The following is a 246,606-nucleotide window of genomic DNA, read 5'->3' as shown; positions in this document are numbered from 1 at the left end:
TAAATTAATTCAACTTTATAAATGTTCATGATGATATTACTATACTATAGTATGATAACCAAATAGATTCATCAAATACATATCATTGGCCATGCTTCATGTGGATAGACGACATGCCAGCAAAATACAGGACGCTGACTTTGTTAAGAACATGTTTACAGTAAGGGGGCAGAGCCTCACTCACCATATCAAGATCCCTCTGGGTGGTCATGACTCAGTGAGGAGGAAGGCAGTAGATATGAAGCAGAGAGGAGGGGACTGGCGTGCTTCAGCTGCTGGAGACGGGGCAAGAGCCCTGACACAAACAACACAACACAAACACTGTCAGAGTGCTTCCCACTTCCTGGCACCAGAACTGTGCTGCACATAATCCATTTAATAGCGAGTAAGCACGTCAGCAAACGTCAAACCTGACTGCGATTTATAACCAAACACCGTTTAAGTAGTAAGCAAACAGGCCTTACCATCGTTTAAGTCATTAAAATAACAAACTTAGCTTGTTAGGCTATTGCAGCGACGAGATTAGTAGCTTAGCTAAATCTTTCCAGGTGAACTGCTAAAATATTGATATTTCAGCTAGATTCGACCATAAATTCTAATTAGAGGGTTTGTGGTAATACAACAGCTGATGCTGGAAACATATATAGAAAACGTATCACATCGAATTTGCTGCTGACAGATGTAAAGACTAAGCCCTGTAGCAAATAGATAAGGCTAGTGCTAATGTTAGCATTAGCTGCAGTGTTAGCTTCCGCCAATCCTGCTCTCATTGGCTAGCTGCGATAAAACCGTAGTTTTAGTCCCGTTAACCTCACCTGCATCTGATGAATATGATAAAATTGTGCATTCAGTTGAGTTGACCTATCATCGGAGAGCGGTTTTCATGGGGAAAATATCGAGTGTAAATGGATATCGTAGACTGTGGGTATCGGTGGCTAATGGAAGGAAAGACGCCGGATGTCAGCTGGTTGTAGACGCTAAGAACGACCGCAAACGCTCATGGGATTTGAAGTGATTTTGTATTTATAACCGAGTTGCCTTCATTATTTAGCAAATAAAGTACTCTAACCTACAGTTTTGCACTTGTAGGATAACTTACTACTACTACCTACTTTTTCATTTACTTTTTTCAATTTTGGGCAAATGTACTCCACTACATTTATCTGGCAGATTATTTGCCCATTTACCATTTAGGTTAGTTAGTAACTTTTAAGATTTCATTTCTCTCTATCTTATGATCACTTCAAATGTCTGTGAATTGTAAGCATCTTCACCAAGGACTGATTTCTCCTTTAAACGTTAATTTAAATAACGAACGTGCAAAATGGTAAGCTTTTGGCTTGTTCCTTCAGGGGTCACCACAGCGGAACGCATTCCCCACGTTGATATGGCATGAGTTTTTTACGCTGGATACAGTTCCTGCCACAACCCTCTTTTTATCCCACATTTTTTATCCAGGCTCTAGGCAGGCACCAGGGTGGCCCTTTGTGGCTGGGCAGGGCCACACCTGGTGGGTCGGGATTTGAACCCAATGCTCTACCACTCATCCACCACTCATCCACCACTCATCCACCAGGCCCCACAAAATGGTAAAATACTGCAAGCTTGACTTCAATGCAAAAAATAAATACATCATGGGTGTGAAGTGTTTCACACCACAGATGTTTTGTGATGTGTGTGACTGTTCAGTGACATCTCCACTTTTAAACCATGGGATCAACCTGAAGTTTAAAGCAACATGAAAAAACTTTTTGGAGACTTTTAGTAAAATAAACACACATGGCCTACTGGAATAACTGGAAAGCCAATTACTCAAGAAACAGTCAACATTGTTTCCAAGGGACCTGCTTGTAACAAAAAAATAAGCTATTCACTAAAATACTTCTATAATTTCTACTTCAACACTTCTTATCATACACAAATTAGTTGATAATTTGATTAATTTGATTTTAAAAGTTATTTTTTTTATCTTTACTGTGCCAGTAGACCAAGTGGTGCTGATGTTTTTTTTTTTTTTATCAATCTTTAAAATTGACCAAGGCCAAGGCTCCTGAGCTGTTCGCATTTTTTTAATTTATATCTTTATCAAAGCCTTATTTCAGTGGAAATATGTACATTACAAGTGTTTGCAAGTGAAAAGCCTGTTGTCTTTATTAAAATGAAGATCCAGCCAGTAATGAAGGCTAGCTGGATCTGGCTGTTCCACATACCTGCAGACAGCAGACGCTCTTTGATTCCTGATGCTGATCCCACTTTATGAGTAATCAGGTGAGTCATTGCAGAACAGGCAAACTGGGTCTGCACCTGGCTATCAGACACCTGGAGCCACTGCAGCCTTTCAACACAGGAAGCCTCCTGTTTATTCCATAATGACTCAGCATTTGAAGAACACTGCAGAATTTATAAACAAACTTTGGGGATGCAGATGATGATTTAACATTTATAACACATAGTTTTAACCATCTATATGTTTATATTTTAGCTTTTTTTCCCCAAATAATAGTTGCAGATATTTAACTGCTATTAATTATTAACAAATTAACACTAAAGCATATTTTAAGGTATTAATATTATTTTAAGTTATTAATTGTCTAGACCATGCACCTTTGACGCTAGAAATGTTAAGGTTTTGAACCAAATAAGAATGCACAGAGGACACTCCAAAATGTTCACAACTGGTTCAAAAGAAAATGTTTATTATTTAGTGTATTATTGGTTTTGTTCAAAAGTTCTGGCTATGAAAGCTAGCCTGAAAACATTAAACTTAGCTAATTAAAAAAATTTGGTTTTGGTGTTGGACCTACCAGATGGATTTAATGTGGCTGATATATGTATATATGTGTGTGTAGTTGTTCCTTCCCACTAAACGGTAATACCTTAAATGTCAAGGTGTACCTGACACTCAGAACACTGTGATAAACTGTTACGTAATGCTTCCCTACAGGTAGCCTACATGTTGCCTCTGTGCCTTGCAGTTTGCGCATGTGTAATGTAACAACAATGACTCGGTTTCCCAGAAATCCAGTTGGGGCATGCGCAGAAGTGGCTACTGACCGTGGTAAACAGACGTCAGAAGGGAGTCTTCGCCTCGAGTCAAAACAAAACAAAACAAGTCAAAAGATAGTGAAGGAGTGAAATTTTGGGCAACCACGACAACAGAAACCTTTACAAAACTAATCGCTTAATAAAAACGCTTACTTGGAGGAAGTTATCGAGGGCTTTTCGCGGAGTTCTTCACGGATTGTAAACTCTGGAGTAGCAGGAGCTTAACCAGCTAACGTTACGGAGGCTACCGTGCTGTTTTCAAAGTGCGGCGAGTGGGAACTGACAGACCGCCGAGGCGACTCAACTTCACCCAACACCGGAATCCTACTCTCTAGTCCGCTCAGTGAGACTGCTGAGCAAGGATCGCCGACGCTGGGGGTCGTGCGGTTTCGAGAAGGTTGTATAACCGCTTCTTGGAGCATCGTGTGCGGCGGCAGGAGTGTGGAGAAACATGGCAGATGGTGACATGCGCCTGGCCGCAATGTGGCGGATCGTGCAGACCTGAAACACCGACTTTTCTTACGGACATTTCCGTCATCCTCACACTTTTGTTAACTCAAGCATTACTTAAACCATCCCTCCGTTTCCTTTCTGTCCTCACTTGACATTTGTTTGGTTGTTAAGTGGCGGCTCTAACACAGGCCACAGAGGGCGGACCAGCTCAAATTTTTTAAACATTTTTTGGCATTTGATGAACTAAACTGTTTCTCGGACTATCGGACGTTTTTAACGTGACATTAAGTTAGCAAACTAATTTCCGACTGCTCCATGGTTATTTGGGATTAATTTTTTTTTAAGTTTTTGTCGAGGTATTTTGTCTTATGGAAGTCTAGACATCACTGTGTTTACAAGAGGAGACAGACAAGAGGCTCTTCTGAGAAGGTCCTTTGTAACAGTAGCCAGCTAATCCCTTTGTAGCCTTTTATAGGTTCAACATAATAAAATCTAAGTCTGTTTTAAGAAAAATATATACATAATTTTACAAAATTGGTACGAAGAAAGTGTTATTTTATTTTTTTCCCCTAAATAATCATATTGTTACTTTTTGAAAAAGAGATAAAATTATACTTGTTTAACATTTTCCTTTATGAAAAATATTTAAATTGAGTGTTTATCAGGCCGGAGGGGCATTCTTTTCTATCTAGAGAAACGAAATTATTTTGTTTCTTTTTCAGATGAAATAAAACCTCTGTAGATCCAGATGTTTTGCTGCTCATGGCCACTCTGCCACTTTTGTTTTTATTTCATTCAACAAAGGGACTCTCGTCCCAACCCTCCTTCAATCTATATAAATCAGAAGGTTTATGATAGTTACTATTAAGGAGATTATTTGGGTTCCCTAATCTCCAATCTGAGGATTAACCGAGGCTATTGGTGTGTCCAGATTATTACGTCTCTTCTAGGCTCCTCAGTGGGTGAAGCATATTGTTTTCATTTTGTGTCAGGAAGTTTTTAACGCACCACCCTCAGACTTGAGTTAAAATTTTAAAGGTAGATGTTCTGAGTGGTCCCCATCTTTCTGGTTGAGCGGAAGTCCAGCGGACCACCATGGAGGAGTCGGTGCCCCCGATTGACCCAGATTTTGAGCCGCAGAGCAGGCCCCGCTCCTGCACGTGGCCGCTGCCGAGACCAGACATTTCTACTGTCAAACCGGAGGGGGCGGATGGCACCGAGTCCGCCGCTGGAACCCCGCCCGCTGACGAGGACAAGCCCGAGGCGCAGCAAATCACGTCCGAGCCAGAGAAGGCAGCGGCAGCATCCGAAGGCGGGGTCGTAGCTGGCGTGGGTGGAGCCGGGGCGACTCCCCGCAAAGGATCGTCCAGGCGCAATGCGTGGGGGAACCAGAGCTACGCAGACCTGATTAGCCAGGCCATCGAGAACTCACCCGAGAAGAGGCTGACCCTGGCCCAAATCTATGAGTGGATGGTGAAAACAGTGCCTTACTTCAGAGACAAGGGAGACAGCAACAGCTCAGCTGGCTGGAAGGTGAGTATGCTGCCGGACATGTTTACATTTTACATCTTTAAGCGCCATAAATGGTTTGGCCAATAAAACACGAAACATTTGTAAAATTTACTTTTCGAGCCAATGTCTTGTTTGTTCAACCATCACACCATAACAGAATAATATTTGACAAGGAATCGGAGTACATTCTCTAATTTAAGAACATGGAAACAAAATATTTTTGCTTGAAAAAGAATTAAAACAATTATCAAAATAGTTTAGTGATTAACTTTTTTTTCAACGAAATTAGTAATTGTCCCTTTACTCTAGCTTCATTATGTTGTAGGCTGCTTTTCTGCCTTATTTTTTTTCCATGCACAGTAAAGATCTAAAATAAAATGACCTAGGATAAATCTGACATTGTAAATAATTATGTAGGATTATTTTAAGGTAAAGGTTCACAGCGTTTTTTGTACCTGTCAGTCTTTGTAAGTAAGCAATTTAAAAGTCACAGTTAGATTGGCCTCATTTTTATCATTTTTACTTATTTTATCTGTTTATTATTTTATTTAGTTTATTTACTGAATTTCTAGCTGTAGCTATACTTTATTTTTTTTGGTTAATATTCAGTCTTTAGTTTTAGCATCAGCTCAGCACTTGTCTGGACTTACACGCAAAAACCGAGATTCATTATCTCTTGTAGAATCCTAATTCATCACTGCACAGTGTCTGCTCAGCACACGCCTGTAACTTTTCAGTGGCATTGTTTTATTTATAAAGTTTTTCCTTGGCAAACACTACTATCTCTGTAATATCTCACTAATATTTGTGTCTGTGTACTGTATTTTTGAGGAAAGTTTAAAAAATAATGTCATTTGTTCACAGAGCCTTTTGAATTGAATTTGATAAAAATATTTTTGCATATACAGCTCTATACTGTATAAGTGGAACTTTCTACAAAATGAGCTCAAAGCATCACTGCAAGACGTGCATCATCGGTCTGTCAAATAGGTTGCAAAGAGGTTTTAATATTGTTGTATCTTGAGTTATTTTTGTGTATTTTATGGTTTATGTTTACCTTTTTATTGTAATTTACTCATTACTTTATTATTTAATATTTTCAACAAGTCCCTGTGGTATATCTAGTGTTTGTAGTTTGTGTATGTAGGTAGGGCCAAAGAGAAAATAATTTTTTTGCTTAAAAAAAAAGGTTAAAATACATTTTAAAGACAATAATACTTTAACATAATTTGCAAATAAAACTATGTTTAGTTAAAAGAAGCCCACTCCGCAAAAACTCCTACAACTTTTGTTTTCTCTCTCTGTGTTTCCAGAATTCAATACGCCACAATTTATCACTCCACAACAAATTCTTGAGAGTTCACAATGAGTCGACGGGGAAAAGCTCCTGGTGGATGCTCAACCCAGAAGGAGGGAAGACTGGGAAAGTTCCTCGCCGCCGGGCTGCCTCCATGGACAACAGCAGCAAACTGCTGAAGAGTCGCATGAGGGCCAAGCAGACAAAGAAGCAGGCTGGAGCGGCCAGTCTGGGCGGTGCTGGTGGGGTCCTGCAGGGGGAAGGCGGCACTGGTTCTGCAGGTGCAGACAGTCCTAATTCTTCCCAGCAGTTTCCCAAATGGGGGGTCAACAACAGCAGTCCCTCATCTCGTGGCAGCATGGACGACTCCGACATGTGGACCACCTTCCGTCCACGCACAAGCTCCAATGCTAGCACTCTGAGTGGACGTCTGTCCCCCATCCCTCCTGTACAGGAGGATGATGACAACCTGCCTGAGGAGGGACTGTTGGGAAGGTACACTGCCAGCAGCTTAACCCCCACCCTCACTGAGACCCTCATGGAGGAGCTCGATCTAATTGATGGCCTGACGTTGATGACCGGGCCCCAGGGAGGCGCCAGTCCAAGCACAGCCCCACCAGCACCTCCCACTCCACTACCCTCTGCCTCCACCCTGCTGCCTCGTGGCTCCACTTTTACCTCCTTCCATCAGCTGCAACCATCAAGCCTCCCACAGGCCCCTGCTCACACCGGGACCCAGGCATCCGTGTCTCAGTGTGGCCCTACCAGCAAAGAGCCGCCGACCTTCAGTAACTCCCTCTTCAACCCCATGTCCAGCTCTGGGCCCCTTAGCAGCGGACACTACAACACCCACGTACCCTCCAGCCTGGAGGCACTGCTCACCTCCGACTCCCCTCCCCCGACCGATGTAATGATGACCCAGATGGACCCCCTCATGCCCAGTCCTGGAGGTGTGAGCCTGATCGGTTTGGGCCCACCTGTGGTGGGTGTGAGGTCCAAACCCAGTCAGCTGCTTCTGGGTAAAGGTCTGGAGCCTAACACGGTTTCCCCCATGGTGCTGCAGGCGCAGATGCAATCACAGCAGCACCACCTTCACCAGCAGCAACAGCAGCAGCAGCAACAGCCACATCAGCAGCAGCCACAACAGCAGCACCAGCACCACTCACAGATGGAGTTGGGGATGATCCTTTCAGGTATGTCTCAGGACTCATCACAGCTCTCTGCTCTCAAAGTCCAACACCCCACTGTGCCAGCTGTGGCAGCTGTCGGCGCTCATCATGTCGTTGCCTCAGCCAATCCCAGTGCAAGTCTGCAGGGAATGGGTCAGTTTGCAGCTCCGTCCTGCTTTGCAACCAGTCAGGACCGATTGCCCAATGACTTAGACATAGAGATGTTCACTGAAAACCTGGATTGTGACGTGGAATACATCATCAACAGTGACCTCATGGATGGAGATAGCATGGATTTCAACTTTGACCCTATACTGCCCGGAGCCCAAGGCTACACAAACCCGGCGAATACACAAGGCTCTGCTCACAACTGGGTCCCCAGCTAAGCTGTCAGCTGACCACGTAACGCTAACCAGGTCAGGGTCTATTGTGTTTCAGGATTCTAAAATGTCAGAAAATAGTGAAAAAAGTTCAGCTGTACAAACCATGGAAAACACTTAACATGGGTTTAATTTGGAAATGTTGATAAAAAAAAAAACAGCTCCATGGGGTGATTTTTATTACATCTGTGAATTCGTATCCTCTTTTCCTGCAGAAAACGATCTCCAATCAAGAAAACCTCACAAAAATGACAAAACCACCGGTGCAGTTTTCGTCCTGCATGGACAAATCTATTATTTTCAAATACGACTCTCTCTGACTTCAAATACAAAATCAGACCTCAGTCATGTCACGTGCCAAGCCATGCAGGGGACAGGGAGCAGATTCAGGCTACTATGCAAAAGTTTTCTCCTTTTGGATAAAAACAAAAAACACTTTCAACAATTTGGCTGCTAGCCATTATTCCTTTTAATCTGATGACTGATTTTTAAAAAGTTTGACATTATTTTCAGAGTGAAGGGAGCTGCCGGGAGCTAATGCTTCAGTTGTGCTACATCTGAATAGCTTTGGGGTGGGGTTATGAAGCCCCCCTAATCTCAACGGCTTTGGACTATGTGTTTTTGGAGATGTGGCCATTTCTCCATTGACACGTGCCGAACATGACTGATCTATTGTCTGAATGAGGGCACTCAGCTGCACCATCCTTAACAGGAAAAGCCTCTTTGTAAGAGTTGGTAGAAACTGAGCATGTCTTGTGAAAAGGTAGACGATAAATGACTGGACAACAAGAGATGTAAAATGTTTGATTTAAAATTGGCTACACATATCGTCAGACTGTGTACCTGGACTACAATTGAGTGTACGATTTTGAATTTCTCACTGTAGAAAAAGAAAGGTAGAAGATGATGCTTTTCCTTTTCTTTAGTTATATTTGATGAATTAACAGTTCAGAGGGTGTGTATTTGCAGTTTGGCATTTTTTGACTTCAATCCAGTTTGTTAAGGTAGATGTCAGTTAGTGTTTTTTTTTTATCCCTGATGCACAGTTGAACTAACAAAATGAAGAAATGTGATTTGTGGCTTTACACATGGGGCATTCAAGTGTAAATGTGTTAGCCAACAGGTGATTAGTTTTCAGAGTATTATACCGTCGTAGTCAGCAATATGCCTCGATTATCAAATGGTCTACCTGATTTTCCTCCTTCATCACGCCTGTGCATTTTCAAAGCACTTAGGTTTCCTGCAACACAGGGACCCAAACCTAAGAGAAAAGATCCAGGATAGGGTTGAACCATTTCATTAAAAATAACATGTATAAAATAACATGTAAAGTACATGTACAGCATGCTATGCAGATTATCAGGAGAGCAAATTGAAATCTTGAAGGAAATTTGAAAAATTACTTCTTGAAGGGTTTTGCTATTTAATATTTTCCTGATAATTCGTTGGGGTGGGTGGGATGTCTGGTGATGGTGGGTTAGGGTGCTTTAACTCAGAATATCCTCCCACTTTAATTATTCAGTGCTAACATTAAAGAAATTAATTCACTGTATGAGAAGTACAAAAAAGGAATATATTTGATCATAGTTTTAATATACAATTTAGATGGCGGCAATAAAGGAGATATTAATACATATGAATATATTACTAATGACAAGTGATTTTTTTTTTTTTACATTGGAGGAAGAATTGTCAGATCATTTGTAACGGTAATTTTCTATACTTTTATTTTTGTAAATGATGAGATGCATGTAGATCTTTTTTTTACATAACCAAAGGAACACTAATATTTGTACTTGCATGGCATTTAGAGAGCGCTTGGGCCTGACACAGTATCTCATTGTGCATAAGCTTCGCATAAGGCGCCTGTATCAAGAAATGTGATGCAAAGCACATCAATACTTGACCATTTTAATTCCAAATTCCCAGTGATCTGCATCCAGCATTAATTGTGAATCCAAATGAAGAAGAAAATCTGCACTTAAGCATGGCAATGAAATCTTTCATCGTCCCATTTTCTCATCTCAAAACAAGACAAATACAACCGTTACCTCGGAAGAAAAGCAACAGAAAAACAGCTCTGCACAAATGTAATCAGATAACGTGACAATGGCAAAAAGAATATTTAGTTTACGCATTTTTCTCTTGCGACAGACTGGAAACCAACACATCTTTGTTTTGTTTTCCTGAGTTGATCTCAAATTATACTTCCTGTTTTAGAAAAATGTTTTATAGCTCTGCAGCGATGTTTAACAGTACTAGCTTCTCCCTGGTTCCTAATTATTATTATTATTATTATTATTATTATTATTAATGGCCAATATTCAAAACACTATAGCATGATGTTACTCTGTAGCAAGATGGACTTCAATCTCCTCTTCCCCCTTAAAATGTTAGATTTTGTTTGTATTTAATAATTGATACGTTTTGTGATCAGAAATACCATCCCTGAAGTTTAAACTCTTGCTAGTCATCCTTTCACTGTAGCTATGTGATCACGTTACCCTTTGATTTGTGTAATGTTTTGGTGTGTTTTCCCCATAGGTGTTCCCCCTATTTGAATGGTGCTATACTTTTGATCTGTCCTGGTGTACGGTATGATGCAGTGGGTGTGTATTAGGGCCTTTATGAGGATATTGATATGATATTGTAGTAGCGTCAACAGTCCTTTCCCCATTTGTTTTTAGATATACCCCCTTCTCATACACATACATACACACACCCCCTGGTTACAACAATAGATCTGGAAACTAAAGACCAGCTTGTTAAAACTGCATGACTTATTATTTTAAATTGTAACAATATTATTTTATTAAGCCGTTTATGCTACTACCCCCCTCCCCATACCCATATTTTTCTTAAGTACTTATGGTCAGGTGTTGGTGATGTAATTAACATTAGATAGACAGACAGCAGCAGATTGATGAGGCTGGTTTGTGATAGTCTGCTCCATGAGGCTTTGTCGTCTCTAGTTTACTGTTTCCTCATTTGGCAGATGTGGTGTTACTACTTTACCTTTATGTAATCACAACTATCTATATGTTTTTCCTCACTTTTGATTATGTAGCAACTAGTCTCCTTATATTGGTTCTGCAACCTAAAATTGCCCCACTTGATAGAGTATTTTAGTATTTGGCAAGGTTTTATTCCATAAGTGAGGGTGGGGTGGTCAGGGATTGAAGCCAATTGTTATAATTTTTGATTAATGTAGTTTTTCCTCTTTCTCTGCCCCTTCAGTCTTTTAATTTCTTGTTCTAAAGTCAGCCAGAGGTGACAAAACTTTCTGAAGAGCAGAAATAAATTCAATAAACTATTTAACCCACGTTGTCTGATCTGTTGGTATGAAGTTACAATTATGGATGGTAACCACAAGGAGGCGCTGTTGAGTTATGCAAATATTTAATATGCAGCAAGACTGTAAATAAGTGTATGGTTTCAAATAAAAAAAAACCCTTCCTGCGTGGCATGCATTTCTGAACGGGTAATAACTTCCATACTCAGTTTACCGTTACAGATCTGTTCAAACCACTTAGGGTGGAATCAGAAGATCCATAAGATCCATTGCAACAGTACTATAAATTTTATCTTTTATTTCTTTTATACCTTTTTCATTACTGCCATTTGTGCCACAGTTGTTCTTTTGTCACCAGTTCACTGATTCTTCAAAGATGGTATTTGGTTATAGAATATATTTAGAATACAACAAAATAATACAAATTAATTTATATTGATTAATAGTATGGTCCTTTTTTAAATCAAATTAACATATGTATTGATATGTTGCCTGTTAACCTGGGACATCGCATTGTGTCCATATATGCTACACATCTTCAATTCGAATTTTCAGTTTTCAAAGTTTAGTTTTTCCTTTTTGTTCTGTTTTTGTCTTCCCAACTGAAATGATTAAACATTAACTAACAAATGACATTTGATTTCATATGTACTTGTGTGTTGCATGATCTAAACATAGCAAAATGTTAGAATTTGTACGAAATAAATTGAAAATACATTCAAGCTTATCACAATTTAAAATATAAGCAGTCTTCAAAATGATCCATGCATGAAAGGGTTCAAATGGCTCCAACAGAAACTATAAAAAAAGCTAAAGATTTTATTCTTGAGTTATTAAGAAAAAATAAATAAATCTTAACACCGCATAATACTAAGTAGGTAAGATTTAAACACATAATAAAGGTTTTTAAGATGTTGACTTAACATATTGGCACCTATAAGGTATCCCTGTAGAATAAAAAGCACAAAGCAGCAGGTATTTTTGATAGAGCATCTTTATAGAAAACATTTCTTCACATTTTCAAAAAAAGTTGGTTTTTTTAATATTTTTAATTTGTTCTCTTTTTTTTTCCCCAGGTTGTTTTTTTAAGATAATTGTCCATTTTTTAATCTGCTATGGGTTGAACATTTTAAACATCCTCAAAGGCTCATTCTGGCTTGTAGAGGGTGTTTGATAGAAACAAACACACCAAGACAAAAACAAAACAAACAAAAACAGTTCCCATCCTTTACACTGGTCAAGTGGAGGAGTTTCCCACGTGCAAGTGAAAGGCATGTCCAGCCTGCAGTAGTCACATCCATCCACTCCAACAGCAATCCACTTTGAGCCTGAAGGCACCTGTGTTAACAGCGCTTTTGCTTTTGTCGATATGCACATCTGTTTCATTTCTACATCTACACCTAATAAGTCTAAACAGTCTGTCACACCGCTACACAACAAGCAGATCCTACCATCACACCCAGAAACTAAACAACAAAGCGTTAAGTTTACAAAGACTTAAAAAAAAAAAAAGACAAAATATAAGTTTTAACAACCGGTTTGCACATTGTTCTGATCTGAAAGCTGTACTCTGGGTTGTAACTTGATAATCCGCTCACAGAAAAACTCAACTTATGACCAGTGCAGATTTACTTTAGGGCATTTTCATCTTTCCAATGTGATAACAAATGACCTTTGGTCTGAAATTCACTCACTCATTTGATCAAGCATGTCAGTACAAAAAACTAAACAATCATTTTGCAAATGGCTCAGCTTAACATTCACTGAAGTGCACTGACCTCTCCAGGTTAGTCACAAGTTTTCTAATTGTGTGTTTTGCTAAGAATTTTAGGTTTGAGCACAAAAGCAAAGTCTGAAAGTTTGAGGACAAACATTTTAAACATGTTTGTAATTGTAGTACAGTGGAGAAGAAAGGCATCAGACCCACACACAGTGTGTCTCATTGTCAAATGAGATATTTGCCTTATAAATATATAAAGTTTAAAAAAGTGCTTATTAAAAGAAACTATAGTGATGCGGTAACTTCCAGCTGAGTCGCTATACCTTTGTTCTTGACCAGCGTTAATACGAAATGTTAGGGACATCTAACTAATAATTCACAGTCCCCTTCATGGTTTCTTACAACACTGAACAGGATTGTCCAAAAAACAAAACAAACAACAACAAAAAAAAAATCTAAAGGCCCGTCGCCCATTGACATTCACTTAAATTGTACAAAAACGTATTTTTGGGGGGGGGGGGGGGGAAGCCATGTTAATACAAAAGGAGACTGATCAAATTTGTAGTATTGGCCACTGTTACACAATGCTCTTACCAAGCAGTTTATCACAGACTGAGCAGGAACATACACACACAAAAAAGACAGTAAAAATTAAAACAACTCTAGTAATTCATTGCACATAACTGTTGAGAGCCAACATGTTCGATAAGAGAACTTCACAACAAGATAATCTGCAGAAGGGGTGGGAAAGGGGGGTTGTGGCACACTATGGTATAAATACAATAAATCTCACAAAAAGAAAAGCACATTCATGAGGTACAGCTACAAAAACGTTGGAGCTCTGTGTCCTTAAAAGTGTCACTTTCGTCCCACCTACGCATCTGCTGTGGATCATCATCATGTCTCTAGGTCTCTCTGTACCGGCGGAGAGTTTTGACCCTATGCCTCTCCGAACACTTAGGCAATCATGTACTGAGTGATGGCTCTCAGGGCGTATAACAGCTCTGCCTGCAGCCGGGCTTCCATGATTAGTAAATTCACATGTATCTAAGGAAGAGAAGATTTAAAAAAATAATTTACACAACAGTTGTATTTTGCTGGATGTGCTTATTTAATTTGTCAATTATAGCTAACCTCGCTTGTAAAAAGATAACAAAAATCCAGCTAGCGGCAACTCTAAAACTCACTAATCAAAACATCATAGCTCATTTGTTTACAAATGCCAAAAGGTAGAATCATCATTATCAACATCTAACACAGAGATGTTGGGAAAACATTCTTGACAGTGGTACCAATATGGTGACAGAAACCTGTGATTGACTGCTAATGTTTCTGAAGTTTGTTGGGAGTATGGTCAACACTAAAGCAAAAAATGTTTGCATTAAAATAACAGCTTTAAGATAATTGTTATGGTACAATGACTTCTAACATAGCAATGACTTCTCTGGGGGCATGAAAGTTTAATGCTGTATCTACACAGAAAGTGCAGCATGAGCAGCAATTCAGCAAAGCTTTGGACAAAATTAAATATTGGGACTGAATTTTGGGCTTTTACTCGTTAGTGAGACAGATGCAAAGCTGTTGTTCTTGCCGTTCAATCAGTAATAAATAACTTTTTAGCTGCTTGCTGATTTGTGATGTCAGTTTTTCTTTGATCATCCACACATGATGAAAGAGGTTTAGAAAATCTAGCAAACTTTCTAAATAACAACAATAGGACACTGGAGTGGTCATACATGCGCTTGCATTGGTTATGTAACTTCAGCTTGAAAAGTCAATATGTGGCATCATAACAAAGTTACTCTGGAGTGAAAACTCATGCTTAACTATAGAATAAAACCCTTGGTTGAGTACAAAACCAGATTTTGGTACTGCTTTAGGGATTTTGTTACCCTTGGATTTAGTATACAGATGTCTTTAGTAGTATCAATTGTTTCATCAAACTCTTAGTAAGAAAGCAAATAAACACATTCTCCCAAAAGTTAGTAAAAAGCCCCCTAACCCGTTCTGAAGTTTTGAATGGAGCCCAGCTCAGGGGACACATTGGAGTTTTGGTGGCATCAGGAAAGCAAGCCACAGCTTTGATGTACAGCTTCAAATCCCGCTCCAGCAACTGATTCACTTCTCCATAGTCATAGTCATCATACCTGTAACGATAAACATCACAAACATCTAATAAATACAAAAAAAAGTAGGGTTTCTGTATTTAAAAAAAGATCTGTTCATTGTTAGAGTGTGCATAAAATAAAGCGTCAGTCTCACCGTATTCCTAACACACAATGGATGTAATTCCAGATCGCCCTCTTCAGGTCAGGGCTGTGTAACGAGGGGAGAGTGGTCACACTCCTGAATCGGTCGTCCAAGAGGTGCCCAATATCTGAATACAATCTGTTGATTAAGGAGAATCCATGGTCCTCCCACGAATAATCCTACAAAAGTCAAGACAATAAGTCAGCAGGACAAGTCTTTCAAATGCCTCTGACAATCAACCCAAAGCAATTTTCTCAATTTAAAATTAAAGTGTGTAAATATAGAAGAATACTGCCTGAATTAACTTAATATCTACAGGGGAGAAAAAATAAAAAATTAAAATCACACTTTACACCTTAATATGGCTATGACCACCTGAAAGTTAAACCGCCACATATGCAGTCCGAATGTGGGCCACTCAAATTCCAGACGAGATAAGTGATAGAGCGTTATATCAGTTTACTATTGATGTCATTAGCTGCTAGTAATAAACCATAAAGCAGACTGTATTGTAAAATATTTGTTTGATTGTTTAAGTCACGAGCTGCTGTCTAATACAGATTTTAAGTGCTTTACTTAAAATTGTGTTTATTACATAGTTTTAACAAAAAACTAATCAGAATCATCTAATCAGAAATAAGTATTCCCTGTGAGCATACCATAAAGCATCATAACACACACACACAGAGAAAAACATTCATACTGATGAAATGACAATGCAATGTCCTCACCTGAACTCTGAATACTTCAAAGTGTGCCTCCTCCCTACGAGTAAACTCGTGATAGCAAAAGTCAGGGTCTGTGATAAAACGTGATGGGTCTGCCAAACAAATAATCTCTTCTTCTTCCACGTCTAAAAACAAAACAAAACAAAACAAAAAAACATGGAGTTGAAGAGACTGGGCCAGAAATTGTGGCTGATGTGTGGCTAATGCTGAAGTTTTAAACCATGTGACCTACATCATAACACTTAAGATAACAAGAGTAAATGAAAACATCTACACAGTGTTAGTTTGCCCATGTGGTTCTACATGCTTCTGCCAACTACGTTACCTGTTTGCTGGAGTGTGTGCGTCTGCAGAAACCACTCCTCTCTCTTCTCACGCTCCTCCTGGGACTTCTGGATCCTCTCCTTTAGACACACCATGTCAAAACTGGAATCCAAAGACTGTCGACATACACAAAACAAAAACTACTGAGTTTCATCTCATATTTACAGAAAAGAACTATACAATCGGAGTTATGAAGTAATACATTGAAATGATACATTCATGGTTTAAATTAAACTTTAACAATAAAATGCTTCTTAAATGCTAACAAGACATTATATTTAACACGTTACTGAAACTAATAGACAACAAATTAGGCACTGAGAGAAAATTATTTAAAACCAGTTATATCAATAAGTCATTAAAGTAATTTCTAAATATGCCACAAATCTTGGTTTCCATCTTCTCTAGTGACAGATTTCTTCATTATGCTCTGATTTATTTAAACAAATATCAAATATTTGTGAAAATTATTCTGAAACTCAAATGAAGCAATAAAAAAAGGTTTTACATTTTATTACATGGAACATAAACCTTCACATCTCTTTCTATAGCCAATTGTCCACTTATGAAACTCATTGTATAGATGCAGCATTAAAGAAAATAATAGAATTTTTAAGGTTTCTTATCATAAAAAATGTCCTCTGTAGTGTTTTTTTTATTAAAATACCAATATGATTAGTTACCCGTCGTCGTGTTATGTGTTCCGATGGAGTGGCGAGTGACTGAGGCACGTTGGCGTTGCCATTGGCAGCATCAAAGGGGCAAAAGGTTGGTGGCGTACCATTAGATGATTTGGAGATAGGACCAAGGTCTGAGTCTGTTTCACATCCAAACACAAAACTGCAGAGGGAGTGACAATGGGCCAGAATCACCACAGCCTGCACCAGTTCAGCCAGAGACCAGCATTGCTCGCCTGACTTCCGCAGGGTCTGCAGGGAACAGAGCTCAGTCTCAGACAGATGAAATGAACTACGTATTATTTATGACTTTAGACAGGATTCAGTGTCCCAAATGATTATTAATTATACATTATTATTAATTAAAGATGATTAATTCTATAGTTTTGTACATTGTAAGAGATTGTTTAATTCAGCCTTGGCTGTGTTTATTTACAGTAAGTTAATGGTTTTGCTTTGCTGTACCTGGATGTGAGAGCAGGCAGTGAGCCAGGGTTGGTGGGCCAGCACCTTGTTAATGTGGTCAAGGAGGCGAAGGCGAGGGGGCGCCGCTTCCAAACCCTGCAACCACAGCGGGTCCCCACCCACCCTCAGGAATTGAGCCGAGTGTAGGTAAACCAAGTAGTTGCAGTGATGTCGTGCAGCAGCCTGCATGTCATGAGAAGAAAAGTTGGGCAGACAGATTTGGGGACATGTATAGCAAAGATGCTGTATTTCTTCTGTTCTGAATAATACTAGTATAATTCCTGGTTATGTTTGCTGCCATAACAAACTCAGTCTTTTACATGTTACCAAAAGCAGGTCACTGACCATAATGGCAATGTAATGGCAGTACGGCAGCGGCAGGGGGCCATCCATGTGCAGGATGTAGTGCTGTGTGCGCAGGAAGCTTTCCAAGTACTGAGGGTGAGAGGCCATCTGTAGGGACACAGCATCCACGCTCCCCCTGTTGACCAGAGCCTTCATGAAGAGCAACAACAGTCCCTCCTTCTCACCATTTAAAATCATCTACAGAAACCAGGACAGAGAAGGGGAGATGGTTGGCTTCCAATGGGAAAAGTAAAAACACTAAGCTGTTTGTTATACAAGCTGGATATGTTTTTCCATTGTGTCATGTGCATCATGCTCAGGCTTTATCCCATGGGGCTTGAACATTGAGCTGAAAGTTGATTAATCACGCAACAGAAAACTTACTTTAAAAAACTATTGATCATTTTAATAATAAAATAATAATTTGAATATATTTAAAATCAGCTGTTTGAATATGAGGATCAGCACAAGGCAGTCGTTCATGGACCACAGGGTCACTGGTTCGAACCCTTATATGTCGAAGTATCTCTGGGCAGGACACTGAACCCTTAACAGCCCATTCCCCTCCCCAGCTGCGTAGTGCCGATCCAAGCCCGGTAGAAAAATGGGGAGGGTTGCGTCAGGAAGGGCATCTGGCGTATAAAAAAAAAAAGTGCCAAATCCACATGTGGACAATGATTCGCATGTTGATTTGAAAATTTAAAAAAAGTGTGTTTTAGAGAAAGAAAGCAGTTTTCTGACATCTTTTTTAGACAAAATAGCCGTTTAAAGTTAAGAGTGTGCAACATTTTTCACAATTTGTAAAAGATTTTTTATATATATATATATATGATCACAAAATTTGATGTCGTTCTAGGATATTATTTAAATCATTAATGCAGGGCTGACTGTCCTTTGGGGGAATTATTTAGTTCTCATTTTGTAGCCAGTGTAGTCTGGCTAAAGATAAGGTTGGACTTAAGTGACCATGTGATGCTGATCTCAGAGTGTGCTTTGGACTGGAGTCATGTTCCACAACTTAAATCAGCTGAGCAGAGGCAATCTTGGAAGTATAGCAGCCTCAATACTGTGATAGGTAAATTAATGTACTCCTCACACTATACTCTCTTTACATAAAACAGGCATACAAAAGTGATTAGCAAGGATTGCAGACACATTTATCTCTTATTATTAAATTATAGGTAGAGGACTGGAAGTTAACAGGTATCAAGTTCTGCGAAATGAAAGTGAACAAAAATAATAAACTGCCTGATGCACAGTTAAAAGCACCAAAAAAAAAAAAAACACCCAAATTTGTTCTTTGAAAGGGGGATTTTCATGCTGGGAGGAACTCCAAATGAAGGAACAAATGTAAAACTTGGGCTTAGGGGGCCTTAAAGAGGGAAGCTGGGCAGCAGCAAAGAAATGGATGAGACCAAACATTCAAACATTGAAGCGAGGAGGCTGACAAGCCTGAGGCCAAGAGAAACAGACCCATGTGGAGACGGAAGCTGGCCTTTCCTCATAGACACAGCCATGTATTACCTCTCATGCAGTCATACAATAGTTTCTAGGAAAGATGTTTGGGATCTCGGCCATGGATGAGGATTCTGCATGAGAAACCTAAGCGCACAGTGCTGATCAAAGCCAAATACTTCCCTGTAGTTTGACTTCATGTTGGCAAAGACTTCACTTTCAACGGTAGGAACTGCTGTCTAGGGTTTTAACTGTCCTGTCAAATCACACATACCTCAACTTTGGTCAGAGCAAATGGAAGCTAGCAGATCTTGTTACTTAATAGTAATCTGTACAGCTCTTTGGCATTAGACACCATGTTTTCCTGGCTAGTAGCTCCATGTGGTATTTCACTTTTCCATGCAGTGGGTAAGGGTTTCCTCCTGCTCCTGTGACAGGCTCCACCTCTTGACCTATATAAAGTCTATACTGCGATCTCAGAAGACAAGTTGTGGTATATGGCTCAGATACATCATACATTAAACTAACCAATCTTATTCCAATGTTTATACCTCACTAATATCAGTTTAGTTTAAACACAATCGTATAAGAAAATACGACTGTATTAAGAATACAATTGTGCTTGAAAAGAAAAAGTATTATTTGCAACAGCATTATAAATCACTGTAAGCATATTACTGGCATGTTTGTTGGGTCAGTGATTTATTGTTATGCATCAGCCCACATCAGTTACACAAGCCAGCTGATGTGGTAATGTGGCTCTGGTATTAATATGCTTTTTTAATTTATTGAATCTAGTCAAATACTGACTGAAAGAAAAATAACTTTTAGCAAAAATTTCATTTTTGATGAATCATTTATAGCAAAAACTCTCCCCTTTTCTCTCGGTTAGGTCTGTCAGATATATGAAATTCTTCTAATGTTTGTTTTGAAAACTACATATTTCTTGGCTCTGAACAATTTTCTGACATTTAAGAGAAAACAATTAAGACAACAAGCAGCACATTTATACATAATAAAAAGAGATTAGCCACAGCCCTAAAAAGATCAAAATGAAACACTTTCAAAATCATAGCACCACATACTGTACAGTATGAATCCAACAATAAACAATTAATACTTGGCTTCAAATGTTTCAGACCAACACCAGACTTCCCTGAGAACAATGTACGGAAAACGTTTCAGACTGGAAATTTGTACAGATGGCAGAATTATGACTAAGATCCTACTGTGGCAAAACCTTATCAAAGTGGGACATCATGAGCAATCAGGTGTCACAATGAACCTGTGTATAACATTGGCCTTCAACCTGTTAAAGTAAAAAAATAAAATAACTTGTATGATGATGAATTCAGTAAAGGCTAACTGTTGATATTATAGTGCCAGATACATGTCATACATTTCAGCTAAGACGAAATCAGGTAAACTCCACTTCATGGTGGGTTTAGCTGGGTTTCCCAATTATGTGTTAAACACACTGCAGTTGTCATAGAAAGTTAAATAGATGACAGCACTTACTTCTACAGGTTGAGAATGAGGCATTTGCCATCGTCAGCATCACATAAAGTGGAAACTAGCATTTTGTATAATCTCATAAACATGTCTGGACAAATACGACAGCAAAAGTCAAATTGAAACAGGAACTACAATTTGGGGGAGCAGCCACATAGCAGGAAATGACACATTCTTCAGTCAAAGAACTCAGCTAAACCTACTGTTCAAGTTAATACATATATGAGGATTCTTAGTGTAAATTCTAAAAATGTTTTAAATTCTTCTGACTTTCTGAAAGTAATGAGCAAATACAATTAAAGGTCCTTTATTTTTTAGTGGTTGCCCCACTCAATTACAGAAGCAATTTTTATCTGAGCCATATACCACAAAGGGCATCCATCCCCCATTATTTAAAGAAATATTTATCACACTTAATTGATCATTGTGATTATTATATAGTGAAGAAAGTTTTGACAGTTTTCTTTGTCAAAACAGACATCCAACCACACTGTTTCATCCCTGTCTGAAAACAAGCTACCACAGCTGCAAACAACAGTGCTTATGATAAAGCAATACGCTTCTTATTGTCTGCCCACATAAAAAAAACACCCACATAAAAAAAATAGGAAGAAAAAGGCTGGTAACAAGGGTGTGTGGGTGGATATAAAGCAAAAAGATATGCATCATCATTTAGGTGACTGCATATGGTATTACAAGGCATATTCTGTTTCACTTGCTGTAGATACAAACTATCTCGTAAAGCACATTATATAATATAATATATATCCTCTCCATAGTCCACCCAGCAGTTGTGAAACAGCCATTTTTAAAAAGCCCAAAACAAGCCTAGGGGTGAATAAAGTGAGACAGTGATCTTGATATTAGAGCTGCTATATTAAAATCACAAGATGAATTCAAACTTGTGGCTGGGGCTTCATCAGATTAAAAAAAAACAACAGCTCACAGAGGTCCTGTTGTGAGCAAAAATTCACAGGTGCAGATCATTTGACATTCAAAAAAACAGCAACAACAACAAAAAAAACAAAAACAAAAAACAAAACCACCCCATTCCCAACACAGCAGAGGTTATTTGTTTATTGATCAGAGAGAAGCAAGAGGCAGGGATGAAATGAAAAACAGGGGTGACGTCAGTAAGGGGAGGAAAGGTAAAGGGAGACAAAGACGGGCTTTGATAGCAGACTGACAAACAGAACAGCAGCACTGTATAAGCAGCAATATGTAGGATGACTAAAAAAGATGTCAGCAGCTTTCCGAGGGTAAATATAGCAACTTGAGATGAGATGTGCATGTGTACATGTAGTGTTTGTGTATGCTTGGGGTAGCATTGGTGGGCTAAAAGGGGGGGGGGGCAGCAGATACAGGAGAAGGACATTAATCTGCATTCCGACTGAGGCTAGAAGGGTTAGCCTTTATCATGCGCCAGTGTCCTGGTGGCACTGACCCCAACCCCCCACCGGAAACATATTCAGCCAGGCCGATTTTGGCTCTGCAACCTGAACTTGGAGAGTAGTGCAAAACAAACTAGCTGCAGCCAAAAGAGGTTTGAAGAGGGAAAGGGAAAGGAGCTGCCAGGTAGGACGGCATACAGAACACAACCAAGACAAACAAAACACTAGGCTGCAGAAAGCGAAAAATAAAAAACTCCCTAAAAACCAAGAGCACATACATTGAATGAATGATTAGACTTGTCAGACAGGTAGGTAGAGCATGTGGGAGATGCAGTCACAAAAGACTTTCAAAGATTACAGGGTAATTCATTGCTCATCCTGCTAACAAGGGGGCATGTAGGTTATTATAGGTGTAAAAATTTGGTGGTGCTTGCCTGACCGCCAAATATTTGTGATGTAGGTGGTTTAAGCATTACATACTAGCAGGGTTGTTTTTTTTGCAGCATGTGTATCAGTGCACATGCAACATATTTTTTACCCATTACAGACAACCATGTAGTCATATACACAACAGTTCAATAAATGCAAGCTCAGTGACAATGGAGGCAACCATCAAAAACTGAAAAGGTTGGTGAAAAGCAACACATTGGACTTGAAATCGAAGTATTGGGCTTTAATTTCCTTGGTACTCACATTCCTTTCTGTTTTGCTCGATTTCTGGGCTCTAATCTGCAGCAAACATGTCTTTTTTTGGACTGCACTTGAGATAGCGCCCCCTATCTTTTGCAAACGGAAAAAACAGCTAGAGAGGAGAAAAACAACTTTGATTGGCAGTCCAGTTCAGCCAGCAAAAACAGCACAATAAAAGTCTCCAACATTAACAAGCACCCGAAGCAGCAACAGCGGGCCAGTTCTCGTCTGTCGTCATTGATTAAAATAATTTGCCCTGTTGGTTCCCCGTTTTACATTTTTATAAGCAAATACATAACAATGCATTTCTTCAGACATCTAAGACACTTTTCTCCCAAATCCCCAGATGATGTCATCTCCACTGAACCTACCACCACAGTTACTGCACTGCAAAGTTATAAATCAGGCAAAATCCGTTTAAAAGTTAAATAGAACCACATACTGAAATGAAATACCTCAATCATCCTTGGTGAAACAAACAAAAGCAGACTCATGGTTTCATTGTACGTGCAACCACTGCGTGGTTCATCGCTTACACAAAGGGTTAAAAGTGATTGAAAACGTTCATTTTTAGCTAGCTTAACGTTAAAGTAGCTTAGCAATGTTAGCGTTTAAGCACTGCTGCGAGCTTTACGTGACATTTTATCGTCTGCTAATGGAAACGACACATATATTTTTGGTGTTGGTGAAAAGAAAAAAGCTCATAAACCCACATTAAAGCACAGCTTTTGCGTCGTTTCAATTGCTTTTAAATACCAGCATCGATAAACCGCTTTCTCTGAATGTAAGTTTGTTTAGGTTATTTTCGTTGTTAGCCAGCTAACTAACGTTAACGTTACAGCCGCGGTAACGTTACTGAATGACAGTGTTAAAAACTGTTAACAGTGGTTAATCTTTATAGTACATGTCGGCTGCTAGCTGCACAAACAGGTCATTAAGCTATAAAAGACAACAAAGGTGAAAGAAAGAGTTGGTAAATTGTTTACTAAATAAAAGAAAGTCCTTCCTCAAATGAATGAACGTTACTCGGGCTCCCCAGTTAACTACGAGCGTCAAAAGTGTTAAAACTTAGCCCAACTAATGTCAGCTCTAGCATACCTGTTTCTAGACTCCCTGGCGCTGAGTTCTCAGAGGGTACTCCATTTTATTCGTACAGATGATCATTTTCCAAAAAAAAACAAAAAACTGTATTATTGCATGGATGCTGCTCTGCCTTTCCTCGGAGCACTCCGACTGCGCTAACAAAAGGTAAAAAGCCCTCCTGAGACTGAGGGGAGAGAAAAGCTTCCCAGACCACGGCTGACAGCTCCAGTAACAGTGTGTCCAATCACAGCACAGGGGGCGGAGCTACTCACTAGGGGGTCACAGCCAAATGCTAATGAACATCTGCAAGCAACAGTGGTGAGGGGAAGATACATGCCCGGGCAGACAAACGTAGTCAGTCTACCAACCTTAACAGCAGAGCAAAGTAACAGAGAACACCCATTCAACTATTGCGTTTCTTGTATTTAACGCTTTCTAATAAAACTATAGACTTTTTATTTGATTGCCAGGTCATGCCTATAGATTCTTACATGAGGGAGGGGGTCGCTCAAAGGGGGCGCATATGGAAAATGTTTTTAGGAAATATTCGATTGCAAATTGTTATTAAAAAATATAAAATGAATAGTTTAGGGAAGCATTTGTAGCGTTTGAAGCATTATACCGTGCATATGTGAAAATAGGAATTGGTACTACAACTGCCTCTTTTTGTTACATGTTTAAATGGGATAAACATTGGATATAGCTGTGCAACGACAAGAGGCAGTTGTAGTGACCAAGACGTGTTACATATATATTAAGACCAACCTAAAAACATTTAAAAGTTTTTTTGCGTAAAGGCCAGTAATATTTACCACTTGCCCTCTGAAGGACATGTACTCACTCTCCATAAAGACACACGCAACATGATAAGTGGCACGTACTCGTGTGTATAAAACCAGTGGCTGGCACATGTAGGCTTACTGCCAGTGAACTCACACTGTGAACAGTTTGCTTCGCTCAAAATATGTTATCAATGGAAAATGTATTTTTAGCTGGACTTAGGTTTCAGGAAATAGTGTTTGCTCCTTAAAGTCGTTTAACAAATTGCTTCCTTTCATTTCTATAAAGCATTTATTAATGCATTCACAAAACCTCAAAGAAGGTAGCATTACTTTATCACAGGAGAACTGTAAGACCGCCACCAACAATGTTACTTGTCAATAAATTGTTGTTGTTGTTGTGAATGTTAAGAGTATTAAATGTCAGAAAAGCCCATTGTGAATTCCTGTAGCCCAAGTTCAAAAAAATTGGAAACCTAACAAATATTCACATTTGAGAAGTTGAATTTGACCAAAAAGTTATCATTTTAGATGGATAAATAAATGATAGATAGAAACGTTATTCATTGCAACTGGAAATTCACAACCTTTTTTGAAAGGTGTTGCTATTACTTTTCAGTCAGTCAACATGTTAACCGATCATTTTGACTCTAGATTGGTGGATGGTGTCCGAGCATATAAGTAGCATCAAATTGTCTTGTAGGCTGGACATCAAAAGGTGCCCAAGACATTTTTCAATGGGGCCACTGTATGAGGTGAGTCAGGCCACACCTCGAACACAACATTTGCTGGGGAAGACAAGTTTGTACAAGAAACATTTATTGTCTAAGTGCTGCTTTGCGTATGCCCTCACTTTCTGATGTTTTGGCTACAATGTCCACTGAATTATGGAAAGGTAGCATCGAATGCAATAAACACAACATCTATTAATGTCAAGTATAGACATAAAGAATGATTACAGGAAGCAAAACTTGGCTCAATGATAATACAGGAACCTGACCTTGATTTTAGTATTTAAAAACAAATCATTTAATTTAATGAGATGAATTATGGAATATTATAAAAAATCTAAAAACAGCTCAGCTGGTCACATTGAAACAGGCAGTTTAATAGTTAAATACGTATTTAAATATATTTTAGAACCTCTCAATTATATCTTTAGTAGATCCATAGAAATTGTATAAAGATTGTATTATGTGTTGTATAAAAGACCTGAAGAGGTTAAAATTATGCATCTATTCAAATGTGGTGACCATTGTTATTTTTCTCCAATATTCATTTAAATTGTTTCTAAGAATACTGGAAAATTACTCTCTACAAGAATCTATAAGTATTTAAATGAAACAAATGTTTTATCTGAGCATCAGTATAGAATATGATAAGGACATTCATGAAATTTGGATAAATTAAATCAATATGTTTTTTTATGGTTACAACCTGAAGTAGTTAATCAGTTGTATGACGGCTCTGTGAAGCCTGAGAAGGCTTTGTTATGATTGAGATTAAAATTTTAGTTGTTTTGTTTTTTCACTGAGGGTCAAAGATCAATAGCTTTCGGCTTGTCCCTTCATGGGTCACCACAGCAGAACGAGTTCCGCACATTGATTTGGCATGAGTTTTTATGCTGGATGCACTTCCTGTCACAACCCTCTCATTTTTATCTGGCCTTTTTCATCTGGTGGTTGGTGGCTGGGCGGGGTCACACCTGGTGGGGTGGGATTCAAACCCATGGCCTTCTGTATCCAAACCCAATGCTCTACTGCCAATGCTCTACTACTGCTCTACTACAGAGTCCCCAGGCCCCCATTTTTTTTTTTTTCACTGAGGGTGCATTTCAGTAAAATTTCTGTCATAGCCTCCCTGCCAGGTAAAGACCCATGTCTTATATATTTTGTACAGGCTTGGAGTTATTAAACAGTAATCTCCATTCCTAAACTGAGTTAACACTATGACACCATCAGGGCTTGTCTTTTCTGAGACCCGACAAACCTTCTGAGATACATAGCAAAACCAGACCCACTATAACTAGTAAAGTGGGTAATATGTGTAAACTCAGTACAGTTTTAATTTAATGTTACATTTCATTTTATAAATTTTTCCACTTCCAACTGTCCAACAGCTATTTGGGGAAGGCCCTTTCCTGTTTCAGCATGACAATGCATCTGTACACAAACAGGTCCATAATGAAATGTGTTTCCCAGTTTGGTGGGGAAGACCCAGATTGACTTCAACACAGCTCTGGCCTAAACTCTATCAAACTCAAGTACGAAAGGGTGAAATGGTCTGTGTACATGTTTGTGTACAATATTTAACAGGATTGTACTGTTGAAGGTAAAGCAGTTTTGGAGTTAAGATGGTTTGACTATTCAAAGGTTTAATAGATGGTTTATTTGTATATAACTACATATATCTTGTTGATTATGACCAAAGCATTCAGTATAGTTTTACAAACCTGCTTTTGTCAACCAGTTTTAACTTTTTGTGTGGGTGTATTTAGTCTTGTCACTGTCCTTACTTCTTCTTTTCCTTTCGGCTGCTCCCTTTCAGGGGTCGCCACAGCGAATCATGTGCCTCCATCTAACTCTGTCCTCTGCATCCTCTTCACTCACACCAACTAACTTCATGTCCTCCCTCACTACATCCATAAATCTCCTCTTTGGTCTTCCTCTAGACCTCCTGCCTGGCAGCTCCAACCTCAGCATCCTTCTACCGATATATTCACAGTTTCTCCTCTGAACATGTCCAAACCACCTCAATCTGGCCTCTCTGACTTTATCTCCAAAACATCTAACATGAGCTGTCCCTCTGATGTACTCATTCCTGATCCTGTCCATCCTCGTCACTCCCAAAGAGAACCTCAACATCTTAAGCTCTGCAACCTCCAGCTCTGCCTCCTGTCTTTTCTTCAGTGCAACAGTCTCTAAGCCGAACAACATTGCTGGTCTCACCACCGTCTTGAACACCTTTCCTTTCATTCTCGCTGATACTCTTTTATCACACAACACACCTGACACTTTTCTCCACCCGTTCCAACCTGCCTGCACTCGCCTCTTCACCTCTTTTCCACACTCACCGTTGCTCTGAACCGTTGACCCTAAATACTTAAAGTCCTGCACCTTCTTCACCTCTGCTCCCTGTAACCTCACCGTTCCACCTGGGTCCCTCTCATTCACACACATGTATTCTGTCTTGCTGCGGCTAAGCTTCATTCCTCTGTTTTCCAGAGCAGACCTCCACTTCTCTAGATTTCCCTCCACCTGCTCCCTGCTCTCACTGCAAATAACAATGTCATCTGCAAACATCATAGTCCAGGGAGATTCTTGTCTAACCTCATCTGTCAGTCTGTCCATCACCAGAGCAAACAAGAAGGGGCTCAAAGCCGATCCTTGATGCAGACCCACCTCCACCTTGAACTCCTCTGTCACACCTACAGCACACCTCACCACTGTCTTACAGCTCTCATACATGTCCTGCACCACTCTAACATACTTCTCTGCCACTCCAGACGTCCTCATACAATACCACAGCTCCTCTCTCGGCACCCTGTCATACGCTTTTTCTAAATCTACGAAGACACAATGCAACTCCCTATGACCCTCTCTGTACTTCTCCATCAGCGTCCTCAAAGCAAATACTGCATCTGTTGTACTCTTTCTAGGCATGAAACCATATTGCTGCTCACAAATGTTCACCTCTGCCCTTAGCCGAGCTTCCACTACTCTTTCCCACAACTTCATTGTGTGACTCATCAGCTTTATTCCTCTGTAGTTGCCACAGCTCTGCGCATCTCCCTTGTTCTTAAAAATTGGTACCAGTACACTTTTCCTCCAGTCCTCTGGCATCCTCTCACTCTCCAAGATCTTGTTAAACAAACTAGTCAAAAACTCTACTGCCACCTCTCCTAGACACTTCCATACCTCCACAGGTATGTCATCAGGACCAACTGCCTTTCCACTCTTCATCCTCTTCAATGTCCTCCTCACTTCACTCTTACTAATCTTTGCTACTTCCTGCTTCACAACAGTCACCTCTTCTACTCTTCGTTCCCTTTCATTTTCCTCGTTCATCAACTCTTCAAAGTACTCCTTCCATCTTCCCATCACACTACTGGCACCTGTCAATACATTTCCATCCTTATCTTTAATCACCCTAACCTGCTGCACATCCTTTCCATCTCTATCTCTTTGTCTGGCCAACCTGTACAAATCCACCTCTCCCTCTTTAGTGTCCAACCTAGCATACAAGTCCTCATATGCTCTTTGTTTGGCCTTTGCCACCTCTATCTTCACCTTACGCTGTATCTCCCTGTACTCCTGTCTACTCTCTTCAGTCCTCTCAGTGTCCCACTTCTTCTTAGCTAACCTCTTTCTCTGTATACACTCCTGAACTGCCTCGTTCCACCACCAAGTCTCCTTGTCCGCTTTCCTCTTTCCAGATGACACACCGAGTACCCTCCTACCTGTCTCCCTGATCAAATTAGCTGTAGTAGTCCAGTCATCTGGAAGCACCTCCAAACCACCCAGAGTCTGTCTCAGCTCCTCCCTGAAAACTAAACGACATTCTTCCTTTTTCAACTTCCACCACTTCGTCCTCTGCTCTGCCTTAGTCCTCCTTATCTTCCTCACCACCAGCATCATTTTGCACACCACCATCCTGTGTTGTCTGGCTACACTCTCCCCTACCAATGCTTTACAGTCACTGATCTCTTTCAGATTACAACGTCTACATAAGATGTAGTCTACCTGAGTGCTTCTCCCTCCGCTCTTGTACGTCACCCTATGTTCCTGCCTCTTCTGAAAGAAAGTGTTTACTACAGCCATTTCCATTCTCTTTGCAAAGTCAACCACCATCTGACCTTCTGCGTTCCTGTCCTGAACACCAAACCTGCCCATAACAGTCTCATCACCTCTGTTCCCTTCACCTACATGCCCATTGAAATCTGCACCAATGACAACTCTCTCACCTCTGGGGATGCTCTGCATCACTTCATCTAACTCACTCCAGAATTTCTCCTTCTCTTCTAACTCACATCCTACCTGTGGGGCATAACCACTCACAACATTGAACATCACCCCTTCAACTTCCAGCTTCAGGCTCATCAACCTGTCTGATACTCTTTTCACCTCTAGAACATTCCTCACAAAATCCTCTTTCAATATAACTCCTACTCCATTTCTCTTCCTATCTGACCCATGGTAAAACAACTTGAACCCTGCTCCTAAGCTTCTAGCCTTGCTACCTTTCCACCTGGTCTCCTGGACACACAGTATGTCCACCTTCCTTCTCTGCATCATGTCGATCAACTCCCTAGCCTTCCCTGTCATAGTACCAACATTCAAAGTCCCTACTGTCAGTCCTACATTCTTAGCTTTCCTCTTCTCTCTCTGCCTACGAACACACCTTCCTCCTCTTCTTCTTCGTCTTCGACCAACAGTAGTCCAATTTCCACCGGTACCCTGTAGGTCAACAGCACCGGTGGCGGTCGTTGTTAACCCGGGCCCCGACCGATCCGGTATGGAAGCCTTTGTCACGATTCGCATGTTTGATTTGGCATGTGTTTTACGTCGGATGCCCTTCCTGCCACAACCCTCTGCATTTATCCAGACTTGGGACTGGCACAAGAAGACACTGGCTTGTGCCCCCCTGCGGTTGAATTGTCACTGTCCTTACTCATCTTAATTAATTAAATGTTTGTCCTTCATCAGAACTGTTAAATTTCTTCAAACCGGGTTGTTGTTCTGAATACAGGAGAACTCTTTCATTTCAATTAGCTTCCTTAAAAAGTAATTTGTGTTTTTTCACTGTCCTACCCTGCTTAAGTTAACCAGATATATGCAGTTTGTTACGAATATGTTTTGTAAAGCTTTATTCAGCAGTACCCCCGAGATCCTGTGGAAAACATTGGTGGTGATGAGCAATCACAGACCACAAAAAGCAGTTAAAACCAGTACAGTTCTACTGTGGCAGAGGACTGATGACAAGCACATTATAGTACAGTGTTTTCCAGGACTGCACCAGAGAAGCCAACTATATTGTTATACGTATCCTAATATATTTAAATGTTTTAAATGGTTTAAATAAAAATAAAACAGAGAGATTTTTCAGAGTGTGCAGAAAAAAAAACAGGGCAGGATATGCAGTTTTTACAAACATGTGAATCATACTGAAGTGGCTGGTTCAAACCAGTTATTACAAGGAGAAACAGCAAAACAGCATGACTTTAATAGAAACATTAAATTATTTGAAGAGCCGAAGTTTAGCACAAAGCACTTTATTTGTTGCGAAACTTCTTGTGAATGTCAGAAACAACACAAGGCCTGAAACAAATTACATAACTGTAATGTAATGTTGTGTCCTGAGTGACCTTTGTGACCTGAAAGGAGCAGAGTTTAAATACCAAACAAACAATGATGACATTTTGAGGGCCTTCTATTAAAATCATCACATGGCTTGACCTGTTACTTTCTTTTTTGTTGTTTGTTAAAAGTAACCACTTCCTAAATTAAACTGTGGTGGTAACTAGTGTAACCGTAATCAGAAACTGAACCTATTATACTTCTTGTACTTGTTTATACCAGCTGTGACACGAGATCAAAGGAACTGAAGAAAAAGTAGCTAGTTTTCTTTCTACAGAAATTCTACAAACAGAAGACCTAAACAGAAGGGACTTTCTTTAGCAGGAAGTTGTTCAGTCTTCTCCTTCATTCCCTTATTTTTTGAAATTTGATGCTTGAAATTTTGTCTCTTTTGTGAAATGCCTCTATACTTCAGGCAGGTTCACACCTACACTATCATAATAAAATACTGCTCAGATCTGGTTTAGTCACATAAACAGTCACATAAAGAAGGTCTGATCACATACAAGGAGCTGGTAAGTTGAATCTTTCTGAAGCTACAGCCTTGTTAGTAGAAAATGGGCAAAAATATTTCCTGACTCTAAACTCTGTTCAGAGGATGAAGAGCCGAACTACGTGCTGCCTGTCACTCTTCACTTCCTGTTGAACAAATCCTCTCCGTGTGCAGAAACTCAGTGATGAATCAACAATCTGCGACCAATAACACTAAACTGTATTTCAACATGTCTTTCATAATATGTTTCATAAAAATGACTTATATCCTCGTAATTACAAACAAAAGCAGGGTCAAATACATCTACTTGCTGCATGTTGTATGGTTTGACAGCCTCTTAGACACAGCAGTTGGTTACATCTCTTAAAGAGCTAAAAAAACAACTTTGAGTAAATCCTTAAAGTTGGTTGTCTCTGCACATTTAAAGGCATTTTAGACAACAAAACCTTTCCAATAAGCATTTGATCACTTATTAAATTGTTTATAACAAGTTATAACATAGTTATATGTGTACATATTCATGAGTCACCACCTACAACTTGTCCTGGGGTGGGACAAGCAGATCTCACAGTAAGGTTATTAGACTTAACTTTAACATAAACTTTCTGTTGGCACACTCCACTATGTGGAATTTCAGTTATAAACATCATCTCACCCTTGTGGCAGGAATTGGTACAATGTGACTCACTGTGGTGTGGTGGTAAATTCCTGGTGTGCCTCTGAAAATCTGTACTTTCCACTCAAATACCCTTGTATTTGAGTAGAAACTGAAAAGTGGAAACTGAAAAGAAGTGTGTACAGTGTCTTTCAGTGAAACACAACGTATAACCTTTATTGTCATGTTGTCTCTAGAATGTGCTCAGGTAAAGCTCAGGACCTGTGACTTACAGGCGACATCTTGGAGTCCTGTTCATCTTTCTACGCCACACAAATACACAGAAGAAAAATATAATCATACCCATGCAACTTAAAAACTAACTGAATGACAAAACCAAACAAATAAGGTACTAAAAAACACATTCCTCATAGCTATGCTAAGAAAAACATTTAAGGAGGTGTTGTGTGTGTGTACTAAAAACACAACTTACGAAGCATTCGGGCATTTAACTTAAAAATTTTTATTTGAATTTAGATGTACTATGGAATACAAAAAACACAAACAACTGTATGTTTTTTAAATTTAGTACAAAGTTAAGCTTTCACTGCACACCGAGGGCTTTGTCGAGAAAGTTTGCAAAATTCTTGGGCTGTCCAGGTGAGAAGGGCTGAAGAACAGAGAGATCCATGGTCCTCAGTTTTTCAGTCAGTGTACTGAAAAGTTAATGGGAGACATTTGTTACTTTCGTCATCAAATCACCTCACGTGCAAAAACTGCACTATAACTGAAAGGAACACATACCTGCATGTGCAGTACAACAAGTGGGAGTCTATGTGCAGCTGTGCAGCCAGTTCCAGTTGATGGTTGTTCATTAGTTTGTTGTTAATTACAACCAGCAGAGGTTTTTCAGCCCCGAGCACCTCCAAACAACTCCCTGCCCCTGAGGAGAAAAACATGAATAATTACTTCAAAATAGGTTTAAATAATGACGGTGGAGGAGATGTTCCTCCTGTGGAAGTTGCTCACCCCCTCCCCTAATCATGTTCTTCATATGTCTAAACAGTCATTCTGATTGTCAATAATATAAATGTAATATAGTTGTTCCATAAACACAAATTGTATAATTTCTGTCAATCAAGCTTTTTTCCTTATTTAAGTATCCGAGCACAGATGTGATATGTTGTGCAAGTTTTAAAGGCCCTTGAGGCAAATGTGTGGTATTTGACTCTTATTACAAAAGAAATTTGATAATCAATTACAATGTTATTAAATAAATATCACAGCTATTGCAAACCAGTAATTCTTGCTTGTGGCTGCTAAGAACCTAGGAAGATTCACCCTTAAATGATGAATTAATAAATATAATGTATTTATATGTATTTTCATTTTTGATTCCAAATGGTGTGAATGCAAGCAGTATGGCGACACAAGCACATACAGAGAACAGTGAACAGTGACCGAGTAATCAAGCACATAGGAGTCCTTTATTTCAAAGCTTTCAGTAGTAACTTAAAAGGGTTGATTATCATGTAAGAAAATGTAGCACAAACTTAAAATTTCTTTTTGTACAAGTTAATATTAGGTATCAACACAGCAACAGCTGCTGAGAGGCCACAGGCAGCTACTGGCAATTTTTATGGTAGAATACGGTCTTCCTCTACTCAATGAAGGAGTTCACTTTCTGAATCACTCCACCCACTATAAATGTTGATACAACTTTGGCCATTACATGTTCGTCGTGCTTCTATTGTACAATATACACTTTACTGATGACTGGATCATCAAGTGACCTCCAATGTCATTCTGCAGCCTCTGTGGTCCAGCAGTACCACACCTTTGCCCACATCAGACTAACATCATCATAATTCACATCTAAAGTCTAAGCTGAAAAATAACCAAAAAGTAAGTACTGCTTGATCAAGTTATATACACTACTCCCAAAAAGTTAGGGATATATGAGTTTCGGGTGAAATTTATGGAAAATGTAAAAAGTTCATGGTACATTGATATTATATCATGAAAGTAGGGCATTTAAGCAGCAATGATAATATCTTAATCTCAAACAAAAGCTAACAACAGTGTTGGGTAAACCACAACAAAAAATGCTAGTCTCAGTAACTTGTCATGTGACCTATGTAAACGGCATGATGTAGAGGACACTTTAAATACAAACTGCCATTGAACCAGAACATTTATTGATCATGGATCATTAGCGCTTAATTGCCTTGTTAGTGAACAGGATGTTATGTAACGTATAGTAAAACATTGAACAATTGGACATGTGCCTTTTTAGAGGTCAAATTACATTCACCTATAAACATGATAGTGCACTTAGGTGCATTCTGAAATTTCACTGAAAGTCAAATTTCCCTAACTTTTGGTAAGTTGTGTTATTCAAATTGTAATAAGAAGCTGTCCTTCCACAGTTGAACAATTGGATTTACAGAACAAATAATCTATTGTAACATATATAATTATCAGGATATAACATTTTAGTCATATTGGAAAGCCATTTTTGATATTTTACTGACCTGCATGGCTGATGACAAGATCAGCCTGCCTGATGTCCTCTGCTATAGAGTCTTTAAATCGAAAAGCCTCCAGTCTAAAATTAGGACAGCTGTCAGCAGGTGGAAGAAGAGATCCTCTCCCAACCTGAAGAACCAGTCGTTCGTATCCACGAGCCTTTAGAGCCTGTGAGCAGAGAAAATGACTCCTAATAAAGTCTACATCTTTTCACTTTTGATTTATCAGGTAGTGTTACAGATAAGCATGTTTTAGGTACAATAAAACTATGTATGTGTTTTGTTCAATGATGACAATCTCAGAAAACAGATTTCACATAAGAAGGAAAAAACACTGTGAAGAATACCTCACCGACCTGCAGTGTGTTAATGTGTGTTTAATTTTAGTCCATACATTTTGTTCTGAAGATTTGTTTTGTGCCAACTAGAAAAGAGCAACCTGCTGAACTTTAAAAGGTGCAAATTTGTGTTGATTTGATCATTTTCTAGCATGGTTTCATTTCTGAAGTATAAAAAAATCCAGTTAGTAGTTCGAATTATTTATACATTTAGATTATTTGTAGAGTTTTATTTCTTTAATATCTCTTTAACGTGAATTGTTTTACTGATAATTAAAGAAAAATACAAATAAATCAAAGATGATTCATTTAGACCTATGTGCGTTTTGCAATGCACATATATATTGCAGTTGCCGTAACTAAGAGCAACGGCCGACGCATTTGGAAGTCGGTGACCAGCTATTGTGGGAACACCGGTGTATACTGACACAAACTGAGTCTGACTTCATTTACCTGAACGGCCCCTGAAGACGTGACAATTTCAATCAGCTCATCGAAGCTCGTAGTGCCAACAGTTACAAACACCGTCTTCATATTTGCTTTAGTAAAACGGATCCTTTATGCATTTTTGTTCAATAATAATAATAATAATAAAAAAGACAGCTTTCTCTTATGCCCCTCAGAGCTCATTTACATTCTGACATCTGTTTCCGCTTCACCGTGAGGACGTCCCAGCCATGACGTCAACACATAATGCTGCCCCCTGCAGGCCTGGAGGTAAAACTGCTTTCGACACAGACGAGCCTGTGGCGCGGAAAATACCAGGTTACAGCTTGTTGGAATGCATCTGTACATATATCCTTCTGATATTATTCTGAACACTGTTGTGTTTGTTACTGTTACTGTTGTTTATTACTTTGCTGTATTTCAAGGGTTATTGTCAAACATTTTACATTATTGTGTGATAGAAGAATAGAAGAGAATAATAGTTTATTGATGCTTTGCAGGAAATGAATTTGTTACAGCAGCCCACTGAAACAAAAAGAACAAAATAGCAACAAAATAACAAAAACAAAAAACATGCATATTATAAAAATATTAATTGCAACTGCTTTAATAAATCTAGCCTATGTATTTAAAAAAGTAATTTGTAAAGCTAGAAAAAATTGTCTATAGTTCTGCTTTGCATTGTCCTATTACTCAAAGCTTTTCAGTCTGGAACTGACAAGACTTCATCCTCATCTGTTTGCCTTTACAGTAATAAACATTGGGTTACCTGTTCCTAACAAAAATAAATAAATAACAATAATAATGCTGTGATTTACCATAATACACATTCAAACCACCCTAAGCACCAAGGAAGGCAGAAAGCTTTACAGCATGCCTGCCTATTGTGGTTTTTGTTTGTAATGTTGCTACTGTACATCACTGTTGTGGTGCAGAGATAAAAGCAGCAGGAACTAATTGAAATAATCATTTTTCTTATTACTAAAGGGCTCAGATGAGCTGTGGTGACCCAATGATAATTCACTTTACCCCTCACCTGCTGCTGTAGCTCAGTAAAGGATGCACAGGCTCAAAGAGCTCCCAGCAGCTCCACCAGACAGTGAGAAGAGGAGCCAGTTTGGTCCTCCGTAGGATGTGAAAACGTCAGCAGTACCATGTGTGACAAATGCAAGAAAAAATACCCTGTAAAACAAACATAATTCAACTGCACTCAGCTAAGCTTGTGCATAAAAACACACACAGCAACAAGGAAATGGAAAGTGTTGCCTGTTTCCGAGAGCTGGTATTTTTAGACAATGCCACTTCAAGGTTTTAACCCTTTCATTTCTCTTTTTCAGTTCTGGCACAATGATTCTGAAGTAAGCATACTACCAAGAACACATTTGTTATATTTCAAACAAAAGTCCCTAATCTTTGGGGCCTGTATGAAAACCTATAATTTTTTTACACAAATTAATACTGACAGTCAACACTTATAGCAAATTTAGTTGTATTTAAATTGATTGTGGTATACAGAGCCAAAATTTTGAAGTTGGTGTTGCTGTCCAAACGTATAGGGACCTAACTAACTGTGAAGTTATTAAACTATCAGATGGGGATTGTTTGGCTGGTGGAAAATCATGCAGCTGTGATATTTTAAATGTAAGGGATGAACTCTGCAGTGCTCATTTATTTAGTGTAAAAATGCATCAAGTCTAGTTGAGGTTAACTAAAGGTAAACTAATCTAGTCGTTAGATATCATGTTGCTATGTGGATCAGCAAGAATAGAGGACACTGTAGAAATGCCTGCATGTTTTGTTGTGTTATGAATTAGTCATTTAGTTAAGTTGCAATATGCAATTAATTGGCTTATTTGTTAAAATATCCCAAAAATTGCAAATGTGTATAAGACACCCATTACATGGTTATTATCAGGCTGATGTGGGTTAGCATAAATTTGCTGAGCATACCAGATTTTGGTACATTACAGTATGCAAGTTTACTGGTCAGAAATTTGCTCCTGGGGACTTAATTTTCTAACAGTATGTAACTTTTGGCAGCACGAGCTTCGGTGAGCTGATTGAAAACATCACGTCTTCAGAGGCCGTTCAGGGAAATGAAGTCAGACTCAGTTTGTGTCAGTAAACGCTGGTTTTCCAAATTTACTCGCAACCACATTAGCTGGTCACCGACTTCAGAATGCATCAGCTGTTGCTGATAGTTACATCAGCTGTTAAATCCAGGAAGACAATATATTAGCCGTCCACCTCCATGCCTGAATAGTATTCCTATTCACTGTTGGTGTGGTGGAGCAGATGGTAAAAAGCAAAAAGGAGGGTGGAGCAGAGTAGACTGATGTTGAGTCTCATGCACTTAAGTTACACATTGTTGCTTTATTTAATTACTCCCAATGAAAATATCTACATTAATCCTGCAAATAATCAAGCAATCACTTCAGCTCCACAAGTACAACAATATTTCCTTTAAATTAAAGAAAAACCCTTAAAATCTCTGAAGTTTCATTAGAGCAGTAGTTCCTTAATTGTGAGGTGTTGAGATGTTGCACCTGACAAGCAGAATGTGTGTGGTTAAAACAAAAGGTGAAAATTTAACTCTGCCTGTTTTGAAACCACTTTTTGAACCTGAAATTAGACATTGTCAGATAGAGTGCAGAAGGTGGAAAACCAACACTGGTCAGTTAAAGATAATACCAGAACTGTGTCCAATGACAAAAGCAGATAGGTCTGCATGTTTATTACCAAGTAACAACAGACAAAAAGAAACATGAGACCTGGATGCAAGAGAAATTATTTAAGGCTCCATTAAATTCTCAGCTTTAAAAGGAGGGGGAAAAAAAACAAAAAATCCTGAAAAGTCACAGGAAGCATAAAGACTAGTATAAAATTAAAAATGTAAAACTGGCTACTCATGTAATTTGTTTTTAATAAATATGTTACTATAAGAAAAAGTAAATACAAAGTTATATCTGATTAACTGTGCCAGAACGTTTATCAAACCACAATGCAGCAGGAGTTATTTGATGACGACAAAGTAGCGACTTTTGGGTTTAAAGCAACACACGCATCATGTAGTCATACACAAAAATGCACCTTGAGCTTCCTTTGGTCATTCCAAAATCACTCTCCTACAGAGAATCAGAAGAAACTGAAATGGAAGACCTGTGTCCATGTTACTCATGCCATTGACTTAATTCACACTAGAAATGGTAAAAAAAATAGCTCTTCCCCATCACTTGATTAAGAAGAACATTTTAAATTTTGAGCATGCATCTTTTCAGATGAGATTAGCTGCTTAATGCTACTGCATTAATAAAGATGGCAGATTCTTTAACTGCAGATCGCCAGAATCGGTGGTGGATATAGTAACTGTTAAATCCATCCTGGAGCTGATGAAAAAAGTAATTTACATCCTGTTTGTGGACACTGATCAAAGAATACATGCTTAAAAATCAAAATGTTTCTATATTATGAAATACTTTGTCAAATTCCAAAAATGAGACATAATACAAGTAATAATAAAGAATATAATGGTGATTAAAGCAGCTTTAAAAAGCTGCAGTCTCACAACACTCCTGCTTATTATTTCAGGGATATGTCCAACTATAATGAAAATAAAAACTGGAATTCACAGATGGTTGTTCTTACAAGTCCGTTTGTCTGACCCCATCTTGGGTCTTCGCAAAGGCCGTTAAGGTTGCAGCAGAAACGTCTCCTAACATTTAACATCTCCTAACAGTTATGATATCAAAAATAAGACTGACGTCTTTCTTGCCAGATGCTCTATGACAGACAGTCAGAAACCACCATAAACACAAACTTTACCAGCTGTGGCAAGTGTCGGTCAGTAGGTTCAATTTAGGTTGTCCCAAGGTTCATCAGTTTGTGGTGATCCAGAAAAAAATGATGTATCTATTAAAAATAAGAGAGAAAAATAGAAAACAAGTGATTAATAAGAATGGTTCAAAGGTGCATCTGTGCTGGCATAGTATGAAATTCCTGTTTTGGGAAAATTTCTTCTTCAGGATATTACATTTTCCTCTTTCTATGGCTCAGCTCCCAGGACTGTCTGCTTCATTAGTCCTAGGCCTATCAGGGTCTTTTTCCACTCCCTGGGCTGCTCAGACAGTTGTGTTCTCCATCCCACATACTTTCTGTGATCTTATGATAACAAGCTAAACCAACTGTTTGCACAGAGCAGCACCACCCACTCATCTTTTTCACTCCCATCTGAATCTCTTCTCTCTCTCAGACTGCGCTAAAATGCCACAGTCACTAATTTGTCACATCTCTCCTCAGCCTGTGAACCATTTTTACACAGACACTGTAGAGACATTTTATCACATTTTATAAAATTAGCAAGCAGCCAAATGTGTTGTGTATGTTTATGAATGCAACCTTCCTACAGAGGATGGAAATGGTACCTCCTCTACCTCATTGCACAACACAGGCTGTGCAGCACTGTTCCTGCTTCTCTGGCAGTGTGGAATAATTCATCTGTCGGACGATCTCTGCAAATAGCTCGTCCACCATAGTTTTGCTCTTGGCAGAGGTTTCGATGAAAGGGCAGCCCCACTCTTGAGCCAGAGCTCGTCCGTCTGACCCGGCAACCTCACGCTCAGACTCCAGGTCAACTTTGTTCCCAACCAGGATCAGTGGCACCTTTTCGAAGCGTTTGACTCGAACTATTTGGTCTCGCATTGGTCTGATATCCTAAAAGATGAAGAGAGAGGAGCATGAAGTGTGTTGTGTTTTGAAATAAGCTAGATTATCTGTAAGGGACAAAAATAAACATGACATTTTGGTTATGTCCTAGTTGCACATCACACATTATATATTTTAAGATCTTGAGTGACAAAACACAAAATATAGTATAAGCAAAAGGTTCAGTATGAATACAGTTTAACATTTGCTGTTTATTTACTTTTTATTTATCAAACTTAAGTTTATGCAAAGTTTGCAAAAAGTGAGGGAAGAACAGACACTGCCTGTTATATGTATATGTTTGTGCAGTGTTTTTTTTGCAGAGACCCCTTTACATAACATCACCAGTGAACTTATCAATCTTTTTGTGCAGCTTACAGTAATATTCTAGTCATGTGTTAAATTCAGTTTCATGAAACTGAACACTTTTAGTTTCTTTAATTAGAAACAGCAAATATCTGACACTATTTGCTAAACATGACTGAATCATTTACTTATCAGAATAGTTTTTCTCCATCTAAACAATTAATCCTTACAGAACAAGACTAAGAGTTACAGCTGAAATGATGATAAATCAGTTACTCATTCAACCAATAATATTTGACTTTCTTACCTGTTCTCTGCAGAATGACAACTTATTTTTTGTTAATTTTTTAGTGTTACGATAATCTAATAATCATTTGCCTTTAATGAACTGATATATTGATCATATATTTCTGTAACTTTGATCAGATATACCCGTGTTTAATAAATCTAACTCTGGACGGTTTTGGACTTTTATCAACCAAACGCCGAGTCCAAAAGCCCCGACCTGTAGCTACGGCCAGATCCTTTGTGTTTTGAGGTGTGTGCGGTGGGTTGCACCTTAGGTACCTGGAAAGACTGCTGGTTGACCAGGCTATAGACCAGAATGAACCCCTGTCCGTTTTTAATGTACAGGTCCCTCATGGAGGCAAACTGCTCGGTCCCCGCTGTGTCCAGGATCTCAAGCACAGAGGGGGACGAATCCACCTCGATCTCCTTACGGTAGAAGTCCTCAATGGTAGGGTCGTACTTCTCGATGAAGGTTCCAGTGACAAACTGGACGGTGAGCGCGGACTTTCCGACGCCGCCGCTGCCCAGCACGACAACTTTGTACTCTTTCATCGGGGCGGTCGAGGCAGGGTCACTTAGCAGCTAACGACTTAGCTACCGCGCTATACTCGCTCCAAAAACATTTATCAGGCCTTTATTCGACCTAACCAGCAAACTGTCAGGATGTTCGACAATGTAAATAACCTCGTTTTGTTCACATAAAAACAGGCCTATGGGTCATACTTGTTGATTTTCTTAGGTTGTGTCGCTTTAATGACTTTTCGAGTCAAACTTGGTGTCGGTTAACTCCGGCGTTAGCTAGCGGTGAAGCTAGCTCTCTTCTGTCCCATGCCTGAGCCTCGATCCTTCATATCCAATCTGACGAACAACAAGTGCCAGAGAACTTACTGTCTGGCTACCGACGAGGACAAACATTACAGCATACCAGCAGCATACAAATTCCGACACAAACGCAACAACCCGCCGGTGTTGCAAACCACAGCACCAGTTATGTCCGTCCGTCTGTCAGGGCCTGGTTCTGGATCCGACCCAGTGCATCAGGTTCCCTTGATATAGCTAGAGAAACTGCAAGTTCAGTATTAGAATCCGAGAGTCCATAGGCAGCAGTTTGTAGCTGCTTCGATGTACATTTGGCTCTGTGCTGAGCAGGTTTGATTACAGAAAGAAAAGGTTTTCCAACCAACTGATTTCCGGAACCTAAAGACCTGGTTTCCGGTATAGGAAACCAGACATCCGGTGGGGTTCTTTTCACAATAAAGCTTATTTTGCACGCTGGAAAAAAAGATGTAATATAGCAAAGCAATGCCATATTACGAAAACACCAAATGTTTTCTGTTGGTTGGCACCTGGACTCTCTGGACTCCTGCAAAGCCATGCTTTTGTGATAGATGCAGTATGTGGTTTAGCATTGTCTTGCTGAAATATGCAAGGCCTTCCCTGAAAGAAACTGTCTGGATGGGAGCATATGCTTCTCTACAATCGCTATGTACTTTCAGCATTGATGGCGTCTTTCCAGATGTGTAAGTTTCCCACGCCATAGGAACTAATGCACCCCCATACCATCAGAGATGCTGATGCTTGAACTGTCTAATGGTCCACAGTCCAAAGAACATGGTGTCCATGGTTTCCAAAAAGAATTTAAATTTTGATTAATCGGACCACAGAACAGTTTTCCATTTTGCCTCAGACCTTTTTAAATGAGTTTGGCCAAGAGAACAACGACAGCATTTCTCGATCATGTTCACATATGACTCCTTCTTTTGCATGATACAACTTTACCTTAAATTTGTGGATTGCAGGGAGAACTGTGTTCACAGACAGGGATTTCTGGAAGTGTACCTGAATGCATCCAGTGATATTAATTAGAGAATCATTCGTGTTTTTAATCCAGTGTCGCCTTAGGGCCCACAGATCACAACATCCAGTTTTGACCTTCAGCCTAGTCCCTTTGCACACAGAGATTCCTCCTGAATCTCTTGATGATATTATATGATGTAGATGGTGGGATCTTCAAAGTCTTCCAAATTTTACGTTGAGTTACATTTTTAACATACATACATACATACATACATACATACATACATACATACATACATACATACATACATACATACATACATACATACATACATACATACATACATACATACATACATACATACATACATTTCTTTGGTGCAGGTTGTCGCAGATTGGTGAACCTCTGCCCACACTTACATTCTCTCTGAAATGCTCCTTTTATGGTCAGTTACGTTACTGACCTGTTGCCAATTAAGCTAATTAGCTGTGAAATGCTTCTCAATTTGTTTTTGATTTACTGAAATTACTTTTCAGTCTTTTGTTGCCCCTCTTCCAAGAGATGTGTTGCTGCCATCAAACTATCAATTATATTTTCCATGGAATGGTAACATTTCTCACTTTCAACATCTGATATGTTGTTTATGTTCTATTGTGAATAAAATATGAGTTGATGAGATTTGCAAATTATTGCATCTTGTTTTTATTTATGTTTTGACATCTTCTTATGTGGAATTGGGCTTGTAATTTAAAATGTTTAAAGTTGGCCATAGTTATAAAGCTATAATAAACTTTAAACTTTGAACTAGATAGGACAAAGAAGCACTACAAGAGGATCACAATAATGTGTTTTATTAAATGTCAAACAAAAACTGCAGAACTCATCATAGTCACAGCAACTTACTCTTAATCGCTATACACTGCAAAAGAAATTGGCATGTAACAAAGCAGCACATACAAGCACCACAAGCAGAAAAAGAGTGAAACAAACAGTGACATAACAATGGCCACTTTCAAGTCTGTCTTAGAGTGTCAGAGAGAGTTTTTCATATGGCTTAGTCCTCAGACAGTCTTTGGCCCTCATCACCTGGTTGCCATTTAGTCTTCAATTGTACCCAATTTAAAAACGACTCACCAGTAAATTATTTAAAAGAAAGGGATATGTAAAGGGAAACTACACTGTTTATGATAAAGGCACAATCAAACTCAACTGTTTAAAAATAATGGTATAATGGAATCAAACATATTCACATTCTTATTAACCCACAGTATGTTAAGACTGCATATGTGTGTTTCCCCATATAATACAGTAGCACTGTTGATGTGAACTAGTGGGTCACAGGAGAAAAGCTTTATGTTTTGGGTACAATAACCAGGGACACATCTCTGTGCACAGATGTGCATAGTCAATAATCAGCAGTCAAAGAGCTGTGAACTGATTCAGTAAGAAGAGTGAGTCAATCCACCACTAAAACAAGTGCCATGGCAAAAAAATGCTGGCTATAAGAACAACTGAAGAGAACGGCATGCCAGAATCTGGAGGAACACAGTTGTGTAGGGATGTTGTTGCTGTAAGAATAACATTGGAAAACCAGGTTGTCTGCAATTTTGAATAAAATCCCGAGTTGTCGTTGTTTTTGAATAATGACAATGAAAAGGGGAAAAATAGTACATTTCAGATAGAAATGAAAGAAATGTAAAAACACGTGAACACATCTCACCCATGTTACTCTATGGTCTGATGTCCATGCTTCTTGTTTTTTCCTGGCCTTTTCAACCTGCAGGTGGCGCTACAGTGTGCTTTATTTTGGTGCATTACTGGATAAAATCAGCACCTTCATTTGTGAATTCATCAAGAGCCAAGGTTGATTGTGGTTCATTACATACAGTTTATTCCAGGCAATATTTTCTAATCCAGCTCTACTTTTTAAAGCCTGGCTCCTATTTTAGAGAACCAAAAATGCAGCAGTAAATAAAATGAAACAAAAAGCTTTTTTAAGCAATCTACTGAAATGTCACAGGACTCTAGCAAACAAAGGAGGGGTCCTTAAAAGAATTTTTAACCGTAATGAAACAATAGACATTAAAATACAATGATGTGATTTTAATCAACTCTTTTATCTATATTTATTCAAAATAAAGTTTGATTTTTCTGACATATTTATGTACATAAGTGCAAACAAGGTGAACATCACACATTCGTATACACCTCAGTAAGGATCAACATCACCCAGCACAGCTGGGCAAGAAGGGACTTCTGGACCACCTTCTTGTACAAAACTGAAACAAAACCCACTAATGAAAGCTCCCATCTTTATACTGAAAACACAGAGCAAGCCCAGTTTGCAGGTGAGTATTATCCACAAGTTTGATTTTCCAGAAAAAGATACAAAGAATCTTTCAATTAAGTCCAGAAGCCTCTTTACCTCCCTGACAAAAAGGTGTTTGCTTTAGAAGTCCATTCTTATTTCCCCCAAACACCATGTACAGGAAAAAAATATGAATTAAGGTCAAATAAACAGAACAAAGTAATCACCTGATCTCCCTTAAGGACCTTTGGATATTACAAGGACTTACATTTTCCATACAAAATATTTAATCACGTCGCAAGACAAACTATTTAGACATTCCCTTTTTGAATAAGTTAAATGTTTGTTATTTCAATAGTGTGAAAAAAACACAATTAGGACAATAGAAAGGTAGCCATGTTGTTATTTTGTTGCCATAGCAACAGAAACTATTACCATTTACAATGACTCCATCATTGTATACAAATGATTTTCATAGTATATTTTTTCCCTTGTTGGGCTACACAAACTATCAACTGTGTATAAATGGGTTTTTATTTCCATGCCTTGTTTTTTATATCAGATTAAAAAATGCTTAACTTATTTTTAATACATGTAAGCTTTATACATAAGTATCACATCTTTATACAGTGATCAAGAAATAAGGCCCTTTGTTTGGACCCTGGGGAAACAGAAGTACACACAGGGCCAAACAATATGTCCACAAGATAAATGTTCTGGTCACTAAATAATGATCAGGGCATTTAGCATATACTGTTAAGGAAAAACAGAGTAAGGCCCAAAGGAAATCAAGTACAAGAGAATGAGAACGGTAAAGAGGTAAAAATGGATTTTTCTCATTCCACACTGCAGTTACCCTAACCATCAATACATACACCTCAATGTACTTAAAAATTCAAATGCCCTCAAGAGGCACAGTTTATTAATCAAGTTTCTTTTCCAGGTGGACAGCAGTTAGTGTAGGTATAATAAAAGGGAAGAAGATGAAGAAAGAAAGGATTTTACTTGGCTGGACAAAGCTCATCTTTAAAAGCTTTAAGATTTAGACATAATGTCTGGACATTCTCGTCATCAAACAGGAGAAAAAGGTTTCTGTTCCAGGTCCTAACATGGCGCTGTTCAAAAACAGAGGTAAAAGAGAATGTAGCAAAAAGTATTTCTCTTCACAAATGTATAATACCAGGGATATGGCAAGCAACATATTGTTTGGTCCAAAACACAGATGAAACGTAAATGATGTTTGAAACTACTTATTCTCTTTGTTTTCTAGGATTAGAACACTGATACCATGTTTATATCTCATGTCATTTAAACATGAAGCATGACCCTGTAGACAGTTAGCCCAGCATAACATAATGAATGGAAACGGAGGGAAAAGCTAGACTGGCTCTGTCCAAAGTATAGCTGGACCTAAAAACCGTCTTATTAACGCACATACAGTGGGTATGAAAAAGAATCACTCCCTTTGGAAGTAATATTTTTCACAACACTGAATTAAAAAAAAAACAACTTAAATACACGCTAGACAAGAAACCTGTGACTCCTCTGAAAATACTTTCAAAATTTCAAAGGCTGTACATAGGCCACATGTTGCCTGGGTTCTTCAGAAGCCTGACTTTTATGGGAGAGTGGCAGAGAGAGAAAAGGTCAAATTAAATCTCAGCTATAGTTTGGCAGAAGGTAAGTAGGAGACTCTAAGGCAGTCAGGTGGAGGGTTCTTAGAACTACTGAGCGCAAAATTTATCTTTTTTCGGCCTTCAGACTAGACACTATGACTGGTGAAGAACCTGGGAACCTGTAGTAGGCGTATGTACCCTACAGTTTCCCCTGTCCCGGCTGCTGGACCTGTGTCTTGGTGGCCTTCCTCCTTATTCTCATACACGGTCACTCAGTTTTTTTAGGTTGGCCTGCTTCAGGCAGATTTACACGTGCCATATATTTAATAACTAGAAATTGGTTTCCAAACCTTGTAGAGATCTATTTCCACTTTAAAATGAAATATTATTTTTATAAATGTTGTCATATAAAGCCAAATTTAATTGACCACAATTAAAAATTCAAAAAAAAAAAAAAAAAAACGTATTTACTATACCCACTGTGCACTGTCCACTGTTAAAAAAATAACAAGAAACCATAGTACATGCAGAAAAGGACAAACTACAGTACTTTTGAGGATATTTAAAAGTGTCAAAATTACATAATGTTTGTGTTAAAAAAAATTACAATTGGCCAATGTATGATTGAAGCACACAGGTGATATCTCATTTATTGACTACATATAAAATTAAAAAGTTAAAATGAGAATTTTGTGGTTAGAGGGAGTTGCATCTTTTGGCTATGTCTTAATGAACAACAGTTTCCCCATCAGATAGTCAATATCTAAGAAATTTGCACTTTGTTTAGATCAGCCAATTCTTTGGACCCTCCTTAATCTTAATGGCAACAAAGACTCTAGGGTCTATTACATGTGTGATGAAGATTATGGTTATAGTGGTCAATGGGGAATAAATATTAAATGGCCATTAGTGATTAAATTCTGTAGATCACAGTGTTAGAGAAACAACTATACTGTAGCTCTTTACCATTCCCTGAAATCTCCCATCCTGTGGATGTGTCTGTGTCTGGCTGTCACATTACACAAATGAGCAGAAACAACAACTGCACTAAAAGGGAGAACTGGGCAATCAACATCATGTGAAAAGAAAACACAAAAAAGGTAGCATATTTTTTTTTTAAATTTGCCAAATGTTTAAACACTTTTTATAGGTCCATTATGGGCACTTTGGGTACTTCCAAAGGTTGGGATACAAAAACTACCTATCAAGAAGTGGTACTCTAATGTACCTGTACAGTGTATTTCTGTACTTCAAAAAGTAAAATTCTGCTTTGCCTTTTTTGAGAGTGAAAGATATTTGTAAATGAAATCACAACCCCACTAACATTAAATATAAATCTATATAACAATACACATATAACATTTCTTAACACTGTATCAGCATGGTACCTAGATGGCCTCAGAAATAGCCTACATATATAGTGAGTCGTTACATTTCAACATGCCTGTCTTTAAAGAATGACGTGTTGAGTTTTTGCATTAGATACATTCACAACACAATAACATTATTTAAAACGTTAAGTGGGAAATTAAATTCTGCAGCATTTACAACTTACCAAATATGTGATTTTTTTTATCTCTTTCAACACGCCTATGTATGCACACAACTCTGTTTTATTTTATTTTTTTACAACACAATGACAGCACAGCTGTCTCAAAGAAGAAACTAATACAGATATGATTTACTATTATAATAAAGTACCAAACAACACATCTTTGAGCACTGGTCTGTTCATACAGTGTTTTGACAGTGATGGTTTGAGGAGACTTGAAAGAGGCACATTTGAATTTGGATAAAAGCAGTTTCAGCCCACTTTCCAAAGCAGTTACTGTATGTTCAATTTTACATGCCTAAAAAGTCCTTGCAGGCATTTCAAAACATTCACCCACAGAAATTAAACATGTGATTTATTCCTCCATTTTCTGACTTTACCACAACTCAGCTCCAGCTATGACAACTGTTGTTAGTGACTTTTGAAAAAAAAGGACACATCAGTAGAAAAGACGACACATTTTAAAGTCAGACAGGACATTTTCAAGTTCTGAGCTTTCTCCCTGAAGAGCCAAAAAACATAAAAACTCCGTGCCAAATTTTCAATTCAAAAGTTGGATGAAAGTTGACTAAAACACAAAAAAACCATTTGAAAAATACGTTAAAATATGAGAGGGAGACATTTACTTGGAGGAAATATTTGGGTATTGCATTAAATGGGGCAGCTTCTTGCATATACCATCACTGACTTTAGGCACAACATTAGGAAACAAATCCAGCTTCCATCGCTGACATCATGTTTAAAAGTTTAAAAAGTGCCAATTATGATTATAAAAATCTTCCAACTCACCCTCACAAATATGATTTTGTCTTGATTTCAGGTAGGCTGAACACAGGAAATCTGGATTTATGGCTGACACCAAGACTCATCATTTCAATAACAAGTGAACATGACTGTGCCTGTTTATACTGTAGTTATTGTTCTACACCATGTTTCTTGTTGGGTAACCAAACCTCCCCTTTCAGTCCTTTGACAATTACCTATCACGTCCAAGAAACCATTGCAGATCAGACATCATGACTTAAGATACTTCCCCCGTTTTAATAATCTGAGCTGCCTGGTCTATTATTGGCAGAATTACTACTATATTGAGGGCCTTGACATAGAGAACATGAACTCACCTGCTTTAAGGCCATTTGTTTTTTTTAAATCAAGTAATTAAGAGCAACACTCTTCTACATTAGCCCATTTTGAAGTTATTTTATCATAATTAAATTAATCTCTGTTAACTTGTTGTTTTTTTAAGGTTGTTGCATTATGTAAAAAAGTTTGTTCCTATTATGAGATACTGACTATAAAACTGGGGAACAAAGACAAATTTAAAATTAAAATTAACAATACTTTTGATTATTTAAAGTGGTAATCACTGTAATTAGTCAATTTTCTCACAACAGGAATTGTAGTCTAATGCACACCACTGTTCTAACAACATATATATTGCATGTAAGTGCAAACAACATCTTACTGTGTTAATTTGAATTACTGTGGAGTCTCCTCTGCAGCTAAGCACAAAAATCAAAGGCACAAACAAATTAACAACAACTCACGTTTCATCAGGCAAGATGAGGCCATGAGAATTAGCTGAATGGTATACATGGTATAACATCTGTCACCATCTTGAAACGTAAAGGAGAGATGATATGAAACACTCTTTAATTCTGACAACACGTAATGGTTGTAGACCAGCAGCAGGTCCATTTGTCGCTTACATGGTCTGAATTTCCACAATGAACTTTTCAGAGTTTCTGACTTTGGAACAGTCGATTGTGTTAGGTCACCTCATGTGATGGCTCCAGCCCATAAAGAGTATTTTAGTCTTAAATGTGTGTTCGTGTGCATATGTCTGCTGCACTTTTAAGGTGTGGGCATGTATGGCTGTAAGAACAAGGGAGCTCTATTGCTCAGCCTGATCAAGTCCGAATGCATCAGGATGGCCACTGCAGAGCAACAGTAATACGTCCAGGCTTGTATTGCATGAACCACTGCAGCTTTTTTACTTTCATCATATCTCATAATAAGTTTCACATTTCCACTCAGTCAGTGTGCACTGAAGGTGAGGCACGTGTTTGCTGCATTCAGAAAGACAAGTGCCCCAACACAGCACAGTGTGCAGGGGATTTTAACTAGGATTTCGGGAAAGGCTTACTGAGTTTAGTGCCACTGGAGCAGCCACCAGCAGTTTGGGGATGGGACAGAAATGGGTTTCCATGGGAATGCACTGGAGCTCTACTGGATCAGATGTCAGAAGCTCAGACGAATCTACTGGAAAAGAGAGAGGGCAGGGGGAGAGGAGGAAAAGTGAATTAACATTTAGGCTTAAACAAGACAATTTACATTTTTAAGATGACAAGCAAGTTAGTGCTGATGCTACATGGATCTGGGCACTGAAGTGTTGACATTATTGTAAAACAGCCAGTAATCAACAGTTTATTTTGCATCACACTAGATCATGAAAACAAATGACAAATTACAGAGGTGTAGATTTCCCCAAAATTTCACATTCTGACTTTAATCAGATAGAGAAAAGGACTGAAATCGTATTATTGGAGTTACCTTTTTTGTTTTTTTTCCCTCTGGCTCTCAGGTCATTTGCAGTGAGATAGTTAAAGTGGGCATAGTGAAATCATGTAGTAACAAAAAAACAAATGTGATACTTTAGATTTAGGTCATATGTTCAGTCCTGTTTGACAGCGTGAAGAAAAGCGTGAAGACTATGAAAAGAGAGGAGCAAAAACTAAAATTAACCACTTCTACAATGATCTGGTCTGTTAGCACATTCTTTTTTTTGAACTAGTTTACCAAATGTATAAAAGCAAAAATCAGCACTGGTAAAAAAGATGATCCTCTGTACTTGAAAACGGTTTCCTATTTTAAGATGTCTCACAAAATAAATTGTTTACATTTGCTCACATTACACCAGATTTAAAAGTGAAGACAAATGAAATGTGCAGATGACACAAGTGACACTACAGGCAGGTGTTTGTGTAGCCTGATGAAAATCTACGAACATGACTCAGAACCTACAGAGCTAAAATAAAAGAACTGAAATGAAAGAGCAAACCTGATTCGTGGCAGCAGATTCAGCGAAAGGAACATTGGTGACTGGGGTCGAGGCCGACGAAACAGTGGAGGTGGTGGCACCGTGCATCATGGGAACTTTTATTCAGGCAGTCAGACGAAAGACAGAGGACGAGGATATGGTCGGGGAGGAGGGGGAACAGGAATGATATGGTTACCATGGCAAATGTGTAGGGTCAAAAGTCATGGCACAAGTCAAGTGATATTGCCAGGATGAGAACTTATCAAGACACATGCAAAAAAAATAAGAGATAAAGGAAATTTCATATTTAATTCGCCAAACTATTAGAAAACAAAAGAAAATGTATTGTTCACCAACAAACAAGGCAATATACAGTCATACAATGTAATCAGACTGTATCTGATAATTGTATTTATGGACAGAGTATGTATATGAAGGGAGCAAATGATCAATTAGAGTAAAAATTTAGGTCACAGTTAGAATGGGACAGTATCTCCTCTGTATCTCTTCTTTACAAGTAGCACTGTAAGCTGAACATCGTTTGGCCAAAGCTTAGAAATTGTCTGGAAATGAATTATGATATTTACAGTGAATGCAACATGTTGTAAAATTTAGACATCTCTTGGTCTGTTGATTATCACCAAATACTGGGGTATAAGAAAGATACGAAAGAGTGGATCTCGGTGAATTCTGGGATACATAGAGAGAAAAGTGTTACTAATAGATGTGTTAATCAAGCGTGGGTTAATTTAATTTACAGTAGCCAGAAAAAACAAAACAAAATAATAGTTTTTTTTCTTACTGGAACTGGAAAGACAAGAAAAACTTTCAATTAACCCTTGGCTGTATTTCAGAACTTGATATTTTAGAGAAATTGAATTTTTAAAAGAGAAAAACAGAACTCTTTAAAAATTCATAACCTTGTTTAATTCATCCAGATCTGATCCCTGTTTGTAGTTACAACTATTATAAAGCTTAATATGATCAATTATATACACCACATATCATCATTTAAAGTGGAGATATGGAATTTTTTCTTTCTTATTTTTCATTCTTTTCCCTGTTCCTTATTTTTCTTTTGAGTTTCTATAGTTTTCATAATGATTATATCAATATCCGTTTTTGTTATTTATGTTTTTTCTATATTTCTACTAGGTATAATTTGTACCACTGTATTTTCTTTGGTGACTTGTAATAAAGGTGTAGCTTAGATGAACTAGGTGGAACACACTTTCAAAATTGTGGGTGTTAGACAAAAATGAAAGAAAAGCACAAAGTCACACTAAATCAAGGATGCTCCTATATATATTCTCTATTCTCAGCACAAGACATCGGGGAACGAAATTTCAATATTTGCAACAAGCACTTTAAACACTTTTCTGCCTGTTCTACTCTTTGTTTTTTCTGCCAGTGAAATATTTTCATAATGTGGTAATACAACCCCAATTCCAAAGAATTTGGGACGATGTGTAAAACATAAATAAAAACAGAATGCAATGTTTTGCAAATCTCATCCACCCATATTTTATTGACAGTAGAACATGAAAAACATGTTGTTCATGTTCTATTGTGAATAAAATATGGGTCAGTTTTATTTAGGTTTTACACATCGTTCCAAGCTCTTTGGAATTGGGGATGTATTTCTTTTGCAATATCAGCATGCAACAGTGGCAAATGAACTATGGCTGGAGAACACAAAGACCAGTCAGGAAATGTATACAGAGAGGTGGTCTGTCTCACATACAAACACACCTATGTACACATGCACAGACGCACACGGCATCTTCCTTTGTGTGTTTGTGTGAGTGAATATTTCAGACCAAAAGTATCACAGATGACTAGCCTGATTCACTGGTGTAGATTCTAGAATTCACACATGTCAAAAGAGTAAACTGTTCAAAATTCATCTGCAATATTTATTCTGATACAAAATTTTAAATTGCTTTCTAGAATTGAAAACTCAGAAACACTATTCCACACGTATGACCTTAACTGAGACCTGCTTAGACTAGTTTCCAGAAAATTTAAACGGGTTATAAGTCCTACAGCATAAGCTATAGGGCGTCCCCTCACCACTGAATCCAGGCACTGAGAAAAGCAGTAAAGGTTTTGCCTGCAGTTGCTCCCCTTACTCTTTTCCCAGCAGCCTTCTGCTGCCAGTGTGGCCTGGCTTTACATTAGCCCTACAAGAAACCGTAGCAGAGCTTACTGCCAGAACGTCAACTGCTGGCCCTCTTCCAGTTTCCCTGGGCTACTAGAGCTTGCTATACCTGTCCACACACGCAGCACATATACAGAAGCACATCGTACACGCACCACAGCATGAACTTTTAAAACATATCTATTCTTTTGAGGCACCTCTGTGTCCGGTGCATTTATATATTTATAATTTTGAACAAACAAACCAAAAACACCAGGTGTTCTTAACATCTGTTTAAACAATGATCTATTGGATGCATTTCAAGTGCCACAGTTTTTTATGATAATTATACTGAAGGGGTATGAATAAGGGCATGAAAATAGTCTCTGAAACATAGTTTTAGCTGACTGGCAACAGTTTTTCCTCTCATCAGAGATTAATTCACCGGCTTTCAGCTTGCCCCTTCCAGGCCACAGCAGCGGAACGTGTTCTGCACATTGATCTGGCACGAGTTTTTACGCTGGATGCCCTTCCTGCCGCCAACCTCCAATTTGGAAGGTGGCCCTTGGTGCTGGTGGGTGGGTGGGGCCACAGCTGGAGGGGTGAGATTCAAACCGGCTGCCTTCTGTATCCCAACCCAATGCTCTACCATTGAGCCACCAGGCCCCCATTGTCAGAGAATCATTCAGTAATGCTTATAATAACATTCTGTTTACAGTAGTTACCAATGGCTCCTGCAGTCACCACGCACAGAGCCATCTGTCACATTATCTCACATTATGTATGGACACATGCAATAAATTACAACCTAGAAATGCATAATAATTGACAAGAAGCAAACCAATAGAAAAACAAAACAAGGACAAAGAGTTGTCATAAAGAACAAGGTGTGACTGACAACAGCAGGTAAAAGCAATTTAACAGGTTCGGGCTGAGTGCAGGCAACACAAGTGGCATTAAGGCTTTGACATTGACTGCACACATGCCAACACACAAAAACAAGTTGTTGATTAGTGACAGAGGAGAGCATAAATATCAACTGCTTTCGGCTGATTCACAGACATCAAGAGTTTTATTATTATAATGTAAGAAGAAACCAAGAAACCAACAAAGCATGTATTTTTATAATGTGTTTTTTTATATATTTAAATGTTCTTTGTTCCTGTTTTACTTTCTTTGTTTACACTGCCAGCTGCCAATTTTCTTTACTTACTCTACAAAACAGACTAAATGACCAATTAATGTAACTATATTCCTACATAATGGCATTTTAATTGTTTTTTATTGTCTGTTGTTTTGTTTCTACTACAATATGTGTTTTCTAACTCTCCATCAGACGTCAAACATCTGTGTAGCAAATGAAAGCCACACGGCAGTGGAAGGAAGAGAAATGTGCCATGTTAAAAGTTCAAAGCTGAGCCATTGAACTTTAGAAATGCCTTCCATAGACACAGCATGCACACTGTTCTGTTGCTACTACACATGCAACTCCCTGTATCAAACAATATTAACATTTTGCCAAGACTTTGTGTTTGACTGCCTGGAGACCTTCTGAATGGAGTTCCAGGGGTCCATGACCACATATTTAGTCCTTACATGTATTAACATTGGATGCATGTTTCAGTGTTGCTTGTGTGTGAAGACTCACCAGTGGGGATGAAGGCTGGTTGCTGGAGCTGCATGTTAGCCAATGCTTGCTGGTAGTGAAACATGCTGGGGTTGAAGACAGTGGCAGCAGCTCCATTGCTCTTTTCTAAGATTGGCCTCTTGGTCAGTGGCTGCATAGCCCCTGGCGGCAGAGCCTGGTCAGGAAGAAAACCAGAGAAAGAAAAAGATGAGATAACTTTAAACACTGGCTCCTGTGGGCTACTTAACTTCTCCCCTCAAAAAACAAACTGCGTTGCCTCGTGTAATCTTACAGTAAATATAATTTTTTCTCTATAAATGCTCTTTACACTCCAGCTGTGGTGACCTTGTACTCATGGGATAAGCCCAGAGGACAAAAAAAAAAAAGAAAAAAAATAACCCAAATACAAAAAACACGTTTCTGTTTACCACCACAAGGGGACACTGCAGTATCCAAGATTAGTTGAAGTGATGTAGGCCAGCTCAGAGGTCAGGCCAAGAGCAAAATGGGATTTCTATTACTTTATTCTGTATTAGTTCTAGTGCTGAAATTTCAAACTGCAGTGGAAGATACCTAAGAAAAGCTTTTTTTTTAAATTAAATAATACATTTTAAAAATTATTATTATTAAATAATTAGACTACAAATTAATACAAAATTAATTACATTTCTTAAATTGAAAGATAAACATAGTGCTAAAGAACCTGCAATTACCTCGCATTACTTTTGGTCATTTTTGAAAAATAGCACCACACTACGCTTATCTTTTTCTCTCGGCCTTCCATGCTACTCCGGAGCTGCTGACTCTGAGCTCACTCTGAGCAGCGGAGTGAGAATTGAGGCACTGCTTGACTTAAACTCTGAGATCTGATAGGCTGCAATAATCATGTGACATGAAGGACCATCTAAAATACCCCAGGGCTAGCTGTCACACATAAATCTGATGCCTAAAACGCTCAAAAGTAAAAACAAATTGCAAGTTGTATTAGCACAGCGGTTTTATGTATCAACTCCAAAACATCTTCCAGCGGGTACTGAAGTATTGATAACAGGATGTCGATAGGCCCCTCCCTACACAGAGTACAAAAGCTAAATGGATATCACAACGCATGGTGTTTCTAGTTTCCTTTTATTTTACTGTTTTGTTTCCAGTACTGCGTACCTCGTTTTTTTGCACCAGAGCTGCAGAATGACTGAAGTTACAGCTGATCAAAATGCTAACTTTAGCTCTCATAGCTTGCTTCACTGATACAGGTTTAGACACATGTACAGAGGAAGGCATAATAAAAACCCTAATCCCTAGCCTACTTATCAAATTTCATGTTGCCTGAGGGATACTATCAAACCCTCATTCATCAATGCATCTATAAACCAACACCCAAACACACGCACACAAAAAAAAGATTCTCTATTGATTCACTGCTGATATAATGAAACTTGACTTGGAACTTTTGAGAATGTGATCACTGTATTGTTATACATTGTTATGTGTTATGTATTGTTATTCATAAAATAGTCAGCCTGTCAACTGATATTCAGTTTTTATAAAAAGAACACAAAGTACTCCATATTTTTTAATGCTGCAGTGTTAGGAAGGCCTCACCAAAGATGCGGATGCTGTGTTTTGACTGGCTTGGTGCTGTGCAGCCTTGATCCTGGCCTGCAGGTGAGCCGGGGGATGGAAGTACTTGCACTTATCTCTGCTGCAGCGGCCCTTGATGTAGTCCATGCAGACAATGACCGAGTTCTCGCTGCAGTCCACCATACCGGCCTCCAGAGGGTGAGCGTAGCGACAGTCACTCTCTCCCCGCGTGCAGTTACCACGCTGGAATTCTCGGCAAACCTGACAGGGCCAGTGGGAGCAACAATCAACATTTACCTTTCATCACACTTTGGCCAAACATAGAAACTCAACAACTGCATGCACTCTGCCTACCTCCAGCTTGTCTGTGCGAATATGTTTTTGTGTGGAGGTGCCATTGCCCATGCCTGCCAAGCCAGTGGGACTCCCAGGGACCAGCAGGGGAGTACTGGGCAGTAGTTCAGGCATCAAGCCCATGCCTGGGCCCATGTGGCTCAGATATGGACTGAACACCATACTAGGGCTAGTTGCCAGGGAGGGCGTTACTGGGAATGTTGTCTGAGGGAAAGAGAGATAAGAGAAACAAAATAACAAGTTATGGCAGAGATTTCACCAGCTTTAGGAGAAGAGCTGGTGGTAATAGAAAACTCTTTGTTTTACACTACCTTTTTTAGAGTTACCTTCAGCTACACAATTACCTTCTGAATAATAAACATTTTGAAAATGTACATAGTGTACAAAATATTGTACATGTCATTTTTGACATTCAGGCTTTGGTTTGAATAATTGTTAGATATTCTATCCAGTTCTTTGCTGTAGGTGAAAAAAAAATCATTTTGAAGACTTTTACCAAAATATTATGCTGAAAAATAAAATCCCACATGGTATAAACTAATTGATCATTTTGGATGTTTAATTATATTGTGCCATAGCAATAGGTTATATTTGGCTGGGATTTGTAAAAATATTTTCAGTGTAAATTCACAAAAAGCCAAAGCCAATGAGTTTGCCTGTTATCTTAAAAAAAAGACAGTGGTTTCATCCTTCTCCTTTTGTTGTAAGAGACAAGAAAAATGTCCAGCAAATTTCACCTACAGACATGACTGGTGGCACTTAAAGAGAGAGCTCCGTTATCCCACTATTGAAAATAACCACCACCCAGCTGTTGGCTACAGAATCACTCACAGAATGAGTGCACAATAGTATTTCTGTGTTAGCCCTTTGCACACATTACATTAATTAAAAGCTTTCAGTAAGGGCGGCTCACTATGGGCTGTAGCTGTGCTCCAGGTAGCATGAATTGCATCTGTTGAGCCAACATGGCTGCCGCTGCCTTCTGCTGGATCAGGTTGTTCCTCCCATTAATCTCCAGCTGGGTTTTCAGGTGTGGAGGTGGGTGCAGGTATTTGCAGTTCTCACGTGCACATCGCCCCTGAGGGATCGAAGAAGAAGAGGAAAATAAGTCTGCAGGCAGACAGGGTTTCACTTAAGGCAGGTGAAGCCACATAACAGGGAGATGAGAATAATATAACAGAAATGCTAAATCAATCAGGGATCAATCAGGACACAACTAACAAAGATCACTCAACACCAATGATAAGCAGCAAAGGATCTAAGTTTAGCAGAGGATAAATTCATATAATCAAGTACAATTTGTTAAACTAAACAAAAATATAATAAAGTGTGTTAGAGTGTGAACACTCTGAGAACTGCATCTTGTAATTTCTGGTGAAATAAAGTACTAATGAAGCCTCCAAAGAGCTAATGCTGCATAATTCATGAGTAATGTGCAGCCACGTTGTAAGTGTTCATGCCATTAAATGTGTGCTTTGCTGGAATCAACAATCTGTGCAAAATAGAAATGTAAGAAAAGCTGCTTTGCTCATTCAAAGCTATATCTTATTTTTATGGACAAATGCACATAGCAATCACACACACAATCACAAATAAAAAAAGTGTTCATTTTAGTAGCATTAAAACTTTCACTAGATAAATGAGCAATTTTTAAAGATATGAAAACAAATGCTCAACTCCCACAATCCCATGCTGCAGTTGCTGTATCTCTGCCTCTGAGTTGTTCGTCCAATAAATAAGCTGCTTTTCAGAAAGAGGAACAAATATTGCTATAAGTGACTGACTGCAGCAAATGTACTTGTTCAGTTTATAGAAGAGTAAAATGGGATTAGATGGAGAACTTCTCTATAACACTGCGATATTTTATAATATTAGCAGTTTTCCCCTATATGACAACTTTTCAATATACAATACTGGGTACTGTACTGGTAGCAAAAGTATTCAAATCCTTGACTTAGAGCAACTCTCATGACAATGTATCAAATGACAATATGAAAACAATGTTGGATAATTTGCAGTGAACCTACAGCTGATTTTCACAGACACAGTTGGAAAGTAGCTGATGAATATAGTGGCTAAAGAGTATTTTATTTCCCAAAGAGACAAATAATAATCAAGGCAAGGGCTAAAATTTGTGAATGGTGAACTCTCAAAGTTTTCTGAAACTTGTGTTATTCACTCAGAGCCAGAGACTCCAAAATGAAAGCTAATATGGCTTTGTAATACTTTTAAGTAAATGTTTGCTAACAAGTTTGTCTTATCAACTTAGAAGGTGATCATATGTCAATGCAATGTTATCAACTTGCTGATGCTGCTTTTTATGTGAGCATAAAAATTAGTTATTACAACTTCACACTGTAAGAACACTGTGTTACAAATAAAATGCACTGAACATGTTATTTAGCAAAAGTATTATGAAATAAATTGGTAACGCTTTAGATTACAGTGCAGTGCAGTGAATATACTGTGTACTTATTAGTAACAACAATGTACTTCCACAGTACCAATGTACACATATTTGTTACTTGATAACAATAAGCAAATGTTGGGGAATAAAAGGGTAACAAGATGCGAATAGGAAAAATACATACAGTGTAAGTATTTTGTAGTTAAAGGGTACTTATTAAATATTACACGATAGGTACAAATACTTACAGTGTAGCTAAACAATACTTACTTTATTTAAAAGTAAAACTACTTTATCCAGAAAGTGTCCTGTAAGTGGTACACAACTATATGTTTATATTAGATAGCATTATACTTTTAAATAATGTGTAGCTATGATGGCTTGCAAACTGCAGAAGTATCAAACAAATGTAATGGAGTAAAACAAACAAAAAATAAGACTCTATATAGTAATACCAAATCTATAAAACGTGTAAATCTTTGCTTCAGTACAGTACTTGAGTTAATGCACTAGTAAATAAATGTAGTCACACATAATGGGAAGAACATTTCTATCGAACACTCACAACATCTGGATCAATATGTTCAGGTAACTACTTCTAGTTATTAGTGGGAGAGCTGTAAGCACAGCTCTCACACTATTGAGATCCTTTTCTTTATTATTAGTGGGAGAGCTGTAAGCACAGCTCTCACACTATTGAGATCCTTTTCTTTATTATTATTAGTGTGATTGCTTTCAGCAATCACACTATTGTTGTTTCCAGTATTTAATTTTATTATTATTATTATTATTATTATTATTATTACGGATTCTTCCGTTGATTTTCGGCGTGCTGTAAGTCCTGAATGCTAAAAGCTGCAAACATGGTTCCAACTGTAATATGTTAAGCATGGTTGGGAGAGGTGTGCTCACTACCTTGTGTGCTGTCAGCTAATGTACTGTAATTATTATGAATATTAATATTAATTTTTTTTTGAATGGAAAGTCTATGGGAGTGATGTTTAAACTGCAATATCTCAAAAACTACACATGGTAGCATGATGAAGCTTTGTGTAGTGCTGTCCCATGATGAAGTGCTTCACATGTTACAGCGTGGGCTCTATAGCGCCACCGTGTGGTCAGTTACCAGCATGTTTATGTTAGTTGTTTTGACATGCAACTAGTCCTACACGCTTACAGCTAGAAACATGGTTCCAACTGTAACATGTTAAGTACAGTTAGGAGAGTTGATGTATTACTCTGTGGGCTGACAGCTGATGTACAATAATTATTATGAATATTTGTATGATTTGTTTTTTGCCGTCTATGAGAGCAATCTTCACATGGCTGTATCTCGGAAACTACACGTGATATTGTTATGAAACTTTGACCCATGCTGCCCCATGATGAAATGCTTCACATGTTACAGTATTGGCTCTCTAGCGCCACCGTGTGGTCAGTTATTTAACTTGTTTTTTAACTCAAAAAATTTGTTTTTTCTTTCTGATTTCACTTCTATATTGTACAGGGCCTTTAGTACTACCACGTGCACCATCTGGCGGCCGTTCGCGGTACTGCAACTGTTTCGATCTTTTTTTTTTAAGCTAATGCAATGACTGACTTGAATGAAACTTTACAAATATGTGCAGGACACTGCCCTAAACACGCATGTTAAACGTTTCTCCACTGTGGGCTGCTATTGTGGGTGTTTTTTTTTTTTTTTTTTGGTATTTTATCCTCAGAACTTCATTAGTGTTGAGAGGGCAAGATGGCAACAGTTGATTCCTTTGGACAGGCTGCCATCTGCTGGAGAGTTGGTGAATAGCAAGTGAAAACTTCTTCATTGTTTCATGTGCTTTCACTAGTTGTTCAATATTTTAAAAAACTACACATGCTACAGTGTTGCCTGTCGCTTCTACAACGTTCAGAGCTGCAGATTCGGCGATGGCTGCAGCAGGTGCAGCGGCTGGCTTTCAGCAATCACACGCATTTTGCCATTTCTGCAGGAAATGCCCATTCTAGTTATTAGTGTGATTGCTTTCAGCAATCACACTATTGTTGTTTCCAGTATTTAATTTTATTATTATTATTATTATTATTATTATTATTATTCCGTATTCTTCCGCCCGTTTTTCGGCGTGCTGTAAGTCCTGAATGCTAAAAGCTGCAAACATGGTTCCAACTGTAATATGTTAAGCATGGTTGGGAGAGGTGTGCTCACTACCCTATGTGCTGTCAGCTAATGTACTGTAATTATTATGAATATTAATATGATATTTTTTTTGAATGGAAAGTCTATGGGAGTGATGTTTAAACTGCAATATCTCAAAAACTACACATGGTAGCATGATGCAGCTTTGTGGGATGCTGTCCCATGATGAAGTGCTTCACATGTTACAGCGTGGGCTCTATAGCGCCACCGTGTGGTCAGTTACCAGCATGTTTATGTTAGTTGTTTTGACATGCAACTAGTCCTACACGCTTACAGCTAGAAACATGGTTCCAACTGTAATATGTTAAGTACAGTTAGGAGAGTAGATGTATTACTCTGTGGGCTGACAGCTGATGTACAATAATTGTTATGAATATTTGTATGATTTTTATTTTGCATTGCCGTCTATGAGAGCAATCTTCACACGGCTATATCTCGGAAACTATGCGTGATATTGTTATGAAACTTTGACCCATGATGCCCCATGATGAAATGCTTCACATGTTACAGTGTGGGCTCTCTAGCGCCACCGTGTGGTCAGTTATCAGCATGTTTATGTTAGTTGTTTTGACATGCTACTACTCCTACACGCTTACAGCTAGAAACATGGTTCCAACTGTAACATGTTAAGTACAGTTAGGAGAGTTGATGTATTACTCTGTGGGCTGACAGCTGATGTACAATAATTATTATGAATATTTGTATGATTAGTTTTTTGCCGTCTATGAGAGCAATCTTCACATGGCTGTATCTCGGAAACTACACGTGATATTGTTATGAAACTTTGACTCATGATGCCCCATGATGAAATGCTTCACATGTTACAGTGTGGGCTCTCTAGCGCCACCGTGTGGTCAGTTATTTAACTCGTTTTTTAACTCCTAAAAATTGTTTTTTTTTTTTCTGATTTCACTTCTATGTTGTACAGGGCCTTTAGTACTACCACGTGCGCCACCTGGCGGCCGTTCGCGGTACTGCAACTGTTTCAATCTTTTTTTTTAAGCTAATGCAATGACTGACTTGAATGAAACTTTACAAATATGTGCAGGACACTGCCCTAAACACGCGTGTTAAACGTTTATCCACTGGGGGGCGCTATTGTGGGTGTTTTTTTTTTTTGGTATTTTATCCTCAGAACTTCATTAGTGTTGAGAGGGCAAGATGGCAACAGTTGATTCCTTTGGACAGGCTGCCATCTGCTGGAGAGTTGGTGAATAACAATTGAAAACTTCTTCATTGTTTCATGAGCTTTCACTAGTTGTTTAATATTTTAAAAAACTACACATGTTACAGTGTTGCCTGTTGCTTCTACAACTTTCAGAGCTGCAGATTCGGCGATGGCTGCAGCAGGTGCAGCGGCTGGCTTTCAGCAATCACACGCATTTTCTGCAGGAAATGCCCATTCTAGTTATTATTATTATTCCGTATTCTTCCGCCCGTTTTTCGGCATGCTAAAAGTCCTAAGTGCTAAAAGCTGTAAACATGGTTCCAACTGTAATATGTTCAGCATGGTTGGGAGAGGTGTGCTATTACCCTGTGTGCTGATAGCTAATGTACTGTAATTATTATGAATATTAATATGAATTTTTTTTTGAATGGAAAGTCTATGGGAGTGATGTTTAAACTGCAATATCTCAAAAACTACACATGGTAGCATGATGCAGCTTTGTGGGATGCTGTCCCATGATGAAGTGCTGTAAGCACAGCTCTCACACTATTGAGATCCTTTTCTTTATTATTAGTGGGAGAGCTGTAAGCACAGCTCTCACACTATTGAGATCCTTTTCTTTATTATTATTATTAGTGGGAGAGCTGTAAGCACAGCTCTCACACTATTGAGATCCTTTTCTTTATTATTAGTGGGAGAGCTGTAAGCACAGCTCTCACACTATTGAGATCCTTTTCTTTATTATTATTATTATTATTAGTGGGAGAGCTGTAAGCACAGCTCTCATTAGTGGGAGAGCTGTAAGCACAGCTCTCACACTATTGAGATCCTTTTCTTTATTATTATTATTATTATTATTATAGCCCGTTTTTCGGTCGCTATCTAGTCCTAGACGGTTTGTCGTAGAAACTTCGTTCCACTTCCTAAACGTAGGTCCCTTTTAGGACAGGGGTGGTATTACTTTTCTCATTAATAACTTTTATACTTTTTATTATATTTCACTTTTTATGAACTTTTTTTCCCATAGAAAATGAATGGAAGGCACTTAAAATTTCCCTTCAACTTGCCACTTTTCATCTGCCTCTTGTGTCGTCATACTTTGGAGTAGAAACTTCATTTAAAGTTTATACGGGTCTAGTCCCTTTCAACTTTTTCTGGGTGGATCAGCTTCTTTCTATCTTTTATACTTTTTGAATAATCGCAGTTTTAGTTTTAGGCAACTTTTGGAGCTTTTTCAACTTTTCCATTAGTGTGTATTGCGGAATGTTGGAGCAGCTAGAGTGGGTGACATCACACGCACTCTAACTTTTCAGCTTCCACTTTTAGCAACTTTTTTCCTTCTTTTCCTTCTTTCCTTCAGTCAACTTTAATCTTACATAAACAAACTATACATCAGAATGTAGGTATTTTTGTGTTCTTTCAGTAAATGTAACTCTCATAGTCACAGGACTGACGGTTCTTTCTCCAAGTGTCCAGAAGCAGAGAGAGTGCCGTCAAAACTCCCATTGGAGCCCATTATAACAGAGGTTCTTAAATTCTAATCAAATCACAAACGGGGGGCTGTTTTAAAATCGCCACCACGCCTTCATTTTATGGAGTATCTTCAAATAAAGTACATCAGTGTGTTCATTGAAGCCTTTTGTCACTCACAGTTTTTGAATTGTTTCGATAGGACTAATACTTTTTCATATTTTGAGCATTTTGCGAGGCATAGTCTCAGCACTTTTCCAGCCTGCCTTTGCATTTGGCTCACATGACTCAGCAGGCAGGCAGCGGGCAGCAGTCATTGTCATGGTAACGGACACAGCTGCATGACGTCATGTAATCAGCCTCAGAGCTGTGTCCACACACTTTACCTGAGTTTTTCTCCCTCAACATACACAGTGGAGACACACACAGACACACACCCTCACAGATAGGAAACACACTTTCAGAATAAAAGCCTTTTATCATTCTTATTTTAATTATTTATCATTTAAATGCTAAAATGAGTTTGTTTTAAAGTCTCCCTACAGTGGACACACAAACTACCACACAGACACAGACAGGAAACACACTTTCAAATTAAAAGCTCTTTTCAACTTTTTTTTTTCAACAGTTTTTCAGCATTAAAATGGTTCCTTCATTTCTAAGTAGTTACTTCTAGCTTTTTTACTTTGCTTCTTTTTTTGTTTCTTTTAAATTTGGAAATATTTACCTTTTCCTTTGTTTCTTACTACTTCTTTCCACTTTTGTTAATCAAGTTGTTGCTTTTTCACTTCTTCCTTTACACTTTTAAAAGCAACTTTTTTCCTTTGCTTCTTTCTTTGTTTCTTTTACCTTTGGGAAAATTTACCTTTTCCTTTGTTTCTTACTACTTCTTTCCACTTTTGTTAATCAAGTTGTTGCTTTTCTTACTTTTTTCTTTACACTTTCAATAGCAACTTTTTACTTTGCTTCTTTTTCTGTTTCTTTACACTTTAAATATCAACTTTTTACTTATTTACTTCCTCCATTGTTACTTTCTACTTTTTTCTTTTCTGAATTCAACTTTTCCTGGGATTTTGGATTTTTTCCTTTTCTTGTCATCTTCTTTTTTCTCTTTTTGTTTGTATTTATCTCTCTTCAGCGTTTGCGGCTTTGAACGTGCAAACGCCTCTGCTCTCAGCAGCTTCTGAGCGGTCGGCCTCTACCGGGCGACTTAACAGCTCTCCCACGTAATTTCCTTGGAAATTGCCTTTTCTAGTTTCCTTGGAAATTGCCTTTTCTAGTTATTATTATTATAGCTCGTTTTTCGGTCGCTATCTAGTCCTAGACGGTTTGTCGTAGAAACTTCGTTCCACTTCCTAAACGTAGGTCCCTTTTAGGACAGGGGTGGTATTACTTTTCTCATTAATAACTTTTATACTTTTTATTATATTTCACTTTTTATGAACTTTTTTTCCCATAGAAAATGAATGGAAGGCACTTAAAATTTCCCTTCAACTTGCCACTTTTCATCTGCCTCTTGTGTCGTCATACTTTGGAGTAGAAACTTCATTTAAAGTTTATACGGGTCTAGTCCCTTTCAACTTTTTCTGGGTGGATCAGCTTCTTTCTATTTTTTATACTTTTTGAATAATCGCAGTTTTAGTTTTAGGCAACTTTTGGAGCTTTTTCAACTTTTCCATTAGTGTGTATTGCGGAATGTTGGAGCAGCTAGAGTGGGTGACATCACACGCACTCTAACATTTCAGCTTCCACTTTTAGCAACTTTTTTCCTTCTTTCCTTCAGTCAACTTTAATCTTACATACAAACAAACTATACATCAGAATGTAGGTATTTTTGTCTTCTTTCAGTAAATGTAACTCTCATAGTGACAGGACTGACGGTTCTTTCTCCAAGTGTCCAGAAGCAGAGAGAGTGCCGGCTGAAACTCCCATTGGAGCCCATTATAACAGAGGTTCTTAAATTCTAATCAAATCACAAACGGGGGGCTGTTTTAAAATCGCCACCACGCCTTCATTTTATGGAGTATCTTCAAATAAAGTACATCAGTGTGTTCATTGAAGCCTTTTGTCACTCACAGTTTTTGAATTGTTTCGATAGGACTAATACTTTTTCATATTTTGAGCATTTTGCGAGGCATAGTCTCAGCACTTTTCCAGCCTGCCTTTGCATTTGGCTCACATGACTCAGCAGGCGGGCAGCGGGCAGCAGTCATTGTCATGGTAACGGACACAGCTGCATGACGTCATGTAATCAGCCTCAGAGCTGTGTCCACACACTTTACCTGAGTTTTTCTCCCTCAACATACACAGTGGAGACACACACAGACACAAACACACACCCTCACAGACAGGAAATACCCTTTCAAAATAAAAGCCTTTCATAGTATTTTATCCACTTTTTAGCATTTAAATGCTAAAATGACTTTGTGGTGAAGTCTCTCTACACACACACCCTCACAGACAGGAAACACACTTTCAAAATAAAAGCCTTTCATCGTTCTTATTTTAATTATTTAGCATTTAAATGCTAAAATTAGTTTGTTTTGAAGTCTCATTACAGTGGACACACACAAACAACCACACAGACACAGACAGGAAACAAACTTTCAAATTAAAAGCTCATTTCAACTTTTTAACAGTTTTTCAGCATTAAAATCGTTCCTTCATTTCTAAGTAGTTACTTCTAGCTTTTTTCTTTACACTTTAATAGCAACTTTTTTACTTTGCTTCTTTGTTTCTTTTAACTTTGAATCTTTACCTTCTCCTTATTTCTTACTACTTCTTTTCACTTTTGTTAATCAAGTTGTTACTTTTTCACTTCTTACTTTTTTCTTTACACTTTTAATAGCAACTTTTTACTTTGCTTCTTTTTTTCTTTTAACTTTGAATATTTACCTTTTCCTTTGTTTCTTGCTACTTCTTTTCACTTTTGTTAATCAACTTGTTACTTTTTCACTTCTTACTTTTTTCTCTACACTTTTAATAGCAACTTTCTACTTTGCTTCTTTTTACTTTAAATATCAACTTTTTACTTATTTACTTCCATTGTTACTTTCTACTTTTTTTTTTCTTTTTCTGAATTCAACTTTTCTTGGGATATTGGATTTTTTCCTTTTATTGTCATCTTCTTCTTTCTCTTTTTGTTCGTATTTATCTCTCTTCAGCGTTTGCGGCTTTGAACGTGCAAACGCCTCTGCTCTCAGCAGCTTCTGAGCGGTCGGCCTCTACCGGGCGACTTAACAGCTCTCCCACGTAATTTCCTTGGAAATTGCCTTTTCTAGTTATTAGTGGGAGAGCTGTAAGCACAGCTCTCACACTATTGAGATCCTTTTCTTTATTGTTATTATTATTATTATTAGTGGGAGAGCTGTAACCACAGCTCTCACACTATTGAGATCCTTTTCTTTATTATTATTATTATTATTAGTGGGAGAGCTGTAAGCACAGCTCTCACACTATTGAGATCCTTTCTCTTTATTATTATTATTATTATTTTTATTTCGCCGTTTTTCGGTCACTATCTCCTCCTAGACGGTTTGTCGTAGAAACTCCGTTCCACTTCCTAATCGTAGGTCTCTTTTAGGACATGTGGGCTATTACTTTTCTCATTAATAACTTTTATACTTTTTATTATATTTCACTTTTTATCAACTTTTCTTCCCATTGAAAATGAATGGAAGCCACTTAAAACTTCCCTTCAACTTGCCACTTTTCATCTGCCTCTTGTGTCGTCATACTTTGGAGTAGAAACTTCATTTAAAGTTTATACGGGTCTAGTCCCTTTCAACTTTTTCTGTGTTGATCAGCTTCTTTGTATCTTTTATACTTTTTGAATAATCGCAGTTTTAGTTTTAGGCAACTTTTGGAGCTTTTTCAACTTTTCCATTAGTGTGTATTGCGGAATGTTGGAGCAGCTAGAGTGGGTGACATCACACGCACTCTAACTTTTCAGCTTCCACTTTTAGCAACATTTTTCCTTCTTTTCCTTCTTTCCTTCAGTCAACTTTAATCTTACATAAACAAACTATACATCAGAATGTAGGTATTTTTGTCTTCTTTCAGTAAATGTAACTCTCATAGTGACAGGACTGACGGTTCTTTCACCAAGTGTCCAGAAGCAGAGAGAGTGCCGTCTGAAACTCCCATTGGAGCCCATTATAACAGAGGTTCTTAAATTCTAATCAAATCACAAACGGGGGGCTGTTTTAAAATCGCCACCACGCCTTCATTTTATGGAGTATCTTCAAATAAAGTACATCAGTGTGTTCATTGAAGCCTTTTGTCACTCACAGTTTTTGGATTGTTTCGATAGGACTAATACTTTTTCATATTTTGAGCATTTTGCGAGGCATAGTCTCAGCACTTTTCCAGCCTGCCTTTGCATTTGGCTCACATGACTCAGCAGGCAGGCAGCGGTCATTGTCATGGTAACGGACACAGCTGCATGAGATCATGTGATCAGCCTCAGAGCTGTGTCCACACACTTTACCTGAGTTTTTCTCCCTCAACATACACAGTGGAGACACACACAGACACACACCCTCACAGACAGGAAATACCCTTTCAAAATAAAAGCCTTTCATAATATTTTATCCACTTTTTAGCATTTAAATGCTAAAATGACTTTGTGGTGAAGTTTCCCTACACACACACCCTCACAGATAGGAAACACACTTTCAAAATAAAAGCCTTTCATAATATTTTATCCACTTTTTAGCATTTAAATGCTAAAATGACTTTGTGGTGAAGTTTCCCTACACACACACACCCTCACAGACAGGAAACACACTTTCAAAATAAAAGCCTTTTATCATTCTTATTTTAATTATTTAGCATTTAAATGCTAAAATGAGTTTGTTTTGAAGTCTCCCTACAGTGGACACACAAACTACCACACAGACACAGACAGGAAACACACTTTCAAATTAAAAGCTCTTTTCAACTTTTTTTTCTCAACAGTTTTTCAGCATTAAAATGGTTCCTTCATTTCTAAGTAGTTACTTCTAGCTTTTTTCTTTACACTTTAATAGCAACTTTTTTACTTTGCTTCTTTTTTTGTTTCTTTTAACTTTGGGAATATTTACCTTTTCCTTTGTTTCTTACTACTTCTTTCCACTTTTGTTAATCAAGTTGTTGCTTTTTCACTTCTTCCTTTACACTTTTAATAGCAACTTTTTTACTTTGCTTCTTTCTTTGTTTCTTTTAACTTTGGGAATATTTACCTTTTCCTTTGTTTCTTACTACTTCTTTCAACTTTTGTTAATCAAGTTGTTGCTTTTTCACTTCTTACTTTTTTCTTTACACTTTCAATAGCACCACGCCTTCATTTTATGGAGTATCTTCAAATAAAGTACATCAGTGTGTTCATTGAAGCCTTTTGTCACTCACAGTTTTTGAATTGTTTCGATAGGACTAATACTTTTTCATATTTTGAGCATTTTGCGAGGCATAGTCTCAGCACTTTTCCAGCCTGCCTTTACATTTGGCTCACATGACTCAGCAGGCAGGCAGCGGGCAGCAGTCATTGTCATGGTAACGGACACAGCTGCATGACGTCATGTAATCAGCCTCAGAGCTGTGTCCACACACTTTACCTGAGTTTTTCTCCCTCAACATACACAGTGGAGACACACACAGACACACACCCTCACAGATAGGAAACACACTTTCAAAATAAAAGCCTTTCATAATATTTTATCCACTTTTTAGCATTTAAATGCTAAAATGACTTTGTGGTGAAGTTTCCCTACACACACCCACAGACAGGAAACACACTTTCAAAATAAAAGCCTTTTATCATTCTTATTTTAATTATTTAGCATTTAAATGCTAAAATGAGTTTGTTTTGAAGTCTCCCTACAGTGGACACACAAACTACCACGCAGACACAGACAGGAAACACACTTTCAAATTAAAAGCTCTTTTCAACTTTTTTTTTTTTCAACAGTTTTTCAGCATTAAAATGGTTCCTTCATTTCTAAGTAGTTACTTCTAGCTTTTTTCTTTACACTTTAATAGCAACTTTTTTACTTTGCTTCTTTTTTTTGTTTCTTTTAACTTTGGGAATATTTACCTTTTCCTTTGTTTCTTACTACTTCTTTCCACTTTTGTTAATCAAGTTGTTGCTTTTTCACTTCTTACTTTTTTCTTTACACTTTCAATAGCAACTTTTTACTTTGCTTCTTTTTCTGCTTCTTTACACTTTAAATATCAACTTTTTACTTATTTACTTCCTCCATTGTTACTTTCTACTTTTTTCTTTTCTTAATTCAACTTTTCCTGGGATTTTGGATTTTTTCCTTTTCTTGTCATCTTCTTCTTTCTCTTTTTGTTTGTATTTATCTCTCTTCAGCGTTTGCGGCTTTGAACGTACAAACGCCTCTGCTCTCAGCCGCTTCTGAGCGGTCGGCCTCTACCGGGCGACTTAACAGCTCTCCCACGTAATTTCCTTGGAAATTGCCTTTTCTAGTTATTATTATTATTATTATAGCCCGTTTTTCGGTCGCTATCTAGTCCTAGACGGTTTGTCGTAGAAACTTCGTTCCACTTCCTAAACGTAGGTCCCTTTTAGGACAGGGGTGGTATTACTTTTCTCATTAATAACTTTTATACTTTTTATTATATTTCACTTTTTATGAACTTTTTTTTCCCATAGAAAATGAATGGAAGGCACTTAAAATTTCCCTTCAACTTGCCACTTTTCATCTGCCTCTTGTGTCGTCATACTTTGGAGTAGAAACTTCATTTAAAGTTTATACGGGTCTAGTCCCTTTCAACTTTTTCTGGGTGGATCAGCTTCTTTCTATCTTTTATACTTTTTGAATAATCGCAGTTTTAGTTTTAGGCAACTTTTGGAGCTTTTTCAACTTTTCCATTAGTGTGTATTGCGGAATGTTGGAGCAGCTAGAGTGGGTGACATCACACGCACTCTAACTTTTCAGCTTCCACTTTTAGCAACTTTTTTCCTTCTTTTCCTTCTTTCCTTCAGTCAACTTTAATCTTACATAAACAAACTATACATCAGAATGTAGGTATTTTTGTCTTCTTTCAGTAAATGTAACTCTCACAGTGACAGGACTGACGGTTCTTTCTCCAAGTGTCCAGAAGCAGAGAGAGTGCCGTCAAAACTCCCATTGGAGCCCATTATAACAGAGGTTCTTAAATTCTAATCAAATCACAAACGGGGGGCTGTTTTAAAATCGCCACCACGCCTTCATTTTATGGAGTATCTTCAAATAAAGTACATCAGTGTGTTCATTGAAGCCTTTTGTCACTCACAGTTTTTGAATTGTTTCGATAGGACTAATACTTTTTCATATTTTGAGCATTTTGCGAGGCATAGTCTCAGCACTTTTCCAGCCTGCCTTTGCATTTGGCTCACATGACTCAGCAGGCGGGCAGCGGGCAGCAGTCATTGTCATGGTAACGGACACAGCTGCATGACGTCATGTAATCAGCCTCAGAGCTGTGTCCACACACTTTACCTGAGTTTTTCTCCCTCAACAGACACAGTGGAGACACACACAGACACACACCCTCACAGACAGGAAATACCCTTTCAAAATAAAAGCCTTTCATAATATGTTATCCACTTTTTAGCATTTAAATGCTAAAATGACTTTGTGGTGAAGTTTCCCTACACACACACCCTCACAGATAGGAAACACACTTTCAAAATAAAAGCCTTTCATAATATTTTATCCACTTTTTAGCATTTAAATGCTAAAATGACTTTGTGGTGAAGTTTCCCTACACACACACCCACAGACAGGAAACACACTTTCAAAATAAAAGCCTTTTATCATTCTTATTTTAATTATTTAGCATTTAAATGCTAAAATGAGTTTGTTTTGAAGTCTCCCTACAGTGGACACACAAACTACCACGCAGACACAGACAGGAAACACACTTTCAAATTAAAAGCTCTTTTCAACTTTTTTTTTTTTCAACAGTTTTTCAGCATTAAAATGGTTCCTTCATTTCTAATTAGTTACTTCTAGCTTTTTTCTTTACACTTTAATAGCAACTTTTTTACTTTGCTTCTTTTTTTTGTTTCTTTTAACTTTGGGAATATTTACCTTTTCCTTTGTTTCTTACTACTTCTTTCCACTTTTGTTAATCAAGTTGTTGCTTTTTCACTTCTTCCTTTACACTTTTAATAGCAACTTTTTTACTTTGCTTCTTTCTTTGTTTCTTTTAACTTTGGGAATATTTACCTTTTCCTTTGTTTCTTACTACTTCTTTCCACTTTTGTTAATCAAGTTGTTGCTTTTTCACTTCTTACTTTTTTCTTTACACTTTCAATAGCAACTTTTTACTTTGCTTCTTTACACTTTAAATATCAACTTTTTACTTATTTACTTCCTCCATTGTTACTTTCTACTTTTTTCTTTTCTTAATTCAACTTTTCCTGGGATTTTGGATTTTTTCCTTTTCTTGTCATCTTCTTCTTTCTCTTTTTGTTTGTATTTATCTCTCTTCAGCGTTTGCGGCTTTGAACGTACAAACGCCTCTGCTCTCAGCCGCTTCTGAGCGGTCGGCCTCTACCGGGCGACTTAACAGCTCTCCCACGTAATTTCCTTGGAAATTGCCTTTTCTAGTTATTAGTGGGAAAGCTGTAAGCACAGCTCTCATTAGTGGGAGAGCTGTAAGCACAGCTCTCACACTTATGAGATCCTTTTCTTTATTATTATTATTATTATTATTATAGCTCGTTTTTCGGTCGCTATCTAGTCCTAGACGGTTTGTCGTAGAAACTTCGTTCCACTTCCTAAACGTAGGTCCCTTTTAGGACAGGGGTGGTATTACTTTTCTCATTAATAACTTTTATACTTTTTATTATATTTCACTTTTTATGAACTTTTTTTCCCATAGAAAATGAATGGAAGGCACTTAAAATTTCCCTTCAACTTGCCACTTTTCATCTGCCTCTTGTGTCGTCATACTTTGGAGTAGAAACTTCATTTAAAGTTTATACGGGTCTAGTCCCTTTCAACTTTTTCTGGGTGGATCAGCTTCTTTCTATCTTTTATACTTTTTGAATAATCGCAGTTTTAGTTTTAGGCAACTTTTGGAGCTTTTTCAACTTTTCCATTAGTGTGTATTGCGGAATGTTGGAGCAGCTAGAGTGGGTGACATCACACGCACTCTAACTTTTCAGCTTCCACTTTTAGCAACTTTTTTCCTTCTTTTCCTTCTTTCCTTCAGTCAACTTTAATCTTACATAAACAAACTATACATCAGAATGTAGGTATTTTTGTGTTCTTTCAGTAAATGTAACTCTCATAGTCACAGGACTGACGGTTCTTTCTCCAAGTGTCCAGAAGCAGAGAGAGTGCCGGCTGAAACTCCCATTGGAGCCCATTATAACAGAGGTTCTTAAATTCTAATCAAATCACAAACGGGGGGCTGTTTTAAAATCGCCACCACGCCTTCATTTTATGGAGTATCTTCAAATAAAGTACATCAGTGTGTTCATTGAAGCCTTTTGTCACTCACAGTTTTTGAATTGTTTCGATAGGACTAATACTTTTTCATATTTTGAGCATTTTGCGAGGCATAGTCTCAGCACTTTTCCAGCCTGCCTTTGCATTTGGCTCACATGACTCAGCAGGCAGGCAGCGGGCAGCAGTCATTGTCATGGTAACGGACACAGCTGCATGACGTCATGTAATCAGCCTCAGAGCTGTGTCCACACACTTTACCTGAGTTTTTCTCCCTCAACATACACAGTGGAGACACACACAGACACACACCCTCACAGACAGGAAATACCCTTTCAAAATAAAAGCCTTTCATAATATTTTATCCACTTTTTAGCATTTAAATGCTAAAATGACTTTGTGGTGAAGTTTCCCTACACACACACCCTCACAGATAGGAAACACACTTTCAAAATAAAAGCCTTTTATCATTCTTATTTTAATTATTTAGCATTTAAATGCTAAAATAAGTTTGTTTTAAAGTCTCCCTACAGTGGACACACAAACTACCACACAGACACAGACAGGAAACACACTTTCAAATTAAAAGCTCTTTTCAACTTTTTTTTTTCAACAGTTTTTCAGCATTAAAATGGTTCCTTCATTTCTAAGTAGTTACTTCTAGCTTTTTTACTTTGCTTCTTTTTTTGTTTCTTTTAAATTTGGAAATATTTACCTTTTCCTTTGTTTCTTACTACTTCTTTCCACTTTTGTTAATCAAGTTGTTGCTTTTTCACTTCTTCCTTTACACTTTTAAAAGCAACTTTTTTCCTTTGCTTCTTTCTTTGTTTCTTTTACCTTTGGGAAAATTTACCTTTTCCTTTGTTTCTTACTACTTCTTTCCACTTTTGTTAATCAAGTTGTTGCTTTTTCACTTTTTACTTTTTTCTTTACACTTTCAATAGCAACTTTTTACTTTGCTTCTTTTTCTGTTTCTTTACACTTTAAATATCAACTTTTTACTTATTTACTTCATCCATTGTTACTTTCTACTTTTTTTCTTTTCTGAATTCAACTTTTCCTGGGATTTTGGATTTTTTCCTTTTCTTGTCATCTTCTTTTTTCTCTTTTTGTTTGTATTTATCTCTCTTCAGCGTTTGCGGCTTTGAACGTGCAAACGCCTCTGCTCTCAGCAGCTTCTGAGCGGTCGGCCTCTACCGGGCGACTTAACAGCTCTCCCACGTAATTTCCTTGGAAATTGCCTTTTCTAGTTATTAGTGGGAGAGCTGTAAGCACAGCTCTCACACTATTGAGATCCTTTTCTTTATTATTAGTGGGAGAGCTGTAAGCACAGCTCTCATTAGTGGGAGAGCTGTAAGCACAGCTCTCACACTTATGAGATCCTTTTCTTTATTATTATTATTATTTCGCCGTTTTTCGGTCACTATCTCCTCCTAGACGGTTTGTCGTAGAAACTTCGTTCCACTTCCTAAACGTAGGTCTCTTTTAGGAGATCTATGCTATTACTTTTCTCATTAATAACTTTTATACTTTTTATTATATTTCACTTTTTATGAACTTTTTTTCCCATAGAAAATGAATGGAAGGCACTTAAAATTTCCCTTCAACTTGCCACTTTTCATCTGCCTCTTGTGTCGTCATACTTTGGAGTAGAAACTTCATTTAAACTTTATACGGGTCTAGTCCCTTTCAACTTTTTCTGGGTGGATCAGCTTCTTTCTATCTTTTATACTTTTTGAATAATCGCAGTTTTAGTTTTAGGCAACTTTTGGAGCTTTTTCAACTTTTCCATTAGTGTGTATTGCGGAATGTTGGAGCAGCTAGAGTGGGTGACATCACACGCACTCTAACTTTTCAGCTTCCACTTTTAGCAACTTTTTTCCTTCTTTCCTTCAGTCAACTTTAATCTTACATACAAACAAACTATACATCAGAATGTAGGTATTTTTGTCTTCTTTCAGTAAATGTAACTCTCATAGTGACAGGACTGACGGTTCTTTCTCCAAGTGTCCAGAAGCAGAGAGAGTGCCGGCTGAAACTCCCATTGGAGCCCATTATAACAGAGGTTCTTAAATTCTAATCAAATCACAAACGGGGGGCTGTTTTAAAATCGCCACCACGCCTTCATTTTATGGAGTATCTTCAAATAAAGTACATCAGTGTGTTCATTGAAGCCTTTTGTCACTCACAGTTTTTGAATTGTTTCGATAGGACTAATACTTTTTCATATTTTGAGCATTTTGCGAGGCATAGTCTCAGCACTTTTCCAGCCTGCCTTTGCATTTGGCTCACATGACTCAGCAGGCGGGCAGCGGGCAGCAGTCATTGTCATGGTAACGGACACAGCTGCATGACGTCATGTAATCAGCCTCAGAGCTGTGTCCACACACTTTACCTGAGTTTTTCTCCCTCAACAGACACAGTGGAGACACACACAGACACACACCCTCACAGACAGGAAATACCCTTTCAAAATAAAAGCCTTTCATAATACTTTATCCACTTTTTAGCATTTAAATGCTAAAATGACTTTGTGGTGAAGTTTCCCTACACACACACCCTCACAGATAGGAAAAACACTTTCAAAATAAAAGCCTTTCATAATATTTTATCCACTTTTTAGCATTTAAATGCTAAAATGACTTTGTGGTGAAGTTTCCCTACACACACACCCTCACAGACAGGAAACACACTTTCAAAATAAAAGCCTTTTATCATTCTTATTTTAATTATTTAGCATTTAAATGCTAAAATGAGTTTGATTTGAAGTCTCCCTACAGTGGACACACAAACTACCACACAGACACAGACAGGAAACACACTTTCAAATTAAAAGCTCTTTTCAACTTTTTTTTTTCAACAGTTTTTCAGCATTAAAATGGTTCCTTCATTTCTAAGTAGTTACTTCTAGCTTTTTTCTTTACACTTTAATAGCAACTTTTTTACTTTGCTTCTTTTTTTGTTTCTTTTAACTTTGGGAATATTAACCTTTTCCTTTGTTTCTTACTACTTCTTTCCACTTTTGTTAATCAAGTTGTTGCTTTTTCACTTCTTCCTTTACACTTTTAATAGCAACTTTTTTACTTTGCTTCTTTCTTTGTTTCTTTTAACTTTGGGAATATTAACCTTTTCCTTTGTTTCTTACTACTTCTTTCCACTTTTGTTAATCAAGTTGTTGCTTTTTCACTTCTTACTTTTTTCTTTACACTTTCAATAGCAACTTTTTACTTTGCTTCTTTTTCTGTTTCTTTACACTTTAAATATCACCTTTTTAGCTATTTACTTCCATTGTTACTTTCTACTTTTTTTCTTTTCTTAATTCAACTTTTCTTGGTATTTTGGATTTTTTCTTTTATTGTCATCTTCTTTCTTTCTCTTTTTGTTTGTATTTATCTCTCTTCAGCGTTTGCGGCTTTGAACGTGCAAACGCCTCTGCTCTCAGCAGCTTCTGAGCGGTCGGCCTCTACCGGGCGACTTAACAGCTCTCCCACGTAATTTCCTTGGAAATTGCCTTTTCTAGTTATTATTATTATTATTATAGCCCGTTTTTCGGTCGCTATCTAGTCCTAGACGGTTTGTCGTAGAAACTTCGTTCCACTTCCTAAACGTAGGTCCCTTTTAGGACAGGGGTGGTATTACTTTTCTCATTAATAACTTTTATACTTTTTATTATATTTCACTTTTTATGAACTTTTTTTCCCATAGAAAATGAATGGAAGGCACTTAAAATTTCCCTTCAACTTGCCACTTTTCATCTGCCTCTTGTGTCGTCATACTTTGGAGTAGAAACTTCATTTAAACTTTATACGGGTCTAGTCCCTTTCAACTTTTTCTGGGTGGATCAGCTTCTTTGTATCTTTTATACTTTTTGAATAATCGCAGTTTTAGTTTTAGGCAACTTTTGGAGCTTTTTCAACTTTTCCATTAGTGTGTATTGCGGAATGTTGGAGCAGCTAGAGTGGGTGACATCACACGCACTCTAACTTTTCAGCTTCCACTTTTAGCAACTTTTTTCCTTCTTTTCCTTCTTTCCTTCAGTCAACTTTAATCTTACATAAACAAACTATACATCAGAATGTAGGTATTTTTGTGTTCTTTCAGTAAATGTAACTCTCATAGTCACAGGACTGACGGTTCTTTCTCCAAGTGTCCAGAAGCAGAGAGAGTGCCGTCAAAACTCCCATTGGAGCCCATTATAACAGAGGTTCTTAAATTCTAATCAAATCACAAACGGGGGGCTGTTTTAAAATCGCCACCACGCCTTCATTTTATGGAGTATCTTCAAATAAAGTACATCAGTGTGTTCATTGAAGCCTTTTGTCACTCACAGTTTTTGAATTGTTTCGATAGGACTAATACTTTTTCATATTTTGAGCATTTTGCGAGGCATAGTCTCAGCACTTTTCCAGCCTGCCTTTGCATTTGGCTCACATGACTCAGCAGGCAGGCAGCGGGCAGCAGTCATTGTCATGGTAACGGACACAGCTGCATGACGTCATGTAATCAGCCTCAGAGCTGTGTCCACACACTTTACCTGAGTTTTTCTCCCTCAACATACACAGTGGAGACACACACAGACACACACCCTCACAGACAGGAAATACCCTTTCAAAATAAAAGCCTTTCATAATATTTTATCCACTTTTTAGCATTTAAATGCTAAAATGACTTTGTGGTGAAGTTTCCCTACACACACACCCTCACAGATAGGAAACACACTTTCAGAATAAAAGCCTTTTATCATTCTTATTTTAATTATTTATCATTTAAATGCTAAAATGAGTTTGTTTTAAAGTCTCCCTACAGTGGACACACAAACTACCACACAGACACAGACAGGAAACACACTTTCAAATTAAAAGCTCTTTTCAACTTTTTTTTTTCAACAGTTTTTCAGCATTAAAATGGTTCCTTCATTTCTAAGTAGTTACTTCTAGCTTTTTTACTTTGCTTCTTTTTTTGTTTCTTTTAAATTTGGAAATATTTACCTTTTCCTTTGTTTCTTACTACTTCTTTCCACTTTTGTTAATCAAGTTGTTGCTTTTTCACTTCTTCCTTTACACTTTTAAAAGCAACTTTTTTCCTTTGCTTCTTTCTTTGTTTCTTTTACCTTTGGGAAAATTTACCTTTTCCTTTGTTTCTTACTACTTCTTTCCACTTTTGTTAATCAAGTTGTTGCTTTTCTTACTTTTTTCTTTACACTTTCAATAGCAACTTTTTACTTTGCTTCTTTTTCTGTTTCTTTACACTTTAAATATCAACTTTTTACTTATTTACTTCCTCCATTGTTACTTTCTACTTTTTTCTTTTCTGAATTCAACTTTTCCTGGGATTTTGGATTTTTTCCTTTTCTTGTCATCTTCTTTTTTCTCTTTTTGTTTGTATTTATCTCTCTTCAGCGTTTGCGGCTTTGAACGTGCAAACGCCTCTGCTCTCAGCAGCTTCTGAGCGGTCGGCCTCTACCGGGCGACTTAACAGCTCTCCCACGTAATTTCCTTGGAAATTGCCTTTTCTAGTTATTATTAGTGGGAGAGCTGTAAGCACAGCTCTCACACTTATGAGATCCTTTTCTTTATTATTATTATTATTTCGCCGTTTTTCGGTCACTATCTCCTCCTAGACGGTTTGTCGTAGAAACTTCGTTCCACTTCCTAAACGTAGGTCTCTTTTAGGAGATCTATGCTATTACTTTTCTCATTAATAACTTTTATACTTTTTATTATATTTCACTTTTTATGAACTTTTTTTCCCATAGAAAATGAATGGAAGGCACTTAAAATTTCCCTTCAACTTGCCACTTTTCATCTGCCTCTTGTGTCGTCATACTTTGGAGTAGAAACTTCATTTAAACTTTATACGGGTCTAGTCCCTTTCAACTTTTTCTGGGTGGATCAGCTTCTTTCTATCTTTTATACTTTTTGAATAATCGCAGTTTTAGTTTTAGGCAACTTTTGGAGCTTTTTCAACTTTTCCATTAGTGTGTATTGCGGAATGTTGGAGCAGCTAGAGTGGGTGACATCACACGCACTCTAACTTTTCAGCTTCCACTTTTAGCAACTTTTTTCCTTCTTTTCCTTCTTTCCTTCAGTCAACTTTAATCTTACATAAACAAACTATACATCAGAATGTAGGTATTTTTGTGTTCTTTCAGTAAATGTAACTCTCATAGTCACAGGACTGACGGTTCTTTCTCCAAGTGTCCAGAAGCAGAGAGAGTGCCGTCAAAACTCCCATTGGAGCCCATTATAACAGAGGTTCTTAAATTCTAATCAAATCACAAACGGGGGGCTGTTTTAAAATCGCCACCACGCCTTCATTTTATGGAGTATCTTCAAATAAAGTACATCAGTGTGTTCATTGAAGCCTTTTGTCACTCACAGTTTTTGAATTGTTTCGATAGGACTAATACTTTTTCATATTTTGAGCATTTTGCGAGGCATAGTCTCAGCACTTTTCCAGCCTGCCTTTGCATTTGGCTCACATGACTCAGCAGGCAGGCAGCGGGCAGCAGTCATTGTCATGGTAACGGACACAGCTGCATAACGTCATGTAATCAGCCTCAGAGCTGTGTCCACACACTTTACCTGAGTTTTTCTCCCTCAACATACACAGTGGAGACACACACAGACACACACCCTCACAGACAGGAAATACCCTTTCAAAATAAAAGCCTTTCATAATATTTTATCCACTTTTTAGCATTTAAATGCTAAAATGACTTTGTGGTGAAGTTTCCCTACACACACACCCTCACAGATAGGAAACACACTTTCAGAATAAAAGCCTTTTATCATTCTTATTTTAATTATTTATCATTTAAATGCTAAAATGAGTTTGTTTTAAAGTCTCCCTACAGTGGACACACAAACTACCACACAGACACAGACAGGAAACACACTTTCAAATTAAAAGCTCTTTTCAACTTTTTTTTTTCAACAGTTTTTCAGCATTAAAATGGTTCCTTCATTTCTAAGTAGTTACTTCTAGCTTTTTTACTTTGCTTCTTTTTTTGTTTCTTTTAAATTTGGAAATATTTACCTTTTCCTTTGTTTCTTACTACTTCTTTCCACTTTTGTTAATCAAGTTGTTGCTTTTTCACTTCTTCCTTTACACTTTTAAAAGCAACTTTTTTCCTTTGCTTCTTTCTTTGTTTCTTTTACCTTTGGGAAAATTTACCTTTTCCTTTGTTTCTTACTACTTCTTTCCACTTTTGTTAATCAAGTTGTTGCTTTTCTTACTTTTTTCTTTACACTTTCAATAGCAACTTTTTACTTTGCTTCTTTTTCTGTTTCTTTACACTTTAAATATCAACTTTTTACTTATTTACTTCCTCCATTGTTACTTTCTACTTTTTTCTTTTCTGAATTCAACTTTTCCTGGGATTTTGGATTTTTTCCTTTTCTTGTCATCTTCTTTTTTCTCTTTTTGTTTGTATTTATCTCTCTTCAGCGTTTGCGGCTTTGAACGTGCAAACGCCTCTGCTCTCAGCAGCTTCTGAGCGGTCGGCCTCTACCGGGCGACTTAACAGCTCTCCCACGTAATTTCCTTGGAAATTGCCTTTTCTAGTTATTATTAGTGGGAGAGCTGTAAGCACAGCTCTCACACTTATGAGATCCTTTTCTTTATTATTATTATTATTTCGCCGTTTTTCGGTCACTATCTCCTCCTAGACGGTTTGTCGTAGAAACTTCGTTCCACTTCCTAAACGTAGGTCTCTTTTAGGAGATCTATGCTATTACTTTTCTCATTAATAACTTTTATACTTTTTATTATATTTCACTTTTTATGAACTTTTTTTCCCATAGAAAATGAATGGAAGGCACTTAAAATTTCCCTTCAACTTGCCACTTTTCATCTGCCTCTTGTGTCGTCATACTTTGGAGTAGAAACTTCATTTAAACTTTATACGGGTCTAGTCCCTTTCAACTTTTTCTGGGTGGATCAGCTTCTTTCTATCTTTTATACTTTTTGAATAATCGCAGTTTTACTTTTAGGCAACTTTTGGAGCTTTTTCAACTTTTCCATTAGTGTGTATTGCGGAATGTTGGAGCAGCTAGAGTGGGTGACATCACACGCACTCTAACTTTTCAGCTTCCACTTTTAGCAACTTTTTTCCTTCTTTTCCTTCTTTCCTTCAGTCAACTTTAATCTTACATAAACAAACTATACATCAGAATGTAGGTATTTTTGTCTTCTTTCAGTAAATGTAACTCTCATAGTGACAGGACTGACGGTTCTTTCTCCAAGTGTCCAGAAGCAGAGAGAGTGCCGTCAAAACTCCCATTGGAGCCCATTATAACAGAGGTTCTTAAATTCTAATCAAATCACAAACGGGGGGCTGTTTTAAAATCGCCACCACGCCTTCATTTTATGGAGTATCTTCAAATAAAGTACATCAGTGTGTTCATTGAAGCCTTTTGTCACTCACAGTTTTTGAATTGTTTCGATAGGACTAATACTTTTTCATATTTTGAGCATTTTGCGAGGCATAGTCTCAGCACTTTTCCAGCCTGCCTTTGCATTTGGCTCACATGACTCAGCAGGCGGGCAGCGGGCAGCAGTCATTGTCATGGTAACGGACACAGCTGCATGACGTCATGTAATCAGCCTCAGAGCTGTGTCCACACACTTTACCTGAGTTTTTCTCCCTCAACAGACACAGTGGAGACACACACAGACACACACCCTCACAGACAGGAAATACCCTTTCAAAATAAAAGCCTTTCATAATACTTTATCCACTTTTTAGCATTTAAATGCTAAAATGACTTTGTGGTGAAGTTTCCCTACACACACACCCTCACAGATAGGAAAAACACTTTCAAAATAAAAGCCTTTCATAATATTTTATCCACTTTTTAGCATTTAAATGCTAAAATGACTTTGTGGTGAAGTTTCCCTACACACACACCCTCACAGACAGGAAACACACTTTCAAAATAAAAGCCTTTTATCATTCTTATTTTAATTATTTAGCATTTAAATGCTAAAATGAGTTTGATTTGAAGTCTCCCTACAGTGGACACACAAACTACCACACAGACACAGACAGGAAACACACTTTCAAATTAAAAGCTCTTTTCAACTTTTTTTTTTCAACAGTTTTTCAGCATTAAAATGGTTCCTTCATTTCTAAGTAGTTACTTCTAGCTTTTTTCTTTACACTTTAATAGCAACTTTTTTACTTTGCTTCTTTTTTTGTTTCTTTTAACTTTGGGAATATTAACCTTTTCCTTTGTTTCTTACTACTTCTTTCCACTTTTGTTAATCAAGTTGTTGCTTTTTCACTTCTTCCTTTACACTTTTAATAGCAACTTTTTTACTTTGCTTCTTTCTTTGTTTCTTTTAACTTTGGGAATATTAACCTTTTCCTTTGTTTCTTACTACTTCTTTCCACTTTTGTTAATCAAGTTGTTGCTTTTTCACTTCTTACTTTTTTCTTTACACTTTCAATAGCAACTTTTTACTTTGCTTCTTTTTCTGTTTCTTTACACTTTAAATATCACCTTTTTAGCTATTTACTTCCATTGTTACTTTCTACTTTTTTTCTTTTCTTAATTCAACTTTTCTTGGTATTTTGGATTTTTTCTTTTATTGTCATCTTCTTTCTTTCTCTTTTTGTTTGTATTTATCTCTCTTCAGCGTTTGCGGCTTTGAACGTGCAAACGCCTCTGCTCTCAGCAGCTTCTGAGCGGTCGGCCTCTACCGGGCGACTTAACAGCTCTCCCACGTAATTTCCTTGGAAATTGCCTTTTCTAGTTATTATTATTATAGCTCGTTTTTCGGTCGCTATCTAGTCCTAGACGGTTTGTCGTAGAAACTTCGTTCCACTTCCTAAACGTAGGTCCCTTTTAGGACAGGGGTGGTATTACTTTTCTCATTAATAACTTTTATACTTTTTATTATATTTCACTTTTTATGAACTTTTTTTCCCATAGAAAATGAATGGAAGGCACTTAAAATTTCCCTTCAACTTGCCTCTTTTTAACTGCTTCTTGTAGCTTCATAGTTTTACGTAGAAACTTCATTTAAAGTTTATACGGGTCTAGTCCCTTTCAACTTTTTCTGGGTGGATCAGCTTCTTTCTATCTTTTATACTTTTTGAATAATCGCAGTTTTACTTTTAGGCAACTTTTGGAGCTTTTTCAACTTTTCCATTAGTGTGTATTGCGGAATGTTGGAGCAGCTAGAGTGGGTGACATCACACGCACTCTAACTTTTCAGCTTCCACTTTTAGCAACTTTTTTCCTTCTTTTCCTTCTTTCCTTCAGTCAACTTTAATCTTACATAAACAAACTATACATCAGAATGTAGGTATTTTTGTGTTCTTTCAGTAAATGTAACTCTCATAGTCACAGGACTGACGGTTCTTTCTCCAAGTGTCCAGAAGCAGAGAGAGTGCCGTCAAAACTCCCATTGGAGCCCATTATAACAGAGGTTCTTAAATTCTAATCAAATCACAAACGGGGGGCTGTTTTAAAATCGCCACCACGCCTTCATTTTATGGAGTATCTTCAAATAAAGTACATCAGTGTGTTCATTGAAGCCTTTTGTCACTCACAGTTTTTGAATTGTTTCGATAGGACTAATACTTTTTCATATTTTGAGCATTTTGCGAGGCATAGTCTCAGCACTTTTCCAGCCTGCCTTTGCATTTGGCTCACATGACTCAGCAGGCAGGCAGCGGGCAGCAGTCATTGTCATGGTAACGGACACAGCTGCATGACGTCATGTAATCAGCCTCAGAGCTGTGTCCACACACTTTACCTGAGTTTTTCTCCCTCAACATACACAGTGGAGACACACACAGACACACACCCTCACAGACAGGAAATACCCTTTCAAAATAAAAGCCTTTCATAATATTTTATCCACTTTTTAGCATTTAAATGCTAAAATGACTTTGTGGTGAAGTTTCCCTACACACACACCCTCACAGATAGGAAACACACTTTCAGAATAAAAGCCTTTTATCATTCTTATTTTAATTATTTATCATTTAAATGCTAAAATGAGTTTGTTTTAAAGTCTCCCTACAGTGGACACACAAACTACCACACAGACACAGACAGGAAACACACTTTCAAATTAAAAGCTCTTTTCAACTTTTTTTTTTCAACAGTTTTTCAGCATTAAAATGGTTCCTTCATTTCTAAGTAGTTACTTCTAGCTTTTTTACTTTGCTTCTTTTTTTGTTTCTTTTAAATTTGGAAATATTTACCTTTTCCTTTGTTTCTTACTACTTCTTTCCACTTTTGTTAATCAAGTTGTTGCTTTTTCACTTCTTCCTTTACACTTTTAAAAGCAACTTTTTTCCTTTGCTTCTTTCTTTGTTTCTTTTACCTTTGGGAAAATTTACCTTTTCCTTTGTTTCTTACTACTTCTTTCCACTTTTGTTAATCAAGTTGTTGCTTTTTCACTTCTTACTTTTTTCTTTACACTTTCAATAGCAACTTTTTACTTTGCTTCTTTTTCTGTTTCTTTACACTTTAAATATCAACTTTTTACTTATTTACTTCCTCCATTGTTACTTTCTACTTTTTTTCTTTTCTGAATTCAACTTTTCCTGGGATTTTGGATTTTTTCCTTTTCTTGTCATCTTCTTTTTTCTCTTTTTGTTTGTATTTATCTCTCTTCAGCGTTTGCGGCTTTGAACGTGCAAACGCCTCTGCTCTCAGCAGCTTCTGAGCGGTCGGCCTCTACCGGGCGACTTAACAGCTCTCCCACGTAATTTCCTTGGAAATTGCCTTTTCTAGTTATTATTATAGCTCGTTTTTCGGTCGCTATCTAGTCCTAGACGGTTTGTCGTAGAAACTTCGTTCCACTTCCTAAACGTAGGTCCCTTTTAGGACAGGGGTGGTATTACTTTTCTCATTAATAACTTTTATACTTTTTATTATATTTCACTTTTTATGAACTTTTTTTCCCATAGAAAATGAATGGAAGGCACTTAAAATTTCCCTTCAACTTGCCACTTTTCATCTGCCTCTTGTGTCGTCATACTTTGGAGTAGAAACTTCATTTAAACTTTATACGGGTCTAGTCCCTTTCAACTTTTTCTGGGTGGATCAGCTTCTTTCTATCTTTTATACTTTTTGAATAATCGCAGTTTTACTTTTAGGCAACTTTTGGAGCTTTTTCAACTTTTCCATTAGTGTGTATTGCGGAATGTTGGAGCAGCTAGAGTGGGTGACATCACACGCACTCTAACATTTCAGCTTCCACTTTTAGCAACTTTTTTCCTTCTTTTCCTTCTTTCCTTCAGTCAACTTTAATCTTACATACAAACAAACTATACATCAGAATGTAGGTATTTTTGTCTTCTTTCAGTAAATGTAACTCTCATAGTGACAGGACTGACGGTTCTTTCTCCAAGTGTCCAGAAGCAGAGAGAGTGCCGGCTGAAACTCCCATTGGAGCCCATTATAACAGAGGTTCTTAAATTCTAATCAAATCACAAACGGGGGGCTGTTTTAAAATCGCCACCACGCCTTCATTTTATGGAGTATCTTCAAATAAAGTACATCAGTGTGTTCATTGAAGCCTTTTGTCACTCACAGTTTTTGAATTGTTTCGATAGGACTAATACTTTTTCATATTTTGAGCATTTTGCGAGGCATAGTCTCAGCACTTTTCCAGCCTGCCTTTGCATTTGGCTCACATGACTCAGCAGGCAGGCAGCGGGCAGCAGTCATTGTCATGGTAACGGACACAGCTGCATGACGTCATGTAATCAGCCTCAGAGCTGTGTCCACACACTTTACCTGAGTTTTTCTCCCTCAACATACACAGTGGAGACACACACAGACACACACCCTCGCAGACAGGAAATACCCTTTCAAAATAAAAGCCTTTCAGAATATTTTATCCACTTTTTAGCATTTAAATGCTAAAATGACTTTGTGGTGAAGTTTCCCTACACACACCCTCACAGACAGGAAACACACTTTCAAAATAAAAGCCTTTTATCATTCTTATTTTAATTATTTAGCATTTAAATGCTAAAATAAGTTTGTTTTGAAGTCTCCCTACAGTGGACACACAAACTACCACACAGACACAGACAGGAAACACACTTTCAAATTAAAAGCTCTTTTCAACTTTTTAACAGTTTTTCAGCATTAAAATGGTTCCTTCATTTCTAAGTAGTTACTTCTAGCTTTTTTCTTTACACTTTAATAGCAACTTTTTTACTTTGCTTCTTTTTTTGTTTCTTTTAACTTTGGGAATATTAACCTTTTCCTTTGTTTCTTACTACTTCTTTCCACTTTTGTTAATCAAGTTGTTGCTTTTTCACTTCTTACTTTTTTCTTTACACTTTCAATAGCAACTTTTTTACTTTGCTTCTTTTTTTGTTTCTTTTAACTTTGGGAATATTTACCTTTTCCTTTGTTTCTTACTACTTCTTTCCACTTTTGTTAATCAAGTTGTTGCTTTTTCACTTCTTACTTTTTTCTTTACACTTTCAATAGCAACTTTTTACTTTGCTTCTTTTTCTGTTTCTTTACACTTTAAATATCAACTTTTTACTTATTTACTTCCTCCATTGTTACTTTCTACTTTTTTTCTTTTCTGAATTCAACTTTTCCTGGGATTTTGGATTTTTTCCTTTTCTTGTCATCTTCTTCTTTCTCTTTTTGTTTGTATTTATCTCTCTTCAGCGTTTGCGGCTTTGAACGTACAAACGCCTCTGCTCTCAGCAGCTTCTGAGCGGTCGGCCTCTACCGGGCGACTTAACAGCTCTCCCACGTAATTTCCTTGGACATTGCCTTTTCTAGTTAAAAATAACATCTGTAACATGACTTAGTGAAATGCGCTAATTTATATTTGTCCCGTATAACAATATTTCAGCACATGCATCCTTAAACAATAATAGGAGACAGATTAGGGAACTATAATTTGGTTAGTTCCCCAATATGTGTACAATACACATTGTATTGTAATATGTGTATTTACAAAACATAATAAAGTTCCTTAATAAATTTGAATGAAACAGGAAGAAAATATTCACAAGTCAATTATAAATACGTTTAATTTTACATTAGTTATATATCAAATTGATTATTGACTTAAAGTTGTTCTTTAGTATTTGATGAGATTCTAACTTTCCGACATTTTAGCAAAAGTCTTAAACTATAAAATCAATGTATTGTATTTAGGAATGCAGCAAATTATCATTGATAAACAAATTGACATTATTAAATAATCTGCATATGTAGTCAACAAATTGTGAGAAATTCAAATCAAAATTTACCTAAAAGAATCAACCTTTCAACACTCACTAAATTCCAGTGTACTAAAGTTTGAAACAAAGCAAAGCATCCTCAAATTGTAGAAACATTAGCAAAACATTTTTAGGCATTTTGCCTAAAACTTTACTTAAATTCATGTTCTGGTTTTTCTACGTTTTACATCAATTAGAAAAAATACCTTCAGCTCCTTTTTACTTGGCATTTTTTTGGCTTCTTGACAAATTTTAAATCAGATTTTGAGCTATTTATCAAAAAATCTATTTTATCCCATATAATTAAAGCAGTGTCCTTTATTCCTTTCATAGTCTGAGGGGAAGGTGAAGATGGTGCTGCAGGAACACTGCAGGTCAACACACACTCAGAGAAAAAACTGCAGTCTCCATTAAACCCCTGGGCAGACAGCAGCTGTCTGGCTGCAGATGCACTGTTAACCCGTTAAACCACCTCCAGTGAGCATCAGCCATATGCTCTGTCATCAAACCACACCCACAAAGCAGCTCGCAGTAGGTTATCATGCACAACTGCACAAAGTAAAGAAGCAAAATATTCTGGAGACAAACTGACGTTATGGTGCAGAGACTCTGATGTTGATGGATGGTGTGCTGAGACAAGGACAAAGGGTTTAGCAGCAGGAGATCTACGAATCGACGAAAGGGGGAACCACTGTCTCTGTATCAGCACACAAGTGGAATTCGCACGAACTTTCACGCCAAACAAAATACATACAAGCAAACTTGTAGCAACCTTAACATGGGTGCCTACATTAGATGTGATGTGTCAGCAGTTTAGGGATGAGTCAGTAATGAGGAATGAGTCCCATGAGCCTGCTCAAATACTATGGGAAAAAAGTACCTATGAGCCCAGTAACTTGATGCTTCATGTAATGTGTACTCCAAAAACAAAAGTTGGACAAAATAATGTCAGTTCTGCACTCAGTTACTGTAGGATAAAAAATGATGCAGAAGCAATACTTTACAAAATATTGGGTAGGAGGGAGGCCAATGAAAAGCGGTGTTGAGTAGAGTTTTGGGTCAGGAATCTCCTTTTGGTAGCCATAGTAACAGTAACAGAGAAAGTCCCTGTTAGTACAGTACTGCACTGTTGATGCAGTCAACCAGAAGAGAAAAAAACCACTGCACAGATCTAAACTACACACATTTTTAGAGCTGTATTAAATCCAACCATTAATATGAGACTAACATGATGCCCTTCTGCTTTCAAATGATCACCTAGTCTAGTCAATACTCATTTTTAGATGTAAAAAATCAGACCTTAAACAATTAGTAATCTATTTACAGAAATTTAATTGGTAACAATTCGCATTCTGATTATAGAATTGTTACAGTAATTTTTATCATGTTTCTGGTATGATTTAAAAAATGGCACTGTAACCCAGTCTAAGGCTGCGAATACCATAATAATCACAGTTAATGTCAACTAATGTGCTGATTATTTTTTCGATAAATTAGATTAAGTTGTTAAATTTTGATTTTGATTAGACAAAAAGAATTATTTTAAAGAAGTCATGTACAGTACACGTCTGAGGGGGCCTGGTGTCTGGCATTGGGTTGGAATGCAAAAGATAGCAGGTTCAAATCCATCCCCATCAGGCATGGCCCCACCCATCCACCAAGGGCCAGCATAGTGTCGGTCCTTAGCCCGGATAAAATGGGAGGGTTGCTGCAGGAAGGGCATCGGCCATTGACTATCTACAGTACATATCTGTGTACTTGTGTACCATCTGGCATGTTACATATGAAACAATTTTTATATTAATCAACAATAATTTATCAATAATGATAAATATTAATAAGTGTAACTCTGTATGATGTTATCTAATAGAGACACTGCTGAAAAATCTAACGTTTGAATTTATAATGTGAGATGACAACATCTCTCAGGTTATCATGGTAAAAAGAACTAGGTGTTGAGCTGCTGCAGGTATAGACTGAACAGATAGAGCTAATACGGGAACAGCAGGGAATGACAGCGGGCAAGTCCAATTGGCCAATAGATGCCAGATATGGGAGGAACACTGAGGCGGGAGGCCATTAGCAGATAAATCCATAAAATTAACAAAGAAGGAAGGGGTGGGAACAGGAGAACGAGTGATACTGTCGGCCAGCTCTTTTGGAGACAGCGGGTGGTGTGTCTTTGTTTTTCTAGTCAGTCAACCAAAAACAACGGCTGTCAGCAGAGAATAATCCTAAACAACAATGAGGATAGAAACAGTGCTGTAAAAAGCTGGTTGTTGACACTGTGCGGGCACTGAAGCTCTGCTGCAGCTCCTGACAAAGAAAGCTGCTTTGACCTTCAGCTGTCACCAACTTCAGCTCTTTCTCAAACTAACAACATACCCCTGGGGCTTCAAACGGCCAAACATGGCCTTTAATGCCTGTTCACTGCTTTTGGTACAAAGTAGCTCGCCTCTTTCTCCCATCAATGCAACCAGCACAGAGCCAGACTGTTGCTCTGTGCTAAAAACAGCAGTGCCACTCAGGAAGATCAAACTATCCAATGGGTACACACTCCTGTGCTGTTGCTAAGCCCCCCTCTTGCGTTCTCTCCCTCTCCAGCTCCCTCCTGCTCTGGAGGACATAACACAGAAAAATGGCTGAATAATAAATTCTAACTCAATAAACAGGGAGACAGCAGCTGCACTCAGACAGAAAGCCCCTTGTCTGGATTTCACTTTCTGCTGCAGGAAAGCTGGTTGAGCAAGAACCTCTTGCGAACATACATGCATCCACACACGCTGACACAGCCACAGTCTATTTTCAAGTTTAGCACAACTGGCTATTGAGGTCTCCTAAAATACAGTAAAACAAATCACTTGTCACACTGTTAGTTTTTCCACTGTGAATGAGTACCGCTAGTGTTGTGGTTCAGTGCTGGAGGGGATAGGACAGGAGAGCAGCTGCAGTAATGTTGAAGCAGCAAAAACCAACTAGCTCACGTCAGTGGTGGAACAACTATCAGCAGAGGTGCCTTTCAAGAAATTATGCCCAAGAAAAATGGAAACAATAAATATGACTGGAGTGGAATAAACTATTCAGGGATTGTGATACAAATATGTTTATTTACAAAGAATCATATGCTACATTGCCTAATTTAGGTTATTTACTAATATTAATACAATTCAATTCTAAATTAATATGGTAGCAATAACTATAGAACAGATAGCAACAATGAAGCTCAGATAAAGAGCACTGTCATTTGTGTAACTAAAAACATTAACAATCTAGAGAAAAGAGAGGACTTTTGAAATAATGATAGCTATTTAATGGAGTCAATAAAAATGTCCAACTTGTCATAGGTTATCAATTACATATACTATCAGACATAACTTGTCCACTAATACACTTTTCAATTCCAATTTCAGTGAACTATCACATTATTATTTATTATATTACATGCAGCCACAATGTCGCTATTATCTGGGCTTTGTTGTGGAGTTTGCTTCCCCTCTTCTTTGCCTATATTTCCTGTTTGACACGAGTGTACTTCCTGAGTCATGGACATGTCATGTCGAATTATTCTCATTTTATAATCATCTACAAGTTTTAAATTTACAATACCATGATATACTGTATTCAGGAAAACATATTACTATCATAAGATAAAATGACCTAAATTGCAATATTAATTTATAACTTTTTTAAGACTACATGATGACAGTTGAAATTTCTTCATTAGTCAATAACATTAAAAATATTATTATGGGATAAATCCGACTTTTAAATGGTTAACAGACAAAAAGCTTGTTCATCATAATTCACGATATTACAAACCCACAACACAACACCTACATAATAATAATGATAAAGGACCATGTAGTCTTGAGTTCTGGAATGAGATGCACATGTAGTTAAATTGTTAAACTGAAACTGATAAATTTAATTAACCCTCAATCATAGTCACATTCATTAAGAATATGGTATTTTTTGGGCGAATAACCACCTTCGCTGGTCGGCCACATCAACAGAAACAAAGACCATCACTGCTATAAAACACTGAAGGAATCCTTAGTGTGGATCTGTGGGTGTGTTTAAGTATGTGAGGACCACAAGAACTTCAGTATTTAAGCAATAATAAGAATAGCCAAAAGGCAGTGAATAACCTGATGTGAACTTTAAATCATATGTCTAAACACACAAGATCAATTATGGTGAGGAGCGATATGTCTCTTACCTTCAGGGAGTCAAAGCAGGCGATGACTCGGCCATTCTCCACATGGCAGCTTCGAGAAGGATGGGCAAACTTGCACTCAGCATCAGAACGTGAGCAGGTGCCTCTCTGAAACTCCCGACACACTTCCAGGGTCAGCCATTTGGTGTCCCGTCCCATGGTCATGGTGACAGCCATCAGAGATGCTCACAAACACTGAGTAGTGGCAGATGGATGGAAAATTGTCTGATGAGTGCAAGGGTGACTAATAGTGATGCAACCAAAAAAATCCCCAGCAAAACACAGAGAAAAAACAGAAGCAAAAATGTTTCAGCTTTTCCTCAGTGCAAAAAGGAGCAAGTCCTTGTGGTCGGTGTATTTTTGGGGATGTTTATTAGTTCTTCCTGGGAAATGTAGCAGGTGAAGTTTCAGTGAGGTGAGATAAAGTGGCTTTATTGTGAGCAGAGGCCAGCTCTGTCTCAGAAAAAAAAACGAAAAGAATAACAGAAACTACTGTGAGGACATAGCTCTGGCATGCTTGGATATGTTGCAGAGTGTCTGCGCCTTCACCTGACTCCCTTGACGCCACCGTAAGCCACTGTTACATTCATGTCAACATAGCCATTTACTGTTTTGTTGGACAAGCCCAATAAAGAAGATTTCTGAAGAAGAAAAAAGCAGAACCTTATAGTTCTGCAAAGTATAGTGTCCTTGGACTTATGAGACAAAGTGGCTGCTCACCTCAGGATATGTGGAGATGGCAGCTCAGCAACGTGGGATGGCTGACGCTGTGTCTGTCAAGGTAAAATATAGCCTCCATTCAAGGCCAGAAACACACTGAGTGGTATCCTGCTCTCATCCAGCAGATTCAGACAACAGCAGGCGACCCCTCACAGTAGGCACTTTGGAAATTCACGTCCTTCTCCTACTTCAATCTTTTTCTCATCCCTCCTTCGTGTCCTTTACTCCTCTGTTACCATCCTCCTCATTGACCTCTCTTCTGCATGTCCTTGCTGCATGTCCTTCTGCTGTCTTGCTGTGGACTGTAATAACAGAAAGCAGACATTAATTAAAAGCATTAAATCAAAGCATTACCAAAACAGCAGCCTGTTGAAAAGGCTGTGATTTTGAGGTAATGCTACAACCTTTTGTACAGCTTGTTCAAACTGAGGATGATGAAGACCAGGAAGCAGTAGGGTGAAAGGGAAACATCCAACAAGAATAAAGCGGGGACAAACAAACAGGCGAGCAGAGCATTCGAGAGGGAGGGAGACAGCAATGAACAGGAAAGGGCAAGCTATGTCTTGATTAAGTGATACGAGAGCGAGAAAGAGAGAGAGAGAGAGAGAGAGAGAGAGAGAGAGAGAGAGAGATGATGATGAAGGGAGACTGCAGGCAGGACACAGACATCACATAAAAGTAATTGTCTGACTTGACATGAATGGTACTGCAATATAATGTGAAAAGCAATGTCCTTGAAGTGCCACACGCTGGCACGTGTGGTCAACACTGATGATTCCCAGACAGTTATTAATGGGAAGAAAAGAAGTAGGAAAAAGGAGGGACCCGCCAGAGAGATACAAGGCAGTTTTTCACACTGTGCTCTATACACAGTCACAGCCAATTAGAGATACTTTTACAGGGAGGCAGAGCATATCACCAACCAATGACGGCACTGTTTCCATAACAGCTCCACCCTCCACCCGCCCTTGTTCCTCCCAAGCTTTTTTCCACATGTACAGCACAGTCATGGCTGAGCCACATGCTAATATTAAAACTGTACAACAACTCTGAGCTGACCCCAAACAGCTTTGTCTTCTCCCAGACAAGGATGAGTAAGTTATGTCTTCAACAGACAGTGGACAGCACTGCAGTGTGATGCAATAAAGATGCATGCAGCCTCCTGTGTGCCTCACTGCGAGGGAGCAGTGTGACGTGTCCAGACACTAACTGAATACAGATAACAATCAGTGAGGTGGCTCAATAAAGATACAAATAGAACAGAAACTACAGTGTATCTTTCCAAGGGAGGGCAAAGTCCCAAATGTATATTGGACATGAGAGAACTTAAAGTGAAAGAATAGCTACTTGTATGAGACGTGAGAGCATAGAAATAGAATCATGGACAAAGTAAATAAACAATAGGCATGATACAGGAGAAGAGGAGGAGAGGGGGGTTGGAACAAACATTAGCAGATATATCAGTCTCAGCGTCTGATGGCGGCAGATACAGACCAAGGAAGCGACGGGGGGTGGACAATGGGGGGTGAGAATGAGTGAATATGTATTTAGAGTGCATGCAGACAAACAGCCCCAGCAAGAGAATACTGCATTGGAGTGGGAAATCGAGAGATAGGGTGGAGGTGGGAACTGAATTGATACACCCACCCTCAAACACAAGAAAAGACACATCCCAGCCAAAAAAACAGACGCAGGAATGAGAGATGAGCAGGTACAGCTATTGCTTTGCTGGCTTAACCATTATGCTTGTCTGTGGCTCCTATTCCCTGGCTACCTACAGATCAATAGAAAGTTTTCTCAGGGGTACAAGACAAGTGCTCTCCCTGCAGCTTTGCCTATCCTGCATTCACGTCCACATCAGTGCCAAGCACCCTTGTGCTTACGCAGCTCAATAAACAATCCAAATCATAAAAGTGTTCATCAGCAACACTTTTCAATTCTTCTTGCGCTCACCACACCAGACACCATATGGTGCACGGTTGCCATTACAACCATTCTTGGAAGGCTACGCAATAACAACTGGCCCTCCTCCAAAGCCATTCCAGTTTATACTGCACCCTGAACCTTTGAATATACAAAGTAATGACCTTTTACTTGCTGATATGTGCTGTTCAGACTCTAAGTTTCCAAGAGATTCATACTCCCAAAAAGCTGTTTAACACTGCCTCTCTCTGTTAGCTTCCCATTACTGGAAGACAATGGGGGCAGTTAAAAATAAGTGAAATCATGCCATGGCATAATGTGCAAGCAGGTAAAAAGTGACAAGCCAACTTGTTACATTTGTAACAACCTATTTGCACACACCTATGAGACCTATGAGAGGTACTTTTTAGTACCGATTGGAGTGATGCCACTTTATCCCAGAATGCAGAAATGTAGTAACATGAACAAGGAGAAGGCAGTAGAAACTCATAAGCAACCACAGAAAAAAAAAAGGAAAAAAAAAAAACTAACTACCAATCTGTAGCCTAACCAGCAGCATTATGATGTATGTAGTGCTTTAGGCTGAGTATTTATGTTAGCATGTGGATTATTAGCAGGTTTAACAGATCACAATGTAAAGTGTGAAAATATTTGGTCATATGTGATTACAATGAATCTTAAATTAGACCTGAACAAAATTTAACTGCTATCTATCCAGTAGCTGTTAGGATAATTCAGTCTGCTCCATCAATCAAAAGAATAATTTCTCCATCCATATTATCTATAAGTCTATACATTCATAACACGCTGGTTGGACGCTGCAGGTGTTTTGGTGCTACAGTGTAATGACACCTTTACATGACTAATCTGCACATAATAATTTAATTTAGAAATAACAGAAGACCAATATAACAGCAATGTATTCTTGGATTTATTATTGTGATCATAATTTTGTACAACTTTACTAGTAGTGTAATATTATATACCAACCAGTCACCTACTACTTAAAGTTCAAAACGAAAACATACCGGTTCTTGTTATAAATTTGTAAGAAACAAATTAAATGGCCAAATATAAAAACAGTGAGAGAAAGTGCATTTATTTTGTCATAATTTTTAAGAGATAGTATTTTTTATAAATAAAGATGCATCCAATTAGAATGAATAATATACTGTCAAGCTGCAATACTGCACAACACTATCCACCAGACCACAGATAAAACATGAGTGTAACAAACTGCAGAGACAAGTGCAGATGCATCAAAAAGTAATGGCGCTGTTTGCAATTTCCTGGTTTTCTGCATGCATTTGATCTTCACCAAATCACAAATATTAACAACCACGATATTTATGAGTTGATAAAAAAGAAGCAGTCATGATCTTTAATGCCTTTGTTGAACACACCCATTAAACATACAAAGTGATGGTGGAAAAAGCATTGGCAACAGTGTTTCAATAACTGGTTGAACCACCTGTGGCAGCAATAACCTCAACCTAGCTTTTCCTGTAGCGTCAATTTAGGCCTGCACAATATTCAGGAGGAATTCTGACCTGTTTCTCAAGGTCTCTGGCTGTGCTTGTTTTCCAACTATCCCTGTACTACCCGGTCCTAATTACCTGGATCAGGTGTGCTCAATCAGAAGCTGGAAGATACCAATTATCTTTGTCTTTTCACACTGCACCCTCATTTAAGATGGTATCTTCCAGCTTGTTAAAAAAAAAATTAGGAAAGCTGGAAAACAAGAACAGCAGTGGTCCTTGAGGACCAGAATTGAGAACCATGTCTGTAGGATACCTTGGTAGACTTGAGAATTAATTTTTCCCCTCTACTATGGCAATTGGTCCAGAGGCAGCAAAGGTGCTCCAAATTATCATACTCCCTACAGTATATATCACTGCTGGGATGATGTTTTAAAGATGACACGATGTTTACTGCATATGTACAGCTCTGTGTTCTTTCCAAACAATTTTACCTTTGTTCCATCTGTCCACGGGACATTTTCCCAGTAGTGTTGTGGACTGACAAGGTGGTCTTAAAAAGTGCTGAAATGTTGACATTGAAGAGGGTCCATATTACTAAGTGCCTCAGGGCAGGGTATGACTCCTACCTTGCAAATAATTATCAGAATGATACAATTTTGGAAGTAAATTAGGAAATCACTCCTACCTCCCCAAAATGTAGGAAAGCTCAGAAGGTGTCCCTCCTGACATAAATTAGTTGATTACTATTAATGCAGCACAGAAAACGGGCAAATTCATTTGTCAGCTGCTTTTATTCAAATCATTGTTTTAACTTGAGTCATTGACAACAACACACATTAAACTCCTCACCCAACAGGGTAGATAGAAATGATGTCTGTGAGTTTTAAAGTTGGGAGGATATATTTTCAAACCATTAATGTGGTTGTGGAGGTTCACTGCAATATCCTTTTGTGAGTTGACATTTTAGCCTTTTCAGTGCAATTTCTAGGAGTGTTTCTGAGACACTTTGCACATATGGACCCAAATCACATGTCATGACCAATTTATGCAGAAAACCAGGAAATTGCAAACAGTGCCATTACTTTTTCTTGTGACTGTAATAAAAACAAAGATTAAAAAGGGAAGTGAGAACAGAACACAGGAGAAGCTTATGTACCATCCACCCATCTATCTATTATCTACTGTATACCATTTATACTGTTAAAGGTCATGGCAGTGCCGGAGCTGATCACAGCTGTCACTGGCAAAAGGCAGGATACAACCATGGAAAGACTGCAAGTATATCACAGGACCACACAAAGGCTGAAAACCATTAATGCTCACAATCACCCCTACAGGTACCACCTGCATTACTGTGCAATTGTAGCCCAAAATGTAACCCTAAAGGGATGTATTGATTATTATCATTATTGATTATTCTAGAAGTTGTTGTCTAGGATAATAGATTTGGTTGATGAAATATAAAAAATTGGGCCAAACACGTCATAATTTCTGACAGCTCAAGGGGATTTACTCAGGTGCCTGTTTTATTTGCCCGACAGGCCATAATACAAAGATATTTAGTTTGTAGGACAAACAAAAGAATCACATTTTAGTTGAACAAGTTGGAACCAGTAAATAAACTTCTGCTTGGAAAATTTATTCTAATGACAAAAATAATAATTTTGTGTAGATCAATTATTGTTGCAGGTCCTATATACATGTAATGGGTTTAATTCTTAATTGTGTATTTTATTTTTTACTAGTCTGCTCATTATTTTGTTGATTTGTCACTTTGTCTATGAAATGCCAAAAGAGAGAAAATGCCAGACAAAATTTCTCAGAGGTGGAGCACACTGATAGCTGAAGTCCAGCTTGGGACCTTGGACCTAGGATAGAGGCAAAAGTGCCGCCAAAAATAATAAAACAAAGTACAGTGGCCCACGGTAATGACTAGATGGGGAAGTAAAAGAGGAAAAGTGGGGGAGGCGGCTGTTGACTTCAGCGCACTGCGTCCCTTATAAATACAGTGCACCAAAGGGTTACAGACAGTGTAACCTTCAACGCAGGTCTGATGTCTGCATTAGTGTGTGGGCTCTACCAACATCCCTGCACTTTATCTGCTCACACTAACAGATAGCCCTACACCAATAAAACTGTACCTAGTCAGATATGCACTCAGTGTAAGGCAGAGCAATACTTTTAACACAGAACAATAAAGCCCCTTTTTTATTGTTTAGATTTTTGCCATTATTCTTTTCTTTTGCAGATGGTGCATACTCACTTAAATTTCTAACCAGCTGCTAATGAAATTTATATGGTTTAGAAATGTTTCCACGTTCTAGTTTTATTTTGATTTGCTCTACATTAAAAGCAATGTGTAAAGGGCCAACAGTTTACTAGTAATTTACTGGTGAGTTGTGAACTGCTCTACACTAAGAGATTTATTTAATGTATTAATACAAGATGGAGAATGAATAATAAAATCAACATGCGGGCAATGATCTGCTGTGGCAACCCTGAACTCACGGGATAAGCCGAAAGGACAATAGAAAAAAATTTAAAAAAAGAGGAAGAATACAAAAACTTGAACAAGATCAATTTTGCACTTGAAATGGCTGGGAAAGTTGAAGTTCTCCAAATACAGTCACTTAAAGATGTCAGTTAGGGCAAATAAACTTGAAGGACTGAAAGCAGTTAAAGTGTCGGCTGGACTGAAAGTACTAAAAAATTTCCAGATTCAGAGCTGAAATGTCAGTGTGTGAATACTGAAGTTACTCTAATAATGGACAAATTATAAATGAAATAAAGTATCTAAATGTGAAATGTATGTTTTGGTTGTCAAGGAAAAAAAGTTACAACACCAAAAATGTCAACAGTTTTCTAAAAAAAACAAAAGTTTCCAGTTTAATGTAGATAAATATATAAGCTTTAAGTTGTTGATGACATTTAATTATAATATAAACTTGTGCTGAAAGCGTAGAAATGTCAGTTTTCAGAAATTTAAAACAGTGCTCCGGTTTAAACTATTGAATAAACACATTAAATGTGAATTTAAGTGTTTCAGACTATTACAGGAAGTCTACAGAGAACAAAATGACCATAACATTATGGATTCAGTATTTTGTGGTTTAGGGTAAGCCAGTGAGGGAGTTAACACAGATCTGTCTCTCAGCTTGGTTTCACACAAGAATCTGGAGTTTCCTGTGGGAGTCTCTTTAAAAATCTGTTTTCCCCTTTTCCCATAAGCCTGGTGAATTACATTTTTTAGAAGTACAGGTAGTTGTGTAACGGACACTGGGGTTGTGGACACCCAACTCAGATCGCCATCTAAATTATTTCTCTGTGCTCCAATTCCCTAAATGAACAACTCTTTTGAAAACAGGGACAAAACAGGATAACATCAATGACCAGGTGATTGATAAAAAAGAACAAGCTGGAAGATCACTAAATCACAATGTGAGTGAAAGCCAGCAGCCTGGAGGGAGGGAACAAAGTAATTAGGTTAAGTATCAGTAATCCTTTCAGCTCATTAAAGCACCACAGTTCCCATTCAAACAAACATAAAACAGACTTATTCCATCACACAGGACAGTATAGGCTACACAAAGTGTGAATATTTTGAATGATGCAGCATAACTTGCCTGTTTACATTTCTGAGTCAGACAATAGGCTGAATAATGCCAACTGTAATACTGGTTTTGAGTAATCCATTTTACACCCATGTAGTGAGGTAATGAAATTTAACTGTAAGGAAAACCTGTAGCTTATGTTTGAACCAATAATGTATTGTCAGCATAAAAATTCTGACTTGTTATTGGTTGGATGCTGCTGTTGAATGGCTTTTATTTGCTCCATTAAATTTGGAGCATCCTGGGCAGTTACTCTGTGCCCGTGTGAAAGGAGAAACGTAAACAGGTTGTGTGGGAAATATGTGTGTGTGTGTGTGTGTGTGTCAGTTTATCTGTGTTTATATTAAGAAAAACTAGCTAGACTGGTGCAGAGTCCACAGCCTAAAGGGAGTGCACTTTTAAATGAGTCAAAATAAAGGCAACACATCCACTGGATACACCAAATGCAAGGAAGTAATCACAACATGGTACACATCATTGCAGCTTAAATGTCTGAAACCTTTTAGGGCAAACAAGGACAAATTCTATCTCCTTCACTGCCAGCATGCATGATAAGGATTTATACTCAGACACACAGCCATATATACCCAAAAAAACAACATGCAGTGCCCCTTTCTTATGTAAGTTGGGATGGATTTAAATTTAGTGCAGTTAACAGAGACTCAGTAGTAATATTAGATTTATTTTTAGCCCCAGTTTCTGGCATGAAGACAGCAGCCAATTTAAACTTAATACGTCCAATGAAATGCATTTGCACTCAACCAAACCCTTGCACTCAGATTCAAGACTTCGAGGTGACAACTTACCGTTTTATTTGTATCCACACAGAGCATAGGCGTCAGCTCGCCACAGAGCAGCCCCAAAGCATGCTCCATTTAAACGTTATTATTGTATTACTGCACTGCAACACCGCAACAATGCCTGCATTAAATAACACATGCAGCATTTCACGCAACAGGCAGTCTGTGGGTTAAAGATAAAAACCCACTGCTAACTCTTAACCTTGGTTGTTTATATATGCGTGAGGTTGCATAAATATTGCTGCAAAGTCAACTGCGCCAGTCGAGCTCAGCCTCTTACCTGCTCGTAGTCCAAATCAGACTCAAGTGTCTTCTCTTAAATCGGCGTCGGTTAAATATTTATTTGCTTGTTGTTTGCCATTAAAAACGACTTCTTGGTGTGATATACGCTCCTGGTATTACCTGGAAGTGAAAGCTGAATAAGAAAAAAGCGCGTTAACGCCAGCTGGAAATATTATAATCGACGCAAGTAAAAAAAAACAAACAAAAAAAATGTGTTATCGCGTCGGAGAGAAAGAAAAAGAAGCGAAAGCTGAGATGTAAGCTGCAACTACATTTGCTCGGTCGTAACACAGACTGAACACACAGGAGAATAACAAATTTGGAAAAAATCAGGCAGGGCGAAATGGCGAGGGAGGAGTTGTACATGTGTGCGCGCGCGCGCGCGTGCTTTATTAGCATCATAAGCATTGGGACGGGGAAATCAAAGTCACGACAATAGCGCAGCGGGTATCAAGGTAGGCTGGTCGTTATAGACAACGCATAAAGACATAAAACATTATTACACAACATCAGATTAGCAAAAAATAAATATCCCATAAAGCTGTCATATAAATATGAAATGTATCTGATCTTTGAATTTATTTTAAAACTAACCTAAACTTCACTGAACTATTATGATGGTAGTTAGGTTAACGCGAACGTAAAAGTTCGGCTTTTGCAGTTAGATTAACGCCAATTAACGGTCAAGTAACGTTGACGTCAAGACTAAGATTCAAGCCGCATTTTAATAAACTATAATTCACGTTGGGGATATATTATGTTTTGTGACACTATTATAACCGTTTAAAATGTACGCAACTGTAATAAAAAAGCATATTTGTTTTACTTCATTCACTTCTTTCTATAATGCACTCCATTAGGACTGCACTAACCACTTCGAACTTTCTGCTAGTTTGAACTTAAAACTGAGAAATAACTTTATATATTTAATTTTAATGTATACATTTACATACATACACACAGTAAATCCGCGACTGAACAGCACTTTTGGGTCCCAGCTAGTATTTTTGCCTCCATTTCTGCATCATTTTGAGGTGCAGTGACTGTACTGATTTACAAAAAAACTGAATCCATTCTCGTCACAATCCAATAACCTCTAACAACTTGAGCATTTTCTGTATATTGCTGAATAATTCTTTAAAAATGAGGAGCAGCTGTCGAAACTAATCTCTTTTAAATCCTCCAAGCTGTGATATCAACTGTCACCTCAGCATCTCCAATCAGGAAATTTTGATTTCATTCAAGGGACTTCAGCTCTCCCTGCTGGTGCTACCAAGGTTTACAAGTGCACCACAAAATCATTTTGTCTTTTGTGCACATGAACTGACAAAACAAGCCCAGAAAGAGGACACTGCTGTGTGGCAAGAACAGAAAAGTAGTTCAGTGAATGTAAAAGCTTTTTAATAAAAAAAAAAAAAATTAGAATTAGACACATTCAGTAATTTTACACCATTAACAGTTGATGCAACACCATTGAGGTATGTATGAAAATTCCGCTCCTCTTTTCTGTTTCTTAAAATACACTTAAAATCACTAGTACATTTTAAAATGTATGTATTTTAGACAAGACAACAATCTGGCAAACAAATTGTTAATCACAAACAGTAGCATATTTTATACAAACAGGTATTATGTTGTGCCCTTTAAAAAAAAAATAAACATCTCGTCGTACCAAGCTACATTACATGTGAAAACCGTGTAGAAGCTGGTGCAATCACTGTGAAGTATAGGACTGCAAGTAGCTAAACCCACCTCTTTTAGTCAAGAACATATATCCATTACGAATGTCAGTTGTAAACAAAGAAATACAATCATAATCAATAAATAAATGTTATCTCATGTTAAACAGCTTATGGTGAGAAATAAAAACATTTAGTGAAGGGCATATACTAAAATAGTGTGAATTCATTAAAACAACACACAACAAACAAGGCAGAACTTGGCACACTTAGTATTAAGACACCATACAGTGGTTTGCTGTCGCTACCACTGTTCTACATTGACCATATAGTCCTCCATGGTGCTGTTTTCATCCAGATCCCACCAGTCTGGGAGTACTTCTGATTCCACACTGTCTCCATCAGCCTTTCCCCTGTGCTGCTCCTCAGTCATTACAGAGTGCTTTTCGGGCTGACGGGGTGTTCCTGCGAGCTTCAACTGCTTTCCTTGCTTTGTTGTGAGCCTTTCACGGAGGCGCCTCCTCTCCTGCTGTCGCCTCTCCCTGGCCTGCCTGCGCTCCTGCTGCCTCGCCACCTGGAAGCGTTGTAGAAAAAGGTCACGGGCATACTCATACAGCTCTACATCCCATCGGTTTAGCTGGCGTATTCTGTGTTGCGTCTCTGGAGGTACTTCAAGACTGGAGGCACGTGTGCCATTAAGCTGTGTGAAGGGCGCAATGAACTCCAAGTTAAAGGTTCGCTCAAACAGGTACTGGGTCTTGCGCTGGTACTCTGTCAGCCCAAAGAAAGCCATGCCCCGCAGGTTACGTTTAGCACTCTCTAAAAGTACTGCCCAACGTTCTTCCTCACTCATAGCAGAGACATTGTAGCAACCCACAAGGCTGAGGTCAGCCAGCATGCGGGTCTGCCGGTTGTTGGCCAGGTTGTAGGGGCAGTCCATGAATTCCTGCAGGGAGCAACCTGACCAGTCGTCTCCTGAGTAGCAGCTGGGCAGCTCAGAGAGCGTTGGGGAACGTCCATCACACACATGTAAGGAGGCCTTCCATGTCGCACCACGTTGCACATGACGCCACTCACTCAGGTAGCGTGACACTGGGTCCCTTAAGATGGTTATATAGTAATAGTTCCTACTGGAGAGAGAAAAAGGGGCTTTAGATCTACAATAACCAACTCAAATCACTATGGTTTATTATTCTATTTGAATTCTAGAGCAACTGTTTTGGCCCTCATTATTTAGAATCTGTCATAATTAAATTAGAATCAGTGAGCAGTTCCATTACTCCATGTGTTAATTTCCTCTGCTTAACCCATTCATAAGTGATTGTAAAGCTTTACTTAGTTGATCACATTTTTATAAAACATTTCTTATAGGTATTTGACCACTAGGCTCTTAAAAATGTTAAAACCTCCTGCAAGGGTCAAATATACACTTGAGAAGTTGACTAGTTACATCAAGAGAAAAAACTGACATTAGGGCATCAAAAAGATCAGCTTAAATTCAATTAAAATGCACGTTAACGTCTGAAGCATACATGTAAAATAAACATGTTTTCATTTATTATACTTGGATTCCTTTTGTTACACCACTGCATTGTATGGACTCGAGAAAAACTTAAGACACGTAATAATTGTATCATTGTATTATAATGTAAAAAAAATGCAACCGCAAGGGGGCACAAGCCAGTGTCTTCTTGTGCCAGTCCCAAGTCTGGATAAATGCAGAGGGTTGTGGCAGGAAGGGCATCCGACGTAAAACACATCAATCAAACATGCGAATCGTGACAAAGACTTCCATACCGGATCGGTCGGGGCCCGGGTTAACAACGACCGCCACCGGTGCTGTTGACCTACAGGGTACCGGTGGAAATTGGACTACTGTTGGTCGAAGACGAAGAAGAAGAGGAGGAAGGTGTGTTCGTAGGCAGAGAGAGAAGAGGAAAGCTAAGAATGTAGGACTGACAGTAGGGACTTTGAATGTTGGTACTATGACAGGGAAGGCTAGGGAGTTGATCGACATGATGCAGAGAAGGAAGGTGGACATACTGTGTGTCCAGGAGACCAGGTGGAAAGGTAGCAAGGCTAGAAGCTTAGGAGCAGGGTTTAAGTTGTTTTACCATGGGTCAGATAGGAAGAGAAATGGAGTAGGAGTTATATTGAAAGAGGATTTTGTGAGGAATGTTCTAGAGGTGAAAAGAGTATCAGACAGGTTGATGAGTCTGAAGCTGGAAGTTGAAGGGGTGATGTTCAATGTTGTGAGTGGTTATGCCCCACAGGTAGGATGTGAGTTAGAAGAGAAGGAGAAATTCTGGAGTGAGTTAGATGAAGTGATGCAGAGCATCCCCAGAGGTGAGAGAGTTGTCATTGGTGCAGATTTCAATGGGCATGTAGGTGAAGGGAACAGAGGTGATGAGACTGTTATGGGCAGGTTTGGTGTTCAGGACAGGAACGCAGAAGGTCAGATGGTGGTTGACTTTGCAAAGAGGATGGAAATGGCTGTAGTAAACACTTTCTTTCAGAAGAGGCAGGAACATAGGGTGACGTAAAAGAGCGGAGGGAGAAGCACTCAGGTAGACTACATCTTATGTAGACGTTGTAATCTGAAAGAGATCAGTGACTGTAAAGCATTGGTAGGGGAGAGTGTAGCCAGACAACACAGGATGGTGGTGTGTAAAATGATGCTGGTGGTGAGGAAGATAAGGAGGACTTAGGCAGAGCAGAGGACGAAGTGGTGGAAGTTGAAAAAGGAAGAATGTCGTTTAGTTTTCAGGGAGGAGCTGAGACAGACTCTGGGTGGTTTGGAGGTGCTTCCAGATGACTGGACTACTACAGCTAATTTGATCAGGGAGACAGGTAGGAGGGTACTCGGTGTGTCATCTGGAAAGAGGAAAGCGGACAAGGAGACTTGGTGGTGGAACGAGGAAGTTCAGGAGTGTATACAGAGAAAGAGGTTAGCTAAAAAGAAGTGGGACACTGAGAGGACTGAAGAGAGTAGACAGGAGTACAGGGAGATACAGCGTAAGGTGAAGATAGAGGTGGCAAAGGCCAAACAAAGAGCATATGAGGACCTGTATGCTAGGTTGGACACTAAAGAGGGAGAGGTGGATTTGTACAGGTTGGCCAGACAAAGAGATAGAGATGGAAAGGATGTGCAGCAGGTTAGGGTGATTAAAGATAAGGATGGAAATGTATTGACAGGTGCCAGATTGTGATGGGAAGATGGAAGGAGTACTTTGAAGAGTTGATGAACGAGGAAAATGAAAGGGAACGAAGAGTAGAAGAGGTGACTGGTGTGGAGCAGGAAGTAGCAAAGATTAGTAAGAGTGAAGTGAGGAGGACATTGAAGAGGATGAAGAGCGGAAAGGCAGTTGGTCCTGATGACATACCTGTGGAGGTATGGAAGTGTCTAGGAGAGGTGGCAGTAGAGTTTTTGACTAGTTTGTTTAACAAGATCTTGGAGAGTGAGAGGATGCCAGAGGACTGGAGGAAAAGTGTACTGTGGTACCAATTTTTAAGAACAAGGGAGATGTGCAGAGCTGTGGCAACTACAGAGGAATAAAGCTGATGAGTCACACAATGAAGTTGTGGGAAAGAGTAGTGGAAGCTCGGCTAAGGGCAGAGGTGAACATTTGTGAGCAGCAATATGGTTTCATGCCTAGAAAGAGTACAACAGATGCAGTATTTGCTTTGAGGACGCTGATGGAGAAGTACAGAGAGGGTCATAGGGAGTTGCATTGTGTCTTCGTAGATTTAGAAAAAGCGTATGACAGGGTGCCGAGAGAGGAGCTGTGGTATTGTATGAGGACGTCTGCAGTGGCAGAGAAGTATGTTAGAGTGGTGCAGGACATGTATGAGAGCTGTAAGACAGTGGTGAGGTGTGCTGTAGGTGTGACAGAGGAGTTTAAGGTGGAGGTGGGTCTGCATCAAGGATCGGCTTTGAGCCCCTTCTTGTTTGCTCTGGTGATGGACAGACTGACAGATGAGGTTAGACAAGAATCTCCCTGGACTATGATGTTTGCAGATGACATTGTTATTTGTAGTGAGAGCAGGGAGCAGGTGGAGGAAAATCTAGAGAGGTGGAGGTCTGCTCTGGAAAACAGAGGAATGAAGCTTAGCCGCAGCAAGACAGAATACATGTGTGTCAATGAGAGGGACCCAGGTGGAATGGTGAGGTTACAGGGAGCAGAGGTGAAGAAGGTGCAGGACTTTAAGTACTTAGGGTCAACGGTTCAGAGCAACGGTGAGTGTGGAAAAGAGGTGAAGAGGTGAGTGCAGGCAGGTTGGAACGGGTGGAGAAAAGTGTCAGGTGTGTTGTGTGATAAAAGAGTATCAGCGAGAATGAAAGGAAAGGTGTTGAAGACGGTGGTGAGACCAGCAATGTTGTTCGGCTTAGAGACAGTGGCACTGAAGAAAAGACAGGAGGCAGAGCTGGAGGTAGCAGAGCTTAAGATGTTGAGGTTCTCTTTGGGAGTGACGAGGATGGACAGGATCAGGAATGAGTACATCAGAGGGACAGCTCATGTTAGATGTTTTGGAGATAAAGTCAGAGAGGCCAGATTGAGGTGGTTTGGACATTTTCAGAGGAGAAACTGTGAATATATCGGTAGAAGGATGCTGAGGTTGGAGCTGCCAGGCAGGAGGTCTAGAGGAAGACCAAAGAGGAGATTTATGGATGTAGTGAGGGAGGACATGAAGTTAGTTGGTGTGAGTGAAGAGGATGCAGAGGATAGAGTTAGATGGAGGCACATGATTCGCTGTGGCGACCCCTGAAAGGGAGCAGCCGAAAGGAAAAGAAGAAGAAGTATTATAATGTAAAAAAAAAAACTTAGTTTGCGATATACAGTAATTGTATGGTACCAGTCCTCCTCCACTTACCTGTGCTGGTTCTTGGGAGCTTCTTGTGAATCCAAGCGTGATGGGACGCAACTGGTCAGCTCAGTCCAGTCCGCATGGAGCCCACAACTCCAGCCGGTAGAAAAACGGGAAAACAGCCACGTTTCTTTTTTACCTGGACGGTAACAGGTACATTTTTTCTGGCCCGCGTGACAAGCGCAGGGCCTCTCCAGCTGAATATTCCGCACCAGGTGTCGACCAAACGTCGTGCCTCCTGTTTTCTGAATGTGCAGAAAAACTATAACGTCATCCCCTTTTATGTTGAAGTCTACAACACGATTTAAATCCGTTTTCGTAAAGTTGAAACGGGGGACAAAGCGGACCAGGGCGCCATCTTCTGCGATATAGGGATCCTTTTGGAGCCGATCCTGGAATTCATTTCCCTTGGATCCAGCCGCGCTTCCGCTCTTAAACCAGGATCCCATCTGATGTAGCATAGGACACTCGGACTTGCTCGGGCATACGTACTGGATCATTATGACGCCAAAGAGCAATACCATGAGCAGGATGATTGGGAGCCGGTGGTGGCTGATGCTGGTAGCTGTCCGGTGGCTGCTGGACTTATCATCCATCTTCACGGGACGGACAGAAAAACATCCCTCAAAGTTCCAACCCCTGCCTCGGCTGGGGAACCTCAGGAAGGAGTGTTCATATGGCCGCCAATTAAAGCAAAAACAATAACAATGCTGCTAGCCATCTAACGTTAGCTCGCCACAGTATCGTCGGAGTCCCCGAAGTAACTTATTGATAACTTACTGTAATGTTTGCTGTAGCATCAAAACCCCAGAGTCATTTGCAATAGTAGAATGATGCAGTGTTAGTTAGCTCTGCCCAGCGATAATCTTTGTTTCAGCAGTATAGCCTCCTCTTCAGCAGCCTGCGATTCTTGATCTTCGTTCCCAGCAGCCTTTGCGCTAAATGCAATAACGTCACTGTGGGGAACATTCTATTGATCTTGAACCATTATAATACAAATGTTACCTCATAATCAGTTGAACAACTTTTGTTGTGTTTTGTGTTAAGAGCCTATTATGGACTGATAAAATACACGAGAACTGTATTGTTATCTACGGTGGTATTTCTGTAAGGCAGTGTGTCAATTCGCTTAACATGTAGCCGAAATAGCTCAGTTGGGAGAGCGTTAGACTGAAGATCTAAAGGTCCCTGGTTCGATCCCGGGTTTCGGCATTTTGATGTCATTACATACCATTGGCATTTTACTGCTAATTGTTTGTAGGGGGTATTTTTGCGTTATTATGCCAAACTTCCCTAAAGCAAAGTTATACCTGTCTCATTTTCGTGTAAAATAAATAATTAATACATACTAACTTAGAACTCCGTTAGCAATCAACATTGTAGTGGTTACAAAATTTCAGATAAATAACAGCTAAACAAATAAATAACAATTGCTGATTTAATTAAACATTAAAAACTAATAGACAGTGTTACACTGTTGTCAGGTATGCTCGCAATTGTCTGGTATGAATAGCCTATGTCATCCCGACCTCATTCGTTTGCATTTACCAGTAACAATAATCATTTTCGGAAGCAGTATATGTATGTGTATATACTGTATAGACATATAGCGGAGGTTTATATTGGAGGTTCGCCAAGTCGAAGTGTCCCTGGGCAGGTGGGAGGGTTGAGTCAGGAAGGGCGTGCGGCGTAAATAAAGAAGTGCCATATCAACGTGCGGACCAATCATCCGCTGTGGCACCCTTGAACTTACAGAATAAGCCGAACAGGAAAACAATTATAGTACACAATTAACTCAATAAAAAGCTGTTTTTTTGTAACTCCAAACACTGTAAGACCACAGTAGACTAATAGCTCCCCACTAATCTTTTACTGAGTAAGACAGTGGCTTAATTTACTTATCAAACAAAAAATCTTAACTGTCATATTTTACAGACTCTTTGGAGATGCTTCGTTATGATAGATACTAAGCCATGTATCACCATCAGGACTGCTATCCCTGAATTTGAGTTTTTTAGCTCACTCTGTAGTTTTAAAGCCTTGCTATATAAGATTCCGAAAGCTGAAGACACCTCTGCTTCTCCACTCCTAATTTGTCAGTAGCATGGGGGTATCTCCATACCAGTATCTCTTTTAGAGGAATTCCACCTCAGTAGCACCACACATTCCTTTTTTCCAGACTGTGGCAATCAAACCTGATCCCACTGGGGCAATTTAAAGCATGTACCATACCTAAAATGCAGTGACTCTCTTGGATGCGGAGTCAGGAATTTTTTTTATCTTTTTTGATTAGATGTTCTCAGCACCATCATTAATATGAGCCAAAAAAAGATATGTTGTTTAGTTCACAAATGTATTGTGAGTTTATATTTTGCTGTTTTGCTGAAAGCAAATTGGGAAAATTTGTTTATTTGTTTATTTTATTTGTTTATTTGTTTAAGTTTTTTGTAAAATAATCGTGTTAAGTTTTGACCCGACTAAATAATATGATTTATATATCATAAAAAATACAAAATGAATATATAAAATATAAAATTAAGCTCCAGCACATGCTGCCAGGCCTAAAATGTCGATTATTTTTATTGATCAGTGTCATCATCCAGAGAATTGATCATTTGCATAGTGATTTAATTAAATCATCCGCTACAGGAGCTGATCAGAGTTTATTTCGTCAACACAGACGTGATTACGTCATGGGGGGGGGGGGGTGTGAAGTCCTCATGATTTTTGTGCAAAGCGATGTATCACTCTACCTTCTTCCAATGTTTTGCTACTTCAAAACATTCAGTAAACAACTAGGTCGACTTATTGTGAAAATTATTGTTTTTGAATCATATTTGCCCATTGATAAGACAAAATGCAGTTCGGACACATTTACATAAGCTATTACGTTTATATTTGTTTTGAAATATCCTGGACCTTTAGAGTAATTTTAGAAGCTTATTTTGCCTGCTATATTTTCCAAGGTTTATTGTTTGCAGTTTACCGCACTAACGTGAAATAATACGTTTTTGGCTTTTGAAAAGTTTTCCATTTGCTAACATTTGCTTTTTTTTAAATCTATTAGCTAAATGATACATTTCTGAATAAGATTCAAGATTCAAACAACTTTATTGATCCCATGGGGAAATTGTGTTGCCTTGTTACAGCTGCTCTCTGTGTAGAAAGTAGAAAAGAAAGGAAAAGTCTTCCATCAAACCAAGACAAGTATAGAGCAGTACAAACTGCTGATCAATAAGTAAGAAAATACACAGCTATAGGAGTAAATTTAAATTAAATAGAAACAATACTATTTGTCCATTTTGACCATTTAGTTCCCCCGTTTTGTTAAACAGTTTAATGGCCACTGGGAGAAAGGATGTCCTGTGGTGAATAGATAAATTATTTAATAACGCTAGAGGATCTTTCCTAAATAAAACTCTCAAAAATTAGCATTTTGATCCAGTTCCCTCCTTGAATCTGTAAATTAAGTCAACTTTTTTACGTTCTGCAGAAACTTTAATGTTAATTCACACATCAAACAAATTGCGACTAGACTTATATAAACCGGTTTTGGACACATAATTATTTTCTCTAAAATACTTAGATTAATACCCAATTAAATCTATTTCTTAGAGGAGTAGTTGTAATTTTTTGCTTACTTCTGAGTGATGTCCATGTTAAGTGTCACTTCTACTTGTTGTGGACTACGAGCACGGTTTGTGGAACCTGCGCGGAGGGAGCCCTCTGTGTCTGCTCCTCCTCTTTGTCTACGTGACGCCAGTTGTGTAACGGCTCGGTCTCCGCCCTGACGTCTTTAAATACCCTCCACCATCGTGACCCGTTATACGGGAATGAACCGGAATGTCCTAATATTTCTGCACACTTTTTTACCTTCAGTGCTTAGTTTTAAATAATATGGAGTTGGACCGGCGGTTGCTACTGGCCCATTGCGCCACTCACGCCCTCTCGGTGGCGGCGGGCTTGCTGGTGGTCATCCCCGTGGCTCTCAACGGCTCCGCCTTCAAAGGCCGCTGCGCACTTTTTTCCACAGGGTACTGGACGACCGAGATCCGGGCCGAGTATACGGGACAGCTGGGAGACACCTCTCATCTGGTGGTAGAGCAGTGGGGCCCACCGGCCACCTGCCAGTTCGTCACATTTGTCGGTATTTTTACGGTTCTGTATGGTGCAGCGCAGGGCTGGAAGTGTCTGTTTTACCTGCACGGACGACACGACGAGTGAGTCCACTAACGCAACAGAAATAACACACACACACACACAAACACACAAGTTGTCGAAGTACTGCAGCCATGTGCAGTTTAGAGTACTTTACTTGATTCTTACTTCATTCTTCTTCGACATTGCTTTTATGGGGAACCGCTTTTACGAACGTTACACCAGTGAGTTTCTATTTGATTCACCCTCATTCATTTTGAGGCTAAGATGCCTAAAATCATTGGCAACATTAACAGTTTCTCCTACAAATATATTTGCTAACTTCCTTTTCTGCTAAAATGTTAGTTGGTATGGAGTCTTTTGACCTTATTGCATTGATAATTTTAAGTAAAGGTGACTATATTAATAATTCTACTGACCATTTCTTTTACTGTTGCAGCACTAGTGTCTTCAGCAGTATTGTACACTGGCAAGAAAAGATCTATAAATACCAAGATATTGTTGTATATTTATGTTGAAAGGAAAAGAAAAAAAACACAGAAAACAAGTTTACCATTCATCTGCAATATTGTAATCATCAGGTAAACCCTCTAAAACGTCAAATATTATCCACTACAGAACAACAACAATTTTCTACTTACATTCACATTCACGTTCACATTCCCAGGTGTAAAAACATCTTACATAAGTTCACGTCCAGCAAACTTATAATATAAGTGGTGATTAATCTGTCATTTCCAGTGTAGAACAAAAAATGGCCAAAATAAAATACTGTCTTTAGAAAGTTGTCAGTCTATATTTAGCTTAAGAAAGGAAGGTTACTCTTAATGTTATATAGCCAAGAAAATACATTTTTATTTAAAAGATGTACACTATAGTCCTCAGAGAGATGCTGCAACTGGATGCAATCAGAGAAGAACACACAGTGACAGTTGAAAAGCCCAAGTGCACATCTGGCCAAGAAGACAAGTGATTATGAGTGTTCTCCTTTAGAAACACATGCCTAACTGGTCCTGAATCGGCTGCATTGTTGAATAAAACAAAAAATAAAGCAATGTCCACAGACACTGTGCATAGGAGAGTAAGGCCAGCTGGCCTCATGAGAAGAATTGCCAAGGAAAAAACGCTCACTTTTGTCCTTTCGGCTTATCCCGTCAGTTCAGGGTCGCCATAGCAGATCATTGTCCGCATGTTGATTTGGCACAGTGTTTACGCCAGATGCACTTCCTGACGTAACCCTCCTCAATTTCTACAGGGCTTGGACCGGCACTGCACTGCTGGGGATGGGAATAAGGAAAAAACGCCCACTAAGTTTGGCAAATCGTAAGAAAAGGTTGCAATGGGCCAAGTTACACAAATACATAATTGATGACTGTAACTAAGTCCTGTTGACTGATGTGTCAAAGTTTGATGTGTTTGGATTGAAGCAAAGTACATGTGACAGAGGCCTATGTAAAGATGATAAATGCCTATTTTGCTCCTATTGAATGTACATTTGTATACATGCAGTAGTACATAATTATATATGATGACTCAAACAAAATGCAAACATTTCTTCATCCATCCAATTATTATCTGTAACCTCATATCCTGTGTAGGGTTGCTGGGGGGCTGGATCCTATTCCAGCTGTTATAGGGTGAACGGCAGGGTAAACCCTGGACAGGTTGCCAGTCTATCTCAGTGCCATAGAGGGACATACACAGACAGACAACCTTTCACACTTCCATTCACACCTTCAGGCAATTTAGAGTTGCAACACTCTCCTTAAATTTCAAAGACAGAAATTGTTTTACTTGACACCTTTAGTGTTTTTTTTCTATTTCTTAGGAATCAAAATAAGGGGGCAGCTGTAGCTCAGCTGGTAAGGCAGTCATCCACGGACCACAGGGTCAGTGGTTCGATCCCTGGTCCTAGCTATATGTCGAAGTGTCTAAGAATGGAAAAAGAACTGTGATATGCCCTACCAATTCTCAGATCCCAAAGCAATGTCTTCAGATGCACTGTTTTACCAAACTAACATAACAAAACCCAAATATACTTATTCAAGAATGATAGGACAATGTAAAACAGAAAATACATTTGTGGATCTAAAACTGCAGATTTGATGGCATTTTTATACTTTTTAAAGTTTGTGAAATTACTGTCAGAATAATAAGTTGCATAATAATTGTAGGTGTAAAGTAATTGTTTTAGGTTTTTATCACCTAACATAGTGTATGGTTTGTGATGAGTATTTTTTTTTTTGTACTAACACATGTGTTTCTGCTCAGCACCCTGTTTTCATCCTTCTTGACGGTGCTCCTGAGTGTGTGTATGCTTTTCCTGTCTGGAGGGGCCAGCATTATCTTGTCTCTGGGTCTGGTTTCTTGGTGTGACATTGTGACTGATCACAACACACAGCCTTATAGGTAAGTATGATATCGAACCTTACTTCTTCTTTCAAGAAGTTCTTGAAACATAAGGAATTTTCTCTGCATTTGCATAAATATGACATAAAATGTGATCAAATTTTCAAGATGCAAATTAAAAATAAATAAATAAATAAAGCAGTGGTTTAATGCTGTTACTAATACAGATAAGGATATGTTTTCAATCTCTATGCAGTATAAAAACGTGTCTTGTTTCTTACAGTAGCATTAACAAGTGAGCGTGATGCATGGTGTACTGTGAGCACTGCGGTGCACACCGATCAATCAATGAGCCATTTTTTTGAGTGTGGCAGGGTTCCTTTTTCATTCCTTCATGTCTGTTTTTGTTTAGCTGTGCAGAGGCCCAGTCTGTCCCACTTTACCTGGATGTGGACACCTCCTCCTTCTACGCAGAGCTCAGTCTGGCACAGGTAGGAGCATAATGTTTGAAGATATATAAACACAAAAGCTGGGTGCAATACACAGGTTACAGTTACTTTCCACATAGCCTCTGTTTGTACCTTGGCTAAATTTGAACTGATGACTAGAGTTGGAGTTTAATAGCATTTTATCAAATTCCAAACTAGTAATAAATCTGCTTATTCAGTCTGAAAGCTTTCTAACTAAAATAACTAAAATGTAAAGATTTAAATAGACAAACACGTTATGTTCACAATTTGAAATTCAACAGCCGATTTTATGAAATGTTCATTAAATGCATTGGACATGTGTGACATTCAAAATAAACTTTTAACTTAAAACTAACAAGAATTGTCATTGTTATTTTTGGTATTGTTAAAAACAGTAACTGGGTCAGTGTAGCTTCTGAAATTGACAGATCCTCTAGATCATGTGGAGTATAGTTCTGGCTAAAAATGACTGCTAGCTAAACAATTTTGAGTCTTTTTGAGTCTTTTGATAATGATAAATATATTCAGAGTTTTGTAAATCCATGCATTTTGCCAGCCTGAATGTGTGAAGTTACTTTTCAAATTGACTGCAGAGACATATTACTTAGTCTTGTGAAGTTTTCTGACTTCACCCACATTTGCTAATTTTTACCGTTTTAGCAACGTGATTGTAATCCTAGTTTTTGCCCTAAACACCCTTTAACAAGGTGTTACTTGTATGGGTTTGGTAATAGAATGGTAATAGAACAGAATGACTGTACAGCTGAGCTGACCAAGCTTGTAGTTGTTTAGTACAATTGGACACTATTAATATTAGTGTGGAATGTTAACTTAATGAACCCTGTTTCCTCAGGCATGTCTTTGGCTTGTGACAGCCCTATGGCTGGCACAGTCCATCCTGGCTTTCCTGCGACTGTACCACTCCCACAGCCAGCACATCGGCAGGCCTTGCCTTCCCCGAGAGAAGGAGCTGCTGCTGGAACACAGTCCATTTGACCGCAGCTCCCCCTCACCTCCACCGCCTGCAGCTATGCCCACCATCTTAGTCTAAATGAGAAAGTGTTAACACTTGTCTCCACAATCTAAATTAAGTTTAACCCTCTTTTATAAATGTTAACAGTATTGATCATTTCTTAATACTGCATAAAGAATGAGAACATTGCAGTGTAGTTTAGGAAATAATATTATGGCTATTTGCCTGACGATTTGCCTGCTATTTGCCTGAAGAAATTAGATATTAAATTACATAAATTATATAATTAAATTATATAATTTGTCCTCCAGCGGTGCTCTGACAAGTCTGTTGATTAACTGTACAATCTAAAATAAGTCACAATTCTTTCAGAACCTATTTAAAGGGATTGTTGTTCAAAATGTTTTTATGGCAAATTATGAATATGGTACTATCTATTTTCAGCTGATGTTTAAAAAAAATCTGAAAAATTATTATCAGTATGGCACTGAAAACCTGGTATAAGGCAGACACATTGATATGTTTGTTTACACTGTCAAATCTCAACAACCCATATTTTATTAACATTAGAACATACGCAACATACCAGATGTTGAAACTAAGTCATGTTACCATTTCATGGAAAATATTAGCTCATTTTGGCTGTAACACATCTAAAAAAGTTGAAAGAGGGGCAACAAAAGGCTGGAAAAGTGATTGGAAAAAGTTCCCCTCATCCCAGCCAAACACATCAGATATCATTGGAAAGGCCAGGTTGGCCTCTATTGAGCACACCAGGACTGAGTAAGGTACTTCAAATGAGTCAAAGGATATAGATCAAAAACCAATGTCCACAACAGAGGACATACATGATTAGGCTGGGTCTCAGGAGGCTAAATCCAATATCTATCTGGTTTTACTTGTTAGCAAACAAAGCTAACAACTGAGGCTAATTTAGACTATGTTAAAATGTTGGAGCAACAGGTTTTCTGGTTCTTCTGTTCTTTTACCATTTTATGTCTTTGCTTTTTGTGTATGCAAGAGAAAAATATAAATGCAGTATTTTGATTAAATTATGAAATAATGTAGACCGACATAACTGATACAAACAAATGCCATTTTAATTTATGGTGTGCAGATTAAGTATGAATGGATGGATTAGGAGGGAAAACTGATAACATTTTCAAATATATATTTTTAGATGTGCAGCAGACTGAATATGTTTCTTTAGTTCAGTTTGTTTTAAAGGAAATTTCTTCAGAATATCACTTAATGTTGATGATTAAACAGTACAGGAGTTCACTTTAAGATAAACTATTTGAACCTAGTAGTTCTACATATAATTGCCGCAATTTGGGACTATTTTTAACCCTTTGCTGGGGACAGAAAGGGATTTTATAGGAAAAATGCATTTGAATAGCTGAAGTAGAAGTATTAAATAATGTACAGTAATAATTGCTACTGCTTCTTCATGTGACTTAAACACAACTTTATGAATAAAGTGTAAGGCATTTATTCACAAAGTTGATGAAACCACAAGCAGCCAGATGGTGTTTTTTTATATATTTAAAATGCTTGGATATTTTGCACAGTGTCCTCATCTGGGAAAATTAATTTTTAAGTGTAACATTTAGATGTAGCACTGAGATGCTTTTATTGTGAGGTATGATGTGGTGAGAGAGTGACTGAGCCACCATGTACAAGAAACAGGCTCACTATGTGAGTGTGACCTGCATGTTCTGTTCTGTAACCGAAAAATTGCTGATGGCCTTCTCTCTACTTGTGATGATTTTAATTATGATGCTGTTTGTGTTGACACAGCTGCTCTCTGGGTGTTAATGAAGCAGTCAAATCTTCTCCAGTGATTCATGGAGTCTGTAAAGTACAAGTAGGGGCTAAACTTCACATTGAGGGAGATTAGTGTGGAACCCAAAAGAGTCAGTCAGGAGGGAAAAACTAACTTTGTGGAGTTTGAAAGAGAAAACTCAAATTGTTTCTTAAGTTTTTCCTGATTTTACTGACTGAAGCGGTTGTTATGACACACAGACAGCGGAGTAAAAAAACTGAAGTACAGAGAGATGACAACATTATTAGGTGAAATGTATTAGAACATGAAATGTTTTTGTATTATAACTGACAAACTGGTTTTTACCTATTTGTGTTTGTGGTTATTCACATTCATGGTTTTGCATTTGTCTTGTTTGTAGAATAAAAAGTGTACCATTGTGAAAGAGTTTTGTCACATATACACATATACACCAAAGTAAATTAGTTTTTACTGATTGATGACTACATTTCTTTATTATTAATCTGCTGATTATTATACGTTTTTAGAATATTGTGAAAAAATAGTCCAAGATTACTTGGTAAACATGTTTATATTTGTTATTATGTGTTAATTGATTATTCATACAGTTTATAAACAAACTTTCCATTGAAAGTGCCTAAATTTGATGTTGTCAAATGCAATTCCATTAATTCCCAAGTCCAGTACTTAATTATTTAAGTCTCTTAATAACTATCCATGTTAATTACCCATTTAGAAACAGCTGGTGTAGTACCACTTCTTGCCGTTCTTGTGGCACTAGAGAGTCAGACGAATGTGTAATGTGACAAAAAAATAGAGCCAATGAAGAAGTAACGAGCCAATCACAGACCGAAACTTCACATTGAAGAGCTGTTATGAGCCACACTACTGGTTTGTTATTGTACTTTATTTCTTTAGTGTTTTTATGAAGCAAGCGACAACTTAAAAGAGAAGAATTTATACTCACACGCTAACAACAATGAAGCTGGTGGACATTAAAAAATTTAAAGTGTCGGAGCTGCGGTCCAGACTTAAAGAAATCGGTTTGGACACTAGGGGACTCAAAGCAGAGCTGGTGGGAAGGTTGTGGTCTGCGTTAGAGCCGGAGCAAAGTGGAAAAGATGGTGAAACGGAGGTAGAAGTACAAAATTCAATTTCAGTTCCAACGGAAGAAGTGGCGGTCAGTGCTACGTCCTCACTGCTGACAGAAGCTGGTGTTATTGCACCGAGTAAAGCTCCAAACGGTACTAGAGAGTTCAGCGACGCAACAACACAGACTGACACCAACGTAGCAACACCAGAGCTGGTGTCCCAGTCTGGTTCAGAATCGGTAAAGGGTAACCAGGCTCCTGAGAGAGGAGAGGACAGCAGAGTCCTGCCCTTAGACGAGATGGGCAGAGGAAGAGCTTTCTACGAGTTCAAGGAGGAGATACGATACAAACGGTAATGCAAGCGTCAATGCATATTATTGTAAAGAAGCACACACAGAGGAGATGGATCAAAGACTGCAGCAATTAAGGCAACAGACGTGATTGCCAAGATTTCAGGTGATCCCTGAAGGTTCACCAAGTTGCTGGGGGAAGATTTTTAAGAGGCCCTTAATACAGTTCAGTTTCTTCATGCCCCAGATTTCAAATTGTGGCAAATACCATTAGACTTTGTGATGTATAGTATGTAGAGGGTTCATTGTTACATTAAGGGCTTTAGATGTAAGCACAAAGATATGTAAAATTTATAAATTAAATATTTCAAAAAAACATGGTTTCTAAATTTCCATAATCTTTGAATATAATAATAGTAATAATAATAATATTAATATTAATAATAATAATAATAATAATCCGTTTTAATTATAGGCGTACAGTTAAAGGCAAAAGAAGAATAAAATACAATAAAATTTAGATAAACCGTAAAGGTCACCAAACAGATACAAGCAAAGTAAAATAATTCCAATAAAAGATAATAAAATACAATAGAAAACAATTAAACGTAGACAACTGTCACAGCATCAATCGTCAATGGCATCTGTACAGACATCTTAACAGGCCCGCCACTCATAGATAGTAGGAAAGTCTGAACAGATAAATTTTGAGCAGGGATTTGAAGTGTGGGAGTGAATTTATATTATGAAGGTCAGTGGGGAGGAAGGTCAGCGCGAGCATTTAAGTTATTGAGTTGGATAGATGAATGAGATCTGAAGTCATATGGACAAGGTCGGCGAGGTTATGAATGGCCTTATAATTAAATAGCGGTATTTTGTAATGATTGTGACATGTAATAGGAAGCCAGTGGAGTTGCTGCAGAAAGGTTAATTTTTAATTTTGTGACATGTTAATTTTCTTGTGATGATGCGCACTGCCGAACTCTGTAGAAGTTGGAGTTTTTGAAAGTTTTTTGGGGGAAAAGAGTTGCAGTAGTTGAGCCTAGAAGTGACAAGATTGTGAACCAGTATGGCAGTGGTATGAGGTGTGACGGAGGGACTTAGGAGGTTGATGCTGCGAAGATGGAAGTAGGTTTATCACCTGATTTTATTAATGTTGGAAGTAAAGGCAAGTGTGCTGACACCCAGACTCTTAACCTGAGCGAAGGGAGAGATAGAGAAATTGTCAGTAGAAAATTTAAAGCTGTCAGGTTTGGTTGAAGTAGATTTGGTGCTAATAATACATTTCTGTTTTATCATTGTTTAATTTGAGAAAGTTGCATGTGAGCCAGGATTTTATATCAAGGAAGCAGTCAATTATAGTTATGTTTCATATTTGACCAAACACCTACTGTACTCAATCTGCAGCTTCTCACCAGACCTAAACTGAAATTGAGTGGTTGCTTACATAGATCTATCATATAACAGATGTGTTTATATTTTTTAGTCTTTAGAAAAAAGGTTGGAAACCACTTTCTTTCTGTATTTGTATTTATTATTCTTTATTCACTATATGTCTTAACTATTCCAGTTGTATATCAGAGACATCTGTGATAATGTTCAACCATGAATGATTTGAATTATTGTTTTTAAACAGTTTGGATTTAAAACTGTCCTGAAATGTAAAAGTCTTAAAAACATAAAAACCTAAAATCTAAACCTAAAACATAAAAATCTTCTTGGGCTTTTTTCACATTTAACTTGTTATAAAAAAGGTTTATTGAACTGTATGCATTTGTTTTCTTAACCAGAGCCAAGTCACCACAGCCTCCGCTAATGAGAGAAGCAGATGCAGAGGATGAAGATGATGATAAAGTCAGATTAGATCTATGTGAGTCTTTTTTTTTGTAACCCATAAGAAAAATCTTTGGCCTTTTCAGGGGTGGGCACATAAGAGTGTAATTTAGTAATGTATTATCAGCTAATGTACTCACTATAGTTGATATAGTTTTTCAATAGTTTTTATAAATTTAACATCTACAGCAGTGCACACAAATTTTTAATTTTACTGTTGTTTGAACAGATGGCAGTCACCTCCACTTTGAGATAGGTCCTGATGGATCTTGTGGCCATCCCCGGTTCTGGGCTCACTTCCCCTCACTGTGGTCAGGATGCAGGCTCACCCATGGGGTGCTGCAGGGCAGGGTGGGCTTTGAGGTGAGGCTGGAAAGTAAGTTGTTGCCTACACAGCTGGAGAAACAAGGAATCATGGAGCCCTACGGTCTGAGAGTGGGGTGGTCAGTGGCCAACACCTCTCTGCTGTTGGGTAAGGATAATGATCATTATTAGGTTTATTTATTCCTGTGTCCCATAACAATCTATTTAAACAGACGCACGTTTTGTACAGATGTTTTTGTTTTTGATTAATGTCTTTAATGGTAACGTGCCCCTATTTTTGTCTGGTTTTGAATCTGCATCACATCAGGTGAGGACGAGCTCTCTTTTGGTTATGATGGGCGTGGTAAAAAAGTGGCAGGTGGAAAGGAAGAAGATTTTGGAGAACCCTTGTCAGTGGGTGACATTGTTGGCTGTTATGCTGTGAGTTACACTTTTCTAGCCTTTATATTCTTTGGGATGCAGTTTTAGCATTTTCTCTAATCTAACAGTGATGTTTATACGTCTATACCCACAGTCTTTCTCCACAGATGATGCCATTCAGCTCTTTTTCCACAAAAATGGTCGTTTCATTGGTGTGGCCTTTTCCTTGGATGCCACAGTTCTGCAGGGTCGTCCTCTATTTCCTCACATTCTCTGTAAAAGCTGTTCAGTCAGATTCTTCCTGGACCCCACAGCTCCTCCCTGGTACCCCTGTCCTCCAGGGTTTGCACAACTAGCAGCTCTCCCGATTAGCCAGAGGGTGTGTGCCACGTTGACCCCTTCTTCTAGATCACAGTGTGAGGTGAGAGATAGTAACTGTGTTTCCATCCTAAGTATGTCTCTATTACTTTATTTATAAATTCAACACCAACATAAAACATGTATTTAAACTCACGCATCCAGTTGAGTGAGTATTTAGTTCAATATTTCCTTGATCCACTCTTCATATTTTGTTTGTGAAACGTGTTTCAAATTCAGAAAGGATAACAGCAAACTATTTCTGCTTAGAAGTAGTTGTTACATATTAAAGCATTTTGCAACATTTTGAATGTTTACTAAAAAAGTCAGATAATTGGATGTGTTTTCAAACATAGATAACATCATTAGTGAGTTTTGTTTTGAATTAGCTCCAAAAGATCATGATTGTAGAAATAAGTGTGAACTCTGTACACTTTAGCCAATTGGTTCAATGTGAAGATCATTCAAAGCTGAAGCATGGTGTCCAAGTTGAATTATTGTGTTATGATATAAAAGAAGAACATTCTTTGGCTATTTCACAGTAGGCAACAAGCTGAAACAAAGGTTTGATAACAGTTCAAAATTAATTACGCCTGACAATGCAGATGTGTTAGATTTAAAGTTTGCCTTTTTTCCAGGTATTATTGATTGTGGGTCTTCCTGGATCTGGAAAGAGCCATTGGTCAAGGGCCCACATAAAGTGCCATCCAGAGAAACAGTTCAAGCTCCTGGGAACAGAGGAGCTGCTCGCATGTATGATTGTCAGTCAGACCTTTCATCTTTACTTTAATGTTTTTATTCATGTTCACAGATAATGTTCAAGTTCGGACCTACTCTTCTAAATATGTTTGGTGTGTATGTGTGTTTAGAGTGGTGGGCAGAGGGACAGCAGACTGCAACAGGCCTCTCAGTGTCTAACTCATTTAATCAAGATTGCTGCTCATACTCCAGGAAACTACATTCTCGACCAGGTAACTTGACACTTAACCCAATTTTTGTGTATTCTGTTATGTCTCATTAGCAATTACTCTGCCCATAATTTCTTGGTTAGTCTTAAATTTCAGAGAATAGGGAAAAAGTCTATCGTAATTTCACAAAGCTCATTAACATTACAATTGCTTGGTTTATCCATGAAATAGTGGGTTTAGTGAATTTCAAGAAAACCAGTGAGTATTGACAATGGATTTTTTTTTCTTCTAAAATGATTTCATAGTGTTATTCATTTAAGTCTTGTCATTAACTAATTTAATAATCATTAGCCACAGCATTTGCTAGAGAACACAATGTCAACTTAAACCCTAAACTATTTTCCAAGTGTCACTGTAAAGTCACTTATATTTTAACATTATTGTCAAATGATGCACATAATACTTCACAGTTTTTCAATCAACATTTTCTTTTGTCTACTCTATTTCTCTATTCTCTATTTCAGTGCAACATCCTTTTCTCTGCACGGCGCTACAAGCTGCAACTGTTCGCAGGCTTTAGACGGCAGGTGGTGGTTGTCTTTCCCTCACAAGATGAATGGAAGAGACGACTACTGCAGCACCAGATGAGCGACGGGGAGCAAATCCCTGAGACCGCCCTCCTAAAACTCCAAGGTCTGATCCTGCATGTTATAGGATGGATAACTTCTAAGGGATTTAATAAGAAAATGACTCATTTCAAAAAAGTAATATAGGGTAAATTGTTGTTGGCAGTTGATTTGAAACTCATCTTTGCATGCCCATAATTTATGTTGTGTCTCAACTCCTTCCCAGTGAGTTGTAGGCTCCCTGAGCAGCAGACTGAACCGCTGGAGGAGCTGCAGTATGTCGAGCTGCCTCATGAACAGGCACATATGCTCTTGCAGGAGTATAAAGAAAAGGCTCGCAGCCTGCTGCCTCCAATGCCCAAACAAGAGAAGAAGAAACCCCGACTTCATAAAAAAAGACCCCACCCTCACAGCCCTCAACCCTCACATAGCATCCAGTGGAGTGGAATAAATGGTCAGCATGAGAAACTGTGGACAATATTTTGCCAGACTTAATGTTTTATCATGTTAGTTGATGGGATTTTTCTTTTCTGTAATTTGTAGCGTGGAACAACATAAGACCTGGTGCACAGCCATGGAGCCAGCAGCCAAAATATGTAAGTACTATGCAGCTTGCAAATCCTACAAAACAGATACCTTGTTGTAACATAATTTTTCTTGAGTAGGTTGCTTTTTCATTTGCTAGGGTATATTTTTGCAAAATTTCCTAGTTTGTCTTAGAAGCATGCAACAATGCTGTAATACTGGCCAGTATTAGACAGTTTAGACCAGTTTAAGCCTGTCTAGTGAAACCAACCTCTGCTCTATGTGACCCTGCAGCTCAGCTAGTTAAGAGCTAAATGGCACAGTAGCATCCATATTTAATTTTCCATTTGTGTTGTTTAATTCCAGTGGAACGAGGCTTATCCCAACCCAGGCTACTACTGCAGCAGAGACTATGGTTACAGTGGTTATGAGGGTTACTGGTAAAGAAACCTGAAGAAAAGGAAGGAAAAAAAAAAAAAAAAAGATGCTGCTACCAGGTGCTGGTAACTTCAGGAGCACTACGGAAATCAGTAACCTCTCTGTTTTGATTAAAGAGAATTAGTATTTTACTGTTTTTCTAAATTGAACATAAAAAAAGTTTTTATTCAAAATATTACTTTATAGTTTGATTTTATTACAGTGTACAAAAATACAGTATTTTATCTAGTTTTAGCATTAATATTGGTCAGATAATTTCAAATCAAATCAAAAAGTTAATAAAGCTAAGATGAAAATGTTAATCTTTGTGTGTGTACATTTTATAATCTGGTTCATTTTCTGGAGTCGTCATCTGGGGGTCACATCAGGTTTCACTGTCTGGTAAAGCAGCACGGCTCCTTTAGCCGAAGGACACAGCTCCAACCACAGAGGGCTGCTCTTGTCCAGCTGCAACAGCTCCTACAAAATACTCAGACAAATGCAGACCTAATGAATTATGATTTTAATATCTTTACATTCAAAATATTTATTCAGGCATTTATTGTGTTTGGATGAAAACAACAAGGCTCACTTCGGTGTTGTTCTGCACACAATCATACATGTGTAACTACTGTATATGAGGTGTTCAAATACAAGTCCCTCTGCCAGTTTTCCCAAGTGTGCATGAAAGGTGGAATAAGAGAAAGATATTCAATCTCTAAAAATTCCAATGCTACGTGCCCAAAACCAACACTCGCTGGCCACTTTTAGGCACACCTGTTCAACTGCTCATTATACTATCAACCAATCACTTGGCAGCAACTCAATGCATTTAGGCATGTAGACATGCCCTAAAGACAAATCTGCTGAAGTTCAAACTAAGCATAAGAATAAAGAAGAAAGGTGATTAATGTGCCTTTGGATGTGGCATGGTTGTTGTTCCCAGTTCTCTGTTAGAAAATGTCATGTTCATGCCAGAGGTCTGAGGAGGGTGGTCAGACTGGTTCGAGCTGATAAGAAGACAATAGACCATCTCTGAACACACAATACGTTAAACCTTCAAGCAGAGGCACTACAGCATCAGAAGAGCACACTGGGTGACACTCCTATCATTAGTAGAGTCACAATTTGGTGCAAACAACTTAAACATAAACTCATCCTGTTTGTAGCACTAGTTTACACTAGTGGGTGTTGTGTAATGGTGGGGGAGATATTTTCTTGGCACACTAAAAATGAGCATAGTTTTAATGCCACAGCCTGAGTATCGCTGCTGACCATGTCTGTTCCTCTGTGAACAGTGTACCATCTTCTGATGGCTACTTCTAGAATGATAACGTATCATGGCAGAGAGCTAAAATTATCTCAAACTGGTTTGTTGAACATAGTAAATTCACTGTTTACCTGTGATAATAGGATAAATGACATCTTCACTGTATAACGAAGTTGTTCAACTTGGGCAATAAAAGGTGTTATATTCATTCTACATAATATTTTCAGGTAAAGATACCATTTAATTATTCTGCATTTAAAGCTTGGTATGACACTTTCAGCTGGTGGAGTTTTACAATTCCTATTTCTAGGCCCTGTATTACATTGTCAGATATTTTCTACGTTTAGAATAATTGGAGCATTTTATCAATTAAAAAATCTACCGCATATCGGTAAAATAAACCAAAATTCTTTTGTCTACTTAAGAATAAACACAGTTTTCACAGTCAACCTTTATTTGCACAGTCTGACTCTGATAATGATCCGGCTGACGCTGGCTACTTATTTAAAATGCAGGTGGGAGGGATTTACAATGGTGTGTCACTCGTAAATGATCCAAATCAGGTTCCACTGAAATTTTAGTCTGAAATAATCTAGATTCGCACCACAGTCTACCTCTCACGTCTGTGGGCAGCAGTTTTCTTACCTGTTTGCTGACAAAGATGATATTTGTGGATTCGTTTGCCTCTGCTCCTCCTTTCCAGTACAACGTTCTGACTTCATCAGATGTTAATGAGCATCTGAGGACACACACATACATGTTACTTTACGTTACATACTGTATTCTTTTATCAGTTGCCTGATTTAATTTAAATTTTCTGTTTTTTTTTTAATCTTTGCAGTTTTTACTCTGTAACTTGGTCGGGGCTCTCTTGCAAAATAGTTTATCCTCAGTTAAACAACCCTAGTTTAATATGGTTAAATTAATTTAAAAGTTTGTCATGAGTATGGTTTATCTTGAGGAGTACAGAGTCATTCTCTTTCCTAAATGTAAGACCGCTTTCTACATTCAAGATTTTACTATTGTATTTGATAGTCTTAGTTAAAACTTGCAATGTTGCTAATAAGTTTGTTTCAAAAAGAGTTTAAATAACGAGAATGTTTCCCTGTTTTTAACATAACCTTTTTCCATCATCACTGGCACAGGTTTGTGGCGATTTTAATATCATGGACCTCTAAATACCCATACATTTGCCATTGAATTTCTGCTTAACAGGGATAAAACTACGGTGTCTCTGAAGTGCAAAACACAGCCAAATAGAAACAACAACAATTACATCAGAACAATACCATGAAATTTTTGTAAGAGACTGAATCAGACAGTGTTTTGTGTAAATGTGTGTTACGGAAACACTTCTTTAAGACACTTTTATGATACGGTGGTGATAAGGATCAAAACTAAAAGTACCGAACGTAGAACTCAGCACTTGGTCTTCCAGCACTGGTGTGATTCAGAGCGATGCCCATTAGGACCGGCTTTCCAAGGGAGCTCAGGGGAATATTTACCTGGAGATAGACAGAGGAATGGCCATCTATATACTAATTCAGTGTTGACAAGAAGGAAATTAACAGTGTACATTCTGAGGACCCCACCTCGTCTCTTATCTCGGCACATACAGACAAGAACAGCTCCGAGACAACCAACTGGGGGCTCTGCTGCAGCAAGATCATGCTGATCTGGTCCTCAGACACTGCCTTCCCCAGACGCTCACACACCACCTGAGGAAGGCAGTTATGGCATGAAGAGCACATCAGGCTTATTCGCTACATAAACTTTACAATATTGCTTCACCTTTGGCTCTGGGTGACCTCCTGGGATGTCTAGGAGTCCCCCTGCCTCTGCCACCTTCTGGCTCCTCCTGATCAGCACCACCTGTCCATCGTTTGTACACAACACGGCGCCCACACCTAAAGGCTGAGACAGTAGTGCCAGAGCATCACTGAACTCCGCTTGCCCGCGCTGACGTAGCTCTTCAACACGACAGGACCAGTTTGTTCCCAGATAGTCTTTGTAGCAGGTGAGGCCGAGCCTCAGAGTGAGGAGCCATCCCTTTTCTGTCTCATGTATTGAACTGGTTCTGTTCTGAGCAGCATCGTGCAGAAGACCAGCATCACACTGATCCACTATACAGTCCAGGGAGGGGACCTGGGATGAATGTGTGCAGGGTGAGTTTTTTGGACAAAGAGGTGATGGTGAGGAACATTTAGGGGAAGCCAAGAAGAAAGAGTGCAGTCTGAATTTGGCCCCATTGAAAAGCCATGGTTCCTTGGACAGCCGGTCTTTCCAAACTTCCTCGATATGACACTCCAGAGATGGATCTGTCTGCCTGTTAAATCTAAGGAAGGAAAAGTGCAAAAGAAAATTATTAAAGTTAGGTTTTATCTAATGTGTGACGTATCAATAAGATGCCCTAAGTCATCAAGAGTCGGCAACAGTAGGTAAAGTCATTTATATTGTGAGTCATTAGTGATCTAAACTTTGACAAGCCATAGTTTTTAAAGGATTTCAGATATGCAAATCTATTGTTTGAACCCATTTCAGAGGCGTTATTATGACCCTACCTTTCAGAAAGCTCCACCTTAACTTGAGACTCCAGCAAGCCCCTCCAGGCTGCACAGTGCAGCAGCACAGACACCTCAGGGTCCGTCATCTCTCACTGACGATTATCACCCTTCAGTCACACAATGGCAGTTTTGGAAAGTCACTTTTATTTATGATACTCACACACATACATAACACATCTACTGGTCACTCACACATATTAAACCAACCCTATATCCCCGCATACATATATAAATAAACAATACTGCAAAACAACAAGGTTTGCAGGCACAGCATTTACTGTATAATATGCAATGGTCCAAGCAATTAATTAATATTGATTAATTAATATTATTAGTTAATGACTTTTTTAAATACCTATTTGTATTAACAGCTGTAGCCCTAGAACGTTTAATATACACGTTTAGTTATGAAGGACGACATAACGCATCAGTGAGACAAACTTGGTTGTGTCCGTAGGTTAGTTCAACATTTCAAACATGCATAATGGATCCATGCGGCTATGTGACAATCTTTCAGGCCCTCCTGACGATTAAACACTGACAAAGTGATCACACACTAAGTCAGAATCCCAGATTAACATGTGAAACCCTAATGTCCCGAGCCTTTTGCAGCGTGCAATATTACTGCAGCCTAGACAAAGTCATAATTTGTTAAACCCGGCCATACACGTTGTTTATCTTACCTCAAGGAGAAAGTATGTGTACAAGTGTACGGCTTCCACTTCCTCTTTTTTAAAAACAGGGTAAAATTTGGTCATTATCACCACTCAGTGGCTGAGAATACCAACTGCAGGGCTCTCAATATTTCATGCATTAAAATTATTGAGAGCTGTATATATATCAGCGCATTTTAAAACATGGTTAAATGTTTAAATCAGAAAGTAACTGGCGTGGGGAAAAGCCTCGGCGGTGACACGCAAGCAACCTACCCATTTTCAGATTTGTACGTAAATTCTTTTGTGTAGCCAGCTAAAATGATGTAGTATTTAGGATGTTGTGATTAACTCCTAATCACAAATTTCCATTGATATTAGAGTTGTGGGATTTCAGCGTGTGTTTCTTGAAGTAATACGTTTTGTTTTTTCAATTTCATTTTCTTGGCCGATAGCATAAAAAATGTCATCATTAACCTGCAGAAATAGTGGAATCATTTATTCTCTTAATAATGCACATCCATGCAATGTTTCCTGTGCTACTGATAGCCTAACCATCATATATATGAGTTATATATGAGAATATGAGTTTAACTATCAGCAGGGGGTCTAGACTGTCCCACAAGCCCAGATTAGTGTTTACATTGTGCAGGTTATTTTGTTTATTTTTCATTTATGGGGCAAACGTCATTCTGCATTAACATTTGATGAAATAAAATTTGTTTTTTAGATTTGAATTTGAATGATTATTATTTAAAATAATATAAACTGTTGTCTGCTCTGGTGAATATTCTATTTTTTGCAAATGTCCGACTATTACCAATTAAGGCAAGGGCTCTAAACTGAATAAACTGTAATTCAAAATAAAAGACAAAACGTGCGCTTTTATTCTGATGGCAAATTCTTCGATTTCCGATGTAACCTCAGCCAAATTGACGCCATAGATGAGTTTACGCAACGGCCGCTTAAAGCGGCTAGTTGTACAAACATTATTGTTAAGAGAGAAGAGCTGGTATGTCACCTTATTTTATTTACTTACGTGATAGTTTTCTTGACAACGTCAAATACGGTTTTATTTCCATCTTTGACGGATTATCGCTGTCAGGCTGAATGGCTGCCAGGCTCTCAAAGTCAAGCCCGGCTAGCGGTAGCATTAGCATTAGCTAATGAAGTGACCCACCAGAACCGGCTTCTTGTAACTTCACAGTTTATATAATGATTCGTGCTCAAATCCAGCAGCTACTCAGTAGCGAGTAGCATAGCTGCTAAAAGTAACGCTAACTTTGTCGTTAATACAAAGTAAATAAAAAGTATTGGCGCTGCACAGGGTCAACACATACTGCTAAGTCGAAGTGAAGGGATAGTTATGCTTTTGCTTTAGTAGATCTATAAATAATTCTGGGATAATTATTTGTGGGTGAAATTGTTTCATTCACCTTGTTTTTGCTGCATTGTCCTCAGTTATGTCACCTGCCCATAGATGAGCGGACTCCACCATTTTCAGTGGAAACACACTAAAGGGTAAAGAAAACTATTTCTAACAAACACCTTTCCTTTTATCTTTTTTAATGTTAAACTCAAATATTATCAGTGAAATGGGTAACCTAGTTACAGTATACAAGATCATGATGGTTCTATGATCTATGCAACAGGGTATTTAGTACGGGCACAAGCATAGTCAAATTATATTTGAAATCAAATCGTCAAATAATCACGTGGTCAGAGAAAAATGTTTGATATTTGAATGACAGTTTAAGTCAAGGTTTAAAGTAATTATAGTAGAAATAATAAATGCGAGAACATTTGCACATCTCAGATTTTCAAAACAATATTTTTGGTTGATGGTAACTGAGAAGTCTAGGAAATGTGAAGATTGTCAGCTTTTTTATCACTCTGCATTCAGTACTGGCTTTGCCTTCAGGAACAACATAAATTTAAGCTTTAAAGTCATCACCAGATTTATTGCCTCCAACTGACGTAGAAGATTCAAAAGATTTATATACTTAAAGTACAATGTAAACATGATTAAAATGTTTCGCTGTTTGGTTGTATTCATGTGTTGCCTGCACTGATCTGTCTTCATAGCAGTGCTAGTAATTTGGCCTCTGTATGAACCACAGATATTTGCAATCATGCAGTTGGAGGCTCAGCTGCGATTATGTCAGAGTTGTCTGTGGGGCTGCAAGAGTGGGCTGCGGCTTCTTTCCCAGAACTATACACACAGGTAGCTTTTAAATATGCAAATTGAATGTAATCAAATTTACTAAAAACAACTTTGTTATGATGTTGTGTATGTATATTTGGTTTTGAGTTATATTCTTTCTTCCCACAGAAAAGCTGTGAATTACTATGATCTCCTCGGAGTCAAAACTGATGCCAGCTTGGAAGAAATTAAAAATGCATTTTTTGACAAATCTAAGAAGGTAGAATCTTTTTCTGATTGAAAACTGACCACAGGAGGGCAGTCTTTTTAAAGGCTTGTTAACTTTTCCCATATTAGGCTTCCTGCCTGTTTATTTTATCTGTGGCTTCAATTCAAATAAGGAGGGATTTGTATCTTGATTATATTAACCATGTAATTTTGATTTTGATTTTTTTTATTATTATTATTTTTTTGTATCATTAAAGGGTAAAACCAGTCATATTAGACAAAAATCATGGCTATGAGTGCAAACCATGCACATGCATGAATTTGTTTAATAGAGAAAGTATGTACATTCAGATAAACCCTTGCCTGCAACAGATTATCTCTTGGTTGATTTGGTTTGTATACTTTATTATGAATGGACTTCTACTGTAACTGACCTCATCCTTTATGTAACTACAGCTGCACCCAGACAGTGATCCATCAAACCCAGCACTGCACAGTCAGTTTGTTGAGTTAAATGAAGCGTATCGTGTGCTGAGCAAAGAGCTGAGCAGGAAGGAGTATGATTTTAAAATCAGACACCCATACAGTGGAGGCCAGGGCTTCAGATCCACCTCCAGTCACACAAGCCACAGACCCAGGTGATTACCCATACACGGTCACAAGCTCTAACACTGTCAGTTTGAAAGGAAATCTGTGAACTTTTTCTACACCAATAAATCGAGAGGTAGACATATAATTAATGTTATGAGTATGGGCATGCTGCTTGTCATTGCTTGCTGTAACACAATGTCAGATATTCTTGTAAAGACTACGCAGATGTAACTTCTGGTTACATCTGCGTACTGGTCAAAAATTCATACAGTCTCCTTGATGAAAGTATTGCATAGGTTCATTAGTCAGTGAACCTTATGAACCACTCAGTTGTGGAATGTGCATTTTTTGTTAATATTTATTATACATTAGGGTAAGCCATATAAGATACCGTCTTGTTTTTAAAAAGCCAGGTAGAATATAAGAAAAGGCCTGCATCCCATTGCTGTGCAGTTTAAAATTTGTCTTATAATTTTTTGTCACCAATTATTGTCCTTTGTTACCTACTTTAGCACAAGTACATACGCACAAAACAACATTCGTTACTGGGATCAGTTTCGTTGGTCTCATGCACAGCAGACAACAGCAGAGGAGTGGCAGACCAGGCGGAGGAGGGACTTCCGCCTGGTGGGCTACTGCATAATCGCTATTGTGCTCAGCATCGGCGCCCACATGGTGTTCTTCAGGTAAAAACTCTTTGTAGCATATCAAAGATCAGTGTTGTAAAATCAAAGGGTTGGTTGAATTTGTGTTACGTTAAAGTTGTTCTTGATATTTGTCTGGGTTCATAGTTTATCTCATCCTTTACCATCTTCCAACTGCTTATCATCTTTTGTCTTCCTTTCAGTTGCACTCTTTGTTGCTGCACATTCACATCCAGATGAAAGTGTGTTTATGTCTTTGTGCATTGTGTCTCAGCACATTGTCATGGCTGGTGTCCTTGTATCTGTTCTCACAAATTATTCAGTGTAACTTAGTGGAGATTCATAACTCTAAAATCTAAGAGCTGCTGTAACAACTGAACATATTCCTATATACATTTTAGCACACAGTGTGCCTGCTGAGCAAAGACTTGTTAGATAAATCAAAGTTATTTTTTCATAACTCAAGTGTTTCTCTGACCTTTAGGAAACTTGAAGAAGTTCACAATAACTTTATGGACAAGAAAGACAGAGTGATCACAGACATTTATAATGAATCCAAAGAGAGGGCCAGGTGAATGCAAACACTTCTTTTTGATTGCTCATTGGGTTGATTACTGTAAAAGTGTTTAATTCGACAGGAAGTTGACTCTTACAGCATTGTCTGTGCTTTTTTCAGAGTCAATGGTTTTAAGAAACAGACAGAAATCCTCCGGCAGAAACATGCTGAGTTCCTGGAGAAATACAAAAGCCGCAACAGTGAAAAGGACAAGTAGAAGTCTCCAGCTGTCCTCTGATAATGGAACAGCCAGGATTTTATAGTTTCTTCTAATGTATTTAAATATATCCTCAGATGTGATGCTGAGGAGCTGAAGACACAAGGATGTGGGCGCAATGTGGAACAAACTCATTCGGCCACAAAGGTGTTTATTTGAAAAAGCTAAGTTGGACATTACCTTGGAATGGTGTTTTAAGACAACCTTTTATAGCTAGTAGCATTTTTGCATTGACTGGACAGTCAGACAGATGTTCTTAGACCTTTTCTACTACTCATCCAAAAGAGCCACAGTGAAGCTGTCAAACTGCCTCTGAGTAACTCACAGGAACATTTACTCATGATGTGTCTTGTTCTCTGCCTTATTTTTATGTTAGAGGTAAACAGCATGTGGGTTTAACAAACAACAGAGAGTTAATGGCAGTTGATATGTTGGATCAGGTCTGAATGAGATGTGATGCCAAATAGGTTTCTTGGTGCTTCAGGAAACATATTTATTATATTTACACAAGATAATGTTCACCTGGGTTTTGTGACCCTCTGTTTAACACATGCCATATTTTGTCCATTAATCTTTTTCTTGGTTATTTGGTAGAAGCTTGACATGTTACTGGCTGTATAATTTCCAGTTTTTGAATGTAGGAACACAAGTTCTCCTTTTACTTATTGTTTCCTCTGTAGACTCTGGTAGAATAGAGATAGATGCACAACACAGTATTTCCAGCCAAATTATAATAATAATTATTCTGTTTGAGCTGGAAGCTAAAAATTGTCAAGATCACTAAAATACATTTAAGTTATTTATTGTTAAACTGTAATAATATTGAGACCATTAAATCAGCAAAAACAAAAATATTTCACAATTATGGGTGAACGTACACAGTTCACAATTGTTATCCTCAGAGCCAAGATTTACATATAAACTTTTTGCCTTTCAGTTTTTATGCAGATATTCAAGATTATTATTTCTGTTTCTGCCTTATCTGTCTTCCTGAAGGGATGTAAAAGATGAACCTTTTCTGATTAATCATTACTTCTGCTTGTTTCATAACTATTCCATGTATGGGTTTTGTGATACAGTTTGCAGACACTGTACTATATTTCAAAAACTATGTAATTCTATGATTATATTTTTCCTATTTCACACCTGAAACTACAAATTAAAAGCTGCAATATCATTTTAGTCACTTCTGCGGTAAAATCATTTCCCCTAATTTACATCCAGCTATAGACGGTCTTATAATGAGCAACAACACACAAGTGTCAGTATTAATTTAAATAGATAATAATTTGTCTTCCCTGCTTCAGAATTTCTATGTTTTATTTTAAAGTATCTCAGGAATTAAGTTCCTTTTTTCAAATATATCCATGTTTTAAATATTTAGGTCTTGAGACTGGGAAGGTCATGGTAAAACATTTGCCTTTATCTTGATAAATCATTCCTGGGATGACTTTCTGCTTTGGATCATTGTCTTGTAGAGGGTTCCACTGCCTCTTTATTTTGAGGTCTTGGACTGCATTTATTTGTCCTTCCACTTTATGCAGATATGCAGTCCCTGATGCAGACATACCCCCCCCCCGAATAGTGGTGGCTTGTACTCCAAGTATGCTGCCACATGTCTAGAAGTAAGCAATGGCCTCCTACAGGTTTTTCCCTCAAACACCCCACACATATGCAGACTATGCTTGATTGTGATTGTGGAGATTTTCTATTCCACTTGGCTGTAAGAATGTTGTCAGGTCCCCTGCTGTTTGTTTTGGATTCGTACAAAGCTCTCATGCAAGTTTCCTTGTGCCTCTATTGTTTTTTTCTCTATTTCTGTTCTTCCATTTCTGGATTATGGTCACCACATTTGGTGGTATGTCAGTGCTTTGAAATATTTTTATATCACTCTCCAGCTTTATGAGGGTATGTGAAAATTAAAGTGCCACTCATCAAGTATTAAGTGTTGCCAGTCTTTTTTTTTTTAAATGTCAAACACCTGATTTTCAAAATTTGTTTATTAGTTAGATGGTTTATCAAGGGGGATGCAAACCTTTGCATTGATATAATTTTCAGTATTTTAACTTTATTTATACACTAAACAACTTTTGTTCCGATAAAAATTTGTACTGGCTATAAATAAGTCTTTGTTTTTCTCTTTTTGCTATTTCATTGTAAGGTTGATGCAGACTTTTTTACCTGACAGTAGTCCTTCATAATGCACAGACACCCTCACCTCTGTTGAGTGCCCTGTCATGTCCAAACACACCATGACTGAGATTCTGATGTCAGCATGCCTCCACACAGAGAGATGAAAGACAAGGCTGCTACTCCACTTACTGCACATAAAAACTGACAGTGAACACAAATTTAATGGTTTTATTTTTAGTTTAATGGGCTGCAGAAGAAAGTGTGTCAAATGAAAAAATCCTCTGTGTCTGACATGCATTCCTTCGGAGTCGCATGATGTAAAAAGATAACTCATGGATTTGTAACAAAAGCCCTCTGACTTAATCACCTTACTGCAATTAGAGAATAATGCAATTAATATCAAAGTGTTTTACTCTTTTTTTTTTAAATAAATGTAATTTTCAAGTAAATTTTCAACTTTTGATACTAATAGGCATTATAGACCTTTACCCCACGAAACCTGTTGATGTGTCACAGTAGAAAAGGCACACGTATGAATAATCAGGAGGTCTACAATGAGGACATTGTAGACCTATCTGAGAGGTAAGGATACAGAATCAGTGTACTGGTCTCCGGTCCATGACAGGGAACAAAATACAGGAGTCTTTTACTGTTTTGTCTGAAAAGGAGCGGAATCTTTAAATAGATGCATAATTGGGGACAATATAATTTCATGCTCAATCCATTTCCTGATACAATTAAACAACTAGTTTATAAAATGTCAGAAAGTATGGAAGAGTCCTAGTCATAGTCATAGCTTCCACATTTTCACTTCTTTCAGCTCTATATTCATTTTTTAATCCCCAGCATGTTTTTGAATAAAGTGTTCAACCCAGTAACCCCTACCCCCTGCCGCTCCATAAAAATAACAGGCTACGGGGGATATGACCTCAGTGTCCTCAGTGACAACTACAGCCCTCTCCCCCACTTGTCAGATGTCCGTGGAGTCCACCTCTCTGACCCCCACTTTGGCCAGAAAAGACGCAGCACCTGTATTCAGTGCGCCTGTCCTGTATGGAAAAAGTTGGCAGTGCAATGGTTACCAGCGTGCGTCTCAAGGGCAAAGGAAATGAGGAAACCGATCACAACAACAAATGAAGACTCCTATCTGTGCAGACCTCTCTGTCTGTCTGTCTGTCTGCTTGTCTGCGCAGACTATCCTGCTGCTCTGTCGGCTGTGCTGTAGCTGCGCTGTCGTTTAGGCGAAGAAGGATATTGTAGGTTTATTTATGAGGATAAAAGACGGGCAGATGCGCCTGGAGAGGACACGTCACATTTTCAGTGCGAGCGACAGTGTGGAGAATCTGTGACCGAGCCAGGGACAGGAATATGCGGCATTGTCCCTCTGCACGTTGGTCCAGAGCGTCGGATCTTTAACGGATAAACGTCCTATAGCTGGATGATATATTTTTACCAGCCACCCAGGATTTTATCATCGCACCATGGGTCAGCGAGCGTCTGGATGATCCTCCAGTCACGCCACCCGGACCCCCAAACCTGTTTTTGGGATTAGGACCAACACATCGACGATACTACTACTACATAATTGTAGTCATTAAATTAATCCCTCAAAGTTTATACCACAGTCATAAAAATATCACGGCTTTAAATGAAACCGTGACTTAGGACAGGTATATATTCCGGTCTATATGCTTTGTTATTATACTCCAGTATTTCTCACTACTTCAAAAAATATAACCAACTAGAGTCTGTGTCGAATGCTGGTTTTATGGTATAACTGGTATACTATTGGTATAATATAACAGTTATTTAGAGTTAAAATGATAGAAAATTTGGCTGTTATTCTAACACTGACGATGCCACCCTGGGAGTCCTTTCAACGGAGGGAGACTGGAGAGTGAGAGCGGGATTTCTGCGTCTTCGAGGAAAGAGACAGGCAGGACAAGCCACGTTCTTATTCAAATTCTTTTTGGTTTTATCCAAAAAATATTTGTTGTGTGACCATTGGATTTCTGCACAATGGGGATTATGCTTCAAGTTATTCTAGGAATGTTTCAATTCCTGCTGCTCACCAGAATACCGACGTCACATGCCAAGGTATGAATGTATAGATTTGACCTCAAAACACTGTCTCAAGTGGTCCACCTGCCGCCAGACACAGCCGGTGTGGCTCATTCACAGTTTACACTGATGAGCTTTAATGAACATTGATTTTTGTATTAGTTTGTTTTTATGTCACTCATCCTACAGGTCAATGACACCTGTCACTTCAGGTCATGCAACAAGAAAATATACATCTGTATATCTGTTTGGGTTTAAATGTTGTGCTCAGTATTTACTTAATAGCGACATTGTGGTGATTATAATTTAGTCCAACATTGTTATAAGACAACACTTAGAAATAGTTTAAGTAATAAATAATTTACTAAGGCAGTTTGTTTGGGTTGCCAGGTTATAGAAAATCATCCACCAGCAGGTAGTTTGTTTTGTCCTTTAGTTAGTTCTTTGAAAGCGTGTAAATGGATCGTTTAACCACTAAGCTTAAAAAAATAGAGCTGCTAGAATTTGAATCAGAAAGTTATTTGATAATAGGTAGTGGAAATACCAGAGTAATATTAAAGGAAGTAAGTTGAAAGTATACTTATTCAGTTCAGGAGTTTACTCTGGTTAACTAGGGAGCTAACAGTTTTTAGCTGGCTAGTTAACTCGACTGTTTAACTTTGTCCATTTTCTTGAGTCACAAGATATTTGAACTAGAAAACTGTCTGTTAGCAATGTTAATTAAAGAAAACTGTATATTTTAGCATTTTGAAAAATTCTTTATTTATGTACTTTATGACTTTGTGAGCTAACAAGTTAAATCTTTTTTTGTAGGTAGCTTTTTGGTCCATTAGAAATAAAACTTAAATGAACTGTTTTGAGGTTGGTTAGTTGTTGTTCGGTTAAACATCTTAATAAAATAAATCATTTTGCTTCTTTCATTCTGATTAATGAGAAGACTGCTACCACTCTCATTTCTGACCAGAAAATTACCATCAGTTGGTTAGCATAACTTTTTTTCTCAACAAAGAAATTGTCAGGCACATAGCCCCTTAAAATGCCTTAAACGTAAAGTATAAATTAGTGTACTTTTGAGCTGGGTGGTTGACAAATTCTTCATTTTTGGACAGAGCGCAGGCTAACGGTTTACCCGTTTCCAGTTATGCTAAATCACTGACTTCTGGCTGAAGCTGCATATTTATGGTGGCGTCCATACATCTAACTAACCTAATGTCAAACCAGTCAATGTTAGGGGAATTGCTGAATAATCAAAGACCTACTTACATAAAAACAAAAAACAAATGTTGCCAGTGTGCTGGTGAAATACTTTCTACAACTTGGCAAAACAAGGTTTTTTTATGGATGACTTGATGATACAGCTTTAATCGACTATTTATTCAATATAGACAATGGTTTTCAGAGCTGCAACTAATTATTATTATTGTTATTGTTTCATTTCTGCATTTATTAATAATAGACCAAAAAAAAAAAAAACAATACCACAAAACAGCGCAGAAAAGCATATTAAAAATGGCAGACTCTTTAAGCAGTCTTAAGATTGCGTGTTATGGCTGACAAACAACCTTAAACCCAAAGATATTCAGTTTGCACTGATATAGAATAAACAAACAAAATAAGTAGATTCTCACACTTCGGAGGAGTTAACTTTCTAATAGATTAATCATTATTTCAGCGATAAAGGTATTAGATACCAATTGTAAATGCACTTTAAAGGGTGGATTTTTACAAAGCAGTACCAATAATGCTGCTGGCACACATATATGGAGAGACCTGCATGTGCTATGTTTTTTTATTTATGTCTGGAGACTTCTATCAGGAACAAGCAGTGCTCTGAGGTGATGTAGGATCTAGCCCTGACTTTGTGCTGCTGTATTCTGCATGTGATTCATCGTCCTAGTCACTACATGGCACACAGAAAACTCTCTTCACTTGTTCACAGCTGTTGTCTCATACCAAAAACCCTGTGCTTTCATTCATTCTGCTTCTTTGACAGCTAATTTAAATAAGGGCCCTTCTTGTCATCCTGTAGTGATGAAGTTAAGTTTGGTAGAGAAATGATGTGTAGCTGTAAGGCAGGGTTTCTCTTACATACACACACGCTTGGCCAATTTTTACAGTGTGCTCTGGTAGTAGCTGGCAGTTTGACATGTTAGGACAGTAGACAGACAGCAATGCCAGTGCAGATGGCACTGGGCTGGCATTCAGAAATGTAATCGCAGCTTTTCTCAAGAATCTGATACAGAAAAGATACACTTATGTACTTCAGTTTACATCCTACCACAAAATGGCCCCTGTCCTAGCCACAGAATCAGAGTTAAACCAGTGTAGTGTGTGTGTGTTTGTGTGTGTGTGTGTTTTTGTGTGTGTTTGTTGGGGGGGGGGGTTATGAGGGGGTGGAGCAGTTAAAAGGGGGGGCAAGTGGACAAAGTCTACATTCCCTTACAAGTGGCCTTGGTCTTCACACACACAAATACAGACAAATTAACAGCAGTTTGTGTTAGGGAGAATAAAACAGAGGGAAAGTTACTCTTTGTTTTGTGCGTTTCAGTACTTTCACTAAAGTAAAGTTGCCTGAACTTTTACTAAAATACTCTATTGTAAGTCAAAGTCTGTCTTTTAAAATCCAAAAAGAACAGAAAATTCATATTATTAAATGTAAAGGTAAAATAAAATGGCCTCAGTGGCTGACTTATTATTCCAGTGGTTCCCAACCTAGGGGTCATGTCCTCTAAAGGGTCACTAGATAACTCTGGGGCATTGTAAGATGAGGGGATAAATCTGTTTAATTCATTCATTCATTCAATCATATTGTTAAAATATTAATTACGTGATATTGTATACATTTTGGTCTAAATTGTTTTTTAAGGAAATTGATATTTAAAATGACTTGTATTAAAGGGTAATGACTTTAGTAAAGGGTAAATAAATAAACAGGTTGTTATCTTATGAAAACAACTAAAATAGATAAACAAAATATTTGGGGGATTGATTACTGATGAAAGAAACATGTACCAAATAAAATGCAGTATGTTTTTTCCTTTTAAAATAGTAAAATAGTAATATTTGTCTCAGTCATGGACTCCTGCTGTAGCAGGTCATTACTGAGAAATCTAGTGAAACAGAGTCTTACTATTTACTACTGCAGAGCAATAGTAAGTGATTCAAATGCTATAATCATGTCAAAGAGATTGGTAAATGTAGCAAGTAACAAAATATGGCTGGAATTTGATTGTGACCATAGAAATTTTCAGTTACATTTACTGAAGCCCATCTATGTTGTAAACATGTCAAAAAATAGCCCAGAATTGTACATGTTTAATTTAGTTGTCATTGTAATGCAAGCCATCTCTTGCATGACTCATTTGCATATATCAGATTGAGATTATTCACTTTTTTTCTTCCTTTCATTGCGCTATTGAGCCTTTCATATTCAGATGCCAGGTGTGAACTACTTTGGTTGTATTAGCAGGAAATGCTTTGATCTTTTGATGTGCACCAGCAGCCTTTTACAACAGTGTTAAATATGAGGTTGCAGGCAAGAGCTCGCAAGTTTCCTTTACCATCATCAGTGGTTTAGTGGGAAAAAACAACAGAAAGTATTCAATCCTCTTCAATTTTTACACACTTTATTGTGATTTAATTGTATGTACATTCAGATAAAAATAAAATTCGAACACATAATGAGAAAAGTCTATTCAGTAGACATTACTTTGGCAGCAGTTTTTGCATCAGCCAAGTACCTGGTTGTGGGTAGTAGGTAGAGTTGTTGCATCCAGCATAAACATTCATACCAAATAAATGTGCGGGACATGTTCTGCCGTGGCAGCCCCTGAAGGGACATGCTGATGCCAATCATCCTAGCAGATCCTCTCAATTTCTGTCAGATGGGAAGTGTCTTTTAAGTCATCTTCAGGCCTCCACATATGCTCTGTGGGATAAGTCTGGATTTTGGTTGGGGTGTTGAAGGACAGTTAGAGACTTGTCCTAAAGCTACTCTAGCCTTGTTTTGGCTGTATGCTTTGGATCATGGTCATGCTGAAAGATTAACTTAGTCATCCCAGTCTCAGGTCTCATGCTGTTTGGAACAGGTTTCTTAAAGGACTCTCTGTATTTGGCTTCAATTATCTTTCAACTCTGACCAGTCTCTGCAGAGAAAATCCTCAGAGCATGATGCTGCCACCACCATGTTTCACTTTTGGAATGGAATAAACAGGTGAAGAGCAGTGCCTGGTGTCCATCAGTGTTGGGTTTCTGATCACCTTCTTGACCGAGCCTTAACTTTGCCTTTTCTACCAAATGTTTGATGATTTTAGTGAATAAATTTGAAACATTTATCGAAACATAAACTTAAGTAAATTCAGAATACTAGACATTTTGTTTAGTTTTTTACCATGAAAACATTTTTGTTTTTACATTGATAGCCTAAATTACATTAATTAGCTTCTAAAACGCTGATGGTATCTGGATATTTTAAGTTATAATTATTGTTTTTCTCTGATGAACTACCAAAGTAATAGCATTGTTTTTGACTACTCTACCACTTTATTATTTGTATTTTTCCTCCAGCTTGCTCATTGGCGGCCTGCAGACTCCTCAAAATCCAGAGAAGGTATCCTTTGTGTTTCTACTTTATTTTCTTCTGCCTCCAGAAGTAGTACAATCAAAACACACTATTTGTCTATTGGTGCACCAGTACGGCGGTGGTTGGAGGTGTACTCACGAAGTGGCTGTGAGCCTCGGGACACTCTCGTGGAGGTTTGGAGGGAGTTACCAGGAGAGACCCACCACCTCTTTATCCCATCCTGTGTGTCAGTGAGGCGATGTGGTGGATGCTGTGCTGACGAGGCCCTGGAGTGTGTGCCCACGCTCACATACACACTCACCATGGAAGTATACAGACATACACAGAGAGACAAATTATATGCCCACACCCACAAGTAAAATGGCGGGAGAATGTTTGATGATTTTTTTTTTGTGATATATTCACAGTTGATGAGGACATCCTTCATGAAACACGAACTCATCGAGTTGCCCTTTGTTGAGCACAGCCAGTGCGAGTGCAGGTAATATCACTTTGAATGTCTGTGCACATACAGTACAGTAGGTAGAGGTTATCGTGCTAATTGTTCATTGATCTTAATGCATCTTTAAACTGACATGGTTTAATCTGTTTGCAGATTAAAAGAACAATTTCAATTAACACCTGCTACAAGGTAACAGTCTTGGTCTCTCCTCCTTCTTTTCTTTCTCTCCTCTGTTCTGGATCTTAATATTTCTGTTATATTTTTGTCAAGTTTCTATTAATGTTATCAAGCCATATTCATGCTCTGCACTAATAATGATGCTATCAATGAGATGGAGATATTCAAGTGTTTCAGCCAAGAACAGCTCTGTCTGTTAAAACTCAAGTAACCATAAATGGATGAAGAGATGTTACACTGAGGGTAGAGGGCATTATTAAACAGCTCCAGCATGCTTTACTTGTTCCAAGGCAATTTGTCATTTTGGCTCATTTTCCTTGCTTCCGAGGTCCAACATCTATGGTAAATTTTTACATTTTAAATTTAAGAAATGACCAAATTCACAATATCAGGATCACATCAATACATAAAAAATGTCAGCACTTGCTTTGCAAGTTTAAATATGATTTAGTAAAGAATCAGTTCGCTTGCCCTTTTTTGAGTCCTGCATCGAAACAGCAAAAAACCAATGTCCATTAAAAATGTAGTCGAACACTGCTTACACTTTGGCTGCTAACTCAATGCTTTTCATGTACTAACTGTGTATTGGCTTCAATACAGTATCAACAAAGTTTCAAAAAGAGGTTGTTGCAACTGCATTAACCACAACAAAAATTTAACCTTTTTTGTCTTTAAGAGCTAGCTGAGAATAACAGGAAACATGCAGATGTAATGTGGCAAAGGTGGAATCAAAGCATGCACATTATGGTTACGCTTCTCGGAGATCTGGGTCACATGGATTCCTTACTATGTTGAAAAATAATACTGACGAAAGATAATAGATTTGACAACATTTGTCTTTGTAATGCATTACTTACTGTATATCAAACAAGTAGAATTTGGACCCAGTTGGCTAAAACATCACAAAAGACTAACAATCAAAAACCTCTGACTTTGAATATATATATATATATATATATATATATATATATATATATATATATATATATATATATATATATGCGCTAATGGTAAAGAAACCACTCTGTCCAGGAGGTAGATGCCATGCTGTGCAGGTTTTTGAGTGTCAGCTGGAACTGACAGCTGTACACTGTGAAAGGAACATTTCTGCTGGATCTCTGTTGTTTGTTTGTGTGCCTCGTACTGGCAGGTCCAACCAGATAACCACATGATTGTATCTTTAATGTTATGTCCCCTGCTTCCTGTTAGGATGTGGACATAAATGAAGGATTCTAATTTATTTATGTGTATAGTTTTAACAGCTTCAGTTATGGCTTATGGATGTGTGGTTCTGCAGAATTTCTACATGGACTCTTGAATGTGTGCATAGTCTATGTGTTAGTAAAAATGTGCATGAAAGTATTTTATTGGTATATGAATATTTGTTTCTCTGTGGCATGTCTGTGTGTTTGTGCCCCTTGGGGAGTTAGCATCTGTGTGACTCTCTTCCCCCATCCCCTGGGATGGCCCGCATCCTGTTGTCACCATAGTGATGATTTTATCTCTCCTGCCATGTGCTCTCTCACTGACGGAGCAGTCACGCATCCATAATAGCAAATTAGTGCTCCAACGACAACAACAGCAGCAACAGGCTCTGTTATTAATAATGTCAGGGCTATGCTGGTAAACATTGTTCATATAATCTGATATAGTTTAATACAGTTTACAACAGTTTGAAACAGAGAGAGAAAGAAAAGTTAACTGCAGGCAGATGCTGTGGGTACCAGCATGTAACAAAGTAAAACAGAATGTGCTCAATAAAGGGTAGACACTGGCATGGTAAACAGGATTGGAATCAGCAAATTGAAGAGGCATAGCTAGTAAACTACAGGCCACATGCACATGGCCTCCAAATACAAAGTTAAAAAGTGAAAATTTTCAGAATGTCGTATCAGCATGTGACACACAGGATTTGATCTTCTCTGGTCAGAGAGGCGAGCCTCACTCAAAAACCTTTAGAACTGAACATCGCTGCACTGCTTCTTGTGCGCTTCTGAGTCTGTGTCACAGGAGGGTATTTCAGTACTTCACTGCATAAAGATATTTTCTATGGAGCATATCCCTACCTTAAATATCACATATTGTAACTATAAGTAAAAGTACATTTTAGGACCACAATTGAGTTTAAGTAAAAATCTATTATTATTATTTGGCAGACTGGCTTCTATTAGACTTACATATGTTTTTTCTTATTATAAAACTGTAATTATTTCTGGTGCTTTAACATCTAAGCTGTTTTTTATTATTGGTCAGGGCTTAACTTTTGTCGCTAATTTACATACTGTCATATACGTCTGATTTTGCTGTGCAATATCCCATTAAGATGCAATTAGGAGAATTTTCCCATTTAAAGAAGCCAAGTTTATCTAACTCTTGCGCGAAAAGTTTTTTTGAATAAATTACAGATAAAGCTGTCCAAATTAGATAAAACTCACGACTTCAATTGTAAGAATACATTGTGTCAAAAATAAGTAAAATCTTAGCCAAAAAGAACTGGGGCGTGCAGTACATGTTTTTTTTTAAGGATATTATTGTTATATTTCCTCAGTAAATCCTAGTAGACTCATTTTAGTTCTGTGTTTTGTGTTTCATAATTAAAATTTACATTTAGTGAATCATAACTGACATAATTTTATTCTGTGTCTGCTACATCTAGTGTGTCTGACATTCTCAGGCCCGATTTGAAGCCAACCCGAAAAAACAAGAAAAAGGAGCGGGGAAAGTCCAGACAGAAGACAAGTGGAGCCACTGCAGCTGCGTATGTTGAACATTCAGTCCAAAAAAATTTAACTATAGCTATTAGTCAGAAGTGTTTCCCCAACTGAGACCAATACTTTGGTCAAACAGTTTAGATTAGACAGTTTAGATTAGAAAAACTTTAATTATCTGGACAACACAATTACAGAAGGACAGTTTGTTACAAAGCCACAGCAGTCAAGGTCTCATACACATTTACACAATCACTTCACTTTCCATCACTTCAGATGACCTTGAAGTTTTTACCCATAAAATTAGTTTATTTACATCATGGGGTTGTTCTTTTTGTCCCCAAAAGAATGTCAGGTACACAGAATTATACTATTGTAATTTGAGTACACACATATTGCAACACATGATGCATTTACAGGAATTTGTAACAGTAAACACATTGTAGAATAGCACAGTACCTATTCATTAATATTTAACTTTATATGTCATCAGTAGAATGACACATAATTTTTAACTTAAGCTGTTAGGATTCTCAGTTAAAAACAAAAGAACAATTACAACACATTTTGAAAAGACAGTGTGCAACTTAAGCTAGCTTTAATGTGAAATCCAAAATCTTTCCTTTCTGTTCTGCCGAGTCATCTGTCTCCTTGCTCTGATACAGCTTTGCTTCACTAATTGCACTCCAACATGCTCTGCATAGTCTTTTACGTAATTTGTTATCAAATTCCAATAAATGAGAACGTAAATAAAGTTACTAATTAATGTCCATCTTTGAGTGGTCAGAAAAGCAAACCTCACTCAAAACGCTTTTTGAAGCAGATAACTGCACCTCTGCCAGTGTTGTCAGTGAGTCTGTGTCACAGAATGCTTTGACAGGACCTCTCCACATTAAGACAAGTGTTGGAACATATTTCTCCTTAAAATATGTCTGAAAATGTTGCACAGTGTAAATTTAAAGGGGAAAGATAGAGCTAGATGTATCATAAGAGTTAAAGCTAATTTTCCTTACAACTTTCTTCATATTCTTTCTCATCATTTTGCTGTCAGGCATTTCCGGCCCCTTGGGGCAAGAGGTGGCTCAGCTTGGGTGTGGTGACCCTCGGCACCCATCCATCACTCAGAACAGGCTTTATTCAGCCTCTGGCAAGGGTGAAATCTTTGTCATTTGCTCCCAATGGTACCTCCCCTGTCCATGCCAGCACTAGGCGTGGTCATCAGGATCTGAACAAAGATGGCCCCTCTGTGCCTCATTAAGTGACTTCATTAATGCTTCTAGCCTCTCGGGAAGACTGAGGCAGAACCAGTTCCAGTTAATGGACCAAATGACAAAGGAGACTTTCTCAGACTCAGAGAAAGTACAGAGCATCTAGAAGAGATGCTGAGTGCCATATGCCATGGTAACGGACGGAGAGACAGATGGATGGAAAGAACGGAAAGTTTGTCAGCAGCTAAGGAAACACTATTTCATATTAGTCACACATCTCCCACACACACATTGCTTTATGTGGGTTAGATTCAGATGGGTGTGCTACAGCCAAACAATTAATTCATTTTTAGCCCTGCCAATGGCATTGTAGCAGCAAAATAGCAAAATCTTTTACATTGGTTTTGAAAACAAATTGTGGCTCTGACCACTTTATTTCAGACCAATTGTTCCAACAACTTTGGATGGAGTTTAATGGAATTATGTTCAAATGTTATGGTCCCCTCAAGATAAAGCCTACTGACTTTGATTATCCACTGACCTTTTAAGGTGGATGTTTGAAGTTTTTAGACTTAAAAACTATTGGATGAGCTTTCAATAAATTTGATGTTGACATTGATTTCCTCCCTTCCTCTATCATGCCATAATTTGAATTCATCCAACACTTAATTTTACAACCAAATTTATACTAAACTGATTAAAGCCTCAGCTTTGCTTTTTAGTTTTTGGTTCCAGTTAGCAAATGTGAGCATTCTAACTTGCTAAGATACACTGCAAGATGACCACTCTGTTCTTGCACCTGTCTTTTATCCAGGACCAAAGCTCCCACAACTTTTCCTACCACATCTTCTCCTCAACCCTCATCACCTCCTCCTCCATCACTTCCTCCCACCAGCTTCTCTCCTCCTCCCTCTCTATCTCCCCCTCTATCTCCCTCTCCATCTCCCTTTCCATTTCCCTCTGCATTTCCCTCTCTGAGGTCTCATTGCCGCCCCTGCAGAGGGAGGAAGTGGGCCCTGGATGCAATGTCATGTCAGTGCAACTGCACCATCAGAGCTGAAAGCTGCAGCAAGAAAGGCCGGAGGCTCAATCCTCATCGCTGCAGGTCAATACAAACACAGCCACGTAAAAATAAAAATCTGTTGCTTGAATTTCAGTTTATATAGTGTTTTGAATATGTAGTTATGTAACTAAAACAGATTTCACTGAAAGGGAAAAAGGCAGGGATAAACTCTGAAAATAGAGCTCCAAAAATTTAATAATTCAAGAGTTAAGATTTGGTGATCTAGGAAATATTTCAGTGAGTTTAAATTTAGCAAAACACATATTATCGCTCCAGAGCATCTTTCAATTAGTCCTCTATAGTAAAATTAATTTCCTATGCAGGAATTCTTGAACATCCCCAGTTTCTGATTTGCTCCAACATTTGATGCCATGACAAATCTTTGCTGGGAGCTGCTGTGACTCGTGTGGTAGATCAGGTTGCAATTAGTTGTTTAGTGTTGTACTCCACATCAGCAACTGAATTCCATTTACTTTGCATATATGCTCGAATGTGGGTAAATGTGATAGAAAAAATACGTTGTTTTGCTGGAAAAGGTGTTTTTGCCAGCCTGCCACCAGACTCATATTGTGCCCAATGTGTGAAATCATTCCCATGAAAGAAACTGGCCTAGTTCACGCAGAATCTTTTATGCATGCTCTATACTTTATTTATATTTCAGGTGTGATGCCATGAGGACTTGATGTGTCCATCCATTTTCATCTCCTTCTCTCCATCCACCCTCGCTGATTCATTGCCCACTCAGCATCACTGCCATGGAGCAAACAGAGGCTTAGAAATCCAGTATCTCGAAGTGAAGGAAATATTCCTGGAAGCACATCGAAGAAGCATAATATTAAATCCGCACATGCAGCATTACAAACTGTAGATCTTCGTGTGTGCAGATGTGTGCACACATCATCTTACGTTCACCTTGCATCTGTGGCTTCTTTCAGTTTACCTGTACATGTATGTACAGACATATAGTCGCAAAACACGCCCCATGAACATAGGGATGAAAGCAGCAGAATGGTGAGAGACATTGAGAGACGATGGAATGACTAAATAAAATCTTCTTGGTGAACATATTCACACAGTTGAACATAACCTGTCCTGCTGTGGTTTAAATGTTGGACTCAAATAAGTTCTTTTTGCCTGTGATTGAACTTATAAATACAAGGAGCAGTGGACACACAAATTATTATTCTATACAACAACATCAGAAAAGAAGTGGGTGTATGACGTGGATGCTTGTGTGGAAAGTGTGATTTGTGTCTGACAAGGATGAAGATGAATTCCAGTGATATGTCAAGACCAACTGCAGAGGATTTGAAGAACTCATTACTAGTGTGGACACATGCAGAAGTAGTATAAGGATGCAGGACATGCATATGAACTGGCACCCCAGTGTATGTGGACCTATAGTTGAGCTGAATGCTCAATGTGTGTATCTGTGTGGTCTCCACACTGAAAGACACAGACGGGTTATCCCTGCAGCCCTTCTCTCTTATTCAAAGTATATGACCACGGGCTGGCTCTCCAAGCCGCTTTCCGGCATTTGTTTAATTTGGGCCCTTTGTCAACCATCTTTTCTCGGCTCGATTGAAAGCAGTTGCATTATCCCTCTCTGCCTCTCTTTTAGGCAGTGAGGAGAATGACAATAATGAAGCCTGGCGGCTGTCCACTCCTTCACACACAAACATTCACACTTCTAATACCAGGAACACAGACAACACTGCAATTGCAGACACAACCTCACCCACTCTTTGCTATTGCAAGCACACATACATGCAGAGATATATTAACACACACACAGACATGCAATGTGAAATAATTGCAGGTAGCCATAAGCTTTTGTTCATGCCACACCAAGTGTGGACTTATATGTCACTTGTTTATATTTGCAATTTACTGCAAAGTCTTCATTAATTATTGTATTATATGCCTCTGTTTTATATTCTAATATAATTTTGTTCGGTTGATTGAAAGATATTCTATATTGCAGAATGTGTCTTTGTTTTTGTTAGGCTTTTTTTGTTCATCTTTAATCCGTTTGCATAAAGACTCACACTGGGTGGCCAACTATGTGAACACTCAGCATCTAAATCAATACCCACATGTATTGAATTTAAACAGACAGCTCACACAGGCCAGAGATGGGAGATTATATGCATTATAATGTGTAATTCAACAATCCGAGAGGCACACAGAAACCAAGCAAACATCCATTACCAGTGCAGTGAAAGGAAAGATGGCATTTGTTGTCGCATGTTCAAGCCGGAATGGGAAGAGTTTCATTCATTAGCAACATAACTTGTTTATATCCGGACTGAATCTCACAGTTTAACTTTATGTTAGTTCACGACTTTTTGGCTTCCGGGGGGGAACTGGGATTTAAACTGTGACAATTTCAGAAAGGATAAGGTCTTGAGCAGCTTGTCAGTCAGCATGACAAGTAAAGCCTCTGCTCTGCTGATGTGAAGAGGATTCATAATAGCAGGTCAGGGAGCTGAAACCTAATTTGATACCCATTCAGAGTCTGTGTCCTGTGCTAAATGTTACCAGTGACGTCTCATCTCCATGAGAAACAGTAGCTTTGAAACTTAGACACTTTTCATGTCTATTTGCTACTTTAGGATTTGTGCAGTCCTGGTGATTGAAGAATAGTCTCCCAGAAAACAGTGTGCAGCCCAGAGTCTGAATTACGCGTCAGCACTGAAGCAAAAGAACATTGTTTCAATGTTTTGTGCGATAAGCTCAGTATTTATACTCTCTTCAGATAAGATTATTTTTTTCACATACAAATTAATTGTTTGTTATTACTGTCAATCAACGTGTTAAATCACTACCTCTACATTATAATTAATGACCAACTGTTAGGGCATTTCTGTGGCTTTCTCTGTGTTATTTCTGACCTCTTTTAAGATACCGATAATGTTTAATTTACATTTAGCAATAAGAACAGTCTCTAGGGCAGAGACTCAGAGTTGCAACTAAGTTGCAACTTTAGTGATTATCACAGGTTAGAGGAGCCTTTAGGAGCTTTCTGAGTGTGTTTTTGTGATCTGAAGGGAAGCATTTTTCACAAGAGGAGGGGTTCTCTGTATATAGACCGCACACCTAAAGCCTTTGTAGCCTGAAATGTATGGTGACCAGTCTCAGCTTTAAAGGAATAGCGTGACATTTTTGGAAATACATTTAATCGCTTCTTTCTGAGAGGTAGATGGATACCACTCTTATTTCTGTACAACAATTAAATGCTTTAGCCAGCAGTCACTTAGCTTACCTTAGCATAAAGACTTCAAAACAGATCGGAAAAAGTGCTCGTATTGCTGAATTGTAAGGTTAAAAAATTTATGTAGCAGCAAAGCTGAAACCAAATGTTGCTAAGTGTCTCTTTCATGTAATCTGTATAAAAGCCAGCATGAGAAAATTCCAATTTGTGGTTCTAGATAGGGTTATATAAAGAACTATTTGATGAGTCATAGCATATAATCCCAGTAAATGCACTGCTCCTAGCCATATAATCACCTAAAAAAAGCTAATTATAATTGTCATACTTTAGTTTATAATAAAGATTCAGTGTTTTAATTAGCGAGCTTTAGAAATGCTGGTAGTGATTTTTTTTTTCCCTTGGCAAACAGCCAGGCTAGCTGTGTGCCAACATTTCCAGGCTGTTGTGGCTGCAGATTTGCCAGACAGCCATGGCAATGGTGTGGATCTAGTCTAACTCCCTGCAATAAGGTGAGCAAATGTATTTCTGAAAATTTCTTACTTGTTTTTATTACTCACTCGCAGCCATTTGTTTTCATGTGTTTATTATTTGAATAAACAAAGTCAATTATCCAGCCTTAATTTTCATTCATTCAGCATTTGTGACCAAGCAAATAAATTAGTCCCTGAACCTTTGGTCAGATTGCACTGATGTTTGAGAATGCAATGCACAAAATGTACATTAGTCTATTGGAAAAAAAACACAAAAACAAAACAAAACTTATGTTGAGGGCACTGAAGGAACATATGGACACAGATTGAAAAGCTCCACTCATAGAGACATGCATAACATATCGTAGATATTCCACCTAAACAAGTTGTGGCACTAAGATAACTTTAATGCTTTAATGGGGCCACTAGGGCTCTAGTTGTTAGTGGTGATAACCAAGGTTTGTTAATTTAGAGTATTAATTTGGAATAATTGAAGCAAAAACAGCTACTTTAATGAGGACATAGTAGTATCTGCAGGCACCTCCACTCATTTTAACTTTACAACTATAAGATATACAGCTTGGACATATCCTATTCAAATGTCCTGATCTTGTGTCAGTATAAAACATCAGTGTGCTTTGTATCTGCACAGTCTATATTGTACTGTAAAGGTAGCCCTGTTCTAGCATTCAGTGTCTTAGTACCCTATAGAGACTCCTTACTAAGCTATATAACATTTTATAATCTATAATATCCAGCCATGACCTTGTGTACAACATAGTGCATTGTTTAGAAATGTATTTGTATCTTTATTTTAACTGTATTTTGCAATGCATCTTCTCTACAAATACGTTGTAATAATGTAGCTGATGTACAAAGAAAAAACCTACACTCTTTTTTTGCTGCTATACCATTTGTGCCCTATTATGTCTTTGTTAAAACCAATGCAGTTTTCTGCTGTATTAGTCCATAAATGCCATTAAATCTATTCAATGTCCACGTAAAAGTGTATACTGCATCTTCAAATATATTGAAAATGATACCAGGATAAAAACGTGATGTTACAGATGTTATTAAAGGAAATGTCTTATTTTTTGTATAAATCTCTCATTTTCTTCCTATCACTGTTTATTCATGGTGCAGTCCCTATAATTTAATTTTGGGTGACCTCAGCTCTGCTCCCGCTCCTCCACCCATCATGTTTCTTTTTGTTTTAATCTCTCATTTGACGGTAATGAAGGGTAAACAGGCATTTCTGATTACAGTGCCGCCATGGGAGTCAGGTCCAGAAAAAAAGTGTGTGCATGTGGTGACGTATGTGTTATGAGACATAATATTGTTCCCTCTACTCCTCATCTGCACTGCTGAATCAGAGGTTTGTCAAGTACAAAGGTGTGCAGCCCAACACTGTGCGTTGTGAAAATCAATCCAGTACAGTTATCCACTGATACTTGTGTTGATTATTATTTATTCTAATTTATACTTTGGAAAGTATAACATGAATTTGGAACTCCCAAAGTTTATAAAGAAAAAAATAATTAAGGAGGAATTTCATGCAGATTATTGAAAATAGTCAAAGACCTTACAAGAAATAAAAAAATAGCTTTTTTTGGATTATAAAAAAGGTGAAGGGAAGTTTCTACAAACAAAATTTGTTTTTGTTTCTTCTATGCATTTCTTGCCCACTTGCACCAAAAAGCTATTTTTTTTATTGATTGTGAATTAATTGCATTAAAACATGAATTTAAGGTACTTGAAAGGGATAAAATAAAAACAGGATAAAATGGATAAATAAGTTTAGCAATCTAGCTGTCTTACCCCTTACCCTCAGATAGCTAGATAGTCACGATACCCATGTTAAATTTTTTTTATTGCTGTTTTTTACAAACTGTTCACACACCTGTATTGTTTAGATATTGTTAAAGTTGTAATCTGGTCTTGGCTCAAATATTAAAGGTAAAGAACTTTATTTGTCATTATACATACAAGGTGTGCAACGAAATTCCGACTGTGGCTATGACTGAGCCTGCTGCCACCTGGTCCCTAACACATATTTTTAGCAGTAGGGGAAACTGGGGAAAGCCTACACAAATACAGGGAGAACATGCAAACTTCACGCAGAAAGGCCCAGGTAAAGATCTGGGGGTTTTCTTGCTGTGAGGCAAGAGTGCTAACCTCTCACCCACCGTGCTGGGCATAGGCTAATAATGTGAGTGTATTTTGACTTTGTGTGGCATATGGCTTGTTTTTATTTACTTAGATTTACCAGACCTAGCTACAGACATGCACAATTAAAACCTTCCAGATGATCCAAAATACAGCAGCACACCTCATGTTTAATAAGCCAAAAAGGTCACACGTTACACCACTCTTTGGTTCTCTGCACTCCAGGTTCAAAACTCTGACTCTTTCCTACAGAGTTGTCAACTCAACGGCTCCTGCTTACCTAAACTCCCTCATTCTGGTCTACAATCCCTTCCACCCACTGCGCTCTGCCAACAAACAGTGTCTGAAGGTCCCATCTCCACACAAATGATACCAAGCAAAACTCCTGAGCTCAATCATCCCACTATGGTGGAACATGCTAACAAACCCTGCACGGTCAGCACCCTCACTCCCAATGTTCGAAAACTGCTGAAAACAGAATTTTTTCGCAACTTCCTATTCATTTAAATCATGAAACAGTAACACTTCTCTTAGCACTTTAATGTCTTTTTTTCGCTTTGGGTAAAAGCATCTGCTAAATTGTTAAATTTAAATGTAAATACTTGTCTACAAAGGAACTGCTTAACACCAAGTTCTTCTCTCCCTGACATCAATATTGATGTTGACAATGTTAATGATAACCATGACGAGGAGTAAATTTGCTGATAATGCCATGTTCAGTGTTCACATTTGTGTCTTAGCATCACAGAGCAGCCCTCAGATCAAAGACTGAAGACAATAACAAAAGGAGAGAATAGAAGAGGATCTAAATGCTGCTGCCAACCTGCCTGAAAGGGCATTATGCCAGTACTAAATATAGCTGCACGATTAGGGAGACAGAGGGAGAGAGAAAGAGAAAAGGACAGAGTGAGTCATACATTGTGTTACAGAAGATGTCTTCAGTCAAAAATCTTTTACTTAAAGCTCTGTGCTTGTAATAAACACATAAAACGTATCACCATTCTGAGTAACAATATAGAGACGGCAACACTATCTTTGCTCAGAGTTTCATGTGGCACTTTGGCCATTTCCCCCTCATTTTTCATGTGTATGACAACCTCACATCTCTCGATGTCTGTACCCCTCACTTCATCTATCTTTCAGTCTTTACACTTGTATGGGGACTTCCTGTATTTTTCCACCTTGCTCTCTCTGCGTCCATAGTCATGTTTTCCTATTAAATCCAGCCATGGTTTCCTCCCTTTTGTTGCAGCAGCTGTGTTTAAGCAGGTACGGGACGTTATCTGTCCTCTGAGTGTGTGTTGTTAGATGGTATCAGCATTCCTGTGTGAGACAGCGAGATAAAAGTCTGTAAGAGAGACACTGAGTTCAATATGAGCAGAGTAAAGAAGAGTCATGTGTGTGTTTGCTGAGAGGAAAGTGATTGTTTTTAACATCTCTTGTGAACACAAAGAACTTTTTTTATTTTATGTTACAAAACAAACAAACAGCGTTATCTCCAACAGAAACATGGATTTATGGGTCTCATCTGTATCAGTCCAAATGAGAGACATCAACCCTAATGAAAGATTTATAGGCATTATATGGGAAAGTGTATCTGCAATTTTAACAGATTAATAATTTAGTGCAAACTTGACCTTTATAGGGAAATATTTGCTCTTAAAAAAATCCAAATTCAAATATGCTACCTTACTGGCATGACCATGATTGATTAAATTCGATAAATATTGCCAAATCTGCAATTTTAAAATTAGTCTAATAATTCAGAATGTTCAAAATAAGGCAACAGATCTTTCACAATGCTAATAAATATTGTGCCACATTTAAAGGTAATGACTAACAACACAAGAAGTCTTTAACCATGTACCCATTGCTGCCCATTGTACTAATGGGCAGCAGTGGTTTGAGCTAAATGCCAAAGTCAACATGCTACGATGCTCATTACTAAGTTCGGAATCTTGGTGGACTGACCACATTTCCTAAGCATGAATATATAAAAAATATAAACAACATAAGCATAGATGGCATGATAAAATGATACAATCAAATGTGATGCATGAAGGGAAAAGGCTAAAATCAAAACCAAAAAGCGCAAGGAGAGTTTGAAAGATGAACTATTCCATTTTGTCCTGATAAAACCATTTTTTCAGTAAAACAGATTGAAACACCAAATGGCGTGTAAGGAGTGTTTCTGAGAAACAGATAAGGTTAGAGTGAGGTATCAAAGCTGAGGGGGAGTGTAGATGAGCTAGATGGGGTTGGTGCAGGGCATAGGGGGAGGATAGCAGACTATGTTTTTTGTGGTTAGGGTCTAGCATGTAAATAGGTGAAGGCATAGTTGTGGTCTGGCATGTTCGATCCTGTCAGTCGGAGGATGCGGGTACCCGTAGGAGTGAGAGGAGATCAGAGGGCCCGCTCAATCTTATCTCTCTCCCCATATCAAACTGTACCTGCACGTTGACTCTTCTGAGGTACCAGCCAATCAAATTTGTCTGTCTGCTCATTCCTCATCTGTTCTCATCGACTTAAAGGTTTGTTCCTCCTATATCGGCAGATGACACATCACATTTTACTTATAGGGGACACATGTCTGAAGTGACCAAATTATCTTTTTCAATAAGTTCCTAGTGTGATCCAATAGGTACACCAAATTTTGTTAACTTTAATTAACACAGTATTGCTAAAAACTCTAAACAATTGCATCCTATGATATAATATGTGGAATTCAATTGAGGTTTTTCAGATTAATGCTATGTTTTTTTGTCCTTTCGGCTCATCGTGTGAGTTCAGGGTTGCCACAGCGGATCATTGTCCGAATGTTGATTTGGCACAGTTTTTAAGCCGGATGCCCTTCCTAACGGAACCCTTCCCAATTTTTACCAGTCTTTGACCGGCACTGTGGCGCAGAAAGGTAGAGCGGTTGTCCACCAATCTCACAGTTGTTGGTTCAATCCCTGGTTCCTCCGGTCACATGTCGAAGTGTCCCCAACTTAGTTGCTCCCGGTGAGTGTTGGCCAGCTGCATAGCAGCTCCCCCATCGGTGTGTGAATGTGTTAGTGATTTTAAGTGTGAATGGGTAAATAAGAAGCAGTGTAAAGCGCTTTGAGTGCCAATAGGTAGAAAAGCGCTATATAAGTGCAGACCATTTACCACTGCACGGCTGGGCTGTTAGGGGTTCAGTGAGACTTCGACCAGAGACACTTTGACATATAGCCATGGATCAAACCACTGACCCTGTGGTTTGCAGATGACTGCCTTTACCAACTGAGCTACAGCTGCCTATTCAGATTAATCCTATCAATAACCAGATAATCAGTCCTAATACATGATTTTAGTTTGATGTCTATTTGTCTTGTTAGGGTCCTAATTATTTATTACATGGCTGGAATGTCAGAGAAGGTCAAAAGAAAAACAACATAAACCTGTTCACTTCAAGTCCACTAACATACTGAGACAAAGACTACCCTCCACCCTAGAGACCAAACACTTAAGCAGAAGAAGAGCAACGTATGGTATGCAGTCCAGTGCAGTAAAGAGTGTTCAGAGCTCTACATCTACACAAGAGGATGGCCCAGTCGAGGAGAAGCAACAGCTCAGGAAAATCAGCAGTGTACCTACACCGGAAGGATAAATGACAATTGTTTAAGGTGACAATTTACACATTTTGAATAGAGAAAACTGATGGTATGAGAAAGGAGTTCGTGAAACCATTTATGTTTACATGAAAAACCCTTTTCTTAACAGAGGAGGAGGCCTCAGGCACAACCTACCTCTGGTTTTTCATGCTGCCCTTTCATCCATCCCCAGGAAGATTAGGACCACTTCATACATCCACCGAGAGGACCGCACTTAATGACCCCTATCTAGGGGTTTAGGGGTTAGAGTTGTAATCTTTGCATCTTGATCACTCCACCTTGTTCTCACCTCAAACCATAATGAGCCTATTCAGGACAGGTTAGAGGATATAACTGGGATCGCTAGCCACTTTTTGAGACTGAAGCAATGAAAATTGTAATTTACATTTCATTAAACAGAGCAGGAAAAAATATTACTGTTGACGCAGATACATTCATCTATATAATATTATGTTAAGATTAATTAGGTAGATTTTCTCGATCTTTCCTGCTGTTTTCAAGGAAACCAAACAAGACATTTTCCCATTTCAGAGAAAGAAACGTGTTTACAATTTTGTTTTGTTGGTCATACTGTCATAAACTGGATATCAGAACAGCTGGTAAAGAGTGGACTTGTCTTTTATACAAGATATGCACGCTGGCTGGCACATATAACAAACCAAATAAAAACTGTTTCATCAGAAAATGAGCAGCAGGCAGAGTCTGGAGACCAGCTGAGATCAAAACACAGAGGCAGTCTGAACATCACAAAAGTGTACAAGAAACAACCAGACTACAATAAATCCAGGCAGATAACATGCAACCAGTCAGACAAACAAGTATGAGGAACACAAGAAAACAGGTCATCAAGTCTGGTAGATGAACATCCTTGAAGTAATATGGGAAATTACTGAAATGACTAGGGAATCTGTCACAGAACAGGTGTGGTGGAGAAGGTTTGCGGTTGATCCATGAAGAGAAGGATTTGTGGACATCTAGTGGCAACATTAGAGACTGCAAGGAGGAGAAGAGGAGACTCGACAGAACTGAGATAAATAAGAGGTCAGCAAATTACTTGAACTCCTCCACCTTTACTTTATCAGCATCAAACACCACAATAGAAGACATTTTAGACCTTTTTATTATGAATATAGTCAGTGTTTTTTATAAAATAATGCATATCTCTTATGCTCTTAACATTTTCTCAGGAAATTTAGGCCAATGCTACTGTGAATATAACTATAAATTCTGGAAAGATGTGTGCGATTTTGTCAGTTTTCATCTCAAATCTGATTTTACCCTAGAATACGAAGATATTTTTGCTTATGCAAATGTGGTAAAATAGAATGTACTATAATTTTGAATCAACTTTTTCAATGCAAATACTGTATCCACAAATGTAAATTTGAAAAGGTGAAATCTATCTTTATATCTTTCTATAAATCTGGACTCACATAAAAACCGGTTTCTCATAAAACAATGGAAAACCTCTAAAGTGTCTCTTAATATTATTTTTAAAATTATGCTACTGTAAAAATAAGTTTGGCATAGTTTTCACTGAATATACAGTTATTCTGATTAAATATCTGTTTAAATAACAAAAGATCCAATTCAAGGTTTTTGCAGTCACATCGCCCAGAAAAACATATTCCACATTTTCTGTTTCTGTTTATTGTTGCTTGATCTAATACACTCTACTGTAAATGCTACCCTGCATTCACAGTAGTGATATCCTAATCTTTATTATTATTATTCTACGTTTTATCGCAGCTATACTTTCAGCTAGAAACACCGTTAAAACTTCAGGCTAACTGGCTCTGAAGTTTGCCTAACCAGTTTAAAGAGAAGCGACATTTCGTTTCAGCTATTTCAGCAAATACAGTTAAACTTTTCCCATAACCTCTTTCACTCCATCTTTATTACAAAAAATGATTTCACTTAGGATCACTGACAATGACAACTCTACTTGCTTTTAATCCCGGTTTAGCAAGTTGATCAGCTGACATGAACGTGCGTATTAGCTGGTTCCCATGAACTGCACAGGTTGATGTAATTGTACCACAGTGTAAACAGAGACTGGTGCCCCTGGTGGTCGTGTGTTGCACATGCAGGGATATGCATTGGTAAGGTAGACGTGGCAGTGACGTAGATGCCGGAAATGACCCGGATCGGAACTTTAACTCCTGGGTTGATTAGTTTTTACCAGTAACTCCGAGAGCAGTCGAAATATGAAGTAATGCATATTCATGTAAGCCGGAACTAATCAATGTTTGACTTTTAACTACGGTTTAAACTCACGGTGTTCGTTTAGCTCGAACTTAACCAACGTAAAGCAGTAGACACCGTCCGGAAAGCCAGGTTAGCTTTTTATAGTTAACGTTAGCCCGTGGTTAGCCGGTCAGGCCGTCGTCAGCAGGGTCTTGATGGGCGGCCTTCACTCACTGAGCTGCTCCAGATATTGAATAATCTTTGTTACCTAATCGTATGTATATGTAGTTCTTCTCTGATGCTATGTGTGAATTGTAATGGTTACTTTTTTTCGATTCCTGTTTGTTATTCGGGCTTTTGTTTTAGCATTTAAGCTGTGCTAATGGTACCAGCTGCTTTTATAGCTAGCTGACGACACCACCTCATCCACCTGATCTCAGTGATCTCAGTTTTATTTGATACGTTTCAAACTGTCTTCATATGACATGACATGAAATCTTATTCAAAACCGTCCTATTATCCCGTTACGGCAGACGTGTGTCCATACGTTTATGAAGGATACCCCACCTTGGATGTGAGTCCGGTCTTCCTATTCGGCCATCCCAAACACAGCACAGAAGGAGGACCCAGTTAGTTTCTGGTCTATAGCGGGCGGTGGCCCTTTGCCGGGGGCAGGATGACGTGTCGCGACCGGACCCTCGAGTTCCAGTCCGCTTGTAAATCTCTCCAGGGCAGACAGGTATGTTGGGCCTGAACATGGGAGTTATCAACACACGTATAAAAGGATTCATGTAAAATTTGCCAACTCAGTAGCATTTATACTCAAACTACTGTGTTTTCACTGCAACATTTTGTTGACTAATTTTGGTTACTTTTGCTTTTGGTTTCTTGCTCTTTCCCATTTCTGTGTCAAGATTAGGTTTCACATATCTAACAAGCCTTTCTAAGACCTTTTTAGTACATTATAGAATGTACTTACCAATGTCATTGTTACGCACATCAGAAAATGACAGGAGACCGTTCCTTATCCCTTATATCACATTTCTAGAAGTATTCCTCAGCTTGTAAGACATGTTCCTGTTTAACGAATACAACATGAACACATTTATAGGTTATTGAACAGACCTGCAGTAGGGGCTAAAGGGCTCAGTTGTTGCCAAATGACAAATGCCCCTTGAGGAAGCAACATCATCCCAACAGAAAAGTCAAAAGATTAAATATTTAAATATTAGAATGTTTACTCTGGAAGTCCCCAGCTGGTGATTTAGAGTGATTTCCAATCAGGAAATTATTCTGACATGGTTACAGTTTAGCAACGTCAACCTATTGGTTGACATAAGTTATCAAGGAGATACTGATATTGGATTATGTTTTTGACAGATGTTTAAAGTCATTTAGATGCGGTGTACCGGTGATTTACTTTATCCACCAGAGAGCACTAGCAAATTCATTCTTAATGTAGAATTAGTCAATCACTACATATATTATAGTGGACACATTTAAGGGATCCTTAGCAAAATACCTCTATTTGCCATCTTTTGAAATGGCCATATTGCCAGTTGAAGTTATCAGAAACATTATTGGGATTGACATCAGTAAATACAGCCCTATAGATCAACTATATTCACGTTACAAATGTCAGCAGTGATACCTTGAGAAATATTTTTCTTTCAAAATCAAAAGTGTATTAATAATAAAGTAATACATTTTTTGATGTAAGCAATGCCCTTTTGGAATTTATACTTAATACCTGATATTTAAAATATTTAGGTCAGCAAAAATGTGATAAATAAATTCCCTGTAGTGTGAGTCCTAAATCAAAATACAGGAGGCCAATTGTCTTTTTTGACAGTTACTCAACACCTCAATATTTTTTATTTCTCTCTCCTTGTCATACTATGTATTTTGCGCCCCTACTGCCAGAATGGAGTCCAGCCCAGTAAACCAGCTCTTAATGCGCTCAGGCAGCGCAGTGACTTTACAGTTATGGCCAAGTAAGTTCTTTATTTTTTTCAGAGTTTGTATTTGCTGAATGTACTTTATGCTGATTTTGTGTAATGTATTATTTGTATTCACAATTTACCCTGTTCATCTTTATTGCATGTGAATTACAATTTTTTGCACTTAAATATTGCATCTGGGAATACTTTGACTGTGTGACTGTGGGTTAAATGAAAAGATTTAATATAAAATAATGTCCATGACCTATTTGACTATAATTAGAGACTCACCACAGATAAAATGTATATAATACTCTTATCTAACTCCTGGTAACAATACAAACATGCACATTTTCTTCACTGCCAAATTTCATTTTTGGTTTATTGTTTCCTTGTAGGAGAATTGGAAAAGACTTAAGCAATACATTTGCCAAACTGGAAAAGCTCACTATTTGTAAGTATTTTCCTAATGTTATTTTATCTTAATTTGAGGTTTTATATGTCAAATCAGTGTGTCATATTGTCCAGATTGCTGATTCTACATGCTGTCATTTTGATGTTTCAGTGGCAAAACGAAAATCTTTATTTGATGACAAGGCAGTGGAGATTGAGGAACTAACATACATCATTAAACAAGTAAGTTCAGTAGTTAATATGTCTTGAAAAATGGTTTTGTCAATTTAAATTGGTGCAAATATCTAATAATTTGTGCTTTATTCCTGTTAATGTTTTTAGGATATAAATAGTTTGAACAAACAGATAGCACAACTACAGGACTTGGTGAGGTCCCGTGGAGCTCCAAGTGGCCGACATATCCAGACCCACTCCAACACTATAGTGGTGTCATTACAGGTATGTTCCCTAATAAGTGAATGAAATTATTTAAACCCTGGTATACTTTGCTCAATTTTATTTTTTACTTTGCTGCAACTTTTGTTGTCCACAGTCCAAACTGGCTTCAATGTCCAATGACTTCAAATCAGTCCTAGAAGTCAGAACAGAGGTGAGCAGCATGTGATCTCCTGTGTGATTCAAAAGCAGAAAGTGCTAAAAAAGATATTAAGTTGAATTGGGGACAGGTTTCACAGTCATCTTTATTTAATTAAATTTATTTTTATTTATTTATTTTTTACATTTTTTGTTTTACCTGCAGAACCTTAAGCAGCAGCGCAGCAGGAGAGAGCAGTTCTCCCAGCCTCCTGTCTCATCTTCTCCTCTAATGGCCAACAACTTCAGTAAGTCTGCCCACATTTTAGCCTCATGCTTGAAATTGCTCCATAGGATCTTTTTTTAAAGGGTCTCATATTAAAGTAACGGCATCAACAAGTTAAACGAAGCATGCTGTTGTAGTTTCACAAGGGTGTGTTCACTCTTTAATGATCTGAAAGTTTTTGCAGCAGACACATTTTGTGGTCAGTATCAACGGGCGGCAGCTTTGCATTCAAATTATAAAAGGTAACACTGTATTTCCTATCATAATGTTCTGTTTTTATTCTGTTTTCATATTGACTGTTTGCACAAAGCCAACCCTCACAAACTGTGTCCTGGTTGTCTGCAATCCTCAATAATTTGAACATATTCCAAATTTGAAGTCAGCGGTAAGGCCCACTTTTGCTCTGTTCATCTTACATCAAAATAATGCTTGCAATCGTAACAGAGTGAACACACTTCAGGTGTTTCTTTGTTTTGGCTTTAGGGCAATATTCCACGTGTCTGGCCCCTACTTATTCTACTACTTTGCTAAGCAAATAGCAAAAGTTTTGCTAAATACATTTACTGGAGACCCTGTAATTAGCACAGAGAGCAAAGATGCTGCTTGTGCATCTTTACACTGCCAGTAAAATGTTCATAAGCAGCCTTTATTTCAGCATTTTTGGCTAAATCTAAAACGTTGTGCTAATGTTTATTATTCTACAATAAAATAATGAAATAGAATTTAAAATTATGTTTCATTGGATATAACCTATAACTAATTCAAACTCAGCTTGAAAAACGTTATCATTGTAATTAGGCTCCTGTAGCAGAAAACCCAGTGTAAGGTGAAACTGTTTGACCAGTGCAGTGTATCTGACTTAAATAATTTACAATTTATGCTATTATGAGCACAATGCCAGCCAAAAATTGGATTACAGCTTTGTGAACACCCATCAATGTAACCAATGACAACACAGGATCAGTACTTTCTGTTTCTTTTACAATAATAAAGCAAACGATTCTACTTTTTAAAACGACTTATCTAATTTTTTATTTCCTAACATTTACAGTGAGTAAATTTGTTTAAGCTTAGCCACAAATGCAGTTGATACAGAAACGTTTTGACTGGCAGTGTACTTTCGAACAGTTTTTGTAATAGGGAAGTGCTCGAAGTCCTTGTCAATGATTATTACTGTATTTGGTCCTCTATAATGCAAAAATTAAAAAATATTTTAGGGAGCCGAAAAAAAGGGGCCCAGGAGCCGCATGCAGCTCGCGAGCCGTGCTATGACTACCAGGGCTATACAACCTCAAATTTAAAAGGTATTTCCCTGGAACGTTTGTCTCTCCCAGCGGGTTTAACTAGACACTGTGTGTGCCCGCTGTTCTTTCTGCTTTTCCCCTCTACCATTGAGGATTTCTTTCTGATTTCGTTGATCATATGTTTGTGTTTTGTTTGTTTGTCTCATTTCAGAGAGCTCGGTCCTGATGCAGGATGAATCTCGAAGTCTCGGGGATGTGGCCATTGATATGGACTCTCAGACCAATCCCTTGCAACTTCAGCTTATTGATGAGCAGGTAGACTATTGGTGTATATTTGTCAAAGTCAGGTAGACAGAAAAGGCTAGAGTGTTACTTGAGAGCACAGTTTGTAAGAATGCGGCTGTGTTCATATTTTTTCTAGTTTAGGACAGAAAAGTGTCCACTGCTCTTTTGCAGAAAAAATAGGTACAATGTTTTGTGAGAAATGTGATCAGGCATGTTAAAATTCCTTGTTTTAGTGCTTTATTGTGGACGCTTAAAGATCGCACTGGCTGTATCTTTACAGGACTCCTACATCCAGAGCCGAGCTGACACCATGCAGAACATTGAAAGCACCATTGTAGAACTGGGCTCTATATTCCAGCAGCTGGCTCACATGGTCAAGGAGCAAGAGGAGACCATACAAAGGTAAGATGGAGATGCAATTACAGGGATGGATGTGGGAATACAAGCAAAAAATGTATTGTGTACAATGTATGTAATGTAGGTGTAAAAAAACTAAAGAGAAACAAAGAGAAATTTAGTCCAAGTAATGTGTTTGTGATGATGATTGCGAACATGTTACTGGTTTGCTTTTTTTGTAGAATAACCGAAGACAATTAATTACTATTGTTTATATAACCAGGTGTGCCACTTCGCATAAGGTAGTGAAGATTTAAAGGGACTTAATCAATTACATTAAAGAACTGTTACATGCTAAGGAAGACATAGCTGAAACCTTTATCCTTTCTAGTAGAGTAGGCAAAGCAATGTTCTTTACATGTTTTGTTCAATGTTGAAAAGTTGGAAGATTGTCTATATGATGTAACATGCATATTTGTTTTATCCTGTCTTTCCCCAATTACAGGATCGATGCTAATGTGGAAGACACCCAACTGAATGTTGATGCCGCCCACACCGAGATCCTTAAATATTTCCAGTCAGTCTCCTCGAACCGCTGGCTGATGATTAAGATCTTTCTCGTCCTCATCATCTTCTTCATCATCTTTGTAGTTTTCTTTGCCTAAGGGAAGAGGAGTGGCTAAGGGGAGAGAAAAAGGACATCAAATGAGAGGAAGAAGCTGAAGACATATTTGACAATGTCTTTGAAGGACAAACTTCTCTATTAAAGAGATGTTTTTTGGAGACTTGGGATCCACACAGATGTATAATGACTGGTCATTTAATTCCAAGACACGGACTCTTGATCTTAATTCAACAATTCAGTGAGGAATGAAGATGTTGAACTCTTTGCCTAGAGAAGTCTACACTTTGAATAAAAAGGAATAAATTATCTAAAATCCCCACTTTGTATAGTGAGAGCAGAAAACTGCTCTATACTGTACTTTGAACAACTATTCATAAACATTTAATCAAAATGGCTATAATTTAATGGTTTGATTCTGCAAACTGTCTTTCGAATTTTATTTTCTCCTGTTCACAATCTGTACCACATTTCTTTCAAAGCCAAACAATGGAACTGGTGTTTCTACTTAAATTCTCTTTTTAGGTTACTTAATTTTTATTGGAGCATGACTCATTTATCAACAATTCTTCACCTATCACCATTCAGTTATGGAGTGAAATATTTTATCCTGTATTTGCTTGCTTTCAAAGTTCATTTGCCAAAAAGGTACTCTAGTTAAACTGTGACACAAATGAAAGACGCTGGCTGTGGTCCTGCATTTTGTGTCCTGAAGCCAGTTACAGCCATCTGAAGGGTTATTTGCTGGTATAATTCAGGCACAAGATGTACAAGAGTTTGAGTTATGTTACGACACGGTTTTAAATGAAGCTGTGTGGTTGCAGCCATTAGAATCTAAATCTTTGAGATCAGTGCTTATGAAGGGGTTTCACTGGTTGCAAAGACCCACTAATTCCCTGGAAGTGTCTGAACCTCATTGTTTTTGTTGCTTCCCCCATTTAGCTCATGTACAGGAGGTTATTTAAATGACCACAGCTTTTTAAGAAGAAAGAAAACATTCTTCCTATTTTTCCCCTGTCTGTTTTTTATCCAAATGCCTTGACTTTAATGTATAAAGTGCAAATAGTCCTGATGATGTATTGTTAAGAAACTGCATATTAATAAAATAATAATTAGATGCTGGCATTAATGGCCGAGATGTTCTTCAGCTAAGAGGATTTGTCAGCAGTGATTTTATTAGCCCTGCAAGTCTATGAGTCTAGAAGTGCTTGAACAGCTCTGCCGTTTTTATTGAGTATATTACATCACAAACATGGTGTTTTTTTATTTTTTACTACCTTTGATTTATCACAGTTACAGGCCCCAGGCAGATTTACATAAAATTGTTTTGCTTGATATAAAAGGTTCTGTCACACCTGCTACACTGCTAGACGTAAATATTTCAACTTTACCTAAATTTATAACAAGCGCAGACATGTTTGTGAAAAAGCAGTGTTTTAATCATATAGAAGTGACACACACATTGTATATTAAAACACATTTTATATTCCAGAGTTAAAAAACTTCTTATTCCTTGCTTGCAAGGATTTACCTGTTGGATACACTATGAGAGCCAGTGATTGACAACCAAACTGTGGCTACTGAATAGCCACACAAGTGGCTTGAGCTACCCCCCCCCCCCCCCATATGTACTGCAGAAGACTGCTCATCTGTCCATTACCTAACGTTATTAAAGGGACACGTATATGATACATCAAGTTCAGAATGCCCTAGCATAATTTATTTGAGTTCTGAGATAGCTAAAGCATGTGAGCTTACCATTGTAAGATATTTTATTCAACAAAATCCCAAAAGGCTCATTTCAGTTATTATCCATGCTAGTAATGTCTGCCGGTGGATCCACTTTAGTACGGACTGATAGTGAATTGACTGTCATACCATTTGTTACACACATCCCCCTATGATGAATCCATTGACTTGACTGCTTATCTCCTGCCACTATTAGATCCCCATGTGTTTTTCATTGAAATGTCTTGAGAACTATTGGATAAACTCATTTTTGATAATATGGTACACATGAACTGAATATTTGTAATGATTTTGAGAATCTTAAAATTTCTAATGTCCAACGTTAACTTCCAGCAGTTTGTTTAATGACCAAAAAGCTGCAATTCCATCAGTTTTAGCTGTACTTTGTGTTTAGTGCTAATTAACACACAATAGCACTAAACTAAGATGATGAAGGGAACATTGTACCTTCTAAGCATCAGCATATTTGCACCCATATTTTACACTAAAAAATATTTTTCCAAATTGACTTCAGACATCCATAAAGCAAAACAGTAATGCTTTAGGGACCTAAAGGATCAAACATATTCATCCCCTCTTTGACATGATGAATGTGACATTTTCTTCACATATTGTCATTTTGACCATTTATTTCCTGCTGCCAAAACTCCACCCTCTCCATGCTCCCCCTTCTCTCACCCCTGAGCACTCTGCTCGATAGGGGTGATCTCTGGCATGCTCCTGCTTCTTCCCTTCCTGGCCCTGGCCTTGATGGCCTCCTCTTCCCCATCTCCATCCTCCTCATCAGACCAATCCATCTGCTGCTGCAGATTCCCCCTGGAGCCTGTCATGCCACTGCCCTTGAAGAAATGGCCGGTGCGAAACTTTGTGCGGAAAGTGACAAAGGAGAGGCTCTTGCTGCGCTGCTGCTTCTCAAACACTGCATCTGTCTGAACATCTTCACTTCCACTGGTCTCATCCATGCAGTCATGCAGCACTGAGCGAAACAGCCGAGGAACCTCATGAACCTCTGGCTCCATCTGCGACACCAACCTTCGAAACCTACAGTGCGACAGATAAATATATATATTAGGAGCAGTTTGATCTGGAAAAATACACAGAGTAATTAACAGAATAGACAAAACAAACAAGGCCACACCAGGACAGAGGCAGACACCAGTCAAAAGAATATAGATGCCATCACAAACAAATGGGTGATGTAGTCTAGAATAGTGTGGGTGTTTGGGCCCAGCTTTTCATCTTGGGATGGGTTATTGTGAGGGCAATTAACTTTAGATCACATATTTAATGCTAAATGCCCACAATAACCCAATCTTAAATTGGTTACAGGGATTATTTAGTTATTTTTGTATTAAATCTATGTAATTCTTCAGTTTCTTATTCATATTTTATGTTCCTGCCTGTATTTCAAGCTCCTGTCTTTGTTTTAACCCACATCTCACTCTGTCTGTGTTTCAGTCAGGCTCCTACTTTTTTAGTTTCAGTTTTAGTAAGTTGTACCTTTCTCTTTCTGCTTGTGTAACACGAGTATCACTGTCTTTCTCCTGTTTTCCTAACCTGACAATCACGGGGCCACACTGTGCAGGAGGGATCTTGGCACAGAGGTCCTGCAGCTCCAGCAGGTCGTTGGGGGTCAGCTCATATGGCTGTGGGGTTGGGGGGTTGGCAAGCCAGCTATAATCAGCCGTGGAGGAGGAGCTGCGACGACGACGCCGGCCCTCGGTTGCCCGCTCCAAACGGATGCGTTCAGTGCGCTTTACCATGGCCCCCAGCTCCAACATCAGAGTGTTGGTCACCAATTCCACACTGGTGCGCTGGCCTGGAACTTTGGGCTCAATGGAGAGAACTGCAGACCATGGAAACATCTGGGAATAAAGAAAAACAATAACCTTTATAATTAGATGTGACATTCACTAAATTTAAACAATGTTCATATTAGGCAAAACAAACATTATAAAAACATATGAAGACCTTTAAAAAAATCACCTCAATAGTCAAGTCTGTAAAATAATTTTTGTGCAATTTGGATGCAGATGCAGAATGAGAAATTCTCTATAACCTTCAGAACAATCAATATCAGTAACATGACTCATAGTAGATATAAAAGCAAAGCGCTCATATCACCGATCATTATAATTCATGTTTTAAGAAGATTGTTACGCTCTTTTATTGTCCTGTTCTAACCAAGTTTATTTTCTGTCTTACCTTCATAAACTGGATTTACAAAGCAGTTGTGGATTCTTCTCTTACAGAGCTCCACGTGCTGTCTGGTGATATCTCCGTTAACAGCCGTATGAACAGCAGTCCTCCATGGGCTTGTGACAGTCAAAAGAGATGAAATTCCTCTAACTCCAGCTGCTGGCACACAGTTACCTGACTGCCTTGCTACCTGTGGTGGCCCTTGGCAGACAGTGAGTGTGGGATTGGCAATGAATATAATCCTGTATTAATAAAGAACAAATGACGAGAGGATCTTACCTCATGGCATGAGCCTGAGCATGGAGTGTGTGTTTGTGTGTGTGACTGAAAGAATTCAGGTGGGGTGTTTACATAATAGCACAGAGCCTGTGTATTTTATATTTACCAATTTAATTTAGCATATTTTCTATATGTATCTTTTTGAGATTTCAGCTCATCTACACAGGTAGGACGGATACTGCCTCACTTAAAGAGACTCCAAACAACTTCCACAGTGTCTGACAAAAATATTCCTGGACAGTTGTGAAATTTTAATAAGCATACTATCTTGTTTCATTTTATTACTCGGCACTACTGTTACACCCGGCAGTTTGAGAATAACATAGTGCAAGTGAAAAAAGGTCTCCCACTGTGCAGGCAGTAATCCGTCTGGCACACCTGTAATTATCAGACTGTTGAGGCCACACTACAATTGCATAACTAATCTCTCTTTCTCACACTTCTACATTTTTAGGCATTAGCAGTCTGTCCCATCACCTATCATATGGTATTGGATGTAGGGTAACTGCAGACTGGTTCCTGGGATTCTGCACTACTCAGCACTGAACTACCAAATCCCAGATTATGTTCAAATCCAGAGCCTCCCCAGAAGAGTGAGTGGTTGTAATAATCTAATTACAGTTGCCTACTATGGGTGCTCTAACTAGACAGGGATAGTTTTTGGTATGTATGTATTTTCCAATCATTGGAATGGTTTTGATTTATTGAATTTATTTGATTATTAATAATACTACAACATGGCAGTAGCTACACAAACATAGTTCTATTGTTCTAACAACAAAAAACCTTTCAATCAAAAAACTTTACATCAGTCAAACGCATACATTGTCAGCTCTTTATAAAATGAATCAAGCTGCAAAACCATCTTTGTAAAGCTATTTGACTGATGCACTCTGATATAAAATGTAGACTCCATTGTACTGCTGCAAAATAAAAACTCCAATTCATTCTTTCAATGGCTGTTCTGAATCGAGTTTGCATGTTCTCCCCGCGCTTGCATGGGTTCCTTCTAAGTACTCTGGTTTCCTCAGACATTCCAAAGACATGCATATTAGGGTTAATTGGTGTCTCTAAATTGCCCATTGGTGTGAGTATGAATGGTATTCTGTCTGTTTATTTCTCTCTGTCTTGTCTTTAGATAGATGGGTGACTGGTGTCCAGGGTGGACCCCATCTCTCACCCACTGACAGCTGGGATAGATAGGCTTCAGCCCTCAACGATCCTGATTGGGATAAGGGGCTACAGATAATGGATGGATGGCTGAAAGTCCTACAATGAAACCATATAAATTTGTTTTACTATATAGTCTGGAAGCTGAGTGTCTTTGATCATTAAAAATAGTGATTGAAAATAATTGAATAAATTTAGTGTATTTACACTGTACTGTAAGAACTTTTAAAGGTAAAGTAAAGTGCTTTATTATTTGCCATTATACATACAAGATGTACAACAAAATGGCATCAGATGGAGGGTTAGTCCTAAACCACTGAAACAGAGCAGGCCGCCACTATGGGCCAACCCAGTCCCTATCTCACGTGTTTTTAGCAGAAGGGGAAACACCAGAAGGACACCTATACAAGTACGGGAAGAACATACTCCACACAGTCTGGTTTGGGGATTGAAACTATGACCTTCTTGCAGTGAGGCAAGAGTGCTAACCACTTTGTCACCGTATGTGTTTTAATGAGTAATACAGGTTGTTTTCGTGAATAAACTGGATGACAATCAGTTTATTCTTCACAACAAGGTTTTTAAAGTTTTACAGTGTGACTGCGGGGGATACAGTACTTAACAACGCCAAAATTATTTTATATCTAAACTTTAAGAAAAACAAAGCCTATTACTCTACTTTAAAAAAAATACCTTGTGCAAATTTTTTTTTATTGATTTCATATAAGCAGACAGGGTGTCTTTACTTTTAATACATACGTGAGACAAAAAGTTTTTTTGCCTCTGCCTCATTCTTCAAGGGCTGCTTTTATTTTTTTTAAGCCAACAGATGTCAGTGTTTCAGTGCCAAAACTTAAAATGCCATTGTTTTGATTCAGAGATAGAAAGTCTCAAAGCTTCATAAGGGTTCATCTAACCATCACCTCATTTGCTCGTCTGTTATTGAAATTAATGTTGTTGCTGGATTTATGGGAGACTGTGACAGATTGGTTTGTGTGAGATGCTATTAATTTGAAGTCATCAAATTAGAAATGCCTAAAAAAAAGTGAAGTGGTACTTCACTATAAGTAGAAGTACCACTTCAAATTCTTTACTCCAAAAAGTATATCCTATAAAATGTACTTTAAAATGTACAAATACTCCACTGAGGAAAAAAGTATGTTAAACACAAATTAATTTAATGTTGTTGATAACATAAATGTACAAGAGTAGTTGAGATTTGTTCAACAAACTTTATAAAGAGAACATTTTGGAAAATAAATTTTATTGTAGTTAAAAAACAAACATTTACAGATTTTTGTGATTATAAAGACTTGGTGTGGAACCAAAAACAGCAGCAGGTAAATGAGGAAGTAGTTATAACCAATTAATTTTTTGCCACACACACACACACGACACATGTGATAGCAAGAAGAAACAAATGATAATAATGTTAATAATATAAATAATAATGATAATGATATAAATAACATTATTAGCAAAAATATAAAGTATACAAAACAAGATATATTTGCATAATGTATGTATAATGATGACAATAATGATGGTGTTTAGGAAAAAAGTAAAAAAATAAAAAGGTTAACAGCAACTGTTAGTGATAGTTAAGCAGCAGGAAGGAGGAAAAGGAAGAAAGGAGAAAAAACTACTACTACCACTAATAATAATAATAATAATAATAATAATGCTAATAATGCTGCTATTAATGTTAAAAATAATAATGATGAATATAAATAAGAGTTAATAATTGCCTCTGAAATGTTTGCTTAAGGCTAACTGGTTTTGACGTTTGCAAGTATAAAAGGAAGCAACATTTCGGTCCAGCTAATTCAGCAAAAGCAAAACTTTCAGCTATTTCCATAAAACCAAACTTTCTTTTAAGAAAAGTTTTTTTCTAGTTAGGAGCTGACTTACGAACACAGTGAACCAGCGTGAACAAGCTAAAGATGTCGCTAGAGGTCATCAGAGGGTCACCCCGCAGCCAGGACCTTTCCCCAAACAACCGACTGTTACGTCACTAACCCCCGCCCGTCCTCGCGCTTCTTCTGTATCATTCTCTGTCAGCTCGCGGCTGCTTATAGCACTTATAGAAACTGTCAGTTAGCGTTTGATTTTTTCTGTTTTAAGGTAACCCGCTGTTAACGTAAGGGAGCGGATATTGTTCATGTAAATCACAGCAATGTCACAGCTCTGAGTGGTCCTCGCTCGGCGGCAGACACCCCTTTGTAATTCCCCAAAGCGAATGGTAAGTAGCGTCGGTTTGTGGTTAGCTTGTAGCGTCACTGCTAGGTTAGTTGTCAGTCACTGACTGCTGATGGACCAAAATACTAACAAAAGATTGAAAAGTCTTAACGGCTCGTGCTCTGGTCTTGCCTCATTGACACACTTTCAAATGTGGGCCTCTTTAAGAGTCCGTAGTTGCTGTGTTTGAGCCTCGTGATCAGACGATGGTTGAGCACAGGCCAGGGTCAACCTCTGGGTCTCTGCCTCCTCCATCCACATTTCACGGACCCTCCTCTTTAGCGCTTCATCTATTATTAATATGAAAGGATAGGTCATTTCTTTTGTCTTCCCAAAGATGAGTGAAACTGAGCAGAACCCCGAAATATATTTATAAGCCACTAGGTTTTCATTTGCAATGAATTTGTCTTGGTGGTGTTGAACTATAATAAATAACTAAGGTAAGATATGCACTCTGACATTTCAGGTGTACATAGAAATATAAGGATTTCTTTAGTGTTTAGATCACTTGTTAAGTTCACAAAGCTATTTGAAGACATCAGCTTGGGCTCTGTTCATATCAAAATTTGATAGGAACTTTTTACTGTTTTCTAATGCTTTAGAGGGTAAACTAATCAAATAATTAAAAAAAAATAGTATATTTGGTTATAAAATAATATACTAACTACAGCCCTATTTACCATGTCCTGTCGCACAAGATGATGACTACAGAGGGCTTGTTTTGCTACAAAAGTATAAAACGTGATGCTCAATTGACTCGAATATATCCCAAATAAGAGCAAATGTTGCAGATCTAAAAATAAACCTCTTAGCTTCAAATTCTTATACCTTCAGGCTAGATAATGTTTATGGTATTATCCGTGATATTTGCATTTTAAGCAATGCCATGTTAAAATGCAATATTATGGCATGTCTACGATATAGACTGCCTTGTCTGTTTATTAAAAAGCTTAAATCATTGCTAATATTTCTTTATTTTGTTTTTATTATCGGTTATGTTCTATTTTTTTATCTGTTTGCCACATTTCTTTTATTTGTAAATTGACATAACAGGAAATAGAAGAAGAGAAGGGCAACGAAGAGGAAAAAACACAAACGTTGCTAGTACATAGCATTTCGCTAGACCATGAGGTTATGTCAAGTGACCATCTGACAAATCTCTGTTTTGATAAATGGTTGTTGACTGTTAAAACAAAAGTTCCATCTGTGATAAAGTCTTATGTAGTTTCATTTTTAAATAAACTAAAGTAAAGCTGATATAAATGACAAGAATTTGAACAGTTAAAATGTCTCTGTGCTTCTCAAATATGAAGATTTGCTGTTTTTATCTTTGTAATTGTGCACTTGCTGGTGAGAGATAGTGTTGTAGCTTATTATTCTGGCAACATTACCAATTTGAAGATGACACTATTCTGTATTTTTTGTTGGATTTATAGACTATGAAAACCTTTGGTATATTATTTAATACTGAAAATGATTGATAGCTGCAGCCCTTAACCAAATGCCACTTCCTAACCAGTGTCCTCAGTAATGCAACTAATGAACTAATGAAATCAGGCACACTCAGTACTGTACAGTGTTTCTAGCCACTCTCTGTATTATGTAATTTGCCTATAACACACATCTCTGTGCCGTTGATATAGTCTTCTGTTGTTTACAGAAATTGGTCAATGCAATTACACAGTGTGTGAGCTATGACAAAAACTGTCTCACTGGAATCACAGGGTTAATAGCTGTGAGGCTAGAGTGCATGTCAAAACTGAGTTCAGAGTACATGTCGCAGGTTTCGTCAGGCCATCATTTTCAATCAGGCTTTTCTTCATTCCAGTGCTCACATTTTAACTGCATTGTTTACACACACTGTGTATACAAAATGCTAGAAAAGTGCGGTTTGTGGATTAAACGCAAACAGTTGTGAAATGTCATGTATTTGGAACAAAAACTTTTAGTTTTTATGTCATCATGTACTGTTATTTCAGATGTTTAAGAGGAGGGATTTACTTTCAACTTGAAATGCTGTTGGAAAATTGCAGGCGGTCTGTGTTGGAAAACAGTGACTCACAGATTCCCAGCGGTGACAACCAGCATCTCCCAGAACAATCAAAGCATTAGCAACATAACATATTCAACACAGGACACACTTCCAGAGGCACAGATTATTAAAATATGTTAAGGTAGATGTGGTGTAGATTGGATCCTTTGTGACAACACAGGCTGACAAAGAATTACATGCACTTAACAGACCTGTGCTTTGTCTTTGTTTCAGACTGTGTGTTGCTATTTGTTGCACTTACTTGGCTCCAGGAACTGTTTAATTCTGGATCTGTCAAGCAGGAATTTATCAGATCATGACATGACACATTATCTTGTGTATGCCAAATACTATTGACACCCCTAGTTCTTATAAACTTTTTTGTGAGTTTTCCTGTGTATAGCAATCTTTGTTTATAGAATTTGAATTTTCATTTATTTTTATAATTTTTCCTGGTTTCATTTTCACACCCTGTCAGGCCTAGCAGAAAGAGATGAGCTGGGCTGAGGAAGACTGGACTGTGGGGCTGTCTGGAAGGGTCCTGCAAAAAGTGAAGGAACTACAGGTCCAACAGCAGCATCTGGCCAGAGAGAACAAACAGAAACAGCTGCAGCTTGATAACATTCATACCAGCTATGAAAAACAAACTTTGAAGGTACACAACCATTACGATACGTGGTTTTATGCTTCTTATATGGTGCCATTTTTCCACACATTATTAATACACACAGTGGTGAACATTTCATTATGAGTGTTCTGCATTCAAAATTATGGCAGTGCAGCTGAAAAGGCCAAGCTTTGTTAAAAATTTTGATAAGTAAAAATATTTACAAATATAAAAACTGTTTGCCTAGCAGCATTGGTTGTCTTTAGTTTTTGTAATTCTGAAATATGTACCTTCTATCTCTCTCTTGTTTTTTTTTCTTTTTCCCCCTCTCCTGGCTAGTATGATGAGGTTCGTGGGGAGCTTCAGTCTTTGCAGAGAGAGCTCCAGAGCATTCAGGGGGAGGCCAAAGCTGCAGGGATTAGCCGTGAGCGCCTGAACCAGGACCTTCAAACAAAGCAGGCTCAAGTATGTTCTTTGGAGGGCCAACTAGATTCTGCTCGCACCCTCAACGACAGACTCACTAAAGAAGTCAAAAGGTTAGCACCCATGGAAATCAATTTGGAAAATGTAATTTTCTCTTTCTTTCTCTTTTGAGTACTTTCATACTCACTTAACTCATATTAAAATCGGTGAATCTGTGGCAACTCTGTCCACAGTTATATTTAGGGACACTAGTAAAAATTGCCCGTCTTAATATATTACTGTTTATCCTGGTCAACACATGGGGTATGTTTGATGTTTAGATAGCATAAAACTGGATTCATTCTCTTTAATAAGAGTTGTCACTTTTCCACTGAATCTTACCTGTTTCTCTACTTTCTTGGTCATACTCAACTCTTTAGCTCTGTTTTACTTTTGTGTCTTTCGCAGGCTGGAGTCAGAACTGGAGAAGTTGCAGAACAGCTGCAGGTCAGCAGATACCTCTCTGTTTTCTACACCCTGCTGGACTACAGCCTCATCATGGGAAAAAAGTGGTACAGTCCTGTCACTAAACCACTTGATTTATTCACTGCTGTTGTTTCAATTCAAGGTTTGTGATTGATTTTGGTTTGGTTTTGGACATGGTTTTTCCCTGCAGGGAGCAGAAAGGAGGATAGATCAGGTCAGCAAGATGGACCGGGTCTGGCACTTCACATTCGAGTAAGTACCAATATGCTCTTCTGTTCCTGTGTGGGTTAGTCCAAGACCTGTGTGAATTTTAGCTTTAAGTTGTAGTTCTCTAGTAGGAATTTGCTGTCCTCTTGTCAGTTACACAGCAAGTCATTTCTTCTTACTTTTAACTTTGTCTTTCTTCTACTGACTAAGTCGTTATTTATTAAGTAATTAGCACAATGCTTTTGTCTCCCTATTTAAAGGATAAGGCCAGTATAGTATGCAATGGGAATAACAAATATTCAAAACCACTGACCTTACCCTCCAACACCAAGGAACACAGAGTTCTGTGAGCCAGTATGCAGATAAACCTAAATGTTTTTCTATGCAGCAAACCTCATGAAAAGTAGTAGGGTCAAATTATTGCTTGTTTTGGTCATTTCTTAGGATTTGTTCACAGTACGAACATAAACTTAACTTTTATAAGTGTCCGCTAAACTCCCATGATACTGTACTGCATTTGTTTAGTGTTTAAAAGAAAGATAAAGCAATTAGTCCCCACATCATTCTGTAAATTATCTTGTTTTTCTTTTCATGTTCAAGAAGTCCTTATTACAAAAGTGCAGAATACAATGAATACAAAAGGACAAAGTAAATTTAAGAGAAAGAATTTGAATCCTGAAGCCTGTCTGTAAAATAAATGTTTGAAATCCAGTATTATCTTTCTTCTCTTCTTCCTTTAGCAACGGCTCCAATTTTCGGACATGGACGCAACGTCATCGTCACGACAGCAATACAAGAGCACACCCCAATCAGAGTTTTCCACTCCTTTGGCTGTGTTTCCGTGGGAAAGGGATGACCCCAGGCCAGTGAGACGATCCCCATCTTCTCCCCAGACACCCCTCACTAATGTCAGCAGTCAGGGACAGTTGGACGGAGAGGATTTTCGGAGGGAGAAGGACCCCAGAACAGAGACAGGTGGTGAGTGTGGATGTCAAACAGTCCACTTGGTTTTAGATTTGATTGTTCAGTTCTGATATGGGTTTTTAAATCCATCTGTAAAAACACTGTCAATATAAGTCACTTTTTAGATACTGTAATGAAAGTCAACATTGTTTACTAACCTTATGTTAATAACAAGATTGTTCTGGAGTCTGGAGACCACAGCAACAAAAGCTCAGTCACAGCTTGTCTCATATTGGCTTGAGAGATGGCCAGCAGTCTCTGGAAAATAACGTAGGTTATAGATTATTAGCCAAAATTTGTAATTTGTAGGGTTATGTTTAATTTATTTTAAAAACATTCCTTGAAAGAGGAAACCTACTACTGGGTGCTATAGATTTTTTTAGATTTATATATCTTATTTGATAAAGGAGTCTTCTAGTGGAGTGTCATAGCTTGTTTTTAATAGTGTTTGCACAACAGAGGTGCTCCCTTTGGCATGGAAGATTAAGCCAAATTACATATTTAGCAAGAAATGTCATTAATATTGTGGAAAACATTTCACAAAGTATACTGTAAGTAAAGCAATGCAGTCATGCTACATCACATGTACACTGCATAACCTCAACAACATTTCTTACATAAGAGGCAGTGTAGAAATCACCGGCTCAGTTAAAGACTCCTCTGCCTGCTTCTAAACCGGCTTAAAGCTCTTAGTTCACTTTATAATTGTGATACAACACTCCTCTTTCTCTTAGCTCTTAGCCATGCGTTTGGTCAGAAGTGGAAGGGGACAGTCCACTGTGAAACAATAAATGCTTTTTTTTAACAGCTGGGACACAAAGGAGTAGGGTTGCTGAGGTGTTTATTTTAGGCTAATTGACTGTGCAGGTTTTTTGCTGCTGTATTTTTATTTATTTTTTCATGTTCCCCTTATGATTTAAACCACACATAAAGGATTTTATTCACCCTTGATTTGAAATAGGGGTGCATGTAGTAAATGTAAAAATAATAGAAAACTTTAAGTTCTTAGCAAAAGACTTTTACATTGTAAATGTATACTCATACAGATATCACAGTACATGGTACTGAGATTGTCACGTAAACATGATAATAATAATAGATATTGCGGATCATCTCTTCAGTTAAAATGTGTACCAGTGTTAAAGGAACAGGAAAACCATATGTACAAAGAGAAAATTGATTTCATCCCTGGCTTTGGAAAGTATAACAGAGTGACGACAGTTGTTTTCAGTGAGTCAGTCTGTATAGATTGACCTAATTTGTGAACACCCCAACTGTTTTGCACTGATGTTGTTGACTATGCATGGTCAGTTCATTCACATCAATTCTCAAATTCCTGCTAACATTTATGCTCACTCTGGGAACAAATTGGTAAAAAACAAAAGTATTTCCTTTTGACCCATTTAAAATTACAACCCAACAATTATTCCAATATTTATGAGCCTCGACTGTATATAATCTGTTCTAAAGAGGTTAAACCTAGAAGGTCCTCAGTTCAAACTTCTTGCCAGCTGCTGCCTTTGTGCATGGAGTTTGCATGTTCTCCGGGTGCGTTCCTCCCACAGTCCAAAGACATGCATGTTATCTGAACTCGTGACTCAAAAGTTGCCCATAAGTGTGAATGTTAGTGTAAATGGTTGTTTTTCTGTGTGTTTGTTGGCCCTGAGATAGACTGACAACCTATTCAAGGGTGTACACTGCCTCTTGGGACTGCCTTTAGCCTCCAGTGACCATGAACTGTCTGGTGTATTATTTTTATTGTGCTGTTGCAGGACAGTCTGTCCAACACACCCAGTCTGAGAATAATACAGCATACATTTAACAAGAGTGTGTTTAATCTAATCGTAACTGCACTTCATGCTTTTATGCTGTCCATTTTATTAGTTCACCCTTAGGTTTCTGTTTTTTTAATTGTGATGTTTTTTCCAAATAACCCTATTTACCAGGATATATCTGTGTGTCTGGTCCATCCACCAGAGTTTCTGTCAGAAATGTGGAGTCGTGTCTCTACTCTAGAGAAGGAGCTGTCTGTGAAGGACAGTATGTTGAAGGCAACTCAGAGTGAATTGGTGCAATGCAAGAAGGAGCTTGCTGCCAAGGAGCTCAGCCTGCAGAAAGCACACACATCTGTATCCCAGGAGAATGAAAAGGTAAAAACACACATGTATTGCTAATGATATTACTGGTGGTACTAATACTACTTCTAAGACATTACTACTAGTACTGCAAGCAGTTGTGTTGGAAAAGTGGAAAGTTTTATATTTACTTAAGTCCTGTTGTTTTTGTCATAAAATGGATGTTTGCCTCAACTGTCAAAAGATTTCTCTTTGACCCCTCTGAAAATGGTGAACGCGTTGGGAATATTTTGCCAACCTTTCGATAAACAAAGTATAATACAGGCTAGAGACGGGAGCGGCTGCTCCTATTAATTATCTTGTTTGTTTTAAAAAAAACAAAATGCTGTGCTGTGTTTTATAGAATGTTTTCCTGGATTGTAAATGTTAGTTACCCAAAACAAAGTAAAATCAGCAAATGTGTTTAAACATATCAAATAAAAACTAGAAAAAGCATGCACTATGAATGCTTCTCTTCCACTGTTTTTGCTGAAATAGCTGAAACAAAATGTTAATTCCTCATATACCCTGGTAGGCAAGTTTAGGCAAACTTCAAAGCCAGTGGACTAAATACTTCAAAGGCAAAACATCAAAGACAATGTGTAATCTTATTGATGACATCATCAAAGCAATACTTTTTTTGCATAATTCATGTGTATTCATGACAGACATTAGGAGTTGAGCAGAAGCTGAAGCAGGTGCAAGAGGAGCTCAAGTGTCAGAGGCAGAACTCTGAGAGCAGCCGACTGCAACACCAGCAACGCATAAAGGAGCTGGAGAAACATCATCAGAGGGTGAGACAGATGGGTGAATGGTAGGTTTGATCAATGATCAGATCAGTGGTGAAGAGGAAAAAAAAACAATGTTTGAAAAAAAACAAGTAAAGGTAACAAGAAAATGTCAGATTTTTAGAAAATTAATTTCACATTACAGTTAAATATAATACTTTAGATCTTCTTGTGTGCATGTTGCCTTCAGGATTTAATGGAGTTTCAGAAGGACAGACAGTGTTTGGAAAAGCAGCATCAGCAGGAGGTGAACAAGCTCAGCCAGGAGCTTCAGCAAGCACAGGCTGTTCATAATGCTCTGCAGGCCCAGGCTGACAAGGTAAACACGTGCACATAAGTATGCAAAAAACAGAGTCTCTACCATTAATTTCCATATGCTGTACATATACTGTGTCTTAAACTAAAGTCTTTAAAACAGATATTTGGCAACACTGGATATGTAGGACCAGCATGATCTATACATTTTGTTTCATATGTCTGTTCTATTTTTGCAGCCATTCACACTTTTGTCTTTCCAACTTTGTTTGTCTATCCTAGCTCCTTTCCCTGTCTCTTATTCCTGGGACTTGAATTATTTGTGCTTAAGGTCCATGAACTTACCTCAGTTATTCTGCCATACTTTCTTCTGGCCTTGTTTTCTCCCAACCCGCTCTACCCTTCACTTCGCCCTGCTCACTTCTTGGTTTCTCCCCAGTGGAAAGATTGAGCAATGAAGGTAATGCAGTGTGACTGGAGTTCAACTGTACAAAATGCTTTGGTTATGAAGGCATGAAAGAAAATCATTGTGTGCGAGATATAAAGTCCTCATTATAGGTGTGAAGGTGTGGCTGCAGGATGGAGATTTTTATACAAGTGTGCTTTTGACAACTTGGGCAACTTGCATGAACATACAGAAAGGACGAAAGTGTTTGTGCTTGAAGACGTGGTGTTTTACATTGTTTTGCTTGAAGATATGCTGTGAAATTAATTTTTATCAGCACAACAACAGTTCACATTTAATCTCGGCCGAAACTTTTTGACCTTCATTCCTACACTTTTAGATATAGTGTAACATTTCTCAACAGTGAGCATTTACATTGTCCTTTTAACCAATACTGTAAGCTCTTTATAAACCACACGTTATCTTGTTGTATCTGATAAGGCAACACAAGAGTAAACATGCAATAGAGGCAGACTTTGTGTTAAATTAATTAACATCAGCTACACACAGTGAGCTGTGTTACCAGTTTACACCTCTTTATAAAATTTTTGTCTGGACTTTTGTTTGGAATTGTAAATATTTGGTTTTAGATATTTGAATGCAAAAAATTGGCAGATAAAAGAGTTGTTAAACTGCAGATTATTACAGCCATAATCATTAGCATAAATTCTCCTAAAAAGTAGTTCAATCCAATGTCTTCAATCTCCAAGAGAGGACTGATGTGACTGAAAGGGATTTGTTGATATGACATGTAAATTACTTTTGTCTCATCTCTCTCTCTCTCTCTCTCTCTCTCTCTCTCTCTCTCTCTCTCTCTCTCCCCCTCTCCCTCTCTCCCTCCCTCCCTCTCCCTCCTTTCGGCTTATCCTGTCAGTTTAGTGTAGCCACAGCAGATCATTGTCCGCATGTTGATTTGGCAGTTTCATCTTGGGAGGGTTGCTAGCTTGGACCAGCACTGCACAGCTTGGGATGGGAATATTGTTTAAATTAATATATTTAATTCGTATTAATGTAACTTTTTTCCCCATTATGGATTACCACCCTTCACACTGTGTTATGTACACTGTACTGTTTGGAATGAAATCAGCACACGATTCAAATCTAATGAAGGTGAAGGCTGAAGGCAGTAAAGCAGGAAGCAAATCATTTGTTGGATTAGTGACAGTGCTGTGAATTTTTTTTTTTTTTTTTTTGGTCACACATAAAGTGCAGTTTTTTAATTATGATGTTATTTATTAAAGGGAAAGAAGCTGTCCAAATCTGCCTCTCCCTATGTGAAAAATCTGCCTCTCCCTATTGCTTAATGGTGAATTAACTGTGAATAACCCAATTTTTTGGAGAGTTGAATTAAATTTCATTTGCCACACCCAGACCTGATTACTGCCTGACCAGTTGAATAAAAAAATATTAAAATAGAACCTGTCTTAGTAAGTGAAACATCCTAAAATATCTGAAAAAGCCAATCATCAGGCTGCGATCTAAAGAAATCAAAGAACAGATGAGAAACAAAGTAATTGACATGTCTCAGTCTGGAAAGGGTTACAAAGCCATTGCTAAGGCTTTTGGACTCCAGTGAACCACTATGAAAGCCATTATCCACAGATGGAGAAAACATGGAACAGTGGTGAACCTTCCCAGAAATGGCCAGCCTACCAAAATTAGTCCAAGAGCGCAATGACGACAAGGAGCTCATAAAAGAACCCAGAACAACATCTAAAGAACTGCAGGCCACACTTGCCTCAGTTAAGGTCGGGATTCATGATCCACCAATAACAAAGAGACTAACCAAAAAGAACACAATGGCTCTGCTCACATTTTTCAAATACACCTTTGGGAAAATATTCTGTGGATGATGAGACAAAAGCTGAACTTTCTTTGATGGTGTGTGTCCCGGTACATCTGGCATATAACTAACACAGCATTTCATAAAAAGAACATCATACCAACAGTCAAACATGGTGGTAGTCTGATGTTCTGGGGCCGCTTTGCAGCTTTGTGACCTCAAGTGCACTTGGGTTATGCAGAAGGACAATGATCTAAAACCCATCATCAAACGTCAAAAAAAAAGAAAATTAGGTTTTGGAGTGACCTATTCAAACTCTGGATTTAATCCAATTGAGAGGCTGTGACATGACCTTTAACAGGCCGTCCATGCTGAGAAACCCTCAAATGTTGCTGAACTAAAATAATTCTGCAAAGAGTGGTCCAACAAATTCTCCACAGCCATGTGACTCATTGCTTTTTATAGCAAATGCATGATTGCAATTGTTGCCGCCAAGGATGACACAACCAGTTATTAGCTTTAGGTGGCAATTACGTTTTTACATAGGAGCCAAGCAGGGTTGAACAGTTTTTTTTTTTTACTCTGTAAATGAAATAATTGTTGAAAAACTGCAGTTTCTATTTACTGGGGTTATGTTTGTGTTATGTTCAATTTGATGATCTAATCATTTATGTGTGACAAAGAGATCCGGAAGCAGCCAAATACTTTTTCACAGAACTGTATGTTGTACAATACTTTACAGTAATGCGATGTACATACTGATTGTGTGTATTAGTACATGACATAATGTGCACAATCTTATATGGGCGTTGGTGGGAAGCCAGTCAGCTTTTAAGTTTGTTTCCCTAGAGAGGTAGACAATACATTAGATACAGCATATGCTCTGTATTGATCACTGATTGCTCTCCTGCTTCCTGTTCCCTTATCTAGTCCTGATTCTGCACTCGCAACAACAGCCGTTCATTTCTCTTTATTGCTTGTTTGTTGTTTTTACCTCTCTCCTTTTCTGCTCACATCATTTACATCAAGTTCTTTTAAAATTTAGTAATATAGCAGCTGCTTAATCCAATTATCCTCTTTCAGTTGTCTCTACAGAAACAGGCGGTAGACAAAGAAGTGAGCACTTTGAAAGAAAAGCTGAAGTGGACAGAGGGACAGCTACAGGAGACCCTGAAGAAAGAAGCACAAACACAAGCCAGACTCACGGTAACACACATGCTACTTATGGTCCTTAGTTGAGTGATGTGGGGTCTGCATGTGTCAGTTATCCATTAGCTAAGCAGAAGATGTACATTGCATCCCATACTTATTTAAACATGTCTGTGTGCCATATGTCAGTCTAAGATTTAGACATTAGTAAATTGGGGCATCTTCAATCACGCAGCTGCATTGTTATGTTTTAATGAAGGTGGTAATACATATGTGCATATATTACATGTATGCTAACTTTTGTCATCCACACGAATGCTGCCTTATTTGTTGTGTGTTTTGTTATGTTGTCAATATCATGACACTGTGTTGTTGATATATTGCTCTTAATACAAAGGTAAGACAGTTTTTCCTTACCTGAAGGTCCTGGCCAAGATTTTAAGTTTGAGGAAAGAAAAGGGTGTTTAGGTCAAGGTTTTTCTTGACTTAAACTCTCATGGTGGAGAATTTAAATGTGCTCAATCAACCTCATTTGTTTTTTGTTTTGTTTTTTACCCTTACATTAGGAAGCGTTGCGTGAAGCAGAGGGTGTGGCACTGAATTTAGAGCAGAGCAGGAAGAAGGAGCGAGTCCTGGAAGAGGAGGGGAAGAGGCTGGCAGAAGAGCGAGCCGATGCCCTTCGTCTCCTAATGGAACTGCAGAGTAAGAAATGAGCTGGGGGTTGGGAGAGAAGACAAATAAGTTTATATGTATATTATTTATCTGTCAAGGGCAGTTTATTAATAATAATCTAATCTAGATAATAGGTTATGAACTAGAGTTCTCGTGAAGATATTTTCTATTCTCTGTCCTCTCTCCTCATGAGGCACAGGCCAGAGTTCAGTAATGGTAGGAATTCAGTGTTTTGTGTCTTGTTGATTAATTAAAAAAAAAAAAATAAAGTAAATAAATTATAGACATAAGGAGCTTTGGCACTAATTACTAGGGGTTTAATATTAATTTATGTGGTACAGTACATGCTATGTTAATGTCTCCCTAATGCAGAACTCTCTTATTCCACAACTATCCCCTGCCAGTTGGTGTCGCTCAAAAGAAAATAATATTAAGCATTCTTGTAATTCACATTCTCTGTTATTTCTAATTCCATGAGCTGTTAAGTTTTAAAAATCTGCTGTTCTGCATCTTTTTTTTAAATTTTATTTATTTATCTTTCACTTCAGAGCGAAAAGCCACACCACCTCTACAGCCTGTCCAGTATTGCCCTATTGAACAGAGTTTCTCCCCTCAACCTTCGTACTCTCTTCATTCTCCAACGTCAAGACACACGAAGAGGCCCACTACTGCCACCCAAGCTGGGTTAAAAGGGGAAGAGGATGATACTGCGGATGAGAGAAGGGTAGAGATTTTACCATCTTATTCCACTGATAGAGAGCCTGGAGAGGGCATTGACTCTGAACACATCATTGGCCTTATCTCTCCAGACTCTGAGAGTTTACAAAAGGGAGGACACAGTGGAAAAAGTAATGAGGTTGAAAACAAGAGTAGAAATGAGGCAATAGAGTGTGACAGCTATGGGACAAGCAAGCACTCCACATTTGATGACATAATCTCTCCTTCCTTGTACTCTTCAGCTGGTATGGACACTAACACCTCTGTGGATGATAACACACGCGGTGTGATGCTTTCTACTAAAAACACACCTACAATCATGTCAAAGCAGATCAAGACTTTGGAACATCTTAAGAATGAGAATGCCATGCTGCATTCAGACCTACATGATTTGCGAGAAGAGCTCCAGAAACGTCTTGAGGACCTGGAAACACAACGACGGGCAGAAGCAGAAGCCAGGACCCGGCTTAAACAGCTCAGCCGTAAAATTGCTGCCCAGGCTGTTGAGATAGAGGAGCAGGACAAAGAATGGAGGGTACAGCTGGAGAGTGAGAGGGCTGAGATAGAACGGTTGAGGAAGGCTATGGCTGCTTTGCAGGCTGAGATAAAGAGAACCAGGGAGGAAAGCGAAGACAAAAGGAGAGAGGAGCGGGAGGATGAAAAACATGAAGTACTAGAAGACAGAGAGAGTGAAATAGTGGAACTTAATATCCAGCTGAAGAAGCAATTAGCAGAGGTGACAGCCCAGCTCGCTTTAGAACGGAAAGAAAGAAAGACAGGTGAAGAGGGGAAGTACAAATTAGCCAACAAAAACACAGATCTAAACAAGGAGCTAAGCATAAAAGTGGCTGAACTTAAAGCTGAATTTGAGGAAGTAAAGCGCGGCAGAAAAGAAGACTTAATAGATGACCACAAAGTCTCAGTTGCTAACAGTCCAGTGACCTACCTAACTCTCCGTGATGATGAGCTCAACTCCAACATCATTCACTGCGACAACATGCGCCTCCCTTCGCCAGAGCAGCACCTGCTTCTCTGTCAATCCACCAACCAACGCAACATTCTTGTGTCTCAGGCAACAGCAGATCTCACCCAGGAAGACCAAACAGTGACAGATACTGAGTCCTCTACTCTGACATGTGAAGGGCAAATAGATTGCATGACCTCTTCCCCCAGGGACAAAAGACAAAAGCTCCACGAAGGTGGGCTTGATCCCTCAGACTTGGCAGCAGAGGTGGATCATCTGCAAAAGGAAAATGCAAAGGAGACAGAGCGTGCTAACCAGTACCAGGTTAAATTGAAGGCCCTGCAGAGCCAGGTACATAGTCTTGTTGTTAGTACACAACGTTTGTCCAGCTTCTGTAAAATAGTTTCTATTAATAAGATACAAAATTGAATCTTAAGACATTATGAAAAGTCATGCCACAAATATAATTATGGTTAAATATAAAATGTGTAGTTTAGGTCCACATGTTGTGATGTGGGAGAATATTGTATCGTTTTTCTAGATATTTTTATATTAAAAAAACAACAATAGAAATAAAGAGGTACACATCACGTAGAATAGTGCCAACAAAGCTGCTATCATTATTTGTTGTCACTGCTGTCATCATGATCACGTTTATACCACATATGATCTGATGAGACTTTACTGTGCTATGCTGAATAAATAATTATATAATTAATGTCACCTGTTTAATATTCTGTCTTCCTTTCTTCACTTTCTTCTCAGGTGACACGTCAGACCCAGCAGCTCACAATGGCTTTTGAAAAGCAGAGCCAGCACATCTCAGGCCTTCTGGCTGAACTGCAAGAGAGGGATAGTGCCCTCCTCTGCCAGGGAGAGGAACTGCAGCACTACAAGCAAGAGCTGGATGAACTTAGGGCCAAAAGAAAGCAAGAAGAGAGAAAAACAACTGATGAAATACATGCCAAAGAGGAGGATGATGGAGCACATAAAGGAGGGACACAGAGGGTGGAGATCGCAGGGCCTCAGCCAAACCAGGAAAAGGAGTGTGTGGGCACCTTGGTACAACCAAAGATTCTGGCATCTGATGCTGAAACACAAACATCTGTTAACAGTAAAGAAGAGAATGAAGCACTATCGCTAGGGGAACAGGTCTCAGGCACAGCAGTTTCAGACAAAATTCAAAGTGATCATGTTTCTGTTTGTGCAACGGGAGAGACTGAGTGGAGTCAATATGGAGGAACAGCAGGTGTAGTTGCAGAGCTGCTTGTTCTCCGGCAAGAGAATCATCTCCTGAAACAAAGAATTGAGACCTTGGATGCCTCAGACATCAGCAAATCGTCATTACAGATTGACAGTCAAAATCAAGAGGTCCCAGTCAGGCTCATTCAAAACACAGGAAATGCTGCTTTGTCCTGTTTCATGAATAACATATCGGCTGAGGGACAGGAGTCCCTACTAGAGCATAAGTTGAGGATGGACGATGAAGAAAAGGAAGACAATAAAACAACACAGGCTAAAGAGGAACAGGAGGAAATGTCTCAGCTTCAGATCAGCCACCTCGAGCAACAGGTAATGACAATGTGTTTAACAGAAAAGTGTTCCATATTCCAAGTAACTGTATAAATGCTAATATGTATATTACTTATGTTTGTAAGTGGGTTTGATTTGAAAGGACCATTGTCTTTTACTCTGTATTGTCCTTTTACTGCTGTCCAGGTGGTGGCACTGCAGATGAAGGTACAGGCTCTCACTAAGCAGACCCAGCAGCAGGCAGATGAGCTTGTGGTGTGGAGACTGGCATCTCAGCCAGCTCCAACATTTGACAAGGTCCATCCCAACACTGATAAACAGTCTGATAGTCAAGCCCAAATTTCTGCAATAACAGAGCCAAACCAGCAGCACACGGATAAACAAATGACGAATCAAGCTGACACGCAGATGCTAGGTCACCACGGGAGCCCTGGTAATGTGACTGTCATCAGAGAAGATGGTTTATTCCTCTCCTGCTCCTCCAACAAACTGCAGGGCCGCATGTTGTTCTCTAGGTAACTAAGACTAGAGATGTGTTATTGTTGTAACAACTAATATATTTTAAAAATATTGGTGCATATACGGAGATTTTGTTTATAGGCATTTATTTTTAAAGGCTTTTGTTGTCTGTCATCTTGTGTGCTTGGAATCATTGTAATTGTTTTACACTAGACTGCAGCACAGCAGCCTTCCTGAACCAAAGAGTCTCCATCCTTTTAAAAAGATGTCTGCACCTCAAGACTACAATCAGGAAAGTGCCCGTCTCGACAAGGTGTTTTTGTTTTCCATGTCAAACTACTACATTTGTATTCGGCTCTTGTTAATGAAGGATAACTACACTTTTTTATCAGACACTCTATAGTAGCTACATAGCTGTAGTTAACTAAGAATTCCAGCAAGTTTGGAAATTTGCTGCAAATTATAGAAAGATATAGATGGACTTGTTACACTTAAAACTAAAGGATTCTGTAGCATTGCTAGTGTAACATAATCTTGTAATCTGTGCACAGTAAGCCAAATGCACATTCAACATTATGACTGAATCTTTAAAAATGAAATTTAATTAGTTTTTATAGCACTATGCCTATTTTCTCAATAGTTCTAAATCTGTGCAGGAACTGCAAAATGTATTCATACAATTCATAAAGTATGTATAAAGTATTTTTACATCAGAATAAAATTTTCAGTTTTGTTCACATATTAAGAGTTAGGGCTTTAATTAATGTATTTTGTTTGTTGATGCAGGAATCTGAAAAAGAAAACAAGGGAATCGTGTTAATTGAACAGACAAATATCTGTCCAACACAGGGCGAAGAGAGGACAGATATTGATCTCATCCAGATGGCGTCAGACAACATAAGTCAACAAATTACTCAAGATCTTTATAAAGTCTTAGGATTAAATAAAACCAAACCAACAGAGATTCACACTGGAAATCCTGAAGCCAAACAAAAGGCTCCTTCACAAACCAATGACATATACACAACCAATGGTTCTTCAGACATAGTTTTCAACACCAAAATGAGAAGTGTCAGCAGTCAAACAGAGGGCAGTTTGTTTCCCTGCAGTGCTCCAGCAGCCTCTGGACTCCACTGTGCATCCACACAGACTGAGGAAGAGGGAAAAGATGAAGAATTAATTGATTCCCCTGTTGTCTCTCATGTGCCCCTCACTGAAACTGCAGACTCAGGAGAGAGATTGTTGTTTGCAGGTGCTTTCCCTATCCTGGCCGACCCAGCTCGTCTGGCCGAGAGAATCCGGCGTAGCAGGACGCAGTTGTCAGCAGCCTTTGACGACACGGAGTATGAACCCTACGGACTGCCAGAAGTTGTCATGAAAGGTAAATTTGTTAGCTGGAAAAGTGCACTGACATGTGGGCTTTAATATTTTTAGATTTGTGCAAAATTGCTTAAAATACAGAATGAATACAGAATCTTTTCACATTGGGTGTTTATTCCCACATTTTCAGTGAAATGAAACACCACACCCACATGAACAGTCTAGCTCATCTGATGGCTAAAGGTTTTTACAATAGGACTAGTAGTTTTTCCCTCTTTGAAGTTTTGGTACTACTATTCTAAACCTTAACTTATCTCAGTCCTGGCTGCATGACATTGCATTGTTTAAATATTTTAACTTGTACTTTATGTCCTTTTTTGAAGAGTTTTTGGCTGTTTTGCCTGTTCCTTCAGATGTGGAAAAAGCAAAAAATCAGAGGAATTTAGTATTATCTTCCTCTTCTGTTCTCCCTTCATTTCCTGCTCTTCATCTGTTGTCCGATAATTAGTGGGAGAGCTGTAAGCACAGCTCTCACACTATTGAGATCCTTTTCTTTATTATTAGTGGGAGAGCTGTAAGCACAGCTCTCATTAGTGGGAGAGCTGTAAGCACAGCTCTCACACTATTGAGATCCTTTTCTTTATTATTATTAGTGGGAGAGCTGTAAGCACAGCTCTCATTAGTGGGAGAGCTGTAAGCACAGCTCTCACACTTATGAGATCCTTTTCTTTATTATTATTATTATTTCGCCGTTTTTCGGTCACTATCTCCTCCTAGACGGTTTGTCGTAGAAACTTCGTTCCACTTCCTAAACGTAGGTCTCTTTTAGGAGATCTATGCTATTACTTTTCTTATTAATAACTTTTATACTTTTTATTATATTTCACTTTTTATCAACTTTTTTTCCCATTGAAAATGAATGGAAGCCACTTAAAACTTCCCTTCAACTTGCCACTTTTCATCTGCCTCTTGTGTCATCATACTTTGGAGTAGAAACTTCATTTAAACTTTATACGGGTCTAGATCCTTTCAACTTTTTCTGGGTGGATCAGCTTCTTTGTATCTTTTATACTTTTTGAATAATCGCAGTTTTAGTTTTAGGCAACTTTTGGAGCTTTTTCAACTTTTCCATTAGTGTGTATTGCGGAATGTTGGAGCAGCTAGAGTGGGTGACATCACACGCACTCTAACTTTTCAGCTTCCACTTTTAGCAACTTTTTTCCTTCTTTTCCTTCTTTCCTTCAATCAACTTTAATCTTACATAAACAAACTATACATCAGAATGTAGGTATTTTTGTCTTCTTTCAGTAAATATAACTCTCATAGTGACAGGACTGACGGTTCTTTCTCCAAGAGTCCAGAAGCGGAGAGAGTGCCGTCTGAAACTCCCATTGGAGCCCATTATAACAGAGGTTCTTAAATTCTCCTCAAATCACAAACGGGGGGCTGTTTTCAAATTGCCACCACGCCTTCATTTTATGGAGTATATTCAAATAAAGTACATCAGTGTGTTCATTGAAGCCTTTTGTCACTCACAGTTTTTGAATTGTTTCGATAGGACTAATACTTTTTCATATTTTGAGCATTTTGCGAGGCATAGTCTCAGTACTTTTCCAGCCTGCCTTTGCATTTGGCTCACATGACTCAGCAGGCAGGCAGCAGTCATTGTCATGGTAACGGACACAGCTGCATGACGTCATGTAATCAGCCTCAGAACTGTGTCCACACACTTTACCTGAGTTTTTCTCCCTCAACATACACAGTGGAGACACACACAGACACACACCCTCACAGACAGGAAATACCCTTTCAAAATAAAAGCCTTTCATAATATTTTATCCACTTTTTAGCATTTAAATGCTAAAATGACTTTGTGGTGAAGTTTCCCTACACACACACCCTCACAGATAGGAAACACACTTTCAAAATAAAAGCCTTTCATAATATTTTATCCACTTTTTAGCATTTAAATGCTAAAATGACTTTGTGGTGAAGTTTCCCTACACACACACACCCTCACAGACAGGAAACACACTTTCAAAATAAAAGCCTTTTATCATTCTTATTTTAATTATTTAGCATTTAAATGCTAAAATGAGTTTGTTTTGAAGTCTCCCTACAGTGGACACACAAACTACCACACAGACACAGACAGGAAACACACTTTCAAATTAAAAGCTCTTTTCAACTTTTTTTTCTCAACAGTTTTTCAGCATTAAAATGGTTCCTTCATTTCTAAGTAGTTACTTCTAGCTTTTTTCTTTACACTTTAATAGCAACTTTTTTACTTTGCTTCTTTTTTTGTTTCTTTTAACTTTGGGAATATTTACCTTTTCCTTTGTTTCTTACTACTTCTTTCCACTTTTGTTAATCAAGTTGTTGCTTTTTCACTTCTTCCTTTACACTTTTAATAGCAACTTTTTTACTTTGCTTCTTTCTTTGTTTCTTTTAACTTTGGGAATATTTACCTTTTCCTTTGTTTCTTACTACTTCTTTCAACTTTTGTTAATCAAGTTGTTGCTTTTTCACTTCTTACTTTTTTCTTTACACTTTCAATAGCAACTTTTTACTTTGCTTCTTTTTCTGTTTCGTTACACTTTAAATATCAACTTTTTACTTATTTACTTCCTCCATTGTTACTTTCTACTTTTTTTTTCTTTTCTGAATTCAACTTTTCTTGGGATTTTGGATTTTTTCCTTTTATTGTCATCTTCTTTCTTTCTCTTTTTGTTCGTATTTATCTCTCTTCAGCGTTTGCGGCTTTGAACGTGCAAACGCCTCTGCTCTCAGCAGCTTCTGAGCGGTCGGCCTCTACCGGGCGACTTAACAGCTCTCCCACGTAATTTCCTTGGAAATTGCCTTTTCTAGTTATTATTATTATTATTATTATTATTATTATAGCCCGTTTTTCGGTCGCTATCTAGTCCTAGACGGTTTGTCGTAGAAACTTCGTTCCACTTCCTAAACGTAGGTCCCTTTTAGGAAAGGGGTGGTATTACTTTTCTCATTAATAACTTTTATACTTTTTATTATATTTCACTTTTTATGAACTTTTTTTCCCATAGAAAATGAATGGAAGGCACTTAAAATTTCCCTTCAACTTGCCACTTTTCATCTGCCTCTTGTGTCGTCATACTTTGGAGTAGAAACTTCATTTAAAGTTTATACGGGTCTAGTCCCTTTCAACTTTTTCTGGGTGGATCAGCTTCTTTCTATCTTTTATACTTTTTGAATAATCGCAGTTTTAGTTTTAGGCAACTTTTGGAGCTTTTTCAACTTTTCCATTAGTGTGTATTGCGGAATGTTGGAGCAGCTAGAGTGGGTGACATCACACGCACTCTAACTTTTCAGCTTCCACTTTTAGCAACTTTTTTCCTTCTTTTCCTTCTTTCCTTCAATCAACTTTAATCTTACATACACAAACTATACATCAGAATGTAGGTATTTTTGTCTTCTTTCAGTAAATATAACTCTCATAGTGACAGGACTGACGGTTCTTTCTCCAAGAGTCCAGAAGCAGAGAGAGTGCCGTCTGAAACTCCCATTGGAGCCCATTATAACAGAGGTTCTTAAATTCTCCTCAAATCACAAACGGGGGGCTGTTTTAAAATCGCCACCACGCCTTCATTTTATGGAGTATCTTCAAATAAAGTACATCAGTGTGTTCATTGAAGCCTTTTGTCACTCACAGTTTTTGAATTGTTTCGATAGGACTAATACTTTTTCATATTTTGAGCATTTTGGGAGGCATAGTCTCAGCACTTTTCCAGCCTGCCTTTGCATTTGGCTCACATGACTCAGCAGGCAGGCAGCGGGCAGCAGTCATTGTCATGGTAACGGACACAGCTGCATGACGTCATGTAATCAGCCTCAGAGCTGTGTCCACACACTTTACCTGAGTTTTTCTCCCTCAACATACACAGTGGAGACACACACAGACACACACCCTCACAGACAGGAAATACCCTTTCAAAATAAAAGCCTTTCATAATATGTTATCCACTTTTTAGCATTTAAATGCTAAAATGACTTTGTGGTGAAGTTTCCCTACACACACACCCTCACAGATAGGAAACACACTTTCAAAATAAAAGCCTTTCATAATATTTTATCCACTTTTTAGCATTTAAATGCTAAAATGACTTTGTGGTGAAGTTTCCCTACACACACACCCACAGACAGGAAACACACTTTCAAAATAAAAGCCTTTTATCATTCTTATTTTAATTATTTAGCATTTAAATGCTAAAATGAGTTTGTTTTGAAGTCTCCCTACAGTGGACACACAAACTACCACGCAGACACAGACAGGAAACACACTTTCAAATTAAAAGCTCTTTTCAACTTTTTTTTTTTTTCAACAGTTTTTCAGCATTAAAATGGTTCTTTCATTTCTAATTAGTTACTTCTAGCTTTTTTCTTTACACTTTAATAGCAACTTTTTTACTTTGCTTCTTTTTTTTGTTTCTTTTAACTTTGGGAATATTTACCTTTTCCTTTGTTTCTTACTACTTCTTTCCACTTTTGTTAATCAAGTTGTTGCTTTTTCACTTCTTCCTTTACACTTTTAATAGCAACTTTTTTACTTTGCTTCTTTCTTTGTTTCTTTTAACTTTGGGAATATTTACCTTTTCCTTTGTTTCTTACTACTTCTTTCCACTTTTGTTAATCAAGTTGTTGCTTTTTCACTTCTTACTTTTTTCTTTACACTTTCAATAGCAACTTTTTACTTTGCTTCTTTTTCTGCTTCTTTACACTTTAAATATCAACTTTTTACTTATTTACTTCCTCCATTGTTACTTTCTACTTTTTTCTTTTCTTAATTCAACTTTTCCTGGGATTTTGGATTTTTTCCTTTTCTTGTCATCTTCTTCTTTCTCTTTTTGTTTGTATTTATCTCTCTTCAGCGTTTGCGGCTTTGAACGTACAAACGCCTCTGCTCTCAGCCGCTTCTGAGCGGTCGGCCTCTACCGGGCGACTTAACAGCTCTCCCACGTAATTTCCTTGGAAATTGCCTTTTCTAGTCTTTATTTGTTTCTCTGTCTACCCCTCTTCCCATCAAACAGGTTTTGCAGACATCCCCAGTGGTCCTTCATGTCCCTACATTGTTAGAAGAGGATTGTTAGGAACAACTGGCCTACCTGTTCCTCAGAAAGACCCAGGACAGGAGGAGACTGATTAATAAACTGCCGCAGGTAACATCTAGACTCTTTAAATCCTGCAAATACTGAAATACACTGTAGATATCATCTAATGTTTGAAAAACAAAGAAAAAGTTGATGTAGACAAACAAATGAACACTTTAACATATTTGGGCCTAAACAACACTTTGGAGACTAATAAGCTCTCTTCCCATAATGGTAACTAGTTGTGTTTATTTCACTTTTCCATCCTCCGTATTAGCAGTATAACAGAGTTATATATGCCAATAAGCATTCAGACAAGAGTCTGGCTTTTTTTTTTTTTTTTTTTTTTTTTTTTACAGATTCAGTCAAACCTTAAATGTAGACATTTAGTTCTGACAAATAATTAACCCAAAATTAAAAACAATACAATTGTATACAGTTGTAGCCCTAGTGCCCATATGTATGATAATCAAGAAACAAGTCATCAAGTGCAAAAAATAATTATTGAATACACCAAACTTATCTTTTGGGACAACAACCTTGTTTCCACAGAGTTCCTGGAAAACATGAAATTACGAATTTAATTTGTAATTGGAAGAGAGTTTTTTATTTTTATTTTATTATTTTTTAACTATATCCCAACTATAGATTTTTATTTTATTTGCACATGTTTGCATGCTGGTTGTCTCCAGATCTTGAAGAAGGAACTGATCGCTCTGATTTACCAATAAACCTACGTGATGCCCGACTCCAACCACCAGGACACTCCACTAATGGCCCTGGACTGGCAGAAAAAACATCACCGTTGTGCATATAAAATGCCTTAATGGACACTAGTTTATCCTCTAATTACTGTGTGGAGACTTTGTTGCCCATCACAATGTAGTGACTTTACACCCACCTGTATATTTAGATGCAGAGGTTGAGATTTTGTGATGTTTGTTGATGTTCCTTGACGTTAATAACCACTGTTTCAAAGGGATTGTAGTTCTAGTACTGTAGGCTTTAGTAGCTCTGATTTAACATGTAGCCTTGCGCTTGTTTGAATCACACAGTGCCTAATTGATGGGTTTTCTCAACAAGCACTTGTCAAGATGTTTTTATTTGTTTTGAAATAGGGTGAAGACCAGAGATGCATGTTGTGAAAATTTGATAAATATTTTTTGCTCTTTTTAATTCTTGAAATGCCTAACTTATGGATACATGAATGTGTTTTAGTGGAGCCTAGGTCTTTATAAACTGAGTTAGGGCATAGTGAGTGAGCATGTGTGACATTAGCTGTGCATAACATGTGCATCCTCATCTTGGTGTGTGTGTGTGTGTGGGGGGGGGGGGGGGGGAGAGAGAGGGGGGCGAGCATATCTATGACTATGAGTGTAACTAGTGTTTCCGCTCCATGTATGGTGATACACACGTCTCGCTCTTTTTCGCTTGCCCTCTCACTCTCTCTCTTTCTGTCTCTCTCTCTCTCTCGCTCTCTCCTGCTTTTACTTTGCTTCTTTGTTTTATGCTAATAAACTAGTAGTGTTGGACTGAGTTGGACCCAAAATTTCTATTTACTTTATTTTGTTAGTGAGGCCTACAGATAAAATTTTTATAGTATAATTTGATTGGCTACATTAATAAATTCCTTAAAATTCCTGTGCCTTATACAACAGTAACCAACATGTATGTAGATTTTTTTTAGATCTGTTGAATTTGTGGAATTCCTTTTTTTTTGTGTGTGTGTGGGTTTTTTTTTGTTTTTTTGCTTAAAAGGTTTGATTGAGTAGTTAACAGATAGGTTCAAAGCTTTTGTTAAAGCTTATGTTTAAAGCTTATGTTTTAAAAAGCCCATTGATACTTTTATTAAAGGGGCCACTGGTTGTTGCAGTTGTCTTTCCTGTTCACACTGGCTGCAAAGAGATTTTGTAATGAAGGCAAAATCCACAGTCCTTGTTCTGTGCAGAAACACATTTCAGGCCTGGTTACACCAAAAAGTGTAGACACGTGTAATTAAGTTTAATTAATCTGCATTTGTCTGAGAAGCATTTGTTAGATGGTCGAGTGACTATACTCCGAGGGCTAGAGAGTAGACTGTTAACTAACTGATAACTAACCTTTGTGAGCATCATGGGTGCAATACTGAACATTCCAACTGGTGACATACCCACGACCCTGGGTGCCCTGCCCTTAAAGCAGAGCCTCTTCACCGTGCAGTACAGCATGCTCACCTGTTGGGGATCAATAGCAAGAAGACTGCTTGTTTATCACAGACATTTTGGGTCAAACTTTTGCATAGGTTTACTTACCTCTTGGAGTTGAATTTATTAATCGCAACCCTATTGATCACAGTAGAATCTACATGATCATCGTTATACAATGCACATTTTGTCGATTTATAGCCTGCTGTGACTGGCCCAAATCAAGTGGACATCGTTCGGAGTTATTGATGCAAAATTGTCTCTACCTGTTTCTCTGAGCAGTGTTTTCTTTTCTTCCTCTGCAACTCAGTAAAGTAAAGAGGGAATTAAATACTAAAGCAAACTTTAACTTTGTACATAATTCAAACGGCTGAATACAAGTTTAAGAAATACAGCAGGGCTTTTAGAATAGTTTTTCTTTGTGGTTAGTGTGAACACAACCACAATGAAATTTATTCTTTCAATATGCATATGAGTCTGAGTGCTGTTTAAAGGAAAAATGTGAGCCTATCCTTAATAAAACCTTATGCCAGGTTTTGGTGATGTTTGAGATTATGTAAGATAAAGCTTTGAGACACTTTTGTTAAAATTGTGGAGTGATTTATTTATATTTATTTTTTAGTATTACATTTTATTTAAAGTTGTTTTCTCTCTCTGTTTTGGTTTGTTGACTCTGTCAGAACAGAGTGGAATTTTTCTGCCTTCACTCAATGACTTTGCCATTTACCTGCCATGTTGATACCAACACGACACCATACCTTCCCCTGAGGTGCCTTCATACCTCTGGGATCTGTAGTTTTCTGGCAGGGAGGTGTGACAATCAGACTGTGGCCTGAGAAGCTCACTGTGTATCTTGTTGCCTTATTTTGGACACTTTGATGTGAATGTATCTGTTTTGTGTTTTCAGCTAGAATAAAAGGCTTGTTCTTAATTTAAGTGTTGTCTCTTGGATTCATTAATCCCTGCGCGCCTTTGAGTCTGTGACGTTGCACTGTGTGCTTTGTTAGGTGTGTTTTAATTTTGTGTCAGGTTTGTATGAGCAGTTTATAACTGCTGGTGTATATGATTTCCAATGAAGAGAGAACCAGAATGTTTAAGTGGATTATCCTGATGAAATCACACAACTATTTCCTGAATTATTTAAGTCTCTTCCCTTTGCCTCTTGGCCTTGATGGTTGAGAAGGTGCCGAAAGCTTTCAAGGCAAAGAATCACTGGAGGAGTTAGTTTTATTTCCGCAAGCAGTTCACCCATAACGTAAGAGTTGATCATAACTCTGACTCTGTCTCTCTTTAATTCCCAAAAAGACAAAGGTTGGAAAGACGAAGGATTTAGAGTTAAGCCCCCCACATCCATACCCACGCATACGCTTGCAAGCCTAGGCCTCAGCCCTTTCTTCTCCTCCTCCTCCTTGGATCTGTTCTCCTCTGTCAGAGTGATGTAGGGTCACGAGAATGAGGAAACACCTTCCAAGGAGAAAACACACATTCACTTTCACAACACACACACAGGGCTGTTCGCTAAGTGCTGAAAAGTGAGAGAACAGCAAATGCTGCATGAGGCGAACTTGGTTTGCAACATTTCTTTAAACTGAAGGTAAGACATGAGAAATTATTTCTTCCAGGAGGGTTAATGTTAGTTCTATCATTAGTAAGAGTCAGGTTTTGTTGTTTTTTAATTAGATAATTAGATTTGTTTTATATTTAATGAATGCTGCTTGGTTTTAGATTCAGTTTGCATGCATTACTATTAGGCCATTGTGTCTTTTTTCTATTTAATTCAGGGTTATGAAATATAGTAGCAGACTATCAGACTGATGTTAAAGACTATCAATGCCCCAGATATTCCAGCAAATAAATTCTACCGGACACTACAGACAAAGCAGTAATTAAACAACATTTAGAAAACCACTTGGCTTTAACTACATTTTACAATTTATGTGTGTGTTCCTTCAAGCTGTATTTGATAAGCCTTTCATTATTTATTTTTGGCTGTGTTTTATTTATTTTTCTAAGCAACTTCTGTAGCCTAAAACAGTCTTGTCATTATTGTTCGAGGCTCATTCCTTCTCAGAGCATGAAACCAGGCAACCAGAGTTGTAACCTGTGATCTCCTTCTGACGTCAGTGTTGGTTCACTGGAAAAGCGGCTAATACTCCGGGGTGGGGGGTTGTGTCTTTACATTTTCTTTTCCATTTCTTTTTAAACTGCTTAAAGTGGTAACCCATGTATTTGCATTAACCTTTTCGTTTTCTTTAGCTTAAACTCCCTGCTATAAAACTATAATAACAGAAATTGAAATATACACATTTTGAATTTAAGCTTGGGAGTGCTGCAAATAAAGTACAGACAGAATCATTCAATTGGAGCATTATCAAATCTACTGAATTTAATGACATTTTATAGGTGGGGAAAGAAGTAATGCATCATTTTCTGTAGCAGTCATCATGTCAAACTGATGTTTACAAGCAACAATTCTCATAAAATTAGCCTAAACTGTTTTAAAAAAATAAAACAATGTTACATATGCTCTTGACATTCACAGTAATGATAGTCTAATTTTTATTATTATTATTATTATTATTACTATTATTTTGACTTCTGTCTTCCGTATGTTTTTTGGCACCTACTTCGGCATACTTTCAGCTAGAAACACCATTCAGAACATTCAGCTTATAAAAAACATTATTGCCTATAAATTGGTTTTTAATATATTTAATGCTTTTTAAGATTCTATTAGAGATACTATTAAAAATGACGCCATTGATGATATCACATAACTGCCTTTGAAGTTTGCCTAACCAGTATATAAGGAAGTGACATTTCATTTCAGGAAAAGCAAAACTTCCCGCTATTTCAGTAAAAACAATTTAGCATTTTTGAGCTTTGCTTGGAAAATCCTTTCAGCACCGAAGCATTCACAGCGCATTTTCTTTTTAGAAATGCTTTTTCTAGTTTTAATTATAATTTTAGCTGGAATCGTTTTTCCACAGTTCAGTTACAGGGACTATAATTTTCACTAGTAAAATAAATAATGTCTAAAAAATATTAAAAAAATATATATTTTTAGTTTCATAACTTCTACACACAAGATGTCTCCTAAAAGTCTGTGTTCAGTGTATACTCAGTTGGCATTTTATTAGGTACATCAAGCAAAAAATTATACAACACTCCGGCAATAAATCCTCCTTCGTGAAGTTGATTATGTTCAGTTTTTATTTTATCAGGGTGTTGGTTAAACTTTGTAATTATTTTGGAGACCATTGTTTGTGCTCCCGTCAAACTGTTCTCCGTTATACAGTGAGGTGTTTGTAATTTTGCTTTACTGATACACATGGGGTGGACTATAAAGAAGTCTGTCAGCATAACAGAACATACACCTGTATTTAAACAAAAACTGAATATCATCACCCTCATGAGTGCAGGACTGTTGCATTATATTGTTTGAATTAGGCGTAGGTAATAAAAAATAATCTTAATAATCCAGCAACTTGTCAAACTCCAGTGCATAGAGAAGCTTTCCCTCTTCAGCAGATGAATCTAAAAAAATGTCTTCTGGTGCTAAAATCTCCATTTGAAGTAAAACACATTCTTGTATCAAAGGGGCTTGAAGTTAGTTGTCTTCACTTTCTGTAGTTCATCTCAGTTTGGTCAGATGTGCCTCATACACCTGCCTAAAATGTAAACCTAAGAATAACACCCGAGCATCTTTCCCCGGTCTCATGCTCTTTTTCAAACAGCCTATCTCATGATTTATTGTTCCACCTGCCCTAGTGTTTAACTTAAGATTAGATCACAGCCCATCAGCCACAGCTCTGCTCTGCTCTAAGCCCCTCTCACTTAATATCTTAGCAAAATATCAAAATATGCCGGAGTAGGTTTAGAGAATGATAACTAATAAGATTTGTCAGTGCTGAAGTAAAGGGCAGAGAGCAAGATGGTCCAGACAAACCAAAGCCAGCAGTCCATTAGTGCAGAATGCTAACAGTCCACCAGGCTCTGGGAAATCTCAGAACATTGTCAGGTTCCGTGTGGCGACAACCACAGCCAACTGACCCAGAGCAAGAAGCTCCTAAATTGAAGTCCTGTATGTGTGTGTGTCACAGAGGTAAGCACAGTTCAAAGAACACATTAGAAGCCAAATGAAGATAAGAGATTTGAGATTCATTTCAAAACAAATGTTTGGAGTTTTGGCAGAGTCTAATCGTTTGTGAGACCAGGGCAGCCTGGTGTGTGTCAGTCTCTCCCTGGTTATTATGACAAAATCTGTGCAGTGTGAACACTTGGTTAATGTCACTCATACCCCACTAGAGAAAGAAACAGGGGAAAGTGCCAACTTACAGCTGTTTGATTCCTTTATGGTCTCCTCTACTTTTGAACTTTACATGCATGTTTCTGTATTTCGTCTTGCTCAAAAGGATTAAAGAAGAAAGAAATAGACCCAGTGTCTTCCACTTCTCAATAGTAAAGACACAGACGAACCCAAGAGAGAGCAGAGAAGGAATCTGTGGAGGGTAGTAAAGATTTCTCCATCAACTGATTTGTGGTGCGTTAACATGGGATGAGCCGCTGACATCAGTGACATAAGGTACTGTTTTTATCAAGCTGTCAAATATAAAACCTCCTACCATAAAACAAACCACACAAAGCATTTGGAAGTAAAGAATAGTTATTGTAATACCTTGCAATCTATCTGAATTCTTTGAAATTTGTACTTTTACACAGCTTTAACTTAAAATCTATTCATCCATAATTATATATTGTCTCCACAGTCTTTATTAGAATGATTAAAACTGATTTTGTAGTAAAACCTTGAAAGCCACTCAAAACCTCTTATTAGCTTTGACTGCTTTGCACACAATGAGAACTGGGGGTGGTTCCCTATGGCAGCGCATTGCACTCACCAAAGAAAAAAACTAGAGACTGTCTTGTAATTATGGGATCCATTTCTCATAAAGAATGATAACTCACTTCTTCGTATGAATTAAGAAAACTTGAAAACGTGATAATTCTCAGTTAAATTCTGAAGTGTAGCCTTCAAATTCCTGCCTCCGAAGAAATGTACAGCATTATACTACATGCTAAAAATTGAACCTCACTTTATAGCAAATTTGTTAACATTTTAAAAAGCTAAATCTGCCTAATTGTCTTTTGACAGTTCTGTTTTACTATAGTGTTTTAGAAGTATTGAAAACTATCACAGAACTATTGTGATACTGAAGACATCCTAAAAAACTGATTAATGTACGGCAGGTTCTGAAACATACTCATATTTATGAGATCTGTTAAAAGATAAGAAATGTCCGAGCTTATCCTTATACTGTGTACTGCTGGTTAGTAAAAACACTTTATAACCAGACTGTATTCAACACTTTTCACTGCAGTCATCAGATGAATGTAGTGGCTCTCAGTATGGATATCACTGAATGAAACTAAACATTGTTAATTTAAACTATGTCTGCCCTTGAAGGACAGGTTGAAGGACACTGAAAAGATTGTGCTGGATATAATCAAAGGTGGCAGAAGTAGTCCTTGCCTAAAAAAGTCCTCTGCTGCAATTCGAAGTACCACTTAAAATTCTTTACCCAAAGTATAGTACTAAACTCATGCTCAAAAATGTACTTGCATGTAAATTACAATGATTAAGTACTTCCCTAAGAAAACAGTCTCATAAGCAGTATTGACTTTGATGCTGTTGAGAATGATCTCTGTTATAGAGACTTTTTGAGGTACTAACACAGCAGCCTGCAAAAGTGGAGCTGATTAATTACTTTATGTATTGGCAGGTGGTCAACACACAATAATACAATAACATTTATTAGTTCTTTGGCTTTTGCCTCTCGAAAGTAAAGCTGTCAAATAAATGTAGTGATAAAAGAGAAATACTCCATTAAAGTAGAATACTTAAGAGAATGTACTGAGTTACTTACCACAACTTGATGTACGCTTCAGCAGGAAATTATTAAAAATCAATTAGATATCTTAGGTTAAGTAATTTTAGTAAAGAATTCCCTCTTTGTGTTTCCATTGACAGTTCTTTGCTGAGCTGCAGTGGAAGGACAAAACTACAAATGACGCAACGTTGTGAGATCCCGCTTTATTTGTCTAGTGGAGGCTGCTGACCCCTAATGAATTTCAGATAAACCCTGAAATGTAATTTTGCACAAACCGAAGGCTGTGAATATTGTCACCCATCACGTACCACTGAGCCTCCTCTTAATGTTTAATAAAAACAAAAGGAAAAATTACAAGTAAAGTGTGTTTCAGTGTTCATTTGAGCACCTGAACGGTGTAGAGGTTGTTAATATCAGTCAGCCCATGTTGCTTGTTTAAACAAGCTCACATTTACAGTCCCTCTCCACAGGAACTTCCTGTTAATGGCCAGCTGTGTATCCTGACTGAGAGCCTGACCACATCCTGGCTCTGAGCTCTGACCCTTCACCCTGGAGGGGCAGGGGGCGTTGACGGGGAGAACATGCGGTGCACCGCCCTCTGGGCCCTGCTGATGGGGGTCATGCTATACCTGGTGATGGGTGCGCTAGTTTTCCGCACCCTGGAGGCCCCCAAGGAGAGCTCTGCATACAAAGACCTGCTTAAAACCAAACAAGACTTCCTTGATAATAACTCCTGTGTCACCGAGCTGGATTTCCACAAGCTGGTTAAGGTTTCAGTGGGCACACTAACCCAACACAACCCAACATGATCCACTCAAACTAAATGTAGATAGAAGTTTGTTGTTGTTTTTTAAACACTGAACAGTTTATATTACAGTTCAATAATTTTACAGTTCAATCAATTATCTTACAGTTACTGGTGATAAATATATACCTTCATTATCTTCCTGGTAGAGACTGTGATCTGACAGTTTACACAGTCATGAATACAACTCAATTAATATACTGTAACCTACAGTATCAGTATTTTAATTTCACATTGATAGAAATAACCACTACAAAGGCAACTTGCATCGGCTGAACATGTGAAGGCAGTAAATATTTTAACATAGTTGTTTAAATTGTCTTCAAATTGTCTGTTTAAATGTATACATTTTTCTTGACACTGAATTACTTCCTTCTTCTCAGTCTTATAACTATCAAGATGGTAATGTGACACAACTGCAGCAAACGTATTCTAATACCTTAGTTACAAATGTTTATATAACAAGACATTAGTAGGAAATGAATGGCTAGGACCTCTGGCGGTTGATTAATATTGAGAGGGGCACCTTTGATCAGCTGCCAGAGGTCCCCATTGCATGTCCCTGCTCCAGCCTGAGCCTGTTCAGTCCAGATTTCAGGCTTAGCTTTGCACCTATTCAAGTATCCACACTTCCAGTATTCGTCAGTAGTTAAGTGTGTGTTATGTACTGGCTTGTACTGTATTTCTGGTGACTGCCTACAAGCTTGTTTACTGGGAAACACTTGGGTTAATCAGGACATCCTGTTAATCAAGTTTAATTATAACCATATCATCCATACATGAAAATTACAATCAATCCAGTGTGTATATTAAAAACACATGTTCAGGAGCTTTAAAGAGTAATAGAGGTATAGATAATAACAACATTAAACTGAGGTGTCTATGCAGAAACTATATAATAAGATTTTTATCTGGAATTTAGCTTTAACTTGATGCAGTCTAGAGAAAGGGCATAGGAAACACTGCCTCAGAGATAGGAATATTATGAAAAACAAACATCTGTTCTGTCAAATAAAAAAAGCAAAACAAGCACTCTTTGGTTTAAAAATATGAAATTTGATATTTATCTTGGTTTATTAGCCCCATCAAGAAGAACAGAATGTCAGTGTTTTAATAACCAAAACTTTGTAGTGTTGCAAGTGAATAATTCAGTGTCATAAACTTTAAACCTCTTCACATTGCCGATTTGCGACAGCTTGAGTAACGTGGTAAAGTAGACTGCAGTGAATTGTGGGATACAATCATCTAAGTATACTGGGCATTTATGCAGTATTAGAAGTGCACAAGTGTGCATTAAGTGAGCTGTGTAATTCTTTCCCTGATGTGGGATACGACTACAACCCGCTGTTGTCTGAATGCACACTTAAGCACTTAAGACCACAGATGTGGGACAGACCTACCACCTCAGGTTTAAGCAGTCTTACAATTATTGTGACAGATTGAAAAAAGGTGTTTTAATAAAAGTTTTCTCCTGAAGGTTTTGTTGCTCCTTTCTGCTCTGCTGGACTTGCCAAATGTTACCATATTTTAACATGGAACTTTATTTCTGTCAACAAATGTGTTTTAAATACACTTAGAGTAAAATGAATAAATAAATTTGAACCATCGCTATACCTTTACTAGGCTCTTCAAATGTCACCTAAAACAATTACAGAAACCAACAATCGGAAATTAATATGTTAAAGAATTCAAGGAATAAATAAACTGAGCTGAGTGGGAGTGCAGATTTGTGTTAGAGGATAAATGTATAGTTGCAAAAATGTGCAGTTAAATAAATCACATACCTCTTCTGCAGGGAGTGGTGTCTGCGGTGGATGCAGGCCTGGATGTGAGCAGCCTTCATACCAACTTCACCAGCCGCTGGGATGTGGCCTCTGCTTTCTTCTTCTGTGGTACCATCATTACAACCATAGGTAGGGGGCAGGACACACCATCGAGTGAAACTTTGAAGACCCTCTCACTCTGAAGCATCTGCTGGAAGGCTTATTCACAATCGGTCCCAACATTAACATCAACACCTGGTAGTTCCAATGTTGTAAAGGGCAGTGGTCAGTATTGGAACCATTTAATACTGGTTAGAGACACAGGTACACACACAGCGTATCCAAGCTGTCTGAGTAAGGCTGCTACCACACCAAAGACTAACACAACATCAAAAAGACCAATTAGATATCAATGTTGTGGTTGACCGTGTATTCTTGATATAAGGTTTGCACAGTCTTACGAGGAAACGTTCACATTTTAGTAAAAAAAACTGGGGAAAGCAACGGGTTTGACCCTGATGACGTTTCATCACTTCCTCACCACCTCGACAGTGCTTTGTTAATAGGTGACCATATTTAGCGATTTAGTTCATTAAAAAATTTACTTTTTATTGTTAAAGGTTTCGTGCATTTAATATAAAACGATGCATTTCTCATAAAATATCATCTACAAGTTGTGCTGGGATATTTATTTTTACAGTTGATTGAGGAAAGTTTTACATTTATGTTTATATTTTTGTTTTATTAACTTATTTCAGATGGTGTTTTTTATATGCACTTAATGAATTATCAGACACATACAAGATTCCTTTATGATTTGAGGTTTTTACTTAAGTCATCAAACTATGCTTTTCAAAAGTCTTTAGGTCTTCTGGACTAACTTCTCCATTTTTATTGCTAAAATGCTTTGTGAATTGATCCTTTCATTACTTTTATTTCCCCAAGTTGTAAGAAACTGTTCACATACTTAAACTTTATAAAACTGCAAAAAAAAAAAATGTTATTCTTTGCAGAGTTTTGTGAATAAGGCCCTAGATTGTTGCTGCAATCTCAATAACTCATGACCACAGGACCAAGGCTAATTATTTATTCTTTCATGAAGGGTTTTTGCATGCAAGTGCACTTGAAGTAGCTAAAATAGATTGGTTGAAAAATAATCTTGGTAAGTCAATTGGTACTGTAATTAAAATGTATAATGTTCATGGATTTTGTGAAATTTATCCATGAATGCAATTCAAAATATAAAATTTTTATATTAACATAGTAGATAAGTTTGCCTTTTTTCTCTGTTTTTGTCTTTTATTCTAGGAATCTAAATCCCTGTGTTAAGAGCTGAATCTGAATATCTGTTGCATGAATTCATCCCATTCAAGGCATCTTAGAATTGGTCTTAAATTTTTACAATTAGAATGGTGAAGATATATTTCTTAAAAAACCCTCCTAATTAAAATATAAGGAAAGTTTTTACAACTTGCATGCATATTAATGTATGTAAATAGCTTGTGTTCTTTTGTTTTTTGACAGGCTTTGGAAACCTTTCACCTCAGACATGGTACGGCCAGTTGTTCTGCGTGTGTTACGCCCTTGTGGGCATTCCCATGTTTGGCATCCTGCTGGCTGGAGTGGGTGACCACCTGGGCACTGTGCTGAGGAGAGCTGTGGGCAAAATTGAGACGCTCTTCCTGGTGAGAATGGTCTGTCCTGCCCAGGAACCAAACCTCAGTTGGATTAACACCTGTCTGAATCACAGCTGTGTGTGTGAGGCCTGGTCCTTGTTGCTCTCTGCAGTGTATAACACTTGTCATTTTCTGGTAATCAGGTTATTTAATCTTTACTGGTAAAATGGACTTGAACCACCATTAGTAATTGAGAAGTACAACCCCAAATCAAAAAAAAAGTTGGGACGATGTGTAAAACCTAAATAAAAACAGATTGCAATGATTTGCAAATCTCATGTTTTAACCATATTTTATTCCCAGCAGAAAACAAACAATATATCAGATGTTGGATCTAAGACATTTTACATGAAAATATTACCTCATTCTGAATTTGATGGCAGCAACACATCTCAGAAAACTTGGAACAGAGTGATGTTTACCATTATGTAACATCCCCCACTTCTTTTAACAACTGTCTGTAAATGTCTGGGAAGTGAGGAGACCAGTTGCTGGAGTTTAAGGAGAGAATAGTTGTCCCCTTCTTGTCTGATGCAGGATTCTAGCTTCTCAACTGTCCTGGGGTTTTATTGCCGGATTTTTAATTTTATGATGCGCCAAATGTTTTCTAGTAGTGAAAGGTCTGGGATGGATGCAGTATGTGGTTTAGCATTGTCTTGCTGAAATATGCAAGGCCTTCCCTGAAAGAGACATTATCTGGATGGGACCATATGTTGCTCTTAATCCTCTATTTACTTCAGCATTGATGCTGCCTTTCCAGATGTGTAAGCTGCCCACGCCATAGGAACTAATGCAGCCCCATACCATCAGAGATGCAGGCTTTTCAATTGTATGCTGATAAAGTGGACGGTCCTTCTTCTCTTTAGTCCAGAGAACAGGGTGTCCATGGTTCCCAAAAACAATTCCAAATTTGAATTAATCTGACCACAGAATAGTCCAGTAGTAGTCCAATAGTGCATTCATCCAGTTTTGACCTACGGCCATGTCCCTTGCATACAGAGATTCCTACTCATTTCAATTCAATTCAATTCAACTTTATTTATTTAGCGCCAATTCACAACAAAGTCATCTCAGGGCACTTTGCAAAATAAAGTCAAGATTATAAAGATGTATAAAGAGAACCCAACAATTCCCACTGGAGCAAGCCATGGGCAACAGTGGAGAGGAAAAACTCCCTTTAACAGAAGAAACCTCCAGCAGAACCAGGCTCAGGGTGGACGGTCATCTGCCTTGACCGGTCCGGGTGAGTGGAAAGGGGAAAGAGAAAAGAACAGAGCAACAAAAAGCAACAACAAACAACATCGGGCAGATTGGTAGGACCAGTAGCTGCACGCTGGAAGACACACAGCTTCAAAGCCAGGGAAACCTGCAGAAAGGGACAGAGAGAGGGGGACAGAGAAGGACAAAGACAACACACAGAACACACAGAGTTAATGACATACAGTGGTGACAATTGCGGGGTGACAAGAGAGGAGAGATGGTCAACAGGAGGAAAGGAGCTCAGTGCATCGGGGGGTGGGTCCCCCAGCAGTCTAAGCCTATGGCAGCATAACTATAACTAACTATATGCTTTATTAAAGAGGAAGGTTTTAAGCCTATACTTAAAAGTAGAGAGGGTGTCTGCTTCCGGAATCTGAACTGGGAGCTGGTTCCACAGGAGTGGAGCTTGCTAGCTAAAGGCTCTACCTCCCATTCTACCTTTGGAAATTCTGGGAACCACAAGTAGGCCTGCATTCTGAGAACAAAGTGGTCTACTGGGATGATATGGTGTTATGAGATCTTCTATATATGATGGAGCCTGACTGTTCAGAGCTTTATATGTAAGAAGCTTTATATGATGATATTATATACTGTAGATGGTGGGATCTTCAAAGTCTTTGCAATTTTAAGTTGAACAGACACAGTTGGTCACAGATGGGTGAACCTCTGCCCATCTCTACAGTCAATAGGCTCTGCCTCTCTGAAATGCTCATTTTTTTACCCAGTCATGTTACTGACCTTTTGCCACTTAACCTAATAGTTGTCAAATGCTCCTCCATTTGTTTTTTTTTATTTGCAGCAATTACTTTTCTAGTCTTTTGTTGCCCCTGTTTTTAGGATGCGTTGCTGCCATCAGATTCAAAATGAGCTAATATTTCCCTTGAAATTATAAAAAGTCTCAGTTTCAACATCTGATATATTGTTTGTGTTCTATTGTGAATAAAATATGGGTAGATCAAATTTGCGAATCATTGCATTCTGTTTTTATTTATGTTTACACACCGTCCCAAGTTTTTTGAATTGAGGTTTTATTTAAAGTTATGTTTTGGACCTATAAAAACCTTGATTAGTGTTAAGATGCTAAATAAAGTGGCTTGTTGTACATTTTTATTATATAATTTAAAATATTATTACAATTAATATAAAGAATTTTAAAATAACCCTGTTATGTAGCACTTTTCTACCATATCAGTACCCAAAGCTACACAATGACTGCTTCTAATTCACCATTACACCGATGGTGGGGAACTGCTATGCAGCTGGCTTGTACTCACTGGGAGCCACTAAATTGGCGTTTGGGACACTTTTACATGTAACAGGATGAGTCACCAATGCTGGGATTGGTGGACAACTGCTTCACCTCCTGAGCCACGGTAACCACTTGTAGTAGCTGGTTCCATCCAAAAGTCACGCAATGTTATTTGCAAACAAAGTCTCTGCAGATGATCATTTCAAACCTGTATTTATACAAAACAGATCTGCTGAGCTATGTATTTGAAGGTGACATTTATTGTAGCTGCAGCCCTTTGCTCACTATTGACTGACTGTACAGTAGCCTCCTTATGGCAGTGATAGTATTTTTTACATTTTCCACTTTTCTTACAGTTCAGATATTTTTCACTGCAAGATCAATTCAACTCTCCATTCACAGATTCTATTAAATCACGGATTTTTAGAAAGAAAGAAAGCAAAAAGAAAGTAGCAAATAATGGTTTGAAAATTCAACTCAAGCTCCACTTTCTTTCTTTCATATGCAGATGGAGTTTATTTAGAACAATTATTAATAATTATTAACAATATTAGTATTAAGGGAGCACTCCACAGCTCACTAACAGAGGGGTAATATTTTAATGGAAATTACAAGGTGGATAATACATAGATAATAAAATAATAACTTAATATCATGATTATTACCAAAGTAAGTAACTAAATCAGGCAACAGCTTGGTATAAGCAGTAAATATTTTAAAGTAATAGGAGGATAAAAATACATTTCCGGTACTTACTGCAGCTGTTGGTGTTGGTGTAGTTTTGTAAGTAGAAATTACCACTGTTTTACCATGTTATTTCCAAAATATCACCCCAGTATTACCCAGCTATATTTCCAGGCTGTAAACTGCTACCTTTGTATCATTTAACTATTTAATGATGTCTTTAGTGATTGAACACACAGTAGGTTTGTCAGGATAGATTTTACAGCATATAAACAATTATTTGTAACATTTCCTCTATATAAAACTTGACTGATAATATGTAATGATATAATCTGAAAAATCCTCATTAATCATCATCTTCATCATCACTAACCAAAAATGTGTGCCCTTCGTAGATTCAGTAAATGTAAACAATATGATTGTTGAATTGCAACAGCACTGTCCATGTAAAAATGTAAGTAAATGTGATGTTTCAACTGTATTTAATTTATGATTGTTTTCACCAACCTTTTAAGCCTGATGATTTTGTTGCTGCTGTTAATCTAAATTTGTCCTTTTCTTCTTTTTGTTCTCTTTGAGAGTATTAAGTAATCTTTATTATTCTTTCTCTATCTTTATTTGTTATGTCTCTCTCAGAAACGTAAGGTCAGGCCTACAACTGTGCGCGTAATCTCAGCGGTTCTCTCCATCTTGATCGGTTGCCTGATCTTCGTCACTGTGCCAACAATCGTGTTTCAGAAGGTGGAGGACTGGTCGTTTCTAGAGTCGCTCTACTTTGTTGTCATCACACTCACCACGGTCGGGTTTGGAGACTTCGTTCCAGGTACTGACACACAAGTTACACACAGCCACGTGTCTCATTTCAGATTGTAAAGGACACAAGGTTGGTGCAGAGCCGTTCACAGAGAACCTGTCACAGTGGGACGTTACATCACATTTAACCCCAATGTGTCTGTGTCCAGGTGGCGGTCGTGAGGACGGCATGTTCTTTAAACCTCTGGTCTGGTTGTGGATAGTATTTGGTCTCGCCTACTTTGCCTCCATCCTCACCATGATAGGAAATTGGCTGAGGGTTCTGTCCAAGAGGACCCGCGCTGAGGTGAGACTTATACATAGCCGGAATTCAAACCAAGAAAAGAAGAGTTGAATTTCTTTCCCCTTCCTCTAAGATGTTTCACTCTCCCTTATCTCAGATGGAGGAGCTTAGGGCCCACGCTACAGATTGGACCCAGAACATCCAGAACATGTCCATGGACTTCCGCATCCCAAACCCTCTGGAGTTCAACGACCCCTTCCTTCTGCAGCGGCGGCGCTGGAAACGCAGCGAGCGTCGGCGCATCCGTCGGGGGGCCCAGTGCACTCTGGGATACAGGGTCCGAGGTGGATCTCAGAATGGACACCTGCCGAACCACTGGGCTGGTCTCTCTAGTTCCATGAGCCAGCTGGAGGCCCATTCATCCCTTGAGAGGGCGGGGGTGGCCATGTCCAGACCACAAGTCAGCACTGCTGGAGGGGGTACAGTCCTGAGGGCAGCGGCAGGATTGAAGGCCGACCCTACTGTGGGTCTGCAGGTGGAGGGTAGACCATTTCCTCACCTGTTAGGACGCTCACTCTCCCTCCCTGTGGCCCACTCCACATCAGAGCTAGACTCACCTGCTGCAGCCATGCAGGGAGGTTCTTTCTCTGGCTCTGAGTCTCCTTTTGACTCTAGGTCAGAAGGCTCCTCTGTCTCCTTGTCCTTTCCACCGCTTCCCCAGTTCCAGCAGTGCCACACATTGAGCAGCATGGAGGAGGGAGGAGTGAAAGACAGGGGCACAGCACAACAGAACGACAGACTGATTCCAGCAAAGAATCATGGATCTGTAACCAACGATAACCTTCACTATATGGCTGCACCTGGCTTTCTCCCTCGCTCCTTACCTGTTGCTCCTGCTCTGTCTCTCCCCCAAGTCCTCCTTCCCTCTCCTTCTCTCAGCATCGCCCCCTCAGCCAGCTGCCAGCTGCTGGATTTCTTTGGGGAGAATCTGGCTTACATCGACGAGTCCTCAGACACGCTGAGTGACCGCACTCAGCCGGCAGCAGGTGAGGACAGGAGGAGACGGCCCCAAAAGCCCAAGAGGAGGAGCATGCGGAGGCAGCTGTCAGGCCAAAGGTGGAGCCCCCTGCAGGTGAAGAGACCCAATAATGACATGCAACCCCCATCCAATCCCCCCACACCACCTCCAGACTCTTCTCTTTCAAATCTGGCCCAATCAGAGAAACAGACAGATTTAGCTTCTGTGCTCTGACACCAGACTTCCCATAACATAATTATAGAAAACATACAACATACATAGAGAAATATATCCCCAGCCTCAGCTTATGAATTGCCCACAAATGTTGCTTTGTTGTTTTTTGCCTTGAAGCTAAGTGGACACTTTCTCAGATGATTCAGACCAGCTTTCCTTCACTCGGAGATCAACATGGCCCCCATCACTCATGACTCAACAAAGACTAAGATTATTAAACAACAAAATATAAAGTAGGTTTGCTAGACTGAAAATTCCAAGTTTCTTTACGAAGTGAGTTTTAAAACAAATACAAAGCAGGAGAGAAAGAAACACCACTAAAATGAGGGAATCATGCTTGATCACAGGTTTCTGTGGTTTGAAGCAATGAGTCACATCATAATACAGTAATTACCTACTATGGTGATTTCTATTTCTTAGCAGATGTATTTAAACCTAAATCTCATATTTAAATGGCTTCGTGAGGTTGACATTTGGTGACAAAAAATTTTAAATGCAGTGCAGGGAACACAAACAAGAAAAAGAAAAAGAACAAATGACATAAGCAGTGATATGAGGTGGTATCATGCCAACCTTATTGATCACAAAGCATAAGGGCTCACGATCTGTTTGTTTCTAGGAGAAAGACCTGAAGAAAAGTACAGCTGAGCCATCTTTTACCATCAGACCAGTGTCAAACATGAGCTGACTTTTGAAAACTGTAAGTTGTGTAGTTGTTTGAGGGGTGAAGCAGCTGGCTTTCCTTAAGACCACTTTTACCTGTTACTTTTAAGTGTTTTAAGGATTAAAAAGGGTTAAAAGAAATAGTCAGACTGGGTTACCTTCCACTGCTTTGTGATCTCTACATCATGATAAGCATCTCTATGTGCTTGCCTTGAATACAAAGTGGCTGTAGGTTATTTCTTATATTTATGTACAAGCACGTGTCCTTAAGTCATTTTTGGGAAATTATGCTTGTGATCACTTTTCCTCTTGGCTGTTGCAGCTTGTTTTTTTAATCTTAATTTGTTTTAAACTTGTGTACACACTGTACAGTTTTTCCTTCGCTCATCATATCTTACTGTGACACATTAAACCGCCTCAAAACACAAACCCAGATTTATTTGACAGTAAGTTTAACAAAACCTTTGTAATTACAAAAAAAAAAAAATTGTATTTATGAGGATGTTCTTCAAGGTTATTGTCCATTATTATTTGATCATGATAAATGAAGCAATACACACTCCAGGCAATGATGTCAGACTTCATCAGCAGATGGCTGTAATATGTCTGCAAATGTTTTCTGGGGAAGAACTTTAGCACTTAACACATTCATTATGCTCATAGTGCCTTTAGTGCTTACACTGTAACTTTGTTTTACAGGAAAAATCCACAGAAACCTTCCCAAACCTTCTGTAATGCCAGTGCTGGGATGTTGAGCGACATAAAACCAAATTCATTCTCTGTCTCATTCATTCTCAGTAGCATACTACGCACTAAATCTGAGTTTTGAGTTTTGAGAGTGTTCACTCATTGGAAAGTAAAAAAATATTAGGACACTATAAAACTGTTCTGCACTTTTTTTTACAGTGATATACTAGGTGCATTTATTTAAGGATCATTTTGGGAACTGAATTTTACTTGAGTTTTTTTTTTTTTTACTTCTACTAATTACATTTTAGAGTTAAATATGGTTTCTGCTGTTACTTTTTGGCTTACTTTTCAGTATTGGATTGGTGATAGGCCCACAAAACACAGTAATATTATAAGATGTGAAGGTTACAAACTTCACATTGTAATTATCATTAACTTTACTATTATATGATTGTTAAAATCATTACCAGCTTTAACATACAGTAAACACAAAATGCCTAATTAATTCAATAAGATCACATTTATTGATAAGAAATAAAACTAGCATAAAGAGTACTTTTTTTTCTGCTTCCTAAAGAAATGTTTTTTAACTTGTGAATGCTGGACTTTTACTTCTAGCAGTATTTGTACACTGTTGTTTTAATACTTTTACATAAAGCTGCAGTATATAATAAAAAAAAAAAAATGTGTTCCTAAATATATCTTACTGTGGAGAGGTGCTGTTGACAACTCCAGCAACAAGCAGACCCACTGAACAGCACTGGAAGCAGTGAAGAGATATATGGTTTTTGAGTGAGCCTCACCTTTTAAACCAGTCAGTTATTTCTATAATTTATTTGATTACTTTTGCAGCTTCTTATTTATTGTCATTTTATAAAGACTAATACCTGAAAGGCTATGCAGAGTTTAGTAGATGGTAGAAGAGCATAGTCTCAAGGGGCATAGTAGCATATCTGGATTCTTTTTTCACCACTGCAAAAAGGAAAGAGAAGCAGTGAGATATATCCATGAAGAGGTAAAAAAGTGCTCTCTGTTAGAGCAGTTCAAACCCTACAAGCCAAAACATTAATACTACCAGGGGCTTGTAATGTTTTTGCGGACGGGAAACTCGTCCTGACCCCTACCCCAGTGTACTTACTGTGTACAGCTAGCAGAAGGTATGAATTAGGGATACACTGTAGACAAGTGAAATGACCTGAACCCTGAAAGTCCTGAATGAACTCAGCTCTTGGTGGATGTGGAATAAACCGTCGTTGCTTACCCAGGCCAAGAAACTACTACATGAGGCTATCGTGGCATCTTGCCTTTGACCAGGGCCAAAATAAGTAACTGACTGAATCCACGCTCAAATTCAGGCTTCCACATATTTGGTCATTTGTTGACAGAGAGCTGGGAGGAGGAGGAGGAGGAGGATATTCATATTCATACGCTACTTAACTAGTGTGCTGACTATGACACATCATCAATACTATCTGTCTCCTGAACTATCAGGTTTTTACTCTGTTTCTTTTAAGAATCTTTTATATGCAATAAAATAATGGACAATCAGGACCTTTGTGTGTTTCAATTGCGACTCAAGACTTAATTTTAGACAAAATATGATTTGCTTACATAATATACTGTAAGTCAATGCCTGTACCCAACTAAATGCTCATTTTAAATACATTTGCTTAATTAATTAGAGCATTTTAAATTTAAATATAACTGTAGAATGGTGCAGTTATTAATGCTGCTGTCTCACACCTAGAAGGTCCTTGGGTTGAATCTACGTGCTGGCTTTCTGTGGAGTTTGTATCTTCCCGTGCTTGTGTGGGTTTCCTCCCACAGTCCAAAGACATACATTTTAAGGTAATTGGTGACTCTAAATTGTCTGTATGTGTGAACGTGGCTGTGAACTACAATAGGCCTGAGAAAGACTGGTGACCTGTCTCTCGCCCTGTACAGCGAGGATAGGCTTCAGCCCTCCTGCAAGATAAGCGGTTCCAGATAATAGATGGAAGGATGTTTAAAGCAAATCGAGATGTAAATTAAAAAGCAAATGTTAAATCTGTATATCTAAATTAATGTTAACATAAGCATAAATCTAAGATGTATACCCCAAATACAAAGGTGGAGTTTGAGATATATGTATTTACTTATCTTTTCATGCAACTTTCTACTTCGAAACATGTATTTTTTTCTTCAAAGATTTACTTACTTTTAATTTTGCAAAGAAACTGAAGCATTTGTAAAATGTTATAAATTTATGCTGCAGTAAAACAAGTATAAATAAAGTTATGTTATCTCATCAATATGTTTCTGTGAAACGTATTGTGTAATTTTGTAATACAAAAACAACTTTTCAAGTTCTCAAATGTAAGGATTTGCTGCCTTTTTTTAGCTTAATTTCAATTTATGTGCAACTTTTTTGTTTGTCGTGAAAAAGCATTGTAAAGGTGTCAGTATGGGTCACTGTGACTTTTTCCAAACCAAGTTATTTAATCTGTGCCAACAACCTCCCCCTATTCAGAAAAATTACAAAACTGAAATGCTACTTTTACAATAATGCCTAACTTATGTAATAATCTAATCATATGGTCCAAGTGGACATTTTAAGTAAACTGGGTTAGTATACTTTGTTATTTATTTACCGTATTGTTGAAATATTGCCCATCACAATATGTATTGTAAATGTATACATTTGTTTTTCTTGTTTCTCAGAAGATCTATTGATATTTACTTCACATGGCAAAATGAAAACTAAAGAATTCAGATCCTCTAATTAAACGTACCAATACAGCACTACAACTGAAAGTCCTGGGCTGGAAACGTGAGCAAAAAGATCTAAGGAAATGAACTGTTTCATGATTTGCGATCATACCACATGTCCACATAATTCAGCCTCATTAATAACTCATGTTTTTTAATAAAACTTCTTTAAATATAAGCAAAGTTTTTTTCTTTGTATCTTTGCAAGAACACAATCAACAAATTAGCTTTTTTTACCTTTTCAGTCTGGTACTGTCCAATTTTTAAATATATTTTATTTTTTATAGTTGTAATATATGTGTATTAATGAGTATACACATTAATACATGTTCTGTACAGAAAAAAAAATATAAAACTGTAAACCGTTTATGTCTTTTATGGTTAAGCTAAATGTGGCTGAAATTGATTGAGCTTTACACACTTGACAAACACTTTAAAGCAGGACATACATCACATTGTAGTAATAATCATCTTTAAATGATGCCTATAATGTTCAGTTTTGTTTCAGCACGGACATAGTGTGTTCCTGATATTGGCACCTCCTGTACGTAAAATGCAGGACGTACATTTATGGCAGAGCCATTGACTAGAAATACAACAGATTTACAGGTGTACCTAATAAAGTGTCCACTGAGTGTTTGTAATAGTACTGTCACTTTTACACTAAATCCAGCTCAACACAGACTGAACTGTTTGAAGCTACTAAATGTCTCTACACCTTGAATCACATCCAATCTAATCAGCCTGCCCTGAATTTAGGAAAGAAATCACAGAAATGTCGCCGTCTTCTGCTTAAAAAGGGAACAGCCAGGACCCTGTGGGTTTGGCCTCTCAGCCGTTTTGTCCCAGCAGGGCCTCAAGTGCTGCTGTCGTCTCCACCTTAGACTGCTGGAAGAATATGGCTTCAGTAATGCTGAGGCCACAGATCTGTATCTTCTGTTTACTCCTGTGTCTTTTTACTACTCTGCTGCTTGTATAACGTTTTATTTTGTGTTTATTGTATCCTGTTGCCCTGAGAGCTGTGTTTTAATTAAACTGCCAGAAAAAAGTTGTGATGTGTTTTAATTTGAGCTATACTTATCACAGACCATAAGGTGCATGTGAGAAAGAGAGAAGTGCTTTTTAGAAAATCCATCAAAGACGCTCTTACATGTTTGGGAAGGGTGAACAGCCAGAGCCATTAATCATGACATATTTTTATGTGCGGAGGTTGTAAAGGCCGGGTGGGTATGGGTGTGCTTTGGCTGTGTTGAGGGTCTGTCCATACACTCCCACTCAAGGTCAAGGTTTATGAAGAGTATGTGTGTGTGTGTGTGTGTGTGTGTGTGTGTGTGTGTGAGCCGGGGTCGATAGTGTCCACAGTAGACTTCCCTCCCAAGGACAGTGGGACCCAGTGTGAGACAGAGTAAGGCGCTCTACTGTGGGATAAGTACAGGTTGGATATAGCAAGGGGTAGTTAAGTGGAAAAGACTAACAGATGCTGGGGCTAGTTTACTCGGGGGGAGGGAGCCTCACCACAGCTTGAGCACCAGCACCCCGACACACAGACAGAGTGAGGCTTGCGTTCTCACTGTGGCTTAGAAAAAACAGATTTTACTGCAATGCCTGGAAAACAGTTTGTATCTCTCGAAGCTATTTAAACAACAGAAACAGCTCAGAATAAAAACCGGACACTTCAGGAAAGACAGACAACTTAATTTCAGGACATCAAAGGACCACTTCACTCAAATTTAATAACCCTTGCAGATAGTATTGGTTTTATTTACTGAGGTTTGTCCAAATATCCACCTGTGACATTACTATGCAACAGTGAAAGTGAACTGAATTTAGTTTGTGGTGCACTGAGTAATGGTTCAACATTTCATTGGCCGTTTACATTTCAGTTAATCGATCCTTTAAGAATCTCTGCAGAGCAAACAATGCTACTGGCCAAACAAAGTCACTGAGCAGTACTACAGCTGTGTATCCTGATTTCTTTTACATTACAGACAAGACAGAGGTAAACGTGCGAGTGTACAGTGTACAAAATAATGTACAAATAGTCAACTGTAAGTAAAAGTCTTGCATTCATAAACATAATTTATACTTTGGTAAAGATATTTCAAATCTCAAAGTAAATTTATTTGTTTGCAGAAAAATTAGATATACTGTTTCATCATTGAACTATTACAGGTACATTAATTTACAGGTAATTTTAACATTTAACATTTTTGGTATTGAGCATTGAACAAAAACAAAAATAAAAAGCTAAGAAAAAACTCTCATCGAGCCACAACAAACAAGAAAATAAAAATGACTACTTAACCCTACAAACAACAACCACTGTTATCATCATTAAATCCTCACTATAATAAGTAAAATTCTGGTTTTATCCTGCGTTTTTTTTTTTTTTTTTGTACATATGTTATGTATTTTAAGCTTGTCAGCCATTTTAAAAGTTACTTTAGTTGTCACATTAATGCAGTGTGGTTACAAGTAGAATATTTGACTCTAAAAGCTATTGAAGTGGTACGTAGCAAATTGTATATACTTGAAGTATGGAGTGTATGTAGATTTCAACATTGCTGTTACACCTGAATCTATAAGTAAATGCTCACCTTCATTTGAAAGTTTGAGCATTTACGACTAATTGTGCCTTTGGCATTGTAACAGTTAGTTTAAAGGTTGTGTTCATCCAGATTTTTACAAGAAACATTGTGTTTCTTACCCCCACTATTTGCTCTGGCCAACAGACTGGACCGACCAGTTGTTGTGTTCGAGCCTCTGAAAACATTGTTTTTTCAACAGCCTGAGTGTGCTGGCAGAAACAATGTTCTCTAAAATAACTGTCCATTTCTACTGAAACTCTTCAACAGATATTTTCAGTGTAAACATATTTAAATGTCTTCTTTTATATAGCTGTAAGGGCCACAAGAAAGTTTCCAGATCTCTGAATAACTAAGTCTCTTGTGTTGTTTCTCTTGCTGGAAAAAGAACCCAACATCTAAACACCACTGTTCTTCCTAAATGCACTGTGTGTTTTTCAGCCATCTTGGCGTCAACGGGGTGGTGTCTTGAGGCTGTTTCGTCGGATTAACATACCACCATAAATTTACAACTATTAAAATAATTTTTGCTTGAAATATAAGTTTTATAAAAGTTATTGAAAAATGACAAGGAAAACATTTGACAAGTTTACAAACCACGGATGATTATTAAATCACCATCATCAAATCCTTTTCAAGGGTTTTTGAAAATAGTCTTACCCGTTGTTAAAGGTTGAGGCGTGATTTCTTATATTTTTGCTATTGTCAAAAAATCCTATAGTAATGTGTAAATCAAGAACCTGATTTGTCTTATTCTTCAGTGCCATAAAATTAGAATTGGAGTTTTTGTCATTCTGTGAATGTTTTAAATTTCTTTGTGGTCATGTGTATTTTCTAACTAGGTTCTATGATTTTTAAGCAAAAAACATTAACTCTCACTTTATACAAATTATGAAGCAACATGTCACTCAGTGCAGCTGTTTGGCTCACTGATGTGCTTTGATAGAGGTCTATGGCACAATTTAATAAGTGAAATTAGATGCTGCAGCAAAAAGACACAATTCATTGACAGGATGTAAAAAGTAGGGAGAATTACAAGCCTTATCATCTAATACAAATATTTAAAGAATAAAAAATATATTTTTATCACATGCTTGTATTTGTGTATAATGAAACTTGAAACAGCCTCCAGACACCAGGCAAAACATAAAGGCAAAACATGTGGACAAGAGTCAGTCAGAACACTGCAGGCTTGACAGTGGTGGCATCAAAAAGAAAAATTTCTTTTAAGCCCTAGACATTTGCCAGCTTAATATAAAGTCTCGATAGAAGAGTTGAGCCTCTGATAGATCGTGGTTTGTTCAGGAAATGTCTGTAATAACAACAGAACAGAGAAACTAGAAAGTAAAAAAAGTAATTTTATAATATCCTTGCAACAATGATAAAGTACTTTACATTTTTAATGGGAGCTGTAGTGTTTGTCCTCATTGAGTGAAGATTGTTAAAAAGTCTTTCATTTTCTTAAGGCAACTGAAGCAGCGGATGCAGATTTGTTTTAAAAATAAGGAGCATAAAATGCAGAAAAAGCTTAATTTTTAGGAAGACCATTAAAAAAAACACTGACTGAGAGCCTACACTGAGAAGCTGGCTAACCAAGACACCATGCCATAACTTCAGCATGGATGGGATTACATAACAACAAAAAGAACAACTCTTTAATTGGCATTTTTTGATCAACATTAAATGTCAAACGTCTCCCAGCATTTTCTGCCACAAACCACATCTATGTAGTGTGAAAGTAAAGATGTGATGGATACATTAGTCACTCTGTACAGAAAACAGCTAGAATGAAAAGAGTTACAAGACTAATTGATGAGCTGAAGCTAAACTGCAACTCTGTCTGATTTTAAAGTGAAGCTTGATTGGACTGAGGGGGCAACATAACCCTGGATAAATCAAACCACACTTTCTGCTACGCAGAATATTACTGTAACACACAGCATATCAACTCTTTCATACACCTACAAATTGATTGATCGGTGCAAACAAACATTTAAGTTGACAGAGTTACACTGTTATTTTAACAAGCACCTCGCCTATGAGAACAAAGGATGGGTTGAAAAGTTTGTCAAACAATATGCGGGATCCCATACGAACACTGACAGAGGACTTTCTTGCTTGGTGGCTCAATGAGCAGAACACTAATAGTTCAAATCCCAGCCCACACACAAGGTGTGTCTTTGAGCCAGACACTCAGTTCTAGCTCTCCGGGTGCCGCCTGTGGCTGCCCACTGCTCCCCCGAGGGGGATGCCTTAAAATGCAGAGGACAAATTTTGTTCTGGGATATATGGTTAGGTTCATAAATATTGTAACAATGATAGGTTTTATTTAGCATTTGGCTAACCCAGTGGATCTGAAATGAAATGATGTGAGCGAAATCAACTTTCACCTTTAATTCAAGGGGTTTAACCATTTAGGAATTACAGTCATTTTTTTTTACAAAAAGCAAAAAGCCACCCTATTAGGTTCAGAACAGGTGACTGACTGGGCCAGTTAAGAATATTCCAGTCTGCACTCTTCCATGTTAATTGTCTTCCATGGTTTTCCAAGCCTTTTGCTGTTCCAGAGCTTTCAGTAAATTTCTTTTACAGAATGTTCCAAACTGCTGAATTGGTCACTTAATGTTTTTGCTCTCTTTCTGGTAGGTTTATTTTGCTTTTCTCATCCTAATGATGGCATCCTTCATATGCATAGATGCTTCCGTGGACCTCTTGTTCAGAGAGTCAGTAAACAGCTACCAAAGGCAAAGGTAACACTTAGAACAACCTCCAGGCCTTTTATCTGTTATCAGTTATGAAGCAACAAGTAAAACAGGCCACATCTGGACATACAACTGCTGAGCAGCCATTGGTGCCAATAATTATGAGCCAGCAAAACAGTTGTGTATATTTTTTCCAATTCTGATATGAAGATAGTCCCATAATAAATTGGCCAATGTTCAGTGCTGAGGTCTGTGTAAACAGAGAACTGTGTACTTCTTTATGTAAGTCTTTAATCAGAGAGAACCACTGGCAAACAAAACTCTTTGGAATTAAAGGAGCTTCTACTGTTGTTGCTCAAATATCTGCCCTGATCACCTCCTCATACTGGTGCTGTTTGTGCTGAAAATAATTCCATTCATGCTTCTGACTTTTATTGCTTGAGGTTTTGAACACAAATTGTTAAGTCACAGATGTTTTGTTTACAACTGTTTCGTTGCTGAATCATTTATAAACTTCCTCCCGGTTACTGTTTGTGGGTTCATGTAAGATCCATGCTACATGTAAACACACAATGAAGCAACTCTAATATCATTATTGTATCACAGTATATCATTGACATCGCAGACGTATGGGGAACAAATTCTACAGTCCTTGTTCTGTGCAAAAAATGTATTCAAATTGTATGGTGGCCCAAATGTGCAAAACACTACAACACTGCACAAACTCTGCATTTCTGATCACAAGTAGGCATAACCCTCCTGGCTGACAAAATAGTCTTGGTTGACTTTGGTTCTGTTAAATCAGGAGCCAGTACCTACAGTCCATTGTAAAAGAATATCAAAAGAATTTTCAGCAGCCTTAGTTCATCAAATCAGGTGAATATTTTCCAGATGAACAATGGTTTGTGGCATTAAGATTCCTCTGTGTTTCTCTGCTGGGTTGAAGTGAATGGATAGTGACAACAAAAGATTTATGTATTAAAAGTGCTGCAACTTTTGAATATACTAACTTTATGACCATGGTAATTTGGAAGGTTGAAGCTTTATATTGTGTTGGAATTAACTTTTTATTAGATATTTGCACATAACAAGGACTTTAGATTTCATTACTTACATTAGAAGCATCACTTGAAGCGATCTCTTAATGATTAACGGTATAACCAAATTTAGTTTTGTTTGAGCATACATTCTATCTTTAAACCCATCCTTTGAAGAGGTGAGCACTGGCCAAAATGTCCTCTCAATGATGGTATCAAGCTAAAACTTCTCCACACAACTCATATGCCCATCAGTGCAAACACACACATGCTCACTGTTTTCTCCCTCTCTCACATACATACACACACACAAACCACTGGCATACCAGAGAGCCTATATTTAAAATGAGCCCTGGAGATGTTTTTTTTATTTTCAGCGTTTAGAAATTCTATTAGAAGTGGTGTGGATAGTTGGGTGTAGAGTGTGTGTGTATGTGCGAGTGAGTCAGTGAGACTGATGGTAAAGGGTATAGGTAAGACAGAATTTAATCATAGGTTAGTAAAACCAATGAGTCAACAGCTTTTTACACTAAGGTAATTAACGCACATTCAAACAGCGAGCATGACAATGTCATTATGGAATCTTTGAGCCGGACCCAAATAGTTACAAATTTGCCAAGGCTGCAAAATACCACCTTCCAAACTTGTAGCTGTTCCAAATACAGCCCTATCGTCCCACGTCTCATTTTCAAAGCCTCTCTTTTCTCCTTCTCTCCTCCCACCACAAATCCCAGAACCTCGAGCAACAGAGAGAGCGAGCGAGTGAGAGACAGAACAGAAGAGGAGCATTTAAATCTAGCGTTCTGTGAGTGGTCGGGTCTGTGTCTGGAAATCTTTCACATCCTGTTTACGCCGGGCAGATTTCAGCTCTGGACCGCAGAGAGCTGGCAGGGCCTCTGCCTGGACACAGCTCCTCACTCTCTCTTTTCCTCTTCTATCTGCTCCCTTGCCTAAAGATCTCTTTCTGCAAACATTTCCATGCTGCGTCCTTCCTATCAACACCTTCAACCCTAAAGCAAACAAGCACGCTCACCTAGCTGCCCACAGTCACAGGAATACCATTGAGATGGAATCAAATAAATCATATGCATCAGGAAAATGTGTCCGAAATCAAACAACACCTCCATTTTTAATATCCAAGTACAGGTTTAATACAGCTGCTGTCATATTTCCAGAGTTCTCTATCAGACAGGAGGTCCCAGAGAATTAAGGAAATAATCTGAGAGGTTTTCATGCCTGTTAAGAACTAGAACAAAATCCTGATATTTGAGTCAAGTAGCGTAAAAAAAAAAACATCTCAAAAGTCTGCTAAAGGCAATCAAACAGCGAAGATTAACAAACAAAGGATCCAGCTGTCCTCTCTTCTTTATTTTCCCCCTGAACAAAAGCAGTTTTGTAGTTTAGTCCTGTATTCATCCTCGTCCTCCTTTCCCCTGCTCACCTTCTTCTCTGAGCTCAGCGGCACTTGCAAGTTTTGACGACCATGTTGGAGAGTTGCTCAACACGTGGTGTGCGGCCTACGTAATACATGATGGTGAGGGGCTCAAGGTCCTGAGGAACACAGCAGGGGGAGGCGGAGGCCTCAGGGTTCAGCTTATTGTACAGGGGCAGGATCTGGTCAGGGAGCAGAAATAAAGAAGAGTTAAAAGCCCTGAAAACATGCAACATGGAATCAAAATGTGATGACAGTGTGGTTTTGTTTGCGTATAGTGCAAACCCAGCAAAGAAGCTTAACTTTATGCAAATCTGCTGTGACCAGGTTCAGTGACAGCTAGGTGAGAGCCAATCAGGAGCATCTTGAGCGTCATAGCACAGAGAGTTTACCACCCAACATGAATTCATTTTAAACAAGACAAAGGTGTGGTCTTGGTTTGCTTATTATTTACTACGTGTTTTACACACATGTTTCCAGGGCAGAAAAAACACAACTTGTACAAACAAATCTCTGACATTGTAGGTGTGTCTGACAATGGCAGATACATCAGAAAACAACGGTCTAGTTATAGCAGGGCATGTAAATAAACAGGCCACACACAAAACACCTGCAGAACTGCAGCTTTGCCAGAACCAAAATTAGCTGCTGTAAGTCTAAAAACCTCCTTAAATGTAAAACACTTTCTGTTAATCAAATCTGAACACACTGCTAAACCCAGTCCCAGGCAGATTTTTGAATGGTACCCTTCAAAAATAATGCGTTTTTCTAAACTTGGACTTACAGAAGTACCTTTTCAGGTGCTTGTTGAAAGATATCTGCGTGGGTAATTTTGCTACCCTCAAATCAAGCTGAACCACAGACACTGTTATTTAACTGCTGTGTCATTGTGTTCTTATATTTCTCCTTCAAGTACTTTAACATGTGCTGAAAATGGCACCTTCATCACACACTGGAACCATGCAGATCCAGTTGAGTTCTAACCCACAGCTGCATTTTTAAAGCAGAAAAAGTCTCACTGTAGCAAATTCAACTGTGAAACACACTGAAAATCCCGCACATCTACGCTGCAGGATGTGAATGAAGGAAAACCAGAAGGTTCTGTAAGAGCCTATGACTAGAGGCCAGGCCATCAGTTCTGAGACAAACAGGCTGTGTTGCGTAAGCCTATTTGCTCCATAACAAACTTCTGCGAGGTGACAGCCCATTTATGATCCTGGGGTTAACCGACCTTAGCCAACTGTGTTCAGCTGCCACAAACAATGCACATGAAGCTCATTTAAGGGAAAACGCCACCAGCACTTCAGCACAGTTTCTGTACACTAAAAGTTGATTGGAGATGGTCTAACCTATTGTTTTTCTACAAAGACTGAGGATTCACATGATTTTACTGTCACTTGTGTTTGTTTGGAATAGAGCTCTTTGTCTCCCCGTTTAGATATCTGACATTTATTAAAGCTACAATATGCAACTTAAACAAGCGGTAAAGACTCAAAATCAATCCACTCTGCTTCACCCAGACCTCTGTCTCCCCACTCTGCAGGTGCTCTTCTACCATCTGCTACACTCTAACACGCTTTGCCCAGTCTTTGAGTAGATAGAAATTACTATCTTTACTTTATTACTATTCTTATTATAAGAATGCTCTAAAACTTACTGATCAAACAGATACACTTGAAATACTCTGATTAGTTAGAAGAATGAGCCTTACTCAAAAACATTTAGAATTAAATATCGTCACAGCACTGCCAGTGTTGTTCTGTTTACCTCTTGTGGGGTTCAAACACTCACACTGTGGGGGCCAGCAATTACAGAATGAATGGCTGTTTATGTACAAAACCATACAGGATGTAGGATTGTATATTGACTGAGGTTTTCAGTTTTACTGCTTTATCATCAGTGTTTCAGCACAAAAACCATTCTATAAGCAATACTTTAAAGGAACAGTTTGAGAAATTCGCTACTCCTACAGCAGCTTTCATTTTGATCTATGAAACCAATTCAATAGAGTCAGTGTGTCATTCACAAGCAGCAACTGCATGTATGAACCATGCCTCGCAAAAAAACAAGACCTACGATCTTTAATTTGGATCTAGCTGAAAAGCCTCACAGAGTAATCTCAAAGACTACAGATAGTCATCAGTTCACAGACAAACATAATGTCAATAAATGGAGACAATTTGGTACAGTAGCTCCTCTCCATAGAAGTGGGTGCTCAGTCAAGATGACACCCAAGGTACAATGCAGAACTCTGAATGAGCTTAAACGTAAAATGACTCTAGAGTAACAGCTAAAGATTTAAAGAATTTATCGGAGTTTGTTAACCATCCACAAAACGTTAAAGAGGCATGTTATCCATGGCAGCACCACAGAAAAAGACATTGCTCTCCAAAAACAACATTGCAGCATGCCTGAAGTTTACCAAAGACCACCTTGACACACCTCAACCCTGCTGCGAAAATGTCTTGTCTTGTGGACAGATGAAACAACTGTTTGGAAGAAAACACAGCCCTACAAATGATGCAAAAAGAGAACTGTGTACCAACATAAAACCATAGCCCCAACAGCAAAGTATGGGAAGTATGGGGAAGAGGGAGCATCATGGTTTGAAGCTGCTTTGATGCTTCTTACTATAGTGGTGAGTCGAATGGCTTCCCAAGTTTATGAAGGTTTCCTACAGGATGACGTCACGGTGGCTGTAGGAAAGCTGCAACAGGACAATGATCCTATAGATCGAAGTAAATTTACTACAGAATGGCTTTGGACAGAGCGGGGACCTTAACCCAATAAAATTCTTCGGAATTACTTCAAGCTGACCTCAGATGTTTTAAGAATATGGCTGAGCTGAACCAGTTCTGTAAGGATGAATGGTCCAAAATTCCTCCTGAATATTGTGTGGGTCTAATCCACAACTACAGGAAGTGCTTGCTTCAGGTTATTGCTGCTAAAGGAGGTTCAACCAGTTAATCAAACACTATCGCCATTATCACTTTTTATGTTCAATCTGTGTGCTCGTGAATGTTCATGACAAATTTATGCAGAAAATCAGGCAAACAGGTCACTTTTTCTGTGTAAAATGTTATATTAACAACCAGGTGTATGAGACTTTTTCCCTAAATAAATTAAGTCATATAATATGTAAGTAAAATAAGTGATTTATATCAGGAACTGTAATCATTAAATGCTCACCATGTTGTAGTGACTGTCAGCACTCCAGAGGTAAGGACAGTTGCCAGCACAGAAGTTGGCTTTGTAACCTTTGGGCTCATGGATCCACTTCCAATTAAGGTCTCGCCTGAAGTCAATGTAGAGGGAGCGCAGGCAGCAGCCCTGGTCTGAGCCACTGAGACACACACACAGAAATATTTCACCTCCTGCTCTTCATGGTTTGGGGCAAGGGCCCAGAGTTGGGTCATGGGAAAAGGACAACGGGTCACCGTTGAAGAGCCAGCCATCACAAGGTAATGACTATGCAAGTTGCCAGAGTTTTCTCCTGCAGCGTGAGGTAGTCTAAATAAAACACAGCATGCCTGTTGGCCTGCAGTCTAAACACAGGGTCAATACTGTAAGTTTTGTCTCACAATAGTCTGCAAAGTGGGTCATAAGGAAAAAACGAAAATGAAATCCACAACCCTCTAAAACTACATTTCAAAATGTATAAAACCACACACACATGTGGCTGGTTGGCAGCATACCGGGAGCAGGTTGTGACGTCTGTAGGGGCCCCCCTCTTCTCGCGGTTCCTCCTGACTGGGTTGTCAACTCTGGCACTAGGCAGCAGGGTGAGAATGAGGTGTGGTGTCTTGGTGGTGAAATCCGCCTGCCCTTTAACTGGACCAGGCTTTCTTATCCGACGCAGCTGCTCGTCATCTACACCTGTGGAAAGTAGTGTGACAGATGATTGTTGTGAACTTGGGGGTCACAAGATGAACCTACAGAGACCTTCAAGGAAAAAAAAAATTGTACTTTGCCAGATACTCTGTCTTTTCCCACAGACTTGTTAAAAACTATTCCACCATAACTTATTTGCTACAGTATTTGTGACAATGGGTGAATTGACAGAGACTTTGATCAATAGTGGGACTGCTCAAGACTCAAGCTGGCAACTTTGAACATTATGATTTGGACATCAATTTAATCTGGTGGTTATTAGCAATAAATACAAATGCACAGATTGTGCTGATAAATCTCCTCTAATATAGGTACAGTATATTTTTAGTTCTGAAGATAGTCTGTTTTTATTCTACATGCTTTGAACTAAACAAATAGTACTCCAGTACTTGGACAGACTTATTAACATAATACAGATTTTTCCAAGACTGTATCTTAGTGCATGGTTTGTCTGAGCTCCTACTAGAGCTCAAAACAAGCCCTTACTTGTCTGGCAGTATCAAAAGTTGACATTTTTTCCAAGTGTGGAAAAAACCATACTTGGCTCAGTTGAGAGTAAATCCTGAGGAAAGTGCCATAATTTGAGGTCTAAATGCAGCAACAGAGACAGTCTGGTTTTCAGTAGTTTCACAGTGTGTGGTTGAACAGTTTCCCTATTGTTCTTGTATCATGGTATGGAAGTGATACTACATGAATCATTCTGGAGTTTCCTTCACTGAATGTACTTCTTCTGCATGTAAAATGGGGATTGCTGAAGCTACAATGTGCCAGCATTTTGCTTTTGAAGCTGCTGTCACTGCTGGTTTAAACTATATTATTTATAGTTTAGTTAATTTTGTTACATATATAGAGGTCAATTTGAAGGGGTGCCAGATGATTAATGAGCAGGGGTAGCTCCATCCAGATGTCCATCAAAGTTCATATTGTGCATAACTTTTCTTTAAGAGCCATCTGCCCCACCATAATAGTGATGACACAGACCTGACTCCAGGAGCTATTACATATGTAGTGACAACCATAACAACATTTTCTGAGGGTTCTAAAAGCAGTATCTGTTAGAAAATTGCCAACAGTGACTGATTTCTATCATTTCCTGACATCTGTCATCCTGTTGATGCCAGTCTCTGTCTGTCAAGTAACAATGTGTGTCTAATCACTGTGAATGTCTGTGGATCCAGAACCTGATATAGGTTATAACTAGAATACTATAGACCTAATAAACAAATCGACAACAGATCAGTGAGCCAATGGTCACTGGGAGACATGTTTCATACTCACACAAAACTAAACATCATGATGACCATAACTTTATACTTGAAATTCTGTTTTTGTCCATCTCAGAAAATGATTTAATCTTGGCCTTTCAAGCTCTCTTTTTATAATGGTACATATTTTTATGAGAAAGGAATGTCACTCCCCGGGCAACAGCGTGACTTAATGATGTTTTTCAATAATTTGTGTGCAACACTAGAGGTATATGACAGAGAGGAATAAGCTAAATTAGGTTCTGCATTCACAGACATTTACAGAAGATGCAAAGTCATTTTTGGTTTTAGTCTTTTTATGGGACAATAACAAAAATACAGAAAATTGCCATCCTCAACCTTTAAAAGACATGAAGAAGTGTATGGGGGAAGTCATTCTGGTTTTTAATATATCATTAATATCTGCGACAACGTGCTCAATCTAAACACTGTGTTTCTGTAGCTTGTCACATGTAAAAAAAAAAACAGTTGGAAACTTGTGATTTAATCTTGACATTTTTTATGAGCTTTTTCTATATTTTTATGTAAACTTTTGCAAACTCTTAACATCTTACTCTTTAAACCAACAAACCAAAACTAGTTGAAACTTGTGTAACAATCTGATTAGTATGCAGAAATATAAACAAAATTCAAATCTTTCACAAATATTTTAAATAGCATTAAAAGTATATACGTTCAAAAATACTACTGTAAACTAAAGTAGAGGTACTGCTTCAGGGTACTTTACAAAACTCAAGTGACAAGAAGGGAAAACACTTTCTTTTTAATCCCTGTGTTTTTGACATTAGTGAGTAGTGGTGGATAAGTACTCAGATCTTAAAAGCACATTACCACAGTGCTAAAATACTTTAGTAGAGTAGACCTTATTTTGCTTTACCTAAGTAAAATTAAAGTATTAGGTGTAAAATATACTACACAGAATGATGCATAATGTATAATAGTAGATTACAATTACTGAATCATTTGTGTGTAATCAATTCTGCAGTGTAAAGGTGGAAATTATTTTCTGCCTGTGCTGAATCTGCATCTGCAGAAATAGAATTGAGTAAAAAAGTTCAATGTTTCCCTTTGAAGTAAAGAGGGCAAAAAGTAATGGTACTATAAAATAAAAATACTCAAGTGCAAGAACCTGTACATAGATAGCTTTCACCACTATGTGCCAAGTGATAGCACTAAAACAAAAAGAAAAACAATGAACCTGCAAACAGAGCCTCCAGCTCCTCGCTCTTGTTGGGAACAATATTGTTGGTGGATGGGACGAAGGTGCAGCAGGGACAGTGGACGCCCAGCTTCAGTCCAAGATTATTCTCTGCAGAAGATAGAAGGAAAAGAACATTCAGATTAATTATACTAACATATGTTGCAGGGATCATTTTTGAAAATCTTGCACAGAAGTGGACCTGGATCTGACACCCAGTCCTTCACAGTTTCTGTGACTTCCACAGAGATCCAGGCTCCTTTCGCTTTAGGCTGAACAGTGCGGGAGTCAATATAACGCTGAGCGGCGGTGCTCTCTTCATCTGCCTTCAGCAGCTGAAACAGCAGATAGACAGACAGACACACAGTGATGGAGCTGATGTACACAAACATTAGCAACATACTGGCAATCTTCTTGCTTTCTGTTTCTCTTACTGACAGTGAATATTATAATTTGTTGCTAAGGGGCACTGAGTTCATCATTGTACTGTGTCACTGTAAAAACAATAAACCTGCAAATCGTTCCTCAAACATAGGTTATGTAAGCTCACTTTCCTGAGGCTCTGTAATGGATGTAAATGTCGCCCATGCCAAAATATGAATTGCTTTTAATTGTCGAAGATCTTGTGTCATAATACTCTTTTTGGCCTAAATCCTGAAGTCCTGAAGGGGGTTATCTGCACAAAAACACATTAAAATCCTATTTAAATGCATAACAGTATTACTTTTATAATTTTTCATAAATGGGACTTTAATGAAGATTGGATTGGATCCACTTCATCATTGCAAAAAATGTGGTTTATCGGATATAAATGTAAGAAAAGACAGAGCAGTTAATGTGTCTGCAGCACAGACTGATAAAAGCGCATGGTGGTTGTACTGTTGCCCTCTTGTTGCACTCTTGGTTTTACCTGACAGATCTCTACTCTCTGCTCTGAGGCCCGAGCCTGCGGGTTGGGAGCTCTGAAGATCCTGAACTCGGCTTTGACCAGGGTGTTGTTGGTCAGGTCGACTCCACTGACATCAAAATGTACGACTCTGTAGTGGGGGCTTGTGGTTGCTGGCTGCACTGCATCTGGACGAAAGAACAGAGTGTGAAATCTGACTAATGCACCGAAAGGATCTCCTGATACATTTATACTGTTGTTTAAAACAGCACTGCTGGTCTGATGCATTGTCTCTGACATAATTACTGTTGATAAGTGACTCAAATTTAAATTGGCGGTTTGGGGACAGTCAGTAAATGTTTTAATAAATGTTTCATTGTTGCACTTATGGGTTTAACTGTACTAACACAGTTTTTATGTAACAGCATGAACATTAAACTCTCAAACACAAACCAACAGACCCAAGTTTTACCACATTAAAATGTCTTGCTCAAGGGGCAAACAGGCAGTGACAGTGACCAATATTTGTGCTGATTTATTATTTGTGCACAGACTGTATTTATGTGAAACTGTAACTTTAGAGACACTTAATACCATGACTAATCAACACTTCTGAGGAAATTATTGTACTTTTTAGTTTTGTGCCATTTAGCTATCAGGAAAAACATTCAAACATTGTAAAGCATATAGTTGTAAGCACATGTTGTAAATGCTAACAACTATAACTTCTCCTGTGGGCACTGGCCAATAGTATTAAATGTTATTGAAGGACAAGCTGTAGTTGCTGTTAAAACCTTAATACTAAAAATCTCCTTAAATCTATGCACAACATATTAATTAAATTACTAATTGGAAGTTTATATACTGTTTTAAATGCTACATAGAGGGACTTTAAATGTTACTAGATCTACCTTATAGGCCTAAGGTTTTCAGAAATCTCCTTTACTTGAGCGATGAAAAACCTCAAGAATCCAGCATCAGATTGATGGTGAAGACCCACATTTCAGTGATTGCATGGTGATTGAATCATAAAACCTATGCTTCCCACCTGAAGCTCTGGGCACCTATAGGGAGCCAAGCTAAAACACAGAGGGGTCACAACGTGATTAAATGGACTGAAATGGAGGGAAAGTGGGATTTCTCTCCTGATGGCCCCTGCTGTCACACATCATACATGGACTCACTTGTGGCGGTGCGGGGGGGCAGCATGTCGATCCTCTGCACCTCTTTAGCATAGTAGTCCTCCTCGCTGCTCTCGCGCTCGCACGTCGACTCGGCAAAGCGCGCGCGCTCCTTCAGCAGCTCCCGCGTGCTGTTGTACAGCAGCATGACCTCCGGGGGCACGGGGCCAGGAGGCGGCGCGTCGTCGTCGTCCGGCGGGCTGCGGATGCGGAGCTTGCTAAGGATCTGTCCGCGGACAGCCTCGATGCGCCGGGACTTCTGCGCGTCCAGGTTGATGGACTGGCACGTGTTGAGCCCCTGCACCAAAAACACACCGGAGAACCGGAGCAGCAGCAGCAGCGCGAGACGGGGCAGCCACATTGTCCGGCTAGGAAACGGAGGGACGGAGGTACTGATCCAGCTAAAACAGTTCAAGTCCCTGTGCTGGACTGTAGCTGAAGCCGAGTCCTGACACCAAACACGAAGAAATGTGCGTGTAAAGCGACTTCAGATGTAAAACCGATGTCTCCCTTGAATGTCTCCAAAGCCCAAAGAACCACAATCAAGTTCTAGCTTGGTATTTTAGTCAAAACCACTTCATGTGAAGAAGAAACACCACATGTGCTGACTTTACATTTATTCTGACGGTAATTTTATAACACTGTTCAAACAATGCGCACGTCTATTTTACCACATAAAGACGGATCGTTTAGAGCCTATATTTACGTTACTATATATAAAAGGAGATCATTAAAAAACAGGATCTGATAGTATGCGCCACATGATATCACACTGGAACCAAACTGTCCTCTGAAAGCTCCAAATTCGGAGTGGAGGTGAAGCGTAAAATAATGAGAGTCTCCGGTGGTGTGGCGTGCCGGTGCTCGCGCTCCCCGCACGTAAAGGTAAATGTATGTAATTAAAGCTTCCCCGATAGGTTACGGTTTTATCCGTCTCCGTTGTCCATCCTCAGATATAACGACAGCTTTCAGGAGAGCCACAGTCATCACATGAGCTCAGCCCATGTCGCAAATCCTACAAATAAAAACCTGGACTGCTCAGTTCATCTGCAGTTACACGGTTCCCGTACTTTTACCTCCCAAAGACCCATATGTGGAGCAAAAAAGTGTCCCATATCCGCTTCGAGAAAATGTAGTTAGAGCTTAAAAAAAAAAAAAGCAGTGAGGTCCTCCCATCCACTCTTATAGGTAAACAGAAAGCAGGCTGTGCCAAAACATAGGAAAACTTGATTTATGTTGGCGAAACCATGGTGGGCTCATATAAACATCAAAACATGGAAAATGTCAGACGGCATAAAAACACATGACGTAGGAAAACATATGAAAGAAGTCCTTCTTCTGTGATTTAAAAAAAGAGAGAGTTAACTTTACAGTAAATTACAGATCCCTGGTTAAATGAGCTCCAGCCTGATGTCTGCTGGGCTTAGAGCTCTGCTGAAAACCCTGAGACCTGCTGCATGATATGGTTCCCTTATCCTGCAGATCCTCTCTGAGACATGATCTGAGCCCCAGACAGAAAGAGTCTGGGAGGGAGGGACTGGATCTAGAGAGCTGGAGGTGGTTGGTGGTGGTGGTGGTGTTGGGGGGAGGGTTACCACCAAAATGAAGGGAGTGTGATTATGTGGGCAAGAGCCATCTTTCTCCCAGCAGAGGAGGTGCGTGCAAGCGCGCGCGAACACACACACTCTTTACAGTTTCTAGTCTCCACATAAGGCTGGCACCTCCCTCTCTCTGCAGGTAAGGTCTCCTGAGGGCATATCAGGATTAGAAAGAATTAGTACTGTGCATTAGTGCATTTTGGGGAACGTGCTTATTCAATTTCCTACTAAGAATCACAGGAGACTGATGACTTACCAATCGCATGTCTGCACAGTAGATAGAAAAGCAGGCTAAAGCCAGCAGCCAGTTAGCTTAGCACAAACACTGGGAGTTAAACCGGTTAGTTCGGTCTGAAAGTTAAATTTTTTCTAACATCACCTCCAGACCTCACCAAATAAAATGTTTAATGTGTAAAAAAAAGCGAAGGTTTAGAAATTTCGTCTTTTAAACAGAGCCATGAGTTGGTTTTTGACCATAAAGTCCTTGACAACTGGCTGTGGCTTTTAGTCTTTAAATTAGTTATGTATCAGATGCTGCATATTTGTGTTTATTTCATGGTTTATTAGTATCCCACGTTCCAGTAGGTACAGGTGAAGACACTGGCCACCAAAAACTGTGACCCTGTGTGCATAGTGTGAAAGATCCCCATCCATCCATTATCACTTAGTGTTAGGGAAATTGACCCTATCCCACCTGTCATTGGGAAGGATGCAGGATACACCATGGACATGTCACCAGTCTATGTCAGGGACAACAAAGAGAGACCTACACAGACAGACAACCATTCACACCTACGGGCAAGTTAGAAACACCATCTAGCCTAACATGCATCTCTTTAGGCTGATGAATGAAAACCAAAGTAACTGGGGATTCGAACCTGGGACCTTCTAGGTGTTAGGAGGCAGAGCTCATTACTCCACCAGCATGCTGCGCAAGGATCTTCTTACTGCTAACTATATCCTTTTCAACTGTGATTTAGCTGATTTAAGATCCCACTAATGTTAATAATATTCACCTGTACATGACTCTCTAATGTGTAAACGGCGTCGCATCAATGGGCAAGTTGCAGCTCAAGAATGGCAAACAGGGATGGTTCTAGACAATAGAAAATATAAAAAGCATATAAAAAGACCAGTGCTCACTGTATTTGTCAACATTTAATGGATATATTGTCACAGTATTTTTAATTCTAACACAAGAAGTTTTTACTAATCTTCCTAACTAACATAAATCCAGTAACAGCTCCCATTTAGTAGAATAAAACTTAACACTGGACCTTTTTTGCCTGTGTACAGATTCAATGAACGAAATACTATAATTCATGAATAAGTGATTTTTAGACATCTTGGTGGGTAGCCTTTATTCAGTTTGGACAGATCTAGTGCAAGCTGGCTTTTTTTGGTCTTTTTAGTGCTGATCTAAAGTAACAGACTTTATGTATATGGCATGATTTTTGCAAAGGAGAGCCAAGAGGTACATTTCCATTTACGCCAAACTAAATCTTTAAACATCAATATTAGTAAATGGAAGGAGAAATAGGATGCATTAGTCCATACTAGTGATTTCAAAATGCTGCTTTAGTGGTGATCTCAGTGTGATTTTCAGCTTAGGCTCATTCACACTGACAGTTAAAGGCTTATCCTAATGCTATTAAATCACCGCCCTGACAGCCCAGCTCTTTTTATCTGTATCTTTTTAAGTTTTCAATACGGCTCTTTTCTTTGCTCTCTGTTCCTCTTCAGTCTTATTGTTAATTACAGCTCAGAACTTGGAGAGGACTGTTAATCTGTCAGAGTTGGCTTTTATTGCTGCTCTGCTGCTATCCCATTATACCGTTATTATAGTTGCGGGTGTAGGCCTATAATTGCTCTAAGTAGAAGGAAAAGGTAGGAGAGATTCAAGCTGCCTGAAGGCTTCTTGTCATGGCAACCGCCCCCTTCATAGTCTGTCCTGGCAAAGTTTCTAAAAATGATAAAGCCGCCTGTGAACAAACAGACTCCTGTCTTAACTTGACTGCTGCACCTCAGACAGGCACAAACTATTGGAAAAACAACTTAATTTGTCCATGTGGTCTTCAATTTTCTTTCAACTACCTTAAAAAGATCAAATGCACCATCTAACCATGTAAGATCACAGGAGCCCGGCCAGATAGGGTGTTGTTGGTGGGCAACGTAATGTGAAGCTTAAAAGTAAAAAAAAACAAAAACAATAAAAAAAAACAAAACAAAAAAAACTTTCAGACGGCAGTTTTTTTCATGTCTCTTTTTCTCAAAGCCAAATATAGACAAGCCACTGCCACGTCATCTGGCCAGCAGTACTTTCTTAAATGGTAAGAGAGGGTGAGATGGGGTTCAGAGAATCAGCACAAACAAGTGTGGTTATATATTATCTTGTTTGCAACCATATTTTCCACAAACACCTGAAACAATTTTGGCTGTCATGGAAAGCTTGACAGTTTTATTGAAAAAGAAAAAACCCAAACAATTACAAAAATAAATACAGATAAAACCACTGGGGGTTAATCTCAGGGAACATTTCCATTCGTTCAAATCATACCCCCCCACTGGCAGCATCAGCCATTTAAAACTTCAATGGCCTATTTTCTCGTGGCACCAAGTCAAACCAGACTCCAGCCTCTCTCTTCTCTCTATGAACAACACAGTCCCACAGCCGATACTAGATGCACAATGTCTACACCTCATCTTCGTTCAGCAGCATGTTGGGGATTCCTCTGGAGATTGGGAACTCTCGTCCGGACTCAGGACATTTCAGACATCCCTCGATTACCTCTACCTGCAAAATGCAAAGACAGAAACAGATGAGAGTACGCCACCGCCAGTAGTTGATCCACAGTAGGTCACCACAGTGGAACCTGTTCCGCACATTGATTTTGCATGAGTTTTTAGGCCGAATGCCCTTCCTGCCACTACTCTCCCTGGGCTTAGGTCAGGCACCAAAGTCGCCCCTTGGTGGCTGGGAAGGCCATACTTGGTGAGGTGGGATTTGAACCCACAGCATTCTGCAACCCAACCCAATGCTCTAACCACTGATCCTCCAGGCCCCTTATTAAATCTTTATGCTACAGTATACAATGATAGATTTGATCAAGGTTATTAAACTCACAGATGGTGGCCTGGTACAGAGTCATGAAACATTTGTTACTGGACCATGAGGAGGAGAAAAAACAAACAAAAAACAACAACATGATTTTGGAAAGACACCATGAAACAAAAACAATATAAAATGCAAGCATACAATTTAATATTATCAACATTTTTTAGCATTCAGGTTTACATTAACTTTGTGAGAGACTAGCTATATACGCTGCGAGTTTATGATTTCTACTATCTTTAACCATAATGCAACTGCGCCGCACAAACCAATTTAAAGTTACCCTGTGTAGATTCCCACCATAGAGATATGGGGTAGTGTTGTAAGCCCCTGTTTTGTAACTTTGCACTATTACAGTGATTTACAGGTGATGGTAAATGTGCCAAAAAATGCAAAGTTACGGTAAAAAAAAAGAAGAAAACTACTAGAAAGTAAAAAAATCATGTATCAATCAGGGATTGGAGAATGGTTTTGCTAAAGCTTTATGGTAAGGGAAATGGTCAATAAACGTGTTAGACCTCAAAGATTCACACAAAGCATTTCATCAGTTTGAATAAAAGTTAAACAAAACATCTTTACATTTACATAGAAACTCCATAGTACATCTTTAAATTACATTTCTGCTCAGTTTAATTTTTCAGCTCCAAGTATTCTTTTCCTTTTCTGTTTTTCCAATTGACATTAAGGCCATTCTAAAAATGTGTTTTTGAAAATAAATTTGACATATAAAGTAGAATAAATGCTGCAAAACATGGTCTTTGCAAAGGCATGAAACTGCCACTATTAGCCAATGGACACAAAATCAGCATTTTTTCTGATAATTAATTAATGCCCAACACTCTCCAATTCCAATTTCTCCAATATACAACTTACATTTTTCATTCTTATAATCACTGAAAACTACATATATTTTAGTCTTGGCGTGACAAAACAAGTCATAAAGAAATTGGTCCTATTTTTGCACAACTTTCCCGTAACTCTTCTGCATCAAAAACAACCCCCCACCAGTAGTGGCAGGAATGACTGTAAGTGCTGGATATTGGCTCTGAACTAAAGAGTTGATTTTACTACACACTGTGCAGATAAAAGGCAACCGTCCATAAAGTGTTTGCCAGTATTGTAGTTGGGCATTTACATATTTCTCCATTAAACAAGTCTAAACACAAATAAGATTAAACCCTAAACACATTTCTTTACTCTACATTTCTAAACTCTAACAATTATTTAATGTCAGTGACAAATGACTCAAACAAGACACATCTACACATCATGCAGCCCTAACTGAAACACAATTGACCAATGCGCTCATGAAACACCTCCAGATTTAAATTGTGCACTGTGAACAGGAGTGAATCCAAGATTTATGTCTGGATTTTAAAATCAAAACCAATAAAATTGTGACTTGTTAGTTATTTTTTTTATCTAACCCTACTTCTTACCTCTAATAGCACTCTGTGCACTCTCTTTAGAAACTCTTCATTTTTCTCGTACTCTGGCAGTAGCTCTTCTGGCAGATCTTGTCGGTGACCTAACTGTAGAACAACAAATAAAAATGACACAGATATTACAGCATTGACTATTTGCAACAACAGAATGAATAAATAAATGAGATACAAAATGATATGAAAACAGCATCTCAGTGATGGCTGCACCTTTTCTAAAAATAACAGCCTTAGGTATGAATACAGTATGTATCTTTTTATGACTCAGACTGATTAAAAAATACTGCCATTTGTTGTCTTCACAAAGTTCAGCTTGGAACTAATCTACTATTGAACAGCGTGCTTCATGAAGTCTGCGTGGCTGAGTACACATCATGTAAACTTTTTTCCTACTACTGTTGACACAAATCTGGCTCTGGAAATGTTTATAATAATGCAGGCTCATTTAGTGGTTACCTCCTCTGCAGCCTGGATCAGAGCACTCCATTCCAGTTTGGGAATCATCCGGCTGACAAACTGGGGGTTAAACTCCACATCATTCACCTTCACCTCAGTTGCCTGAACACACACATCAGGAAACAACACATCTTAGAAAGTTGGTCATTCGTAGTCCTAAAAGAGCGGCATTTATCTGTAATCTACAATCAGATAGTAACAAACTAATTTTCATGAAATCAGACTTCAGTTGAACTAGTGCTGAAGCATATGCGACATCGACTAGCCACAACAGTAAATCCAATGTGCAGGTCCTATCATGTTCCACAACAAACCCATTTTGCTTTTATATAAAATAGATGAATAAAATTGTTACCGTCACGTTTTACACTGTGGGGTGATTAAGTTAAGATTAAGTTTGCGAAGATGCTTTGTTAGCATGCTAAACATCAAATCAAGTTAGCTGCTATTGAACGATAACTCTGACATTAGTTAACAAGCAAATCGACCAAAAGAAAATAATGAAGCATACACTGCCTGTAGGGAGTAGGCTGTGTTAAATCAGTGCGGTTAGTAACTCCGGTGCTAATCCAGTGTTGACAAGTTTACCTTGATGAGCAGCGGGTATCCTTTGGTGACGCCTTTCACATGAGATGTCAACATGTTGTGCGTGAGCAGTTTCATGTTTACAGACAGAAATTAGAGACAACACCTCTGTTTAAAATGAATTCTACTAATAAATCCAGATTACGATATTAACGCTTTATCGTATATTAACCGCGTTGGACGCTGTTTACATGTGGACCGGAAGTGCGATTGGTGCGCCGCTTAAAACATCCGCGGAGCTGCTGCCTCACTTCCAATGGTTCCTTGGTTATAGAAGAAATGTAACTATTTTTAATGTCGATACGACCTTATAGTCATGTCTATAATGTACCAGACTCTGTCAAAATCAAATTATCTGATGTTTTATTCTGCAACGCCATTGTCTTTTATAGTTATAAACGTTAGCAAATGTGTTATTCTAATATTTGACAAGTACGGTAGAAATAAAATGTGTTAAAGCTTGACTTGTTTAATGAGAGTACCACCCAGGAGCTTCAGACCTAGAGGCATTCGAACACCCCCGTAACAGTAACAAAATATGTTGACAGTGGTCATTATGTTGGTTAACAGCCAATGAAAGTGTTCAGTTTTTATACTCAAATGTTTTATTTTTTTGAATTAATTTTGTATAGTCATTGTTTTTGTATTATACAGGTCAATCATACAGTTTATTATATAGTAAATAGTAATTACATATAAGGTGTAACAAGCATCAACCTGCCACCCTCTCAGACATGCACCATGCACTCACAGAAACAGTCTCTCTCACACACACACGCGCACGCACACACCTTACACTTAAACAATAAAAATGTAAAATATTTCTTTAAACCACAAAACTCATCCTCCATTGTCACCAGAATCACATCCTCTCAACTCATATATTGAAAGAGTATGACAATACTTATGTTTTAACAAAATACCAAAACAAACACAAAATAAATGCAGGAAGGCAACTAAAGACAAGGAAATTCTGAAGACAGAGCACATTAATTCAGATCCCAAGCTCTGATCTTTAACTCAAGGAAACAAGCACAGATGCAGGTTGAAGAGCCACTGACAGACATCCGTTTATAAAACAATTAACAATGCATGTGAGACTTCAACATAACCAATGTGCTACCGAATTTAGAGGCTTTTTGTGATCCGTTGTTTCTAGTCATTCAGGTATGTATCAGTAGGAGCCAAAATGTGTTAAACTTATCACAGGGAGGGTACAGGATTAAGGAAGGCAGCACAAACTAGTTAAAAAGGTCACTCTTCAAGGTTTATGGCACAAATAATAGCACTAAGAAGCAGGTGCATAGAAGGGCCAAAACTGAACCAATCCGACAGTATGGCATTGTAAAGTCAGGACGAAAACCCATCTACAAACACCCAGTAAGTGTTCGCAAAGGACACTTGATTAAAATATTTTCCCTGTCTCCACTAGAAACTCACTGGATAACAAAGTTCAGTACTCTAAAGCTGTGGTCACATCACTTGTTAATTCAACGCACACTGCACCCAAACAAGGTGAATTTATGTCTTAGTTTAGCTGCTAGAAAGCCATTCTGGTGATGCTGCTGACAACTGGTGAAGGATGGATAATACAGAAACAGTGGGGATTTATGGTATAAGTTCACCTACCTATCAGGTTAAAAGAAAAGAGAAATAGTTGTATAAAGGACAACCACGTCTCACAATAAAATTAGCCATTATATTTTAAAGCTGATTTGACCCCTGCCAAGATGACTGCCCTTCTCTCTGCACTTTATTAACAGATGAAAATAACATCTTAAATCATAATCCCACCTCTTCTTGGTTGGATTAAAAATTAAGATAGATATGTTTACACAAACAGAATAGAGAACCAGAACACTACTGTATTACTGAGGGGAGGAATATGAGGAAAGTTCCTGTTAAAGGTAAAACAGAAAAATTAAATCTGGTAAATCCATGTGTGATGAAGTCACATAACACTGTGTGTCAGTAACTGCAGTAGTAGATATTCGCAGCTTTCTTTTCGCATTGGAGCACATACTGACTCTTGTAAGTCCATACACACATGCAAATACACATTCATACCTGGATTGACTCTTTAGATGAGACTGTCCCAAATCATCACACACACACACGCATACACACACATACTCTCTCTCTCTCCATCATCATTCTTGGCTGTCCTCCGTGCGCCACTTCAGGAAATCCTCCTTCCGAGCGTCTGGTTTAATCTGATTCCGCATGCCGCCAAGCAGATTAGATGTGGCTTCAGATGCAACTATCAAGGGTCGGACAACCGTGGGTGGAATCTGCCGCAGGACACCACCCACAGCACCAGGAAGACCCTTCTGTTCATGGCCGCGGGACGCTACATCACAGAGAGTCTGAGCTGTGTCAATCACTCCCTGAAAAGCAGAGTGAGAGTCCAGACACATTTAGTCAAAATATTTACCCGCACAAAAAAAAAAAAAACAAAACACAACAGCATAGAGAAAGAATTCAGGATATGTGGAAATACTCTGGTCTATTAATCAATTTATTTAATGTCAGGCAAAAGTTTCTTTAACCATTGGGGATGTCTTTAAAATTCTGTTTTGTCCAATCAAGATTTCTGTCATCTGTCATACTATGACAGATGACATTAAGAAGCAGAAAGCTGTCACATCTGAGAGGTCAGAAAAAAACAAATCAAAATTCGATACATAAGAGCTTGTTTAGCAAGTCCATTTTCAACTAAGTGATTAATGGACTAACAATAATAATCATCATCATCATCATCATCATCATCATCATTTTGGCTCTATAGCAAAATCTTTTTACATGCGCATACATTGTTACATATATTTTGTTTTGAGTTTCTGCACTACTATGATCTATAGAACTGTCCATAATCAACTCTGAGATGTTAAGTTTGGGGGACATACCTCTCTGACAGTGTCATAGGCCTTGGCAACACCTTCTCTGAGATCTGCAGGCTGGGCTGCTCTGCGGGGCCGGCCCTCAGTGATGGCATAGCGATTCAGCGGTGGGGTTGGAGAGAGAATGTCATAGACAGTTTCTGCTGTAGCCTGTAAAAATAGCAGAGCAAAACAAACATGAGAATGTGACTATAAGCCATATTGCAAAGCCCCTTGAGGCAAACATGTGATTTTGAGCAGACTTGGCAGCAAATATCTGACACTTGCTGTAGATACTGTAGATACACTTATTTACATTATGGACACAGATGGATCCAAAATTTTGACATCTGCACGGTCAAATATTTTTTCAAATGCCTTTCTATGACACTGAAAATTATTTAAAGACTGCGTACCTGAATGGCTTGCACCAGCCTGTTGCTGAGCTCCAGAGCAGCAGATGCTGTGGAGGTGCCAAAGGACGCTGCCCCCCTCTGGAGACCTCGAATAATGCGTCCATCTTTCCTGTACTGCTCTATGGGCAACCAGAATAGATCTCTCACTCCATGGACTGGAGGTGGACAAAGGGGAAAAGGAAAGAAAAAAAAAGAAATGGAACATGACTAGGAACATGTAAATGTAACTGACAATTCACAAGAGTGAGTTTGAAGCAGACATATGCAACTCACACAGCTGGACAACCGAGTGCATGGGGCCAACACCTCCCAGAATCCCCGGCAATTGATTCTTCCTAATGTCTGTCAGCCACTCCGTGACGGCATACTGGATCACTTTGTCAACACCCAGAAGACTAGAAAATTTGGAAGAAAGAGAAACGTACAACTAAACAGCCACAACAGGTTGACTTTTAAGCATAGCAATCTGGTTTGGGTCAATTACAAATAAGCTCCACAAGTCGATCTGTGCATCTTTTACCCATGTCTGCAACAGAGCCTCTTCAGCTTCAACTCAGAACAGTTTAACTGGGCCAGGCCGATTAGAATCCCTGCAAATGTTCCCTGTAAAACAAAGAGTTAGGGAAAAGCTGTGAAAAAATTCCTGCTCAATTACACAGAAATCCTACAAATTTTGTAATTATGAGGATTTAGTTTTGAGTGATCTCTCTTACCTGTTCAATGACCACATGTTTGCCCTGATAGTCCAACCAGATAGGCACTTCGGAGGTGAAACGGAACTCCCTGAAAAGGAAGGAGAAAAGGAATAGACACATAAGTCAGTCATCATAAATCAATAATTTAAAGGCTTTATAATTAAAAAAAAAAAAAATAGTTCTACAGGGGCTGTGTTATGACATATAGAACCGTGTCATCACAGGACACCTTGGTCACATCAATTTTATGGTTTATGAATAGCTTTTTATTTATGCTCAAACCTTAACAAAAAACAAATTCAAAAGTTTGTTTGTTGTTGTGGATTTACATAATGCCAATAAGAAGTTAATATTCTAATTTAACATATTTTCACATTACTGGACTATAAGATGTTTAGTAATTATTTGCTGCAACTGAAACATTAAACCACATGTTTCTTTGGGGCTGAGTGTTGCGCATTTTCATTTAACGGAAATGTGAAATTACCGGAAGTAGATTGGCTGGTCAGAAGAGGAAGAGGAGCCAGCAGATGAGGAGCTTTGTTCACTGTAGGTAGTTTCGATGGAAGCTGTGAGGTCAGGACCTAGACCAGTAGCTGCAGCCGCCTCTTCAGATGCCTTCTGGTTGGCATCTGCCTTCACTGAAAATAAAAAGAGAATAATATAAAAAATACATATTAGCCAGAGCATGCCTTATAATAAACACAGCATCATTTAAATGTGGGTGCAAGCAATAAAAACAAATAACGTCAAAGTGACTATATGCAGCACTTGTATGCAAACACAGCAGCTTAGCTAATGAGAGAAGCCCACTTAACACATTTGTTAATACTTTTTTATTGGACAAAAGAATTTAATACGCTGAAATACAATAATAAACACATCATTAAGATTAACTAACCTTCAGTTGCAGGGTCCACAGGCAGGTAAGGGTTCACAGAAGAAGACAGATCACTAAAGAAGTCCTTCAAGAAGAAAAGTGCATCCTGGACAGGGGATCCCCCCCAAAAAAACCTGATTAGATACAAGGGCAGTCCAAATGGTGTTGTGTAAACTGTGTCAGAATTACTGCTACAAAAAAAGATTAGTTTGACAATTCCAGTGACGTGTAAAGTGGCTGATTTTACCTGGGTTGGTAAAAATGAGAAACAAACCAGTTGAAACTGTGAAAACGTGCTAAATGAGACACACTTTAAAGTCATCGAGTGGCTTAGTCACTCATGTAGATTTCAATTACAGCTGAAGATCAAAAACAATTTTGGGAAGTAGCAGGTGTCATATATTGTAAATAAAACAGGGTTTGGTTGGATAATATTAAATTGCAACTGTTAAGTCCGAGTAGCCAAAGGTACCTGGTCAATGTTAAGTCGTAGTGGCAGCAGACTGACTCGAAGACAGCACTCTGGACCTCCAAGGCCAGACTCTGGACACACTTGCAACGCCTTCACAGTCAGCTACAGAAAATAGACCAAAAAGAAAATTCAACATCATCAGATGATAGAAGAAAATAATTCCTAGTACTCATCTAAACCCTTAATATAAGTCATAAAACCTTGTCAGATCAATTTTAAACCCAACCAACATCTGTGATGAGTGGTTTATAAATCACTCTTTCTGTCTCTCCCTCTCCACCCCATCCCTCCCTACAGGCCTCTATGCTGTCTCACCATGTTGGAGTGGGCTCGGCGGGGCATGCTCTCACTGGTGTAGAGGTAGAGAAATTTGTTAAGTTGAGAGGAAGCCAATCGGTCTCGAACCTCCAGCTCCTGGACAATGAAAACCTGCCTGGAGACAGGGTGCTCACCCCCGGAACCCACCCCCACCCCAGCTGCCACTGACCCATCCCCATCCTGCCCAGCTACCGCCACTGGGTAGGACTCATGCTGGAAAGACACCTGGGGGACAAAACAGGAGGAGAATGTGTTTGTATCAGTCTTTTGATGCAATAGTCTTGGTATTCAGGTAAAGCTGTAGATCAGGGGTCACCAACCTTTTTGAAACTGAGAGCTACTTCTTGGGTACCGATTAATGCAAAGGGCTACCAGATTAATACGCACTTTTGAAATAACAACTTTGCTCAATTTACCGTTAATTATATGTTATTAATAATTAATTAAATTAATGATATTCATCTATGTGAAGACACGGATCATCTTAATGATTTCTCACAATAACTATCAAATGTGAATTAAAAAAGAAAAGCAACAAAAAAATTAGATGCAGCTCATTGGTAAGTGGCGCTATGGTGAGCTATTTTTAGAACAGGCCCGCGGGCTACTCATGTGGTCCTTGCGGGCTAACTGGTGCCCACGGGCACCATGTTGGTGACCCCTGCTGTAGATCTAGTGGAAAGGTTTAAAAAAAAACAAAACAAAACAAAAAATTAAAAATAAGAGAAGCAGTACAAGTTTCAAGTGACATTTTGGGAAAGTTTATTTTAAATCTTTAAAATGGAAAAAAAATGGATGTATAAATACACAAATGCCTAAAGATTTTAAATCTTTTCATTATTTGCAACAGAAATCTACATCAAAACAGACTAGCAACCATCATCTTACACACATACTCTTTATTGTATATAACGTACCTTTGTGAGCTGGATCTCCATCAGCAGTGTGTGCTGGCGCCCACTACCTCCAGCCCAGCGCCAAGAGTTCTGTGGACGAGAGGAAGTGATGGAGCGAGATGGAGAGCCACGGACACCAGCAGGAACTAAACGACCTCTGTAGAGAGATAAGGATAGAAAAGAGTTGAAGGAGAGTGAGAGAAAATTAAACACACTACTTACACAGGTAAATACTCATCTTCACCAATAATGTTTATTTTATATAATTTATTACATTTAGGAACCTACTTTTGACAGTGTGTACATTACCTGTTTGCATGCTGTGCATGTACAGATATGGGTTTTCCACCAAAGTCCTTGCCCCCATAGAGATGCCAGACCACAGAGATCTCTCGCAGCACCACTCTGCTCTGGGGCACTGGGAAACGGCTGGGTGCCCTGAGCAGGTCTGAACTGCCTCGAGGCCTTGAGAAGTGACTGTCCTTCACCCTGATGGACCCCTGGGACAGCACTGTCACCACAGGCTCTCCATCCTTTGGCTGCAACAAGTCAAAACATGTGGATAAAAAAAAAATTAAAATCCAAATAAATACAGTTTATCAAAAAATACAAACAGCGTAAGCTCTAGGAGAGACTCACAGGAATGCCCATGCCAGGAGCCTCTAGGATGCAGAAGTCGTCATTGTCGCTGGATCCCTCTGAGCATTCATCTGACATATCTGCCTGTGCCTCTGTTGCTGTGGCAACAAGCTGATCAAGCTCAGAGTCCTCACCCTCCAGGACAGAAGAGCTGTGCTTCGACGCTTCACCAGGGAACAAGTATACAGAGACAGGAGATCCTCTTGGCACAGAGGGTGAAACTGGATAAACAAAAAGCCCATCATCCAGTGTAAGAAATAACAAACATGCAAAGCTTGTTGCAGGTTTTCCACAAATCAATTGACCCAATGGGCTCATGTGCACTGTGCATACAGATATAAATCACATA

At 38.3% G+C, this 246,606-nt stretch overlaps 19 protein-coding genes and 1 non-coding gene across 42 annotated transcripts in view; 9 read left to right on the top strand and 11 right to left on the bottom strand.

The window, feature by feature from the left end:
- Positions 1-983, bottom strand: part of ubl3b (ubiquitin-like 3b) — an 8,756-nt gene extending 7,773 nt beyond the window's left edge. The window contains exons 1-2 of the mRNA XM_067517655.1: positions 816-983; positions 185-295 (exon numbers count right to left, since the gene is read on the bottom strand). Of these exons, the coding sequence (XP_067373756.1) occupies positions 185-211 (27 nt within the window). The 5' untranslated portion in view covers positions 212-295; positions 816-983. The remainder of the gene's footprint in view (positions 1-184; positions 296-815) is intronic.
- Positions 984-3,048: 2,065 nt separating this feature from the next.
- On the top strand, positions 3,049-10,642 carry foxo4 (forkhead box O4). The gene is made up of 3 exons (XM_067517652.1): positions 3,049-5,031; positions 6,324-7,892; positions 8,072-10,642. Exons 1-2 carry the CDS (start codon positions 4,594-4,596, stop codon positions 7,860-7,862), a joined length of 1,977 nt encoding a protein of 658 aa, XP_067373753.1. The 5' UTR covers positions 3,049-4,593; the 3' UTR covers positions 7,863-7,892; positions 8,072-10,642.
- Positions 10,643-12,124: 1,482 nt separating this feature from the next.
- Positions 12,125-23,994, bottom strand: sesn4 (sestrin 4). 2 transcript variants are annotated; one of them, XM_067517654.1, is made up of 9 exons: positions 23,804-23,994; positions 17,658-17,855; positions 17,313-17,495; positions 16,854-17,099; positions 16,172-16,286; positions 15,850-15,971; positions 15,131-15,297; positions 14,871-15,015; positions 12,125-13,915 (listed from the first exon to the last, which is right to left on the bottom strand). In XM_067517654.1, the coding sequence occupies exons 2-9, from the start codon at positions 17,853-17,855 to the stop codon at positions 13,826-13,828; spliced, it is 1,266 nt and encodes a 421-aa protein (XP_067373755.1). In that variant the 5' UTR covers positions 23,804-23,994; the 3' UTR covers positions 12,125-13,825. The 2 variants fall into 2 exon arrangements, with proteins under 2 accessions (XP_067373755.1, XP_067373754.1); XM_067517653.1 differs by lacking the exon at positions 23,804-23,994 and adding an exon at positions 20,631-20,669.
- An 8,520-nt stretch (positions 23,995-32,514) lies between these two features.
- zgc:92907 (uncharacterized protein LOC436733 homolog) lies at positions 32,515-35,543 on the bottom strand. The gene is made up of 4 exons (XM_067517651.1): positions 35,331-35,543; positions 34,546-34,708; positions 32,816-32,954; positions 32,515-32,727 (listed from the first exon to the last, which is right to left on the bottom strand). The coding sequence occupies exons 1-4, from the start codon at positions 35,409-35,411 to the stop codon at positions 32,616-32,618; spliced, it is 495 nt and encodes a 164-aa protein (XP_067373752.1). The 5' UTR covers positions 35,412-35,543; the 3' UTR covers positions 32,515-32,615.
- Positions 35,544-38,025: 2,482 nt separating this feature from the next.
- Positions 38,026-41,851, bottom strand: rap2c (RAP2C, member of RAS oncogene family). Of its 2 annotated transcripts, none has more exons than XM_067517650.1 (3): positions 40,899-41,851; positions 39,746-40,034; positions 38,026-39,233 (listed from the first exon to the last, which is right to left on the bottom strand). In XM_067517650.1, the coding sequence occupies exons 1-2, from the start codon at positions 41,169-41,171 to the stop codon at positions 39,756-39,758; spliced, it is 552 nt and encodes a 183-aa protein (XP_067373751.1). In that variant the 5' UTR covers positions 41,172-41,851; the 3' UTR covers positions 38,026-39,233; positions 39,746-39,755. The 2 variants fall into 2 exon arrangements, with proteins under 2 accessions (XP_067373751.1, XP_067373750.1); XM_067517649.1 differs by having other exon boundaries at positions 39,755-40,034; positions 40,899-41,849.
- A 1,401-nt stretch (positions 41,852-43,252) lies between these two features.
- mbnl3 (muscleblind-like splicing regulator 3) lies at positions 43,253-100,910 on the bottom strand. Of its 5 annotated transcripts, XR_010915283.1 has the most exons (10): positions 100,570-100,906; positions 92,475-92,776; positions 91,758-91,949; positions 57,549-57,713; positions 56,636-56,839; positions 56,303-56,542; positions 54,722-54,875; positions 50,955-51,049; positions 50,040-50,152; positions 43,253-49,509 (listed from the first exon to the last, which is right to left on the bottom strand). XR_010915283.1 is itself a non-coding variant. In XM_067517644.1 (9 exons), the coding sequence occupies exons 3-9, from the start codon at positions 91,929-91,931 to the stop codon at positions 49,471-49,473; spliced, it is 1,089 nt and encodes a 362-aa protein (XP_067373745.1). In that variant the 5' UTR covers positions 91,932-91,949; positions 92,475-92,776; positions 100,570-100,910; the 3' UTR covers positions 43,253-49,470. The 5 variants fall into 5 exon arrangements, 4 of the variants coding, with proteins under 4 accessions (XP_067373745.1, XP_067373747.1, XP_067373746.1 ...); XM_067517644.1 differs by lacking the exon at positions 50,955-51,049 and having other exon boundaries at positions 100,570-100,910; XM_067517646.1 differs by having other exon boundaries at positions 43,253-50,152.
- Positions 100,911-101,950: 1,040 nt separating this feature from the next.
- hs6st2 (heparan sulfate 6-O-sulfotransferase 2) lies at positions 101,951-108,037 on the bottom strand. 2 transcript variants are annotated; one of them, XM_067517690.1, is made up of 2 exons: positions 107,123-108,037; positions 101,951-103,380 (listed from the first exon to the last, which is right to left on the bottom strand). In XM_067517690.1, the coding sequence occupies exons 1-2, from the start codon at positions 107,710-107,712 to the stop codon at positions 102,555-102,557; spliced, it is 1,416 nt and encodes a 471-aa protein (XP_067373791.1). In that variant the 5' UTR covers positions 107,713-108,037; the 3' UTR covers positions 101,951-102,554. The 2 variants fall into 2 exon arrangements, with proteins under 2 accessions (XP_067373791.1, XP_067373792.1); XM_067517691.1 differs by having other exon boundaries at positions 101,951-103,377.
- A 218-nt stretch (positions 108,038-108,255) lies between these two features.
- Positions 108,256-108,328, top strand: trnaf-gaa (transfer RNA phenylalanine (anticodon GAA)). The gene has a single exon. It is a non-coding gene; the product is annotated as a tRNA-Phe (tRNA).
- Positions 108,329-110,860: 2,532 nt separating this feature from the next.
- On the top strand, positions 110,861-117,327 carry zgc:153018 (Transmembrane protein 179-like). Of its 2 annotated transcripts, XM_067517694.1 has the most exons (5): positions 110,861-111,336; positions 112,530-112,607; positions 113,546-113,683; positions 114,036-114,114; positions 114,947-117,327. In XM_067517694.1, exons 1-5 carry the CDS (start codon positions 111,014-111,016, stop codon positions 115,142-115,144), a joined length of 816 nt encoding a protein of 271 aa, XP_067373795.1. In that variant the 5' UTR covers positions 110,861-111,013; the 3' UTR covers positions 115,145-117,327. The 2 variants fall into 2 exon arrangements, with proteins under 2 accessions (XP_067373795.1, XP_067373796.1); XM_067517695.1 differs by lacking the exon at positions 112,530-112,607.
- Positions 117,328-117,691: 364 nt separating this feature from the next.
- si:ch211-107m4.1 (heterogeneous nuclear ribonucleoprotein U-like protein 2) lies at positions 117,692-123,754 on the top strand. The gene is made up of 11 exons (XM_067517689.1): positions 117,692-118,295; positions 120,024-120,103; positions 120,296-120,538; positions 120,698-120,810; positions 120,905-121,171; positions 121,746-121,868; positions 121,977-122,078; positions 122,540-122,708; positions 122,868-123,095; positions 123,185-123,237; positions 123,533-123,754. The coding sequence occupies exons 1-11, from the start codon at positions 117,832-117,834 to the stop codon at positions 123,608-123,610; spliced, it is 1,920 nt and encodes a 639-aa protein (XP_067373790.1). The 5' UTR covers positions 117,692-117,831; the 3' UTR covers positions 123,611-123,754.
- Positions 123,755-123,779: 25 nt separating this feature from the next.
- nudt22 (nudix (nucleoside diphosphate linked moiety X)-type motif 22) lies at positions 123,780-128,159 on the bottom strand. Of its 2 annotated transcripts, none has more exons than XM_067517693.1 (7): positions 128,101-128,159; positions 127,415-127,524; positions 126,645-127,188; positions 126,446-126,571; positions 126,261-126,358; positions 125,499-125,592; positions 123,780-124,090 (listed from the first exon to the last, which is right to left on the bottom strand). In XM_067517693.1, the coding sequence occupies exons 2-7, from the start codon at positions 127,501-127,503 to the stop codon at positions 124,064-124,066; spliced, it is 978 nt and encodes a 325-aa protein (XP_067373794.1). In that variant the 5' UTR covers positions 127,504-127,524; positions 128,101-128,159; the 3' UTR covers positions 123,780-124,063. The 2 variants fall into 2 exon arrangements, with proteins under 2 accessions (XP_067373794.1, XP_067373793.1); XM_067517692.1 differs by having other exon boundaries at positions 123,780-124,063.
- Positions 128,160-128,951: 792 nt separating this feature from the next.
- Positions 128,952-133,626, top strand: dnajc4 (DnaJ (Hsp40) homolog, subfamily C, member 4). 2 transcript variants are annotated; one of them, XM_067517697.1, is made up of 8 exons: positions 128,952-129,082; positions 129,532-129,591; positions 130,156-130,294; positions 130,403-130,493; positions 130,898-131,079; positions 131,545-131,718; positions 132,161-132,247; positions 132,353-133,626. In XM_067517697.1, exons 3-8 carry the CDS (start codon positions 130,203-130,205, stop codon positions 132,447-132,449), a joined length of 723 nt encoding a protein of 240 aa, XP_067373798.1. In that variant the 5' UTR covers positions 128,952-129,082; positions 129,532-129,591; positions 130,156-130,202; the 3' UTR covers positions 132,450-133,626. The 2 variants fall into 2 exon arrangements, with proteins under 2 accessions (XP_067373798.1, XP_067373797.1); XM_067517696.1 differs by having other exon boundaries at positions 128,953-129,082; positions 130,191-130,294.
- A 1,920-nt stretch (positions 133,627-135,546) lies between these two features.
- vegfba (vascular endothelial growth factor Ba) lies at positions 135,547-150,652 on the top strand. 3 transcript variants are annotated; one of them, XM_067517714.1, is made up of 8 exons: positions 135,555-136,679; positions 141,210-141,252; positions 141,337-141,533; positions 141,633-141,706; positions 141,821-141,856; positions 144,501-144,602; positions 146,575-146,865; positions 147,485-150,652. In XM_067517714.1, the coding sequence occupies exons 1-8, from the start codon at positions 136,602-136,604 to the stop codon at positions 147,504-147,506; spliced, it is 843 nt and encodes a 280-aa protein (XP_067373815.1). In that variant the 5' UTR covers positions 135,555-136,601; the 3' UTR covers positions 147,507-150,652. The 3 variants fall into 3 exon arrangements, with proteins under 3 accessions (XP_067373814.1, XP_067373812.1, XP_067373815.1); XM_067517711.1 differs by having other exon boundaries at positions 135,551-136,679; positions 141,210-141,533; XM_067517713.1 differs by lacking the exon at positions 141,821-141,856 and having other exon boundaries at positions 135,547-136,679; positions 141,210-141,533.
- Positions 150,653-158,401: 7,749 nt separating this feature from the next.
- stx5a (syntaxin 5A) lies at positions 158,402-165,252 on the top strand. 5 transcript variants are annotated; one of them, XM_067517706.1, is made up of 12 exons: positions 158,402-158,535; positions 159,029-159,234; positions 160,419-160,489; positions 160,834-160,889; positions 161,001-161,071; positions 161,171-161,287; positions 161,382-161,438; positions 161,589-161,670; positions 162,866-162,952; positions 163,104-163,207; positions 163,458-163,579; positions 164,019-165,252. In XM_067517706.1, exons 2-12 carry the CDS (start codon positions 159,172-159,174, stop codon positions 164,176-164,178), a joined length of 990 nt encoding a protein of 329 aa, XP_067373807.1. In that variant the 5' UTR covers positions 158,402-158,535; positions 159,029-159,171; the 3' UTR covers positions 164,179-165,252. The 5 variants fall into 5 exon arrangements, with proteins under 5 accessions (XP_067373807.1, XP_067373811.1, XP_067373810.1 ...); XM_067517709.1 differs by having other exon boundaries at positions 158,430-158,520; XM_067517707.1 differs by having other exon boundaries at positions 158,505-158,645.
- Positions 165,253-165,653: 401 nt separating this feature from the next.
- zgc:162144 (RD3 domain-containing protein) lies at positions 165,654-167,929 on the bottom strand. The gene is made up of 2 exons (XM_067517715.1): positions 167,442-167,929; positions 165,654-166,925 (listed from the first exon to the last, which is right to left on the bottom strand). Exons 1-2 carry the CDS (start codon positions 167,792-167,794, stop codon positions 166,559-166,561), a joined length of 720 nt encoding a protein of 239 aa, XP_067373816.1. The 5' UTR covers positions 167,795-167,929; the 3' UTR covers positions 165,654-166,558.
- Positions 167,930-171,541: 3,612 nt separating this feature from the next.
- On the top strand, positions 171,542-196,911 carry si:dkeyp-115e12.6 (centromere protein F). Of its 4 annotated transcripts, none has more exons than XM_067518143.1 (18): positions 171,542-171,774; positions 174,281-174,457; positions 174,749-174,945; positions 175,280-175,383; positions 175,488-175,549; positions 176,245-176,479; positions 178,445-178,617; positions 179,250-179,375; positions 179,560-179,688; positions 182,936-183,058; positions 183,568-183,703; positions 184,222-185,705; positions 186,120-186,926; positions 187,074-187,402; positions 187,560-187,659; positions 188,133-188,727; positions 193,733-193,861; positions 194,485-196,911. In XM_067518143.1, the coding sequence occupies exons 2-17, from the start codon at positions 174,296-174,298 to the stop codon at positions 193,846-193,848; spliced, it is 4,878 nt and encodes a 1,625-aa protein (XP_067374244.1). In that variant the 5' UTR covers positions 171,542-171,774; positions 174,281-174,295; the 3' UTR covers positions 193,849-193,861; positions 194,485-196,911. The 4 variants fall into 4 exon arrangements, with proteins under 4 accessions (XP_067374244.1, XP_067374246.1, XP_067374243.1 ...); XM_067518145.1 differs by having other exon boundaries at positions 176,245-176,482; positions 188,196-188,727; XM_067518142.1 differs by having other exon boundaries at positions 176,245-176,482.
- A 121-nt stretch (positions 196,912-197,032) lies between these two features.
- On the top strand, positions 197,033-215,145 carry kcnk4a (potassium channel, subfamily K, member 4a). 3 transcript variants are annotated; one of them, XM_067518148.1, is made up of 8 exons: positions 197,033-197,569; positions 200,391-200,560; positions 202,337-202,636; positions 204,467-204,584; positions 205,959-206,119; positions 209,940-210,126; positions 210,266-210,402; positions 210,497-215,145. In XM_067518148.1, exons 3-8 carry the CDS (start codon positions 202,448-202,450, stop codon positions 211,589-211,591), a joined length of 1,887 nt encoding a protein of 628 aa, XP_067374249.1. In that variant the 5' UTR covers positions 197,033-197,569; positions 200,391-200,560; positions 202,337-202,447; the 3' UTR covers positions 211,592-215,145. The 3 variants fall into 3 exon arrangements, with proteins under 3 accessions (XP_067374249.1, XP_067374248.1, XP_067374250.1); XM_067518147.1 differs by having other exon boundaries at positions 205,959-206,128; XM_067518149.1 differs by lacking the exons at positions 197,033-197,569; positions 200,391-200,560; positions 202,337-202,636 and adding an exon at positions 205,743-205,846 and having other exon boundaries at positions 202,677-204,584; positions 205,959-206,128.
- Positions 215,146-217,405: 2,260 nt separating this feature from the next.
- Positions 217,406-233,391, bottom strand: tgfb5 (transforming growth factor, beta 5). Its single transcript, XM_067517658.1, has 7 exons — positions 231,873-233,391; positions 230,713-230,876; positions 230,005-230,137; positions 229,803-229,913; positions 227,144-227,324; positions 226,638-226,791; positions 217,406-223,630 (listed from the first exon to the last, which is right to left on the bottom strand). Exons 1-7 carry the CDS (start codon positions 232,228-232,230, stop codon positions 223,472-223,474), a joined length of 1,260 nt encoding a protein of 419 aa, XP_067373759.1. The 5' UTR covers positions 232,231-233,391; the 3' UTR covers positions 217,406-223,471.
- A 1,542-nt stretch (positions 233,392-234,933) lies between these two features.
- trmt112 (tRNA methyltransferase activator subunit 11-2) lies at positions 234,934-239,293 on the bottom strand. Its single transcript, XM_067517660.1, has 4 exons — positions 239,066-239,293; positions 238,478-238,579; positions 238,019-238,111; positions 234,934-236,261 (listed from the first exon to the last, which is right to left on the bottom strand). Exons 1-4 carry the CDS (start codon positions 239,138-239,140, stop codon positions 236,160-236,162), a joined length of 372 nt encoding a protein of 123 aa, XP_067373761.1. The 5' UTR covers positions 239,141-239,293; the 3' UTR covers positions 234,934-236,159.
- Positions 239,294-239,697: 404 nt separating this feature from the next.
- Positions 239,698-246,606, bottom strand: part of atg2a (autophagy related 2A) — a 23,855-nt gene continuing 16,946 nt past the window's right edge. Inside the window, exons 30-42 of one of the 2 annotated variants that reach the window (XM_067517656.1) lie at positions 246,258-246,478; positions 245,928-246,157; positions 245,640-245,775; positions 244,720-244,947; positions 244,405-244,506; positions 243,954-244,038; positions 243,540-243,693; positions 243,071-243,140; positions 242,878-242,960; positions 242,631-242,752; positions 242,358-242,512; positions 241,969-242,112; positions 239,698-241,449 (exon numbers count right to left, since the gene is read on the bottom strand). In XM_067517656.1, coding sequence (XP_067373757.1) covers positions 241,213-241,449; positions 241,969-242,112; positions 242,358-242,512; positions 242,631-242,752; positions 242,878-242,960; positions 243,071-243,140; positions 243,540-243,693; positions 243,954-244,038; positions 244,405-244,506; positions 244,720-244,947; positions 245,640-245,775; positions 245,928-246,157; positions 246,258-246,478 — 1,967 coding nt within the window. In that variant the 3' untranslated portion in view covers positions 239,698-241,212. The remainder of the gene's footprint in view (positions 241,450-241,968; positions 242,113-242,357; positions 242,513-242,630; positions 242,753-242,877; positions 242,961-243,070; positions 243,141-243,539; positions 243,694-243,953; positions 244,039-244,404; positions 244,507-244,719; positions 244,948-245,639; positions 245,776-245,927; positions 246,158-246,257; positions 246,479-246,606) is intronic. The other variant, XM_067517657.1, reaches the window with a different exon arrangement.

The sequence above is a fragment of the Channa argus genome, chromosome 10 (assembly GCF_033026475.1).
Source record: "Channa argus isolate prfri chromosome 10, Channa argus male v1.0, whole genome shotgun sequence".
Classification (NCBI taxonomy): Eukaryota; Metazoa; Chordata; class Actinopteri; order Anabantiformes; family Channidae; genus Channa; species Channa argus.
The sequence above is the reverse complement of the archived record's forward strand: the minus strand, read 5'-3'. Positions and strand labels throughout refer to the sequence as shown.

Excerpts from the sequence above, each read along its gene's own strand:
- kcnk4a (XM_067518147.1), top strand. The coding sequence starts at position 202,448 with ATGCGGTGCACCGCCCTCTGGGCCCTGCTGATGGGGGTCATGCTATAC. Across the intron at positions 206,129-209,939 it reads CGCTCTTCCTGGTGAGAATG|AAACGTAAGGTCAGGCCTAC; the intron begins GTCTGTCCTGCC and ends TGTCTCTCTCAG. Across the intron at positions 210,127-210,265 it reads GTTTGGAGACTTCGTTCCAG|GTGGCGGTCGTGAGGACGGC; the intron begins GTACTGACACAC and ends GTCTGTGTCCAG.
- tgfb5 (XM_067517658.1), bottom strand. The coding sequence starts at position 232,230 with ATGTGGCTGCCCCGTCTCGCGCTGCTGCTGCTGCTCCGGTTCTCCGGT. Across the intron at positions 230,138-230,712 it reads AGAGAGTAGAGATCTGTCAG|CTGCTGAAGGCAGATGAAGA; the intron begins GTAAAACCAAGA and ends CTGCTGTTTCAG. Across the intron at positions 227,325-229,802 it reads GCTGGAGGCTCTGTTTGCAG|GTGTAGATGACGAGCAGCTG; the intron begins GTTCATTGTTTT and ends TACTTTCCACAG.
- zgc:153018 (XM_067517694.1), top strand. The coding sequence starts at position 111,014 with ATGGAGTTGGACCGGCGGTTGCTACTGGCCCATTGCGCCACTCACGCC. Across the intron at positions 111,337-112,529 it reads CTGCACGGACGACACGACGA|GGCTTGGACCGGCACTGCAC; the intron begins GTGAGTCCACTA and ends CAATTTCTACAG. Across the intron at positions 112,608-113,545 it reads TTGGCAAATCGTAAGAAAAG|CACCCTGTTTTCATCCTTCT; the intron begins GTTGCAATGGGC and ends GTTTCTGCTCAG.
- rap2c (XM_067517650.1), bottom strand. The coding sequence starts at position 41,171 with ATGAAAGAGTACAAAGTTGTCGTGCTGGGCAGCGGCGGCGTCGGAAAG. Across the intron at positions 40,035-40,898 it reads TCAACCAGCAGTCTTTCCAG|GATATCAGACCAATGCGAGA; the intron begins GTACCTAAGGTG and ends TTCATCTTTTAG.
- si:dkeyp-115e12.6 (XM_067518142.1), top strand. The coding sequence starts at position 174,296 with ATGAGCTGGGCTGAGGAAGACTGGACTGTGGGGCTGTCTGGAAGGGTC. Across the intron at positions 176,483-178,444 it reads CCCCAGAACAGAGACAGGTG|AGTTTCTGTCAGAAATGTGG; the intron begins GTGAGTGTGGAT and ends TCCATCCACCAG. Across the intron at positions 178,618-179,249 it reads TATCCCAGGAGAATGAAAAG|ACATTAGGAGTTGAGCAGAA; the intron begins GTAAAAACACAC and ends TATTCATGACAG.
- zgc:162144 (XM_067517715.1), bottom strand. The coding sequence starts at position 167,794 with ATGTCACATCTAATTATAAAGGTTATTGTTTTTCTTTATTCCCAGATG. Across the intron at positions 166,926-167,441 it reads TGTGGCCCCGTGATTGTCAG|GTTTCGAAGGTTGGTGTCGC; the intron begins GTTAGGAAAACA and ends GTCGCACTGTAG.
- trmt112 (XM_067517660.1), bottom strand. The coding sequence starts at position 239,140 with ATGAAACTGCTCACGCACAACATGTTGACATCTCATGTGAAAGGCGTC. Across the intron at positions 238,112-238,477 it reads TGATCCAGGCTGCAGAGGAG|TTAGGTCACCGACAAGATCT; the intron begins GTAACCACTAAA and ends GTTGTTCTACAG. Across the intron at positions 236,262-238,018 it reads TGCACAGAGTGCTATTAGAG|GTAGAGGTAATCGAGGGATG; the intron begins GTAAGAAGTAGG and ends TGCATTTTGCAG.
- hs6st2 (XM_067517690.1), bottom strand. The coding sequence starts at position 107,712 with ATGGATGATAAGTCCAGCAGCCACCGGACAGCTACCAGCATCAGCCAC. Across the intron at positions 103,381-107,122 it reads GCTCCCAAGAACCAGCACAG|TAGGAACTATTACTATATAA; the intron begins GTAAGTGGAGGA and ends TTCTCTCTCCAG.
- si:ch211-107m4.1 (XM_067517689.1), top strand. The coding sequence starts at position 117,832 with ATGAAGCTGGTGGACATTAAAAAATTTAAAGTGTCGGAGCTGCGGTCC. Across the intron at positions 121,869-121,976 it reads AGCTGCTCGCATGTATGATT|AGTGGTGGGCAGAGGGACAG; the intron begins GTCAGTCAGACC and ends ATGTGTGTTTAG. Across the intron at positions 123,238-123,532 it reads GGAGCCAGCAGCCAAAATAT|TGGAACGAGGCTTATCCCAA; the intron begins GTAAGTACTATG and ends GTTTAATTCCAG.
- stx5a (XM_067517706.1), top strand. The coding sequence starts at position 159,172 with ATGACGTGTCGCGACCGGACCCTCGAGTTCCAGTCCGCTTGTAAATCT. Across the intron at positions 160,890-161,000 it reads ACTGGAAAAGCTCACTATTT|TGGCAAAACGAAAATCTTTA; the intron begins GTAAGTATTTTC and ends TTGATGTTTCAG. Across the intron at positions 161,439-161,588 it reads TCCTAGAAGTCAGAACAGAG|AACCTTAAGCAGCAGCGCAG; the intron begins GTGAGCAGCATG and ends TTTTACCTGCAG.
- mbnl3 (XM_067517644.1), bottom strand. The coding sequence starts at position 91,931 with ATGGCTGTCACCATGACCATGGGACGGGACACCAAATGGCTGACCCTG. Across the intron at positions 56,840-57,548 it reads GAGCACAGCTACAGCCCATA|ACAACATTCCCAGTAACGCC; the intron begins GTGAGCCGCCCT and ends TCTTTCCCTCAG. Across the intron at positions 50,153-54,721 it reads ACCAGCCTTCATCCCCACTG|ATTCGTCTGAGCTTCTGACA; the intron begins GTGAGTCTTCAC and ends CTTTTCCAGTAG.
- nudt22 (XM_067517692.1), bottom strand. The coding sequence starts at position 127,503 with ATGACGGACCCTGAGGTGTCTGTGCTGCTGCACTGTGCAGCCTGGAGG. Across the intron at positions 126,572-126,644 it reads GAGGTCACCCAGAGCCAAAG|GTGGTGTGTGAGCGTCTGGG; the intron begins GTGAAGCAATAT and ends TGCCTTCCTCAG. Across the intron at positions 124,064-125,498 it reads TCATCTTTGTCAGCAAACAG|GAGCTGTTGCAGCTGGACAA; the intron begins GTAAGAAAACTG and ends AGTATTTTGTAG.
- dnajc4 (XM_067517697.1), top strand. The coding sequence starts at position 130,203 with ATGCAGTTGGAGGCTCAGCTGCGATTATGTCAGAGTTGTCTGTGGGGC. Across the intron at positions 131,080-131,544 it reads CACACAAGCCACAGACCCAG|CACAAGTACATACGCACAAA; the intron begins GTGATTACCCAT and ends TACCTACTTTAG. Across the intron at positions 131,719-132,160 it reads GCCCACATGGTGTTCTTCAG|GAAACTTGAAGAAGTTCACA; the intron begins GTAAAAACTCTT and ends TCTGACCTTTAG.
- foxo4 (XM_067517652.1), top strand. The coding sequence starts at position 4,594 with ATGGAGGAGTCGGTGCCCCCGATTGACCCAGATTTTGAGCCGCAGAGC. Across the intron at positions 5,032-6,323 it reads ACAGCTCAGCTGGCTGGAAG|AATTCAATACGCCACAATTT; the intron begins GTGAGTATGCTG and ends CTGTGTTTCCAG.
- vegfba (XM_067517711.1), top strand. The coding sequence starts at position 136,602 with ATGGGGATTATGCTTCAAGTTATTCTAGGAATGTTTCAATTCCTGCTG. Across the intron at positions 141,534-141,632 it reads CATACACACTCACCATGGAA|TTGATGAGGACATCCTTCAT; the intron begins GTATACAGACAT and ends ATATATTCACAG. Across the intron at positions 141,707-141,820 it reads CACAGCCAGTGCGAGTGCAG|ATTAAAAGAACAATTTCAAT; the intron begins GTAATATCACTT and ends ATCTGTTTGCAG.
- sesn4 (XM_067517653.1), bottom strand. The coding sequence starts at position 20,654 with ATGCCTCATTCTCAACCTGTAGAA. Across the intron at positions 15,298-15,849 it reads TTGAAGTATTCAGAGTTCAG|GATTATTCGTGGGAGGACCA; the intron begins GTGAGGACATTG and ends TGACTTTTGTAG. Across the intron at positions 15,016-15,130 it reads CATTGTGTGTTAGGAATACG|GTATGATGACTATGACTATG; the intron begins GTGAGACTGACG and ends TTATCGTTACAG.
- zgc:92907 (XM_067517651.1), bottom strand. The coding sequence starts at position 35,411 with ATGAAGACGGTGTTTGTAACTGTTGGCACTACGAGCTTCGATGAGCTG. Across the intron at positions 34,709-35,330 it reads CGTCTTCAGGGGCCGTTCAG|GCTCTAAAGGCTCGTGGATA; the intron begins GTAAATGAAGTC and ends CTCTGCTCACAG. Across the intron at positions 32,728-32,815 it reads TTGTTGTACTGCACATGCAG|TACACTGACTGAAAAACTGA; the intron begins GTATGTGTTCCT and ends TTAACTTTTCAG.